The sequence below is a fragment of the Rhyacophila brunnea genome, unplaced genomic scaffold (genome assembly GCF_057557595.1).
Source record: "Rhyacophila brunnea isolate RB1 unplaced genomic scaffold, BYU_Rbru_1.0 scaffold_22, whole genome shotgun sequence".
Taxonomy (NCBI): Eukaryota; Metazoa; Arthropoda; class Insecta; order Trichoptera; family Rhyacophilidae; genus Rhyacophila; species Rhyacophila brunnea.
In genome coordinates, this window is record NW_028232882.1 from 23,587,531 (window position 1) to 23,873,669 (window position 286,139).

Genomic DNA, 286,139 nt, shown 5'->3' on the forward strand with positions numbered 1-286,139 from the left:
GCGGCCTACCGACAGGAAAAGGTTCATCACCCCTGCTCTAGATTCTATAGGTGTCACTGGTTGGCGGAAAATCCTCATACAGAATCGTACATCATATTTTAAAATCCAGGTTGCAATTAGCAATTAATCGTCTCGACTAAGATACGATCCCACATCAAAACCGGAGGCAAAGTTGCAGATCTCTTCCACGCGCACATGCAATACCATGCCGGGACAGTGACCTCACGCACCTAGCCGCTTCTGCACATGCGCCAATGTATTTTGCTATTCTACCTGCGCCCCATGTCGATTGAAATTCTTTAGCCGGCACTCACATCTAAACTGGCCTTTTCTGCCGCACAGCCATACATCAAACCTTCAAGAACGTCAATCCAGTGTTGCATATGAAGACCTCGCAGATTTACCTAGTGACCGTCGCACGTAACCTTCGAAACGTATAGATATTTGGAAGCGGTGATCAGCGAGCCGGTATATGAATGACCAATTCATAAGTGTTTGTATGCATCCTGGCGTCTTCGACTCGCAGCTCTAGAAGCATGCTACTTGTGGATTGCAACATCAGATGTTTTTTTCAAACTAAATAGTCGCATTCAACCAATCTACGGAGCTCCATTTGGCAACGTGTCTTTTGTGAATAACGATGACGTCACATCGATGTATTCGACACGTTGCAGGCGAGACGATTTTGATGTGAGAGCCGGCTAACACGCGACAAGCAGATGTTTTATTTTTGTGCGGCAGTATATTAATTTACATGTGTTTTGTGAATCACAAAAAAAAATCACATCGACGAATTCGACATGTTGCAGTCGAAACGAGTTTTCGTGTGCGACCGCCCTTATTTTACAGCTTTGAACTAATTTGTTTTAAAAACAAGGGAAGGAATACAGTTTTATGGGATGATAAAACTCATAATAAATTCACGTTATCATATCAATAAACGGTTTTTATTTCGTTCGTCTTATAGCATTATTTCACATATTTACATCTCTACTGGTTTCTTACTTAAATACTTAATAATGTTTTTTTTCTTCTATTTACATCTTAAAATAGTTACACTAGCTTTGAGCTAATACTTTTAATAACTAATCGATTGCTCATCTGGCTTTAATAATACTCTGAAGTCCAGTAAAAATGTTGCCATAAACATTGACACTAGGTATTATACATGGCAATACTACTTAAATGTAGTATCATTATAGGCAGGTAGGTATAATATAATTAAATAATGCACAACATAGTAAATACCTCATAACATTTACAAATATTTTAATTGAGTTTGTTTTTATAGGCACATATTTTTAAAGCATTCAATCAACTAGTCGACATTACTACATAAAAGTAAAATCTCTTTTTATTTATTATCAAGTACCTAGGTATAATATTATCACCACAAACATTCTAAAAATATAATATGTTTCTTGAGAGTATTTTCATTAAATTCTATATTTACGTAGAAAGAAATTGGTCCCAATAACACTTAGAATAAATAACTATTGACGGTACAATGAATAATAATAACAGGTATCACAAAATTTACAATCAATAAAAATGTGCTTTGAGCTTTTTAAATCAATGTATAAATTCGATAAAAATTGTTTCTGAACATTGTACATTTTATTAAAATCATGTTCTTATATTCTTATATTGCGTGTATTTATTATAAAATTTATTTGACTACCTCTATGTATAAATAAATTAATATAAAATAATATATATTTCAATGAAATAAATAATTTTAAAAACATGACACTTTAGACAATCATCAGAAGATTGGAAGACAGTTATCTATTATTTAATATTACACTTTTGATCTGTACATATTTCTTAACAATTAATTTTATTTTTCAATAACTTTTAATTTATTGTTAAGTGTTTATACATGGATCGAAAAGTGTAAGTATTATTATAGGATAGCATTCGAAAAATATATTATATAATTTTACCAGTTTAATACATAATAGGAAATGGGGATCTAAGATATTTTAAAACTTACAAAATGTCTGTTGAATAAAATAATATTATAGCAGTCCCACTTCGCAAAATAATGGCAGCATAATAGACATTTCATTCAATTTATCATTCAACAATGATATCACTCTTAAAATATCAATAAAAATGGTGTGACTGGGATAAAATAGTGTCAATCATGATTTTGGTTTAAATTTACTTGAGTACGCCATCTAAAGTCCTGTTCACACTGGGCCAAGCATCGCGAATGTTGACGTCTTTTGATAAGTTTAGAAAAACATTTTCCGGACATGGGTACGCAACGTGTATGTCGCTCTTACACAATGGTGATAGCGTACATTCACCTTTGTTTGGCCCAATGTGAAGGTGAGCATAAGGGGCTGTCCATATATTATTATGACGTCACGGACTTAAGGGGGGAGGAGGTCCTATATAATGTGATGATTTTGACGAAGGAGGGAGGGGGTGTCAAAGAAAATGTGACGTCACAAAGTAAATACAAAATATAAAAATGATCTGAAAACACAGTATTGGGGATCGAGATTCAAGGATAATAAAGAAATTTTTCTTCTTCTGTTTTTAGCATTCAGGGGGCGGGTGTCAAAATGTGACAAAACATAGGTTAAAAGGTTATTTGTGACAAAATGTGACTATGTGGTGGGAGGGGAGGGGGTTAAAATAGCCAAAATCGTGTGACGTCATATTATGTGGACGGCCTAAGACGGCTAAAAAAATTGCTTGCGGCCTGTAAACGTGGTTACTAAAACTCGTTGTAAATTAAACAAATTTTGATTTATTTATAAAGCAATTTGAAATATGATTCTCGAAACTAAGAATATGAGATTTGACACTGTTTTATCCCAGGCCCTTCATTTCAAGATTCTGCATCAATAAAACTCTCAACGTTAAAGCTTATTGTCTAATTAATATGTCTTAGTTTTAAAAAAACTGGATTGTTTTTCTTTCATATCACGAGTAATACTTTTAAACACTTGAGTCAGAATCGTCGCCATCATTGACAACGACGCGCACATAACTCTTGTCCATGTCAACATTTTCGTCGCCATTTTCCCCAGCCAGCGTTTCGTGCGTGCCTTCGAACGCCTCCATGCGTCGCTCGTAAAGTTGCCTGTCTGTCGGCTCAACCAAATCGCGCGCCATAGCAATATTATTTCGGTCGCTTATCGCCGGGGAGCGTGGCGCGTGAAAACCTAACGGAAATATTTCAGATTTTCATTATTTATTTGATTATTTTACTTTTATACTGCATTTTAAATCAAGCAAAAAATCAACACATATTCCATTCAATAAGCGTGTAGGTATTTTTCATTATGACTACCATGAAAATATAACACATTTTAATATACGGAAATGAAGGTAGTATCACGAAACAACACGATTGCAATTGTGGATATTATCTCGAACGAGTACAGTCGACATTGTTTTAATCCAGAATATTTAATAACATTTTGTGTTAGGTAATATTTGTAAGAGAGATAGGTACAAAGAATTATTAATGTATACCTACTGACTAGTAGCATAGTAGCTTAGTCCGGTGCCATATTGTTTTACTTTGAACGCTCTGTGGGTTTAATGTTTAATCTATACACAAGGCACATATAATCATATTTTATGTATTGGGGCGGTTAATTGTTTCAATAAGTTAACCATCTAAACCAGGGGTAGTCAACTGGCCGCTACCTACCACTAGTAGGCGTTTCAGCTTTCATGGTAGGCGGTAAGGGTTTTAAAATCATTGTAAATTTCAGAAAATAATATACTTTTTGTATCGCCCTCCTATAACTTAAGTTCTCGTTAGGTAAGTGAAACTAAATGGAGCTATAGTGCGACCGCAAACAAAAGAGCCTACCAGGCTCATTTGTTTGCGGTCGCACTGTTCAGTACGCAGTTAGATTTAAATAAATTTACTTCCCTACTTTATAAATCACCATTACTGTTGATACCAGATGGAAATCTCCCACAGGAGACTACCTCAAAGGGCGGACCGAACCATCATATTTCCCAAAATACCACAGCCTACGTCCACTCTTCGCGGTGATCGCAACCCTCGGCCGAGCGGAACCCGTCTCCTTGAAATTCAAATTCGTCAAACTCCCGCCAAAACAGACGCGGTCTATCAAAAACGGCCGCTCGCGCCGCCACTAGTCAATCCGTCGGTAAAAGAGAGAGGTTCCCGACCGACGGATGAACATGACGCCGCCTGTCAGTTGAACGCGCGCAAAAAGCTCTCTTACCTCAACCGCCGAACCAACAGCATCGACCGAAAAATCTCTTCTCGCCTTCGCTCGCCTCGGACGCGAAGCCAAGCCAGCATTCCGGACAGCCCGCCAAAAAGACCACATCTGACATCGGCAGATCGCCACGCCGCAAGCACTGACTCGCCTCGGATGCCAAGCAATCAATCAGCAGCCCAGCCGCGACACCACGTTGCAGCCCGCCAATTACCAACCGACCGCCAACGACGACAATAACCTGTATCGTATCTATAACGACTACCCTGCAATACGATGAAATAAACCAGCCTTGACCAAATACCCCGTGCGTTTCTGTCCCCCACCCCCGCTTTGACCTTGACGTTATCACGGCCTGCCATCTCCGCTTCAGAGCGCGCAGAAGGCCGGTGATAAGTTGATCGCCGTCAACGTGGGGCTTGTGGGCAGGATTGTGTCCACCGGAGCCAGCATCGACCCTGAGATACGCCAGCAGAGTGAGTACAACTGTGAACTTCCTCAAGCAGTGACATTTGCGAGTACTCACTCTACCGGGGGAGAAACACACGGCCGGTATTTACAATGTCAAATTGACCTTGTTTCGCGCGTGCAATCGCAACATCGAGACACGCGGCGATACGTTCCTCGCAGCGGAAATGACACACGAGATCGCGCGGAACGTACTCCCGCAAGTTCATTCGATGTGGAAAGCATAGCCAGACACTGCTGGGGGGCCGCGCAAAAAACCGCGTGGTCCCGAAACCTGGACATCAGCACTCCAGTGGCGCCCGACAACAGCATCATGGACATCGGCTCCATCGCAAGACGTGACAGCAGCATCGTTATGTTCCTCCGACCAGCGGTATCATCCGTCGACCCTGGCCCACGGAGGAATACGTAAGATGTCATGGCCAACGGCGTCGCGACGCTACACGGAGATGCCCCGGCTACCGACGCCGACGCTCTTCGTGACCGACGTCACCCAGCACAGCGAGGTGCCAGCCAACGGCGCTCGTACCTCAAAACCCAGGCGAAACATCTGCCACCAGCGCGGATGTCTCGCCTAGCATAACCACTAGCCTTATCAAGCCTAGCGAGTCTTAACGCACTGGAAGACGACACTCCTCGCAAAGACCCAAGGTCAAGCTTCAGTACCAAACCCCATAACCAGCCGCTTACCATTTGGCACCGGCGTTATCACGGAGTGCCCCGGCGCGACGCCCGGCACCTTCATGATATACCTTACGGCAGACCGAGGTTGGTCGCCTGGTCTCTGGTTGCCCAACCGGCGGTGACCAGCAGATACATCAGACACCGCCTCAATCGCCGACGGCCCAAGGCTACATCGGATCTGCAACCTGAGGGACCAAGAAGACTGAAGCGGAAGCCAAGATTCCAGGGACGCAGCAAGACCCCCAGCATTAATCGACCAACAAGACAAACATCCGACGCCAGAGAGGATGTCACGCCCGCCTTAAAACTACGACACCTATGGCCAAACCGCTTCGACGCCTTGGACGTGCGAGAAGACGACGCTCAAGAACTCAAGGTCCCACTTCCAACACCAGACCCCATCACCAGACGTCTATTCTTGGAACCGGCGCTATCACGGAGTGTCCCTGACTGACATGTCTGACACCTCCGCGAAAACCTCACGAGGAAGCTGAGATTGGTGCCCTGGTCTCTAGTCACACAATGGCGGCGACTAGCAGGCGCAACAGGTCCCACCTCACTCTTCGACGGCCCAAGGATGCGATGAGCTGGTCGATTCGAGGGAACCACCATGTGGAAGTGGAAACCTCAGCAGTTTTGACACGAAAGAGCCTCAAGCACGCCAAGACCATCGGACGCGTCAAAGCTGCACAGAGGTGAACCGGCCCTCAAGGACAAGCGACGGTAGGCTGATGGAAAAGACGACGGTTCGGTCGTTTCCCGGAGAGGTCGTTTGATACCAGATGGAAATCTCCCACAGGAGACTACCTCAAAGGGCGGACCGAACCATCATATTTCCCAAAATACCACAGCCTACGTCCACTCTTCGCGGTGATCGCAACCCTCGGCCGAGCGGAACCCGTCTCCTTGAAATTCAAATTCGTCAAACTCCCGCCAAAACAGACGCGGTCTATCAAAAACGGCCGCTCGCGCCGCCACTAGTCAATCCGTCGGTAAAAGAGAGAGGTTCCCGACCGACGGATGAACATGACGCCGCCTGTCAGTTGAACGCGCGCAAAAAGCTCTCTTACCTCAACCGCCGAACCAACAGCATCGACCGAAAAATCTCTTCTCGCCTTCGCTCGCCTCGGACGCGAAGCCAAGCCAGCATTCCGGACAGCCCGCCAAAAAGACCACATCTGACATCGGCAGATCGCCACGCCGCAAGCACTGACTCGCCTCGGATGCCAAGCAATCAATCAGCAGCCCAGCCGCGACACCACGTTGCAGCCCGCCAATTACCAACCGACCGCCAACGACGACAATAACCTGTATCGTATCTATAACGACTACCCTGCAATACGATGAAATAAACCAGCCTTGACCAAATACCCCGTGCGTTTCTGTCCCCCACCCCCGCTTTGACCTTGACGTTATCACGGCCTGCCATCTCCGCTTCAGAGCGCGCAGAAGGCCGGTGATACTGTGGAACCGGTGGGTGGTTTGAAAATTTTACTACTAACTGAGATACAAAAGTGGGCGGTAGGATTAAAAAGGTTGACTAACCCTGACTTCGAAACTGTCAAAAAGTGTCATATTTTAGCAGCGAAATAGACAGTTTTGACAGCTTAGACGGCTAACTTATTGTGGCAATTATATCACCTCAATACATAAATATGATAAACAACCGTCGATAGCCGCCTTGTATATAGATTAAACCCACTGATATAGATTGGCAACTGTACCTAGTGCACCGTAGCAAAGTGTATCTTATATTATGTGATGGAACATTATTGAAGATTCAAAACTATAAGACAGCAAAATTAGGTAAGTGTAAATGACACAACATTTTGTTGTTTTAATTTATCGTAGGTAAGTATATTAAATGATAGCAAGTTATTGAAATTTAAGCACCGACTTTATTTTACGTTGATTGTTGTACACGTAACACTTACAATAAATATAAAAATTTATGTTTTGGTTTGATAGACAACATGTACAAACAGCTTTAACTTATGGCTTTACAACTTTAGGTTGACCTTAGGGAAATTTAAGCAACTTAAAAGTAAACCATTATGTGGATTGATAGTTTAATGTTATATATCCATGGTGAGCAGTGATAACAACTGTAAATACATAGATGGAAAGCGGTGATTGTGGTGAAGCGAAGTCTTTGAAAGTTTTAGCAAGATATTCGAATTTGAAGCAGTCGCTTTCAAGTCAACCTTTTGTGTTTGTTTTCAGTTCTTCGCATTGTACCGAACATGTTCCAGCCGCATCGACAAAGTGCTTCACATGTCGATGGCGGTTTCGAGAGGCGGCGGCGGAGGCATCTCTGCCGCGGGTTCGCGCTTTAGAGACGCCGCGTCTCCGTGATCTATAATATGTACACAATAAACACGAAGACAGACGATTACTAAGCAAAACAATAACGAAAGCATTACCATACACGTATAAGGGACTGTCACACTTGAAGAGTTATGCTATGTTTAGTTTAAAAGTATCTAAATTTATTAAAAACAATATTCATCACACGAAAGACAACCTGGCAAATATAATAGAAGATCTGTATGACATGAACTGACGATCTAAACGAGTGCATTTAAATTCAGGACATCCGTTACTTTCCTATCATAGCATTTTGAAGTTGAACGAATGATTTATAAATAACTCACGTAAAATGAATCCATTAAGATGCATTCACAATATTAGCCAATTCTATACATAAGGCTACTTTCGGTCCGCTACAGCAGCTAAATAGGGTAAAAAAGTATCGAATTATTAACACTTATTGTGACAATTACAATAATTTTGTTATAATTGTTACAATAAATTCTATGTTTAACAGCACCTCTCTTGGCTGTGATAAATTTTAGACCGAGATAGCCAGTTTTGACAGTTTAGCAGGGGTAGTCAACCTGGTCTTTACCGCCCACTAGTGGGCGTTCCAGCTTTCATGGTGGGCGGTAAGGGGTTTAACATTTTCATTATGTTTTCATAAAATTCCTCGAGACAATTTAAATTTCAGAAAATATACTATTTGTATAGCCCTTTAGTTCACGTTATGTAATTAATTAAATGTAATTTCATCAGACTTCATGCTTTTATGTATGCAAAGTATAAATAAAAAGATAGATTTAACTACAGTTAGATGTTTATTCTGCCAAACTTAGCAAAAGTCTGACATAAAGTATTTGGTAAGTAATTATTATTATATTACACCATTACTGTGGAACCAGTGAGCAGTTAGAAAAATTTACTATTAACAGAGATACAAAAGTGGGCGGTAGGTATAAAAAGGTTGACTTCCCCTGGTTTAGACGGTTAACTTATTGTAATTGTTACAATACGTGTTAATTATTCGATACTTTCCTACCCTATTTAGCTGCCGTAACGGACCGAAAGCAGGCTTGTGTATAGAATAGACCCGCAGGTCCTAGCAAGTGCTACGCACATTAAAGCACGTGTGCGAGGCCCCTAAGTATGGACCACAGTTTATATTTTCCACTCCAAAAACAGTTGCCGCCTAAATCATTGAGGTGATATTTTTATTTCCTATTTATCCGCAAATTAGTCATATGTATTCGAAATTAAAATTCCTTTTTCAAATACATATAGAAAATTTTAACATGTACAGCTATTTGGGAACTAAATAGCTATATTACAAAAAATCATATTCCATTATTCCCTAGAAATCAATGATTCTACTGTGGATGGGCCTCGCACTTCTGAAGTTTATTAAAAATAATTGATAGCAATTTAAAACCGACTTTAATGTGTCATTTTTTCCGTTTATTTTGTGGACCAGACCTGCACATTGCGGATACCATAAAATTATCCAGGTATAATGGTGAAAGCATTAGCAAAACTACTAATTGAATAGTAAATGCAGTCGGGACTAAAGAACAAAATAGGTATATTTCTTAAGTCTACCAAATAGGTATTTGCCAGGCCGATTAGAATGATTATGTAGATTTATTTACTCCTAGATTTTTTAATTTTCAAGATACTTGATTAATATGACATTTATGCTTAATGAGAATGGTACACAAACACAGTTTACTGTTCTGTATTTTATATTTAACGAGGCAATGAAAGTAAGCCAATATGTTGAAAACTTCACAATAATTAGTGGCAGCTTTCGATTAGAAACCACTGAAATTGGATGGATGAATTTAAATTAGTAATCTCACTTGTATCTAGTTTTGTGCTGAACATTTTAAAGGAATAGTTCCAGTAATTTGCAGACTTAAATTACTGTTTTTGCACAGTTAAATGTAGATTTTTTTTGCATGTCGGTGGTATAAGTTTCTTCTGCATTCGATGTATTCGAGAAAAGCGTTATCTTCATTAGGTATTTTTGATGCAGCACGTGCAAGTTAAATGAGTCGATGTGATATAAAATTTATTATTAGGATTTTTGTTTGAGGTACTGACCAGTATTTCTGTAGTCTTCCTGGATTTTATAAAACTCTGACAACTCCTTGCCGGAGCAGAGAGGCGTGTCAACTTGTGTCGTTTCGTCGAATTTTGAATAATCCACCTCGTATCCTTGTCGGTCTTTATTGTAGGAGACGAGGGGGTCGAATCGATGCCCCCACAGAATCTCCGAGGCAATGTAGCTGGAGCGCGCCTGCGTCGACTGCCCCGTCGATTCGATGGTTCCTTCGAGGATCACAACAATCTCGAAGCGGTCCTGCAACATGTCGCTGGCCGAGTAATTGAACAGCGGACTGTTGATGTTTATTTTGTGCACAACCGTCAAGGGCCAGATGAAGAATAGATCTGCATCGCATCCATCAGCGTTCACCTCTAATTCCGTCTGGTATTGCGAGAGACTTTCTCCTTCTTTAGTCATTTTTGTCCTGATGAGCTGTGCTCGTATGCTGGCGCCTATAATGTGAGATTTCCTCATATCTCCTACTCTGAACATGAAACATAATTCTCCATCTCTCTGACAGATTACTGCATATTTCGAGAAAAGCAGTGTCTGTGTTCTATGTTTCGGTCGTGTCATTTTGGCAAATACAATTCCTACCATAAAAGCTTGGATTAAAACACCGAAGATGCTCTGAATGCACATCACGAATATGGCTTCCGGGCATTCTTCAGTCGTGAGGCGTGAACCGTAACCTATAGTGTGTTGGGTTTCTATACTAAACAAGAAGCAAGAAGCAAACGCATTGATGTTGGTGATGCATGGTTTCCAGTTGGATTCTTCTTGGTTGGCAGGAAGATGAGCAGGCTCCAGGTCTCCGTGGGTGAATGAGATGAGCCACCAGATGACCGCGAAGGAGAGCCACGATAGGATAAAACTGAGGGTGAATACTATAAGGGTCCATCGCCATTGGGTGTCTACGAAGGTTGTGAAGATGTCTTGCAGGAAGCGGAGGCGTCTTTGGGAGATCTTGGATTGGAGGACGTTGCACTCGCCGTTCTTGAGGACGGCTCGTCGTCGCACTTTGCGCGTGCCTCCATAGCGGTAGGTTCGGCTTCTGAAAATTACAAAAAAAAAAAATTAATTAAAATAAAGAATCTTGCAACAAATGTTTAGTGCCCGCTTAGGGATGAATCCATTGATGAGGTCAAACGATTTTCGTTATTTTTTAACCCCCAACAGCACAACTTAAAATTACGTCACATTTTTAAACTCTTTCTCTCCATTCGTTAAAAAATAAATTCACTGAAAATTATCGATTTCAGCATAATGATCTCATGAATAAAATTCCGTACTTATTATCGGTAAATCCTGAGAGTATTTTTGCTAATTTTGCGATGTCACATATTCTACAACCCCCACCACCATCATCACATTATATTATTATACCTTATGAAAAGATATCGTATATGGACGACCCCTTATACATGCCTCTTGGTATAATATATATACCAACTATTCAATGGAACCAGAGCTTTACTAAAATACAATAAATTCCTGGTCAGTATTATTCATTTGACAGCGAGTCCTTTTTTGTTTTGACCTTAATATGAAATCATAATTACAGTATGGTATTACAGTTGGTCTATTCTATACACAAGGCGGCTATCGACGGTAGATTATCATATTTATGTATTGACGTATTATAATAATTGTTACAATAAGTTAACTGTCAAAATTGTCTATCTCGCTCATAAAGTTAACACAGCCAAGAGAGATGCTGTTAAAACATAGCACTTTTTGACAGTTTAAACGGTTAATTGATTGTAACAATTAACCATCACAATACATAGATATGATAAACTACCGTCGATATCCGCCTTGTGTATAGAATAGACCCACTGATAAGAAATCAAATATAATTTACAGTAAGTAAATTTGAAAAATAATTACAAGATAAAAAGAAATTTTTATATATAACGTTTTTAAATTTTCTGTTGAACCATATAAACTTGACTTGAGTAGCTTAAGCGACCAAAAAAATTTGTACTTGACATGTCATATTGATTTCCATAGTAACGCACGTATATATTAATAATTTAGTTGCTAGGACCCCAGAGCCCTAGCAACCAATAATGGTGTCGAAATAACTTTTCATACAAAACAGAATTAACTGAAAATGAGTTCAATTCTACGTAAAGATGGCTAAAATTATTAAAAAAATGCATTGGCATCGTGTTCTGATATATTCTAAAAGTTTCAAATGTCTAGCTAGTCGGGAAGTTAGTTGAAAATCGATTGCAAGATTTGTACCGGATAAACAACCACCGGACAATTAAGAATACGAGCTAAGAAAAACGTTGTAATAATAATAATAAACAACCTGATCGATATCGTCTGATGAGTGGACGGTAAACCAAACGAAAAATATATATTGATATAAATTTTCTTATATTTCATTTCAAATGAAAACTGAAATCACCGCCAATTCACAGCATACTGAACTTTTGACCTTACAGATGATTGATAAAGATATCGATTGCTTAATTATATTTGTATAAATAATATTTTTATTGTTTATAATAATTAAACTACTCGTACATTAAACATCAAATCAAAACTCAAGTGGCACTTAGAACTCAAAAGGTTAAATTATTTCAAATAAATTTATATTATTTATTATATTTTATGTAGAGTGTTTATTATTTGTATCTCTATAATAGATTATCAAAAGTCAAGTTGGAGTCAAAGCATTATTTTATTCGAAGCATTTTGAGATTTAGTATGAGCTATCGGTCAGTCAAATAGGGTGTTTTAGAAGAATATGACGTGTATTGAAAATGTGTTTGGTAAGATTATTTGTATATGTTTTCATTGTAACTTCGTCACTCATAAATACGAGTCATATGTCAAACTAATGAATTTGAACAAAAAGTCGGCAATCTATATAGTATCATTTCCCAAAGTTTTTTCGTTCATCATCGCACACTGTCTTTAAAAAAATAAGATTCTTCAGCTCCCCCCCTCCCCCGGGAAAATTCTATCTATTCAATGAATAAGAAGTGTATTTTTTACCACGTTTGTCTTAGCTCATATTCTTGTTTGTACGGTGGTTGTTTATCCAGTACAAATCTTGCAATCGATTTTTAACTAACTTCGCGACTAGCTAGACATTTGAAACTTTTAGAATATATCAGAACACGATGTCAATGCATTCTTTTAATACTTTTAGCCATTTTTAAGTAGAGTTGAATTCATTTTCAGTTAATTCTGTTTTATATGAAAAGTTATTTCGGAAGAAATCCGTAATCCAATCCACTATTATTGGTTGCTAAGGAGGTGGTCCTAGCAACTAAATTATTAATATATACGTGCGTTACTATGGAAATCAAAATGACATTTCAGTATTCTATATTTGTTTGTTTGTTGCAAAATAGCAAAAAAATGATTAGTTGACAATTGCCTTATTTGTCCTAAATAATTAATACATAGAATTGTCAAGTTTATATGATTCAACAGAAATTTTGAAAACGTGGTAAGTATATAAAAAATTCTTTTTATCTTGTAATTATTTATAATCCAAAACATTCATGTACCTAACTGTGTGTGTGATTTTTGAATTTTAGAAAAAAACCATCCTAGATCTGAGATTATAAAACCATATTTGACTAAAATTATAAAAACAAATATGATATTGCACATAAATTAAACACGCTAGATTACTAACTATTATTAGTACTTAAGCAAATCAGTAAAATTTAAAATAATAATAAACTAAAAACCAAATTATATACAGTATATGTATAACAATTCATTTACATATATTATTGACCACTTGCCCTGGTGATAACAACATCCGTCCAGAACCCACTTTCAGGCCATAAAATACGAGAAATACAAAGCACGCCGAGAATCCTCAAATATTACCAATATTGAATCCGCGTTTCGTATACTTCGTTTACCACAAATACCGACCTTAAAAATAGCTGCCCTGAGAATTTTATTAATGAGCGCGCCGAGAAGAATGTACATAGGTGGTACTGCCACGTGATATTTTTTATATTAATATTATATTGTTTTTACTTTAAGCAAGTTTTACAGTTTACATCGACATTACGTCTAGTGGTTAGGACCCCACGTTGTGTCAGTTTACATCGATTGCTGAACGATTGGCATGGCGGCTAGTTACGCCACTGCGATATACCTGCTATTAGCTACTATTTCATTCAATTGACGACTATTTTCATCTAGGAGAATGATGCCTGTACATATATATATATATATATGTAACGACTTGTTTATCTATTCATTGATTAATCTACACATCGACTTGTATTGTAACCTAATTAATGATGGTCCCTTTGTACGTTCTCAGCTGTTTGTAAAGATGTCAACTGACCTAAACTTGGTGCCGCATTAGGAACATGGTGTTTTTTGATGTGATTTTTACCAGTGGAAACTCTCCACGACGCAGATGATGAGAATATTCAAAAGGGGGCTTCGAAGAAGTTAAAACACGCCATAATCACGCGTATTTGTCACAAATCGAGTAGGATCACATATTCAGTGATGGGGATCACATCTTCTGTGGGGACAAAGAAATCAAAAATAATGTGACATACACAGAACAGATTAATAAATAAAATTCCGATAGGTTATACAATACACTACATTTTGACGCAGGTTTTTGAATGTATGAATGTCCTACGAAAATGAACCACACATTATAGACGTGCAATAGTGTGTATTTCAACCTAGAAATACACCAATATTGAATGACCGTCAATCCATACAATGAGAGCAGTTGTCAGAACGAAGGACTCGTGTTTATGTTTATCCCATATTCTTCCATACTGGAGTTCGGTTGCCTGTTTCTCCACACCCGATAGGTATTTCAGTTCCCATTAGTTCCCAGGACAACATATTACCTAAATCATACAAAATCCCTGCAACACAACTAAAAGAAACCCATAATAACATAATTACTCAAAAAGATACGTCGATAATAATTGTACACTAAAAATAAACCACTCATTCTATAACTGTTATCTTTACTAATAATATTTTTTAGTTAATAGCTTGTGATTCTATGAATGAAATACATTGATATTCGTACATGCTATATTATTATTTTTTTTTTCTTCATGGGTGGCCTCAAAATCATTCAGGGTATCGGGTCTTGGGTCTAGGGCGATTCGGCGCCGGGACAACTGGGCGCCACGCAATCGAATTAAATTCGAAAATAAATATACGTTCACGAATTATAAAAATATATATTTAATATTTAATATTATTATTTATATTTTAATTTACTTGGTGAGAATTTAAATATGCATACGTAAATAATGATTTAATTGTGCATATGTTTAAGTTTCAACGAGAAAATATTTCTATTTCTTTTATTTTTATATAAAACCGTAGGCATGATAATTCTCAATCCGCAATAAAAAATACTATGTTGAGAGTAAAATGAATCAATACTACTAAGTAGTAGATAAAATGTCTCGTCTATCTTATCTCGTCCAATTGTCCTGGCGCTCAGTAGTCCGATTCCCCGGGTATTCATGTCCTTAAACCCGCCATTGCGACCAAATCGGTTTTTCTGGTTAATATTGGTTTTCATTTTGATTATTGCATAGTCAAAGTTGGAGATGTAACATCGCAGAAAAACATACCTATATATTATTATATTATGTATTGGTATAGTTTTGAGAGGTATCGAAAGAATGTGTTTGCAATAGATAAAATTAGCATGACCTCTTTTCAAACCCTACCGAAACAAAAGATTACTATTTTTTCATATTCCCTGCTACCACATAAAACTTTTGTATTGAAATATAAATACGACTGTGATTCTTCTTTGTGAATGAATAAACCTACTACCTATATGTAACTAGAATCATTTTATGAACTGACAATAAATGTCTTAATATAATACAATATGAAGTCCCGATAATATTTTATCGTATTTGCATGTAGGCAGTCACATCCTGTAAATACATTAGAATAAGGGAGCGGTTGAGGTACAAACAAATTTAAGGGTGGTTACCCTAAGAGTGCGAATATAATGATTTGTAATTAATTTACTCAGTTAGAATAATTAACGATTTTATTCACAAAGCAGGATACATTTAAAAAAAAATCCTCAACGGTATTATAAAGTAATTACTACCCCGTTGGTTATATTCATTTACTTGTATCACCGTTTAGATATATTTATATAAAAATATTTGAAATGACCGTTTTGTTGGATAAATATTATTTTATTGTGCAATTTGAAGCAGTGAAGAGTGCAGTTCAAAAGTAGTACCTATGTGGGATGTGTTTTTTTTTTGTTTGCTTTAGGGTAGAAGTTTGTTAGAGAAGGTCGCTGCATTAGACGTATATTGAATACTACATACATTTTGTAAATATTAGAATATATTATATACTATATTCATAAAAATAAAGACCTACTTAACTTATTATAATGACAGTTTTATGAAAGCACGTCAATACTTCAAATAATCGATACTTAAATAAATAATATGTAATGTATTTTAATTTGTAGATGAGTGTTGATAATAATGATACATATTGGTAAAAGAAAAATACGTTAAAAATTATTTTTTAAATAGATATGTTACCTTTTTGCATTAGGATAATATGTTCCGGGTATTAGTGATCCATTCCCGACAATTTTGGCCGTGTTCCAGCCGGTCGGGATCAACTGCGCCTCGTCCTTAGCCCCGGGCGATTCGGGCGACTCCATATTGTTCGAATTTCAAATGAGGAATACTAATTTAAAAATATGGCAACACCGCGCCCGCGAACTGTCAACAGGATAAACGGTTCAATGGCGGCCGACAGACTGAAAGGTGTCATCGGTTGTGGAAAAGCGGAACCATATGCCGCTTGATCTAAATGTGTACTAAGGCTACCGTCTGAAATATCTCCTTTTATCATATCGCATCTGTGTGAATATGTTACGGCCGCTTTTGGCGAGACAACGTCGGCCGGCGAGTCGTGTTTGCCGATATCGTTAAAGACCAATAATCGAGTTCACAAAAACGTCAAAATCAAATAAACATATTATCATCGACGCTCGGAAAATCGACTCGTAATAATAATTTAATTATGTATTGACACGTTTTATGAATTGAGCCCACAATGAGCAAGTTAAATTATTAATGTCAGGAGTAGGGATTTTTTCAGCCGAGTGATGCAACATTTACCTAATATGACGGGTAGGTATACACAATACCAATATCCCAAATACCTATATTGGATACAAATAAGTGGAAGTAACTACCTATATCCAGAGATGAAACGAAAAAATAATACAAATCTAATATTTGGGAAGAACTTAAAGAAGCTACCTAGAAAAAATGCTCTCAATCTGGTTATTAATAGATACGTACTTATCTAATTGTATTCATAAATTAACAAGGTTAGTTCATAGTTTCAGTATTGATACCGTGATACCGTATCGTTTCAGTTTAGTCGATTTTCTTTATATAACAATTTTATCGATTTTCTTGGACTGGAAATCGACTGGAAAATTGTTTATTACTGTTGTTTTAAACAGATATATTGATTTAGATTCAAAATTAACAGGAGTTTTTGTAATGAAAGTAGGTATATGAACTGATTTTGCATGAGAAATGATTTATATAACTAAATTAAATAAACAATCGATGTGTTGCTTTAGATTTATTGTTGCATTAATATGAGATCGAATCGATTAAAAAAGAAAATATATAGAACAAATGGTTCCAATCAAGTACGGAATAATAACATATTTAGAAACATGCGAGAAAGCTCGCATAGATTTTACATTTAAATTTATTTTTTCTTTGTTAGCTATGACAATACATAATGGCAAATCTAGACAAGACACTACTATATAAATAAGATTTTTTTATTCACTTATTCATCTTACGATAGATTCGGCTCTGTGTATTTATTTTCTACCGTACCATCCGAGGGCAATGATTTATAAATTCTCACTCATTAGAAACCGATCAGATGATTTTTAGAAATCATTTAAAGGTGTGACAATTACGTATGCATTACCTAATTATTTACAACTTTGCTGTTTTGTAGTTGTTGATTTCCGTGAATAATAAAGATTGTAAACAGCATACCTAGGTTAAAATTGTTTGTGTAAATAAATTAGTAAAGGTAGACAAGACACTATTGAAAGATGATTAAATTTACACTTGACAACATTGTTACTAAAATACATCCTCAAATATCTTACAGTTAATTTTGTTTGCTGTAAACATATTGATGCTATAAATTCCCGTAAATGACAAAACATTTATATTTAATTAAGATAAGAAAAGCGACTGCCAATATTAGGTGAGTCCTTACTCAATTCATAGCAAGTAAAAAAAATACAATGCAAATAATAACTTTTGTTATGCTAACCTCATCGCGAAACGGATTGTAGAGCTAATTAAAAATATATATTCGGTAGACATTTCTACAATATGGTCCTAATTGGTCCTTAAAGTTCATATTGTACAAACCGTTGTAAGATATCAAAATCAATTTCTATGTTTAATTATGTACGTAACCAGTTGTATATATTATCTAGTCTAGAGTAATTTGTCAGAGATAAACAATCCACGTTAAAATCAAACCTACAAATCTGTAGTTATGTGCAAAGCTGTAAATTCAATTTTCGAATGGCCTTAACTATTAGGCATACAAAAATTGTGAAAAACAACTTCTCTATGCATTCTTCAATACCAAGGAACAGTGGCGCACCCAGGGGGGGGGGGGGGGGGCAAGGGGCCCTGGCACCCCGCAAACATGAAAATTATCAGAATGATTACATTGAAATTGAAAGCCAATAAACTATACCTTTGGGCTTAGACAAATAAAAACACGGCAAAAAAATGATTTGTTATTCTCCAGCACCCTTTTTAGAAAATTTTCTTAGATTTTAATTTCTAACACAAAAATTTCGAAATACTAATGTCAGGTTTTTTTAGAAACCCAATCCCTAATGGAACTGTCAAAAAATTCTCGGTGTCCACCCGAATTCCGGAGTGGTGTGGGTCATGGCTGGGGAGGGCTGACAGGGCTCTAGCCTGTGGGCCCGGGCTGTGGGGGGCCCGGCGTATCGGGTTGACCAGATAAGTGAGATAAACACACATCATAAATTAGCTTTAATAGTAAAAATAGTCATACTTCTTTCCCATGAACATTTTCAATTACTTATATATTTATGCAATATATTTTTTGGTTATTATGTGTCGATACTCGACAGCTTCATTATTAAAGTAGATGTATTAAAAATCGCCAATAATTCACTGTATAAGTACCCTTAATTTGAACTAAAACACAATTTGAAAAACGTTAATGTAGTGTTTCACACTGCCAATAGTCTAAGCGGTAGGTAGGGGGCCCGCCAAATACCCTAGCCTGAGGGCTCGTTTCAGGATGTGGGGAACATGGTACACCAAGGGCAATAGACAAAAGACCGAAATTTGGCGAATTTTAAACGAAAAATTTGGCTGTGAAGAAGAAAAAGATCCTATGGGACTAAAATTAACATTCTCCTCCTTGCCCCCCCAATCTTAAATCGTGGGTGCGCCACTGCCAAGGAATGATTCATTCTCTATCGAATAGTTACTCTATTGCCATGTTTAATACCTCCACTCGGGCACTTAAGCAATGGACTGAATGATCTTTTTTTGTAATGTACCTGTCAACTTGTTTTTCATAATATGTTATTATTGTTCTGTATGCTTTGTTTTACTGCTATATTTTATATATTTTCTATATGTGCATGCGCCGTTTTAAATACATAAATAAATGTATGTACCTACAAATGCGCAAAAGTCCGTTTATATGAAATATTGTTGAACTTATTTAGACCAGTATTGTGCTACAGTTCTTAGAGGTGGACATCAACTGTCGATGATTCTCAGAAGTTACAGATATTTAAGCGGAGAGTCTTGAGAAAGATCTTCGAGGATAGTATCTGGCAACGTATCTACAATCATGCGCCCTATAAGCTCTTTGACGAGTCCAGTGACGTCTCGCGAGAGTATAAAGATCGTGCATTGGACATGGGCGGCACATAATAAAGGGTGGCAATAGAAGGAACGAATATAAATACTCATTGATATACTACTAGATGAGCAGTTCCCATACAAGTGTCATTTTAAAAATGTACCACAAAAGATATTATGAATATCGTCTTATAATATTTCCTTGTAGGTATAATGCGTTAAGACCGATAACATGGATCATTTTAAGAAGCATATGATTCATCCAGTAGTAATCAATGTAAATACTACAACTTTTGAGAGCAGTGGCTGTTTTCCACGTAAAAGACAACGCGGTTGCTTTATTAGAAAATATCGAATTGTTAGTTTAAAAAACATTGAAGCGTAAAAGAATCCTGAACACATAACTATTGTTGTATTCCTCCGCGTGCCTAAACCATCACTGTTTGAGACTAGGTTTCGTGGAGATGCTATAATTCTAAGTAAGATCTGTGTGAATGCATATCAATCTTCAGAGTATTAATTGCATATGAAAAGACTTGCTGAGTGTAATCAACCGAAGAAAGGGAACGTAAGAAGGGTTGAGCAACGTTGAGGACGCAACCGATTCGTTGGAAAATTTAAAAGGGGGATTCCGAAGAGTTAAAACCAGTCATAAAGTCATTCAATTTTTAAAAAGATGTGCATTTCTCACAAACTGAGTGTAAAATATTACCAAAAATAGAACAAACGTCCTACATTTATTATTTGGAAAATTAAAAATACAATGTCATTTTTTATCGTAAGGGGCTTCTAAATCAGTCAGTGCGTCAGGCGTCTATGTCACTAACTGCGCTACTGTTGAGGAGTCTGCTTGAGTTGACAGTTTCATCACGGAATACAGCGTCAGAAAATAAGCAGTATTTTGTTTTAAACAGATGGTGATTCATTTTTCATATCAGGGGTTTAGGGGTACAAACGTCCATTTTTTATTTATATTTTTGAGCCTTCATTATTCCCAAAACGTTCCCTTTCGCATTTTGAATAATTTAGCCAAGATAAAAATTGTTGTTATAAACAAAATACTACAAGCAGAGTATTGCTATTGTCTTTACCAACTACATAAACAATGCAATAATCCAATCAACAATCATAATAGAATTAAATCGAGATTCAAATATTATTTACCGCCATAATTCAGTGCATTATAAAATCATATAACAGCATAATTAAGTCTTCCTACATAAAATATATAAAATTGCTGCAATAAAGACATATTCTTTAGTTTACGATTTTTATTTGATTTATTGAGAGTATGAGACCATAAAATAATTAATATTTCCCATAACACTATTGTTAACGACTTATTAATTTGCATTTAAACACCGGTAAAACAATCAGCATACATAATGCGCGATAAATCTTGAATTATTCTGCATCGAACATCTGAAGGGGCACTATTAAAGTTACGATTATGTCGACGTGTGCTAAGGATTTTCAATTAATTTATTGTTACTTAACTTCGAATGATTTCAGAATTAATAAACAATTAATGAGTGTTGATTAATGAGTGGCTCAAAAGCAAATGCATTTCTCAGCTTGTCCAGATCAATATACATACATATACTCGTAGACATATTATAAAAGCCACTTTCCAATTAAAATTAAACACATATTTTTTACGCAAAGGAAAACTATGTTATTTTGGAATAAAACACTCATATTGCATCATAAACGTCCTATGTATGTAAATTAGCCATATCGGACGTCACTAAAAAAGCCTCGCGAAGATACAATTTATCTATGTCATAGAAGTAATTAATGGTAGTAAAACTTGAAAGGCAATCATGGTAACATTTGGATATGACTGATACATAACACACCAGAATTGATTCAGATTGTTTTTTTATGAAATAAGTTACATGCCGAGAAATCGTTTTGCAGAACCAAGAATTCATCGGAAATGCTTGCTACATCAAGGGATTTTATACCAGTATCTTCGTCTATTAGCTCAAAGAAGTAACGTTGATGTTCGTTTTCAAGGGATTATAGATGCCCAATAAACTCTTTTTTAAAATTGATATCTATTTCAGATTCATCCATTGTATTATTATTACGTCTATCTATTTAGAATCTAAAGGGACTTTAAAAGATAAAGCGAAATCTGTGTGACTGATTTTCGCTCGCGTGCGCATAGCTTATGACAGCTTATGAGCTAGAGTTATACAAACAATCATACAAAATTTAACTGTATTAATAATATTATGTTGATGAATTAATTAAAATTGTGACTCTGGGTTTATAGGATTCAAATGTATTCGCTTTATATTAAATTATCAATGAAAATGACAGAATGCATAAACACATGAGAGGCGCTCATAAACATATTATTCAGCATGCAATTAATATTCGTGTGAAGTGTCACGTGCATGCGAATATTATAATAATATGCTAAATGATGTTAATCCGCAATCCTTGAAGATCGCTGTGCATAATAAATTTAAAATTGATTTTGAATACGTGTAATCGATCTGAATAATACTATTTTGCATCATATCCGCTCACGAAAATGAAAGGTTCAGACCAGGGCTCGGAATGCACCGGAGTACAGTTCAGGTTCATGAAATATCCAATATTATCGCTGTATAATGGGAAAAATATTTTACCATCTGAGTTAGGTAGATAACAAAAAAAAATTAACACACTTATATTTATAAAATGTACATAAAATTAGATACTTATATATAAGTATGTTTATTATTATTATTATTAATAATAATAATCATGTCCTTGCTTTTTCGTACAAGGTGGTTGTTAGTAATTTTGAGCATACACAAACACCCAAGCTTTGAGAAAACCACATAAATATATTGTGTCCTCCCCGGGAATCGAACCCAGAGTTCCCGGTTGCAAGGCCAGCGCCTTATGCACTGCACCATGAGAAAATAAATAAATATGTTGATATTCTCAGAAAATTATCAAGCGTTACGGTTCGTAAAATTTTCCATTTCGTGCGCTGGTTCAGGCTCCACAATGATTAGGCCAAGATCTTTGTCAAATATCTTTTATGATGTATATTTTATAAAATATGTATTTCATAAAACGAAATAGCACGACATTATATTTTATCAAAGATTAATCTATGATATGGATTATATTGCAGTGTCGCGAGATGACATTTTCAAAATTCAGTAGAGTAACAAAATTTTTAAAAGTAAATCAACGATTTTACTTAAAATTAGTCCTTCTAGAATCTAGACATCTGGCCTAGCTGAGTAAATCGATTTCAAAGTTAAATATACGATTGTAAATTCTACATACCTAACTGTTTTCAACATAATATTGTAAATGAGGTCTTGTTTTTAATTGATCCATTATTAATAAACCAAGATATAATAAAACATATTTTTTTATGTTTATTAAAGTTTTTAGTGTTTGAAGGTGCGTCAAAACATTCAAATTATATAAATTGCTTTTAACATAATACCAAAATTTTATACACCATGTCCGTGGGATATAATATTCCAATGTTACGAATATAATTCAGTCACAATGTTTAAATCTAGTTTCAAGCATGGATACGTAATGTAGTGGATAATTTATTTCTAGTAACAATTTCGTTTACAAAGCGTGGTATTAACATAACCTAAAAAGTGTTTTAATAATCACGTAAATGTGACTTTTAATCCAATATTCTATATCAGTAGATCTAGTAAAATTTTTGTAACCATAGCAACTATTTGACAGCTCGTTTCAAAAATGGAAGACAGCAAGAAATTAACCAATAAAATTATTGATTGTACAATATGATATATTAATAAGTATTGTATTACTCGCCACCCTGATTACAAAAATAATTACAAGTTAAAAATAACTTTTTATATACAACGTTTTTAAATTCTGTTGAACCATATAAACTTGACTGGACTAGCTTAAACGATCAAAAAAAAATTGTACTTGACATGTCATATTGATTTCCATAGTAACGCACGTCTAGCAACCAATAATGGTGACGAAATAACTTTTCATACAAACAGAATTAACTGAAAATTAATTCAATTCTACTTAAAGATGGCTAAAAGCATGCATTATGCATGCATGCAAAAAAATGCATTGGCATCGTGTTCTGATATATTCTAAAAGTGTCAAATGTCTAGCTAGTCGGAAAGTTAGTTAAAGCCGATTGCAAGATTTGTACCGGACAAAGAACCACCGGACAAGAAGGATAAGAATACGAGCTAAGAAAAACGTTGTAAAATATAAATAAAAGACTGACAACATATAAATGTAATCGTGCAAGTTAACATACATTCGTTGTCCATGTTTGAAAATTTACGTTTATAAAATATTTAACACAGTTTAATACGTCTATCGTATTTTACAAATGAATGCTTTTAAAAGAAATACGATAAAAATATTTGATAAAACACCTTCTAAGAGTCTAATATTGGCCTTTTTAAACGCTATTTAAGGTTTAGTGTTACAATACGAATAATAACAATTACAATATTAACTTTAATTGATTGAAATTTATTATTTAGAAAAGTCATTATATCTGTTAAATAATAAAATGCAGGCATTGCATCGTATCTGTGGAAATGACGGATTTAAACCTAAATTAGTTAGATTTAAATTTATTTCACATGCTGTTTTTCTTATATGCAACATCAACGTGATCATGATTCCAGGATTAAACGAGTGTAATTATAACGAATCACCTTAAACCAATATTATGTATAGGTAGGTATGTCCGTTTTGTCCGATCACATGTCCGGAGAGAAAATGATGGGAGTTTTTTCTTATCCGCTGAAAATACATATCAGCAGGTATATCCCACGCGCAACACGACGTCACGTAATCGTAATAATTGTTTACGGTTGGAACTGTCATGTATTAATTGTATATAATGTTGCAGTTTACGTCTATATCAACAATCATACATGATTTATATCTAAAAATGATATGCTACGTATAGTTTACGTTAAAATGAATACAGCTACTCAATTTCTACGATATATTTCATTTGTAATAGTGTTTATTAAGCCTATGTTCCACGAAACAGTTATTAACAGTTATTAACAGTTATTCAATAATTATTAAGAGCATAATATATTGATATAACTACTAGTGGCGTGCGGTGACTCTCGCTTGTAAGGATATGTCGGAAAAATATACATTTATCTACTATTTATTAGTTTCTATTACTTACTATTTGTTAGTTTGTAACCTTATAAATGATTTATGGCAAGCTGCTGATGAAGTAGTCTGGTGCATGGTGATTGCATGGTGATATTCTAAACATATTTAGGTGTTATTCATAATATAGAACGCGAACACTAACAACTAACTAGCAATGAAAGTCTCAAGTAATATATAATATAAAACCATTGGAATATAGTCTGGTCGAATGAACATTAAGATTGACACATAAATATTAATACGAGTATAATTTATTTATTTATTTATTTATAAAAAAGAGTATAGCAATTAAACGACAATTTCTGAAGATGCCCCTCATCTACGGTATCTGTGAAGTGAGAATCGCATGTCACTGATATAAATGTCACTATAATAGTATGTTTAATGTCACAATTCATCGTACCCTCTTGAATATTATAGAAAATAACTGTAATATATAAATATTTCTACAATTTCTTTACCAATTTAGATCTTTCTTTCTATTTCAACGTAGATGCTCTACGGACTACGCAACCCTAACAAACAAGGCTATTACTTTCAAAGTCGAAATATTTTTTCAAAGTCGGAAACCTCTATTTTTCTTAATTATGATTCTGCAAGTACTTTTCCATCATATGTTTATTTATAAAATATCAAATCTGCTCTGTTTATCAGTTAAATATAAATTAACCGGATGTCGATTGCAAAGTCATTTATATTCATCAGCCACCATTTTCTATATTTCACGACAAACTTTAAATATAATTTTTGTTTATTTTTAATGAGTTAGCATCATATTATTTCGCTATTTGCTCATTCTAATTATTTAATAATATGTTCAGGATTGGAGAAATTAAATAATCTATTTGCAGTCTTAAATATGCTTGATGTTTTTTTTTGCGATTATGTCAAAATGGCGGAATATGAAGGTCACCGACTTCAAAACTAACAGCCTAAACTAATTAATTATGTCAACAAGCCAAAATTAGAAATTATTTACAATTAATTATCAATAATCACATCATTAAACGTAATACTGATAATTTGATTTTATTATAATTAATTACTGTCTACAAATCACTTTATTTTTTAATTATATAAAAGATACTGCGATAAAAACATTCGCCATATATAATAATGTCTCATCACGATATGTAGATATAAAATTAATATGTACATAAGTTTTATATATTATTTACTTGAGATCTCTTGGCTTTCATCGATAATGTGTTATATGGTTTTAGTAATTTCAGGTTTGAATATACCTACTCAAAAGGTGAATTGATAATAATATATCTGATAATTTAGGTACACAATTAGCACTAAACAAGCAAATTCGATTTCAGATAGTCACCCTGAGAAGGAATTGCATTCAGCTATTTAATAAAATTTAACGTAGAGGAGCTACGGAATGTATACCATATGGCGTAGATCCTCTACGGTCTACGCCATATTATAATACAGATTTATTTTAGTTGCAGCCTGTTCAAAGTAAGAACTAATAATAGACAGAGGACATTGTTCGGCTATATGCGGCCGATTTTAGTGTCTATTAATACAGTTAAACCATTGCAGAAATGACGCTCAGTAGAACCTCAATTAATTCTCAAGAATAATCGGGATGAAAGGAATAATGATAAATTCAGAAAGTCAAAAATAATAGCTTATAAAGTATTTTTTTGTTTCAACCATTTCCGATCCTAATAGGATCATATGGGCCTCCACAGAGTAAAGGTTTGTATTAACAGATTTTGTTTTTTACGAGAAATGGATATCAGCCACTTGCTCAACCTATTAGGTACATACCCTGACAGACACAGATTGAAAAACAATATGTGTACTTGCCAGACCCAGGATTCGAACCTGGGACCCACGGCGTTATAGTCCAACGCTAAAGCCGCGCGGCCACCGTGGGTGTCGAAACTATGTATAAAGTATATCTTTGAATTTTTTTTTGGATCGGTTGTAAGTGAAACATGCGTGAACACTTTTTGATATCTGATTATTGGAGTTGATTATATTTATAAAGGTTTTAATTTTGAGTAGTAGGTACGTACGTTGCATCGCGGGACAACTTGTGATTGTTGTATTGACAGCTCGGATGTCTGTCACGGACAGGTTGAATCAAAGACGCTACAGGACCCCTCTCGTAGTGAAATGCCATCCTAACATATTTATGACATATTCAACTCAAACTTCAAAATGTCAAATATCAATAAATTGTATGTAATACAGTGTTTTGTATTTTTCCGCTAGATGTCTGTGCTAGGCTAAACAATCTTAATATCTAATTTGCAAACAAGCCAATACTAATTAATAATGTATACCTATTTAACGATACTGCGAATACTCGTAAGTTAATAAAATTTAGGTTTTCAGAGTTTTGAAATTAAGGCTATACCTCAGCGGAGGCATGGTCTAAAAAGATCGTGACTAGGCGATGCGTGGAATGCGGGTCGCGGGTTCAAATTACGCAAACCGAATTGTTTGACATGTTTTCTTTTTCAAGTACATGCGGAATGTTTTTAAGTCATCTTTACACGATTTAAGAATATATTCATCCGACTCCATCACAAAAGAAATTGACGTGCGAACAGGTCGACTATCCCTCTCCGAATGGTAACGCGCCTCAACGCGGCCGAAATTTCGTTCCACATAGCATTGAAAATTATTTTCCGTTTCACTTATGTACGCTCTTAATATTTCTCACAAGACACTGTTCTTAATAATGTGTTGGTGGCAGTCTGTTTTTATTTATTTGACTCTTTGTTAACACAGTTAGTGCTCAAAGTCTTTCACTGCTAAAGATGCGCCAGGCATATGGCCATTAGATACATATACATTGACTGCTGACCAGTTAATTACCACATTTAATTATCATGCCAATTGCTACACGCTAGGCGTGTCTTGAGCACTGACCGAGTTATGGTAATTAACTGGTCAGCAGTGATTGTCTTAAACACCATAACAGTTTGTGAAGCCCAATTACAGTGGGAAAACTCCCAGGCTTGAGGAATTCACATATCAGATTATGTAAATATATTTTGACCTCACCGGGTCGAACCCGGAGCTTCCAGACGGAAGGCCAGCGCTTTACGCACTGCACTACGAGAGCCGCAAACAATAACGAGAACAAAACAAAGGTTTTTTTTTTTTAATAGTTAACGTTGTTGTAGATGAAGTCACCAAAATGTATTGTACTGGCAAGAGAAACAATACTGAAAAAAAATAAAAATCATTTTTATCTGACATAATTTTTTATGTGGAAGTAGATAAATTAATTAACGCTCCTCATATTTTAAATTACAAATATTTGTTGGAAAGACTATTATACCTCTCTACTGACATTAAAAATATTAACCGACTCAGTAATATGAAGATATTATGAGTTGCAAGAAATCTGTCGGTTAGACTTTAATATGTTAACAACACACAATTGAAGATTTCCGCCAAAGAATTTATTAACTCATCTTAGGCCGCCAGTCCAACATTATCATGACACCATGAATAAAAATCAGCCATTGGCCACTGGCCTGGATAAAGCATATCAACAATTTGCAAGCTAAATAACATAATATTGTCTATGATAAACCATTTCTTTTGTTCAACGAATAATTCACAAGATTTTGAGAATGTAACATTCCATATATTGAGCATACATTAATTGCCTAAGGTTCAATTCTTAGCACGGTACCAAAATTCACAATAACATTAAGCAGGTATGTCACTTTATTTGAATTTTACTGACGTTGCACACTTGGATCTATAAATTTCACAGATCTACGTTAAGTTATTTATCCTATTACTCTACCGAACCTCTTAAAAACTGTTGCTGACAACAGCCAATATCCGATTCTAGTGATATTACAACAACAAAAAACATACATTCAATGCTTAAATTTATTTATTGCATTATATATTGTATTGGATCGATAAAATGATAAAGTTCTGCGGAAGTGCGTGGCAACTCAATGCACAGGACCGAGAGAGGTGGAAGCAGCTTAAAGAGGCCTTCATCCAGCAGGAGCATAGATTCAGGCTGATGATAATGATGATATATTGTCTATCTGTCACTCTGTCTGTAACGCATAAGCTATCTCTATCTCTAATGCACGTACATTTGAATGTGAAAGAGTTTTTGCGTCTTTGTTGCGCGATAAAGTTCACTGGATTATTTGACTCGAGAAAAATACATTTTATAGTATATTTTTGCGGCAATTATCACCTTTAACTCCCACTTAAAATTCCTTCCTTAAAATCAATCAGTGACGTACAACTCCGATGCCACTAGTATATAACTGAAATCAGTCCGCTGGGTATTAGGTACATACGCAATACATAATAATATCTACAGCTACAGTCTGATATAGTCCGTGTATGGTAAGCTTGTGAGCCACCAACGACATCAGGTGAGTGCCCAGAGTCTCTTATTCCCGCTATCAGAAACCAAATACCGTCCATTATTTTTTATTATTATTTATTGTTATGGTTTAATAACCAGTTTACCTTTTACTTTATTCGACCAACATAACTAACATAGAATTTATAATATAATTAATATGTTGTGAATGCTATCTTGATATTATTATAGTAATGTTAAATACTTCAAAGTTGATGTAAATCGATATTATTATCATTGCGTAAACATAAATATGGCGTAGATAGTAAACTATTTCAAAACTAAAATTATCACTGTCTTCATCAACGTCGATTACAAAAAATTCGCTATCTTATTGGTGTCATCGATATTTCAGGGAATATAGTTTCTACGCAATATTAAAAACGAACATTGCGAATCATACATACGTAGAATGACATGGCACATACAAAGGGAATATATACTTAGAATAATTAATGCTCATATATTTACTTACGGGGTTGTCGAAAAATTAAAGACCTTTATTATTTTAAAAATCAGGAAAATTTTATTTTTCCAAAAAAAGCAAACGAAATTCTAGGTACATATCCCCACTATTTTCTGACGTAGCCTTCATTACGATCGATGCACTTGGTGAGCCGTGGAACTAGGTTCTCGATTCCCTAGTGGAACTCCGGCCCCGCCGACCTCAAAAACGTTCTCATCTCTTCCTCCACGTCCTCGTCGGTCGTTTTCCGGCCAAATGTTGCTTCGTGTAAATAAAAAGAAGAAAATAACTTGGCGCCAGGTCGGGGTTATGAGCAGGATGACGAAGGACATCCGATTTGAATGAGTCCAAAAGCTTCAAAAAGACATAAGCGCTTTTCACACGATTTTGTTTGTGAGCTTCCGCCAGCATTTTGGGCACCCAACGAACACCCCTTTGCAAACTCCAATTTTTCCCTCAAAATCGTTTGTATGGTAAACTTTCTGGCGTCTGGGATCAAAATTGCGAGTTCACAGACTGTCAGATGGTGATCTTCACGAACTTTATCATTGATTTTCTTCAACAAAACGTCACCAATTGAGAACCTCCTTTCTCTTCCCTCCTCATCATGAATACTCGTTCTACTACTGGAAAACTCAATAAACCACTTCCTGACATTCCGTTGGTTCATCACATTATCATAATTGGATGTGAAACGACGATGGATTTCAACAGGGTGGATCTCCCTCCTGGTTGAGAAACCGAATGATTGAACGCACCTCGCAGGCGGCGGGATTTGACAGCGGAGCGTCCATCTCAAACGAACCCAAAGGTCATACTGAAACAGCTACCGAGCCGGCTTACCACTCGTTATATAGAGTGAAGTCTACGCTACACGCCATTGCTGCCATATTTTGAGAAATAACACCCGCGTCGCCAAAAATGAATAAAGGTCTTTAATTCTTGGACAACCCTCGTACAACAATATATTGACAAAAAGTCTTTTCAAAAAACAAATCGTAAAAGAACCTATATTATATACATTTTAACAACACCAGAATAAATTGTTTTCAGGAGTCGAAATGAACCAGAGCCCACTGGAACGCCGTTCCGGTTCATAAGATTCCCAAAAGTATCACTCCGTTTCGTGGAAACAATAATTTGACCGTCTGCGCTAAATAGGTTATATAGCAAACACACTTACTTTTATAAAACAGACATAAAATTGGATAACTATGTTAATATTTTCGTAAAATTATCGAAGTTTGTGAAATTTCCCATTTATAACGCTGATTATTTTTCTTAAATTAATTATAAATAATCATAAAATCGTTAACATATATCATTATATCGAATGATTAAATAATATTAATTGTATATTAGTTTGTTTCAAAGAGTTTTGACTATGATAAACAAGGTACCTATGATTTATATTGTTTTGTGCAATTTTTGTGACTATTTATCTACATACATTATACATATTAAAAATAATAATGAATAAAATAATTATGCTATAAGTGCAGCCTTGGCAAATCTGTAATACAAATTTAATCGTTTGCTTTATAAAAATACTATATTTGCGAGAAGTTCGATAGTTTTGACAGTAAATAAGTCATAGTCGGTGCCGAGCGAGAGAAAGCGATGCAATAGGCAAATGAAGTATACCTACATTATTTTAATATTATTTACTTACTCCACCATGTTCGATCCTTAGAGGATCATATGAGCCTCCATAGAATGGAGGTTGTATTAACAAATTTAGTTTTTGTGAGAAATGGATGTCAGCCATTTGCTCAACCTATTAGGTCCATACTCTGCCCCATACACAAATTGAAAAACAATATGCGTATTTGCCCGACCCAATATTCAATCCTGGGACCCACAATTAGGCCCGTTTCAGACGGGACACCGGTGTCGCGCTCGATATAATATAGGAGGCCTTTGTATTATGTTTATGAACGTCCCAGAGCTAATGCGTCAACGCATAATTTTGTGTTATAAATTAGAACATAAAACTGCGGTAATAAAAACAAGTGTATCGGCGACTTGAGAATGTAGTGGCCGACAGAAAAGTGTACTGGACACGCGTTGACTCATTAGCTCTGGGGCGTTCATAAACATAATACAAGGGCCTCCTTATTATATACGAGCGCGACACCAGTGTTTCGTCTGAAACGGGCCTTATAAGCCGACACTTTAAGCTTCTCGGTCATCGTGGGCTTATTATAATATACCATAACAATAATCAAATTTCCACTGAGTAAGTTATGAGTACTAGAAGAAATCGTATCTTGGCGTGTTCGAGGTTAAATTGTTCCACCATTGTTAGGTTTTAAAATTATCTTTAAAGACTCCATCTTAATGGTTTCCGTGGTTTATTGTATTACTGTCTAAAGGTTTAACATTGTTTTGCTAGCAAACTAGCTTACCAAAGATGTTTGTAAACCTTCTTATATAAAGATGGAGTCTAATTGTATTAAATTGAAGCAAAAAAAAGAACTTCACACTACTACTATGACATTTACTACACTTTGGCATTATTGTTTAGTTAAAATATCCTATAGAATTTGTGCTAAACCATTATAACTCCACTCGAGTAATAGTATACACAATGAATATAAAAAATGGCCGCCATATTATTTGTAGTGTTACCAATATTACCATGTTTCACGCGTTTATTACGTCACCGTTCAGGCAAAAGTCACCAACCCTGAAAATGGCAGTTTTGAGTTGAGTATGTCACCCGAAGCGTAAAATTATGTTCTTTAAGATGCAAAACTCACCACGGTACACTAGTTAGTAAAATTTTGCTAAAATCCGAATTATTTGTTTTTCACTAAATGACTTTCGAAAAAATCTTAACAAGCAAAAGTCATTATAGGTGAATAGACATTATTGACCCTATAAAAAAAATAAATCCTTCGTTATAAATATACAAGCAAAAGTCACTATACTATGGATGGTGAGTTTTATTGATCCTTCTTTTGGCTAAAATTGTTCAGATTATTAACAAGCAAAAGTCACCAAACCATAATTGAGCTACCTTGCCTCCTTCAAAACCTTCCAGATGTTTTAATTAGCATCAAAAAGTAAAATTACCTTAAAGAAATTATTAAGAAGACATGAGAAAATAATTATAAGGTAGATAAAACCTTAAAAACATTAAAATCTGATTTTTCCTGCATTTTCAAACTTTCAAATTGCGATATCTCAAAACTATGTTTTTAGGGTTGGTGACTTTTGCCTGAACGGTGACGATTAAATAATTTAAAATAACATAACGGAAATAACGTACAACGTTCCTTATATTATGTATGTATAGTCAAAATCTTTTAACTGAAACAGACAATTTTATAAATTATCAATATACAAACCTGCACATGGCAATCATGGCATAATATTATGACGGTACACGGCAATCATAAGATAAACGGAAAACATTAGGTAATGGATGAAACTACGAATTTCGTCTTAATATGGAATTGAATCGTAATTATTCACTTATTAGGCAAGTTCATGAATTATACAAATCATGTGCAGATATTATAAAGATATTTAAATAAACAATTTCAAATATTACGTCAAACCCGTATAGAAAACAAATATTGTGTCTATGTAAACAGCCGCCATTTTTAATTTCCAAAACGAAAACTTACAAAATATTATTTTTTCTCTGGCTACCAAATCAACCATGCTAAAAACGTTCCATAAATACTCGTACTATCGAGTGTTTTTATAATAAAATTGCACAACGCTACCTGGTATTATAGTCAAACTCTTTGGTCTTGTTAGTTATTAGATTAAATGGATTAACAACTATAACAAACCTGAATTTGAGCTTCAGCCAACCCATTGCGCAGCCTACCGCAAAGTTAATTTGGACTTGCGATTTGTGTGTCACAGGTTCGAATCACGTCTGTGTGTGTTGAAATTAAATAAACATTGATTTTTTTTAAACGATACTATATATTTGGGTGTTTTTATCGTTCTTATATAACTCTTCCCACTTTCCTATCACTGAATATGGTTTGAGCGAATAGATAACGACAGGTATTCGTGAAAAATCTGTTCAGAGCGAAAATGGTATTCACCAAATCATCGTCGAGCTGTTAAAACATCGAATGTGACAATTTTGTCAAAACGTTTATTTTATATTTTCTATTTTTCTATCTAACACGTCCACAATGGCTGAGCAGCTAACGCGTTGGTTTATAATGTCGTTGGTCCCGGGTTCGAATCCTGGGTCTGGAAAATACACATATTGTTTTACAATGTGGTTTTGGAATCAGTATGTGGCTAACATCCATTTCTCATAAAAACAGAGATTTGATCATGTGAGCCTCCACTCTATCGAGGCTCCCATGATTTTCTTAGGATCGGACATAGTGAAGTAATATTATTTATCTATATTACGCAGTGACGTCCCTAGATAAAATGCCACCCCTAGGCAACGCCAAAATGTTGCCCCATGTTTTGTACAGTATTTTTATCATCCTTTCATGAGTCCAATATTTAAGAAATGTGTTGTATTGATGCCTACATTACTAACAAACTATCAGGCTGTAATTATTCGTAAATCTCCACGTGTCGTTTCTGGTCACCAATGACGTCAAAGGGTGACGTGACGGAAGTAAGCTAGATATCGCGAACCCGACGACACCTGTAAGCTGATTTTTTTTAATAGAAAGATATTTTTAGTATTACTAAGTTTAGGTAGCTATTTCTATATATCTAAAATGATTCTCCTCGATTTGCCGCCCTTCGAGTAACTGCTGCCCCCAAGCGACGCTCAATCTGCCTACCCCCACGGGACGTCACTGATATTACGCCATATAGTTTATTAAAACTTTCAATGGTGTATATTCACAAAAATATCTGATTTAATGTGTCATTTTAATAAGACAGGAATACTTCCAATTTACCGTTTCCTGAAAGTTGTACGCGTGCAGTTGACCGTATCATAGTTCACCGTGAGATTTTGTATCGGAAATATATAGCAGTATAGTATTGAGAACAAATTCATTTCTAAATAAAACACTTACAAAATACAATACAATAAAACCACCGGAATACAAAGAAAAGATTGAAGAAAATATGTATTTTTTTTTTATTTTGTTAACTATCAATTCATGGTGGAACTGCATTGTATTGTTGTTTTAATTTAATAAAACGCAATTTTTAGTACTACAAAAAAATTGCGTTTTATTAAATTAAAACAACAATAAGAAAATATGTAGGTAAATAATAAGAAATCATATCGTAGAATTTATATAAAATTTTGGTAGGTACTCGTAATCGTAAGTATCTATGAAATATCTGATAATATGACAACGTTATTATAAGATATTTGATACCAATCAATGTCAAATTAATGTTCTTGTTGAATGTAATAAGTTTAGAATATTACTCTCTGCAATGCTTCACAAACAACACGTTATATTTTATATCAATCCTATACAACCATCTATTTTCAGTAAGACAGCTGACGGTGAACTGTACTACGAAATTTAATACGTACAATTTAAAATATATAACCCTAATTTACGTAGTAATCACATTCACCAACAAACATTCGATTGAATGAGCCCTTTACTATTTGTTATTTACATAAATAAGGTCGGAGAAAGTTATAACGGAGGTTTCAACAGTGACGTCCCGTGGGGGTAGGCAGATTGAGCGTCGCTTGGGGGCGGCAGTCACTTGAAGGGCGGCAAATCGAGAAGAATCATTAGGTATATTATATAGAAATAGGTGTCTAAACTTAGTAACTAATAACGAAAATATTCTTCGATTCAAAAAATCAGCTCACTTGTTGGAAATTAAGAATTAACATAAAAGGTTTAACAGGAATGTACTGTTTTTGTCGGTTTCGCGATGTCTAGTTTACTTCTGTTGTCCTTGGACGTCATGTCCTTGATGACCAGCAATGACACGTGCAGATTTGCGAATTATATTTTGAATTATAGGTAGGCACCTACATAGGTATCTACTTACCTAGCTCCCGTGTTTTGAAAGTTGTCAGGTGTATTTTTAAATGTATCTGACACCGTGGACTCGCAATATTGTTTATTGAAGTAGAGGTGGCATTTAAATTGGATTTAGTGGTATATATTTTGTTAGTAATGTATCCGTACAACACATTTCATAAATATTGGGGTAAGGTAAGGTAATATCATGTAAGGATGATAAAAAATACTGTATAAAAATGGGGCGGCATTTTAGCGCTGCATAGGGGCGGCATTTTGTCTAGGGACGTTACTGGGTTTCAACGATTTAATAAAATTAACTTCAGGTTCTTAAAGTTCTCAATCGAATGGGAAAAGACCGAGAAGTTCTGCGTAGTATCAAAACCAGAAAACTACAGTACCTCGGTCACATTATGAGAAGACAAAAGTACAGCATTCCCCAAATTGTTATTCAAGGAAATATCAATGGTTAGCGTAGCAGTAGACGACGCCGCATTTCGTGAATTAAGAACTTCCGTGATCGGTACGAGTGCAGCTACACTGAACTGTTCCGAGTAGCAGATGACAAAGCTAAGATCGCTTTGATGGCGGCCAACTTCCGCGAGGGGATGGCACAATAAGAAGAAACTACATGTATGCAGAACGCTCAAAATAGCCGACTGAATACATTAACCGGGGTAAAATCACGGATCTAGCAAAAAACAATTCACTTGTTTTTATTTTCAATGTGTTTTAGGATCCAGAGTATGGAACTAATAGGTTATGCAAATGGCTGACAACCATTTCTCCTAAAAACAAAAAATTACAAAAAAATGGTTACATCGGGGGTTTTCACAGTTCAACGTCAATGTATTAAATTATACTGGATTAAAGTTTTATACTATTCCATTTGAGTCGTTTTTTGCGACCCGGGTTTCACCTTTTGGCATCTTCGCATCTTGGCATCTTTGCACTCACCAAAAGTAACCTCACTACACACTGACAACGTATACAATTAATTCTTACTTATATAAGAAATTAATACAATAAAGTAGGTAAAAACTTTATCACATACCTATTAAGTCAAGGATCACAATAAAAAATATAACAAACAAATTATGAATAGTTGAAGTGTTTGTGAAAAATTCCTATCACTAATAATACAATCAATAGGAGTATACAATATCGTCAAAATCCTGATAATAGATCATTAGATAATAATCAAATACACTACATTATATTATCACTACATTCAAGAGATGTAAAATCGTCAATACTGGGAAAAGCAATGGCAACATCATGGCCCCCACAAGGGGCGGGCTGACACGGCTCTAGCCTAGGGCCCGGCGTGGCGGGTTAATCAGATATTTAAGATAAACACACATCACAAATTTGCTCTAATAGTAGGTAAAAAAATCAGAGAATTTTACATTTAAAAAATAAGGTCGTAAGATACATTTTGATTGTTTTGTGTTGATACTTGACAACTACATAATTCACGTAGATGTATTAAAACTACAAAAATCCCTAAAAATAAACCGAAGGCCCTTACTTTTACCTCTAACACAATTTTGAAAACGCTTCTGTTGTGCGTCACACATGCCATTAAACTTAGCGATAGGTAGGGGGGGCCGCCAATGATCCTGGTCGGGGGGGCCGTTTTAGGATGTGGGGGCCATGAAAAACGTATTGGGAATTGAATGGAATTAACTAATGAGATATATCAATAATATCAGTATTTCAAAGTTAAAAGTTAAGAAACCCGGGTCGCAAAAAACGACTCAAATGGAATAGTACAAAACTTAAATACATAACAATTCCATCAAGTACTCTCACCCGACAGTATTAATATCATGTTCGATATATTAATTTAGATGTTACTACAGGTAAGAGGTAAATTATTTTTCCTAGCATACCAACAGTATGAAAATAAATTACTTCTGTTGTGAATATTTTTAGATTTCGCTAATTTGTGTGATCAATTAGAGAATGTATTATAATGTGTCACTGGTAATCAATAAACACTTACAACTTGTTTATATGGAAGCAAAGAAAAGCAACGTAGGCGTAAATTTGTAAAGCAAATCATAATTATTATTTATATTGATATTATATTTAGTTGGAGCCATACTTTTCAATGCAGGGGTGGATTTAAAACTGATAATTCTGTGCGCGAAAGGAAAATCTGTAATTTTCGGTAAAGCCAAAAAACTTGCAACTTTGCATGCGAACTTGTATGTTTACGTATGGAAATTGTGGTACAGTAGAAGTGAAACTTGTAAATGAACAAATAGTTTTCTTATTTTTTCTCTATCGGTCTAGAATCTATATTAACGGAAGTGTATATCTGCGTTTAAAATTATTTCCATGACAACTGGAAGCACAAAATAAAACAGGCACGCCTACATCCAACCGTTTTCGATCGTGCGTTCAACTGAGTGTGATACTGACAGACGTGTCTAAAGGCACTTATTAGATTTCCATAGAAATTGAAAGGCTTCATCATTGATTTGAAAAGGTCAAATCGGATCAGTATACTCGTATTTATTTATTCTGTATAGTTTTCTACGTTTTATTTCCATATTTCACGTAGACTAAGTCTCGGATTATCTCGGATATATATATATGTAAATATACACGTATTCATGTGAAACATGGACTCTTAATGTAAGAGAAATCCAAACATTGCAAATAGCGCAACGTGGCATGGAAAAGTGCATGTTGGACATAACGTGTAAAGATCACAAAAAACCAACAGATAATGAAGCAGGCAAGAGTACGCGATGTCATTGAGGTCGCTAAGCAGATTAAATGGGCTGGACATATCGCTCGGTGAGTGGACAACCGCTGGACAAAAATGCCGTCATACAGTGTACCTAAGAGGCACTAAACCTGCTGGATAGAGGATAAAGTTCGGTTGATGTACATGGCAGCGAATAACTAGACCAGTCTTTCTCAAAGTGGGCGATAACGCCCCCTTGTGGATACTGGAGGCTTTCAGGGGGCGTTAAGGAAATCTAGAGGGCGACAGCAGACAAATTCTATCTATAAAAATTCGACGGAATCTAAACACGACACCACTTGAGATGCGATTTACTACTCGAATGCTTGGAGGGACTCCATATAGGGACTCCTATAGACGGTAAACGCATGTAATAATGTGGATGCAGCTTTATTTTTCATGTACGTAGTCCATGATTAAGTTAACTAAATAAAATTGACTGTGATTGTCTGTGTCTTGGAGACTCGTATAGACAAAAAACTAGAGTCGCTTGCGCATGCGCTAGTCTCGTTCCCGCTTTTTATTTCATGAATCTGGCATCTCCGAAAGTTGACCAAAATGGCGTTTTGATCTGTCAAAAGGTCAAAAGGTAAGTTAAAAAATATGGGGAGCACGAGATTTTTTTTTAAATTTCAAAGTGGGCGGTGGTCGAAATAAGTTTGAGAACCTGTGAACTAGATGGAGGGAATATGGCGAAGCCTTCTTAAAGCACTGGGTCGATCCAAGCTGATGATGATGCACGTTTTAAATAGCTTTCTAATCCACCCCAGTACCCAATCCAATAATTAGATGGCGTCAATAACGATGTGTTAATAATATGATAAACACTTTTAAATAATTTATCACGTAAATTTTGGCAACAACTCATAAGCGATAATGCGCTAAAAATATTTGCCTACGCGTCACTGGATATAACCAAAAGTTTAAACATCAACATATATGGCAACACAGGTAAAATACATTCTTATACAGAGATATAAATAAATTAATAATTGTTTGAACAAATAGTTGATAGCTTGACGTTTTACCCACCTACTATTTACTGCAAGAAAATATAATTCATGTTTTCTTTTCATCCTTTCCAGTGGCGAAAGATAATAATTGTCCAACATCCGCAAATTAATGTAGATGTGAGATTTCAGAATATAATTAATTGATAAAAATGATGATGATATAGTGCGAAATCTTTACGGTGTTAGGTGGCGGCTTGGAGAAGGAGCCCTATGCAGAATCCAATATTTCGATCCTAAGGATAAGTTGCCGAAAACCATGACTTAACTATAGACTATACTGAGTATAGAGTTAAGGAATCCTTAACCATAAACTACTTTTGTTATGAACACGCCCCCTTCTGTATTACCATTTACCAATGACAGCTGCTGTCAAAATAAATTCGCATGTCTATAAAACAGTCCATACAATCAAATTAATTTAACAATGTGTCTCAATATGGATATTGATAGTGTTGATTCGTTTGGCATGTACTTGCAGAATATTATTTTACTTTTATACGCCAGCCCGCAGAAATACAAGATGCCAGATGATAGAATGACACTTGACGCTAGTTTTACCATGTTAAAAAAATATCTTGTGGTGCCTGTGGAATCACGTATAATGACTTATAACGGAAACATAAGAGTATTATAATTAAATATTAATATGTATTTATAGTTATTGCATTTATAAAATGCAGTTGTCATATTTTTGTCATCGTTTAACAATTATAAAATAATTTACCTAAACTATAAGAAAGGGAATTTTTAAATATGGTATTATTTTCAATAGAAATGATCTTAACTAAGGACAATGTTTGTGCATAGTGTTTTCTGCTAAGGAAATTTTAGTTATGACAAATGTTTCTGCATTCCGCTCCTATCCCTTCCTCTCGCGTTTCAGCACTTACAATACTTCGAAATCGAAAACCATAGACAAGATACAAGACGAGCGCCGCCGCCAGGTCTCACTTTTAAGATTTCGCAGTCTAGCAATAGTATTCTTGTTAAAACTCATTGACTGCGGACCTTTTAATTAATATTTAATTACCACATTTAAATAACATGTTATATCGAATGGCCTTCTAATGCCGACACGGCAGCCGTGTCGTCAGCACTGTATAAGTTAAAGAACTACTTTATCCAATTCAATCAGATGATCGATTCTTGGGGGCAGCGAAGGATACGATTAATTCTGTGCAATCTCAACAAAATGTCAAGAAAGTATTATAAAAGTACTGGTCTTTCTTTATCGTAGCTCAGTAGCCAGTATGCACGGAGTCAAAATCTGATATGATTACACTTGTGGGTGTGATGGTATTGTGGATGAAGAAGTCGAGATTTGGTGGTTGCTCCGATGGATTGTTGAGCGAGTTTTATTTGCAGCGTAAACAGTAGGTACAAGAGTATGTTACAGTAGTTATGTTACAATACTTATGATACTGTTCCGAGGTCCGAGTCTCGAGAGCAATACAGAGACTGAGATATTAACAGACCGGGAATTTATATTCGAGTGACCTGTCCAATGAACTATGATCCGCTATTTATTGACGTACTCACAATCAAAATAATATCTTGAAAAGAATATTTAGGAAATAATTATTATAATTGAGTCAGCTACTCTATATGGAGTTTACGTCATTTGATATGGCTGACTTTGTGGAAAAACGGATATTGCGGAAATTATAATAATTGCAGTAAGCTATTTACTAAGTTTGCCATAATTGGACATTACGGGAAATGGATATTAAGGAATTTGTAATTGCGGTGAGTTATTTAATATCGCCGATCAATATGCTGACACGTATTGAGTTGTTTATCCTCATACACTACTTTTTGTCTAAAACTAGGTTTTCAATGCTAACTATAATACTCCGATGCTGGAGCGTGACAGAATGTAAAGTGTATGAAAAAAAAATTCGACGCTTCGCGCCTCACGGGGGGGCTCTGCCCCCCTGGCCCCCTCAGATAGTTGTTACATAAACCATAATGGCTAAATTGATTAAACGTGGAACATGCTTTGTCTTCTGATTCTCTGAATGCTGGTTGTCCAAATTCGAACAAAATTTTATTTGTCAAAGTAACCGAATCCAAGAAATTCAAACAGTTTTACTTTTCTGAAAATTATGTAATTACAATAATAAAACTAAAGAAGTAATAATAACAGACGAACATTGAAGTTAAGCGCCCTCCACCGAAACCCTTCCCGCACCACACTTGGTCTTAATCGAGCATATCGCGGGACCATACAATTGGTGATATGAAGCATCTGAAACAATTGGATTGGGAGTGTCCTAGGAGAAGATGCCCAAGACTTAGGTTGCTACGCTCAAAGTGAGCTCTGACTGAGTTTAATGAGTTTATTTTAATCCAAAGTGCTAGAAAGAGAAAAGCACATGGAAATTACGCAAAGAAAATGAAGTTACGTTGTGTATACAGCAAGGAAAACGAAGCTAATCATACGGACAGCAAAAATTATGTGAAGAGATCTTCACGCCCGCAATAAGACGCCGCAAATTTTTTTTAAAGCAAGATAATTGGCCTTAGTAGCAACCAAGTCGGACGGGCCGCTGGGCCTAAATAACAGACGAACAATACGCCGCACAGAATGTAGGCTACTGGACGTAAAATTAAAATAATCGGCGCGCGTAAGTAATTGGGGAGGGGCGCGGGCTGCGCGGGCTGCGCGGGCTGCGCGTCTATAGTTATTCTACGTATATTTTGCGTCGGAGATCATGAGTAAAACATTTTATATATTAATAATAGTATTGTCAATTTCAAAAGTTTGTATTCGACGTTTGTTAATTTATTTATAAATCGAACTACAATTCCGTAGAGGACATGGCTACGGCGTAGCACGTGCAATATCCACAGCATTTACAGTATATTGTATTACAATGTCCGATTGAATCAAATTATTTGCAGTATGGTATTTTACGAACCATACCTACATACTAACTGACTAAACCAGTGTCTGCCAAAATGCGTGTCGCGAAAGAAGCTTGTGAAACTTTCAGTAGTATTCTATTTATTTATGATTGTCATCCTCGCGTATCTGCGTATCATCAAAGCTGGGCAAAATCATAAGTCATCTTCCCGGGTGTAAGCCATTTTTTTAATATTGAGAGAAGTTTGGCACAATTCTTTCTCAAATTCAGTTGCATCCTTTCCACTTATAAAATAATAATAATTATCTATACCGGCTATACATATGTTAATAAAACAATATTATTTTATTGTTATCTATACTAAGATTTTTTTATAAATGTATTCAATTCTTGGTAGATTTTTATTTGATGTGCCACAAATCAAATTCTCTTTCCTCAATCAGCCGCCAGGTAAAAAAGTTTAGCAGAAGCAAACGCAAAAATAATTTTACCTTGTTCCCTTCTATTGCGATATAAAAAAGTTTAGGAGAAGAAAACGCAAAAATAATTTTACCTTATTCCCTTCTATTGTGATATAATATAGGTAGGTACCATTAATCAATCAATAAGATATTAAAAAATGTATGTAATTACCATAAGAGCATATAAACCCCTACGTATTAGAGTTATGTTAACATACTAGTTACAAGAAATGGTAGTTAGCCATTCGTTCAACCTATTTGGTATTGCTTAAGCGTCGGCTTATAATGTTGTGGGTCCCAGGTTCAAATTCTGAGTCTGGTAAATATAAATATTGTTTTTTAATTTGTGTTTAGAGTATGGGTCTAATAGGTTAACCAAGTGGCTAACATCAATTTCTCGAAAAACAAATCTGTGAATACAACCTCCACTCTGTGGAGGCCCATATGATCATTTAAGGATCGAACATGGTAAAGTAGTTTTAAATATATTTTATATAAAAAAAATAGTTTATTTTATAGATAATTTAGTCTATACAGATTGCAAACATTAATGTGAAAAGGTTTGTGAAAAATAATTTAAATGTGTTTTATTTTCAAGTTAAAATTTGAAGCAAGCGAAATAAATTTAATAACATTTTTTTAAGTAGTGTACTCTAAGTACACAATAATTAGGTGAGTTATATTATTAGAAGAGCGTAACCGATATTATTTTATTCCCAATAAACCTCTAATCACTAATTTCATCACACATTTCAGTGTTAATTTTATTAATATTAGTGATATTCATAGACAAAATAATAAAATTACTATATGTTCGATCCTTCTTAATTTAAAACTTTTTTAGTTTTCCTATTTCGCTATATCCAACGATTATATTACCTATTATGGGATAAATATGGTTCATCCGATATCCGAGACTATATTTTTGAAACAGCTAGAATAATATTCACAACTTTATAAACAATTTAGCCTTTGTCAAGGCAATATCATTATTAATTAGTTAACGGAATGATACTTAAATCACTAAAATAGTTCAAGTGAGCCGTTGAATGTCGTGTAAATAAGTTTATTTATTCTTGCAGTTGCTGATAATATCCAAAGGTAGACGTGTAATAATGTATGTATGACTAACAAATTCACATAAGGTTTGTTTATTATTTGTTCGCGATTTGAAAGGGTCAGAGACAATATTATTATAACGAGATATTATTGTCATCTCGCGGAGGAGTAGTAAAAATAATCGCCGATCACGTGACGCGTGGCGCTGTCAACCAGTGCTGCCAACCGTACTATAATTATAGTATTTGTACTATAATTGTCGTCTGCGTACTATGTACGATATAAAACAGGTATAGTACGCCCAAAATACTATAATTTTGAAAAATCGGGACGTTAATTACCTGTCATTTGAATTTTGAAAAAAAACGAGATGAAAAACGGAATTTTTTGATAAAGGAAGATAAGTATTGGTCATTCAACGAGTACTATATTTTTCCCCCGAAATACTATATTTTTGGAGGCTCTGTACTATAATCCCACTTTGAAAATATGGCAACATTGCTGTCAACACGGTCACATTGTGTTCACAAGAAATCAATCGCCAATTAGAATGGACGGCACTAATTCACTGCACAAACAGCGAAATGTTTTTCCCGAAAAACAAAAATGTCACGCGTCGCGAGAACGGCCATGGGGTTGCCATTAAAATAAATTATTATTATTCACCGCGCAGCGCAATCACGACACTGTGTACTTTTCAATTATTTTTGCCATGATATAACCACAGCGGACTGATTTTGAAACGCTCAAATTGATCTAGTTGAGTCGCGTCGAGTGGAGAAAACATCCGACATCCGTGCTGAATGTTTTATACTGACTGAAGATGGAGTGGAAATGTCAGCATTGATAAGAAATTTATTTTGAAACATTTTTTAACTCGCACGTATACCTATAAATAGACACCTATGCATATAAGACGTGATATGATAAGAAATATACCTACATACTGATAAACATTGTATATATGTATCATAAATCAAAACAAATAATTTAGACATAAGTGTGTAAAATGCACTCAATGTTAATTGGAATTTATTTTACTAAACTGTTTCACCCTGAAAATGATGTAATTAGTATCTGAAATAACTCAACGGAAATTGAATATTTCCGGACAATCCATTAAACTGACCATAGCGGAGAAGACTAGCGCGTTGTCATTATGATCGGCAAGTTACGAGATAGAATCTAGTGAGAAATTCATACGGTTTTTAAACAAACGCGTTGTGTAGGCAAACTCCTGAAATGGACAAATATTTAAGGTATCCCCACGTGCCCTGAGACGTAGCCCTACTGGACCAATCAATTACACTACAAACGTAGTAAATCTTGTGCCGCACTTTAGTGCAAAAATGGATTGTAAATACATAATTTGGAAGGAAAAAATCCTTTAAATTACCTCAGCAATATTTTACAACGTTTTTCTTAGCTAATATTCTTATTTGTTCGGTGGTTATTTGTCCGGTACAAATCTTGCAATCGATTTTTAACTAACTTACTGACTAGCTAGACATTTGAAACTTTTAGAATATATCAGAACACGATGCCAATGCAATTTTTTAATACTTTTAGACATATTTAAGTAGAATTAAATTCATTTTCAGTTAATTCTGTTTTGTATGAAAAGTTGTTTCGACACCATTATCGGTTGCTAGGGGCCTGGGGTCGTAGCAACTAAATTATTAATAAAAACGTGCGTTACTATAGAAATCAATAAGACATGAAGTCAAGTTTATATGGTTCAACAGAAAATTTAAAAACGTTGTATATAAAAAGTTCTTTTTATCTTGTAATTATTTATATTAATTATTTAACATTAGGTTATAACTTAGGTTCTTGGCTTTATCAGAGTATTTCATGAAAGTGCTCTCTATTGCAGACCGAGTGGAATGAACTTAAGGTTAGATTAAGAGTCGTTGAAATAAATCTTCTTTTATAGATATGGAGTCTAATTGTATGAAATTTAAGCAAAAAAGAGATCTTTGGTCTATTGATTATGATAGCTATAAATGATTTGGTTAATTTGAAGATGACTTCACATGGCTTATACTATATTTTAGGTACTATAATTTCAGATTCGTCCAATTAATTAATTACATAGGTACATAATTATATGCGCACTGTGCAGATATTTCCAAAAATAAGGTGTAAACAAAAAATTAAAGTAACCTTGAAAAAGTTTTTAAATTCATAGGATTGGATCGTGTATTTAAATTCAACTTTAATTTAACATTTCATGCATATCACATATTGCCGTATCAAAACATACATTTGAATATAAATTTTAGCATCTGCTGATACTTCCTCGACATTTTATGTAGGCATCCTAAAGCAACTATTATTTTTATAATTCACGAAAAACACCGAGAAATTCGTACGAATGTACACATTGGAACAAAATTTCAAGCAGAACATGAGCCACCATTTTGATTTTGGAGCTACCAATAGAAGAATCAAATAATAAAAAAATATCTAATATAATCACACATACAATCGTTTGATTCGAAAATCGAACAATTTCAAAATTCCTAAAACAGAATGCGTGGACTCATTCTATGTAGAATCCGTAATTCTTTGTTAGATTAAGCGTCTATTGTCTATTATATCATTAGAGTTACCAAGAGTCAAAGACAGTGGACCCAAAAAGCAATCGAAATTCTCCCATTCCTTGCATGACGTAGGTTTTTTACAAATCCCTTAAAGCTTATATCGATTAACCTCTAAGCAGCAGGTCTGATCAGGATACAGGGAATGTTTAATCTCTGGATAAAAACTGTCATATTATAGTGGTACCCAAAAGTCACCTGCTGCCGCTGGTTAGAGGAATTGATTAATGATAAGCCTAGAGAGCAAGGAAACAAGATACGCATAAATACAACCAATGTGTCTATTCTATACACAAGGCAGCTATCGATGGCAGTTTATTATATTTATGTATTGAATAATTGTTATAATAAGTTAGCCGTCTTAACTGTCAAAATAGTCTATCTCGCTCTAAAAGTTACCACAGCCAAGAGGGGGGCTGTTAAAACATAGCACTTTTTGACAGTTTAGGCGGTTAACTTATTGCAACAATTAACCCGCTCTTGGTATAGAATAGACCGACAAGAATGGATCAATTCCGGGTGATGATATTTGAAACTATTAGAAGCAACGTTAACAAAGCTCCACTTCATTATTTTTTTCGGGAAACGAGACAAAAACTTTTATCAATAATGTGTTTACTAACTAAGCTTCTTGGATGGAAATATCAAACTTGTTTATTCATTGATTTGACCATTTTTTAAATGACTATTTTAATAGATAGTTCAGATTGCTGGCTTTGCGTTCAACTTATTCACTTTGTAACCAATATTCCAGGAGTCAGTGACATTTGCAACGCAACCTATTTTTAAATTATGTTCCCATATGGTCAAAATTATAGTTTCTTCAAAATTTTAATTTATAGTATAGAACTAATTACTAATTTCGATTGTTTTTAGAATTTTTGTTGGATTTGCTTCTAATAGGTTCGTCATAGTTTTTTTTAAAGTAAAAATGTAAATGTGTGGCCTTACAATACCGCTTATCAGTAAGCATATTTTTACAATATTGATAAGAGAGTTTATAAAGAAATAGTTAAAAAACGAATAATGTGATAACGACGCCTATAAAATAATCAAGTGTTATTTAGTTAGATTAGGTAAGACTTTGCAAAGACTAACTCAAAAATTATTGGGATATTGACAGTGATTTTTTATACACACTATCTTTAAAACACTTTATCTGACACTTAATCTTATTTTTTAAATTCATTTGTTAAAAAAGCATTGTGGTAGGGAGGTATATATATTTTTTTTATTACAATACGTATCACGTTTTCACAATGTGCTATAATATTATGTATTTGAAATGGTGCATACCCAAAACGCAGTAGTATGCTATTAATATTATTAATCGTGTACGCAATTCGTTCACTCGTATAGCGGCAGGGTGTTAATGACAGCATAGAGCTATTCAAACAAACGCACAGTCATGATAATACAAAATAACATAGTCAAGACATTAGCACTATACAGGCACCAGTAAAGCCGCAATCAATGCACAGCGCACTTAGGACACAATGGACAGATAGTTCCCCGTGGCCCCCTCTTGTGGGGGGGTGTCTGATAGGGCTCTAGCCTGGTGGGCCGGGCTCAGAAGGGGCCCGGCGTGGTGGGTCAGCCAGATAAGTTACAGATCACAAAAAATGATCATAATAGTAAAAAAGTCACCTGCGACGCTAATTTGTTTCAAATGTTAATGTTGGTTATGGTTTTAAAACATGTAGTTATGCGATGCAATTTTTGAAGTGTGTCGATACTTGACAATTCAATAATTCAAATGGATGTATTAAAAAATACCAAAAATCACTAAAAAAATTTACTAAATACTCTTAATCGAACACCATTTTGAAATCGTTACTGCAGATCGCCATACTGCCTTTAATCTTAGTGATAAGATCCTGGCCTAGGGGGCCGGCTCAGAGTGTGGGGCCAAAGGTAAGGCACATAGAGCGCAGGTAGCAGTGGTTTGAATTTCTTCGCATTAGCATAAATGAGAAGGATTTAATCTCTACTTATGTATGTTATACGAATATCGGGTAAGTTTGCAGTGTTGGGGGTTTAGGCTTATTATGTATTTTGGGAAAACAAAGCAATCACTGTAGGTATATTACAAAGAATTTGACTGCTTAGGGTGATCTAGGTGCAAAGCATGTCTCTATGCCAATCACTTGTGTATATTCTTCGATGATTTCAATCATCATCTCTATAAGCAGCCGGTGTACTAGGATCCTTGGTCCCACGCGGCCAATTGATAGCGACCATAATACATAATATATTATTATGTTAATGCCTATTACTCTTGTAGTTCATGAATCGTAACACCCTGATAACAGGTATTCGAGTGCGTATATTAAAGTCATATAGGTATATGATTATAATATATACATACATGTTATGTAGAGCTAATCGTTTGAACACGGTGATCAAAATATCGATTTTGAATAATCGAAAAAGACGATTTTAGATGAAAACATATTATATTCAGTTTTAACATAACAGCTTACAATTCAGTGGTTAACTTTCAAAACTGGACATGTCCCATATATGCCGAAAATGAGTTATTATCGGAATATCACTCTATAACCTCATACACACTTTGTTGACTTTCAAAAATAGCCACCAAACACCAATTTCGCATTGAAAAGAGGTTTCAAAAAGTAGGTTGACATTCAAATAGGGACACGTCCAACGTTGTTGACATCCGAAATGAGACAATATGTCACTTTCAGCTAATGGCGAGATTGTATTGAGTTACGTGACCAAGTATGTTGTCATACAATCTGACAGTTTGGTTTTTGCCGCGTGCGTGTTTTCGCTCTGTGTTTTTATTTGAAAAGTTCATTTATCTCTGAGGAGTGAATAGTGGACATATCCAGTTTTGAAAAATAACCACTGAATTATTTGTATTGATAATTAGAATCCGTTGATATTGTCATTGAAATATATAGACATATTTTAGTATAGCTATACGAAACATAATATTATATTTATTTTAGTTTTAATACACACACACACACCTTTAAAAGGTTCAAAAAATCTTAATTCAAATATTAATAATTACAAGATAAAAATAACTTTTTATATACCACGTTTTTAAATTTTCTGTTGAATCATATAAACTTGACAATTCTATGTATTAATAATTTAGGACAAATAAGGCATTTGTCAACAAATCATTTTTTGCTATTTTGCAACAAACAAACAAATTTAGAATTCTGAAATGTCATTTTGATTTCCATAGTAACGCACGTATATATTAATAATTTTGTTGCTAGGACCACTCCTTAGCAACCAATAATAGTGGATTGGATTACGGATTTCTTCCAAAATAACTTTTAAAACAAAACAGAATTAACTGAAAATGAATTCAATTCTACTTAAAGATGGCTAAAAGTTTTAAAAGAATGCATTGGCATCGTGTTCTGATATATGCTAAAAGTTTCAAATGTCTAGCTAGTCGGGAAGTTAGTTAAAAATCGATTGCAAGATTTGTACTGGATAAACAACCACCGGACAAACAAGAATACGAGCTAAGAAAAACGTGGTAAAAATTCACATGTTACTCGTTTACAACTTTCATTTTGTAACAAAGAAATCAGTGAAAGGCTAACCATAGATATTTCAGAAAAATCACCATGTTTCAGATATCCACATGGACGTGTATTAATTTATTTTCAATGCACCGGTGATTTTACACAAACGAGCATAAAATATATTAATCGTTTTTATTTATGAACCATAACGGCCACACAGATTTACATTTGAAACGCGGGTTCAGTTTAACACATGTGTGTTAAATAATAATCATAGTCGGTTCATATTTTACTGTTTATAATCAATTTGAAGATACCCCGCAAAAACTTTATGCAATTTAAATATCGAATCTTATAAGTGATGAACTATATTTTGAAGTGATGCAGTATGTGTGGGGAAAGGAAGAGTGAATTAACATTATATTAATAAACGTTATGTATGGACTCATTGTAATTACAGCAATATATTATATTCATTGGCTCTTGATTGGCTCATTGTATTTGTTTCTTAACTGACTTATTTTGCAAAAAATGGCTTAACTACATATTCAATATAATATTAAGACGTAAGTGACGTGAACCCAAATACACATTCAAAGAAAACATATGAATAATGACAAAAGCATAAATTGGCAACATAGCATTATTGACTATTATGAAAGAATGCCTGTTGACATGTGAAGTTTGTAAATAAAGGGTTTTTATTGCATTTATTTTATTGTATGTGGCTATTTTTTATGAACTACGTAATAAAATATGAGTTTGAAAAAGCATATCACTTATGTAAATATTGTTCGGACGTTAGGTTTGTTGCAAAAATTTATAATTTAAATTGAGTTTCGTGACCAGAAAATGGTTGAGAAGCACTAGCGTAAAACACAATAATCATGTGTACTGAATGCAAATATCATAATACAGTCAAAATAATATTGACATATTCTGATTACAAGCGTTTATTGTTCACGCTTTTGGTTTGGTTATCAAATTTTCAGAGGTTTTACAAAAGGTTTATCACACTACATGTAAAAAATGGGATTCATTTTCGAATAAATGAAAACGATAACTACATATTATTTACATCATAAATGTTCATTATATAATATTGCATAATAATATGTTACTTTAGTGTTACGATGTTTTCTTCTAACATCATATTATAAATAATGCATAAATATTTTGAAGGGCGAATCCCGGGTTGCAAAAAATAATCATCATTTTTTTAACACTCCAACAGGTCATAACGCTTAACAACAATTATTGTTAGGTACTATTATAGTGAAATAGAGTAGTGTAGTTAGTAATAGAAGTGTAACATTCACAAACATCCAAACTTTAGGAAATCATATAAGTATCCTGTGACCTCACCGGGATCGAACCCGGAGTCCCCGGATGAAAGGCCACTGCTTTACGCACTGAACTATGAGGGGGCCCTTATTTATTCATTATGGAAGTGTACACGCTTGAGACAGTCTTGAATACAAAGACGTAGTTAGTAATATAAGTGAAACCAAACACAATATAGACCTTAAGAAATCACATACATATCTTGTGACTTCACTGATAATCAAACTCGGAGCCCCAGATTGTAATGCCATCGCATTAATCACCGGACTACAAGAACCATCTTATTTATTCATTATGGAAGTATACACAGTTCAGAAAATTCAGATTGACTTGAATACAAAGATCTACTGATAAAAATCTGAAGATGCCCATTTCTAAACGGAAATATTAACAATCCACGTGAATAGCATCATCATTCTTATTATCATGTCAACCCTTAACAAAGTTCGGCCTCAATCAGGGCGATCTTTCGCTGTAGCTCTCGTACTCGTACCAATAACGGGGATCCCTAAACCACGAAATACAACATCATTCCGTAAGGTTTTAAGAACTTAAACATATCTTGTTAACTCTGAAATATATAATCTAATGTTTAAATTTAGTTTACTTTTGTTATAATATAATATAATAACATCAACATGTCATACCATAAAGAATTAATAAGAAAAATAATTAAATAATAATAAAACTATTTCATTATAAATATTCAATATCGATAATATATCAATAGTGTACTAATATCGACCAACATTTCGGCGTAGCTTAAAAAGATTCTAGTAAGTATATTATGTTTCTCTGTTAAAATGAACAAAGTATACATAAGTGATACTTATAGCAAAATTCTTACGTGTGAATCCACTCACATATGATTCGTTATGCACGTTTTAATATTATTGTTTCAAGTCAGCTGATGGCATTTGCATTTGTTTTGATAGGTACTGGAAGTATTCTTGAATTACGTACGGCATGTGACTGTTAAAAATATAGACTTTATTGGAAAAGATCATAGTTAATCAAATATCATACATTTTGAAAAATATAAACCAAGTTATATTATAAAACCGATATCTGAACAGTGTTTTCAAAAGTAACCTCATATTGTGTGTGAAACATGATATTATTGTGTTCAACTAGTGTGCACTTGGCGTAGGTAATCGAATATGCATACGCATGATAATAAACATGGATCCTCACAACCGTGTCCGGAAATTTTTACGTGTGCAGTTCGCCGTAAGATGTTGTAACGGTAATTGATGGCCGTATAGCGTTCAGATCATATCTAAATAAAATACTTAAAAATACCTAATCAAAACCACCGGAGTACAAAGGAAAGACAGAATAAAATGGGTAGGTAAGTAAAAAATTATAAATACATTCATATCGTATGTAATATGTATATAAACTTGTGAATGATTTCACAGTAGGTTGGCAAGTAGGTGGTCACTAGTATGAAGTTGTAACTATCAAATAACAGATAATAATGAGAGTGGCATTGTCAAATATTTTATACCAATCAATATCATACATCATTTTTAAAACACTGAGAAAATATATTATAACCAATGTTCATTGAGTATTAAAAACCATTAGTGTAATTATGTATGACCCCTTTAGCATAGTTGTCTATATGCGTAGGCGCGATACCCGATATATGCAGGTTCGATTCCTGCGGGGTCTCTTACTTTATTATTTTCTCAGAAGTGTTTTCAAAATTATGTATGCTCAATAATTAGAATGTTACATTCTTAAATCTTGTGAATTATTCATTGAATAAAAAAATGGTTAATTAAATATTATTTCGATGTTACATTTTATGTAGATAGGTACTTAATAATAAATGCTTGTAATATTTTTGTAAACACGTTTTCTTCCAAATAATAAGCGTTGCGCTTTGGGCCTTATTTATTTATTTAAAATTTTCAATTATTATTGGCGCCTAATAAAAGTGCAAGATTACCATATCAATGACAACCTGTAAAAAACAGTCAAGTAGCGTGATTAGGTATACTCTATCCACCTGTTATAACTATCCTGCCTCGACAGTCCGTGTCCAACTGAACTCCCTGCCGTGGCACTGCGGTGTAAGCTGTGCGCGCTCATCCTCAGCCTGGACTCCCGCAGACCGATGCCCAGCCCCGCTCCGGGCGGAAGGAACGGGGACTCTGGCCTCGCGCTGTCGTGTCCGTCTCCGGCGTTCGCCTCCTCTTCTTCGATTGTCCCGGGCCGGAAGAACAATCGCTGCTGCAGCGGCGAGGACACTTTCACATTTTGCTCGTCGTCGGAAGATGGCGGCGTCTTCGTTTTCGACGACGCCATATCGGGGATACACTATCCGTCGCTGTGTTCACTTTGATTATTTTTTTATGTCACTGATTGATTATTAGTTTTTAAATTTGGAACAGTCATTTCTTTATGGCTGTCATAATGTGTTTTTCGCGAACGTAATTTATTCATCTGTAGAAACTATGTAGGTAGCAACACTGGTATTTTTTATTACCATTTGAGTACACACTTAAAATTATTTAAACATAGAAAATCAATCAAGTAGGTACCTACCTAAAAATAATGAATATAGATAAATTAGTAAGTATAATATATATATATATATATATATATATATATATATATATACATTAATTATACTATTATTTTAATTATTATCTGAATAGTGTTTAGCTCTGATACTATTAAAATTTATATGCACCCAAATCAAAAATTGCAACCGGGAAAATTGTACGCTATATTACATTACACTGATGCATTGTAAACTTTATAGCAGCCGCTTAATCTCTTTGTATATAATCTCTAATTAAATATATAAGGTTATCGAACTATTAACGATGTTAGAGATAAAAACTGGAAACCTTAGAAAAACAGACCTCACGGCTTAGTACAGTGAAGTCCCAACGTTTTTTTGTCTTTGGTAACTTGTGAGACATTTTGTAAAATCTCGGGGAACCCCTATCTGGCTGTCACACAATAAAGTGTAAATGATAAAGTAATCATGTAAAACAGTAGGCAGTATCGTATGAATACGAAATATTCACCATAAACACACTCAAAAATTCCACCCCTTTCTATGTTTTTTTTTAAATTATTAATAACCACGCCCTTGCTTTTTCGTACAAGGTGGTTGGGTGCGTTAGTTGCATTGATGTGACATTAAATCTTTTTAGATAAGCTCGCACCGCTCCGTGGCATGGTAGTATCTGTGTGAGTTCGTGTGATATTTTTATGTTCCTGGCAAGAGTGATGGCAGAGTTTATGTTTGGAATAAATTTCTGCGTTATTGATCCTGTGGCGGATGTTGTGTAACTGTGGTTCCATAGCTCTATTGTGTCTTCGTTTAGTTTTGGTTTTGCGTAACTAAGCGAGGGAAGTGAGTGTAGGTTGATGGTCTTTAATCTGTTGTGGCTTGTTTAGCGTATTTATCAGCTTTCTCGTTTCTGGCTATCCCTGTGTGACTTCTTATCCAGATGAATCTAGGGTTTGTTCCTATCATTCGAAGCTGTGTTGATAGTGTTAAAATCTCCCTTACTAGTGGGTGTGTGGATGATGGGGTTTGGAGAGCTACCACACTGTATTGGCTATCTGAGAATAATATGTTAACATAGTTGTATCTGTGGAACTTTAATCTTTCTATGTTTAGTCTCAAATTGTATGTAAATACATTACTTACTGGGAACTTATATTATATTATTTCCATGTAGCTATTTAATGCAGTAATTCAAAGATAATCTTTTAAATTATGATAATAATAAATCAATATCGTATTAACGATATATTTTCGTGATCACTTTAACGTTAGTTTAATAATTTTATTTTAAGCACATTAACAGAAATAAAATAAACAGTGCGTAGTAGGTGGCGATTTTCTTTATTCAAAATTGAATTCATTCCAAGTTACTACAACAATTCTGACACAAGTATAATTCTTATAACTTCAATAATGTTTATTACACAATATCTAATCATGCTATATTTAAAAAATACTTAACGGTTAAAAATAGGTAAAGTTAAACATTTATAAGGAAGTAGTAAAATCGAGTTAAGTTCTACTTTTATGCAAGCTCTTGCGAATTCTCACAGAACCCTTGTTACACTTTGCGAACTCTGGCTGGAAATCACTAGTCTAATGAGAGTAAAAGAAAAGAAATCTGATTAATATTATATTTATTTTTCGACCATGTCCGATTCTGACAGGATCATATGGTCCTCCACAGAGTGGAGGTTTGTATTGACAGATTTTGTTTTTTTACGAGAAATGGATGTCAGCCACTTGCTCAACCTATTAGGTCCATACCCTGACACACTTAAATTGAAAAACAATATGTGTACTTGCCAGACCCAGGATTCGAACCTGGGACCCACGGCTTTATAGTCCAACGCTTATGCCGCGCGGCCACCGTGGGCGTAATATTATAATACCTATTGTAATGTTGATGCCCACGATGGCCGAGTGGCTTAAGCGTCAGCTTATAATATCCTGGGTCCCAGGTTCTAATCGTGGATCTGGCAAATACACATATTGTTTTTCAAATTGTGTTTGGAGTCCAAGTATGGACCTAATAGGTTGAGCAAGTGGCTGACATCCATTTCTTGTAAAAACAAAAATCTGTTAATACAAACCTCCACTCCGTGGAGGCCCATATATAATCTTATTAGGATATGATAGGTAACAGGATTCATTTGTATATTTATACTACAGTTTAAAATAAATATTGCATAGTTTCAATAATCAACATGGCGACATAATATTTTCAATGCAAGGCCATATATTATAACATACTTAGTTTATTTTAAGTAAATAGTAAAACAAAACGATACCTACTCAAATACACGATTTCCAATAGCAAAATCATAAATCAATATTCTTATCATTGAAGTATAATGGAAATTGTTGTGTAATTTATAATTTTCCGTGATAAAACAGTGTTCGTTTGTTTTGTTAATAAGAAGTAATTGACGTTTTTTTTACAATTTTAAATGAATTCAGATGCACTATTCCAAAATCAAAATCAAAATTTAATAATTGTATTGTTTTTGCATGGCAATAGTTTAAATTTGAAAGATGTATTAAGAACTTCAAGATATTACAGGTCTATGACCCTCGCAGCTCATTAACTGTACAGTAGGTAATATTGTATGAAGGCAGACCACATAATATTTTGGTGTATTGCCATTGTATTGCCGTTCAGGATGGGGGGAGTAAAATAAATAATAAGCACGTCAATTACAGCCTGACAAAAATTGTAGGCCTGGACTTCTAAATATAAAAGTGTGTCGAAAATTACCAGAATAATAAATACTCAAAATAATGTTTTACTGCTAAAAATTACAAATTGATCTTTGATTTGTCCTTTAAGGTTCGCATGTACGAATCCAAAATAGCACACTAACCAAAAAAAATACAACGTATTCTACAGTTTAAAATAATATGTGATATGTATTACGAGTATATAGACATGATCATGTATTATGTATGTTTTATGTATAGTCTTTACTCAAATTATAAGTGAAAATTTGATCATTTCGTGATAGGTAAACAGTTTTATGAAGTCTTTCATTAAGTGGTCAGTCTAAACGGTAACAGAGCAAGTACCCCTCGATAAAAATTCCTAGTTTAAAAAATCTGCCCGGACGCCATCTTCTTACATTTGAATTATCAGTACCTAGATTAAATTAAACATGATTAAATTAAATAAGAAAATATTACTTATTAAATTCTGCTACACGTTTATGTAGCACAGGTAAATTTTTGTGTCTTGATTCATAAATATTTTTTCTAGCTAGGTTTAGTTTGAAGCATTTTCTCATGAAGATTTCGATATCATTTTAGTAAGTCATTATTTTTTCTCCCTTTTTATCTCTACAATACCCATATTAGATGTTTGTATAATTTTAAATTTGTATGTATAGTTTTCTGTGTCAAATAAACTTTTGTATCCATTATTCCAATGATATTTTATTTTAAAAGTTTTTATTCAGGGAGGTCTATTCAAAGGGTTTTTGTCTGAGTGGTAATAATTGGCAAAGAGAAGTTGTTGATATACGTTTCCGAATACAAAGATGTAGTTCAATGTCAAAAATATCTTCAAGAATGAAAGAAAGATAATCAGCAGATATCGTACATAATTAATTAATTAATTGGACTGGTAGTGCTGCATAATTATTGAAAATAGAATCGTCAATAATTAATGAATGTGTCTTAATGTCTTGATTATCTCTAACTACATATATAATGAAATATTTTAGAACGCTTCTGACAGGAATATAATTGTATCTCGACCACTCAATGTGATGTCATAAAAACATCACAATGGCGAATACAGCGCCCCGTTGATAACCACACCAAAAAGGTCATTTTTTCAACAAAAAAAAAATCTAAAAATGATCTCTTGTAATTATTAGTAACAGATACATACTAAAATAAAAATGTTGTATCAAGTTCAAGGTAACTTGATTGAGCGCTGACTAACCAAAACTCAATAGTCGCTCGTTTAACTTTGAGTAGTTATCAAACTCTGTCAGTATATTTTGCTTTATTATAAGTGTACCTACGAATTAATGAGCTTTGAAATACCAGAGTACCGCTAAATAAATAAAATTATCTTTTAGGTAAAAGGTTATGAACAAATAATTGATAAAAAATCTACGATATTCTAAAAAAAGAAACTCGCCTCTCATCTATCTTTGACAGTTCATTATAAGTATAAGTATTGACACCGAGCTTTTTTGAAAATGGAATAAGTTTCGTGATATACTGATAATAATATTATTATGACAGAAGAAAATTGCTCTCATATTCTCGACGGATTAAAAATAATAACATAGTTAAGCGACATTTTAGTGTAAATGTTCGCATGAATTTATTGACGATCCGCCATTCTTAATCGGAATTTAAATGCCACCCTTCCAGATCAATTCATTATCAAATTATTAATTATTTTTGACGAATCATAAATGGTCAAAAGCAATTTGAACTTATCACACCCATGTTGATGACGTTTAGAGTAAGGACATATTGTGAGAATATCTTTTTTTCAGACTCGCAAAAGTTGTATTATTCATTCTTTCCTTTATTTTCCACCGCTTAAAATGAGCCATTTCTAAGCAATACACGACCTGCATACGAATACGTTACGTCATTGCAAGTAAAAAAATCTGCAGCTTGAATCTCAAAAATGTATTAGCCTCTTTTAAAGTAAATCTAATTAATTTAATTCGGTTTTCAAAAATGCAAAATAGTAAGGTATTTATTCCTGAGTTGCTAGAGTGGAAATAGGACAAATCTCGTTTTGTTCTGTGAGTTAAAAACTTACAATCACAGAAAATACGTTATTTTTGTAAACTTGATAATGGCATAACAACCAAAATAGCTATCGACTAATAAACCAACAAATATGATGACATAGCTTAAGAGCGTACATAAGTGAAACGGCAAATAATTTTCAACTGCATGTGGAACGAAATTACGGTCGCGTTGCCATTCGGAGAGCGATAGTCGAGGTGACTGCACGTCGATTCGTTTTGTTATGGTGTCGGATGAAAATATTCTTAAGCATTAGCAGCAAGAGAGGTGCTGTTAAAATATAGCATTCATTGCAACAATTACAAACTTCTTATTGTAATTGTTACATAAGTGCTAATACTTTGATACAAACCTACCCTAACTGTGATAATATTTATCACTTTATCACTTTAGCAGTCGATAAGTATAGAATAGACCCACTAATAGGTACTGTAACGGTAACTGCACACGAACTAATTATTTGGGGTCGATATTAATGCTAATGAGTGCCCGGCTTAATACACTGGACGCTAAAGACGCGCCCAGCCCGAACGATTAAGGTGACCATTCGATATAATTAGCATGTTATTTAAATGTGGTAATTAACGGCATACGTTTGATATATACATATGCACAGATAAATACAAAACATTTTAACATTCCTTATAATATGACTTAATCTGCATTTCTATATTAAATATACGTTTAGTTATCTCGTTAGCTGGATTGAATTAAATTCCTGAAGAACAATGCAAGGAATCCATGTTTACATCTAACTTTGTATATATTAGTTTTTGTTGGGATTGGATGATAGTATAAATTTAATAGTTTTGCCACTGCCAGTGAGTCAAGATGACATAGCACGCATGTACAACACGTCTTGCATCACAGTTGTCATTATTATTGAGGTTAATTGCATTAACTTTTACTCTTCCGTGAAGGGGGATAAATTTTTGATAAGCGGCTCCAGCCACATGTTAATTTTCGGTTATAAAATTAGCTGTCTCATCTACAATCAACAGTACACAGTCGCAGGGTAAGTAATACACGCCCACTACCTGTTACAGGTCAAACTCGTGCCAAACAATACAGAATACGTCTGCTTACATCGTGTCAACTCGATGTAATTAAAAAAAAACATACAAGTATGTTAGACCAGTTTTGAATGCTGGCAACGAAAGTATTTTGTGTGTAGGAGAAAATGGTTCTATCCGACTGGAACACTATTTTATAGAACAGGCATTTCGTCCAATTTCAATTTCAAAGAGGCTATGATCTTCTATTCAGTATCAAATGGCAGTGATCTTTGTTATTATTTACTCTTAAACAAACGTAAGTATTATATTTGAATAAAAACACACCGAAGTGTTATAAATTAAAAAACAACACTAAGTCATATTGAGTAATAACGATTCTGAAGCAGTTATTTTTGTTAATTCTACTTTAATTGACTCATTTACATTGTCAGCTGTTTCGAGCTATACATCCATCTTCAGAACGGTCCATCTATTTTTGTTTCAAAACCATTATAACGGAGTTCCTTCACGCAAACGCCAGTAAAATTATATATATATATATATATATATATATATATATATGCTACACCGAATGTGCGAAATTGACTATTACATGAAATGGGCAAAATTTTGGCTAATTCATGTAATAGTCAAGGCTGCTGCCTTATTCATGAATTAGGTAATTTTTCTGCTGAGTACATGAATTCGCCACGGTATGGAATTCTTGAACTGTCAACATGACAGAAGAAAAAGGAAATTTAATACGGATGGTTTTATTAGTTATAATTGGACATAATATAATATTATTATTATTAGGTTAGGTTAGGTTAGGTTAGGTTTTGTAATTCTGAATTAAATTATTCAACTGAATGTCCATTTTGAGGTTAGCTATCAAGTGTCAACAAACTATCACAAACATTCAATCGACCATTGCACAATTGATACCCAAGCACGAATCAAATCGCGAAAATACTTTTCAATAAAATTCTTCCGTTATCATATTATTTATTGGTATATGTTTTTATTATAATCAATCTCATTTGACACATTTGTTTAGTTGCAAAAAACACCACGGAGCGCGATCATCTATTTTGACCATAGATAATATAAATGTATATTTTGACCAATGCATGAGAATTGATACATTTAGTTTAGTTGCAAAAAATACCACCGTAGCGCTACTATCTAATTTGTCCAAGACATGAAGTAGGCAGAAAAATTACTGCCGATTTCACTCACTCTCCAGATATTTTATCTAATTCATGAATAAGGCAACGGGCTTGCATTTTTCATGGTTTAGGCAAAATTTTGCCCATTTCATGTAATATTCAATTTCGCACATTCGGCGTAACATATACACAAAGAAATACTCTCTTTGTCATCTTTTGGGCACTTATCCGTCAATCTAATCTGCCAGTGTGTCTACTGCGCGACGGTTTACATTTTCTCTTTCTGTCACTCTTGTGGCAGACTGTGAGTGATTCAATGCGGATTAAATGATACAACAAGATTACGCGGGCTTTCTCACGTGTAATTTTGAAAACGACTTGACATAAACTGATTAATGAAATAAAAAAGGAATGGTTAATACTTATTCTTAAGACACAACAAATACATATATACAACTGAATGTAAATGATTCAACCTATTGTGATCGACGCGTTCTACATGCCTGTTAGAGACGAACAAAAACTCAGTTTTTTTTAATCAGTTAGCCAAGAGCAGTAGATATTTTACATTTACATGAAACAGATAAGGTGGTCACTTCGTCAAGAGATGCCAACACTTTAAAAAGACACCCATTTATCACAATCTCAATATAAAAAAAATAATCAAACAATAAAAAATAATAATTATCGATTTCAGTATAATGTTCTCTGCAAAAAAGACTGTATATTATTTTGTTGATTTTTGTAACGTCGCAAATCATCACATTATATTAAAGTCCCTCTTTAACATCCTTAGCCAGGTTGACATAAATGTTACAGCCAGCAGTTCGCTCGGTTACCAGGTCTTCCTATGATTGTTAACTGGTAACAAATCCGGCATCTTGAACGCCGATTATTTTATTACCATATACGTTGCCTAGGAAACAGAACTTGGTACCCGAATGCGGTTAGGTAACAAATATGGGCCCTGTTTTACATTGAAAATAAATATCCATTATCTTTTCAATGGATCTACACGGAATATAAAGAACGTTCGATCCCGCATTATTTGTTATTATTAATAATATGTATCTTTTGGATCCAGGTCATAACTTTAATGAATTAGCAAGTGGTTGTTTAGCCATACAATCTGCTAGGATACTCACATAATGTAAAAAAGACGTGTTTATATTTCAATATGTTAATTTACTTTGATTAAAAGAAACTTTAAATATATTTTTTCTCTCTCGCTATTGTCAGTCTTCGTGGGACATATTATTATACCTACAACAAGCATAATACAAGAGGTCTTATGACTTTTACACTCAATGAATTCATCATAGCCATAAAATCTGGTAGGATTAGTGTAAAAAATATATATTTAAATATTTTAATTTACCTTGATCAAAAGAAACTATATAAAAAATGCATTTTCACGATTTCCAGTCCTCGTGAGACATACTATACCTATACCTCGAATAATACGAGAAGTTTCTTATATACCTACGTTTTTTATGGTTTGCTTGTATGTCATTCACTCACACCTCCAACTACAGAGCTCCTACATTACGAAACCATTACAGAGATAATTCTCAAAGCATTAAACTAAACGGAATACAAATGTAGCATGTAATAATTACAAGATAAAAAGAACTTTTTATATACAACGTTTTTTTAAATTCTGTTGAACCATATAAATTTGACTTTTTGAGAAAAATTTGTACTTGACATGTCATATTGATTTCCATAGTAACGTACGTATATATTAACAATTTAGTTGCTAAGACCCCAGACCCTAGCAACCGATAATGGTGTTGAAATAACTTTTCACACAAAACAGAATTAACTGAGAATGAAATCAATTCTACTTAAAGATAGCTAAAAGTATTAAAAGAATGCATTGGCATCGTGTTCTAATATATTATAAAAGTTTCAAATGTCTAGCTAGTCGGGAAGTTAGTTAAAAATCGATTGCAAGATTTGTACGGGACAAACAACCACCGGATAAATAAAAATACGAGCTAAGAAAAACGTTGTAAAATATGGAAACTTCTGTGATTTCCATATCAAATATCCAGTTTATCAAAATTTATATTTGATAATATGCTACAAAAAATTATGTTTTACACTGGAAGTTTTTTTTATTTTCTTGACTTTCATATAGTTAGACTGCATCTATCCGTATAGAAAAATGTTTTTTCAACATCCTAGGTTGAAAACAATTCATGTACATCGTGTAAATAACCAAAAACGCAATCATTATCCACATTCCGCCAATTATACGCATATTACATATTACAATAATACACAAAAAATAAATCTTCATGCGTATCCCAAAAGAAGTATCCAATGGTACGAACTGTTGACAAATTACGAAGTGTATATTTTGATGAGAATATAATAACCAGTTGTAAAATCAACAAACAGATAATAATATAATAGTTTGTTTTTAATGCTGGGCAAGTATTATTGAAACAGTGTCAAATATAACAAACTAATTATTTGTTTTAAAATACACTTAACACGTATAATTAACACATTTACTTTAAAACAACACGATTAAGATACAACAAAACTCACTTTACATTATAGGAAACAATTAGTATTAGGCACTAAATAGTAAAGCTAACGTTTCCATGCGTCCGTAGGTAAATAACCGGAAAACCGACAGTTTTAACTCCAACTCTTTTCGGGATACTTTAAAAGATAAAACCGGGAATACACTCTGTTCACTTAGAAAAGACATTTTGACCCGCGGTGTGTATTGTTAATGAACGAGAGATCGTGACATTGCTTCTGGTATATCTTGCGCAGTGATACTTAATATGCGGTACGTGTACCCCGCGAAACATTCAGTTGGACATTTAAAAAAAATGTGGCGGAATCTAAACATACGAAAACACGTAAGAAAGATAAAATTCTAAAAGATAAAAATGTACATTTTAAAATCTAAAAGTAAGGGGGAGTTTTTGTATTACCGTAGAAAAATACGACTCTAGATGATCACGTGCATAGAAGGACAGCTGAATTTTCGTAAGGTTCAAATATACTATATGACGATCGGGCACATATATGCTAAGAGCAATTTAGTGTCTATGATCAAATCTATGCCATTCCGACATATTATAAATACATATTGTATGACAGCTATGACATCGTATTTACACTCTGTGACACCCTGTGACACAGGACGCCAACATAAGAAACGGGTTTTTCGACATATATATGACCGATCGTCATAAAGTGTATTTGAAGCATTAGATTACATTATGTATAGACAATAGATGTTTTAATTTAATTCGTTTGCATTGAGTTTTAAAAAATACAATACCTAAATAAGACGGCCGAGATTTCGATAAATAATAAATAAAAAATAAAGATTATTTGTTTTGAAAGACTAATATGCCAAATAAGAGCATATAATATAGGTATATACCACCACCGTGTAGAAGCATCTTAATATTATTTTTAAGAGTATTGTGTCATGGTCATTCACCGAGTTTTTGTGCTATTAAACGGACATTGAACAATTCAGGAAAATATAAGTTTTCATTTTTTGGGTAAATGCTAGTTAAGTTAGGCAGTGACGTCCATTGGGGGTAGGCAAGCCATACATCGCATAGGAGCATGGAGGAATGAATGCAAATATTACAACTTTTGAGAGCAGTGGCGGTTTTCCATAAATTAGATTAGACGATGCGGTATATTCAATAGAAAGTATCGTCAACTTAGTTTAAAAAAATAATCGAAAAATAACAAATCCTGACTACATAACCACTATTATACAATACAATAGATAATATTGTTATGGCGGTCGAGGACACAGGCCAAAATTTTGCAATGCTGCCTCCAAACCTGTCAGTTCCACAAGACTTCCACGTACACAAAAAACTGTCACTATGTCCAAGTCTGCTCAAGGGCGGCACTTTTCCTAAGGACATTACTGAAGTTAGGTAATATATTATATATATATATATATATATATATATATATATATATATACCTAGATATGTTTTAAATTTATTCTGACGTTCTGACGTGTGAGATGATCATTATGGCTGGATGATTATTTATAGTTTTGTCTTATTGTCTATAGTTTTTTTTTATAAATTAGCTATGTCCATATTTAGAACATCTGACAGTCAAGCTGTACCTATTGATATTCTACCCAGGGTACTTATTATATCAATACGTTAACAAAATATATCTAAGCCGTGCACATAAATTTGCAATATGCACCATTACAGTTAAAGTTCATTTCTCAATGAGATTCATAAGTAAACGAAAGAGTGTTATTTTTTTGTGTAAAGCCAAATGTTTATAAGCCGGGTCGGGTCGTTTACGAAAGATTTCAGAAGCTGCTCAATGCCGATTATCTTTAGCCCGTGGCATTGAATTGGGAATAATATTAGTAACCTGTTGATTGAATATTTTGTTCAAATTGTTACTATTTATTTCAATAGGCAACAATCATCATATTCAACAAACAGTTTACCATATTTCATTGCAAGTATGAGTAATAATTAGCACTACCGTCAAACTTTTACAGCTTCGTTCAAAGGCCTGACTATAGTGAGTCTTAGGATTGGCAAGACTGTCATGTGCATCTATTATATACACAAGGCTGCTATCGGCGGCTATCGAGGGTAGTTTATCATATTTATGTATTGAAGTGGTCAATTGAACTGTCAAAAAATGCTATATTTAACAGCACCTCTATTGGCTGTGTTAACTTTTAAAACGAGATATACAGTTTTGACAGTTTAGACGGATAAATTATTGTAACAATAATAATACCTAAACACATAAATAATTTGATAAACTATTCTTGATAGCCGCTGATAGCAGCCTTGTATATAAAAGACGCGATGTAATCTCTTCTAAATCACTACTTTAATTAAAGTAATATCAGAACGAAAATGTTGAGTACCGCTGGTCTAGTATAGCTACCTATTTTACCAGTCAGTCACCCACATTAACTTGGTGTCAGTAAGACATTATTGTTTCTCAGAGCCAATAATCGCCTGAGATGAGCGTCGAAAGTGTAGCTACGGATTAAAATTGCTTACACGTTATCGCGTGAGTTATTTATCGCCCACGGGACACGCGCAATGAAATCTTATACACTATCGCAACTTTCTTCTTGTCTGATGTTCAACATATGCATGGAAAATGCGTTCTTATTTTATTAAAAATCATTTGAAATTCTGCCAAGAAAAATTATTCCTCATTGCACCAAGACTTTTAATAACTATTATTAGTTAAAGCGGTCGAGTAAAGCGGTAAAGTTGTAGCGGTCGGGCACTTCGGACATGGCACCAGGGATGGCCGAGGAGACATGTTAGTGGAGTTTGCGGAAAACCACAATCTCTACATCATGAACTCATTCTTCAAAAAGAAGCCTTCTCGAAAATGGACATGGCGAAGCCCAGCAAAACGAACCAGCGAAATCGACTACATCCTCACCGACAAGAAGGATATTTTTCTAGACTGCACAGTCATTAACAAATTTAATACTGGCAGCGACCACCGAATGGTAAGGTGTAAAGTACGATTTAACATCAAACGTGAGAGATCCAAACTGACGCAGAAGCCCAGAGTCCGCAGAGGCTTGAGAAGCAGAGTCGAATTCCAACAAGAGCTGGAGAACAGGCTAGCGGCTTTCCAAGCTGAAAATGACCCCATCTCCCTACAAAACACCGAGGCAGTAACAAACATCATTATAGAATCTTCGGAAGAGACAGTTGCTGCTGTGGTTGAACGAGTAAGCAAACTTTCAAAGGAAACGTTGGATCTTATGAAGCTGCGTAGGAGTACAAAAAGCGAGCAACAAGTTGCAAATGATCTCGAATACTCCACGCTGTGCAAAACTCTACGTAAAAACATACGAGAAGATCTTCGTAAGTTCAATATGAACCTTGTAGAATCAATTGTTGCATCAGGAAGGAGCTTACATAAGAACAAGCAGCATCTGTCAATAGGGAGACGGCAGATCATGACACTAAAAGCGCAAGATGGAAGTATCGTGCGTAACTGGGATCATCTACTGGACACTGTTGTAGAGTTTTACAGCGCTCTATACAAAGATGACACTGACATCAACTCAGATCTTCCGGTGAACGGAGAATATGGAGATCCTCTTCCCGAGGTTACTACCACAGAGATGGAATATGCTATAATGTGCATGAAGAGTGGGAAAGCCCCGGGAGAAGATGGGCTGACTATCGATGTTCTCAAACGGGCCGGGAGGACGGTGAGCGATGTGCTCGCACGTCTGTTCACGTCTTGTCTGCACGAAGAGAACATCCCAGAGTCATGGAAAAATGCCTCCATTATTATTCTTCATAAGAAAAGAGACACTGAAGATCTGAAAAACTATCGACCAATTGGTCTACTGCCAATTCTGTATAAGGTTTTCACGAAAATACTCTCAAACCGTCTCCAAACAGTTCTAGACGAGAACAACCAAGAGAGCAAGCCGGATTCAGAAGAGGCTACACTACTATGGATCATATACAGGTTGTCAGGGAAATCATAGAGCGCTACCAGGAATACAAACTGCCATTATATCTTGGTTTTATAGACTATGAAAAGGCGTTTGATTCCATCAAAAAAATTTCAATTATAGACGCCCTTAACAACCAAGGAATTTCCAGACGCTATATAAACATATTTAACAGTATATACAGTGATGCCACAGCATGCGTGAAACTCCACAAACGGTCGTGTAAATTCCCCATTAACAAAGGTGTCCGGCAAGGTGATACCATTTCACCTAAACTATTCACCGCTACTCTTGAGGACTTATTTAGGAAACTTGATTGGGAGGAAAAAGGTGTTCCAATTAATGGGGAGCACCTCAGTCACCTGCGCTTTGCAGATGATATTGTTATACTCTCACAAGACCCGAAAGACCTCCAAGGTAGAATGCAAGAACTCGCGGATGTCAGTCAAACGGTCGGTCTAAAGATAAATGTCTCAAAGACAAAAGTGATGAGGAACTGTTTTTCGGACCCTGCGATTATCTGTATTTCTGGCACCCAACTCGAGCAAGTGAGCAGCTACGTATATCTCGGACAGCAGGTGTCCATAGACGGAAGCATGCACGATGAAATTGCTCGAAGAACAAAGCTGGGATGGAGTGCTTTCGGACGTCTGAATATTATCTTCAAGAGTGACCTACCATTATGTCTTAAGCGTAGGGTGTTCAACCAATGTGTGCTACCCGTGCTCATGTATGGCTGCGAGACGTGGACCCTCAACACGAGAGATGTCCAAAGGCTAAGAGTCACACAGCGAGGCATGGATAGGTGCATGTTGGGCATCACGCGAAAGGACCGTAAGAGGAACGAATGGGTTAGGAAGCAGACAAGAGTACGCGATGTAATAGACGTTGCCAAACAGCTGAAATGGAGATGGGCGGGGCACATTGCTCGCCGAAAGGACAGCCGCTGGACAAATGCTGTCATCCAGTGGTACCCAAGGGGTACGAAACGGCCACAGGGTCGCCCTAAAAGCCGCTGGATTGACGAACTGGTAAAGTTCGGCGGAAATACGTGGCAGCGAACGACACAGGACCGAGAGAGTTGGAGAAAGCTTGGGGAGGCCTTCATCCAGCAGTGGATTGACCCCGGCTGATGATGATTAGTTAAAGACAATAAATTGATAAGTTATCAATACGGTGCAGTCGCCATAGATGCTGGGCGATATGCTAGAATAGTTAGAACATTGAATTTTAATTATTATTGTTAACCCATAAAACATTTAATTAAAAAACCGTTGATGCATTATGCTCATTTACAATCGAAAAAGGATTCTGTTGAAAAACTCTAACCCTACATCAAAATAAGGTTCATTATTTCAAATCTGATGGCACGTATTTATTCTGTTAGAAGATTAACACTGCAGCAGTTGTGAGTCTCAATGACAGTTCATAACCATCTATAGACAAGCCTCGGCACTAAATTGCGATTTCAGATGGTAGTGCTAGTTATTAATTAACTTCGAATGCAATACGGTAACATGTTCACAGGAAATGAAAATTTTCATGATGCATATTTCGTTCATATTTTAACTTACTACCAATTTTTCTCAGTATGAAATATACATATTTTTCTGATTTTCTATTTTATCATATTGCATTTTAAGTATAAACAATGACTTGCACTACTATGAAAATTCACAGCTTCGTGCCGCGGCCTAAATATAAAATATTAAAAATAGTCAAAACCATGTGACGTCATATCATAAAAAATTGGTTTGCCCACTCCACATTCAAGCAAAGACACCAATACTACAATCATTTTTTTGAATTATCCATTGAGTACATATTCAGTAGAAATAATGTACCTGTTTAAATATTGGAATATAATATGTATGTGACATAAATATTATATACTATTACATATATCTCAAACAGTACCTATACATGCGTGATTTTATTGTATATAATTGCCAGGATTTTAAAACGATTATCCTGAAATACAAATAGGTAGGTACCTACTAATAGCCATTAGAAAATATTATTCCCCAGAATTCGGCGTTCGCTTATTTTTTATTTCACAAAAAACACACAATGATTAATTGGCACAAATTAGTTATACAATCTCTGACGAACGATTTAAAATCACCGAAACACATTGTTATTATTCAATCATGATTTTTTTTATTATTTAATTTTGTATTTTTTATTGTTAGTTTAAACTTGCTATTAACTCGGCCGAGAATCGACATGCCACTGACATCGTAAAGGCACAAGCAACTGTGCCGAGTTACGAGTTGTAGCCGGCCATCAAGTAAATCATCACACGGCCATGCCCCGGTTGGAGATTGGCTTCAACCGTCGGACGGGACAGGACCTGACTAATCCACGCGAGGTCCCATTCAGAAATTGGATGATTATTTTAGCAGCCGGAGTAATTTCTACCGCTGGGCAGAGGTGGGCAGTGAGTTCATCAAGTGGCGTGCCAGATCATGGAGAGATCGCTGGTTTCAAAAATAATGTGCAAATATAAATACAATCAAATAAATAACCTATTTAATATGAACGTTTTCATGACGGGTGTGGTTGAATTGTTGCATGCATTGAGAGTATTGAAACGGTTACATGTAAATCGTACATAAAACATTTCATCGTAGCACAGTTCGCCGTGAGTTTTCTATCGGAAAGAGATGACCGTATACTATACAGTCTCCAGTTTTATTAGATTCGATATGAACATTAATTCAATTTTCATAGCCGATTTAGGAAAAAATTCATGAATTCAAGAATGAAAACCTAACTTAACCTACCGTAACCTAACAAATAATCCAGTATATCGGCATTTTACAAAATTTGTTTGCCGCTAGCTTCATGTAAACCGATAAGAACCGTATTTCATTTAGACATGAATTTATGTCAGTACTATACTACCCAAAGAGGTTGGACGGTATTTAATATACGACCATATATAATATTTCCGATATAATATTTCACGGTGGAGTGTTATACGGCGAACTGCGTACGTACAAATTTCCGGACAAGATTGAAACAGGCTGGCATTAGTTGGCAAAATATTTTGACGTTTTCTTAAACTGTAGGCAATTAATATTATTATGGCCGGCTATGATTTGCATTTTTTTTTAAATTATTGATCATCTATTAATGTTCTAAATAAAAATGTTTTATAATTATATTAACCACAAGTTGAATGTACTGATGAAACCTATTAAGTTATAGGAAAATTATATAACAAATCCTTTTGAGTATTTTTAAGGCAAGGAAATCATCTTCTTCTAACATCGAAGAAAGATTTACATATGAAATAATATGACAATTCGATTCATTGATTTGACAGTAAAAGATGATTTCACTTGTTTTGAGTGTTCTATATTTAAATTTTTGTGTTTATTTTTTTAGGTTTATTAACTACATATTATTCGAATAATACCTCTTCGCCTGTTATACCGCCTGGATACTTTATAATATTTCGTGACTATTTTTGGTCAGATATTCCATTCCTTCAGGCGATTTTAAGCTATTGCAGCTAAATAAAGTAAGTACAATAATGTCAAAAAATTCTGGGCACTTCACTGCAAACGAAATTATGCAATGACAGGCAGGACTGGGGCAACTGTTCGACGGAAAACAATGCTTAACTATGCTCTCGTTTTGCTCATTACCTGACTAGGGATTCAACTACTCTTATAAATATATATTTTTATATATAGAAAAGTAAAACGTAAAATAAATCTTCGATATACACTCCTTTGCGAGTGGCGGTATGCATAGTGAATAAGCATTATGTATTATATTTGGAATATGAATGCGTCTAAATATCATTCCGTTACATAATAATTCCCATTTTATGTGGGTACATAAATAACGCATAAGCTCACTTATTTTTATATAAGTAATGACTATGCATATGACCCTTAAATACTTACAATAAACAAATTCACAATGTTTATTAAAATTCATAATATTAGCACAGTGGTTTTCAAACAAATTTGTGTTGCCCTTAGATTACAAAGATTCTTTCAGGGCGTCATAAAATATATTTATTCTGAGTTTCCAATTGAAAATGTGCACTTCAGAATATGGATTTGAGACTTTTTTTGAAAGAGAAAAAACAGATAAAGTATCCCTAGCAGAATCAGAATAAAAGGTATGTAGGTATTCCGTTTCAATATACGCCAGTATTTTTTTTTTTACTGGATACCGTTTTTCGGAAAAACGGCAAATATGTGGCTTTTTGAAAGATAAATGAATCTAGACATCTAAAAAAATGTTGGACGAGTGATCACCATAGTGATACGGGATGATAATTGTTATCCAAAGCATAAAGAATGTAACCACAAAACTGAACGAATATAATATACTATAGCGATCATGCACACCAGCACATTGAATTAAGATTATCTGGATGTTTACGAACATCATACGGCGATCCAAGAAATTCCTCGCGGTTCCCCAGGAATGGTACTAGGCCAGGGATTGGCAAACTTTTGGACCAAAAGAGTCAAATATGAGTATCACAACGGTTAAAAAAAATTTCGAGAGCCATGCATATATTTTTATAAATATGATTTATTTCAGTGAATGTTATTGTTTATTTATCAAGTGAAGAAAATTTCGCGAATAAAAAACTAAAGCAAATATAAGTTTTTTTTGTTGACATTATAAATATAATTTTTACAGAAAATGAGATACAATTTTCACGCATTCCTTAAAACTAATGTGAACAATGACCTTCCTTGGATGTCTTTATGTCTGTATGTTTGGTATGTAAGTTGTAGTTTTCAATTTTATGCGTGACTCCAAATTCTCATCGGTTATTTGGCTTCTCTAAATGCTATTTATATTGTTCATCGTAGTATCTACCTTATTATGTAGATCTTTTAGAGCGCTTCGCTGTGTTGTGAAATTAAATTGCATTTTTCTCTCTCAAAATCCTCAATTTAATTTGTCGACATTTGCAATGGGCGGATTTAAAACGTTAACAGTCATACCTTTTTTGTAAAAAATGTGAATTGGGAATTTGGCAAAGAGCCGCATGCCAATACCCAAAGAGCCGCATGTGGCTCGCGAGCCGCGGTTTGCCGACCCCTGTACTAGGCAACTAGCATATTATTATATTGTCACATATAAATAACATTCTTGTTTTCGTCCTAACAGTAGTAGCGATTTGAAATATTTGAATTTCTCACATAACATTGATGATTAAAATTTAATTGACATTTGAAATCTGGTGTTACGCAGAATGCTAAAAATATTTTGGGACATGATGCGAAATGAGAATGCCATCCAAAGTAAAGAAAATAAAAAATATCATACGTATTTCAGACTAAACAAGAAGAAAATTATAGTAGATACTTCATTTATCACTTTATTTATTTAGGCAGTTAATTATTTACAGTAAATTAACCGTCTGAACATTACTCTGCGATCTGAACTTTCAAAAAGTGCCATATTTTAACAGCCCTTCTCTTGGCTATGCAAACTTTTAGAGCGAGATAGAGTACGTGAAGTTTACATATTGAGGATTGAGATGCAAGATACGACTGTTTTAATAAATAATTACGTAATGGCCGCTGCCTTATTTTATTGTTCCTCGCAAGCTGCCAAAACATTGAATGGTTAATAGTAACAGAATATTTATTTTACTACATGCTGCAATATCAATGACATGACTAATAAAATTGTAGGTTATGTTGATATGTTTGACGTTTCAATATAAAATTGTGGAGTTCCGGTTGATATGCCAGCACGAATATACCTGAATTTGACCGACATGTCTATCAACCTAAATTTTTGCTGTATTTACCAATTATTGGAGATATATGTCGATAGCCTTGTCTATGGAATGCCTTCCGTGTTAATTTGGACCAATGAAAACAACGAAAATATGCTGATGCGCTAACTGTTAAGAATAGCGCAGGCACTACAGATTATCAGCAGTATCCTCCAAGAAAAAATATAATGGAAAGCTTAGGAAGACTACGGATTTTCTGGATGAAGAACCTGGGAGGATTTTATACTTTCAATGAAGCAATGAGTTATTGCCCACGGATGCTATCTCCGAAATGATTACCGTGACGTGTATCTGTCTCTCTATTCAGGAGAAGGACCAGTCGCGGTTTCTTTATGAAACAGACGAGCGATTGCTTTGCCATAAAATATGACAACCTTTAAAAAATGCGTATTTTTTACAATCCGAGTGTAGTGAGTGGAAACAATAATACAAATTTGTAAAATATTCAGGCAACATAACAATAATTGCTGTATTTAACATTCAATTGCAGTTGCTTACATTAGCAACATTTTCACGCGGTAGCCTCCAAACCTGTCAGGGCCAAGGTACCTAAAATTACCACTGATAATAACAATGAAGAATAAGTATGAATTAAAGCGTGTAAAAGTAGCTTGTGGCATATTTTTATGACTCATTATATAAGTATCAGGTAGTTGAAAATAATCACGTTACGTCAAAATGCAGTTTTATTTTTTGTTTTTTTTACACAAGAAGTGAGGTTAATGACTTTTTAATGCCCAGATAGTTAGAGGCAAACATTTTAGCAACACAATGTACGGATCTAGAAACATAAACATGATACTACAGGACAGGAGTTTTTTTTAGACTTCTTTCAAGTTATCAATATTATTTTTGTTCTTCAGAAACATCTGTTCCAAGACCAAGTTTCTACGATCATTTGTTTGAAACTAATGCACGTACACAGCGACATCCCTTTCTTTTCTATTGGATCTTCACACCACCTGAATTCCTAACAAAAACTCCAGATAAGTTCTGAATTATTTTTTTTATTCTTTATTATTCAGGGCTAGATACATCTATCCGCAAATAAAATATATTCAATGATATTTTAACTTTTAATGCTACATAACTGTACATGCACAATCATTTATTTGAAATGCAACGCACGGCCATACCTGTAAAAATGAATTATGTAGTTTTGATATTGTAAAAATCTGCTGACATTAGTGAAAACAACATTTCATGAGATAATTTGTCGCTACTTCCGATTAAACTCTAATAATTTACTGAATCAAACATAGCTACATTTGCTTGTTTGTAAGTAATTTGGGCATGCTTTCCATATCCTGGCGAAATACAATAAAAATATAATATGAATAGTTGTAAAATCTTAATTTATTTACGGATAGATGTATTTTGGTCTGGACTAGGCGTAATCCAAAATATATTAAAATGAAAGCGTTGTAAAATAAATCTTGTCCTTTGAAAATAATATCATAATTAGTATGTCCAAAATTAGGACACTATTAATTATTGTCCACAATGTATTCTATGCAGGTATATCAAGATTTAAAAAAAGAATGTTATTCTTTTCATACACGGTACCTAAGCGCGTGTACAGGAAAATTATTATCCATTCGGAAGATCATAGTTTTTTCCACAAACAATGATCGGTGATTCTATGTACATCTATTGCGGACGATTAAAGGGTGATTGAATTCTATACCAGCGGGTCTATTCTATACTTATCGACCGCTAAAGTGATAAAGTGATAAAAATATTATCAAACTTAGGGTAGGTTTGTATCAAAACATTAGCACTTATTGTAACAATTACAACCAACTTAATGTAATTGTTACAATAAGTGGTAATACTTTAATAAAACCTATCCTAAGTTTAATAATATTTATTACTTTAGCGGTCGATAAGTATAGAATAGACCCACAATATACTCAAACCACACCAACCCATAATAATGTCAATATTAAAATAGAGGCTTTTAAAAATCAGTTATAATCATCCTTATGGCAATGTAATATGTACCTTACCTAGCTAATTTTTAACTACATAACATACACGTAAGCAATATATGATAAAAATACTGTAAACACATCAACGCTGATTTTCCCTTTTCAATTCCATTGATCAATCTTCATTTGTTTACGAAAAAAACAATAAATTTGTGTTATTTTCTAGAAGACTCGTATGTCTATCGGAAGGATTCTGGCACGATGGCACGGGGGCAATTTTAATGGTTTATATGCGAAAAAATCATCACGTTCTGGTTGAATATAATGTGTACCTGCATGGCTTTCTTAACCTCTTAATTTTAATGAAATAACTTTTATACTAAATACCTAACGAATGTGTAAATCAATATTTACATTATGTACAATATTGAAAGTATTATGTCAGGTAAACGGTTTATTGAAAAAAAAGCTGTTTTAAATTGTACAATGATTATATTTCATGGAAATTAGACCAAGTAAATAAAATAAAGTATTTTTATGTATTTTATCTGAATATTTATATTTTAGATAAGATTTTAACGAAGCCTTCCTACAGGATCTGTTGTAGTGACAAACTATTCGTAATTCTGCAACGATACTACAAGGGAAATCTAACCGCTGCATGAATACTTTACCACCAAGATAAATAGTGTTGCCTTAGCCTCTTTAGTTTTGAGTGTGATAAGTGAAAATAAGGAAATATGCATTTTAAGGTTATTACAAAAATGATATTCTCTAAGAGCTCACTAATTCAGGGGTACCATATCAGTGGATACCAGAAAACCTGGACTGGAATGAGGCTATAAAGAAAATGGGCCAAAATATGTGGATAGATTTTCACCATAAGGTATCATTAGAAAAGGGGAAATGGAGTAAGTCTATTCTACCATCACCACGAGAGGTGCCCTGGTCTGTAGAGTCTCCTTTGACGAGGAATGAGCTTAAGTTAATACTGAGGCTAAGAACAGGGCATACAATGGGCAAAAGATTTGATGTTCTCATGGGAAGAAGCGAATCGCAACTCTGCGATGAATGTCATGTTTTGGAGGACATTGTACATAGCACTACAATGCCCTAGATATGAATTTCACAGAGTACAGCTGCGAATTGCGGATATCTATGAGAATCTCGACGAATTGAAGGGTGTCCTGGCGGTGGGTAAGACGGAAGAGCTAGGCAAAATTGTTATTTAACAGAATAGGAGTGAGGACCTGATCGGCGGATCCCCTTCTAGAAGAAAAGAGGCGATTTGACAGCGAGTCGCAGTCAAAGCATCGGTAAAATCACAAAAAAGAGCTCACTAAACGTGATTCAGACTGCATCGTCAAAATCACAGGAAGTAGGGTAACCTTCCCGCACAATGGACTAAATGGACATAGCAATGATGATTATGTAAAATGAAAAAATCCTAGTATGATAATCTCGTCACGGGTCGCAACTTCTGCAGTTAGCTTGTATTATAATCCTATCTATTACCTACTTTTAAATGAGTCCTATTTTTACAACATAGGTACACATTGCAAAAAAGAGTCACGTTATGATCCCAATTAAATTCAAAATCAGAATATTTTTTGACAGTTCATAGACTGTAAAATGAAATAAGTTGACGTTCCAAATACAAAAACAATATATTATTTTACAATAATTGACAGGTTCGGATCTTTATGACAAAATATTGATTGTATCGCAAATAATAATAAATTGTTGATCTTTACATGCATATTGCATGATAATTCTAATTATGTAAAACGCTTCGTCACCGAATAAAGATGCGATCAATTAATTCCAACGTTTTTAAATTGAGCAGTTTTCACGGCTTTTCGGCGCGTTTCCGGCAACAGTGGAGGAGTAGACAATATTCCGAGTCCATAGAGAATACTAGGGATTAGTTCATCAACAATAATTACACGGTTAGGTAGGTAGGTAGGTATTTTTATTAAAAAAAATGGAATATTCTTTAATGCAGTGTATTGTAAACCATTCGCAATATTATTTATATTTGAATAAATAAATCATTTTCTATTGTAGTACATCTCTGTGCATAAAAATTTGAAATCGAAATGTCACGTCTCATCATTACATTAATTAACGATTTGTGGCTTGGGTAAATTAGCATGACATAACTTTTCATGAATGAAATTTAATTATTTGTATCAGATTATGTCTCAAACAATTTTAGCGACCTGTCTATTTGAATATGTTTTGCGTTGATTATTCCTAATGATTGTTCTGTATGAACTATCCGTAGACCGGTTATTAGTTATATTGTGATGATTTTAATCACAACCAGCGCTCAAAATGGAAAATTTTACGAACCGGAACGCTAGATAATTTTCTGAAAATATTAACAAATTTATCTTATTTTGTGTATATTTTATGAAAATATATGTTGTATAGCCTATTATACTACTATAACATCTATGAATCGGAACAGCGCTCCGGTGCTCTCCGGTCCATTTCGAGCCCTGATCATGACACAAAACGTTATCATAATCAGGTCGTGTTCAATATATGTATGTTCATATTATAATGAATGAACAAGTAGGTACTCTAAGCAATATGTTGCAATATAGTGAATATAGGAACACGAAGTATTTAAGTGAGCTGGGCATTATGTATAATACAAGAAATCTAGGTACTTACTAATAAATGATTCTGTATCAATGCTACGCTAATATTTTGATTGGTTTAACAGACAACAAATTTACAACATATTATGACAGAATGTGAGTGTCGAGAAGCCGAGGAAGAAACCATAATCGATTTATTTGAGATGTACTATTAAAAACTCATGCTAAAATACGTGTTTAGACAACAAATAGACCATAAGAAACTGAAAGTTGAAGAATTGCTATTCTACACTTTTGTTATTACATGGTTATATTATTATAATATACAGGTAGGACAAATTCTACAATATTGACAGCACGTCATTCTCATTGATGTGTTAAACAAAATGGTATCCGATTATGTAACACACACAAAAGTCACTTGTGATATTGAAGTTAATTGCCCCACTAAGCCACACCACACCCCGCACCACAGTCGGTCTTAATCGAGCATATCACGGGACCCTGCAATTGTTGTGAAGCAGCAGTATTTTTATGCCTGAGAATGTCTTAGGAGCAGTTACCTAAGACTGAAGTCGACATACATTCATGAGTGTTTTAGACAGACAAAGACTGATGCTGTCCAGATATGATAAAGAGAACAGACTAAGACACGGAGCTCTAGCACTAAATTATCAATCGGAACTCTTCGCACAAACCGGCTTAAAGACAGTTTGAAACGTGGCCCTCAGCAATGAGGATATTATTAGAGAACATGATAGTGATAGTGACACAAGGAGGGAGGGGGGCTGACAGGGCTCTAGCCTAGGGGCCCGGGCTCAGGAAAGGCCCGGCGTGACGAGTCGACCGATAAGTGAGATAAACACAGACGACAAATTTGCACGATGCAATTTTTAAATATGTGCCGATACTCGACGACTCCATAATTCAAATAGATGTACATATTAAAAATATAAAAAATCCCTAAAAATACACCTTAATTTTGCCACGTACACAATGGAAAACGCTACTGTAGCGCGTCACACTGCCTTTACCCTTAGCGATAGGTAGGGGGGCCCGCTTCATGATGTGGGAGCCATGGTGGGCACAATAAATATTTACGACACATTACTAACAACACAAGTTTTATTATGTTGTGGTTTTATATAATATATTAATATTTTTAGTACACATTTCATATTTACATCTAACTAGCGTTTGTACCCGGGTTCGCTTGGGGGTTTTCAACTTACCGTAGGCAGATCAATGGGAGTAGGGGGTATGATAATTTCCCGAAACAGAATATCAAAAGTCATGAAATGGTATCACATTTGTACTTTGCTAAAATACCTACAATATGAACTGTGGTTTTACTGATATATATCTATATATTTTACGATATGAAAACTGAATTGTTTTAATATAATAATTGTGGGTTTTTTTTGAAACGTAGAATAGCCATATTTTTCACAATATGACATTTGTATATGTCAAAAAATTTTGTATCTAAATATAACCATGTTATTAACACGTTTTATTGTGTGGATTATCATACGGGCTAAGTATGACAACGCTGCCTCTAAATCTGTCATAAAATATGAACAAATAAAATTTGAAACAGATGTGTATGTCAATCCGTTTACGAAAGGTAACGAAAAGTAATTTAAATCTGAGAATTTTCTAAACATAATCATCATCATAATATTACAGTGGCGAAGGCTCCATACTAAGAGATTATTTAAAGCTTACCTTCTTTTATTTTCAAGTATTTAATTTAAATAAATAAATATCTATATTGTCTAGGCCTAGGTAATAATATATAATATAAATATTGAGTGTCATCTATTGTCAGAATTTAGAAGTAGAGCGTTTAATTTAGTCAAGTTTCGAATCAAAAATAAATGACGGAAGGTCGCAGACGTGATTCCTATTTTTAGAATTATGTCGAACATAATCATCGCCGTTATTTCTACCGCGATTCCGTCGCCAACTTCATATATGTCTGCATATTTGTTCCAGACTTATAAGCGCTACAATACAAGCTTACACTCTATGTTGATTTGTTTATTGTCGATGACTATCTTTTTAAGCAAATAATAAGGTTGATTCAAAAAAAAAACTATTGTGTTCGATCACATATAATTTATAAATTGTTATTAAAAATAAATATTGTATTTCGTGATTATTATTTAGGTTACTTCAGTCATAGACAAACATTTTATTTTACAAAAGTTTTATTTTATACTACAAAATTCAGTGTATTACTGTGTTTTTATCTCATATTGTACCGAAATCATTCGTCAGTGCTTTAAATATATAAGTATTGATTAAATTGTCCAGTGTTCCGATTGAAGTTCAAAATTGTTGTGCGATCATTCCCGAGTTCGACGTTTCTTCAAAAATCAAAAAATATCAAAGCTTCACCTTCCAAGGGTTCATTTAGATTTGAATACAGCAAGAAAACTTACATTAGACATTTTCACAACAATTTATATGATAAATATTCGTTTTTAACTGGCAGTTATACATTAAACAAACTTTTTTGTTTGCCATGTGTATTGTTTTCTAAAGAAAAGTTTGCATGGAATTCTACTGGTATAAGTGATTTAAATAATTTGATAAATTCAGCGGTGAAACATATGACCAGTGGGTCGTTGTCATTAGTGTGCACCTATTCATCAGTAGTAATATCGTAAGTATTATCTTCTTATTTCCCGTAAGTTACATGACAAGTGTGCTCTTTTTCTCTGATCTCCACAGCCTATCTCTTTCCAAAAGTCACCCTTCGCCACTGTAATATTACAATCCTACTAACCTGGACTAGTATCGTCCAGGTTAGGAAATCCAATGCCGAGCCAAAATTCTGATCCCGGGATTTCGGGATTACAATTTGACAATCCCGGGATTGGCATTTTTCCATTGTTAATGTAAAAATTTTATATTTACAAATAAAATTGATAAAATCAGTCAAAAATAAATCTAGTATAATTTATACTATTTAAGACATTTATTGTTAATATTGTATACGTTAAATCTTGGAAATACACAAGTTTAATGGAGTAAATAATATTGTAATATAAATAATAATGTGAATTTAATATGAGATTGCTGTTTCTGATAGTAAAGACTTAATGAATGGGTTAGCGAGATTTAAAATATTAAAGCAAATCATGATGTACTTATGGCCTTTCCGCTTCATAAATCTAATTAGTCAGCCAAATATGAACCTGCCGTAAAACGTATGAGACCACGGTGGAATTACTTGTTAATAGTGCGAAGCATTGTTTTTTTCCAATCTTTCTCATTTGTATTAATTTATGTGAAAAAATAAAATGAATCGGCAACTTACACATGGGTATAAGATAAATCAATCTTCATTCAAACTCAGTTTATTTCTAATGTAGTTATTTGTTATTAAAAGTATCTTTTCTGTTATATCTTCGTTTTTATTTAAATTTCCATAAAAATTGATAACAAAATCAATCCCGAAAGATTCGCGATTATGTTTATCAATCCCGGGATTCATAGGTATCGAAAATAGCTCGGGATCCCTAGTCCAGGTGTCTTCGCTAGCCGCTCTAGAATCTCCGTTGACACCGTCGAATCTTTTGGTATCTAAGTGGAATAGTAATTAACCGAAAAAAGTTAGCGAGAGCTTGAGGAGGCGCAGTGGATTTAAATTGGCTGATGAATTGAAATTAATATAGTTTTACAAATTTAACTTAATTTCAATTCATAGTTTTTTCCGCGTAGGCGTCCGGATCTCAATATTTTTTTAGTTATAACATTTTAATAATTAAATTTTTGGGGGGATATTTATAAAATGGTGTGCCACGAAACCAGTAACGCACCCGGGGGGGGGGGGGGCAAGGGGCCCTGGCACCCCCCAAACATGAAAATTATCAGAAAGCCAATAAACTATACCTTGGGCTTAGACAAATAACACGGCAAAAAAATTATTTGTAATTCTACAGCACCCTTTTTAGAAAAATTTCTTAGATTTTAATTTCAGAAACCCGTTCCCTAATGAACTGTCAAAAAGTTCTCGGTGTCCACCCGAATTCCGGAGTGGTGTTGGTCATGGCTGGGAGGGCTGACAGGGCTCTAGCCTGGGGGCCCGGGCAGTGGGAGGCCAGGCGTGTCGGGTTGACCAGATAAGTGAGATAAACACACATCATAAATTAGCTTTAATAGTAATAAAAGTCGCTATTATACTTCATGACCATGAACATTTTAAATTATATAATTGTGCAATATAGTTTCTGATTATTATGTGTCCATACTCGACAGCTCCATTATTGAAGTAGATGTATTGAAAATCGCCAATAATTCACTGTATAAGTACCCTCAATTTGAACTAATACACAATTTGAAAAAATTTTATGTAGTGTTTCACACTGCCTTTAATCTAAGCGGTATATAAGGTGCCCGCCAAATACCCCAGCCTGAGGGCCCGTTTCAGGATGTGGGGGCTATGGTGTAGGTACACCGAGTGCAATAGACAAAAAGCCGATAAACAAGATATTAGGCTGTGTTGTGTTGAGTAGGTTTGTGTATTAGTCAAATGCAATAATACTTTTTTTGTCCATTTTCAATTAATATTTTGGAACCTCAATATTAAAAAACCAAAAATCTACGATAAACATTCCGCGAAAAGAACGACTATACCCACTACAGTCGGTGGTGGTGTAAATCAAAAGAACATTTTTTTTCGGTGGAATTCGGCATAAATATTGTAGCTCTCTAGACCAGTGGTTTCCAAACTTTCGACATCTGTGTACCCCTTCTATAATTTTCGTAACACTGAGTACCCCACGTCAAAATAAAAGCATATAAGTACTTTAATAATAATCAAAATGTATTTATATTTTCCTTTTGTAGTACATAAACAAAATAATAATAAACGAAAAATAAAATTCATTCATTTAAAAAAAAAAAAGTTATATTATAAGCGAAGGATGAAATTGTTTATGTTGAAACGACAGATCATCGTAATTTGGTTCCCTGGTTATTAATTTAAATCTGAGATGCGGTTCCACACCCAAAAGTCTGTTCCTTTTTTTTGCTTAATGTCTACAAATGCTGAAAAAGCAACTTCACATAGATATGAAGTTGGAAAAGGCAAGATGTATTTCAGGAATTTCTCTGCTAAAACTGGATACACATGTTGCATTTGCAACCTGAATGATGTTAAAGTACACTCCTTGTATTTATTTTGCAAGAATCCGTCTGAAGCTAATTCCAACAATTACTCTTCTTCCGCATGCGATAAACCTTCTAGCATGGATGTTGTATAAACGCTTGTTGCACCAGGAGCAACCATAGCCCGGTGCAGCGCGTACCCTCACCAAACTTCCCGTACCCCAGGGGGTACGCGTACCTCGCTTTGGGAAACTCTGCTCTAGACCAAGCGGGTAGCACAGCCGATATTATTTGAGTAATGTTTTAGCATACTAGGTGCACATGTCCAGCATGGTCGCTGTTAGTCACTTCCAATCCGCCAGTCGCTGATGACACACTCAACGGTTACCGCCATTATGCCTCCAATTTAATAAAAACTAGGAGAAACTGTACAAATATATCGCCGTGTATTGTGAAAATATGTAAAAATAATTATATGAAGAATAAAAAGAGCATATGGGACTAATTTACATTCTCCTCCTTGCCCCCCCCCCCAATATTAATCCTGGGTGCGCCGCTGCACGAAACAAATTCCCTTTCCCCAGCGTACCGCCTACTAAAAAAGTTTGGCAGACGCTGGCCTCAAGACTGCATAACAAGCCTCGAAGATATATAGTTGCAATCCCGATTAAATAGATCCAATAATTATTCGCAACCAACAATATTATGGCCACCATAGCTGTCACTTTGTATCAGTTAGTAAATAATTTTCACACCAACAAAGTGTTGATGGGTCAGGCGTTGTTTCATGCTCCATTATCCATTTGTGCAGCGCGAGAGACGGTGATATGATAATATTGCATTTAGGCATCCTGTTTCCGACTAATATGCAAAATAATTACATCCTTTGTCATACAAATATCGCTTATTTAGGCTAACCCTACTATTTTACCACTAAACATCTCTACGTTCCCTAGAGGTAAACCGTTGTAAGTGCTAAAATTATTTCTAATGGTAATTGCATGAAGGAGCTTCGCTTACAGTGCTGAATGATTGTAGTCAGGATATTAATTATTACATCCTCTATCATATAAATCTCTTGTATTTTAGTCTTACTATAACTGCAACTTGATAAAAAAATGTTAATAGCTTTTTTTATAACTTTACGATGATTTGCTTTTTTAGATTTTAGTGTCCTTGATATGAAAAAGTTAGTTAATTAGATGCCCTAATCGTATCATAGATAAGCCTATAAGAATTGAGCCGAGAAAATATAAAAATCGTGGAAATTCAACTGTAATATTATAATATGATTAAATTGAGATATTGAAGAGGATGGATTGCATGAAAGAATTTCATTTTTTACGGTAATGAATCATCCTAGTTAGCAGAAGCAAAACTAAATATTTTAACGCCCGGAGACAGCAAAAAAATGCGCCCTTTACGTAATATACCCTGTATCTTGATAGCGATTATTTTCATTGAGCATATTATATTGGGGAAGGGCATTCTAATCAGTTACATATATAATTATCAAGATACGATGTAAATTATCTTTATTCTATAATTAGAATATAAATACTATCCGATAATCGCATACGATAATTTACATTTGATTTTAACGATTATTTTATTCTCAATAATACAAATAAAGGCGTAACCCGTGACTTAAAAACCGATTCTTATCAAATGGCACAATACTCTTCATTAGTTAGAGTTATTTAGATACTATATCACTTTAAAAGTTAAAATAAGTTAATATTCAAACGAGGCCTATATTTTAGCTACTAAATGCCGATAAGTCCACAATACATTCTATCATCGTGGTAAACGACGATTTTGTGTGTCAAGCGTAACCGATTGGTTTTAATGTTAGTTTCTCTTTTCATCCCATTGTAGTTTAATATTAAAATAATATGCCTACGTGTATTAGTCGACAACTTTATATAACCAAAATAATATTGGACATTAATTAATAGTATCATTTTGATTAGTCGGTATCAAGGTCTGAACAAAAACGTAATATAAGTGCGAGGTGAGAAAGTATCCAGCACGCTTATAGGTATGTTCGCAATATGCGTTAGAGTGAGATAAAATTTCTATGGATGTATTAAATATTTTTTGTAAACGTCGCCGGTAAATATTGATTTGAATGGCTACATTTATTTAAAAACTGAGACCACATGTTGCTGAAATGTATTGTTTTTTTTTGTTAAATATAAAGTTAGCTAGCTCGTATTATTATTTGTCCGTTGGTTCTTTGTCCGGTACAAATCTTGCAATCGATTTTTAACTAACTTCCAGACTAGCTAGACATTTGAAACTTTTAGAATATGTCAGAACACGATGCCAATGCATTTTTTTAATACTTTTAGCCATCTTCAAGTAGAATTGAATTCATTTTCAGTTAATTCTGTTCTGTATGAAAAGTTATTTCGACACCATTATTGGTTGCTAGACGTGCGTTACTATGGAAATCAATATGAAATGTCAAGTACAAATTTTTTGATCGTTTAAGCGAGTCAAGTGAAGTTTATAATAAATGGTTCAACGGAAAATTTAAAAAACGTTGTATATAAAAAGTTCTTTTTATCTTGTAATTATTAGTTAATTATTTAGTAGACAATTTGGTTAACTATGTTTAATTTGTTAGCCGTACCGTATGGCATAACGTTTCATAGTTAAGTTAATAATAATAAAAATGAGGTTGTACTGTGCGTTATACGCAAGAAACACCGCTTCATTTTGCCGAACAATAGCCACTTTCTTTATATTATTACTCTGAAATCGGTATTGATTCGTGGTCGACTTTTTTAACTATGTTTTTTGTATGCCTATGAAATTTTAATTTTAATTTTTGTTATTCGCACACAGGTAACTGCACCTCTCGCGGCGGCCCTGGCCACGTATATCAGTTACCGGTTCGAATGTTACCTTATTATCTAATAAAGAAGTAACTAACCGTTACAACAAGTAAAGTAAGTGCTTATATACTTAATACAAGCTAATATATTACAATAAACATATTATACATTAAACAATGATAGGCGTCGTCACCTCCCCTTTAATACGTCATATTGGATTGGCGTATTATAGTTAGGGGAAACATGTTTCCCTGGGACTAAAACGGGACATACTATAATTCATGTGACATAGAACTAGGAGCTATTTTCGATACCTATGAATCCCAGGATTGATAAACATAATCCCGAAACCTTCGGGATTGATTTTTTTGTCAATTTTTATGGAAAATAAAATAAAAACGAAGATATAACAGAAAAATTTTAATAACAAATAACTACATTAGAAATAAACTGAGTTTGAATGAAATTTGATTTATACCCATGTGTAAGTTGCCGATTCATTTTATTTTTTCACATAAATTAATAAAAATGAGAAAGATTGGGGAAAAAACAATGCTTAGCATTAAGAAAGTAATTCCACCATGATCTCATACGTTTTACGGCAGTTTCATATTTGGCTGACTAATCAGATTTATGAAACGGAAAGGCCATAAGTACACCATGATTATTTGCTTTACTATTTTAAATCTCGCTTACCCATTCAGCATTTCGCATACCCTTTACTATCAGAAACAGCAATCTTATATTAATTTCACATTATTATTTATATTACAATATTATTTACTCTATTAAACTTGTGTATTTCCAAGATTGAACATCAACAATATTAACAATAAATGTCTTAAATAGTATAAATTATACTAGATTTATTTTTGACCGGTTTTATCAATGTTATTTGTAAATATAAAATTTTTATATTAACAATGGAAAAAAATGCCAATCCCGGGATTGTCAAATTGTAATTCCGAAATCCCGGGATCAGAATTTTGGCTCGGGATTGGATTCCGTACATAGGACATACATAGTATGGCATTTTTATGAACTTCAAAAATGACCGGATTGACCATAGACCATAAAATTAATAAATATGTACTTATCTGAAAACATTAAAAAGATTTTATTTTTATTTTTATCGAGCTTCAATATTGTGACCATACCTAAATAAGATTTGATATAAATAAAAAGAATTTCAAGTTATACATACACATTTATGTTTTTATAAAAATCAATGTTTTTTAAAATTAATATAAAAAAATATTATAACTATGAATTAGTCAAAAATCTTTACGAAGAAAAATTGAAAACTCAATAAACTAAACTTTAATTATAAATATGACCATAAAATATATGTTATTATAAGATGGGGACGTAAACAAAATTCACATTTTATAACATTTTTCTTAAATTGTATGTTTACAATTACGACTTAAAATTAAAAAAATCTTTTTAATATTTTCAGATACATATTTATTAATTAATACAGTTGAAATTGTAAATTATCAAAAAAATGTCTCAAATTGTAAGCTTCGTATTTTTCCGCTAGGTGCCTCTTTAAAAAGGGCTCAGTAAAGGCTTCACATTAAAAATAGCATCGGTTACATGTAAATTATAGCAGTGAGATTAAAAAAATGTATTAGATTTAATAAGAACAATAATTTGATATTGATTGGTATCAAATTTCTGATTTCAATTTATTTATTTTTACATATTGTGGACATTACAAATTATAAGTTTAAGACGTTCACAACATGACATAAAATAGAGATAGATAATATGTTATTAAACAAATATGTACATACAAAAATATTAATTATATAGGTACATGGAAATACACCGGATGAGTTAAGCAGACCCTAGACGCTGTCATTATTATCAGATATTTAAAAGGTAAGTTCAACGTAATACTTACAAGCATCAACTTGCTAACCTGCTTTTGAATCATTCGGAATTTCATATATTATTTACGATATAATTGTATATTAAATTTGCTAACCTATCTATTTTCTTTTGACTTTCCCGTATATTCCTGGGGTTTTTATTATGTATTTAGTAAGTTTTTCATTTCAATGAGACTTTGATCTCAATTATATACGGCTACCAATACAACATCTCACAATGAAATGTGATACGCATATGTACAAAAATGAACACGAGGAGCATACACCATGTTCAGTGTCCAGTATAATTTTTTTCTTGTTTGTCCAAGATTTTTAATTAACTTCCCGACTAGCTAGACATTTGAAATTTAGCTTTTAGAATATATCAGGACCCGACGACAATGCATTCTTTTAATACTCTTAGCCATTTTTAAGCAGAATTGAATTCATTTTCAGTTAATTCTGTTTTATATGGAAAGTTATTATTGTTGGTTGCTAAGGGGGCCCTAGCAACTAAATTATTAATATATACGTGCGTTACTATGGAAATCAATATGAAATGTTAAAATGACATTTCAGTATTCTATATTTATTCAGTATTTCTATCAAGTACAATAGAAAGTTTTTATTAATACATAGAATTGTCAAGTTTATAATATGATACAACATAAAATTTAAAAACGTGGTGTATAAAAAGTTCTTTTTATCTTGTAATTATTTATTTCCTATTACATCCCTATTGAGATGAAAAAGTTATAAGTATTATGTTTGTAGCAATTGTATTGGCCAAGCTTGTCCTCATAAAAAAAACTAAAAACATTAATAAACACAAAGAAAAATGACAATATTTTTTTTATATTAATAATAATGAATTATCTGAAAATAAAACCTTGTTTACTAAATATTGAAAACGGTTATGTAGAATTTACAATCACATATTTAACTTTGAAATCTATTTACTCAGCTTGGTTACTGGTGCATTTGTATTACTTCAACCCTCAGCGCCTAATTATTGTGTTGTTTTACTATGATTATGTAATATAATATATCTGATATTCAATAAAAAATAGTTATTTGTGATATAGGCAAACAGACAATATTGAAAATGATTCTTAAATGAAAAATTTCAAATACCCATCACCTAAAATAAAATTAACGCGTTGTTTTGTTTCTAAATTAAACAATAATTGAATGTTAATCGGAAAATTATAATCCTTTTAAATCTTTCGTACGGTTATTCAAAGAAAACACTGAAATAGTATTAAACTGATTGATGAAAATGCCAACAGATGTCGCTATAAGAGGAAAATTATAATGGAATGTTTGTAATACATTATAAGGTATAATATGTTTGTGAAAATATCAAGAGATGTCGTATGAACAAAAAAATATTACACATTTTTTTGTAATTCTTTGAATATTTGAAAATAACAGCTTGTCTTCCAGGATTTCTCACATTTTTGCTTCTAGTTAAAAGTAAGCGAACTCATTATTCTCATTTATTAAGCAATAAAATTAATCTTTAATAACGTTGTCTGCTTCTTTTCTTGTAGACTTCCGCCAACCCTAACGATGGTCAGAATTAAAAATAAAATAAGGTGGATTGCGAGGATCACAATCTAATATTTTTAGGACTTAGGAATAATTGCCAAGGCCAAGTATCCAGTGGCCAGTAGGCATTTACTTTGCCACCTTATGACAGTGATTCTTGAACTGAATTAGCTATTTACAATATTATAATATGGAAACAAGGGACTCGATAGTCGATATATAAATATAAACAAGCCAGTGTAGTTATAAATATTAGTAGCTAGCTACTGTCTTATATAAAATTATTTTCAGACAATCGTCCCCTACTCTCTGTTATCTATAAGTATTTGTATTGATTCTGTTAATATTATATACCCACTGTTAATGAAAGGGGTGGCAAATACAATAATCAAGAAATTTAGGTTACATATATATTTAAAAATCATCGATGGGTTTCTATTAAACCTGATGCCGTGACTGAGGTTCGTATGACCTTTTTATAATTTTGGTATGCTAACATTCAACTGAGCAGGCATTTATTTGGTTATAATTTACAATGTTTAAGAATATTTAAATTTATACAGAAACATTAAATATAAAATTAAATTAATCTATTAATAAATTGCAGTCAACTTCTACTTATAGACAGCGAAAAACTGGTTTACATCCTATAATGGAAAATAAATATTTTCACTTACGTTCTAGTGTCTAATGGCCATCTCATCAGCTGGTTCTAGACAAGGTCATGTGGGGGGAGGTCTTCAGGCTCTTTTATTATGATTGGGATCTTGAAAGCGTCTGTAGAGAGTGCTGGTAAGGGTCGCTTGTCCAGCAAACCACTCTGGGTCCTAAATATGGAACACAAAAGATATTCTTACATTATATTTATACAAGCAGCTTGACTAGCTGGCCGCCTTGTACATGCAAGACTACGACGAGCACTAATGCAATCATTAAGTTCCAATATCTCGAAAAGCATATCGATGACATCCATGTTTTTGTTTGAGATTTCTGTCTGTACGTGAAGTGGAGAAGAGTTTCATATGGATAGCGTTATTAACAAAATAGTTATATAGTTTTTTAAGAGCATTATGTTTTAAGTACTGGAATTTATAAGAACTTTAAATAATAATAATATTTAGTAAAGAAAAATCCGCAGAATTATGAATATATATGTTAGAGACTTTTTATAATGTAACTAACCTTTTAAACTTCAACGAATTCGTCTGGTACGGTGGTCCGTTTCCATTTCCGTTCGAAATTGGAAAACTTCCGTCGGAAGAATTCAAATTCGAACTAAGAACTTGGTGACTTCCAAAATGGTGTCCAAGATGCCCGCCGCGGTGATGATGCCCGTTATGAAAGCGGCTGTCGCCGTTGATTTGGGTCACCATGACTCCGTTGTGCTCAGGCGGCGGCCTCTCCATGAGCGGATGATGAGCGTGGTGGTTAATCATTCCGTTCTGAATGCGCGCTGGCCTTTCATTGAGAGTCTGTACCATTAGCCTGTTCTCTTGGATTCTTGAGTCTGGTATTTTGATTTCTATGTGGTCGTCTAAAGATACAGAGTCCACGGAGACAGAGTCCAGTGTGTCGTTGGACGGCGATTGTCCGAGACTTATTGGAATGGTTGTACTGATTGCGAGGTGATCTGCAACAAATCAAAGAGTTATTTATTTCTTAATAAATAATCATCATCTTTTTAGAACAATAAAGATTTACGACCGTTCGCAATGATTAGCACATTCTGATACCTCTCAGTCCCGGCACTCCTTAACAGACGGAGCTGATGAGGTTACATGTAAATTGTACGTATTACAGTTCACCGTAGCACAGTTCGCCGTAAGATTTCTTATCGGAAATACAGACCGTATGCTATATATGGTCTCCAACTTTATTAGATTCAATATGAACATTAATTCAATTTTCATAGCCGATGTTCGCAAAATTCATGAATTCAAGAATGAAAACCTAACCTAACTTAACAAATAATCCAGTAGGTATATCGGCTATTTTCAAAATCTGTTTGCTGCTCGCGACCCGAGAACTACATGGTTCTAAGTGAACAAGTGCAGCAAAAAAGTTATGGGCTGTTGAAGTTTTGAACGCTTGTATTTTGTTAATTGTAAATGTTTTCAATTATTTTTTTGATTGAATATATCAATGATGGTACTACTATGTTGTAAGTTGTAACTATCAATAAAACTAAGTTAAAACTAGTTTTTAATGGTTAATTTTATATATCATAAATTCAGTTAGAACTTTGTCCACCTGAAACTCAAACCATTCACCTTTACTACAAGGTTCTAACTGAAATTTGTATGGAAATCCTGGTGATTCAGGACACATAGTTTCACTTTTCATGTTAAAATAAATAAAATTCTTGAAAGTTATTTAATATAATATTTTTTCCGGAGAAAATGTATGGAAATTGTTGGAAAAATGGGAAATTCGGAAAAACTTAAATATTTTTTTCTAATTTTTGTTTAATACCATTTTAAAATGAAAATTATGTTGAAAATATAATTAATAAAAATACAAAACTAATGTTGATGCAACTAGCCCAATGTTTATTGTTCAATTTCAACTGGCTTGTTGTCTTCAACTACATCAGATACATGTGTTGTAATTGTGTATACAAGATTGTTGTTACTAATGGCTGAGGGAATATTGTGTAAAAATTCTTCTATTATATTATTCGCTTCAGTTTTAGAATAAACTTCAAGCCAGCAAGAGACATATCTTTCAGATCCATCGTAACATCATAATTATATTGTATAATTAATATACTAAATCTCTATAGTGTGGGAATTCTCAGGAAGAGGGATTTTAGAATACAACATAACCATTTCTTCACCTCATCTACTGAGATTTGAAACATCTCAAACATTTATATCACTTTCAGGAAACCAAAAGCATTAAATCAATGAATGAAATAGCCTTAAAATACTCTCAATATTTAGACATTATTATTAAAAAAAGGTTAAAGAATAAGTGTACAATGTTCGCTCGACATTCACATTGTTAAAATAATCAATTATGTAGGTATTGAAATTAACGGTTTGTGAATATGTAACTGTAACGTCGTTTGTAACGAAATTTAAAAAAATAACGATAATATAATTAAATCTTACTTACGTTTCATAATATTATTATTCATCTATTAGTGAGTTCACAATTTACTGTTGATATCAAATATCACGAAAATTTTTTTTGAGGTTATGTATCTCGAAGCTATAGTAATTTATGTAAATACTCGTGGTTTATTGATACACGACATGAAGTCTAAATAATAAATTTAAAATACAAAACAACAAGATTTTACTCTTCATATTGCAATTTTAACCATTTTAATAACTTTAAATGTATTCACAACCACGAAATCTCAAAGCACATAGAACTTTGTAGAACGACGGATCTTTTTAGATTATGATAGAACTCTCTAGTACCACAGATATTTTCTAAAGTGCACATAGAACTCGGTAGTATTGGGGTTTAATGAAAAAATATAAGAAATATTGACGTCATATTTATATATTATGTAGATAATGTGACTTGGAAGATTGCCTCATTATTACTTTAGTTTGGCCAAAAAACGACACTTAGAACCTTGTAGTTCTCGGGTCACGTGCTGGCTTCATGTAAAGTGTAAACCAGTGAGAACCCTGTTTTATTTAGACATGAATTTTATGTCAGTACTATATATATATATATACTAAAGAGGTTGGACAGTCTTTAATGTACGATCATAATATATTATCATCCTTAGGAAGACTTTTCGCGCTTTTTGTTTCATTTTTAATCTCAAATTGTATGCAGAATGGTTCGGTTAGGTTAGGTTCATCAACAAAATGACGTACCTACCTACATATCATTTACTGAGGATTGAAGCATTTCTAATAAACCTACTATCAAACAGCGATGGTTGAAGGTGCGTGCAGATCTGAGCCACTGACAAGTTTGGAGGGCGATTTGTGATTTCTTTAAGATGTCAATACTTTCTAACGAAGCGACCGTTAGTTAATAAGTTGTAATGATAGTATTCATTAATTAATTTGCCACCCCTAAGCAACATATGACATGCATTTCCTTCATGGGAAATCACTTTACCTACTGTAGTCTTGGGAAGTTCTGAAACGCTACCTCTACAACTTTTTGTGGTGGAAGATGTAGGGAAAACATGTGATTTTTTTTGTGAGTAAAACAGTGAATAAAAAAGCTCTAAAGATTTGGAACTGGTTTAAGTTCAAACAAAAGCTTGATCAGTTGCCAGAGAAAGCTTGTTAGGTGGTTTTCTTTGTTCTGATAATTACGCACATCAGGCGCCGCACACTAACAGCTGAGAAACACTGATCTACATTATTTCTTGGAAAACATTTTAAAAGCATTATTAACATATTCAGATACAAGCATGGGTAATTTCTAAACAAAAAATTAAGACTAGCATCTGTATTTTTTCATATTAATAGACGTGAAATGTTTTGTCCACTCACCCATACGATTTGGCGCGCTGACCGATGCCCTCAATTCATCGAGTTGTCTCGCGCTGCACAGTGGCGTGTCCACCTCGTACGTCTTGTTGAACAGCGTGTAGTCCACCTGTCAGTCGTCAATGGTTATTACATTTCAATAAACAAGTCAGCATCATTATCCTGTATATAATTTTCGTGAAATCACCATTGCGTTGCGTCCAAACACTTGGCATGACATTCGAGAGAGAGCCGGCGCCTGTAGACGTTTTGAACATCTAACTACTACACTTAGAATATGCGCTCTCAATTGATTGCTTAATCGCAAGATCCCGGAATTGTAAAAAACTCAAAATAATTGTTGACGAAAAACCTTTTTTAACCTTCCCTTTACTATGCTAATAAATTCTATCCATTCCGGTGATGTAACCTTTGGTTACCATAATATGAGATTGACAATATATATATATATGGTAATTTAATTAATATGCCAGCATTATTTGGAGTTCTAATAGGTCACACAATTAAGTTGGATCGAGTCCACAATAGATTTCTTAGATTTCTCTACTTAAGAACATACGGGTTCTCTCCTTATGATAATGATAATAAAATGAATTTCCCGACTCGTTTTCTTCTGAGTATGCTATCCATGCAATCCCTGTCCACCCGAAGAGTGATTGTTCTTTTAAACCATTTCTTTATACTTCTTCGTGGGTTCATTTACAATCCGTATATACTGGCAAATATTAATTTTCATGTTCCCACCAATATCACTCGTAACTCTACGGTCTTCAAGATACCTCGTCGCAGGACAGATGTTATGTTTCATGATGCTGTGTATCGTGCAATTAACTTATTTGATGGCACCATAAAGGTTGATTTATTTTTTATTAACTATATAATGTTTGTGGACGTCTTAAATAGGTTAAATTTATAATTGTATATATTATCATGTTTCTTTAATATTTACATATACACATGCTGTCTTTTCTACTTTCTTGTTATTATTAGTTGTTATTTGTAATTAAGATATTTTTATAATTTTGTATTTATTTTGTATTATGGCGCATTGGCCAATCGCTCTAATGCTATAATACTCTTTTTCTAAATAAATAAAAAAAGTAACATACTAGATAAGTCTAATAATTTTACCATTATTATTTGCTATTTGTGTTACCTATAAAATTATCAAAAAGGAATAACTTGTAAGTATTTACAAGTTATAATACCATCTCGATCTCACCTCTTACTTTTATATCTCTCTCTCTCATAACTAAACATGTCTCCCTTCGTCGCTTATGTATTTTTAGATCTATATCTTTTATTCTTAATAGAATGCGACGTTCTCTTTGCAATGTATATTTATAATTTACGATAGGTAAATGACATCTGACGGATATCTATCGATTGTTTGTATTTACGGGATAATGCTATCGATTCTTTAAATAATAAAATTTTAATTAGATGTAAGTTTTATGATACTAAGAATAGATGAAATATGAAGAGCAGTATAACTGAAATATTTACAACTTACTCGGTTAGGTTAGGTGACATTACAATTACGGGAGTGTTAAGCAGATAAGGCATGCCTACCAGTGGCAAATGGTGGAGGTAGGCTGTTAAAGATTCGACATATTTAGTGCACACTAAATTTTGTCAGTCATACGTATTTGTTTTCATTGAACTAAGTTTACAATTTACATATGGTGCTGGTTAGTTTTTAAAGCTGAATCAAGTCCCGACTAAACCAAACTATAATAGTTTAGGTATCTTATGGGAAATCCGACTAAAAAGGTGCACACTTTTTCAGTCATACCTGTTTTCGTTGAGTTAAGAATGCATAATACAGATGGTTTTTTTAATTCATTAAGCCCATCCTAAACCAAACCATAATCGATAAAAAATATTCTTATATCTATAAAATATCTTAAATTATGTATGGTTTAATGGCATAATTTTATATATTTTATAGATAAACGAATATTTTTTTATTATTATCTACTATGACTTGAATTAGGTAGAGTTTAATTGAATTTTAAAAACTAACAAACACTATCTACACATTATAATCTTAGTTCAATGAAAACAAATGCGTTTAACTGATAAAGTTATTGTGCACTATTTATGTCGGATTTTAACAGCCTACCTCCACCCTTCGCCACTGATGCCTACAAAATGCAATTTCAACGAGATACTACTAGCTTGAAAATGATGTTGATTTTGCTAACTTCTGGAATGAAATCCTGTATATATTATAATAAAATTAAGAAACGACACGACGAAGAAGATGCTAATCAACTCTAATAGTCAACACTCTAACAGTAAGGAACCATTTAATGCAAGTAATAAATTTAAAAGTCACAATTTTGTATTCATATTATAAAAATCTCAAGCTAACTACAAAATAATAACATTTTAATCACCTGTTGAATGTAAATCAGTCTACGTATTATCGTTAATTGTTATTAATTCTCATTGATATACAGAACGAATAAATTTTAGAATGAAAGTGCCAAGAGATGTAGGATATTTTGTGGATGGATAGAATATATAATTTATATACATATATTGTATGCATAGGCAGACACATACTCGTGCCAAGAATTTCTTACAACTCAATATTTAAGCTCGAGTGAATGCAATAATAATACCGATATACACATTGGGCCAAGTGAATAAAAACAAGTGTTTACTTTTACTTGTAATTTTTAAAGTACCTAATTATTTACACTTTCTTTCACAACTTTGTAAATAAATATTTACGAAAGTTATATCAAGAAAAATTGAATAGGTAGATATATTGTGTATATGAGTCGCCGAGAGTCATAACTCACATTTTGCAATTTTGTCATTTTTGAACATTATATAATTTTAGAAAAACACTAACTGAGAGAGTATATCACAACCAATAGAAAAAACTTTTTTGAAAAAAGTAAGCCAACCGGTCGGGAATCGAACCCGGCATCTCCAACGGGTAAACGCCCCAAACTCGTCGCATTCAACCATTATGCTACGGAAGACATACTAATGACGACAATATTTAAGCTATTGGCTATTAAATACCTACCACTCAGCGCTCTTCGAAATCATGTTACTTCGGCAATCGATTTTTGTTTATTAAATCAAAGTAGGTAGCTATTTTACTATTACAAATGATTACTAACCGACGTCTAGGAATTTGTTAAATATACCAAGTGATTCTCTATATAAAGAAAAAAAATGGCGATCAAAAGTCACTTTGAACCATGTAAAAATCGTTGACAAAGTTGACTTTTTTATTTTTATTTATTTATTAAGGAAACGCACAGTTACATTTTGATTACAAAAATATCTTTAAATGATAAAAAAAACTTTTTATATACTCGTACTTACCACGTTTTTAAATTTTATGTTTGTACATATAAACTTGACAATCATATGTATTAATAAATACTTTTTTTTTACTTGATAGAAATACTGAACAAGAATACTGAAATGTCATTTTGACATTGCATATTGATTTCCATAGTAACGCACGTATATATTAATAATTTAGTTGCTAGGACCCCCTTAGCAACCAAACTGTTTACGAATTGTTTCTGAAATAACTTTCCATACAAAAGAGAATTACCTAAAAATGAATTCAATTCTACATAAAGATGGCTAAAAGTTTAAAAATAATACATTGACGTCGTGTTCTGATATATTCTAAAAGTTTCAAATGCCTAGCTAGTCGGGAACTTAGTTAAAAATCTTCAATCGTTCAATACAAATCTTGGACACACAAGAAAAAATTTGTACTGGACAAACAAGAATACGAGCTAATAAAAACGTGGTAAAACAGAATAGTGAAAAATTATTGCAACCAGAAAAGTTTCCATATATTAATTATAATATAGTTAAGCCTAACAAGATGGAAAGTAAATAAGTAAGAGCATAAATATAAAGAAATTACACAAGAAAAATGAGGAAGAATATTGAATAATTATAGTAAAAAAAGTAACATTTTTAACTACATAAGTATATACCTATATATTATATTATAAATGTGTGTTAAGAATTATTGAAATTTATACATACTATGAGTGATCTAAGATAGAATAGAAAAAGAGAATAAATAATAAGAAAGGGAAAAAAACACACATTTAAAATTAGATTAATGTCCATTATACAACATTTTGGAGATAGCGCGTTTAAACGAAACAGGTGAATTATTGAAAAAATCAACGGTGGATAAATACATATTGTAATTCAAATAAGAGCGCCTGAAAGAATATTTTTGATTGCCAGTATGAAAGACATAAAAAACGTCTCACATAATATAACATTGAAATGCAAGTCGGGAGACATTATATAAAACATTTATTTTTTTGTTATACATTAACACCCCGTCATCTTGCATGTGAATGTTGGGCGACTCCGTTAGACAGACCATGTCTCCAAAATACAGCACATAAGAAGAACCCAAGAGGCTCATAATCAATAAACCGGAAGGAAATAAGGTCGGAAAACGTAATCTGCGGTGGCTGGACTGTATAGAAAGAAAAATAACATCTCTGTGGCTAAGTCAGTGTAAGCAAATTGTAGAAGATAGATGAGAGTGGATGTTTACTTTAGGCAAAGCCCCTCATTAGCCTAGAGTACCGGTGATGAACGAATGGATTATCTTACTTCATATTCTCCAGTTTCCTTCTTGAATGTAACAATGGTCTCAAAGCGATGTCCCCAGAATATCTCCGAAGGTAAGTAACTACTCCGGGCTTGGGTTGTCATACCTGTCGACTCAATTACACCCTCTAGAATAAAACATAATACATAATAACACTACTAATAATAGGATTGTATTGAGGGTTGAGAACTACCTAATTATTATTTACCTTCGGATAAAGTTGATATATATATATATATAATCTGATAGCTGGTGTTATTTTTACTAATATAGGTACCTACTATGTATCAAAATATAATTGAAAGTTTGAATGTTTAAACATCCAACAGTTTTAATGTTACAGTTTTAATCGGTTAACCGGTTTAACCGCTAATCGGGAAGTATTTTCCCCGGTTAATTGGATGCCCTATTTATGAGTCTTGCAAGGGAAGAAAAATTAAAAGAAGCAATTAGAATGCCTTACCCAGCATCACGACGATTTCAAATCGTTCTCTCAGCATGTCTGATGCAGATAATCCATATAGTGGAGAATTCTCGTTGATTTTGTGGACTATTGTAGTTGGCCATATAAACATCAGTCTGTCTTCTTCGCCATCGGCGCCTACCTTCAACTCTTCCTGGTAAAATGGCAACAATTCTCCTTCGCGGGTTACCTATAGACACACTAATATTAGAATCAAACAACATAACCCTTCACACTAATGCCTATTCCAAACCAAGATACCTACAAGAATACGTGAAGATTTAAGAATGTTACATTCTTTATATTGAACATACATAATTTTAAAACACCTCAGTTATATACTCATTAGAAAAAATGTTTTTTGAAAAAATACGACAGCCGACGTGACTCTGTGACTACTCACAGGATTCCCGCCAATGTGCTTTACCAATCAAGCGACTGGCATCATGATATTTGTGGCAATTTGATAAGCATGCCATGTAAATTAATTTCGTCGTAGTTAGATAAGACACCCGTAGTTTATTTGGTAAAGCATATTTGCGCGATGTCCCGTTGGGCGTCATATTTTTTCAAACAAGTTTTTTCATAGTAGGTGGTATATCTTATATCTGAGGTGTTTTCAAATTATGTATTTTCAAAATAAACATTATATTCAAACTTTGAACGTATAGTGATTTTTTTTAAATTACGCCAGGGATGAAAAATATTGGACTAGGCGGATAAGTAATCATTAAATTAGATTGTTATCTATATTGTGTTTGTGTTGTTTGTTAAAAATAGAAATATTATTATACATTGAAGCGAAGTTAGACACGAATTTTTAAAGAAAAAACAACGAAAATGATAGACCATAAGAGTAAGTTTTCATATTATTCACATAGCATATTTTCATATATTGTGGGCAATAAAAAAATCGTATTATATTCTAAAGTTTGGCATATTGCTTGTATTACAATATATTATTATACTCGTAAATTTAATGTTGTCTTTTAAAGAAAAATAATAGTGGCATCCGTAAGTATTTAATTTTTAACATCGATGATACAATATTACATTAAAATCAGTCCGTAGAGAATGCTAATATTTTGCATTTTAGTGAAGAAGTATAAACATTGAGAAAATAAGCTGCAATTATTGTAAATATGCACAAAAGAGCCAGTTTATTGCATGACCAAAAAGAATACGTTCGGAAAAATGAAATTAACGATTTTTAAATACTGTTTGATGTCTATGGAATTTTGACTCTTTTGTTTTTTAAATGTCAGATTTCTGCTATGAATACACTCACAAGATTAATTGGTTATATACTGAAAAATCGGACATATGTACAAAAATCTGACAGTGAAATATAGAAATTATTATATATAACCAACAAACCAACTATACATTACTATAATTCAATTTAATAGCTGGATAGAAGTGAAATATATCAGAAAACTATCTCGATATAACCATCTTTGCATTTACATTATCTATCATAATTTTACTAAATACCTACCATAAATATTATTGATATGGTACTCTTAATGTCATAATATAATAATATTTGGGGTTATTTGAACAGTTATCCAATCCCTATTGCGCTATGCCTCGCTTTAACAAAACAATACAAACACATTAATGAAAACATAAAATCAAAACACAAATAGGTACATTTATTTACAATTGCGATTATTTATAAGCATAGTAAATATTTATTAACTCATTAGAATAAATTCATAGAGTATATTGATTGTGTTAAAGTACGTTTATCAATATTTAAACAGTGTGGGTCTAATATTCTACGAAGCAAAAAAAATATCAACCATAAAACGATTTTAAATCACTAAAATCAACGAATACAAATATATTTTTTATCGCAAACAACGTCTTTTGGGTTAATAACTGCATATTTGCTATATTCACAGCCGTAAACAAAGTCTACGCAACAAAACAGTGGCATATTGATTGATTTTAACTGGGACATTTTCTTGGATTTGCTTTCATAAAGGTTCCTAAAGATACACGAGCCGAAATTCGCGAGCTGAGTCAAATTGACTACTAAACTTCCGAGGTACAAACTTAATTAACGAGCGCGATGGATGATTGGCAGAATGTTTACTTCTGAAACCGTGGGTCAGGGATTTGAATACAGTGACTAACAAATTCACATATTGATAGGTAACACCTATATCAGGGCTCGAAATGGACCGGAACGCACCGGAGCGTCGTTCGGGTTCATAAAATTCCCAAAATTATCGCTCCTTCTCGTGAAAATATTAATTTGACCTCCTGAGCTAGATATGTCATATAATAAAAATCTAACACGTATTTTTATAAATAAATTAGATAACAATGTTAATATTTTCGTAAAATTATCGAGCGCTCCGATTCGTAAAATTTTCCATTTCGAGCGCTGACCTATATAATGCAAAATATATTTAGAAGGCGGTCAAGATAGACACCGGATTATAGAGCTCTTTTTAAAGGCCAGACGTTGCCTCTAACGTGAGAAAATACTGAAAAAAATACGATAATAGGATTTGTTTCGGACCATGAAATTCGGCTCGTATATACACATGTACATAATAATATAAAGCATATTATGTGTTTTTTGTTTTCTTTATTAATGTCTGCAGAGATTTAAATATCTTCTGAGAGGGTTAATAAAATAAAAAATGTACATTGTAAACTAAAAAAGCAATCTAATTTTCCGACTTCGTTATTATTTCAATTTAAAACTAAATGCTATGCTATATCTTCAATGATTCTATTATACAAGTTTCTTTCATATTTATATGTTAATCGCGTAGATTTTTATGTAGTTATGTTTCAGCGTAGCATTGTGAAGCCAGTGATAAAATAACGACGGTCTTTTTGTCGTTATTAAAAAGCAAAAAACAATCAACAAACCACACTTGTTATCGTAAAACATTATGCAGTTTCACCGAAAAGACGTCATTGGCGCTAATTGTTGTTACATTTTCCGTGAAAGTCGCCTATGTCAGCTGTCAAATTCAAATTAAGAATGTTTGAAAGTATTGGGTGTATGTACCTTTTTCCGAATGATCTGCGCGCGCACGTGCGCTTCTAGGATATGAGATTTTCGAATGTCGCCAACTCGGAACAAAAGGCAGAACTCCCCGTCTCGCAAACAGACGACGGCCGACCGCGAGAAAAGTAGCGTGGTCGTTCGCTTTTTCGCGCGCGCCAGCTTCGCAAATATTAGACCCACCTATGGACAAAAACAACAAGCTCTCAATCTCCGTGAAGAGTAAATTTTCGGCGGGAACCGGAAGCGGATATATTGGTTTAATTTGGAGTTGCCAGATTGCTTATTATGATTTAAATTTTGACCGTTCACATTTAATCTCATTCAATTTTATTTTCGTGGATTTGACTGGAATGCTACACTTCTACGACCAATAAACAATCAATTAACAGTTTATTATGTCCGTACACGATTGCCACTTGTAAGTCTGAGGCCAGATGTGCATTATACGAAGTGTCTGGACATTAAGAATCAATGCGGGGAAATGTGGGAGTCTCAAACGCGCGTCGTTACTCCGGGAAAAAGAATTATATGGTAAATGTGTGATGACGCAAACCACACACCCCCCATATTGGAGTACCTGCTCCTCAGACATTGAAGTTAAATTCCCTCCACCAAAACCCGCCCCGTACCACCCTCGGTCTTAATCGAGAGTATGTAGGTAGGTAAAATAAGACCATCAAACGTAGGGTCTCGTGATACACCCGATTAATACCGGGTGTGGTGCGGAACACCATTCACGCCGCATACTATTTACTGTCCCTCCGACTAATATTTTACCGCGCCTCGTTGCTTCATTTTCCTGCATTTCTCCGTATTGATTCCTCATCTCTATTCGGTCAGTACATTAAATCTATCGCGCCCACAAGTATATATCATAAGTGAGCGCGTGGTATTATCATTTTAAACCTCTTCAAATAGAAAGGTCAAATTTCCCAAGATGGCGGCGTCCGTTTCCCGCGCGCATCATTCATTCGTCTACCTTTTTCTGTATTAGCTGCGCGCGCACGTGCGCCTCGATAATGTGTGACCTGCGCATGTCGCCAACGCGAAACATCAAAACGAGCTCGCCATCCCTCTGGCAAACGGCCGCTGTCGTGGAAAATAGCAGGGTGCCTGCCCTTTTCTTCGGCCTGGACATTTTGGCGAACACTATGCCCACCTATGTACACAAAGATTCAAAATTCGAACAGAAAATGGCGGATTTCCAATTATGTTTTATTAGCGTGCTACAAGCACATATTCAGGTCTGAATTTATTATATTAAAAGGCATCGGGCTAATATAATATATTGACGTCCCAAAAACATATTGCAATGTTAATTTTAAAAAAATCTTAATTTTTCTAATTCTAGGGATTGTAATATCGGAATTCCAGTATTTTTTTAACGATACCGAAATACCGGCTTTAAATATCCAAAATATCTGTAGGTATTTATTATTGTAAATTATGTATTAATTTTCATGAACCACATTCTTACCATGAACGCCTGTATAAAAACTCCGACAATGCTTTGAAAACACAACACGAAAATAGCCTCAGGGCATTCCTCCGTGGGCATCCTCCCGCCATAGCCAATAGTATGCTGCGTCTCCACGCTGAACAGAAAACTGGAGGTAAAACTATCCACACCGCTGACGCACGAGGTCCAGTCTTCAGGGGCGTCCAAATCGCCGTGGGCGTATGCGATCAGCCACCAGACGAGAGCGAAGCCCATCCAGGAGAGGATGAAGCTCATGGCGAAAACGAGTAGGGTCCATCGCCACTGCGCGTCTACAAGCGTCGTGAAGAGGTCTTGGAGGTAACGCTTCCGACGCTTGGCGACGTTGCCCTGGACGACGTTGCAGTCGCCGTGCTTGAAGACCACGCGTTTGCGGACTCGTCTAGAAGCGTATCGCGCTTGACGATATCTGGAAAAGATAACAATTTCAATACGCATTAATAAAATTAAAGTCCTTATGGGAATCGTTTCTAATCGTTCAGACGAAAATCATGTTTTTTAAAAATATATGAATACCATAGACATGCATTCATAAATGTCACCGCGAAAATAACCTGCCGCCGCTAAAAAGTGGCAGATTTGCAACGCTTGTGGCACATCTTGAAATAGTCAAAATTGACCTATATAGATATTCCTTTTATTGTGTTATCTGTTAATTCATGGTGAAACTGCATTGTATTATTGATTAATTTAATAAAACGCATTCTCTATTACTTATTCCCCTTTGAATAAATAAAACTGGACTGGTTTCATCCGCCTCAGATGGACATTTTCAACTGAACAATATTTATAAAACAGGGATTTACCAAAACAAATTCAAAAGGCGACACAATTAATAATCTACCAATATATTGAATTATCCTTCCAATAATACTTTGTCAATAACAATTAAATTTAAATTAATGAAATTGGATATTAATATTTCATACTACACCATTGACACTAAATAAAATATTCTAGAGTATTAACATAAGTTAATATTAAATTAATCAATAATTAGATATAAATAAAGTACTTATAACAATCATTACGCCTCGGAAATCTGGTACGTGGAACATTCGAGTGGAAGGTTCTACGTGGATTCTTCAATGACAAGATCGGATGGAGACAGAGACACATCATCGAGCTATATGCTTTGTACGAGAGCCTACACATCACAATATTAGAAGCCATCAAATTGAACCACTTTAGATAGCTGAGCCATGTACGTAGAATGAACGAGTCACATATGATAAAAAATTTACATTCTGACACCTGAAGAAAAACGAAGAGGTTGTCGACCTTGTGCAAGACGGAAGGGGTTCCATGAATAAACAGAATGGTGACTTAACAGAACATGTAGAAATAGAACGGTAACAAAACAGAACACCGAAAACAGAGCTATAACGTTTCAGGAAAAATATAACATTTAATATTGAAATTGTCGTATCTCCATATTATGTTCAATAGATTTTTAATAGCACATGTTTTCAATACGCCGTAAAAAATCAAATTATATAATTTCTGCATTCCTAGTCGCTGGAAAGCCTCAATTAAATGGGAGTGAACTTGGTGCTGCCGGCAAGCTATGTAGGTATATCTCGTCTTAATCAATCTAATATTATGTTCAAAATGCTTGGGTGACTATGTACAACGGAACAATGAGTTTAATAATTCTGTGGAGTTGTGCATGATTATCAAAATCAAGCAGATAAATTGAGGTTTTTACGCCGAGTGGCCAACATGCAGTGATTTTATTATTATATTATATTATATTAACTATATTTCTTTTACAAACTTAAGTTTTATAAATATTTAATTAATAAATAGATCCGACAAAAATGAATGTTTTATTTTTCCACTGGCTGTTCTGTTTCTTCATGTTCTGTTATAGTTATAGCATGTTCTGTTTTGTTTTGAAAGGATAGTGTTTATTAATTTGAATACCTTGGGGATTCAAACTGAAGAAAGACCTAGATAAATGCAAATGCCAGATAAGTCAAGAGCCACGTAGGGTTGTAGCGAAGTCTGCTTAGCCTAAACTGTTATCCTAATAATTATGATTTAACGAATTACGTAAGGCTGGTTCAAGTTAAAGTAATAATTGTATTATATTAAGTAATTGAACAAAACTGTATTATTATTACTAAAGATGTTTAATGTTATACTTCTGTCAACAATAAATGCATTTTAGAGAGATGATGAAAACTGAAAACTGACCGGAAATGATTTGACTTTAATAACCGCTGTTATAAAATGAAGTCGAACACGTGGACAACGTAAGAGAAGCAAATTTCTGTGGTCGCCTAAGCTATTTCTGTTTCAACAGTAATGTACTGAGGAAATTTGAAGCACAAGGCGCAACATTATTCTGGAGCACGTAAAACACATTAGCACCTAAGAGGCGAGTGGTGAAGTGGCGAAGGGTGGAGGTAGGCTGTTCGAATCCGACAAAAATAGTGGACACTAAGCTTTGTCAGTCATATTTTTTTTCATTGTATTAACTAAACATACAATTTGCAGATGGTACTGGTTATTTTTTATAATTCAATTAAATCTTACCTAAACCAAACCATAATATATAATTAACTATTTCTTTTATTCAACAAATAATTCACAAGATTTAAGAATATATCATTCTGATTATTGAACATATATTATTTTGAAAAAAACACTTTCTGACAGAGTATATAATAACCAATAGAAAAAAATCTTTTTTTGAAAAAAGTAAGTCACCCCGACGGGGAATCGAACCCTGTATCTCCCGAGTATACGCCTCATCCGTCGCATTACCATTATGCTACGGCGTGACATACTAATAGCGAACAAATTTTAAGTTGAGGCATGGTCTAAACAGATCGTGGCTAGGCGACACGAGGATTGCGGGTCGCGGGTGCGAATGACGCATGCCGACCGAAATATAATTTGTCATATAAATCCAACATGCGTCCATTTAATGTTCTGTTTATTGTTCTATTAGTAATAATAATAATATATTCATTGAAATGTTTTCTTTTTAAAGTAAATGGGTAACGTTTTTAGTCATCTTTACACGATTTAAGAATTAATACCCCCGTCGCCATCACGAAACAAAATGACGTATTATTGACACCTCGACGTTCGCTCTCAGACTGCCAGCGAGTTCAAAATTTCGTCGCACCCATAGTTGAAAATTATTTGCGGTTTCACTGAAGTATCGCCACCACACGAATCATGACCCTCGTGGTCCAATTCGTAAAGTGTGCGCATCTATTCTATACACAAGGCTGCTATCACAGGTAGTTTTGTACCGAAGTATTAGCATTTATTGTAACAATTACAACAAGTTAGTTGTAATTGTTACAATAAGTGCTATGTTTTAACAGCACTTCTCTTGGGTGTGCTAAATTTAAGAGCGAGATAAACAGTTTTGACTGTTTATACGGCTAGCTTATTGTAACAATTATAATACTTCGATACAAACATATGAAAAACAACCCTCGATAGCTGCGGAAAGCAGTCTTGTATATACAATATATGCGCTGATTCGATCCCGGCAAGGTCACAATATATGTAAGTATGTGATTTTCTCAAAGTCTTGGTGTTTGTGATTGTTTCACTTATATTACTAATTATACTACGTTTCACTACATTACTGTCATTAGGCCTTATGGTCTGTTATAGTATTGAAAAGAATATATATAATATGTATGTTTAACCTTAGTGCCTTCTGCAACTATCAAAACGTAGTACGATCCTGACTGGGCAAATTGCGTTTGTTATAAAATACAATATTTTTGGCGGGAAAACCTTCAACAGCTGTTCAGCTGTGGTCAAAGTCAAGACGTCACTTGATTCGAAATTTGAATAAAAAAACTATTCTGATTGTCGGTTGGCATTCTAAGAAACCGAACTGGCACACGTCTAGACGAAAATGCCATCACATGTAAACGAATTGTTTTAGATACCTAATGATATTGTTGACAAGTGGTCTATCGCCTGAGGTGGTCTTCCCTCTCTATTGGCTCACTTCACTAGGTACCTAAATACCAAACGAAAACTTAATATTGAGCGTATCGGGTAAAATTTTACGTATGCGGTATCACTGCTGACTGTGAGCTGTTGTATTGGAAACCGATAACCGTAAATTATTGAGTTTATATTCATGTCATAAAAAATATGTGATTAAAACCACCGGAATGCAAAGAAAAGACAGAAGACAATATTATGTAGCTAAGTAAATTATAAGTATTTACTACGAGTATCATTTCGTATAATATATATATAAAATTCTAAAGGATTCAAAAATAGGTTAGCAAATATCAAAACGCGCTTATCAAAAATATCTGATATTAATGACGTTATTATGAAATATTTATATATTATTCATTTAAGATTTGTACTATTTTTTTCGACCCGGGTTTCGCCTTTCGGCATCTTCGGGCACTATGCGCACTCTCCAATGGAAAATCTACATTGATAACAAATACAGTTAAATAAAATTGTTGTTTATATAGTAGTTTCATGCAATGGAAGAAGGTGAAAACCTTAAGAGCGGACGTGCTCAGCGTGGGTCAAAATGAAGCTTTTATTCTATTTTCAAAGCATGATCCTGGAGATTCCTTAAACGTTGTAGATAATCTATTTATATAATTTTGAAGCCTTATTATCCTTTATATTTATTTTAAACATTTGATGACTGCATAAAGTATTTTTATTACATAAAATAGTATTCTTTTAAACCTCTCGCTCTAATGTTTTAGAATATAGTCATATTTCAGTACATAAATGTGCAGTGGTGTTAAGATTTTTTACATTTATTAATTTTTAAACGCATTTATAAAACCATCTGTATAATTTATGTCGACATTATTATAGTGAAATATTTACGATAAAAAATTATATTGATAATCCCTGTGATCCCAAATTTGACAAGAATTAGGCATTTTATTATTCAAAAAATGGGCAAGATTAACACATTTTAAGATACTTCTAAAGATACTGATTATAAGCTATCTATTTGACTATTCAAATGTGATAAACATCCTACGAATAATGATTGCTTTGTAATAATTATTGACCTAATAATAAGGTAGTGTTTTTTTGAAATACGCCATTTCTTTTGGCATTCCCCAGTGGTTAAGCTACAACATACGGCCGTAGCCATAAATTGACAAACTATAATTGAAGTAGGGAGTAAAATGATGTTAACGCGCGCGTTTGAACATGTACCGTTTAATAAAAAGACTTTTTTTTCAGTTAGGTAAAATCGTAAAAAGAAAATTACCGAATGAGAACAGGACCCACATTCATCGCCTATTGTCCACATCCAAATTTGTCGCAATTAGTAGGTCGCTTTGTAGCATAGAGGATAATGCGCGGGCGGGGCGTAAACCCAAGAGATGCAGGGTCGATTCCAGCCGGGTGGCTTACTTTTTTCAAAAAGATTTTTTCTATTGGTTATAATATATTTTCTCAGAAGTTTTTTTCAAAATAATGTATGTTTATCTCAAAAGGTGAGCTTGTTGAGGTGATCCTATGCATATAAGGTATTTTTATTTAATTCTGTTAATTTGTGCGATCATCTTTTGAAATTCAAGTTCAAAAATGTTGCATACTTGGGCCATATTTGTAGGCAATAACAAGTATGATTTAACATATATAATTTTGAAAAACACTTTCTGAGAGAATATATTATAACCAATAGAAAAAATCTTTTTTGAAAAAAAGTAAGCCAGCCCGACGGGGAATCGAACCCCGTATATCCCAGGTTTACACCCTATCCGTTCATTACTACTATGCTACGAGGTGACATACTAATTGCGACACATTTTAACTATTGGTCAATTTTAATACCTACTCATCAGTGCTCTTCCAAATCAAGCTACTTTGGCAATCGATTTTTGTTTCTTAAATCAAAATAGGTATAAAAGGTAGGAATTAAAGAAATAGTTAATTATAAGTATGATTTACTTGAACTATCAAAATTCAGTGAAATATATAGGGCGCCAGTGTCAGAAAAAGATTTTATTGGCTACGCAACCTCTGTAAAGTGTTCATGACCAGGGTGATGGTGATCTGATGCGACATGTTCAGGATAGGGTGGTGTACGATACCAATACTTTGACATTATCGTAATATTCTTATCCAAATTTTCTGCTCGTATTGAACGTTTACAGATCATAATCGTGCCGACAGGAAATGAGTTCCGTAAAAAAAAAACATCAAACATAACATTGAATCGCTTAGCACTTCTTATTAGGGCTACCGCAGACATGAAAATTAATTCAAATGCATATTATTATAAATTATTTTTTTTGTATTAAATACTGTATATAAACAAGATGGTCTTCAGTTGTCGTGGGTGCAATACGTCTTACGTCTTGGGTGTTGACTCTTGGACTCTTAAACTCTGGAATTACCTACTCACTACTCGGTTTTGAACCGAAAACCGAAAAAATCATTATTTATTTCGGAGCAAAAACCGGAACCGAACCGATATTTTCTTTTACTGGAACCGAAAAGAAAAAAATAAAGGTTCGAAGTCCTGAAAAAAAATGAAAAATGAGAATTTTTCATTGGAGCTAGTAATTTTAATGCAATAATTCGCTTAAATATAATACGGTGCGACAGTACGAATTGATTTATCATTTCAATAATTATTGTTAGTAATAATAATAATTACAAGATAAAAAGAACTTTTTATATACAACGTTTTTAAATTTTCTGTTGAATCATATAAACTTGACTTGACTAGCTTAAACGATCAAAAAAAATGTACTTGATAGAAATAATACTGAAATGACATTGATTTCCATAGTAACGCACGTATATATTAATAATTTATTTGCTAAGACCCCAGACCCCTAGCAACCAATAATGGTGTCGAAATAAATTTTCATACAAAACAGAATTAACTGAAAATGAATTCAATTCTACTTAAAGATGCATCGGCATAATGTTCTGATATATTCTAAAAGTTTCAAATGTCTAGCTAGTCGGGAAGTAAGTTAAAAATCAATTGCAAGATTTGTACCGGACAAAGAACAACCGGAAGAATGCGAGCTAAGAAAAACGTTGTAAAATTAGAAACTGACCAACTAGTGACTTCTATAATTAAAATGAAATTATTTGTCTATATTATCGCGTAAGTATATAAATATATAATATATGAAACATCTAGCATCTCTCTTTGAAGAACTAAGAAAAAAATCAGAGGTGTACAAATACAAAAATAATGTTTATAATAAATTCAACGTATTTAATTAAATTTATACTATTTTTTCCTGATAAACCGAATATACTGTACGTATTTAATGGGCAACACTTACTAGTTGAGTGGTCGTTCTTATGATATTGTCGACTTTCGTGTGTACAGTCTTTAACAACAGATCAATGATCACTGTCTTAGATTGCTCTCACATTATAAATAATTATTATGGGTGCGATACGTCGCAGGCCAGGTGTTGATTGCAGGGAGTGTACAATGTACATTATGAATTAATGTGGGAAAATGCACGCGTTACGTTCACAGAAGCCAGTAAAGTTGCACACACAAATTGTTATCGCATTTAAGTAGTCAAAGTGTATCATGTTATTCATTTCACTGGTTATAATCGTTTAATAGCAAGAATTCTTCACTACTGGGATGTTGTGATTATGAACGCCACAGTGTTTTGTTGTAATTTAACATCACCATTCTATTTTTTGTCGGTCAGCAGATTCAATCTCAAGGATTTGCGAAAGGTCTTCGACACCACGTTGCCTTGGAGAAGGACTGTTTACCCACTGCGCAGTGCCAAGTATTTTCCAATCAAATTAATATTTATTTGAAAATAATGAAAACACACCATTATTGTTTGTCATAGGTATTTAATTTCAATATCTTTCGATTGCCAAGTCGGTTAGTATGTGGTGTGCTATATCAAAGGATTTAATACGCAGTTATTTAGTACCCAATTTTCTTTACAAATTTATATTATTGTGATGTCAGAAACGTGGTCAATTAACCCACTAACATAAGATTAGATTGTCAGATATAAATATCATTAAACTATTAAACTTTCTTTCTGCAAAATTTCTTTGAATTATTTTAGCATCAGAATATTTTATACATTATAGCTCACGCGTAAGCCGAGAGGCCATCGGTCGTCGTAGCTCCCAGTTTCGAGTCCTGGGTCTGTCAAATACACAATACATTGTTTTTCAATTTTCGTTTGGAGTCAGATTTCGACTTAATAGGTTGAGAAAGTGGTTGACATACATTTCTCGTAAAGACAGACCCATATTATGATCTTATTAGGTCGAACGTGGTCATATATATTTTTTTTTGCAGTAGGTGAAGGTGGAGAAGTTGGAGGTCAGAGAAGGTCGTTTTTGCTTGTAGGTTTTGAAGGAAAAGTTTATTTATTGATAAAAGAATACAATGAATACAAATGTAAAGCGTGAGATTATAATCGCAAGTAATGATGTACTGGTGAGATCGATGTGATCAAGAGATTGATTATATTAATGAACTCAGAGACTTGATTCGAGTGAAATAACGTTTGACTATGTCGAGTGAAGGACTCGTGACAATAGTAGTGCGTCATGTAACGGACTCGATGAGTGAATGAGGATTCGTGGATTATTATTCCAATTTATACAAATGCCGTATATATTACAAGAGATATTGTCGCAATTAACAAATCATAACAGACCCTACTGATCTAGTTATGATCCAGGAAATGCTGACGCTTATTATCACTTTATTGTTTTGTTTTGGTAGGTAATTGATAATGGGCACTTAATTTTCAAACAAACTTTTGTATATAAGCATGTTAATATGGTAATGACACATGTTGTGGATTTTGTTGACTTATTGGCCAGATCACAAGTTCTCTCGGCCAAAAAAAAATACAAGCCTCGGGAAGTTACAATTTTTGCTCGGCTATTTGTTAATACAGGCGGATCGTGACTAAACTTTTTTCATCTACTTGTCTAGAATCAAAATGCGTATGTTAGAGCTTTCGTAGGGAGAAAGCGCATCTAGTTAAAAACGCGCTAATTTCAAATAAAATCAAACAGGTTCTGCTTTGGTCAATCGCTTAAAATTACATTAATATATATATTCATTGTTATTATCGATATATTATTACGATGGTCTTTATAATATTAAAACGAATAGATAGTATTATAGACCATTTTGACAACATTCACATCAGAAGTTTTAAGTCAAAAGGGGGGAAACAAGAACCCTTCTAACGTATTTTTAAAAATGTAATCAACATCAGCCATTACAAGCAGTAATTACACGGTAAAAGTCCATGTACTTGCATGCTATTTCAATAAAAAATAATTATATTATACCTTTTCATTACCTAGCATAATTATGTTGATAAACCCATGTAAATCATTTTTCGGTGGATACCAAATATCAATTTAATTTACCGATGACTATCGACTTCATTGTTGTTTTATTGAAATCGGCAATTAAAAACAATTTAACTGTTTTCAATCTGCATTCAGCTGCTAACACTCTGTGGTTCAGTTAATCAATAAAACTCTCTATCTTGGCAAGAGGAAAGTATTTGGATGTATTGTTTGAATATGTAAATATCATGGGTTAATACAGAAAGTTTGTAAGTTAAAATCTGTTATAGAATTAAGGCCATTTTAAAGTTTGACACCTTCTATAAAATCAGTCTTAGCCTAAACCTAATTGAATTTATGTTTTTTAATAGATTGTAGCATATTTTTTTTTAATTTCATAAAAATCGGGAAGGGGCTCCAAACCAGTGGTTTATGCCAACACATTTAAATCGCCACTCCTTCCTAATAATATATTTTTTTAATAACAATGTACTCTCTAGGTTCTACCACTCGTCTCGGTACCTAGTTTTTCACTACCCTCTGTGGCGTTTTACCATGTTCGATCCTAATAAGATCATATGGGCTTCCACAGAGTGGATGTTTGTATTAACAGATTTTTGTTTTCTCGACAAATTCATGTTAGACTAAAGCTCAACCCATTATTTCTATACTCTGGGCCTAAACACACATTTAAAATCAACATGTGAATTTTCCAAACCTCTTTTAGGAATAAGAGACTTTCTTCTTACATTGAAGAAAGATTTACATACGAAATATTATGATAATTTGTGTCGTAACTGAATCATTGATCTGACAGGAAAAATCATTTCATTTGTTTCAAATAATATTATATATTTAAAAATGGTTTTTTATCATGCTGGCCTGATATTTTACAACGTTTTTATTAGGTCGTATTCTTGTTTGTCCGGTGGTTGTTTATCTAGTACAAATCTTTCAATCGATTTTTAATTAACTTCCCGACTAGCTAGACATTTAACAATTTTAGAATATATCAGAACACGGTGCCAATGCTTTTTTTTAATACTTTTAGCAATCTTTAAGTAGAATTGAATTCATTTTCAGTTAATTTTGTTTTGTATGAAAAGTTATTTCGGAAGAAATCCGTAAAAAGTAAAACACTATTATTGGTTCCTAGGGGTCTGGGGTCCTAGCAACTAAATTATTAATACATACGTGCGTTGCTATGGAAATCAATATGAAATGTCAAAATGACATTTCAGTATTCTATATTTATTCAGTATTTCTATCAAGTATTTATACATTTTTTGATCGTTTAAGCTAGTCAAGCCAAGTTTATATTATTCAACAGAAAATTTAAAAACGTTGTATATAAAAAAATATTTTTATCTTGTAATCATTATGATATTTCATGACAAGTTCTGGTCTGAAATATTCTTTTCTATCAGGTGATTTTAAGCTACTGGAGCTAGAGAATTTGTCCTTCGTGAAAATGTCAGCCACCTACGATATATTATAACGTGACACGCAGCGTATAAAAAATGGCAATGAATAAAAATAATTATTTACAAAATAATAAGATTATTCGCATTATTTTGTTTAAATATACAATATTAATTGATGAACACCTCATGTTTCAAAGCTGTGCTGCATTCTTGACAAAAATTTTGCAAAGAAATTTTTGTAGGCGTAATGTTTCGTCTTGTTAAAAACAGTGTCCACTTTATTTACTTTTTAAAATTACTTGTTGCGATAAAATATTTATCTTTCTTTGAAAGAGATCGGAAAACTTTTCCCCACCAATATTGCATTTTCACGTGGCGATTTTTGTCATTCAACAGTGTGTTTAAATGACAATTGGATGCCAATTATTGATAAAGTCACAAGTTAACCAAAATATAAGTTGAATCGAATGACGTTGATATTGTCCTTTCAACTTTAGTCGTTCAACATTCGATTCAACTGTTTGCCCATGCAAGTAACCAAGGCGATAGCGACGTGTTTGCTTAACTTTACCCCATCTTAATAACACAATGCTTACGGGCCCTTTTAATTAATTTTGTAATTAACGTGTTAATTTGCATTTGAAAAGTAATTAGCAAAAACACAATTTTGTGCGGCCCGTAAGCTATGGGTTAAGTACGACATTTGAATATTCTTTTTGCTTTATTGTTCAACATTCGACAGATAGTTGAACGACAAAAATCGCCACATGAGAAAGCGGCATAAGACAAACCTACTATCCGACATTTATATTATGTAAACAATTGACATAATTGTAAAAATACATAACAAAGAACACTCATAAACATGTATTCTTTCATAACAGAGATTCATTATCATTAGAATTAATAGTTTGTATGATTAAATGTTCAATACCTCCGTACAGGCACTCAAGTATTGCAGTAAATGCAACAGTCTTTTGTATATTTTATAATTTTATTTGTTCATTTTTTAACGATAACTAGGGCTTAACGATGAAAGCCTCTCCTAGATCTCTCTCTCTCTCTCTCTCTCTCTCACTCTTCGCAGTCAATAGTTTTTTTGCTGCTACGTACATCCACCGAACTTTATGAGTTCGTCTATACAACAGTTTCAGCGCTTAATGCCTTGGGTACCACTGTATAACGGCATTTATCTAGCACATTGCTAATTCATCCGCTCTATCACATCGCGTACTTCTGATTCTTTATCCATTGGTGATTTTGTGATCTATACGCGTTATGCACAACATGCACGTTTCTGTGCGACGTTACGCTACTCGTAATTATTGGATTTATTTTACATTAAGAGTTCATGTTTTACATGCATACGTAAGCGTTGGTAGCAAATATCTATTGTACGCAGTACACACTTTACGCTTCAGACACAATGGGAGGTCATTTTTAAAGATAGTATTCAGGCACCCAAATGCAATTTTTGCCAGTTTGGTTCTGCACTAGAAACGTTATAAATATGAATGTATCCCAAAGCCTTGTTTGCACAGTGGGAACAGAACACCGTATTATCAGCGTGTCCGGAAACTTGTACGTATGCAGTTCGCCGTATTACATTTAACCGTTAAATATTGTATCGGAAATATATTCTTATATTCTTCTTACTTTCTATCTTGTTAGGCTTAACTATATTATAATTTAATTTAGGAAACTTTGCTGGTTGCGATAACTTTTCATAATCCTGTTTTACAACGTTTTTCTTAGTTCGTATTCTTATTTGTCTGCTGGTTCTTTGTCCGGTACAAATCTTGCAATCGATGTTGAACTAACTTCCCGACTAGCTAGACATTTGAAACTTTTATAATATATCAGAACACGATGCCAATGCATTTTTTAATACTTTTAGCCATCTCCATTCATTTTCAGTTAATTCTGTTTTGTATGAAAAGTTATTTCAACGCCATTATCGGTTGCTAGGGTCTGGGGTCCTAGCAACTAAATTGTTAATATATACGTACAATGAAAATCAATATGACATATCAAGTACAAATTTTTTTGATCGTTTAAGCTAGTCAAGTCAAGTTTATATGGTTCAACAGAATTTAAAAAACGTTGTAAGTATATAAAAAGTTCTTTTTATCTTGTAATTATTTAAACATATTTTTGTAATCAAAATGTAACTGTTTGTTTCCTTAATAAATAAAATAAATTTAAAATAAAATCTCTTTCCGATAAGAAAGCTCACAGTGAACTGTGCCACGGTGAAACGTTTTACGTACAATTTACATGTAACCGATTATAAGATATGATAATAATTGGTTTTCGATCGCTACGTCTAGGAAGACAAGTACGACAATCCGACATTGTTTTAGATTTAAGTATGTACACTTTTCTGAGAATCGCACTTGGAAAATTGCCTAGACTTGTTCGGAATGACTTCAAAACTAACAGCTGTCTGCGGATAACATTATCTGCATGACAGCTCGAAGTTTTCACAAAGACCTGCGAGCAATTAATTATTTGGCCGAAGAGAAGTAATTTGTGCTAATTTTATTCGCTTCGGTTATTGCAAATGTCAAAGATAACTCGACTTAGAGTCTCGAAAGTGGTAAGCTGTTAGTAGAACGAGGAAACCATTAAAGTATTATATCCGTCTACTTAATATTTTCATAACAAAACCTTATTACTCTGCAATGCTAATAACTGAATTATACGAGCATATTACAGTCTAGGACAGGGTTGGCGAACCTTTTTACGTGCGCCTGCCAAAATTTCGCAAATATTATTTTTCGACTATCTGACGTGCCGAGCAGTCTTGCATGGAGAAAAAAATGTTTTTTAAGAAGTCCATTAAAAATGATGATGTTCTTAATATCACTTACAGAACACAGCATACATATAGCTTTATTACTTTTTTTAAATTACGCCATACATTTCGGTCCACCAATTTTGAAACTGATTTCCAGAATTACTACTACAAGCTCCACCTAGTTTTTGTTCCTTATTTGGTACAGCGATTTTTGTGGATATAAATGAAATTATTTTGTAACAGTGTTACTTTACGCACAAATTGACAGAATTGATCCAGATCATCATCAGGTGAGGCATTCTCTTGCTGTAGTCTCAGTGGTCTCTAGCATTGTAAATCGATCAAAATCAGAGGTTCGAAGAGCGGCTTCTCCCGCCGCCTGATGAAGTTACTGCGATAATATTATGTGTAACGCATAAAGCATAAGGACACATACAATTATATTATATTTACATTAAACGTAATGTTTATTCTTGAAGACTATTTACCTGCTATTTTTTATACAATGGGATCTGTATCTTTGTTATTATTTTAGGTATATTTTTTATATTCAAAATAAAACATTCGCGTGCCATAGGTTCGCCTCCACTGGTCTAGGATGAAAGACTGCTTCAAACTAGTAGAGTGGTTTCATACAGAAGATTAACGTATCCTAAATAAAGATATCGTTACATGAAAGCAACAATGCGATAAGTCAAAAATACTAGTTTCATTAGTCTTTAATGTTTGTGTCATATAAATAAAATAATTAAACATGTGCTTATTTTGTTTTTCTGCGGTTTATAACAGATAATAGTGGTAAGATTGTTTTTTATAACATTATTAACAGTGAGATATTTCAGTTATCCTACTGTTGTTTTCAAGTCACAGAACAATTTAAAAAAAATACAACAGTGGCATTAATTACATTCACTCATACACTATGTAGATATGGCTTTCAGTAATCTATTGGCATATTTATCCCAAAATTGACATGTTCACTTTATCTCACTGTTGAATTCAGGTAGCGATATTTTGATTTATTTACAATAATTGTTAGCACTAACAACAACATATGTTATCCAGTAATCAAAACACGCGTCGAGATGATCGAATTGGTAACCGAATTATTGCGTTTCAAGATTGCTAACGACGCTTGTTATGAGTAATTTTCTTTGCAAAAGTCGTCGTGTGTGCAAAGCGACGCCCTTAAGCTGAGTTAAAATACCGACCTTTTTTATTTTTAGTTTAAAATTGTCAGGTACCAACTTACCAATTTTATTAAGTATTTATTTCGGCTATCTTAAACAGATAAATACACCGAAATTTTTAAATTGACATATACAGAGAACTAGAACATTTCGACGAAACCTACTAGTACTCTCAAATGATGGCAGTTTTAGGTATCTGTAACTATATATTATATTACAATTGGTATTGTAAGGATTTTTTATGCTTATAGTGCCAGTACACGTGCATGGATTTACGTGCACTAATAACTATCGTGATAATAACTGTTTACACGTAAAAGTGCTTACTGTCTCGCCGATCTCATTCTTCAAATGCGATGTTGTCATCGTATTGGTACTATTTGACAGATTCAGACGGGTTCGGAAAGGTTCGGACAAGTTCTTAGATAATCGGTAGACGTCATAATAGTCTGTGTGGTGTAGTTCGTATTTCTTCCGGCAGGTTTGCCACTATCGTTCTACTGCGCATCCGCACCGCCATGCAAGTACCAATTATTATTGCGTGAAAATTCAGAAGCTTCTAAACTTTTTTGATACATGGTAAGATATTAATCTATGTATTCAATCTATGCATGCAATCTTGCAAATTGCACGATAAAACGTATTTACAAGCAGTGACATCCCGTGGTGGTTGGCAAATTGAGCGTCGCTTGGGGGCGGCAGTTACTCGAAGGGCGGTAAATCAAGAATCATCATTAGGTATATATAGAAATAACTTCGTAATAATGCAAATATCTTCCCGATAAATAATCCAGCCCACTGGTTGGAAACAAAATGTATTAATTAGGTAACATAAACGGCTTAACAGGACTGTATTTTTTGTCAGGCTTGCGATGTCTAGTTTACTTTCGTTGGCCTTGGACGTCACGTCCTTGGTGTCCAACAATGACACGTGCAGATTTGGGAATTATATTTTAATTATAGGTAGGTACATACCTAATTAATTTATCCAAATATTTTTGCCAGTCACTCGCGAGTTTTGAAAGTTGTCAGGTGTATTTTTCAATGTATCTAAAATCGTGGGCTCACAATATTGTCTATTGAAGTAGAGATGGCATTTAAAATGGATTTAGTGGTATATATTTTGTTAGTAATGTATCCATACAACACATTTCTTAGATATTGGAGTCATGAAAGGATGATAAAAAATACTGAATAAAAAATGGGGCAGCATTTTGTCTAGGGACGCCACTGTTTACAAGTGTATTTTCTTGTTATGACCCCGATAATACGTATTGTCAGCAATAAATCCATGCACGTGTAAACGAGGTATTAGATTAATTTTAAACTAAGGTGTCGATAAATGAAACGACTGCATCGTCTTCTTCGTGGAAAACTGCGACTACTCTCAAAGTTGTAATATTCTTTATTCGTTCCTTCATTCGCCGCCCTTATTATGTGCCGCCCTGATGCAACGCATGCCTTTCCTACTCCCATAGGACGTAACTGTCAAGTAATATTTACATTTATGGGAAAAAATAGTATTATTTGCTACGTGATAGTTGATGGTTGAGTGATTATTGACGTGTTAAGATAATACACATATTTACTTAGCAAACTCTTCTCTCCACGCGGCTTCTCCTGATGAAGTAGCTTTGGCTATCATCAGAGAAACTTGACTGATGCATCTTTTGAAGCCGCTCATTCTTTCCATCTTCTTATTGTGATTATAAAACACTTTAAATAATATCTTTTCCAAACACTCTCACATTTTCGTCACGATTTTATTCAGTATATATTTCACATTTTACTTTTAGTAATTATATTCAAAGTTTTTTCCTGTGTTTTATAACTTTTTACATACTAGGTATATGCATTAAGTATACATTTTATATTTAATTCCTGTCAACTTCATAGATAATGTAGACTCTTTGAGGCATGAAATGCGTATGCATCAGAAAAGTAACAATCATAGACTATAGATACATGTAACAATGTATATTTTTTTTCTAGATTGATGGGGAGATAATAAGTAATATATGACCCTAATAAAAGGTGTCTTGGTGGTATCGGGCTGGAGATGGCGACCAGTGATAATACCTAATAATTACAAATGAGTTGGAGGAATATTTATAGAGCGATCCGTTTTGACTACATAATTATTCAGTTCTTAAGTGATATAATATACGTAATTGGGACCAAACATGGAACGTAAATATTCGATTGTAAATTATTATTCTACACAACTGTTTTAAAAATTCTATAAAATGAGGTCTTGTTATTATTATTATTGATATATGAAAAAAAAATGATATTTCTCTGTGTTTATTAATGTTTTGTTTACATTTAAAGTAGGACAGATCAAGTCTCAAATTTCAAATTGATAATATTCAGTTGCTATGAAAATAATAATGACATTTTATACACAGTGTCCTTGGGGGTGATATGGGAATAAAGGGCTTCTAATAATATGAGGCGTCTAATAACTAAAACCAATAAGTCATAATGTGGTCAAAACCTAACAAAGAAAATGAACATATTATTTTATATTTAATTTCATACAATATGTAATTGTCTATAACTTTTAAAATATACGAAAAACGAATTACTGAAACGTATAATTTTAAGTGATATAAACAAATGCCCAAATTTATTGTTAAAAGACATTCTAATAGAGATTCGAAACATTATTGTGTTTGAACATATATAATTTAACATGAACATGAACATATATAATTTTTAGAGAGCATATTATAACAAATAGAAAAAATCTTTTCTATTGGTTATAATATACTCTCTCAGAGAGTGTTTTTTCTAAATTATATATGTTCAATAATCAGAATGATATATTCTTAAATCTTGTGAATTATTCGTTTGAATAAAAGAAATAGTTAATTATAAATTATTGGGTTTGTTTGATTTCCTTTTCCTGATATCTACATGTTATAAACATACAATTAATTCACCTTTCCCGTCAAAACCAATTTTGAATTTTCATACATTGAATTAACAGATCAAGATAATGTTTGGATTCGATTCTAATTTGATGTTCTTTTGTTTGACTTAGCTTTCAGAATTATTTTCATTTTGTCATGTTGTATGCCTAGATACAGATATTTTAATATTAAAGAACGTAATTATGATAAAGCGACCTCCTGCAAAACCGGGTACCTATTTCAGCTAGTTTGAAAATAAAAATAAACCATTTATGTTTGACACACGAAAACGTCAGTAATTTACCACTGATATTGAATTTCGCATTTGTTTTTGTAATAAAATGCGTTTTATATTATCATGTATGTTTGAACCATGTTTCATACATACAACTGTTCCTGATTCACTTATTTTTTAATTATTTGTCACTCGTTTAATACCCAACACCGTGTTTAAACAATTATTTACAGAACTTTTCCTGCTTCATTAGTAATTTCTGCGTTGAATTTTTAGCCATTATTAATACATCAAACAACGAAACAGATTTTAAAACACAACACATTAAGATTTACTACAATTAAAGACAAATAAAATTGAGTGTTTGTTAAACTCTTAATAATTTTAATGTTTAATAATTGGGCATAGTGATAAACCATACAACTGATACAAATTTAATAAATTCACAAATACATCACTTCCTAAAAACCGGGCTTACACCGGGTTTAAAAATATACACTGCATATCTATACGATGGTTGTAATTATAATAAATTAAGATCACGTCTTTAATAGCTGTTTGGGTAAATATAATCTTTCACTGTAAGTTAAGATTCGATTATATCCGTATCAAAGTCACAATACGAATAGTCAAAATCGAGGAAGATAATTGTCAAATTTCAATGGCATTAAATTTGGCGCGTCTTCGAAACAGTCGATTATAATCTCGAATTGCATTGACTTGCAAACTGAAACATCCGCAAAATAAAATGAAATGATGCCAGGATTTGGTGCGTCTCGTTGACTAATATCGTAAGTCACATTTCGACCGGTAACCGGACCAAACAGAACATGACAAAACAGAACAGCCAGGGGAAAAATGAAACATAATTTTTTGCGGAATCTATTTGGTTAGGTTAGGTTAGGTCATTATTTCGTTGTACCTAGTCACCCAATCATTTTGAACATATTATATTGATTAAGATGAGATGAAAGTCCCATTTATTTCAGGCTTTCTAGCGATTAGGAATGCAGAAATTAGGTGTATAATTTGATTTATTATAGCGTATTGAAAATCTGTGATATTAAAAATCTATCAACATAATAGAGATAGGACGATTTCAATGTTAAATTTATATTTTTCCAGAAAGGTCATAGTTATATTTATCGTTTCCTGTTTTGTCACTGTTTTGTTTTGTCATGGAACCCACTTCGACCAATTACAGTTATGGCTACAGAAAGGTCCTTACAATACAGTGCTTTTATTATTTTGCTTTAGCTTGAAATTTGAGACATAGCTTTGTTAATTTACAATTTCAACTGTATTAATTAATAAATATGCATTTGAAAACATTAAAAAGAAAAATATGTTTTATTTTAGTCAAAGATAAACTTATAATTGTAAAAAAAATGTAATAAAATGTGAATTTTTCAAAGGACCCTGTCGTATTATTACATATATTTTATGGTCATATTTATTATTAAAATTCATTTTATTAAGTTTTCTATAGTGTACCTATAAGATTTTTGACTAATTCATAGTTTTAATATGTTTCATAGTTATTTTAAAAAACATCGATTTTTATAAAAATATAAATGTGTATAACTTGAAATCCTTTTAATTTATATGAAATCTTATTTAGGTTTGGTCCCAATATTGAAGCTTGAATAAATACAAAAAATACGAGTAGCGCAACATGGCATAGAAACGTGCATGTTGGGCATAACACGAAAAGATTACAAAAGAAAGCAATGAATAAAGAAGCAGACAAGAGTACGCGACATATAGAGGTTGCCAAGCAGATGAAATGGAAATGGGACGCAAGTGTCACTCGGTGAGTGAAAACCCGTTAAACAAATGCCGCCATACAGTCGTTGCAAGTGACGCTAAACGACCACAGGGATGATCTAAACCCCACCTGGTGCGAGAAGAGCCGATAGAGTTAGGTTAGTTTCATCGTAGCCTTCATCCAGCAATGAATTGACCCCGTCTGATGATGGTGACGAAATGATTTCTTATAGCACATTTCAATTTACAGTAACGCATCTCGGTCATAAATTGAAGTATTAGTGTATTCTAATCAAGGAGTCCAAAAATTAAGTACGACATCATTAATATTAAAGATATGGCACGTGGACTTTTGATATACCTAGACTAATAGTAATTCTGTATTATTTAATCTCTTAGACTAGTAATAGAAAGACAATACCTAGTGTTTGAGTTGAAGCATGATTTAGTCAACACACAGTCTATTGTCGCGAGCTTTTATCGGGAGCTTTTTATTAGATAGCGTCGAGCTTTATTTCAGGCGACGTCAGGGATAGAATGACTATTTCCGTCGCGACGTCTGGTTATAACATGGCTTTGGCTCCATTGACGACACTCAACTTCTGTTAAATTATGCTATCGCTGGCTAAATCATTGATTGATAGTGTTGTCATAAGAACTGCACTCTTGCATCTTGCATCTTGACACTAAATTATTAAAGTATGGCGGTTGCATTAGGTAAGTTCATAATTATTATTTAATGTAAGTTTATATTAATTATTACTACATTGTTGCCAATACAAAATTATTGGTATGAATGCTAAAGAATTAATTACCACAATAACTGTTCCTACCGAGATGGGGTTGCATGGACGCATCCATAAATCACCACCAACGGATCGTGACTACATGACGCGAAGATTGTGCAAACGAAGCCTGCAGAACAAAACATAATTTGTCATAAAAATTCAACGTGCGTCCATTTAATGTTCTGTTTATTGTTCTATTAGTAATAACAATAATATATTCATTGACAAGTTTTCTTTTTCAAGTAAATGGGTAACGTTTTTTAGTCATCTTTACACGATTTAAGAATTAATACCCCCATAGCCATCACGAAACAAATTGACGTGTTCACAGTTCGACTTTCGCTCTCCGTTTGCCAGCGAGTCCAAAATTTTGTCGCACCTATAGTTGAAAATGATTTTCCGTTTCACTGAAGTATGCTCTTAATCAGGCGTATCTCAGTGTATTTAATAAATGTTGATGTGCTCAAAAGAATGGGAAAAAAAGAGAAATACACGGGCCAAATCATATTAGGGTGCAGCATTTCCCAGTTCATTATCCATAAAGATACAGGCGAAGATCATCCTTGTGCGTATCTGACCTTCGATAGGGAATATCAGAAGAAGAAGATTTAACTGTTATAGTTACGGCCCTTTCTATTTTACTTCGAGCATTGCTTTCGTAATGTAATAGGTACATCATACTGTTATGTAGGCATAGTGCCCAATCTAAACATATAATTTGGCGGAGTTGTGCAAGACGGTACAATCCCTCAATATGATGAGAAACAAAATAGCATAATAGGGTTACAATCTTTACAACCATTATTAGTTATTACGTAGTGAAGGTTCAATAATATTATTGTCGGACAGTGGTGAGGGTGACTTTTGGAAAGAGGTAGGCTGTGGAGTAACCACGCTTGTCAGACATATTTACGGGAAATAAGAAGATAACCCTATATTACTACTGATGAATAGGTACACTAAATTGATGAAATTTCAAAAGCTCAATTAGTTTCATATAATTAGTTTATAAATAAGCAATTAGATTGAATTATGTATTTTCCTTTATTATTTTATAATATATTATCTATCATCTTTGAAAATATCCGTTGTTGTGTATAATATGTTCCATAACAATTTATAATTTAACACGTAAAATTAGACATTTTAAAATACTTTTTTATTTAAAACACAGACTTAGGTATAAATAACTGATAAATAAAAATCGCGAGATAAATTATTTTATATTTTTAACAACAATCAATATTTATATGTGATTGAATCCCATAGAAATTAGTTTTTAAATTATCTTCTTAGTTATTTTGAATAAGTGTGCAGATGTAAGCGCTAACTAAACAACAAACAACATATGATTTCGGAATAAAAAGCCAGACAGCGACTGGCGTCAGTGGCGTCACGTGACTAAAAACGCATACAAACCACATCTTAAATTCCCATCGAATATTTCATAATATAGTTGAATCCAGACGGCGCTAGTTATGGTTATAAACCTTACTAAATTATAAAATAAAACCGTGTACTTCTAATTCTGACGATAGATGACTATCAATTATCTTGGATTTTACAGCGTATTTTTTTAAATTTAAATTCTTGAAGATCTATTTTTCTTAGTAGGTAAGCTTAAAATAATCGCCTACTATGGAGCCTTCGCCACTGTTGTCGGATCAAAAATGTCTTGTCCACTTTTGAATTCTTGGTGCGACTGCGTGAATTTACAATACAAATAACCGTCCATTTGTTGATCAAATTATCATTCCAATAATTATAATACATCGATATACTAGTCTAAAAGCATTATCATGATAGTGACAGTAATTCGCACATTAAAAAAAATGGTGCGTGTACTTATGTACGCGTGTTAGAAGTTTTACTTCTTTGGCGTAAGAAAACAAAAACAAAACTTGTGATAACCTAGATTCTTCGACTAGCTCTTAATTATCTTGTTAAATTGCACACTCAAGAAAAGGGGCCGCTTATTGGAGCGCCGTTGGTATATTTCTATACACTTTAACTTATATCACTAAATTATATAGGTAATTATTTTTCGTTGTTTTTATTTTTAAAGTAACAACTGTCACTCTGACGTATAATCGTTCGTTTACGTAAGGAATTGCAAATCTCCGAAAATAATAAATTCGTTGGAACTTATAAACTTACGTTTGTTTACAGCTGACTGATTCGCAGCTAACTTCATACTGTCGATTACTTTCGTAACGGTGTGCGCGCGCAGCTCTCAATTTCACTCTCTATCAAACGCCCCAAAAGATGTATAACTTAAAAAAGATTATGGCAGGTGTCGTCGGCGTATGTCAACTGATAAAACCAGTTCTGCTATTTATTACTTGATGTGGATTGCGTAATACGAGGGTAGTCCCAGAAGTAGCCGACCTAACAAAGAAAACACAAAAAATTTGGGAAAAAATATTTTTTTTCTCTACGTAGTTTCCTTTTAGGTCGATACACTTTTCTCAGCGATGTTCAATAGCTTCGATACCCTGTTTATAGTGAGAATCGTTGAGCTCCTCAAAATAGACATCAACCGCAGACTCCACCTCTTCATTGTTGGCAAATCTTTTACCACCAAGCCATTTTTTCAAGTTCGGAAATAGAAAATAATCAGAGGGGGCTAAATCTGGTGAATAAGGTGCGTGAGGAAGCAATTCGAACTTTAATTCATTGATTTTGGCCATCGCGATAACGGATGTGTGAACTGATGAATTGTCCTGATGAAACGAAACTTTCTTTTTCGCCAAATGCGGTTGCTTTTTCTTGATTTCATCACTCAAACGCTGCAATAAGTTTGCATAATACACGCCGTTGATTGATTTCCCTTTCTGAAGATAATCAATGAAAATTACCAGACGCACATCCTAAAAAACTGACGCCATGACCTTGCCTGCAGATGTAACTGTCTTCGCCTTCTTTGGAGCCGATTCTCCCCTTTCAGTCAATTTTTTTGACTGTTCTTTCGTCTCAGTTGTGAAGTGATGGACCCATGTTTCATCCATGGTTATGAATAGACGTAAAAACTCTGCTTTATTGCTGTGAAACTTCGCCAAACACTCGATTGAAACATCCTCACGATGCTTTTTGTTCCATTGTGAGTAATCGCGGCACCCACCGTGCGCACAGCTTTCTCATGTCCAAATTTTCAGTCAATGTGTGATGTACAGCACTTTTTGAAATGCATACCATGTCTGCTAGCTCGCGCAATTTCAGTCAACGTTCATCCAATACCATTTTGTGGATTTTCGTCACCATTTCTGGCGTAGTCACCTCATTTGGCCGACCACTGCGATGTTCATCTTGGCAGCTCGTCCGAGCTCGTTTAAACTCAGCCACCTAATATGTTACTATTGTAAACAAAGGAGCAGACACCCCCAGAGTAGAATCTAGCGCCGCTTTGATATTGGTTGGACTGAAGCCTTTCAAATGAAAGTATTGTATCACATAACTATAACCAATTTTTTCCATGTTTACAAATTCACTGAGAGCGTTCACTGTTGATGGCTGACAAATAATTACTAAACAATATAGCATCGCACTTAGGCTTTATAAGCTTGGTACTTTCTATCATGGTCATTATTTCCAAACAACAACTGCTATCTATACGTCAGTTCGGGTACTTCTGGGACTACCGGTACATAGTTTTCCCACCAAGAATTTACAGTTAATAACATTATATTGATGGATGAAACGTAAAGCATTCAGATTTTCCAGAATATCGCATAGTGAGTTTACCTTTGAAACAGTGAATATATTTTTAAAAGAAACGAACTGTACATAGGTTTAACCGGTTGATGTATGCAACAGCTTGCATAAATAAAAATCTCATTTACTTTTGTGGTTTGGTCTTTTCTGCATAACTTCGTCCAAGTTTCTCTCTGATGTTGTCGATACGAACATAAGAGTAGTCATACTCTATAGTTAGTTATAAATAATGTGCGTTGTCCTCTATTTTAAAGACACACTGCACTCTCTTTGTGATCGGGGCGCGGGAAAGATTTAAATTTGGAACGATCTTGGCAAGCGACGCAACATTTTCCCGCGTAGGGTCTTGAACTAACTTATCAACATAATGTTATTTTGTCCTAATTCAGTTTTGATAGTGGCGAATATTACCATACTCACTCGGTTGCATATATATGGCCTCAAATACATTACGCTTATTCAACTATGCCCCGTGGCGGTGGGCAGATCATGCGTTGCATATAGACGGCATTATTATAAAGGGCGGCGAATGAAGGAACGAATACATATAATTGAGAGCAGTGGCGATTTTTCATGAAGCAATCGATGCTGTCACATCATTATAATTAATAATCGACATCTTAGTAAAATGAATCGAAGCATAAAAAATTTTGGCACCACCCCCATTATTGTATCTTATTTAATACTCATTGTAATACATATAATGGCGCGCCACAGACATTCACGTAGGTACCTAAAACCATCACTGTTTGAGAGTACGTTTCGAGGAAATTCTCTAATTCTCGGTAGATGGTGTGTACTTATGACAATTTAAAAAAAATGTGTATGTTTAAGATAGTCGAACATAAATAATAATAATTACAATATAAAAAGAACTTTTTATATACAATGTTTTCAAATTTTCTGTTGAATCATAAAAACTTGACTTGACTAACTTAAACGATCAAAAAAATTTGTACTTGATAGAAATAATACTAAAATATCATTTTGACATTCATATTGATTTCCATAGTAACGCACGTATATATTAATAATTTAGTTGCTAGGACCACCCCCTTAGCAACCAATAATAGTGGATTGGATTACGGATTTCTTCCAAAAGAACTTTTCATAAAAAACAGAATTAACTGAAAATGAATTCAATTATATTAAAGATGGCTAAAAGTATTAAGAGAAAACATTGGCATCGTGTTCTAATATATTCTAAAAGTTTCAAATGTCTAGCTAGTCAGGAAGTTAGTTAAAATCGATTGCAAGATTTGTACTGGATAAACAACCACCGGACAAACAAGAAATCGAGCTAAGAAAAACGTGGTAAAAATGTATGCCAGTTGAATCAATTCAAAAAAAGTTTTCATAATTTAAACGAAAATGCAATTTCTGTAAATTGTGTTATTTTACATGTGTGTGAAGGCGATTTTTGCATTTTAAATTATACAAAAATATCATATAAAAAAACGCATATTTTGCAGATATACAATTTTGCAATTTAATCGACGTTATATATATATATAAATTGAATGTGTATATTATGTAAAGTAATTATTTCCACAATTAATAATATAATTAAGTCATCTAAATGTCTTTTAAAACTTTCTAATAAATCTGATTCATGCTTTTCTTTTTAAGGAACCATTACTCTAAGTTATATGCACGTATAATTTAATTAATAACTATTTTTTCATTGCGTCATACGAATGGCAGTAAAATTACGCTATTTTCATTTGTATTGTTCATCCGCTTTAGACTTCGTAGAAGACCCGTGCGCATTTTAGGCTTAGAATAATTACAAGATAAAAGGAACTTTTTATATACAACATTTTTAAATTTTCTGTTGAATCATATAAACTTGACTTGACTAGCTTAAACGATCAAAAAAAATTGTACTAGATAGAAATAATAGTGAAATGTCATATTGATTTCCATAGTAACGCACGTATATATTAATAATTTTGTTGCTAGGACCCCAGACCCCTAGCAACCAATTCTTTCTTTTTCTTTCGACCAAGTCCGATCCTAATAGAATCATATGGGCCTCTAAAATGTGGAGCTTTGTATTAACAGATTTTTGTTTTTACGAGAAATGGATGTCAGCCACTTGCTCAACCTACTAGGTCCATACTCTGACTCATAAACAAATTGAAAAACAATATGTGTACTTGCCAGACCCAGGATTCGAACCTGGGACCCACGATGCTATTATAGGCTGACGCTTAATCCGCGCGGCCATCGTGAGAGTCAACCAGGCAACCAATAATGGTGTCGAAATAACTTTTCATACATAACAGAATTAACTGAAAATGAATTCAATTCTACTTAAAGATGACTAAAAGTATTTAAAAAAAATGCATTGGCATCGTGTTCTGATATATTCTAAAAGTTTCAAATGTTTAGCTAGTCGGGATGTTAGTTAAAAATCGATTGCAAGATTTGTACCGGACAAAGAACCACCGGAAAAATAAGAATAGGTACAAGCTAAGAAAAACGTTGTAAAATTATAACATGTAAAATTACTTATATATAAGAAAGACATTCAATTAATAATGTCACATCGCGTACTTATTATCGTCTTGAATAATTTATAATTTCATTAAAAATGTAATTACTGTTAAAAACGGGATACTGAATTGGAATGTGGAGTTTTGGAATTACTAAATTATGGCTTTTGGTTACCAAAGAGTGAATTTAATATTTTTATCGCTAATACGTGAGTTTATTTTGTACGTAGGTGATTTACTTTATAAATAAGTAGCCGTATATTAATTTTATTACACAATAAAGCGGATAATACTTATCTTATACTAAAGTGTAATGCTATATTATGATAATGAGTGTGGAGCAACTTAGTCAATTACCAATTTAACACATTGCATACCTACCTACATAATGTGTGCAATTTAAAAATTCCACAGTTTCTCCAACACCAATACCAATGATAATAATAGATATATTATAAACAATATAAACATTTAAATACATAATATAATAAAGACTGGGCCAAGTGTCAAGTTAAAATTTTGATTGCTAATAACTGTGTATAAAAGTAATATATATATATATTTTTTTTAATTTTGTATCGGCTAAATATGCGCACCTATAGCCTATGTAACTTTCTGCTCCTTTCAACGCATTTCTGTCGCGATTTCTTCAAGAATGCTGAATGGTTCTGGATCTTAGCATATATTTACCATATAAAAAATAATCGAGATCCGCCAATTCCGGGAATTTTGCAAGCCAAAGTAGAGTTCTCGAAAATTCTGGAGAAATACGTTTGCCGAAATTTCGAAAATTTTTCATTTCTCGAGAATTTTTCATAAAAACATTAAAAGCAAAAAAAACTCCACTCATATTTCGAAGAGGATTTTTAAATTTTTGAATCAATGGAATTTCTGAAAAAAATGCTTAGCAAGAGGTATTTTAATAATACTTAATGCAGATTTCTCAAGAATCTCGAGAAATTTTGAGAAATCAAAAAACCAATCTTGAATTCTCGAGAAAAACATTATTCTTGATCTCGAGAAATGAAAAAGTCACGAAATCACAAACTCTAACCAGGTCCTTATCTCCTTCATCTCTGAAGCAGTAATAAAAGTTGTTGAAATTTAAAATTAGTGTGTTTTTAATATATTGTAATATAATTATTTACCCACTGATGATTATGTCTGGATTTTGGCAATATATTTTTTATACCGTGGGGTGAATAAGTAAATCTTTCTCGCATTTACATCGAACAGGAGACTGGCTGCCATCTTTTATTATTTATTTTATGTTCGAGGGTAGGTCGGACTCTTGATGATTGAATTCAGGTGCCGTAAAATAACAAAAAAACAAATCAGTTGCTATGGAGATCAATACAGAAAAAAAAAATTTAGAATCTGTCAAAATCGTGCGGTGAAAATGTGCGGTGCTTAGATTTCAAAAACTTCGCTATTTTATGAATTGCCACAAATCACCTCATAATCTAAAAGACCTTGGAAGCAAAGAATGCCTTGCTCTTTTGCTGGAATACAAATTACTGCTTATATCAGAAGCAATCATAGCTCGAAAATGCAACTATAAAACATCCTACCATGTCACAACCACGCGTTGAAATAAATAATAAAACATCAAGAATACCTATCTATACAATATTATTTTTGCATATTTTTAGTTACAGAATAACTAGCTTGGTATCTTGTAATAAATTGTGATGGTATCACTTGGGACAAAGGCAATGAGATAATGATCCAATCATGCAGCCTCTCGTCACATCTATGCACATCGTGCACTACTTACCAGCATTCGATTACATCTAAATTGTACGTATTACATTTCACCATATCACACTTCACCGTGAGCTATCGAACTGAAAAGAGACGACTGTATAGAATTAAGATAAAAAATGGCACGTTGTTCGTAGAGTATTGTATGTTCCAATTTTATTAGATTCATTAAGAACGTTAAATTGATAGGCACAATTTGATAGTTATAAGCACCTACTTTTAAATCATTCATAATTTTAATATACAGTGTTTATTTAGGACACGAATTTGATCTCAATGCTATACTACAATCGGTTCCCGGTACAATGTCTCATGGACACGTCAGCATTATACGTATTTTATATTCAATATATTATGGTGGCACCAAAAGAAGAAACACACACTGCTCAGATGCGTTGATGATCTGCACACACAATAGAAAAATTAGAGGGAACGTTGCAGTGCTGACATATCGTATTTTGTCGCTTTACGGTATATCATGGTAAACAAATGATGTTGTATTTAATTTTAAATCATGATAACTCAAGATATAACAATTGGTGCCTTATTTCTTCTAGTTAGCGCAGCTATCGTTAAGAAAAATTATTTTTAACACATCGAGATATTTAACTCTTGGAATTCATCATAACATTTTTATCGATACTTTGGAGTTAACTGTCATGTTGAAATAAAGATCCAATTTACTGAGCATGTGCATTTAATCGAGTCGAATGTTTAGTATAGATTTTCAAAGCGATTTTAACATTATTTTTCCTTAACCCGATTTCATCACTAAGTTTCTAATGTTATGCAAACAGACACTTCCTAACATGCAATATCAAGTCTTAAAAAGTATTTTTTCCGATGTTGTTTTAACGCAATTTAATATTAGCGGATGTCCTGAGTGCATCGCAAAATATAATCTCTTTAGTTACGCGCTCACACTGCGATTTCCATAAGTAATTGCGTATCAATGTAACAGCACCAGCCAAGTATACACGAGAAAATGGATTGTATGCCACAGTGGCGAAGACTTCATACTAGTCCACTAGCTATGAAAAGCCCACATTGAGAAAAATAATCTAAATACATTTTAATGGTAAAAAAAAGTACCAACAGGGCCATCTGTTTCTAAGTATTGAATTTAGTATTCACATACACATACTGTATCGAATCTTCTACTGACACAATCTTCAAATAAACGAGATAATCAAAAGGTTTTTTTTTTAAATATAGTTTGATACTATTTGTCCTTGAAATCTCAGCACTGTCTGCTTAATTATGTGAAACGACTCATGTTTTTAAAGACATTGAAGTTATAAGCCCTCCACCAAACCCGCCCCGTACCACCCTCGGTCTTAATCGAGAGTATCACGGGACCCTTCAATTGGTGATGTGAAGCATCTAAAAATTGGCCTGGGAGTGTCCTGGGAGAAAATACCCAAGACTTAGGTTGCTACGCTCAGAGTGAGCTCTGACTGAGTTTACTCTAATGAAAAGTGCCGAGGAGAGAAAAAACACATGGAAATTACTAAAAAGAAAATGAAGTTACTTGTTTATTAAATCAAAAGAACGAAGCTAATCATACGGACAGCAAAATTTATGTGAAGAGATCTTCACGCCCGCAGTAAGACGCCGCAAATTTTTTGAAAGTAAGATAATTGGCCTTAGTAGCAACCAGGTCGGACGGGCCGATGGGTCCAACAGCTGGTTGGACCGATCTGAGCAATTCCTCCCGTTCGGAGCACATACTCAAACACTCCCATATGATGTGGTTGGCATCCTGTATTTCCCCTCCGCATGGACATGTAAAGACAATTCTTATCAACGTTTGCGCATATTGTATAATGATTGTGTTGTTTTACACACAGTAGCCTACTGGACTAAGGGGTCAACTAATAAAGCAGTGGATATTTTTAGCACAAAACATTATGTAAATATCTATTATTTAGTGCATGTATTTTTTAGTAAAATATCTATTATATGTTATGTTCTGTTTAGTGTTCACACGTTTATTTTATTCCTTCGGCAAGGTAGGTCGCCAACTGCTCTGTAATGATGTCCAAAAAAACATTAGAAGTTCTTATAACTTTTGAAGAAATAAACAAAGCGAAACAAAAATTATTCCACTGTGTAGAATAGAAGTTAAATCGGATAGATCAACAGAGAAGACATAGTAATCAATAACTGTAACCCGACAGCCATTGTATACAAATAACTCCGTGACATCTCAACCGATTTGTATCCAGATATTGACCCTTTACTTTGTTAACCATTCAATAATTTTAAAAAGGTTATATTTGGTAATTGAGACCAGAACCACCTTCACTGAAAACGTAGCCTTATGTCTATAAACTCTTCAGTTTACTTTGCTGGTGAATCATATTTTAAAAAATCTGTTCATTTTAGATTGGTGTGAATTAACATTTTACGTTTTTATTAGCTCGTATTCTTATTTGTCCGGTGGTGGTTTATCCAGTACAAATCTTGCAATCGATTTTTAACTAACTTTCCGACTAGCTAGACATTTGAAACTTTTAGAATATATCAGAACACGATGCCAATGCATTCTTTTAATACTTTTAGCCATCTTTAAGTAGAATTGAATTCATTTTCAGTTAATTATGTTTTGTATGAAAAGTTATTTCGGAAGAAATCCGCAATCCAATCCACTATTATTGGTTGCTAAGTGGGTGGTCCTAGCAACTAAATTATTAATATATACGTGTGTTAGTATGGAAATCAAAATGACATTTCAGTATTCTATATTTGTTTGTTTGTTTGTTTTTTATTTACTTCATATCAAGTACAAGTTTGAGCATATTGAGCATAATAAATTCAACAGAAAATTTAAAAACGTTGTATATAAAAAGTTCTTTGTATCTTGTAATTATTTATTTAAACATATTTTTCAATAAATCGTATTTAATTGTATGTCTTATAATAATTCCATGGCGAAATGTCTGTAATACGTAATATTACACTCTCCCTCGAGTGAATGAAAGTTAAAATTTCCGGCAATATTTCGTCACAGCGCACGGTTCACAGTGGCAATAGTAGGTGCCTATAATAATAATTCAGTTGCAGTAATGTTGCAGGAGGAAAATGATGTCAGCGGATGCTGCAATCGTTGACCCTAGCAGATGGACGTCGTGATTTTACACTTCCACCAATTCAACAACACTGAAGATTTTAATATTTCCAATAGTGCGGACGCGTCTTATTCCTTTTGCTGTGACTTGGGTAAAAATATGTTAGGATAGAGGTAATTTCGGTTATCTCTGACACACCACAAGTATATTTATTATCCAGGCATATTTTGTTTGCTTTAAAAAAAACAAAACCTTCATGAAACCCATCCGACCAATTCTTTCAAATAGTGAAAATGAGCTAGTCGTTTTCTAAAGAAATGTCATTCAAAAACATATTATAATAATATGGTGAATAAACTTTTTTATTGTTTTTGTTAATACGTAAAATACATAAAACGTAATTATAAAAAACGTCAATTTTTATTCTAAAATTTCCATTAATTTGTTAATTTTTATATTCTGTAAGAGTTGCAATGTATCCGCCGCACAGAGATATCAAAGTGGATAATTGCGCGTCCGGAAACTTGTACGTATGCAGTTCGCCGTATCACACTTCACTGTGAAATGTTGTATCGAAAATATATGGCCGTATATTAAAGACCGTCCAACCTCTTTGGGTCGTGTACTGACATAAAATTCATGTCTAAATAAAACACGGTTCTTGTCGGTTTATACTTTACAGAAGCCAGCAGCAAAAAATTTTGAAAATAGCCGATATCCTGGATTATTTGTTAGGTTAGGTTAGGTTTTCATACTTGAATTAATGAATTTTGCCAAAATCAGCTATGAGAATTGAATTAATGTTCATATTGAATCTAATAAAATTGGAGACCGTATTTTTCCGATAGAAAGCTCACGGTGAACTGTGCCACGGTGAAATATTTTACGTAGAATTTAAATGTAACCGGATAATTAAACTTGAAAAAAATAAAAACATATTTTAACCTTATAATGTATATCATTCGAAACAAACTGCATTTTACATTAGCGCCACCAGACTCATTGCATTCGAATCGAATCGAAAACCCTTTCACAATGCATAGTGCCCTGATACTTTTTTCATTTTTTAAATAAAAGTGTACCTTCACAGTTTTAACTGAAAATATACAATATTAACCATGTTCAATCCGAAAAGATCATAAATATGGGTCTCCGCAGAGTGGATGTTGAATAATTGACAAATATTTTCTTACCAGAAATGAATATTAACCACTGTAAATTTGTCATACCCGTGAAGCGAACCCGGGACCCACCTACTAACTACCTAATGTAATCAGATTTTGTATGTTAATATTAAATCACGTAGTATTTAGCAAAAATTGAGACTATAATAAATAAACACTTTACAGGAATGGTTGCTCAAAATGGAAATAACGTAAATAATGTATCATCTTACATTTCATCCAGGTTATATACAATTATATCAAATATTTCAAAAGCCACAGACGCTCTAATCCATGCTCAAAGACTTAAATGGAAATGGGCGGGTCATGTAGCGCGACTACAAGATGAGAGATGGACAAAAATAATTACTTCATGGAATGGCCCAAAAGGAAAATGCTATAGAAGAAGACCCCATGTGAGATGGCAAGACGATATCATAAAGACAGCGGGCCCAAATTGGCTACAAATAGCCGAAAACAGTGTCCAGTGGGACTCTTTGGAGGAGGCCTTCACCCGAAGAGGGGTTCTTACAAACCAAACAAACTAATTACATATCATTGTTTACTTTATAAACATTATCTAATAGTACTACTACTACTAAGTGTGTTTTTTTTAGAGATATAGAACTTTAAGCTGGCAGCACTTTTTTAATTGGCGGCCATTTTGTCAGCTGTTAAGTGATTTATGTTTAGTTTGGTTTGGCATTTCTACATGAATAGACTGACGCCTGAACAACGCTTCCAAATTGTGAAAATTTATTCTAAAACAACATTGCCGTTGATCCCGATTTTCATAAGCGAATTTTGTTTAGCGATGAAGCTCACTTTTGGTTGAATGGATACGCCAATAAACAAAACTGCCGTATTTGGAGTGATGATAATCCTCAAGTGTATGTTGAGACACCGTTACATCCAGAAAAATTGACTGTTTGGTGTGCTTTATGCGCTGGTGCAATAATTGGTCCGTACTTCTTTAAAAACGATGCTGGCCAGAACGTTACAGTCAATGGTGACCGCTATAGAGCCATGATTACTGACTTTTTCGTTCATCAATTGAACAACCATAATATGCAGGAGCTGTGGTTTTAACAAGAAGGCGCAACATGTCACACAGCTCGTGCCACAATTGATTTATTGAAGGAAACGTTTGGTAACCGCATAGTTTCACGTTTCGGACCCGTGAATTGGCCTCCAAGATCGTGCGATTTAACGCCGCTTGACTATTTTCTGTGGGGATATGTGAAGTCGCTAGTCTACGCCGATAAGCCCGAAACGATTGACCACTTGGAGGACAACATTCGCCGCGTTATTGCCGATATACGGCCACAAATGTTGGAAAAAGTCATCGAAAATTGGACCTCCAGATTAGACCACGTCCGAGCCAGCCGTGGCGGTCATATGCCAGAAATCATATTTAAATTATAATGCCAGAAGAGCATCTTTCGAATAAAGTAAATTTCATGTCAATATAAAAAGTCATCTTTGTTTTATTCCATTTCAAAGTTTTATACCTCTAGAGAAAACACCCTATATATACAAAATAAAAAATCTTAATATATATATTATATATTATACAAAAATATTAAAAATAATAATATTTAATATTATATAAACTAGAAAATAAGTAGATAGGATATATATATACATAATATATATATTCATTAGATATAGTCAATTAACCGTCATTTACTTTTGATTGTAAGAATTAAAAAGGCTTTTTCATTTTATTATTTACAATTATTATATTATAAGTATAAAACGAAACATGAGTATTTTTGTAAAAACTTTTCAAATACTATAATTTTGACAGCTACGGTATAGGATTATAGAGTTTTGGCGCAAAACTTTGCACCTGTACGTATTATCGTGAATCGTGATTATGATCCTTTGGAAGATAAAAATAATATACATACATTATTATCAGAGATCATCGTAAAGATCAAAAAATAGTATTTACAGCGGAATTAATAGTCCGAAAACCAATTAAATTATAATAATCGTACACTATCAATTAAAATTTTCCATAAAATGATACTTAGAACTCAAATAATCAATTATTTTCACATATAATAATATGCTAATATCATCAACTGTTGTAATCATATGTTATTATGTATTTATTTATTTTTACAGTGTCGATTTATTCATATAATGCAGTGCTTCTCGACCAGGGTTTCGTGAGAATTCTCGAAAGATTGCTAAAATAACTACTTGAAACCTTTTATTAATTGAGGGAACAAAATTTTATGACATCATCAAAACATGTACCCAAAGTGAATACTTCATTTTATAAATGTATATAATTTACTAAATGTCATGTTGTGAACGTCCTGAATTAATAATTTGTTATGTACTCAACGTGTCTTTTTCAAATAAATAAATAAATTAAAGCTCCCGTTACTATAATGTCACTTTAGGTTCTTCTTCTTATTGTGCCATCCCCTAGCGGAGGTCGGCCACCATCAAGGCGATCTTATCTTTGTCGTCTGCTACCGGAACAGTTCAGTGGAGCTGCACTCGTACCAATCACAGAGGTTCTTAAGCCACGAAATGCGGCGCCGTCCTCTCTACGCTTACCGTTGATCTTTCCTTGAATGACAAGTTGGGGAATGCTGTACTTTTGTCCTCTCATAATGTGGCCGAGGTACTGTAGTTTCCTAGTTTTGATACTACGTAGAACTTATCGGTCCTTCCCCATTCGATTGAAAACTTCAACATTTGTCACCCGGTCAGTCCAAGGAATTTTGAAGATGCGTCTATACAGCCACATCTCGAAAGCTTCAAGTCTCCGTGACATCTCTTGGTTTAACGTCCATACATCCATACCATAGAAAAGAATTGAGATAACTCATAACAACGTACCATACGCATACCATAACCTAGGTTAAGGTCTCGATTGCTAAGGATTGCTTTATTAATTGAGGGAAAAAAATTATAAGACATCATCAAAACATGTACCCGAAGTGAATACTTAATTTTATTAACACTTCTGTTACTATAATGTCATTTTAGGTTACCCAGCTCATTAAACTACAAATATTTCAGTTAATATACACTTCGTCAACTTGGTATTTCGGCTATTCCTAGAATCGTCAATATTTCATATAATTAAAATGTTATTATTATCAAAATCGACAGCATTATCCAGTAAACATAATAATTGATAGATAGATTTCCGGCAGATTTAATTTACCCATCATAAATTATAAATGTACATTGCAAACAGAGCCTCGCCTTCCACAACGAACAAAAGAGATAGATATAAAAGTATATGAGGCGTCTAATTACAAAAAGCGACAAGTCCACAATTCAATATTTTCGGAAAACAACGTTTTTATGTTTCAAGCTTCAATTATTTGTTTTACGTGATATTATTTTTTCCGTTGTATTCTATGTCGAAATTAGAACATAATAGCAATTTATTTCAGCCGATAAACTCTTAAATGTAATAAATAAAGGCAAAATAAAATTTGACGTAGCGCTACTTGTACCTCACTTTTTAATTTATTCCACATAAGGCACATATTTCTGTGGCACTGTCATGAGTTTACCAGATGCTACATCATGGGAGACGCGCTTTTCAATATTGAACGTTCCCTTATTGGTTGACTTAAACACGTGCGAAATCAACCAAGCTTTAAATAATATGAAACGTTTTTCGTAGGGTTATGTCGCGTTTTGGAATTTATAGATCAATACATATTGTGTAAAATTATACAAAGAATACGTGCATATTTTTTTCTCGATTTTTACCAAATGTGGACTTATCGCTTTTTGAATTAGATGCCTCATATGCGACAAGTGAGACGTACTCAATTCTGAGAAAGAGATTTAACAGTAAGAGGTGAGATCAAGATATTATTATGACTTATAGGCTATAAGTTCTGATTCCTTTTTGATCGTTTTATAGATAAAATAAATAACAAATAATAATAATAATAATGAAACCGTATCAGACTTAGGTGCTTATGCTGTTATAAAATATGTATTTCCCTTTTACTTGCTATAATATTGTTAATCTCGTACGGTAACCCAAGGTGATACCACCGGAACGGATGGAATTTATTAGAATCGTAAAGAAAAGGTTAACCACCATTTGTAGCCTGGTGGTGGCACATTCTAATGGGGCAGTAAATTAAGGAAAGTATGTGAATAATACAGTAGATTTCGTGGAGATATATAATTTTCACGTTGTAACGCAAAGGGATAGACAGTCTTTGTGTGATGCAGTAATTTATATGATAGCATTTAGTGGGACTAAAAATAGTATATTGTGGCATTTTGGGATGGTAAGTTGCCAGTGTGTGTGTATCACTGTATATTGTGGTGCATGCTTATTTTTAGTATACCAGCATCTACCTTAATATCGAAGGTATACAGACAGAAAGCATTAACTCATTAAAACAAGTTCTGAGATAATCGCAAAAAGGACTTTAAATTTTTTTCAAAGCATTCTCCCACGTAGATTTTTTTATGATTTAAAAACATTTTTTCTACATTATAAAGACTAACCTTTATGGAAAACACAATATACGACATGTTACAAGTCCTGTATTTTGTATACGCAGAACGCATTAGGTCATTATCATGCTTTCTATCATAATAAAAATATAACAATATGATTTAATAATGTTTATATTTTCTCACCATTATATCCTATGCCTTTATGCGTTTTACCAGGACGTAGAACGTAAAATTGTATACATTTTGGCATTTAAAACAGAAAAACAGCAAAAACTGAAATAATGCGTTCTGTCAGTATACCCTCGATATGCACCAGTTAGGTTTCCCATAGACTTTACAAAATCCTTCAAGTGTTACGTCAAACAGAAAAAGGTTTGGAAACACTGACATAATGATATGTAGATTTAATAGTTCCTTCTGACCCGTGCTAACTATTTATTTATTTATTGATTAAGAAAAACAGAAAAAATAGAATCAAAAAAAAAAATTATAACTGCCGACCGACTATGATAATTAATATATCCAGAAGTTTGTACCTATAACATCACTAACACAGATCGAGAGTCTAGAGCAGTGTCTGCCAAACTTTTTTACATCACGGGACACTGGTGAATGGGATTTGTTTCGCTGCACACCAAATCAAAATGTTTTAAAAAAGTAACCTTATTAATATGAATAAAGGAAATCATAGGGAAGGTAATTATTTTTTTTTTTATATTTTAATATCTTGATGATATACATAATTGACCTGTTTATATTTACGTTTATGTGTTAACACCGCTAATTAAATCAAAACCAATAAAACCAGTTGCCCACCACGTATATTTTAAAAGTTTTTATATTAATTTAAATAAAACTCAGTCTTGACAATGATGTTATAACCGAAATAGCTATCGACTAGTTGACAATGTCCCTATGAGACTGACAAAACCGGTCCAGTTTAATATTTAATAAAAATTCACAAGATTTGAGAATATAACATTCTGTATATTAAACATACATGATTTGAAAACACCTCAGATATGTACCTACTATAAAAAATCTTTGAAAAAAATATGACGCCTTCGTTGAATAAAATAAATAGCTTATTAAATTATTAGCAAGTGCAAGTACGTAATAACTAAAATTTGTTGTGATCTGGGCGCCTGTTAGTAATTAAGACAATTAATGATACATTTATTTAAAAAACGAAAACCGATAGACAAAATTAATGCAAGTTGATAAGCACTTCATATAAAAAAAACTGCTAGTCAATTTCGCTGTAGTTAGATGGGATGCACTTTAGATTGGTAAATTGGTCGGTGCGAATCCATCTAAGACCTAGGTTCAAGACCCTTCGGGCATCGTATTTTTTTCAAAAAAGATTTTTTCAAGTAAGTATCTGAGGTGTTTTGAAATTACGCATTAGTTGATTATTGTATATAAATAATGTAAAAGCATTCTCAGATTTCAGAATTTGTATGAAAATAAAACGTTCTAGAGGATCTCTTTTGTCTCATTTTCATAATTATAGCTAGAGAATAAAAGAAGTTCTTGAATAAATTTAATGGTTGGTAACCCTAGCAATACAGCTACTTAGCCAATATAACGTTTTAACATGTAATTTTATTTTGAGAAGCAAATAAAATAAATATTTTTTTGTTGCAGTTGACATCAAAATTGTTAAAAAAATATTCAGTGCCAGTTCGCAAAAATAACAGACCGCAAATAAATAAGAAATCTGATACCTGCATGATAACATATTTTTATCAAATCGACACTTAAATCACTTCAAAATATTCAAATTTATCACTGAAACGATGGTGTGATGTGGTCATCAGTGTTTCTTAAAATGAATATTATTTTTTTTAAACAATTCGGCTAATAAATATAAATTTAATGACATTGCAATATATGAATTTATGCCGAATTTTTGAAAAATAAAATGCCTAATTCTTGTCAAATTTGGGATCACAGAGATTATCAATATAATTTTTTATCGTAAATATTTTATTAAAATTATCTTGTCATAAATTATACTAATGGTTTTTACACTGCACATTCATGTACCGAAATATGACTATATTCTAAAACATTAGAGCGAGAGGTTTAAAAGAATACTATTTTATGTAACCAAAATACTTTATGCAGTCATCAAATGTTTAAAATAAATATAAAGGATAATAAGGCTTCAAAATTATATAAATAGATTATCTACAACGTTTAAGGAGTGTCCAGGATCATGGTTTGAAAATAAAATAAAAACTCAATTTTGACCTACGCCGAACATGTCCCCCCTTAATTTAAACACACAAAACCGACAGTCAACATTAACGCAATTTGTTAAGCATTTCATGACTGTAAGAACTATTAGTTAAATTCGTCATAATTATGTAGGATGCTCGTAGCGTAATTGTAGTTTTATAGGTTCAACTCCCGTCGGGGATCGTATTTATTTCCAAAAATAGTTTTTCTAGTAGGTATATATGGCAGATTCGTCACGCTCCTGTCCTCAAAACTGTCCTGGCAACCAAACCTGGCAACAAAACAAAAAGTCCTGACACCCCCGTGTGAGGGCCATGGCCGAGAGATAAGAATAGTTAATCTAACAACGCAAAAATTTTCCAGTTGAGTCATAAATAAAATTTCTGCCATTAGTGGGTACCTGCATCATTCATGACAGCGTAGTACGATAACCATTTCAATTAAAATCACATGCATTTTAAACAAGTCTCGGCATTGGTTAAAAAAATCCATTATTCGATTAATACACCTTACTTTTTACACTCAGACATGTAATACAAATCGTGAATTTAATACAAGTAATTAGCAATTTTAATTGACTAATTAAAAAACAAACGTAAACGTGATTTGAAAACTCATAATACATTGGTTTGTGTTATTATTGAACTTAGGCCCGTTTCAGACGGGACACCGGTGTCGCGCTCGATATAATATAAGGACGACTTTGTATTCGAATGAAGGGGCCTTTGTATTATGTTTATGAACGTCCCTGAGCTAACGAGTCAAAGCGTGCCCGGTACACTTTTCCGTCGGCCGCTACATTCTCAAGCCGCCGATACACTTGTTTTTATTACCGCAGCCGGTTTTATGTTCTAATTTATAAAGCGAAATTATGCGTTGACTCATTAGCTCTGAGCGTTCATAAACATAACACAAAGGCCCCTTTACTCGAATACAAAGGTCTCCTATATTATATCGATCGCGATACCGGTGTCCTGTCTGAAACGGGCCTTAGAGTAACTATTAAAAATGCTAGTGCAATAAAAAATCATTATGCACATAAAATTAAACTCATAACACTTATGCTTTACCAGGAATCATAAAAAAATGTTACACAAACAATATTATTTCCGTTATCAATAAACTTGCACACATATTGTTGATAGTCTCTTTATAAAGAGTACTATAATTTGATATCGTTGCGAAAAATGACTGTGCCCTGTTTATTTTAACTTATTTATAAAAACCAAGGCATGAACAAAAACGAACCATAAGTGCGAGTGAGTAAGCATTTGGCACACTTATATCCTATCCTCACTATGCGTTAGAGTAAGATAGAATTTCTACGGCTGAATTAAATATTTTTTGGAAACGTCGCCGGTAAATATGGATTTGACTGATTACATTCATTTAAAAACTGCGAGCACGTGTTGCTGAAATTTATTGTTTTTGTGTTAAATATAAAGTTAGTGAAGTTGTTATTTTATTAGAACTAGTTAACTATGTTGTGTTTCAATTTGGTAGCCGTATTAAGAAGCAACATGATGGTATAACGTTTCATAGTTAAGTTGATAATAATAAAATTGAGGTTCTACCGTACGTTACACGCAAGAAACACGGCTTCATTTTGCCGAACGATAGGCGCTCTCTATACATCATTACTCTGAGATAAAAACACAGTTTTCACGTTATGTTGATTCGACTACTTAGGTGTCAGAGCTCATTTAAACGTTCGAATCTTATGACAATAACGAAAAATATAGTTATCTATTCTCTTTGAATATATCTAAATTCACAACATAAATACACAAGTAAAACACAAATGAAAAGAAAAAAGAGGCGCCAAAACTTCGTGGTCCTATTTCACAGGGTTACATGTAAGTTGTACGTATGCAGTTCATAGTGGGACACTTATTCGTGCGCCGCAGTACGTGAAACATGAGTTCGTATAACATTTTATCAAATGACGAGTTCTTCGTTGAAGATTTCACCATGGAATACATTTGTACGTATCTTACAAAATGCGGTGATAGTTTGCAAATAGTGCTGTTCCAATTAAATTAACTCTAACCTAGTAAAGACATCTCATAAAATTCGCCACATGTTGTAGCTTACGTACAAATATACTCCACGGTGAAATATTCAACGAAGAACTTGTCATTTGATAAAATGTTATACGTACTGCGGCGCACGATAAAAGTATCCTGCGGTGAACTGTTTACGTACAATTTTCCGGATACGATTTCACAGCTGTCAAAAACAAAATGTACCTTATTTTGATAGAACATAAACACTTAAATCAGATTATTTCGTATTAAGTATTATTATTAAACAATATGACATGGAGCCTATATGATTGCGACTATTGTAGACTATTATTATTTGATGATAATAGGTGCTTAAAGAGTGGTGGATGGTCAGGATAGTTGCGTACAGTGGCCATGGCCCCCACAAGGGGGGGGGCTGACAGGGCTTTAGCCTGAGGGCCCGGGTTCAGGAGGGGCCCGGCGAGGCGAGACGACCAGATAAGTGAGATAAACACACATAAAAAAAATTTGCTTGAATAGTAAAAATATTCGGTAATATTATTATTTAAAGTTATGTGGTTGTACGATACAATTTTTAATTGTGTATCAATACTCGACATCTCCATAATTCAAATGGATGTATTAAAATATACGATAAAATCACTAAGTATACACATAAATTTTACCGCGTACACCGTTTGGAAAACACTATTGTAGAGCTTCACACTGTCTTTGTCCTTAGCGATAGGTAGGGGGGCCCGCCAAAGATCCTAGTCTGGGGGCCCGCTTCGGGTTGTACAGACGGAGAACCATCTTTTGATGAAAGATGAAAGATGGGGTATATTGTTTTTACTGACCGGCTGACAAGTCTTATCAGTTTAACGACAGTTGCCAAAATTGGCAGACCGGTTAGCTGCGCAAATAAATAACCTACAAAATAAACTAAGTGTTCCGTTAAAATTGCCGGGTTTGCGAAGTGTTCCATTGCAGAAATAGTTTGGGAAACCCTGGACTAAACAATCGCTAAGGTTAAAGGCAATGTGACGATCTAAAGTTGCATATTCCAAATGGTGTTCGCGGTAAAATTAAAGGTATTTTAAGCGATTTTTTGTATTTTTAATACACCCACTTTTATGTTGACATGCACAATTATGGACATGTCAAATATCGACAATAATCAAAAATTGTAAGTATGGCAAAACCACATATTATTAAATGTTAGTATGTTTGAAGTGAAACAGCGCCGGCGACATTTTTTTACTATTAGTGCATGTTTGTGATGTGTGTTTATCTCACTTGGCTGATCGATCTCTCACGCAGGGCCCAAGCCCAGGCCCCTATGCTAAAGGTCTGTCAGCCCCCCCCCCCTTGTGGGAAGCATGACCTATCTAGATACTTGACGTCATAAACATTAGTGGAGATTGATCATCACTCGCTTTTCAATATGAAGTAGATTCTTTAATTATTTTAGTTTTACTTATTTTACTTCTACCTAGTAGAAGATCTTGGAATGTGTTGCAGTGTATAAAACCTTTCCAAATGGTCGCGGAACACCTATTCAGGTTCGGCGGAACATAGTTTGGGAAACCATGTTTAGTCTATCGTCAGGATAATTATTATATAATTAATGTTGAAAATTAGCTATCTTTCCTTCATTAAGTAAATGAAGAGTTCTATGATGTTTATAAACAAAAAATTCGAGGTGGCCAATGGCGCGTTTAGTGACGTAGAGATCCGATGCACAAACTGATTTTGAGGCACACTACAATAAAACAATTTATTTTCACTGTGTAGGTAAGTATAAAATATTCATATTTTCTGTCTTAATTTGCCGTATTTTAGCACACGTCATGATCTGCCTAGGTATTCTCACGGGTCGTCGTTGATTTTAACATTCTTATGTGTTTATTCCGTGTAATCTGAATCGATTTTATTAAAAAAAGAAACATTATTTTTTAGGTAGTAAACGCATTTTTGTATAGGTTTGAACTATTTGGAGGCCCACATTTAAATTTTATGAAGAGTCGGTTGCGTTATTTGCGTTAAAGAAAACTCCCGCTGGATGTGGCCAAGGTGTGAGTTGAATAAATGAAGACACATCAAAATTATAATTCACCATATAAAATATCTACCTATTTCTGTAAATACTTCGTATTATTTTTAGCTGGGTAGTTAAAAAACTCGCATCAAAGCATGTTAAATATAATATACCTACATGAAAAGATTTCCGGTTTTGAGAGAAGAGGGAACATTAAATTTATTTTCTTTGAAAGGACAAACGTGTTTTCATTGGGAACATCATAACGTTTTAAAATGTGTACTACATTGGGACATATTATACATTTTTAACCAGTTACGCGCGTTAAGGGCCCATGTACTGTATTGCGGTCGAAAATTTAGAATTTGGGGCATCTTTCGGAGTCTGAACAATAGACTCTGTAGGAAAGCTATATACTATGCTATTATAAAGTCATGTTTCTTCTCATTCTAGAAATTAACATGCCATCAACATATTACATAATATAATATTAATATCATACAAGCTTATTAGTATAATCGTCGTCATCTGAAATACAATTGAGATACATATAAGTATGTGACTTTTTTTTCTTTTCTCAAAAGCTCAAGATATTACTATAATATTATATTAATATACTGATATAGTCCAATGCATTCGGTATAATTTATATTGGAGTCTGCTATTTACACGTAATTTTGAAGGAATTGCATTATTTTGGGATCTGTATATGGCATGGTGTATATTTTTGTCATGAGAGTTCAATGTGTTATTATCTTTAGTAATGTCCACAACAAGAAGACAAAAAAAGAATTTGAAAAAGTGACTAGGTATATCCACGAATATCATAGGTATATATATTCTCAATTGAATAACGATGACGCTTAAAATAATACTTTTTTTTTATTATATTGATATAATGTTACATATTTGATTATGAAATATCGATTCTCGCGATAAGAAAATAGAGCATCATAACGATATACATTTATTCAAGTATAAAAAATCTACGGATTTCTATGGCGTATTTCCCAAACACTCTCAAACACGCGCGTTACCATGATCTTACTCCCTACTTCATTTATCGTTTGTCAATTTATGGCTACGGCCGTATGATGTAGCTTAACGACTGGGAAATGCCAATAAAAATGGCGTATTTCAAAAAAAATACTACCTTATTCTTAGGTAAATAATTATAATAAAACAATCATTATTCGTAGGATGTTTATCACATTTGAATGGTCAAAGGCATAGCTTATAATCAGTATCTTTACAATTATCTTCAAATGTTTTAATCGTGCCCATTTTTAGAATAATAAAATGCCTTTGGGAGCACAATGATTATAACAGTCATTCGCAGACTGGCACTCACCGCGATCGCACACCTCAAGCTCCGATACGAGTAATAATATCGATACAGATTCGATTTTATTAACGCTTTCAAGACATATCGATTACAAATAATTCCGATCCGAATTTCGACACAAAGAAAATTCGATACGAATTCCGCCACCTTTCTCGATTAGAATAACTCCGCCATCTTGCTCCGCCACCTTCGCCGATTGATTTCAATACGAAGCTGCTACCTTCGTTGAAATAATCCCGCCACTATCGCCGATCCAGTCCGCCACCTTTGGATGCTGCAGCGCCGTTATCATCGCCCATCTGGAGGGCATCCAATGAATTTCTGCCGCCTCTGATTGTCTTTCTTGAGATAATTATCGACGGCCGAGTGAATTGGAACTTCTCTGAAGCCTTCATAGCGGCGAGCAGAGCAACACATACAGATATTGTTACCGATACTTGCGCCGAAGTTGGACAAAGCAAACCAAGATGAGCAAGATACCATCGCTCGACGGTTTGCTGAATCCGGACTCACATGCACAGATCGATGACAACTTCAAAACCGATCTGACGCAGATCCATGCGCTGAAGAGGAAGCTGAGAGCGGCAGATTTTGCCTATATCTACGGCTTTCTCACCATCGCTTATGGGATTCCGCCACACGAGTCACTGCCAGATCTCCAAAAGCAGAAAGATAAGCCGGAGAGAACAAAGAAGAAAAAATCCAACATGCAGAGAGTCTTGGAGGAAATCGAAGCCATCAAGCTGGTGGCCTCTGATCACGCCGACACGGAGGACGACGCTGATTACGAAGACCTGGACATCGATGACTCCGACTACTTTAATGACGAATCCCAGACTACGGAAGCTGATATATCCGCCCAGGCCCCCGCTGAGGCTACCGCCAAAGCCCCGGCCCCAGCCGTACCTTCAACATCCACCGCCATAACTACGACCAGCACCGCCAAAACCACGACCAGCTCCGAAAAGATGGACACCACTCCAGTGGGGCCATCAACTCCCAGCCTCAGAAAAGATACACCAAAAACATACGCAGCTGCAGCCAAAACAGACGCAGCTGCAGCCAAGACCAAGATGAGCGAGGACGAATACTACTATCAAAAACTCAAAGCCGTCAACGATCGCTTCGAACGAGAAGAAGACGAAGAAAAAGAAAGATCAGAAGAGCTAGCAAACGCCTAGCTACTGAAAGCCCCGACCTCAAAATTGCAAAAAGACCAGCTAAACTGACACCGAAAAAGCCAGACATGCCAATCCTCAAAACGGCAGAACCAACAAATAACAAAAAAACAGACAGACAGCCAAATGCGCCAACTGTGGTGGCCCACACCCGGCCAACTACAGAGGTTGCCCAAGGCACCCCAAACACGCCAGATATGCGTTTACAAACGCCGACAAGCAATTCCAACAACAGCCCAGACAACGCGAAGAACCGCAAAACACATTCAGACCAGCTTGGATGAATACCACCACCAGAACCTCGGAGCCAGACCAAATCAATGAAGCGCTGATGGCGCTCAAGAACACCATCGATATCGCCAACGAACTCATGAAAAGATTAACCAGCAAAAGGATCTAGATCCACACCAAAGTATAGATAGGAACGAACGAGCGCCGACAAGAGTGAAGAAAGAAGAAAGAAGAAAGAAGAAAACGAAACATAATTCAATTCTAACCAACAAGCCAAGATGCAGACAACACAGAAAAACCCGCAAGGGAGGAGACTTCCATCACACGCCATCATACAGACGAAAGGGATATGGGGCTTGCCCCGGTGCCCTACATGCCAAACATACCACAACAACACAACAATGATTATAAAATATTTTTTTTTATCGTAAATATGTCACTATATAATGTTAACATTAATTTTACTGATGGTTTTGTAAATGCGTTTAAAAATTAATAAACCTAAAAAAAATTAACACTACTGCATATGGAAGTACTGAAATATTACTATATTCTAAAACATTAGATCGAGAGGTTTAAAAGAATACTATTTTATGTAATAAAAATACTTTATGCAGTCATCAAATGTTAAAAATAAATATAAAGAACAATAAGGCTTCAAAATTATATAAATAGATTATCTACAACGTTTAAGGAATGTCCAGGGTTATGCTCGGAAAATACTATAAAAGCTCCATTTTGACCTACGCTGAGCATGTGGGCCGTTAAGTATAAGATAAACTGTAAGGCCTGCTCCATGCAAACTGCATTCTACGGTTACGTTGACCACAAAATGCAGTCGTAGCTGTCGCTCAGGGATAATATAATAAATTGTACGGCAATAATTGGTTTAAAAAGCTTCACATTTTGTAAATATTTAGAAGATTGAGTCTGCAATCTGTATAAAATGAAATTACAAACAAACAAGCTTAATTTAAAAAAATGTTTATACAAAGTTATGAACGTTTTGAAGAATAAATAATAAACAGAAATTTCTAAATACAGAAAGTTCAAACACACTACGTACGTCAAATCAATGTTTGAAGTAACCGTTACCAATAATCAAGCATCGACAAATCAAAATGCTCACCTAACTCAGTAGTTAATTCAATGATTAGTGCAGTGTTTCCCAACATGTTTGATTTCACGGCACACTTTTTAAATTTTAAAATTTTCGCGGTACCCTTTTCTGATTCTAAATAATTATCATATATTTTGCGAATTCAACTTGACAAATTGACCATATCAAAAAGTGATTAAAACTAGAGGGGATTTATAATGTGGGTGAATTGGTAGACATCGAAAAATTAATGATTTTTCTGTATGTTGGCACATACAAAGATGGTAACAAGAAACTGTTTATATAGTCGTCATCTGGCTTATTTTACTTAGTTTAACGTTATGTTATTATCTGTGAATTAAATACTGTTTATTACATTTTTTTATATTGTCCAATCAACATAATAAACACTTAACAGTGACGGGATAGCCGGTGTTGACAAATACGTTTATAGAATAAATTGAAAAAAATACCAAATGACAGTGTCATCTGTCAACATTTTTAACTATGAGTTCAACGTGTTCAATGCGTCAGACAAAGAGGGATTGTGTGTGTGTGTGTGTGTCGTGTGTTGCATTACGCTGCGTTACAGACACATAAATCAAGACAAATACATTATGTAATATTCCACATCATATTTATTTTAAATTATAATATAAATATATAATATAGTACTTTATTATATTCTTTTTTTACACTACAAATGAACAATGACAGTACCGTAGTTCAACAGAAGTGCAGTAGTAGAAGTGAAACGATCACATAACACCCAGGTTTTGAGAATACCATATAAATATTATATTGTGACCTCACCGGGAATTATTTATCCCGGAGTGCGCAGATGAGTGCCCAGTTCAATGTCTTACGCATTGGACGATAACACATTAATTTTTGACATAAAATATACCAAACAAAAACTACTAAGCTACCGGTTAACAATATTACACTGTATAGCATAAAATACAAACATATTACTTTTTGTCGGAATTCACATGAGTTATGTAGGAAATGGAATTAAATTTTTCGAACCACTTCCCCCATTCGCTCACGGCACACTAGTGTATAATGAAAAATCGGTTGGAAATCACTGGGTATGAGGGTTATTTTTTTTTTTTAATTTAATGGTTATACGATGTTCCAATTAATTTTGAAAATAGACTATATTTTATTTTATGTTTTAAAAGCATGTATGTAATTAATTGATTATAGTATGAATAAATAATTGTTAGCTATAGGTAATTTTAATTAGAGTAGGTACTATTAAAACATTGTCAGTGGGTAGATAATGAATGCAAATATACACATGCTAATTTTGATATAGGCAATTCGGTCATGTCTAGTGTAACAGCAAGAGCAATTTAAAAAATTTGCATATATTTAAATATTATAATTACACCCTGGATAATCAACGGAAAAAAACGGTATATATATAAATAGTAGACAAGAATATATTTTTTATAATTTTTTGAGGCTTTGTTTGCAGAGCGAGGATCCGTTGTCCAAGTTCTCTAATTATATTTATATATATAAAAAACGGGTCTAGGATAATTCAGCGCCGGGACAAATGGGCGCTAAGCAATCGAATGAAATTCAAAAATAAATAAACGCGCATGAATTATAGTAACTTTAAAATATATATTTAACACTTGGTGAGTATTTAAATATGCACACGTAAATAATGATTTAATTGTGCATATTATATTTAAGTTCCAACGAGAAGAGAGTTATATTATTTTTATATGAAGTGTCATAATAATTCTCAATCCGCAATAGAAAACATTTTGTTAAGAGCAAAATGAATTAAAACTACTAAGTAGTAGATATAAACTTATTAAACTTCCTCATCTACTTTATGTATCAAATCGTAACGAACGTCTATTTATTTCATGAATGAACGTTATATCGTTCGGCAGTGTAAGACCCACTTGTCCTGGCGTCCAGTTGTCCCAGTGTCAATATTAAATTACAATTTTACCGAGCTCCTTTGTCCTCTCCAATGCCAAGGCGCATTTGAGCTCCTCGACGTTTTTAGGAGCATCTGCTAAGCGCAACTCTAATGTGTTAAGGCATTGTACTTTATGACGTCCCATGGGGTAGGCAGGTTATGAGTTGCTTAGGAGCAGCACATTATAAAGGGTGGTAAATGAAGAAACATCAATGAATATTACAACCTTTTAGAGCAATATTGATTGGTTTTCCGAGAAGCAGATGATGCGGTCGCTTCGTTAGGAAGCGCTGACATCTGAAATTTACATTATACCAATTTTATGTTTCATTATCAAATAACGAATCTCATACTACACCCCTCTACCTAAAAGCTATGTGGTAAGTACCTATATGGCATTCATTGAGCGGCAATTCATTGAAGAAAATTTTCGGGATACATAAACAGCGCGAGTATATCATTACTAAAATGGAGACTGATTGATTAAAACAAAAATACTATGACGCCGCAGGAAATAAATTTCTACGAAAGGGGATCCGATTCTATGTAATATTATATTGTATCAAAGTATTAGTAAATGTCTCGTGATTGCCGCCTACAAAGAATAATAATTATGTCGCCTTTATGCATCGCATTAGAGTCAGATGCAGAGATATCTCCATTAAATTAACATAACCAAGGTCCAAATGCTTATTGTAGATAAGTGACGCCACCACTAGATAGTGTCAGAATTACTGAGTAATAATGACAATCGTAAATTTTGGTAAGGTGAGGTTGGGACATCGGCTTTTCTTTTTTTTTAACAATTGTACAAAAAGACAAACCGAAAACTCCATTATTTTTATTATCTACTCTTTATTAATTTTAAGATACAAGCTACAACAAAAAGCTCAAAGCCAAAATTTAATGGATAATAAAATAGTAATTCATTATTGTTTGTAGAAATAGAATTTTACGACATATCATAAATATACTGTTTTTACTATGTGTCCGAAGTTTTGTATTAAACCTTAAAAAAATACACGTAAATTAAATTAATTTACAATCACTGCTAACCTTTTAATTATCACATTTAAATAACACGTTAATTATACATAATAGCCAACGACACCAAACGCGCCAGTCGCGGTGTTAGCACTAAATTAGTTAACAATAATAAACGGAGCGTTAGTCTCGAATGTTTGACAAACCGGAGCTGCACCTGCGCTCCAGTCTGCTCGGGTCCATTTCGATCCCTGGACGTGTACAATTTAAAAGGATACTTCATATCAAACCAAACATGCAATTGAGCAAAAAGCGGTGAACAGTTAACAAAATATCTGCAGGTGTACTTAGCGTGGGTAAACCTGTGTACCTACTTGATAAATGTATGTAAATATTTGCTATTTTTTGCTTGTTAAATTAAAATTAACATCTCCAATATCGCATATAATCATCAACATGTGATTACTTTAAATCAAATCAAGTACTTAACTGAAACTGGTTTTGACTGTGAGAATTCCAAAAAATATTACCCACACGTACCAAACCGGACCAGACTAGACTAAGGGGAGCCATATGAACAATTAATTTTACACCACGATGTATGGTGACTGATATTTATGATTGATTATTTAAATATTATAGTCATAATGATGGCTCAGTGTATTTCGCTGCAAAATATTTTTCTTTCACATAAGTCGCCGAAAAGCATGACTTAACTATAGACAATCCTGAGTATAGAGTTAAGGAATCCTTAACCATAGACTACTTTTGTTATGAACACGCCCCCTTCTGTACTACCATTTACTACTGACAGCTGCTGTCAAAATAAATTCGCATGTCTATAAAACAGTCCACACACTAAAATTCATTTAACAATGTATCTCAATATTGAGAGTGTTAATTCGTTTGGCATGTACTTGCAGAATATTATTTTACTTTTATATGCCAGCCCGCAGAAATATAAGATGCCGGGTGATAGAATGACAATTGACGCTAGTGTTACCATGTTAAACCTGTATAATGACTTATAACGGAAACATAAGAGTATTATAATTAAATATTAATATGTATTTATAGTTATTGCATTTATAAAATGCAGTTGTCATATTTTTGTCATCGTTTAACAATTATAAAATAATTTACCTAAACTATAGGAAAGAGAATTTTTAAATATGGTATTATTTTGTTTTAATTTGCATTTGAAAAGTAATTAGCAAAAACACAATTTTGTGCGGCCCGTAAGCTATGGGTTAACTAAAGACAATGTTTCTGCATAGTCAGTGACGTCCCTAGATAAATGCCGCCCCTGGGCACCGCCAAAATGTCGCCCCATTTTTTATACAGAATTTTGTATCATCAGTGCACGTATTGTTTCTCGTCAGCATGGACGTCGAAGCGCAACGGAAGTAAACTAGACATCGCGAATATGACAAAAAATTACATTCCTGTTAAACCTTTTATGTTAATTAATAAGTTGGTTGGAAACAACTCCAACCAGTAAGCTGATTTTTTTAATGGAAAGATATTTTCGTTATTACTAAGTTTACGTAGCTTTTTCTATACTAAATGATTCTCCTCGATTTGCCGCCTTCGAGTAACTGCCGCCCCCAAGCGACGCTCAATCTGCCTACCCCCACGGGACGTCACTTTGCATAGTGTTTTCTGCTAAGGAAATTTTAGTTATGACAAATGTTTCTGCATTCCGCTCTTAACCCAAATCGACGCATTTTTGGCTTGAAATACCTGTATAAACTAAAATTTTAGAATGATCTTGTCGCAAAGTAATACTTGTCATTTTTTAAATATTCTTGGAGCAAATTAAGTGTGAAGACACGCAATTATTCACTTCCCTCCATGTTTGTTTTTATTCTGCGCAGTATTCAAAAGACCAGCTGTATTTTTCTTCAAAGAAAACTCGTTTTTTTATGTTGTATAATTTACTATTCAGTATGTGATGTTACGAGTATTATGATGAAACCTTGGAATCCCTTTGTCGATTTTTACACGTGTCTCAAGATAATATTTCGCCAAACATTTTAAAGGGTTTAGTCAATGCGCGTGAGATTTATCTACAATTTATTCCATTGACGAATGGTGGTTTAATAATATTTTTTTATTCTATTTACAATTAATAATTCTATTTTCAAATACCATCAAGTTGATAAATAAAATATATGTGGTAAACAACGTTCTTGTCTTTTAGGCGTCAATGGTTGATTTTAACGTTAGCTTATATTATATTTTTGATTAGAACTCTATGACAATTTTATTGATCAATAAACCATTATTTATTATAAGTACTCGTATTTTATTTAAATATTTTTCTCTCGCAATGCTGGCGCGTTTAGAGAAGATTACAGTCATATTAAGATGTACTTACGTATTTTTTATTAGATTTTGACAATATGTAAATTTAAAGTAAAATTAAAAAAAAACGGTTTTTGAAAATTGATATGTACCTTGCGCGAGGTAATCTTCAACATTTTCAACTGCAAAATCACGGAAATTTCGAAATACTATTAATTTATCTAATCTGTTGAAAAATAGATAGTAAATTTCTGTAATTATTATAATATTGTAATGTGTAATCGGCAATTATTAACTATTTTTTTATTCAACTAATAATTCACAAGATTTAAGAATGTTACATTCTAATTATTGAACAGACATAATTTTGAAAAGACTTCTGAGAAAATATATTATAACCAATAGATTTTTTTTGGAAAAAGTAAGACATCTGGCAGATATCGAACCTGCATCTCTCGGGTTTCGCACCCATGCACGTAAACCACTATGCTATAAGCGGCATACTTAAAAATAGCTAATTAAAAATTATTAGCAAGTTCATTAAGTTACAACAAAAAGTCTTTGAGTGATTCGTGGCGTCGGTTAGTAATTAAAGTCAGAGAGTATTAAGAGCCATTATTTAAAATTTGTCGCAATTAAGTATAACGCTTATAGCTCTATGTGCATGTGCGCGAAACCCGAGAAACGCAGGTTCGATCCTTGTTGGTGTCTTACTTTTTTCAAAAAAGATTTTTTTCTATTGGTTATAATATATTTTATCAGATGTTTTCAAAATTATGTATGTTCTATAATCGGTATGTTCAGCTTTACCATTGGTGTCCAGCGTCCATTTTTTTGCATGACGATGCAGGTTAAAAAGACATTTTAGTATCAATATTTAATTTTAAATGACTGAGGCAGAGAAGTGTACGGGTTGTAACAAAGGTCGCTAAGCTGACACTAAAACCACCGAAATTTCGCCACCGTTGTTTCGATGAACTTGTAAAATTTCGACGGATATCCGTGGTAGCGAGGAACTAGGAGCCGAAGGGTCATTAGAGCTAAGGTAGGCTTTCATTTAGCAGTAGATTGACTCCAGCTGACGACGATTGGTGGTTGATCGTGGGGAATTTCTATTTTTGTTTGATTTTTAGGATCAAACCTAATCAAAAGTTATATGATAAAATCTCTTGAAGTCTCCACTCAAAAATTGAATTTTTAAATCTAACAAACACTATCTACACGTTGTAGTATTAGTTCAATGAAAACAAAGACGTTTGACTGCAATGACATTAATAATTAATAATATGTCATTGTTTGACTGACAATGTTTTATGTCGAATCTTAACAGTCTACCTCCATCCTTCGCCACGGGTACTATGCATGAGAATGACGTTTAAGAACATAATTTGAAGTATTTATGTTATTTTAGTGTAGTGTGACTGTTTTCTACAAATTGAAATATTTAAGAGCCTGTGTGCTTTACGCATAACGTTGAAAAGACACGTTATATCATCTTAAACACGATAACTGATTTTGCATTGACTATCTGCATAACTATACTAAATTTCGATCACACAAAATTATGGACTGTGACTTCCATCTTGGTCATAATTATTAATTAATGTATTCGTTGACAAACAAAAAACAATTGAAAACCTCTGTCTATGACGATCATTGTTATAATGTGTATGTTTTTCCATGGTGTTATTATCACTATGAAGAAAATTGGATGCTTCTACCATTAAAATACAACAATTCATTCAAACAATTTCATCTGTCATTTGGGTCGGTATGTAAAAACGAGTAGTGTTTGCTAATAATGTAAATTTATACGACATTTTGTAGAAATCAGATCTGAAATCACTGTATTTTATTTTGCTGCTTTTTGTCAACAACGCATCGTTTACATCTGCCCACGCCTTAGATTAATGAGCTCGCAGCTTGCAGCAAGGACGCTGTGCCAATTTCGGACAGTCAATATTTATTAAAACGAAGGATATTATCATTAGGTAGAAGCAAGCTTGTTGGTGTGTCGATAGAACACCATATCAGTTAAATCACGGCAGTCGCGCATACAGAAAAATGACATGGAGCCTCCTCGCGATCTCGCAAGATGGCCATTTGAAATTTAAAGATTAAAACATTAATGAGATACAACTTTTGAAAATAACATTGATTAATTGATAAAAACAGGTTTAGAATCACTGGTATAGAAGAATCAGTATCTCTTTTGAACTCCGTATTTCTAAGATATTTTTGAGTCTCGTTACTTGAGATTTTTAACCAGCTTACTTACTCCAGAGTCCAGAGTGTATGTATATTGTAATATAAATCCATAGTTTATTTTATGCCAAGATTTGCTGGGTTTAAGCAAAAAAAATATATTACGATGGACCGATCAAAATGCCAATAGTGAAAATTCCATTTGGAAAATGCACTTAAAATTTGCATTTTATTAAATAAAATTAATAATGAATTTAGGTATTTCTATACGTCCATAAGTGGGTTTTCCACCTTGTATGCCAAGGTTTGCCAAACAATTTACCCATATAATATTAAACAATATTTATTGACGGACTAAAAGATAAAATGATTTTTGGTTCTTACCTGAAGAATGGTCCTCCAGTACTCTCCTTTCCACTGCCTCTCTCATTTCTGAGAGAGAATCTCAACTGCCTGTGAAAGTTTCCCAGAAATCCATTTCCAGTCTTCCTCACACCCAAGCTCTGAGTCCTAGTAAGCCTGCCCATTCCTGGCGGCGGAGGCCTGTTAGTACTCAAACTATTGGGATCTGGATTCAAAGCGATCGTGTTGTCGTTTGGAGGAAGGTCGCAGAACGATGGACGCGTCCTCATTATCCTGGGGATGCTTCTCTCTGGCGGAGTGTCTCCCAGGAGTTTATCCCACGGCTGGGACATGCAATCGTCGCCGGGGGAATCTTTGATGGAGTCGAGAGTCAGTTCTTCTGGCTCCGACATTGTTAATTTATTTATTATTATGGTGAACATTCAGCTATTTTTATTCAACTTTTAACCGATACGTAAAACGCTTTATAATTTTAATGTTTTTATCGTGTGTATTAAATATCAATAAACATTGTTATAAAGTTTCATTCTTTTATCTCTAATATTTTATGCAAGATTATTGATAACACTTTTTATTTTAAGAAGTTTTTTCTCGATATATATTTAAAGTCTTTTACTTCTCTTGAAGGATCACAGAATGTGTAATTCATATAATAATTCATCTTTTCAGTTTATATTAAGAAATTTAAAATGTCACCGTCTCTTTTTAAATTTTTTCACCACTATAAAAAATATAAGTACACGAATGTAATTAAAGTATCACTCAAAATACATACAAACCACATTATATAATAATTACAAATACATGTTTTAGTTTACTTCGCGGTGGTCCATTTCAGTGACGTCCCTAGACAAAATGCCGCCCCTAGGCAGTGCCAAAATGCCGCCCATAGGCAGTGCCAAAATTCCGGAACATTTTTTATACAGTATCTACTTTTTATCATAATTTCATGTCTCCAATATCTAAGAAATCTGTTTTATGGATACATTACTAACAAGATATAGGTGTACAACTAAATCAAATTTAAATACCGTCTCTGCTTCAATAGACAATATTGCGAGTCTACGGTTTCTGAAAGGTACATTTAAAAATGCACCTGACAACTTTATATAAATTTTAAATTAGGTATGCACGTGTCACTGCTGTTCACCAAAAACGTGACGTCTAAGGACAACGGAAGTAAACTAGACATCGCGAATACGGCAAAAAAATAAAGTCCTGTTAAAACTTTTATAGTACCTAATTAATATATTTTGTTTCCAACCAGTGAGCTGAATTTTTGGTACTGTTCGGTTAAAGCGGATACAGCGGAAAACGCATTTTGAAAATAGCCGATAAACTGGATTATTTGTTAGGTTAACCTAACCAAACCTAACCTAACCTAACCTAACTTAACCTAACCCAACCTAACCTAACCTAAACTAACCCAAACTAACAAATAATCCAGTTTATCGGCTATTTTTAAAATGCGTTTTCCGCTGTATCCGCTTTAACCGAACAGTACCGAATTTTTTAATGAAAAGATATTGCCGTCATTACTAAGTTTAGGTAGCTTTCTATGTATACCTAATGATTCTCCTCGATTTGCCGCCCTTTGGGTAACTGCCTCCCCCAAGCGACGCTCAATCTGCCTACCCCAACGGGACGTCACTGGTCCATTTAAAACAAAAAATTAAATATTTAATTCTGTCGTTCTAATCGTATTTAATTTTAAGTATAGAAATAATTACGAATTACTTGGTTAAATGTAAAGAATTTAATCTATAAATAGAAAGAGCCGTATACGTTATTTCTGTTATGACATTTGAAATATTATTTAGTAAAAGCATGAAGCATGATTATGTTGGTAAACTCCACAAATATAAATATCGCTAAGTTTCAATTCCGATTTTCAATCCACGCAATATGGCGGTAATTTTTTATATTCATTGTGATTAGTTATGAACGGTTTTACACAAATTTTATATGATTTTTCAACTAAATAACAATGCCGTAAGTGTATTAATTGTTAGTAGCTGCTTATCAATTAGCAAATTGAAAAATAAATATCATAGCAATAGTGTGAAGTTCTTTGCAAATTAACCTGCAATGCAAAGTCACCTATAGCTAATTTAATCAGTGGATCTTTTTATTGTTTCAATTGTATACATGGCAGAATTCAGGGGACGATAAAACTAATAAATAAATATTATTTGAGGATTTTATTGAAAAATATAAAATTTTACTGAAATATATAAACTGAATTTTATGACTAAATATATGAAGTACCTAGGTATGTTACTTACTGTCTAATAGTTTACTTACTACTAATAGGGCGGCAAATCTAAGATTCTGGGCGAATTATAATTAAGAAAATGAGTATCATAAAGGTGTAACATATCAAGAAAAAAATTGTTTTATGTGCACTATAAAAGTCGCCTGCGACACAATTGTCTTATATCTCATTAAATATATATATTTTTTTATAAATTGTGCCCATATGACGTTTCAAAAATCGTTTCATATTATTATACGGAGTGTTATCCCTATAATATTTAATAAGTCATCATTTTTGTTATTTGTTTTTTTCCGACCATGTCCGATCCTGATAGGATCATATGGACCTCCACAAGGTAGAGGTTTGTATTAACAGATTTTGTTTTTTACGAGAAATGGATGTCAGCCACTTGCCCAACCTAATAGGTACATACCCTGACTCCACGCAAATAGAAAAACAATATGTGTACTTGCCAGACCCAGGATTCGAACCTGAGACCCACGGCGTGATAGTCCAACGCTTAAGCCGCGCGGCCACCGTGGGTGTCAAATGTGTCAAAACGTGGGTGTGTGGGGGTTTTGTTATAATAGGTATAATTACTTACCTATTTTGATGAGAATAAAATAATTATTTCTACTTTTTGATTGATTACTTTTTTTATTCAACGAATAATTCACAACATTTAAGAATGCAACATTCTAATTATTGAACATACATCATTTTTGAAAACACTTCTGAGAAATATATTAAAACCAATAGAAAAAATCTTTTTGAAAAAAGTAAGACGAATCGAACCTGCATCTCTCGGGTTTCGCGTCCACGCACATAGACCACTATGCTAAAGGTACCATACTTAATTAAGACAAATTTTGGCTAACGAGTCTTATAATAGATACTCTCTGGGGGTAGGTCGGCAATTTTGAGCATGCACCCGGGCGGCAACCACCCTTAACGCGGCCCTGACTCCAAACCATATTAACTCATTCTTTGTAGTGAAACAAAGTGTAAACAAAATTATGATTTTTCATGCAATATTGCTAATATTGCTATAAGTATGTACCCACTTAATAGTTTTCTTGACAATCTTGTGATTCTGTCCACGCGTGTCCGAGAAGGTACGAAAAATATACCGCTATGTCCACTTAACAGATTAACGACTTGTGTGGAGCCTATTACTTATATATGTACATGCATATTATATTATATGTATACACATTCATAATCTCTAATCTATGCTTAATATTATGCTAAAGCGTATAACAGGTATGGCGAACCTTTTTACGTACGCGTGCCAAAATTTCCCAAATAATATTTTTCGACTGTCTGAAGTGCCAAGCACTTACTTTTTCATAGCGAAAAAAAAGTTTTTTAAGAATTCCAAAAGTTTAAAAATTACAATTGAGGTCTTGATATTCTATCTTTCACCGTAATTCTACCCAAAGGCATGCATCTTTTATTTTTTGAATATTTATTTCCTTGTTTTCAAAAGTCTCAAAGAGATCGTGGAAGCATTTAAACAGCTCTTCTTTCATATTATATTCTCCATCACTGAACGGTTTTCCATGTTTAGAGACTTTGTTTGAGGCAAAATAACAAGCAGTTATTTTATTTGAATGACTGCCGATAAATAATTCCATAAAGTTCGTTGATTGAATATTTTTATTTTTAATTGCCCGATCCTAAGGACCGACTTATAAGGGGGGACATGCTCGTCGAAGGTCAAAATTGTTAAAAATGTTCAAACACGCGCGTCAATATCATTTTACTCTCTACTTCAATTATAATTTGTCAATTTATGGCTACGGCCGTATGTTGTAGCTTAACCACTGGGGAATGCCAAAAGAAATTGCGTATTTCAAAAAAACACTACCTTATTCTTAGGTCAATAATTATTATAAGGCAATCATTATTCATAAGATCTTTATCACACTTGAATGGTCTAAAACATGGCTTATAATAAGTATCTTTAGAATCATCTTCAAATGTGTTAATCTTGCCGATTTTTTGAATAATAAAATGCCTAATTCTTGTCAAATTTGGGATCACAGAGATTATCAATATAATTTTTTATCGTGAATATTTTACAAAAATTATCTCGTAATAAATTATACTAATGGTTTTATAAATGCGTTTAAAAATTAATAAATGTAAAAAATCTTAACACCACTGCACAGTTATGTACCGAAATATGACTATATTCTAAAACATTAGAGCGAGAGGTTTAAAAGAATACTATTTTATGTAACAAAAATACTTTATGCAGTCATCAAATGTTTAAAATAACTATAAAGGATAATAAGGCTTCAAAATTATATAAATAGATTATCTAAAACGTTTAAGGAGTGTCCAGGATCATGGTTTGAAAATACAATAAAAACTCAATTTTGACCTACGACGAGCACGTGGGCCGTTAAACGAAATGATTATTCTTGAAAAGGATTTGCTATTTTTTTAACAATACGATTTGTCATTTATGCATGAATTTCGTCGTACACATAATAATATGAAAAAACCGAAGAAAATACCCAATGGCTATGGCTATGGCTATGGCTATGGCTATGGCTATGGCTATGTCGTCTTTATTTTGTAATATTATAAATAAGTAATTAAGAACATTCTTATATATTTGTAAAACTTTTTTATAAAAAAAAATATTTTGTAAATAGGAATAAATGAAATAGTAATTTCTTTTCTCTTCATTCGCGTGCTATGAAAAATCATCTCGCGTGCCATAGGTTCGCCATCCCTGGCGTATAACATTAAGTCTTGTATGAATAATTTTAATAATTAGAAGCAACCGTGAATTATCAATTCTTCACAGAGCGAATCCAATTCATATTTCTAAGTGTATATTTGTTTAAACGATAAAAAAAAATCAGAAAGAACTCGGTAGATTAAATAATTTAAAAGTAAAATACTTAATTGGTTTTTTAATGTATGAATTCTACCTGTAGGAAAAGTAAGATAGTGGAAAGTTTTAAAGTTATATGATAATGTATTTGTCAGTTAGTGAAGACAGCACGTTTGAGGGAGATAAACAATTCGTAGCCTTAAGATATTGTTGAACAATAACTTCTTGTCCACGTGTTAAAACTAACTAACTAACAACCCCTCCAGTACAGCTAATCGCAATTCCGTTTCCAAATGAGGAACGCCCCGAAATTTATCATTTAATTTATGCTCCCGTGTTGTACGGATCTATCAATTTACGTAATTTGAAGCTTTTTATAATAAAAATATGTCTAAAACGATCATGAGTGATGTTAGAATTATTATTAGTAAATGTTTGGTTTATTGCGAAGAAGAAAAAGACTCGCAATCTAAAAGGAAAGCCTATACATTATTTAAAGACGCGTCTAGGCAGGTACGTCACTGAGAAGTCTTCTATATGCGACTACAGCGACTTCTTGTTATCGCCGATTTCTTGTTGTTGGATAGTAACAGTACACATTACGGCGGTAAAGCAAAGTGAGTATATATTGGAAACAATATTATGACATACAATATATGGAATAAGTAATGGTATGCGATGTCTTTTGAGATTTGTCTTGTCTTGAAAGCATATTCTTATAAAATCGTATTTTATGATTCTTTTGAGATACATTATTTTTACCATTGATATACTACTAGATGAGGAGTTCCCATACAAGTGTCATTCTAAAAATGTACCACAAAAGATATTACGAATATCGTCTTATAATGTTTCCTTGTAGGTATAATGCGTTAAGACCGTTGACATGGATTCCCGAATTTCACCCGTATTGCCCTGGCTGTAAAACTAAATTTGCGTTCTTGGAATAGTGAACCTAAGGGTGGCTGCAACGCAAAGCAGACAGAGCAAGTCGTCATGCGCTGACTATTAGTTAGAGTAAGATGCAAGCTAGATCGGGCTTACCCATAATAAACAGTAAGTTTTAACATTGGCCGAGTCGCTGAAAAACGGGCGTCATTTTAAGAAGCATATGATTCATCCAGTAGTATATCAATGATTTTTACTGAATACTCCATACCAGAATGTCAAAACAAATAAATAATGCCATTGACGATGCTGTCTTTAAATAATGTGGAACAATAGAAAATATACTAGCTACACCACATTTGCTGGAGTACGGAGCAGTACCGCCAACTACGATGTCATTAAATGGATTTACTGATCATGTGGATACTTATACTATATATCGGAATAATTAAGGCATGCGATGCATCCACAGCATCTACGCACCGCACGCCACTGGTAAGCGAATATGTTTATGTTGGGTAAACCATCTCTGATGAAGTCAATGACATTAATATGGACGAATCATCTGGGAATAAAAATGACACTCACTTTTTTGTCGGGTCTGCCGAATGGCATAATCTGTTCTAACGCCATTACAATAAAGGTGATATTGCTATAAATTTCCGACGCTTTTTGTCAGGTCTGCCGAACGGTTCGGTTCAAACGGGTTCGCTCAAATGAACATTGACACTAGAAACACTATTCTAACGCCATTACAATAAAGGTGATATTGCTATAAATTCCCGATGCGTGATATCGCATAATGGAAATTGCGTGACTTCTACCTATACATGTGCGAATGTCGCTGTGCGTGAATTTAATTGCTAGCTACTGTATTGAGTGCGTTGTCCATTAATAATGTCATTGGATGAAGTCATGTAAAGCTGATATCGAAAGGAGAATAGCATTTGCAAAAAATCCAAACTGGAATCAATTTGGAAGACCAAAATAAGTCTAGACTTGCCAGTATGACAACGGCTAGACGTACTTATTTGAAATGTCGTTATGTAGGCGAACTCCATATTCGAGACTTGTGGTCTCCTCGGCAGCGCTCGAAATAGAAAATTATACGAACCGGAGAGCTCGATAATTTTCCGAAAATATTAACATAGTTATCTAATTTTATGGATCTTTTATAAAAGAAATATAAGACATAAGTGTGTTTTTATATGGCTTATCTACCCCAGACGGTCAAATTAATTTGCCATGGACGGAGAGATAATTTTACCGATTTGCCTGCGTCGAACTCTCCATTATTACAACGTTTTTCTTAGCTCGTATTCTTATTTTTCCGGTGGTTCTTTGTCCGGTACAAATCTTGCAATCGATCTTTAACTAACTTCCCGACTAGCTAGACATCTGAAACTTTTAGAATATATCAGAACACGATGACAATGCATTTTTAATATTTTTAGTCATATTTAAGAAGAATTGAATTCATTTTAAATTAATTCTGTTTTGTATGAAAAGTTATTTCGACACCATTATTGGTTGCTAGGGATCTGGAGTCCTAGCAACTAAATTATTAATATATTATATGTGCGATGCTATGGAAATCAATATGACATGTCAAAACGACATTTCAGTATTATTTCTATCAAGTACAAATTTTTTTGTTCGTTTAAGCTAGTCAAGTCAAGTTTATATGATTCAACAGAAAATTTAAAAACGTTGTACATAAAAAGTTCTTTTTATCTTGTAATTATTTTTGTTAATATAGCCCACGGATAAGACAACAACCTCTCGTGGTATTTGATCAGGTGGAAGGTTGGACAGGACGAGAAAGAGCACAAACTAAATTATCGGATTAAATAAAAAGTACAAGCGGTTCATATTCACACTCTACGTTCTGCTGGAAGCCGAGAAGGGTTAACCCAAGCCCTGAAGAAGCATGTAATACAGTTAAAGTATTTGCGTCATTCATGAAGAATACTCTGACATACGGAATAGATGCTACTTTAAAATCTCACAGATAATATTACAATTTTTTGTATATATCTTCTATAAACAATTAATATATACACGTACAATTAGTATATAAGCAAATACAATCATAACACTGTGTAGATTGATATATGATCACAGTGTATAATTAATTGCACGTGCGGAAAGATTACAAGTTTATTCAAAAAATATATTACATACTATTGAAGAAAATTAATAATTACATTACAAAAAAATATTTATGTTTGTATAACACCATGACCCCCACATCCTAAAACGGGCCTCCAGGACAGGATCTTTGGCAGGGTCCCCTACCTATCACTAGGGTTAAAAGCAGTGTGACGCTCTACAGAAGCGTTTCCCAAATGGTGCTCCAGGTAAAATTAAGGATATTCAGTGTATTTTTTTAGCGTTTTTTTTTTAAATTTATAACGTTTTTATTAGCTCGTATTCTTGTTTGTCCGGTGGTTGTTTGTCCTGTACAAATCTTGCAATCGATTTTTAACTAACTTTCCGACTAGCTAGACATTTGAAACTTTTAGAATACATCGGAACACGATGCCAATGCATTCTTTTAATAGCAGAATTGAATTCATTTTCAGTTAATTCTGTTTTGTATCGAAAGTTATTTCAGAAAAATCCGTAAAAAGTATAAGACTATTATTGGTTGCTAAGGGGGTGGTCCTAGCAACTAAATTATTAATATATACGTGCGTTACTATGGAAATCAAAATGAAATGTGAAAATGACATTTCAGTATTCTATATTTGTTTGTTTTTTATTTACTTCATATCATGTACAAGTTTGAGCATATTGAACATATTCAACATAAAATTTAAAAACGTTGTATATAAAAAGTTCTTTTTATCTTGTAATTATTTGAATAAATCCACTTCATAATCATGGAGTTTCGACATACAATAATATCGACATACAATAATGAAATTTTTCTTCACATAACCACATATTTTTTAATGTTAACATTTTTAAAGTAAAATAGCGCCGCTGGCGTCTTTCCTACCATTTGAGAAAAATTGTGGTATGTGTTTATCTCACTTGCTAGGTCGACCCGCTACGACGCCCCCTCCCCACCCAGACCCCGGGCCAGAAGCCTAGAGCTCTGTCAGACCCCCTTTTGGGGGGCATGTAAAACACGGATTGGAATGTTACCTTTAAAATTTTAAATTACTCGAGTTTACAGTAAACTAAATGAGTTATTAAGGGGGGACATGCTCAGCGTAGGTCAAAATGGAGCTTTTGTTCTATTTCCAAAGCATGATCCTGGATCCTTGAACATGTACCGTTAAAAAAATACGGTTAGGTACATGTTAGGTACGCGTTAACATCATTTTACTCCCTACTTCAATTATAGTTTGTCAATTTATGGTTACGGCTGTATGTTGTAGCTTAACCACTGGGGAATGCCAAAAGAAATGGCGTATTTCAAAAAAACACTACCTTATTCTTAGGTCAATAATTTATATAAAGTAATCATTATTCGTAGGATGTTTATCACACTTGAATCGTCAAAGACATAGCTTATAATTAGTATCTTTAGAATTATCTTCAAATGTGTTAATCTTGCCCATTTTTTGAATAATAAAATGCCTAATTCTTGTCAAATTTGGGATCACAGAGATTATCAATATCATTTTTTATCGTAAATATTTCACTATAATAATGTCGACATAATTTATACTGATAGTTTTATAAATGCGTTTAAAAATTAATAAATGTAAAAATATTAACACCACTGCACATTTATGTACTGAAATATGACTATATTCTAAAACATTAGAGCGAGAGGTTTAAAAGAATACTATTTTATGTAATAAAAATACTTTATGCAGTCATCAAATGTTTAAAATAAATATAAAAGATAATAAGGCTTCAAAATTATATAAATAGATTATCTACAACGTTTAAGGTATGTCCAGGATCATGCTTTTAAAATAGAAAAAAAGCTCCATTTTGACCCACGCTGAGTACGTCCGCCCTTAAATAGATCACTCGAAAATCAAATCATCACTGGACAAATCTTATCATCTAGCCGTTACCCAAGATAATTATATTAAAATATCTAAAGGTGACCAAAAACTCGCTGGATAAATAAGAAAATCGACTTTAGCGGAAGTACGTAACAGATAAGAGCGGAGACAGCAAAGAGAGACCTTCACCCAGCAGTGGATCTATAATGACTAAGATAATGATGATTTCATGAGTAATAGTAGATAATTATAGTCCCCACAGCATATATTGTCACTTCGCGAACACGAATATCATTGTCACTTTCCCTCCACCGATTGTTTGACTTAACATTATTGATGGACTTAAAAATGTAGGATACTATGTTTGAAAGCACCTATAGTTCCCAACCTTTTTGTACCTTAGAGCACATTTTAAAATATTGGTAGGGCGGCGAGCACCACCTATGTTTTCAAAGCAAATTTATATTTTGATACAGGTAATAAATATTAAATAATACAAAAATAATAATTTCGTAAATAATTCGTCAAAATAAAATTGAACTCATAAAAATTCTGTAGCGTCGAATAGTGGCAGGTGCACACACATCGGTCGGCGGGGGCCATGGCGCTGGGGCTTAGGAATCCCTCTATAATATTGTGTTATTTGAGGCTGTTAATTTAAGTGAATGAGAGATACCTAGGTAATTTAACATTCATTTTGACAAGTGACACGCTATAAAAATACTAATGTAGATTTATATTTTTATACATTCCTGAATAATGAGGTAAACGAAGACATGATCAAAAAATCCTGAAATTAAAATATTATAACATTATTTTTCATGTGATGTAGATTTTCTGTAAACCTTTATTAAAAAAAGTCATGATCCCAGCGAGTCAGAATGATTTGTTTGTAAGATAAATAATATTAATAGGTCTTTTTTTAATTATAACAATATTAGCGATGTTATTTTAACAAATAATTTAACGTAAGCATTTTATTCGTAATTACTGTAAATCAGCTGAATAAACAAATTTTGCGGTTCGACCAACTTAGGTACTCTAAAAAATTCCTATACGCATCAAACGTGCAATATAGCTATAAATAAAAAAAAACTATTCTTAAAATTTTAAATTCAAATCTTGTTTATAATACCATGGTCATCATTAATGATATATAAACAAGTAATATATTATTATTGTTGAGTCTGCATAATCGTAAAATGATAATAATCAACTATTTCTATAATCAAAACCAACAACAATAAAATATTATATTAATACAAAAAATGCTTTTAACTGTTCTTAAGAATTTTCCTTATGGATTCAATTAATATGTTATGGCATTTTTTATTACTTAACCAGTGTCGCAGCCTCCGTTTTTAATCGCCTTTTATAAGCCAGTGTGGATCTTAGCCACATGTATTGAGAGATTCTTTATTACCTACTGTTCTGAATTACCAACAAAACACATAGGTACTGAAAAAAAACATGTGAATTTAAATCAGTAGAACCAGGGCTTCGAAAAGTTATTTTTTTTCGTTTCAGTTTTCGTTGCAATTCAAATAAAAATAATTACAAGATAAAAAGAACTTTTTATATACAACGTTTTTAAATTTTCTGTTGAATCATATACACTTGACTTAACTAGCTTAAACGATCAAAAAAATTGTATTTGATAGAAATAATACTGAAATGTCATTTTGACACTCATATTGATTTCCATTGTAACGCACGTATATATTAATAATTTAGTTGTTAGGAACCTAGCAACCAATAATAGTGGATTGGATTACGGATTTCTTCCGAAATAACTTTTCATACAAAACAGAATTAACTGAAAATGAATTTAATTCTACTTAAAAATGGCTAAAATATTAAAAAATGCATTGGCATCGTGTTCTGATATATTCAAAAAGTTTCAAATGTCTAGCTAGTCGGGAAGTTAGTTAAAATCGATTGCAATATTTGTACCGGACAAATAAGAATACGACATAATAATAAATAAAACGTTGTAATATATATGGGTTGTTCATAACAATTATGGATCAAGTCCAATTTACAAAAAATTGGCTAGATAAAAGAAATTTCTATATTGTGTGTTAATATCACAATCGTAGCTTAGCTCTATTTTCAACATAAATGGCAAAACTGGTATCGATAAGACATCAAATTGAATGTGAACATTGTCCATTTTGACCAAGTTTCTTCATTAGTATAAAGAGGTATTTGCTAACATTATTTTTTTTAATATTAATAAAGCCTGAATATACTCTATGTTTCGACTATTTAGTTAAATTGATCCATGTAGGTACAATCAAAATATGGTAAGTATATACAGTGAAAACATTCCTGAATTAAACAATAGAAGTTTTAACTTTAGCTCCAAATATAACAGGATCCATTTTGATAGACTTGATCCATAATTATTGTGAACCACCCATATTATATCGGTTCAGTTCCGATTTTCGGTTTTCAGTTCAGCTCCGAATGATTAATTTTTAAATGTTTTTATTTGTAAGTATTAACAATTTATTTTCTACCATAATTTATAAAATTGTATGTCACGCTCCTAAACCAATAGTTATACTGCACCACACGATCTTACACATAAATGTTTAACATAATATAGTATTATAAATTACAAGAATTATGTCGAGATGATTTATTTGCACCTTGAATTTGACACACACATTTCAAATAAAAAACAACAGCATTTATTTATATATGTGTCATATAATATATAATTATTATGCTCATCGAATTGGTGATTGAAAACTGAACGACAACTACTGAAGGAGTAAGTTGTGTTAACGTGCGCGTTTGAACATGTATCGAACCGAAAAAAGCGATATTTTTTTAATAACTTAAAATTAATATTTCAAAATATCGCTTTTTTCGGTTCGGTTCCGGTTTTCGTTCCGACAAAAATAACGGTTTTTCGGGTTTTCAGTTCAGTTCCGATTCGAACCCCTGACTAGAACACACAAACCTACGCAATTAGGGGTGGTTATTTTGTCAATCAATCTACTGTGCGGTAACTATTATAATATAATTGTACATTGAATGTACACGTATGTAATTACCAAATATATCAGTTTCAATAACAGTTTAAGGGCCCAGATGCCGTGTGATGGTCGAAAATTTGTATTTTTCTAGACTTTGCAGAAAAGATGTGTCATTGAAAATTTTCAAATAAATTTCAAACCCCAATTAAAAGTTTACTGAATATATTTTTCCATTTGTATAATGTTATATACATTTGATATATTATATTTTAATCTATAACCACAGATATATGGCTTTATTCTCAATTTTAACATGGCTCTTCTATAGCGATAATTTATTTAACATACTTAAAAAAATGTACAACCACGAGAAAAGATGTTTTAGAAACAAATACGACACCCAGCGGGACTCGAATTTGCTAACTAAACCATGTACGTCCTATCTAATAACCCCACAGAGTAGAGGTTTGTATCAACAGGTTTTTCGTTTTTTTTTACGAGAAATGGATGTCAGCCACTTGCTCAACCAATTAGGTCCATACCTTGACCATGGCCAGGAGGGGCCCAGCGAGGCGAGTCGACCAGATAAGTGAGATAAACACACATCACAAATTTGTTCTAATAGTTAAAAAAGTCACCTGCGGCGCTATTTTTTTTTCAAAAATGTTATCATTTAAAATTATGTGGTTATACGATACAATTTTTAATTCAAATGGGCGCACGTAATGAGTTAAAATATAAAAAAAAAACACTAAATATAGGCAAGTACCTACACATTAATTTTACCGCGTACACCACTTGGAAAACGCTACTGTAGAGCATCACATTGCCTTTATCCTTAGCGATAGGTAGGGGGGCCCGCTAAAGATCCTAGCCTGGGGGGCCGAGTCAGGTTGTGGGGGCCATGACCCTGACAGACACAAATTGAAAAACAATTTGTGTACTTGCCAGACCCAGGATTCGAACCTGGGACCCACGGCGTTATATTCCAACGCTTAAGCCGCGCGGCCACCGTGGGTGTTGTCCCTATATCATCATCATAATGTATTCCATCAATCGTATAACACGACAGTTTCGAATGATTGTAAAAAACATAGTTTTCTTGAAATTATCAAATATCCCTAGAATAATATTATATTATAATATACAATTTACATTCATAATATTATCTATAATTGAGGACATTTTGCTCAGTGACGTACAACTTGTTTGAGTGGTATTTTATAGTTATGCCCATGGTCGCATATTAGGTAAAACACTTGCATCTAAAACCATGAGTTTTATGTGGTTATTTCAATGGGTATTTATGACATGGTGTAAATCCATTTGGCGAACGTATCGCCCGTTAATAAATAGTATTCAAATCAAATAAACTCCGCTCTTTGGAAGCTTACATATTATCATTTATTATCCTCGACTTATGTGTGAGAATTACATTGTAATGTACCTATTGTTTACTTACAAGTCGTGGCGATTTTAATTTTTTGACTATTAATAAATCGATTGTGTATTTTCAATTACATAGATTCTCTTTGTGCGGACCGGTGCACAGTATCAGGATCTAGGGACAGCAACTTATATGAAAGTATGGTGAGGCAGGCTGGTAATCAAGTTATGGTAGCACTTCAACGTGCGTCACATTGACGTTCAGTTTGCATTGGTAAATCAACGTGGAAGGTTCACCTGAGCTAGGTAATATTCAGTACAAATGGTTGTGTGTAGTGTGTTAAATTGTAAAAACGACAGTAATGAAAAGAATAAACGCTTAGGAGCCGTGACGTATCACAAATGAATATATTTAATTAATTGTATACATGTTAAAATAATAATCTAAAATAATCTCGGCTGCATAACGCGTGCTTAAATTCGTTCCGAATTACTCTTTTTACATACCATTACACAGCAGTCGTGTTTGTATTGCTCAGGACCGCATTTAAGTGAACGCATTGATTATTAATATTATAATTGAATATAAGTAACACATTTTGATTGTATCGTATATTTGAGCATTGTTATATCATTGTATGCGTTGATACTTTGATATTATTCACTGTTAATTCTTCGTGGAATACCAGTACACAAGATTTTTAAAAATTGTGAATAACGTGATATATATTTATTTATTTATTTTGTTTACAATATTAATTGATTATGAGACGTGTTTGTGTTCAGATATTTATAATCCATATACCTACCTATAGATATGTACGTACTATATATTATATAGGTTAGGAAAGGAAAGTTGTTTATATATTATATATATTGTAGGTATATATATTATATTGTAGTATAACTTAATTAAACCCGAACTAATTACAAATTTGTAAGTTAAACTTAATTAAGGCTGAATTAATTACAGTGATGGGATATTTGCAAGAATTTAATAATGTGTTTTCTATATCTTTATGTAAACTTTATTTTTGATTAATATAATATGACATAATATATATTATAACCTTTTATAATTTTATTTACTTTAATTACTTTATTGCTATTATTATGATTACTTTATTACTTGTATTACTTTTGAAAGACATATAGAGTAAGTACCTAAATAACCTACCTATAGAGTAAGTACCTAAATAACCTACCTATAGAGTAAGTACCTAAATAACCTACCTATCTTTTCATAAATTCCCAACATTCAAATATAATTATACTAAAATCCTAACAGTGTTGTTATTTTAAACCTTCCTTCGCTGAACATTATTATATTAAATGAGTACGTAGTAACTACGTAAGGTACTACGGTCTAAGGGCCAACGTAAATCCTCAGTGATGCCCTGCATTTTTTTATCGCGTCGCTTTTTCTCGTAAGTTGTCGGCTGTCGTCGACATGCTTCATTCGGTTGCATGAGTAACCCGCTTCGTTGCCTATCTCTATATTTAGAACATCTATGATCAGGATCATAGCGATACAAAATTAAGCATCCAAACTCAATATTATCCAGTATTTATGTACTTATACCCCGTTTACACGTGCATGGTTGTACTGTGCACAGTAAAAAAATGTATGGGGAAACATATATTATCCTGCAGTTGGCAAGATTGCGTGCATAAATCAAACAAGATTGGAAGATTCCGAATTTCCAATGCGACAGTAACATTATTTTCGATCTGCGCAGTAGAGCGATCGTAGCGAACCCGTCGACAAAAAAACGAACTACGACCTACTCATTTTGAGCTACGATTTTCAATACGACCTGTCAGATAGTAGTATATGTAAAAAAGTATATGTAAAATGACAACATTGCGCCTCGCTTACTCTTGAATAATAAAATTGGATAGACATTCGGCACTTTTACGTGTAAAGAGTTATTGTCATGACAGTTAAAAATAATCACAATTTCCGACAGTAATTCCATTCACGTATACAGGCATCATTTTTTTAAAGATCATTTCAAAATAAGAACGTTGGTACACGAAACAGCAATGACAAATAAAATTTCATGTAAAACAAATGCTAGGTACTATAATGAAAATAGTCACCATATAGTCACTCTTTAAAAATATATATATCCAGAATGTTTTCAAATAATATTATTCTTGTGCAATTCAGAAGGATGATATTTTCCCACATATCCTGCCCTTCATAATAAACGGTGAAGGTTACGGACATTATTTGAAAACGGGGTATGTAAATTTAATGTACATTTTTTGCTTATGTCGTTAGAAAATATTGTTAATAATGGCCGTAAAACTAGAGCTGCAAGAATGCTATTGAATGAAAAATAATATGTCACATGTGTTGTTATCGGTAATTTACATATTATTCACCGCATTTGACCTTTTTGATAAACAATTCCAGGAGCGGATTCACAACTCACTACTTTAAATATTGTCTAATTGTAAGTAAATAAATTAATAATATTTTGATTTTGCGCTGCCATAGTAGTATGTTTCTTTCTTCCTAGACGTTATGGGCGCCATGGTTACAGGGCAAACATTTGACTTCAACACTAAGATCCTGGACCAGAACAAAGAGTAAATTTCACACGCGGCATACTACTGTACGACAACATTATTTAGGCAACAACAGGAAGTCGCTCTTATCGCGTATAGAATATTTCACAGTGTTGTCATTTTTTGAGAAAACATATCCCGCGAAATTAGGTTTTTAGTTTATATCAATTCTATTCTCAGTAAGTTTATAAGTACATTAATTTATAAGTCTAATTATTGTTCAATAAATATCAATAGAATTTTTTTTTCAAATAATTTCACCTCTTAATTATTACTATTATATTAGGTTAATTAATACAGCGTAATTATTGAATTTGGAAGGAAATGTATCATTGAACCCACATTAACTGATAATATTGCTGCAGGTATTTATTAATTAAATAACTAGAACACAAATTATGACTAAAAACAAGAAGTAAAAAGATATAACATATTCAATATTATATTGATGACCCAATCACATGTTTTATAATTTACAAATGATGTCTTTATATCGTATTTTTAGTAAAATTGTTGTAGAAACACATACTGTGAAAATAATTTTCTATAAATTAAATTATATCCACCTTACATAAATTTTAAAACAATATGTACCTACTTATCGGTTTAAAAATTAGGAAAATAATTAGGAAAAAATAGGACAATTCATTATCTAACTAATGATCATTTATACTTAATTATTATACGTCTAAAAATATTAATAAAATAGATTACGATACACATAACTTTATAATATAAAAACATAATTTCCAGTATTTGGGGAAATATTTCTAGTATTACAACACTGAATTTTGACATACCTGACATGACAGGAACCCGTCAAATGGGCTTGTTGAAAGTATTGTATGCCTGTTGCCTTTTAAATACGACTCTGTTTCTTCTTCGCAATAAATCAAAAGTTTACTGATAATAATTCGAACATCATTTCGTATTGTTTTAGACATCTTTTGAATATAAAAAGCTTCAAATTACGTAAATTGATAGATGCGTCCAATACGAAGTGTCAAAAATGTCATGAAAAATTTGGGGGCGTTCCTAATTTGAAACCGGAAGTTCGATTAGCTGTACGTAGTTCACAGATTTGCCACGTAGCCAAGATGAAGTTGCCGGACAATATCTCTGACCAGTGATGTCCCGCGGGGGTAGGCAGATTGAGCATCGCTTGGGGGTGGCAGTTACCCAAAGGACGGCAAATCGAGGAGAATCACTAGATATATATTAAATAGAAAAATTCATTAAAAAATGCATCTCACTGATTGGAAACAAAATGTACTAATTAGGTACTATAAAAGTCTTAACAGGATTTTTTGTCGGGTTTGCGATGTCTAGTTTACTTCCGTTGTCCTTGAACATCACGTTCTTGGTGAAAAGCAATGACAAGTGCATACCTAATTTAAAATGTATCCAAATATGTTTGCAAGTCACTCGGGAGTTTTGGAAGTTGTCAAGTGTATTTTTAAATGTATCTGAAACCGTAGACACGCGATATTGTCTATTGAAGCAGATATGGCGTTTAAATTAGATTTAGTGCAAGATATATTGTTAGTAATGTATCCATACAATAAATTTCTTAGATATTGGAGTCATGAATGGATGATAAAGTACCTACTGTATAATAATAATAAAAATTGCGGCATTTTGGCACTGCCTACGGGCGGCATTTTGACTAGGGACGACAGTATTTAAATAGGGACGTCATGGCTACCGGTTATTCTAGCAAAATCCAACGTCTGATCTTACATCTTTTGTCTCAAGTGATCGTGAAGATGTTTACTCCGAGTGACGTTCTCCATCAAACCTAACCTAACATTTTTCAACACATATAGAGCAACGCTCGCTCATCATAATTCATAATACCACGTTATCTTTTGAGAGTCTAGACTAAAAACAAAATACCATACCAATTTTCAATCAATATAATAATTTAAATGAGTGAATATGTCACCAAATGGATGGAATTATAATATTATTATAATTCGCTGCTTTATTATGCCAGAACAAATTGCTTGTACATTATGTAGGCATACTATTAACAAATTGATCAGTGTCTAAATATGTATTATAATTCTTTTGGTCTGCTTTAATTGTTTATTTAGAGGCAGTCTTAGGCATAAAGCCCATTGACGCAGCGAGTGCGGCGCTCGCGCAAAATTTCTACAAGTGGCGCGTAAATCATCGAAAATACAACGTAATCAAATACGCCAGCGCACACTGGACTTAACGATTCCTTGTGCCCCGCCTGCCGCATGAGTCACCGTTTTTCGCTTCTCGGCGATACGATTTAATGAAAATACAAAGAATTCCATTCATTGAACACGGCTACCAAAATCACGCTGCTCGAAGCGTCGTCGTTCGACGGGCGAGAAGTCATTATTTAATAACAAATAAGTCATTGTTTAATTTTATTCCGTGTCCTATATTTCGCTGGTTGAATAATATCGTCGTAAATATTAATTACAAGCCCCGAAATAATATAATATTTTTATTGCTTTCTTATGAGAGACGCTGTAATAATAATTATTTTGTGCTGCTTGGGCCGCTTATAACATAGGTGAAGGGTAATGCGCGGCAAGAGACGTGTGATTATGGTTATGAATAAACGCTTCATACGCCGATTTCGCCCGCTCGACGCGTTCTATGGGCACTATCGCTTAGTCATAGATTTATATTCGATCCACGAGGCTCGTGTGTTATCTTTGTAGGTACGTATTCTATGACTGGCTTCACATGGGTCCATATTATTCGGTTGATTGGGCTGGGCAATGTATTGGCAATCTATGAAAGCATACATTATTATAATCTATCATGTGTTTACTGTTAAGGCTATACCTCAGCTGAGGCATGGTCTAAAAGATCGTGACTAGGCGATGCGCGGATTGTGCAAATGACGCGAGCCGAACGAAATATAATTTGTCATAAAAATTCAACATGCGTCCTTTTTACGTTATGTTTATTATTATATTCGTAATAATAATAGTATATTCATTGAAAGTTTTCTTTTTTAAGTAGGTACATACGTAAAGTTTTTTAGTCATCTTTACACGATTTAAGAATATTTTCAACCGACGCCATAACAAAACAAATCGACGTGCGGACACCTCGACTATCCCTCTCCGAATGGCAACGCGGCCGACATTTCGTTCCACATACAGTTGAATATTATTTGCCGTTTCACTTATGTACGCTCTTAATAGCACGTGTACAATATATTCTGATTCATTTTTACATTGGTAAAAATTCTCGCACACACGTGGTAGTTTTCGTGATTTTACCAGTAAACATAACTGATTCATTTTTACCTATATCCTACAAAAATATATTATACCCTGCCCTCGAAATGGACCGGAACGTAACGGAGCCCATCTTCGGTTCGTGAAATTCTCGAGACTGCCATTCCGTTTCGCGGTAAAAATAGAAATGAAATGGCCATCCGGTTCAGAAATTAGTATGATAGTCGTTACGTCATTATTATCATTTTTTTTAAATAAATTTTAATAAGAATCATGACATGTCGTACACGACAATTTCAACAAACAATATTTCAATTTTGTGTTGTTTTAATACAATGTTTTTATGAGATCTGAATATGACGTAAATTCTTATTAATGAGTGTTCATTATAATATAGGATTTGGGTTTAGTATTCCAGGATTCACCTTCCATATCTTCAATGTATGTAGATATTGTATGATATTACTAATTTAACATATTAAACGATCGTAACTAATACATTATTTATAAGTAAAAAGCAATGACGTCACGCGAAGTAGAAAAATCATGTACTACTGCTTATATTCGGCTTATAAAGTAAGGAAAAATAATTACAAGATAAAAAGAATTTTTTATAGGTATACAACGTTTTTAAATTTTCTGTTGAATTATATAAACTTGACTTGACTAGCTTAAACGATAAAAAAAATGTAAGTACTTGATAGAAATAATACTGAAATGTCATTTTGACATGTCATATTGATTTCCATAGTAACGCACGTATATATTAATAATTTAGTTTCTAGGACCCCAAACCCGTAACAATCAATAATAGTGAATTGGATTACGGATTTCTTCCGAAATAATTTTTCATACAAAACAGCATTGACTAAAAATGAATTCAATTCTACTTCAAGATGGCTAAAAGTATTTTAAAAAATGCATTGGCATCGTGTTCTGATATATTCTAAAAGTTTCAAATGTCTAGCTAGTCGGGAAGTTAGTTAAAAATCGATTGCAAGATTTTTACCGGATAAACAACCACCGGACAAATAAGAATACGACCTATTAAAAACGTTGTAATATAAAACCATATTTGACAGCATATTTCGTAAAAAAAAAAATGTCGCCTGCGGCGCTATAAAACCTTTCATACCCAAATATAGTAGTGCGTATCAGATATTTACAGACTCGTTGCATTTGTCGGTTTGAGGTAGTTAGGTAGGTATATAAGGTATATAACATGAAAACAACATTTTAATCTTTCCGGAATATTATCGAGCCGGTTCATAAACTTTTCTATTTCAAGCGCTGATTATACCATCTATGTATGTCGATTTTTAAATACATAATTTGTTTTAATTTAAACAATACTGTTCCTGCTAATACATCCCTGTGCAAAAAAAAATAGATTTGACACAACAGTGTGAATTATTTTGCATAGAGCTAAAATAATCAACACTAAACATGTTGAATGTCTGTTTGCTAGTAAAAAGTTTATTCTATTTTCAATTGAATATTATCGCAAGATAATATTCAGTTGAACCATGTTAGGTAGAAATAGATACATTATAATATTGTAAGTAATGTATCATTTTTTTCTCCAAACAGAGCATATTTATGCATAGAAGGTTGTAATAATGTCCTAATTTCTCAATACATGGACCTCCGCGAGTTGTGCCAGGGGTTCCGCGTGAATTTACATAAAGTGTTTGGTAATAGAGTAAAGAAAGGATTAACATCGCTTATTCATGGGCAACATGATACGAGGAGGCGGCAAATTAAGGGAGAAACGCGATTAATACGCCTTTTGAGAGTGGAGATGATCATTCTATGTCTTTAGACATTTGTGGATGTGTTTTAATCAATGACATTAATATGGACGAAGCATCTGGAAAAAAATGACACTCACTTTTTTGTCGGGTCTGCCGAATGGCATACTCTGTTCTAACGCCATTACAATAAAGGTGATATTGCTATACATTCCCGATGCTTTTTGTCGGGTCTGCCGAATGGTTCGGTTCGAACGGGTTCGCTCAAATGACCATTGACTCTAGAAACACTGTTCTAACGCCATTACAATAAAGGTGATATTGCTATAAATTCCCGACGGGGGGATATCGCATAATGGAAATTGCGTGTGCATGTGCGAATGTCGCTATGCGCGAATTTACTTGCAAGCTACTGTACTGACTGCGTTGTCCATTAATAATATCATTGGTTTTAATGCATTTGAACACACATAATTTAAAAAAATCTCATACAATACTCCCACTAGAAAAACACCCGACGGGGCTTGAACCTGTAACCGCTGGATTCACGCTAGTGTGCATTTCCAATTAAGCTACGGGCATCCTACTTTATTTCGACGATTTTAGTTCAACATTTAAAATTTAACATTATCAAATCTTGTGAATTATTCGTTAAATAAAAGAAATACTTACCTAGTTTATTTAATGTATTTTTGTATGTATCTATCCATTTAAGATAGACAGCTATAAATAATTCAGTGTATCGACGTAGATGTTGAACGTCATGCCCCTTGATATGTTTCTCCATTTGTTTCCTAGTGTATACATGGCTTTATCGCGGAAAGTATTCGTTGATAATGTTTATAATTTAATCAAAATAATAACTGCATAAAAATAACTAATGCCAGGTGCTGATAATAAAGTATTGCATTCGACTGGATATAATAATTAATACTGTTATCAATTCTGTTCAAATGTTATCAGTTGCAGGAACAAATCATAGAAAAGTAATTAAATTAATGAAAATTTTTCCATAAAAGCATAATATTAAAGTTTTTTGGTTCGACCGACCTCGAAACATCGTAATGCGTATCACGTTTTTTTTACAAGTCTATTTTAAAAAAGATATTTTATGTAGAACTGTAGTCATAATGATTACCAGTTGCGTATACTGCCGATACGCTACGTTATAGAGGATTGCCCGCTTATGAATTCTTAGCGAGGGTCCGTCCACACACGACCGAGGCCCACTTTAAAGGCATTTGGGAAATTTGCAGCGTCGTATGGAAAGCATATGATCCCGTTTCCTCGAATTCAAATCTTGATATTCAGTAAGTGGATATAGAAGACCCTTAATATCACCGAGATTAGCTGAGCCAGTCCAACCCTTTTCTTTTCTCTCTAAATTATTTATTTACGCATCACGGTGCATGTACTGTGCGGCTCCGTATCGGGATAGAAGAGTGAGCATGTATAATATTTTCTTTCAGACACGTTTTAAGCGTTATGGAAGGCGGCCTTGCATATCCACGACTACATACATTACGGGTGGAGATGGGGAACCTAAAATACCGATACGCCAGTTCGGATATGACGATAAATGTTAATTGTATATAAAGATATTATAATAATAGTAGTTACAGGTGGAATAAAATACTAAAATATATTTCCCTAAAATAATAATTAGAATTGAGTACTGAAAGTACCTCAGGTTAAACGTAGAAACGTAAGTGTAAGAAATAATTCTCATAAATCATAGACGGATCGATAGCTTAGACGCGAAATCTCTCACCTGGAAAGTAAAAGACGTGAGTTGGAGTCCCACTCGGTTCATTTTTTTTCTTTATGTATGTATACTTATAAGATTTTTCAAAATTGTGTTTTTTCTATAATAAATAATCCAATATTCTTAAACCTCTATAATATATTCAGTATTGCAGTGCGCACACACAGGAGGATAGCCCCACGCTGATAACCCCTCCCTAATTCAAATAATGTGCGACAGGAATTCTTGGACGCTGCGCGTGGTGTCCATAGACTTCAATTGAGGAGCGGACATAGACTAGGAAGAAGATGATAATGAAAAAAACTTGCGACGATATTTCATGAGTGGACCACATAGTTAATGCATCGACTCTGCAGGAAAACTCTGTCTGCACAAGGAAAAATTGTATTTTATCTGAATTTGTAAAGTATTTATTATACACTACGTGGAGTTTAACCAAAAGTTGGCTGGTAAGTCTCTAAATCATGTTATGGAATAATTGAAAGTCTGTCATGCCCTCCAAAATCAGGCATAATGTTAATTTGCTTGTGCTTTACATGCATGTTCCATATAATATCGGATGACCATGATTTTTTCTAGAACACATATGTATATTTATATACACGTAATCCGTTGTTAACTCTATATACCTAAATTATCGACTTACAAACTTTTGACAGCAACGCCACGACTGGTCTTTGGAAAGACTTTTAAATGAGAACCAATAAATCTTTAAATACGCTAAATGATGCAGGACGAGCGGTTGAAAGGAGGTATCCGAAAACCGCTGGTAACCGCCTCAAGTTTGGCAGACGACAGTGAAGTGAAGAAAAATCTCCAGAATTCTGTAGTGACTTATAGTCGAGGCCCACATGTAGTGGTTACGATTCCTTACAAAAAGACACCGTCGTCTCGGGTGCATGTTACATTATAATATTATGATATTGTATTCTTCACTTTTTGGAAAAATTAATTAACCCACGCGCGTATGGAACACCGATTTTGGGTGAATTTATTATCATCTTTCACACATATAAACTTTCCAAAGTAGGTAGGTATGGCATTTTTATAAATCGCATATGAACATGTATACACCGAGAGGCACCTACGTCTGATTTTGAAACCGATGATTGCATTAAGATCAAATCATGTCTAAATAAAATACGTAATAAAAACTACCGGAATACAAGGGAAAGACAGAAGAAAATACGTATCTAGGTAAATAAATTAGAAATACAATCAGATCATATTTATATACAATTCAAAAAGATTCAAAAGTAGATATTTGATACAAATCAATATCAAATTAATTTTCCTATTAAATCTGCTTAAATTGAAACATTACTGTCTACAATGCTCCAGGAACAACGTGTCTATATTGATCTCGATGCTATACGGCCTCTCTTTCCGGTACGAAAATTTACGGTGAACTGTGATAACGTGAAATTTAGTATGTAATAATAATTACAAGATAAAAAGAACTTTTCATATACAACGTTTTTAAATTTTCTGTTGAATCATACAAACTGGACTTGACTAGCTTAAACGATCAAAAAAATTTACTTCAGAGAAATACTGAATAATGAAATGTCATTCCATATTGATTTTCATAGTAACGCACGTATATATTATTAATAATTTAGTTGCTAGGACCCCTAGCAAACAATAATGGTATCGAAATAACTTTTCATACAAAACAGAATTAACTAAAAATGAATCCAATTCTACTTAAAGATGGCTAAAACTATTTAAAAAATCTATTGGCATCGTGTTCTGATATATTCTAAAAGTTTCAAATGTCTAGCTAGTAGGAAAGTTAGTTGAAAATCGATTGCAAGATTTGTACCGGACAAACAACCACTGGACAAACAACCACCGGACAAACAACCACCGGGCAAATAAGAATACGACCTAAGAAAAACGTTGTAAAAATTACAATATGTAACCGGAATTTGGTTGGTAGCGATGTGTGTGGTCTATACACTAAAATACTATAAAAACCACCAAATAAACACAATATGATGTAGGTAGATCGGGTGTTTTAGATAGATAACGAAACAATTAATAGAGGATATTCATAAATCGTCAATATAATCCCCTGCAAGTGGCTAAATGCCAGTGGCGAATACTGCCTGTTCGGCAGAGGTAAACGATTAATAAACCAACAGAATAACAGTATCATACACTTTGACAATGATCACTGTTTTATAATAATTTACAATAAAGTACACAAGACGTAATACGCGGCATGTTTGATCCCGTTCGTTTTAAACTAAAAATTTCAGAAAAGACAAAATATTTTCAATACTTTTAAAAAACTATATTTTGTAAAGAAACTTTAGAATATTTCTTATTTGACCACAGTGTGGCGATAATTGTTTTCATAAACTAAAATTTAAATAAATGTTAACTTGATATTTATGTCAATTACGTTATACTATGTTTAACAGAAGCCCTCATGCATAAGGCGTTGACCTGTCATCCAAGGGCTCCGGCTTCACAATATATATTATTATATGTGATTTTCTCTCAAAGCCTGAGTTTTTGTGACTGTTTCAGAAAAAGCTTTATGGCGACAACTATACCTCTGACCGTCCCACCCGAAGAAGATAGACTATCCGCATGGGAGGCGAACCTTGCCTCCGAGGGTCTCGAAGATTGGGTAAAACCAGCACAGCATCTCCCACCCGGAGCCAGTCTTGGATACCGTACATGTAAAGCCCTAAACAGACTGAGAACCATGCTAGGGTAGACAACATGGTGAAGTGGGGGGGTTCTGTGATGACCAAACCTGCGAGTGCGGTGTAATGCAAAGCACGGAGCACCTATTTGCATGCAGGGCTTGCCCAGTAAGCTGCAACTTCGACGAGATCCTACAAGCCGAGGAAAATGGTGTTGCCTTCGCTAACTTCTGGGGCGACACATTATAGCTATTGATGACCCGACACGACGAAGAAGACTACTCTACCGTTTCACTGCACGAGTGTCATTGGGCCTCATCACCTGTTGTAGTGGTAGTGCTAAAAAGAATATGGTAATTTTATAGTACCTACTTCATAATTCGTCATTTTGGTTAAGGTGTTCTAAGACCAAAAACCGAAACAAAACCTAACACAACCTACTTATTGTTGGGTTCCAGTAGGTTGTTACGTTTTGGTTTGGTTTTTTGTCTCAAAATACCTCGATAACAATAACGACATGGAGTACCATAAAATTTCTTTTATTTTGTTAACTGTCAATTCATGGTGGAACTGCATTGTATTGTTGTTTTAATTTAATAAAACGCATTTTTTGTTTTTGTTTTGTAGTACTTATTCCACTTTTAAACAATAGATTAGGACCGGTTTCGTCCGCCTCAGAGGGACATTTTCAACTAGGACGAAACCGGTCCCAATCTATTGATTAAAAGTGGAATAAGTACTCCAAAATAATTGCGTTTTAATAAATTAAAACAACAATGCTATATCAAGAATATGTATATATATATATATATATATATATACGAGTAGGTATATGAGAATATCAGTGGCGCACCCAGGATTTAATATGGGGGGGGGCAAGGAGGAAAATGTAAATTAGTCCTATAGGCTCTTTTTCTTCTTCACAGCCTAATTTCTCGTTTATCGGTATGTTGTCTATTGCACTCGGTGTAACTACACCATGGTCCCCACATCCTGAAACGGGCCCTCAGTCTAGGATATTTGGCGGTCCCCCTACCTACCGCCAAGATTAAAGGCAGTGTGAAACACTACATTAACGTTTTTCAAATTGTGTTTTAGTTTAAATTAAGTGTACTTATACAGTGAATTATTGGCGATTTTTAATACATCCACTTTAATAATGGAGCTGTCGAGTATCGACACATAATAATCAAAAAATATATTGTATAATTATATTATAACTAATTGAAAATGTTCATGGCCATGAAGTATTAGGCGACTTTTTTTACTATTAAAGCTAATTTATGATGTGTGCTTATCTCACTTATCTGGTCAACCCGACACGCCGGGCCCTCCACAGCCTGGGCCCCCAAGCTAGAGCCCTGTCAGCCCTCCCCAGCCATGACCTACACCACTCCGGAATTCGGGTGGACACCGAGAATTTTTTGACAGTTCCATTAGGGATTGGGTTTCTAAAAAAACCTGACATTAGTGTTTCGAAATTTTTGTATTAAAAATTAAAATCTAAGAAATTTTTCTAAAAAGGGTGCTGGAGAATTATTACAAATCATTTTTTGGCGTGTTTTTATTATATTTATATAAGCCCAAAGGTATAGTTTATTGGCTTTCAATTTCAATGTTTAAGACATTCTGATAATTTTCATTTTTGGGGGGTGCCAGGGCCCCTTGCCCCCCCCCCCCCCCCTGGGTGCGCCACTGGAGAATATTAATCAGTTCTCGTATTTAAAATACCTATAAGTACAACAATAGTTTAATATCGAATATTTGCTACTAATTAACAAACACAAACACGAAGTTACCTACGCAAATATATTTATAATAAAAAGACATTATTATCTTATGACTAAGTATATAAAACATAATTTGATAATAACTAATTGACCACACTCCTATCAAACTGATGGATTTGCTTTATTTTTATTTTACTATCAGAGAAAACATGTATCACTTTCCGAATGATACATTTTAATTATACACTATGTCTAGTTGTATCGAATATTTTTTACACAATATTGACATCCGCTCCTGATAAGTCATGTTTTAATTAAATTTAACAAATTAATTTTACACAATAATTTATAACTGAAAACCGTTGAATATCACACAACTTTTTTAATACCACAATAATGCTGAATAGATTTAAAACACACACAAAGAACCCTCAAATAAAAATTCTAAAATCGAATATTAAAATAAGTATTTAAAACGAACAGTATTTACTTATTTATCAGTGTTGCTGTATTATAAATTTTATTAAATTCATTAGGGATACACGATAAGAAAATTAATGTCTTATTTATTATTTACGATGTTTTCATTATTATTTTTTTAGAGAGCACAAGCGTCATTCCGCACTATACAGAGATCGCGCGTATACTAAAACTAAAATACTTTGACTTTTCTGCCGGCCGACGACGCTACGGGGAGTTTTGTTTTATTTTAATAGCCAACGGGTGAAGTGAGAGGATAATATGGTTTTTCTTTTTTGTCGTAGACGTATTTATTGTAAAAAAACGCATCGACGTTATATTATTACGCCATTCTTGAAAATTAGTGTGCGTAGATGACACGATTCAAAACATTTTTAGTTTGATACACATATACACTATATTAAGATAGTGGTATGAAACTGTGAATTTAGATAATAAATTGTTTGTAGATAATGATGATATTTTCATATTGAAACAAAATAATATGCAATTGTAAAACTTCATTTATTTATATATTTAGAAAAAATAGTATTATGGCATTACAGAGATTGGCCAATGCGCCATAATATGCGCAATAAATAAAGCCACAAGCGCCAACTTCATTTTCTCTGGGAAAACGTGTTTAAAAAAATACACATATTTCCAATGCAGTAACATACTTAATAAGTATATATTTTTTTATTAATTTCAGCTTTAAAAAAATACCATATAAGTACCCAAGTTAACTAAAGAGCACTATATACTACCATAAAATAATATTAAACTTAATATGTTGAGAAGAAACGGCCTAAGTGTCAGTGAAGTAAAGTTGATTTAGTTTTTGACTATTATTGACATCATTATATTAAAAAGGGCCTAACAAAGAATTATGTACTTAATTATTGAACTCGTAATATCACTAGGGCTGGGAAAAATAATTCTACAATTAAGTTTATAATATTATAATAAAGAAATACTTACAATAGGTACTTAATATTAATTCCTGACTGTTCTTAAATTACCTCCAAGTTCATTAAAATTAATTTATCTTTTTACATATTATAAATACAAAATTGATTTAATTACAAACAACATAACAATAAAGTAGAAGAGAAAGTAGGATTATTTTGTAAATATTCAAGTAAAATGATAAAAACAAATACAAATTTAACCTATTTAATACATTAACGAATATTATGTACCTAGTGTAAAAAAAAACCTTTAAGGTGCTACCGAACAGGTTAACCGCACGATACACAGCATCATGAAACATCACATCCGTCCTGCGTCGGGGTAGCATGTTCATGAAGACCGCACAAGTGATAATGGTGGGAACATGAAAATTAATATTTGCCAGTAGGTACAGATGGATTGTAAATGAACCCACGACGAAGTAAAAATAAAATGCTTTAAAAGAACAATCATTCTTCGGCTGGACATGGATTGCATTGATCCATTGATTGGCCAGATGAAAACGAGTCGGAAAATTCTTTTTATTACATATAATAAGAAAGGAATCCATATACCCTTAAGTAGAGACATCTAAGAAATGTATTGTGGACTCGATCCAACTTCGTTGTGTGGACTCCAAATAATTATTGACTGCGATCAGGTTACCACATTGCTTTCGAAGTTACGCAATAACCAGCACTACCATTGGAATTTGCCATGTAGTGCCTGGGACGAAATGGTATCATACGATGACCTAGATAACGGATTGTCCATAAATGAAATTACATGATTTTCGTCTTTTGAAACTCCGTCACCCATTGTCACAAAATCTTTTACCCTCCTGTTTAAATTAGGTACTTACGTCACACGTCATTGAAAATTTTCAATATCAATAGGGACAATGCTCTCACGAAATATTCTATTCTTGGAAAAAAAATCATTTATCTTTTGTTGGATATACGACGTCATATTTTCCAAAACCCCCCAAACGAGGGGGTCACAATAAATCTGACCGCTTCTCCTCCTAACTTAAGTCTTATATTAACGGTCCCTAATTGCATCCGCGCCACGGCACTCTATTAAAATTTTTTTTTTTCACGGCACATCGATTAATATTCATATACTAAGTATATTTTTTAAATAACATATTTTGCGTTCTGAACATATCAAATACAATAAATACAAAGTTGAATGTGGCTCATAAATCTGAAAGGCTTACTGAACCCTGCTCGACATGACGACATGGAAAATTCATTATATCCGAGTACAATTTCGACAATTCCAAAACTTTTTTTTTGACCAGGCAATCATAATAATTAATAAATAATCTTCAATAATGAAATTGTGTCGTCTACTTTTTATCAAAATTCACAATAATTGCGGCACACCGGTTAGGAATCTCTGGCATAGACAACACATCTCCCCCAAATATGTAAACATTGTAAACACTATAACTTTTTACAAAATTACGTGTAAGTATTGCATTTTTTTTTATAAGACGTAGGTACCTATATTATATTCCTGCACATACAATTTCAATTGGAATATCAACCAGTATGTTCATTCAGTTTTTAGTATGGGGCGAAACACTGTTGAGACGTGTATTTTCAAAGCGAACTTATTCCACTTCAACAAATTTTTGACAAAAGCCATAAGTTACTTTTGTAACTAACACCGATTTTGAAGTTGATCTTTCTACCGTATTAATTGCTATTAGGTTCTTCTATACAAAAAATACTTGCTCAAAATTGTACCCATCCTTTTAATTCTGGCATTCATATCTCATTTTCGTCAAGTAGTGGAATAAGTTCACTTTAAAAATACACCCCTCGTATGTAATGGAATTTTATTGATTTAATAATAATTCGAATTAATGTTACGAGTATCTCATAAAATAGCATGTACCTATGCATTTCTATGATATCACTTTTCGCTTATTTTGCAATGTGCAAAGTTGTGGTGATTGACAATTGCAGATAATAAATACATTGCAAATGTTAAATACAAGTATAACATGTCGAATTATCATATATCATTAAAAATACATACTATATATACCAGTAAGCGTGAATATTAAATTAAAACACTCTTCAACAGCCATCATTTTATAAAAATAGACGGAGACATTTTTTAATGATTGCATCACAGTGATAAATAATCTACCAATAAACTCAGCCGCAAAATGTCTATAGTATCGAAGAGATATTAAAGTATAAAATTCTTTAGGCATATTTAAATAAATAAAAATAGCTTTATTTATTCCAATGCAGTGCTTTGCAACCTTTTACGCATCACGGGATACTATCAAAATTCTAAAGTGTTCACGCACGCTTTTGAAATCCGTTACCCATCCTCATATTACTAAATTCGATGTAGATACCTATGTCAGTACACCCCTTTTATGACAGTTAACAATCTGGACGTCTCAAGCTACCTTCGCATTTGCTAATAAAGCCGATTCGCGACAGATTTGAACTTCACCCCCCCCCCCCCCCCTCCCACATTTAAACAGTGTTTTTGAGAATATTACCGACTCTGAAACTATTTCAATGCACACGCTTTGTGTAAAGAACGTATTATTATATATGTATGTACTTTTAATTTCCACTGTGCGTAAATAAATCAGTTTCCATAAACATTGTTCTACTTTGGCCATGTCCACCCTTTAGCTGGGGCATAAGGACACCACACGGCGCATCCAATAATTCTTGTTGCTTGCCAGTCTTCTTGCATCATTCCAGAACACTCATACGATATATAGATAGTATTTAGCAATCTTCCAGGACGCCGGAATCCGGTTGGGTTAAAGAACAGGAAAGCCAGGTTGAAATTATCTTCTGGCATCCGCAGCACGTCGCCGAGCCGGATCCAACGTTGCCTCTTCACCTGAGAGGCGGCTTGGCTCGTTCTTTTATCTCCGCATCCAGGGCTCGAAATGGACCGGAACGCACCGGAGCGCTGTTCCGTTTCGTGAAATCGGTAAAATTATGGCTCTGTCTCGTGGAAAAAATATGTTGATCGTCTGAACTAGATATGCTTTTTAACACACTTATTTTTATAAAATACACATACATTTAGATAACTCTCTAAATATCTTCAGAAAATTGTCGAAGCGCTCCGGTTCGTAAACTTTTCCATTTCGAGCGCTGTCCGCATCACTCATAAAGTCATACGAACACTCAGTATCCGTCGCAAATATCTGTTCTCGCTCAGTATACGGTTGCTCTGAGCCTTCGTAAGGTGCTATGAAGCGTTACCGTAAAGCAGCACTGTCAGAATACAAGCATCTAATAGGTGGCATTTCGTTTTAACCGAGTATAGTCGTGAGTACCAGATACTCCGCATCGATTTTTATATTATTTTTCAAAACATGTTAAATGTCGTCCTATCAAATTTATCGGTCCATTTCCTGTCCCCATTGCTGTACAGTCTAACGTATTGATATTATGTTTGACTTGTGACTTATGTGTTCCTGATAACTATCTTAGAAATCGGGAGCATCAGTTGTTTGTTCTCCCGAGGAGCAGAACTAACCTGTCGTTGGTGATGCCAAGGGGCATAGGGGCAAGGGGCATATAGAAGGAATATCAAAACTCCTAATTCGTGTTTCGTCAGACGAAGATGTCTCCTAGCTAACTGTCGCGACCCGAACGGGGCAGCAATCGCAATCACAATGACAACAACGTGGTTCCAGGCGGGGAATGCTATTTGCACATCACTCCTTGTACACGCCAAAAACCCGAACTAAACCAATGATTGCCGAAGCAATCGGGACGGTACGAGCACGTGACTACTGTCACGTACTTCGGGTTTTCTGCGTGTGTCAGGCTAGCGGGAAAATTCTGTCTCTGTCGAATAGTGGCGGGCACATACGAATCGTTCCGCGGGCGCCATGGTGCCCGCGGGCACGGGGTTGGGAACCCCTGCTGTACACAATTATGGCTTTCCAGAAACATTTTACGACTAGCATGCTATAACTGGAAAATTCTATTGAGAAAATATAAAACAATGGAAAACAAAATTATGAGAAGAATGCTTGGACCGTCAAAAGAAAACCAGGGGTGGCGTATCTGTATGAATGCTGAGCTCCGCAAACAATTTAAGTCCTATAATAGTCAATATCTTGAGGGCGTGAAGACTCAGATGAGCCCGGTCACGTTGTTAGATGCGATAGATCTAAAACTCTCCATACAGCTTATGAATGAACTCCGTGAGGTCCGAAGGACATGGGCGCATAACGTCAAAAGGGACGCAGAGAGGCTGTATCTGACCGAAAGGAAAAAGAGCCTGGGATATAGATTCATGTGGGACAGTAAGTTGTGCAGTCGTCCATGAACCTGAATGGTCACTAACGCTAGGTTAAGTAAGTAAGTAAGGAGATTTTTTATTCGGTGTGCCATGAAACAAATTCCCTTCTCTCAGTATGCTGTCAAGTAAAAAAAAATGGCAGAAACTATCTAATGTAAACTATATTGGTTTAAGTGTGATATTTTACTTTACATTACTACGTTTTCATGGTCGTGTTTGTCCGGTGGTTGTTAATCTAGTACAAATCTTGCAATGGATTTTTAACTAACTTCCCGACTAGATAGACATTTGAAACTTTTAGAATATACCAGAACACGGTACCAATGCATTCTTTTAATACTTTTAGCCATGTTTAAGTAGAATTGAATTCATTTTCAGTTAATTCTGTTTTGTATGAAAAGTTATTTCGGAAGAAATCCGTAAAAAGTAAAACACTATTATTGGTTGCTAGGTGTCTGGGATCCTAGCAATTAAATTATTAATATATACGTGCGTTACTATGGAAATCAATATGAAATGTCAAAATTACATTTCAGTATTCTATATTTATTCTGTATTTCTATCAAGTACATTTTTTTTTCGATCGTTTAAGCTAGTCAAGTCAAGTTTATATGATTCGACAGAAAATTTAAAAACGTTGTAAGTATATAAAAAGTTCTTTTTATCTTGTAATTATTTTGTATTCGATAGAGCATTTTCCCCAGACCTAATATATATTTACAATACTAAACTTAGTTAATTTAAAGAATCAATCTAGAATATTCTCCAGATTCAAGTCTTCGGATAAAATGGACTTCTCGAGTTTCAATCATCGCAAAAACTCGACGAATCACAACCTCTATATGCAGCTAATCAAGGCTGTAAATATGCATGCACAGTGAGTGAGATATCAATTACTTTGTGGTCTTCAAACAATACATTGTATAAAAAATGTCGTGACACGTATCACAGTGGAAATGGCAAACCACCTGTCGGTCAGGTTTGATATTATTTACACGAAGCTGAAACACATGGATGGAATCCTGCAGCAGGGATATCATTATGAGATTTGCCAAACCATTACAAAAATAAATTATTTTTGCTGGATATTATAGATTTTCAAAAAAATAGTATTTTATTCTAAGGGTTGAAATAGACTATATGAGTCGTATAGTATCAAAAGTAGAACTATCGCAAATATATCGAAATTTAACTAAGTACTTATGCAAAATTATTCTTCTGACCATAATGTACGACTAGCAATATAATATTCGAATCAAAATTATATCTGTGTGGTATAAAATTGTGATGGAAAATAGGGCTTGGTATCAGAACTAGAACTGTTCAATACTTTGGAAACAAAAGTAGAACTGTTGAATTTGAATTGAATTTCTAATTTCTAAGTTTAGAAACATATTGCATGCTATTATAACACTAAAAAACCCAACAAAACGTTTTTCGTCATTTTCTCGAAATGATGAATAACGCACAGATCTACTTTTGATACTATACGACTCATATGACGATCGGGCACATATATGCTAAGAGCGTTTTAGTGTATATTATGATCATATATATGCCATTCCGACATATTATACATACATATTGTACGATAGCTATGACATCGTATTTACACTCTGTGACACCCTGTGACACAGGACGCCAACATAAGAAACGGGTTTTTCGGCATTTATAATATGACCGATCGTCATAGAGTCTATTTGAGCCATAATACCCATTGTAATACACATTAAAACACTGGTGACAGCATATGGACACCATACGACGCCTCTAGGAATCCCTGTTGCTCGCCAGTTTTCTTGCATCCTCCCAGGGCCTTACGTACATATTATATTAGGTGGAAATAGTAAAAAAAATGCTGATCAAAAGGCAGGTAAGTATTTCAAAATGACACAATGTCACACAAATTTGTGTTTTCAATTTTCATCAAATTTAACAGATAACATTGTCAAAACATATTCGGTAAATTATTCAATCGAGCTTATAATTGACTCGTAATTTTAGAGAAATTGCAACATTTTGCCTTCTAAAACAATCTTGGTATTAATATATTTTATGTGTCCATTAAAAGTTAATTTCTAAGATGAGAATAGACTAGAATAGAATAATATCATACTGTTATAATTATATATACATTGTTCCAACAAAGACTACAGATCATCTAGGGCCTAGGCTAAGCTCTGAAAGAACTTGTGGCTGTCATCGGATTCCTGTAACCCAGATCTCAATTTTAATATTATTTATTAAATAATTATTTTTCACGTACAATCAGTCAGTACCTATATATAATATGATTTCGTAATGTTATATCTACAATTTCATAATAATATTACGAATTAATATTATTTCATAATATTTTCAACATATTATTTCATAGTTGCCGGTCAATAAATAGCGGTTCAGAATCGTTTGGATATCTCACTCGATTATAAGTTTCCGTTAAAGACACATCGCACCGAATTACCGCTATTTTACATTTATTATATTGCCTTATAGTAATTTGAAACAGTAAATAATTTCTCGCCTCCTCCATCACCACGAACAGCTACTACATCTGCAATACCTATCCTCCGCCGAACCAGAGTACTACAAACTCTTCATTTTCTACCTTCACACAACACTCCGGCCCTCAATAATTAATACAGATTGCCATTTTTCATGATGGCAATAAACATACATACCTACCCCTATACCAGAAGTAACAATATTGTGGTGAACGGTTCATCTGTCAAGTCATGTTCTGTGAATTGTGACACTGATATTATGCAGGTAGTCGTTGAAATCAATAGGTTTTCATTTATTAAATCACGTTTATCGACCAAACACGTCTTGAAGGTTAGCGTAAGATAATCTAGCACACGGGTTCCCAACCTATGGGTCGCGACCCCGAAGGGGGTCGCCAACTTATACAGTCAACTAAAAAAAATATTCACTATAATGCAATTTTTATTTTTAATGGTGTCTTGAAGTTTGAATTATTTCATTTATATATTTTTTAATTAAAATAAGTGTAATGTACACTATTCTGTCACAGTTGGTTGAAACATGTGTTGAGAGTTTGGGAGTAATGGTGAAATGCCTCTATTGTTCACCGGTATGCCCTTGCCAGTAAGACTCTTCCAATTCCTCTGCAAGAGGTACTTGATTCGCTCAAATTCGATTCAAAATTAACAAACATCTGTTTAAAGAACTGTGCAAAGATATGGGTTCTGATCATGAGGTTCTTCTCTTCTACACTGCAGTACGCTGGTTGTCGAAAGGAAATGCTGTGTATCGTCTCTTTGAATAATTGAAAGATGAAATCAAATTGTTCCTGGAAATGTAAGGAAAACATGACCTTTTGGTATACTTTAACGGCAAAGCTTGGTTGAAAAAAGTAGCATATCCAGCAGATATATTAGAACAGCAAAATAGGCTTAAGGGCGGCCTAACCTAACCTAACCGATTTTTTTAACGGTACATGTTCAAACACGCGTGTTAACATCATTCTACTCCCTACTTCAAATATAGTTTGTCAATTTATGGCTACGGCCGTATGTCATAGCTTAACCACTGGGGAATGCCAAAAGAAATGGCGTATTTCAAAAAAACACTACCTTATTCTTAGGTCAATAATTATTATAAAGCAATCATTATTGGTAGGATGTTTATCACACTTGAATGGTCAAAGACATAGCTTATAATCAGTATCTTTATAATTATCTTCAAATGTGTTAATCTTGCCCATTTTTTGAATAATAAAATGCCTAATTCTTGTCAAATTTGGGATCGCAGTGATTATCAATATAATTTTTATCGTAAATATTTCACTATAATAATGTCGACATAAATTATACTGATGGTTATATAAATACGTTTAAAAATTAATAGATGTAAAAAATCTTAACACCACTGCACATTTATGTACTGAAATATGACTATATTCTAAAACATTAGAGCGAGAGGTTTAAAAGAATACTATTTTATGTAATAAAAATACTTTATATATAAAGGATAATAAGGCTTAAAAATTATATAACTAGATTATCTATAACATTTAAGGAATGTCCAGGATCATGCTTTGAAAATAGAATAAAAGCTCCATTTTGATGTACGCTGGCATGTCCCCCCTTAAACTGAAACTTTTTCCCTGACGATAATCTCGGGGCATTTTTATACAAGCTGCAAAACTGGTGAAGAAAAATAAATCTTGGAAACATTGCCATGTTTGATAAACTCTGCAGTGTGGTAGATGAATCTGAAGGTGAAATAAATGAAAATTTGAAGGAGAAGATTACTGGGCATCTCGAATCCATTGAAAACGAGCTTCAGCGTTATTTCCCTGACCTGAAAGAAGAAGAAACTACATTGACACGAAATCCATTCTCTGCTTCCCTTGATGTAGCCAGCATTCCCGATGAATTACGAGATGAATTCTTGGATTTGCTGAATGATTCCTCGGCACGTAACTCTTGTTTAAAAATTGCTCACACAATGCACACAATTGCCATACAGCGGTTATAATAGATTCAGAAGTGCCCATGATGAATTAATAAAAAAACAAATTTTAATATATTTTTTGAATTATTTACCAACTCAACATTCACAAAATTTATTTATTTATTGATATATAATTTTACTCTTAAATAATACTTACATAAATATAGCCTCAAATCTTAATACACAATCTTTACAATGAAAAATAAATATACACTCCAATATACATAAAGTTTTATGAATATAAATTATCAGTGTAGAATTTTAGTCTCCAGAAATTTGTTCATAAATATATATATTTATTATGACACAATATTGCTTAGGTTTTCACCACATGCTCTTTACTTCGATGTATTGAACGACTAACTAAATGACACTAAGCGCATGCGCATGTACCCTTGAGACAGAGATGAATATAATCATAATAATAAATTATGTGTTACATCGGCGCGTGCAACTTCGTCACACGCCAAAAATACACTCTGATCTGTTTTCCCAAACGCGCCAATACGATTATAACTTCAAAAATAATTGTATCTCGTGATTCTTATTTATCAGTTAGTTCACTTGCGTAATTTATTCAGTCAGTTATGTCAGTTGATGATATTCATGAACGTTATTTTGATTTTTGGTCTAAATTCAGCGTATTATTGTGTTTTCTGAATGTGGATAAATTATCTGATATTGTACCTACCGAAGTCATTTCGTCAGTGTTTCACTAAATTTTAGTAATAAATACAATCATAAAAATAATGAAATAATAACGTAACATATGTACCAAATATGTGACAAATTCACATTTTTTTTACAATATTGTTTATCTTTGACTTAAAAAATTAAATTATCAAAAAAAAATGTCAAATTGCAAGCTTCGTATTTTTCCGCTAGGTTTTCTGTTGGCATATATCAGGGATGTCCAGTGCGTCGATCGCGGACATAATTATATATTGTACTATTTCTTGTTCAAAAGAATCAAAACTACTCGACGTCCCAGCTCTTAAAATCCGCTAATTCTTATCTCTTCTCTTACATATCATTATCAAGAAGTACAGTCATGCGAAGAACACAAGTGATGAGCTTAAACTTGGAAAACTACAGGAAAAGATTAATAAAATAAAAAATGTAAATCCCTATCCTTGCAATTTGACGAGTCGGTAGATTACACGGATATTGCACTACTATGCGTTTTTATTCGATTTATTTTTAAAGACATGTCTGCTTCAGAAGAATTATCAACAGTTTTACCACTGAAGGAACGATCCAGAAGAGAAGATATTATATTTAATGCATTTAAGTCGTATATTAATCGTACTCGATTTACTATTCATAAACTAGTGTCGGTAACGACTGATGGAACTCATGCTATGGTTGGGAATCATGCTGGATTTATTACTTTATGTAAAAATGAGGAAGCAATACCCACTTTTATCAGTTATCATTGCATTGTACACCAGCATTCATAGCTCCCACAAGGGAGGTCTGACAGGGCTCTAGCCTGGGGGCCCGGCGTGGTGGGTCGAGCAGTTAAGTGAGAAAAACACAAACCACAATTTTGCTCGAATAGTATAAAAAGTTGCCTGCTGCGCTATTTTCCTCGAGGAATATTTACATTTTAAAATACATGGCTGTGCGATGCAATTTGATGTGATATGATTATTGATGTAATTAAACGATAATTCATGTACAGAATTTATTTTAAGTATGTTTCCTGGCGAAGGCTTGCATGTTACTTGGCTACTACAAAATTTCTAATATTCGATATACAGGTATATTGTGTAACTATGTCGAAATTACAGTTAATGTGTACCTACTTAAATTTTTTAGAAGTGAAAGATATAATAATATTATATTATTATTGTCGCTGATTCGATTTTTTCGTACCGTTATTTTTTATATGTATAAAATATATAAATACATACCTATTTGAATTATAAAAAATGGGTTTTTATTGTTCTCGCATGATATAATAACAAGTGATATCAGTCGATCGCCGTAAATAATTTTATGAAGTAGTTGATCCTAAAAAAAAGTATGGCAACCCCTGGCATATAGGATCCCCCTTCATACAACCATATCGCATCTGTTTTGCGTATTCACACCACAAAATTTGAGCCTAGATTGCAGGATTTAGTTTCAACAAACTATTACAATTGCATAAATCACATGGTGAAGAAATAATGGTACTGTTCGGTTATCAGGAATACAGCGGAAAACACATTATTATTTTATTAATGTCATTGTTTTAGTAAGTATATTAATAAGAGTACCTAATAACAGAATTTCGACCATGTCCGATACTAATAGGATCATATGGGCCTCCACAGAGTTGAGGTTTGCATTAACAGATTTTGTTTTTTACGAGAAATGGATGTCAGCCACTTGCTCAACCTATTAGGTCCATACCCTGACTCACACACAAATTGAAAAACAATATGTATACTTTGCCAGACCCAGGATTCGAACCTGAGACCCACGGCGTGATAGTCCAACGCTTAAGCCGCGCGGCCACCGTGGGTGTGAAACTTGTGTAAAGTTAGATGACATCACATAATTCCGACCATGTCCGATCCTGATAACAATGAATATAAATAAGTACCTAGTTAAAAATATAAGCACAACGAAATAAATTTCTTATATTTTTGCCTTATGTTTTTTAAAAACAGAAAATATTTAGAAAATGGCGGCCCGCCAATTATTTTTGATTTCAAAATTGTCCCTTTGACGTCTTTGCCCCCTTTTGCCCCTTCCTTTGCCCTATATGGATGCACCCATTATTCAAGAGTGCATACGTATTTATTTATGTTCATAAGGTATGTGTACCTACTTATCTACATAAAGTACCTACCTAACTAGGTATATACTACTTTAAAAAAAATGTAATACACATAAAAGTTAGTTACTACCCGCCAAATACATAGCTGTAACAATAAATAATAAAAAATCTGAATGATACATAGCTTTTCCTTACAGACTTTTCCGGATAATTTTTAAAATAGTGACATCTGTTTCACTGTTTTTAAATTATTTTTAAATATTGCACAGCAGAGACATCTATGATAAATATATTAAATTATGTTAACGATTTTTTTTAATAAACTGTTTAACTTTTCTAAACATTGCATAGATGACTAGGTGATAGTTTTGCGCACTAAATACAAAAAAAATTTGATGGTAATTTCTTTTATTGTTTTCATCTCATCAATTTGACAATCTTATTCGCAAATTTTAGTTAGATTTTAAATATTTACATACATTAAATATTTATGTATTCAAACGTACTAACCAGAACTACACTGATCGTCTACAAATTATTATCCAACCTAACATTGTTGAATGAATGATCGAAAAACGAATGGCCAAGGTTACGAAAATCGACAATTTTTTTGTCGTGTATTCCATACGTCTGTATTGTTCTATAAATAACACTGCATTTTTATATAACATACGTCATGCGCCATGGGTCAGAGACCTTTTCACATTTATTTTTAAAATAATTGTGAAAAAATCTTATTTTTTAATATAACGCACTAGGTATTTTGTATGAAAATGAAACCGTTATTGAGTAAATAGGAAAAAACAGTCAAGAGGAGAATGTACCTGTTCATTCTAAAACTCTTACCAGTAAATGCTTGTTCACATATTATTTAAGTATGCATAATATTATGCTTCCAGCATCTACAGCAAACTGATTAGATACCCAATCCTCATTTTTTTTAAACTGAACTGGTTGGACATTTTCCATCGAAAATGAATTCTTCAGTTATGTTGTAATTTCAAAGTGGTCGTTGGATTGGAACGAATAGCCGCGTACTGGCTGAGCGACAGTTTTGCCATATTTTGAAAGTGGAATTATAGTACAGTGCCTTCAAAATTATAGTATTCGGCAAAAAATATGGTACGCGTTGAGTGACCAATAATTTTTTGCATTTTCAAAAAAATAAACGTAAGGATAATTAACGTCTTGTTTTTTTAGACAAAATTCAAATGTTAAGTCAGTTGTTTCCAAACTTTATGTTACTACGCCTCCCTTTAAAAAATCTAATCTAGGTGCCACCCCCCTTATTTAATTAAATAACACGGACACCTTTTTTAAATAGTCAACAATGTACCTACTTGCGAATACAAAAATGAAAAAAAAATAAACAAGGTTTTACTACTTATATTACATTAATTTTTGACGAATGTGCTTGTTTACTAGCACAATCAATTTCAATAGTAGTCAATCCAAATTCATCTTCGTTCATTGACAAATGGATTCTATCATGGACCCCACATCCGGGTCAGGATTTTTCATCCACATGTTTAAAATATTTAATAGTTCCGAAACAACCCAGCTTTTTGCTATTAATAAAATAATGTGAGAAGTGTATTAGCAAGCAAACTAACCAAGAACTCAGTAAATAGATTTTTGTTTGCTTCAATATATCTGGCGTAGAAATCATTTAAAAGTGGAGACATGGCGAATTTTTTTTTTGTCGTTTTGATTTCCTAAGCTCCAATTTTATATGAATGCATTCACTTTGTCGTTTTGAATCAGTGAATGCATTAGTGGTCCTTAGATTGATTTATTCACTCATTTTTTTTTTTAATTTCAACCAAATAGACAAGTTTAACAGAAAAATTAACGTTCCTAAACTAATTTGCCTCAAATTTCAACATTATGATTAATTTGACCCTTTTATTTCATTTATAGCCATTGCCCTTCACAATAGTATAGAAGTGAGGGATTATAAAATTAGTCTCCATATTTGCAGAACTGTTTGCAAGCATTCTTTTATAGGACTGTTTTTTTGTGTAGTTTATAATTAGGGGCCGTTTTATAAACTATGTAACTACGCAAACAGTTGCAAACTGTAAACCTGTGGCTACATTAATTGTGTTAAACTTTTCGCGCCTCCCTTTGCAACACTCCGCGCCTCCCAGTTTGGAAATCGCTGTGTTAAGTAATTAACGTCACCTTTTTTTAGACATGGGGATTTTTTTTTTGCTTCTCACGGATTATTTTGGCGTTGTTTTTCTTCTATTGGCAACTCAAGCAATATATAATAAAGAACCTAGCACCTACGTACAATTAAGTTAGTACTGTTTACACAATGATTTATATGGAATGTAGGTAGGTATATGGTAGGATACTCAGAGATAATTTTTTGACATTTACTGCGCACTTACGTCACTTGGAACCCCAATTCTAGCTAGTGCACGGGAATTCGTTTGTGAAAATAATTGTGTCGTATAGGTATATCACATTGGTCTGAATGTTATTATTATGTAACAGAAAATCGATTGTTTTAAAGATGCGTTATTGTAATATGTCCACACTTTTTTCATGAATACGTTCATATATTATATTAGGTATATTGGGTTACGGTTACATGTTGTAAATTGTACGTAAAACATTTCACCGTGGCACAGTTCGCCGTGAGCTTTCTTATCGGAAAGAGATGACCGTAAGTATACTGTACGGTCTCCAATTGTATTAGATTCAATATGAACATTAATTAAATTTTCATACTTAGCTGATTTCAGCATAATTAATGAATTCAAGAATGAAAATCTAACCTAACCTAACAAATAATCCAGTATCATATCGGCTATTTTCAAATTTTAGCTGCAGGCTTCCTGTAAAGTGTAAAGTAAATCAACAAGAACCGTGTTTTATTTAGGCATGAATTTTATGTCAGTAGGGCTATATTATTACCTAAAGAAGTTGGATGGTCTTTATATACGGCCATATATTTCCGATGCAACATTTCACGGTGACGTGTGATACGGCGAAATGCATATTATTATGTACAAGTTTCAGGACACAATACTCAATGATCTCACCATTTGTCTGCATCTTCCGTTCCTCAGTGTTATCTGCCTCTATTTTAGCACCATAAATAATGCTTTCGTTTTTTCCTTATGTGTCTGGAATCGTAATGAGTCATAAAACTTATTTACTATGGCCATTTGTAATGCGAACAAAAGAGAAAAAATACCGCAGACTATGGATCACGTCGTTCTAAATTCTTTGTTAAATTGTGATCTTTACGTCCCTACTAGGCATTCCAATTCCGGGATCCCGAACTATTTTCGATACCTATGATCCCGGGATTGGTAAACATAATCCCGAAACTTTCGGGATTGATTTTTTTTATCAATTTTTATGGAAAAAAAAATAAAAACAAAAATATAACTGACAAAATACTTTTAATAACATTAGAAATAAACTGAGTTTGAATGAAGTTTTATTGACACCCATGTGTTGCCAATTCATTTTATTTTTTCACATAAATTAATAAAATGAGAAAGATTGAAAAAAACAATCCTTCGCACTTTTAACAGAGTGACTAATTAGATTTATGAAGCGGAAAGCATAAAACATGATTTATTTTACTATTTTTAATCTTCATTCAATCAATAATCAATAATTCATTAAGTCTTTACTATCAGAATCAGCAATCTCATATAATAGATGTAAACACTAAACACAATATTGATTCTACGAAATTTTATAAATGAAAATCGTTTAGATTTGTAAATAGTTAAACATAAATTAAAAATTTCACATAACGACATGTACGATTCTGGTAAAATCCGTTATATGAATTTGAGAAATAGAATAAATAAATCAAGAAACATTTAGTTAGACGTTTCTACCAGAAAATGCTATTCTGGAGACCCACTAGTCACAGGGGGAATCACCGGATAGTAAATAACCATTTTTGCTGCCTTATTTATATTACATTATTATTTACTCCATTAAACCTATGTATTTATAAGATTGAACGTCCAAAATATTAACAATAGATGTCTTAAATGGTATAAATTTAATTATACTAGATTTATTTTTGACCGAGTTTATCAATGTTTTATGTAAGTATATATAAAAATTTTATATCAACTATCGAAAAATCCCGATTTGGCTTGGGATTGGATTCCCTAGTCCCTACTTAAGGGGGAGAGGCATACCAGCAGAGAACCTAGCGGAAAAATACGAAGCTTGCAATTTGAGATTTTTTTTTGATAATTTACAATTTCAACTGTATTAATTAATAAATATGTATCTGAAAACATTAAAAAGATTTTTTGTTTTTTTTTAAATTTAAAGATAAACTTACAATTGTAAAAAATGTAATAACATGTGAATTCGTTGAAGGGTCACATCTTATTATTACATTATATTTTTTGGTCATATTTATTATTAAAATTTAGTTTATTAAGTTTTAGATTTTTTGTCGTTAAGATTTTTGACTAATTCGTCGTTTTAATAGTTTTTATATCTATTTTAAAAAACATCGATTTTTATAAAAAAAATATAAATGTGTATAACTTGAAATCCTTTTTATTTATATGAACTTCGAAGAATTTTCTTGAACTCTTTCATGAACTCTGACTTCATGACAGTCATAGGCATGCACCTCACATCTTGAAGCGGCCCCCCTGGCCAGGATCTTTGGCTCAGGATCTGTGAAAAAAACTCGTATATCCAAAATATCGTATTTTTAATAATTATTATAATGAAACCTACATAGATTGAATTCTTGACAAGTACCTACCTATTTACCAAATATATTTTTTAATTTATAAATTTCATTGAAATCGAAAATTTGACATTCTTATTGTTTGCTGAACAAAAACGTGTTTTGGATTTACGAGGTTTTACAACATAGAACGACGATAAATTTAATACAATTTGGGAGTATATTATATTATTGTGATCTTACCAGACGTACTTATGAGTTGATTTAGCATAGATCCATTTGGTAATGTCTTTGCTCTTTCAAATTGTCCAAATTGGTCGCAGATTCGACATGGCATTTTTTGCAAACTTAAAGCCTTTATAAAAACTTGTTAACAACAAGTTTGCAAATAAACAATTAATATTCTAACAACTGGTGCGAATCGGATGATTGCCATTACAGTTGGACATCACTCTTGTCTTCTTCACCATATTCTATAGTTCTATACAATCACGCAAGGCTAAACACGTGGCGAAAACCGGTTCCAACTGGTTTGCGAATCTGTGTTTGAAGTCACAGAATACTAACTCTACAGGAAAAAAACAATTTGATATACCGGCTCTACATTATAATATTATTATTGTGCAGTTTATTTGTTTTGATTATGTTACCGTCAAGACTAAATAATAATATCTAAGAAAACCTTATTTTATAAAGCCCGTCGGGGTAGACATGCCATGCGTTGCATAGGAGCGACACATTATAAAGGGTGCTATAATTAGTTCAAAATAAGTTTTTAACGACTTTATCTTATTAAAATACTTTATTTGATTCATTTATTTGACAATGTATAAACAGGTATTTAATATATTACGTAAGTTATCAGTATGAGATCTGTACCAAAAGTCCGTCCTATTGGCTCGGCGCACCATATTATATAGTAAGTTTCACAATAGACATATTTTATTGTGTACCTGCGATATACCTATTCACACGGTCTGCTTCAATGGGTTTCCTTATCAATAGTTTTACACAATGCATCATAAATATCGACTCCATGATATACATCACAATGTATTATTACTTACTTCTTACAACAAAACTATTGGGAATATATATATAAATATATAAATTAAATTAAAAAAACTAACATCGGTAAGTACTTATTCTAAAAGGTACCCCTTATTTATTGATTGAAGAACATTCCTTGTGATATTGACAATATAACATTACTGTGGGGATCTGGTCAGTTATTGACTTACATTGTATCATATTAAATAATTTTATTATATTAGTTCACAACTTATACCTAATAATATTTATAATTAATAATAATATTTTACCATTCAAATGTGATAAACATCATTCGTCAACTTATGGTTATGGCCGTATGTTGTAGCTTAACCACTGGGAAATGCCAATAGAAATGGCGTATTTCAAAAAAATACTACCTTATTCTTAGGACAATAATTGTTATAAAACAATCATTATTCGTAGAATTCTTATCACATTTGAATGGTCAAAGACATAGCTTATAATCAATATCTTTAGAATTATCTTCAAATGTGTGAATTGTGCCCATTTTTTTGAATAATAGAATGCCTAATTCTTGTCAAATTGGGGATCACAGAGATTATAATAATATATAATTTTTATCGTAAATATTTCACTATAATATAATGTTAACATTAATTTTACTAATGGTTTTATAAATGCGTTTAAAAATTAATAAATCTAAAAAATCCTAACACCACTGCACATGGATGTACTGAAATATGACTATATTCTAAAACATTAGATCGAGAGGTTTAAAAGAGTACTATTTTATGTAATAAAAATACTTTATGCAGTCATAAATGGTTTAAAATAAATATAAAGGATAATAAGGCTTCAAAATTGGTTTATGGAGGAAACCAGGATTGTGCTCTGAAAATACCTACCATAAAATCTCCATTTTGACCTTGACGTGGGCCGTTAAGGCATACGCAAAACTCCGCACTTTTAAACCCATAATTAAAAAGATGAAATGAAGTGAAAGATGAAGAGATCAAAATAATCTAATGTAGATAGGTGTAGTGTATAATAATTATTATGTTACTGTATCATAATCATAATAGTATAGTCTATAATCAATTTATAATAATATTATATTGGATCGTATAGAAGAGAAAAATCATAAATACGAAATATCAGATTCTTGTTACTTCATTAATATAAGTATGTACCTACATATTAATTATATTTGTATAGAAAAACATAAGTACCTATATTATCTTTCAATGGCACGGAACCGGATTTAGTTAAAACGTTGTTTATCTGAATCGCAGTAGACATTACTGAGAAAATTACTTTAACGAAAACAACACAATGTAAGTGACCTAATCATGGTAAATGTTGACCAAAAGACACTGCTCAAAATTGATTATGTAAAGCAGTGGTTTTCAAACTTGTCTCCTTTTCTTAGCTCCACTGAACTGTTCCGGGTAGTAGATGATAAGCCCTAAGATTGCTCTGGTGGTTGTTATAGCACGGTTTGACCAGGCTGCTATAATAATTAGTCCCAAATTAGTAATTAACGTTTTGATCTTATTAAAATACTTTACATATTGAATTCATTTATTAGACAATGATTGTATAAACAGGTATTTAACATACATAACTTAACAGTATGAGATCTGAAACAAGAGTCTCGTTATATTGGCTAGATCAGGGGTGGTGAACCTATGGCACGCGAGATGATTTTGCATGGCACGCCAATGTTTTATTTTGAAGAGAAAAAAATTACATAAGTATTAAAAAATATACGAGTTTAAAGTTTAAGTTGATATAAGAGTTTTACAAATAAATTTAAAAATAATGAAGACATGCCTATTTTATTCGGTTTTTTTTATATTTTTTTTACAAATAATATATTTTACCTATCGATGCCAAACGGAAACAACGAAATGAGTAAATGACAGATCGCATTGTATAAAAAATAGCATGCAAATAGGTACAACAAATTTCAATTCTTACGCTTTATGTGTCACACATAATATTATCCCACTGACCTCATCAGGCGGCGGGAGAAGCCGTCTCGTGAACCTCTGACTTTGATCGATTTACAATGCTTGACACCAATCAGGCAATTAAAAATGAAAGTATTCAATCAACAAACCTGATGAAATTTATCGACATTCGTTCAAATACAAACAGCTGATTTTTTATTTTGCCTCAAACATTATCGCTAAAAGTGGAAGAATATATGAAGGAAACGCGGTTAAAATGCTTCCGCGATCTCTTTGAACATGGAAAAAATTATTCAAAGAATAAAATATATAAAAAGGCTAGAAACACGTCGTAAGATAGAATCTCAAGAACCAATTTCATGTTTTCCCTATGAAAAACTGCTCGGCGCGTCAGACAGTCGAATAATAATATTTGGGAAATTTTGGCACGCGTACGTAAAAAGGTTCGCCATCCCTGGCCTAGATGCTCAATATACCTATATGTTGGATACTAAATAGAAATTTGTTGTACTTGCAATATATTCACACGTACAAGGATTAGGGGAGAGTCCCCCTAATCCATCGTTTCTCAACCGGTGGTCCGCGAAGATTTTTGGGGTAGGCCGCAAAAATTTTCTGCAGTTCAAAAGTGACTTAGAAACCCAAAATTTGAAGAGGGGTTGTATTATATTTCGACAATTGTTTCAAAAAATAGTTTAAATATAAATATTTATTATTTTATTCCAATGTTGATGGTCCACAAAACATTTTTTGATTTTTTGTGGTCCGGGGATGTAAAAAGGTTAAGAAACATTGCGCCTAATCGACAGATGTTGCACAAAAGCATCATAACTATTGACCCCATGATGCTTAACATTACAATTTATATTATTACTTCCTACAACATTGTGGAACATAGGCCCGTTTCAGATGGAACACCGATGTCGCGCTCGATATAATATAGGGGTCAACGCGTGTCCGGTACACTATTCCGTCGGCCGCTACATTCTCAAGCCGCCGACACACTTGTTTTTATTACCGTAGCCAGTTTTATCTTCTAATTTAAAACGCGAAATTATACGTTGACTCATTATCTCTGGGGCGTTCATAAACATAATACATATGCCCTTTTATTCGAATACAAAGGTCTCCAATATTATATCGAGCGCGACACCGGTGTCCCGTCTGAAATGGGCCATAGCTACTCTTTAAAAATACACAATAAATCTAATTTATAATCGTCATTTCGGGAATTTGGTCAGTTATTAACTTACATTCAATCAATTATTAAGTAAGTAAGTATATATTTATATTGATTCACATCGTATATTTTATAATACTCACTTGGTAATTAGGTTTCAGATTGCACGCTTATGCAGAACTACTATTGGTTTATAGTCACATTTAAAGTTTACTTACCGAAACCCGGAATGTCATCATATTCAACAGCAAACTGTACCAGAATAGACTCTTCTGTGCGAAGAACACTGCATTTCCATTCTTCAGTTTGCTGACAGGTTCAATGTTCGTCAACTTCTTTTTGGAGATGTTGGTTCCCAAGTTGTACTTGAAACAGAGACCAAATGCATAAACCAATAACATGGGTCAATTATTCAAAATACAATCAAAAAAATATAATTGGTAAGCTTCACATCGTAGACCAGTGGTTTCCAAACTTTATGTTACTATGCCTCCCTTTAAAAAAACTAATCTCGGCACCTCCCCCTCCCCCCTTTCAGCACAATCATTTTCAATAGTAGTCAATCCAAATTCATCATCGTTCATTGACAAATGGATTCTATCATGGGCCCCACATCCTGAAGCGGGCCCCCAGGCCAGGATCATTGGTGGACCCACCTACCTATCACTGAGGTTAAGGGCAATGTGGTGCACTAATGTAGTGTTTCCTAAATTATACACGCCAAATTACAACGCACAACCATATATTTAAAATATTTAATAGCTCTGAAACAAACCAGCGCCGCACGCGACTTTTTTTACTACTAATAATACGAGGGTGGGTCAATAAGTCCTTAGAAAAGCCGACAGGTGGCGCGACTAGTACTGTAAGCGGTTTGTTTTCATGCAGCGGCACTACCGATTCAGTATGCTGCGAAGTTTCAATCAGATTGGTCGGGTTGTTGTGTGTTTCTCGTACATTTAAAAAAAAAATTGCTTGTTTACAAAAATGGAGAAAATTGAGTTTAGAGCTGTTATTAAACATTTTAATATAAAAGGGTTAACAGCAAAGGAAATAAAAAATGAGTTGGATTTAGTTCACGGCATATCTGCTCCTTCACTTGCAACTATTTATAACTGGTTAAATGAATTTAAACGTGGTCGTACATCAACAAAGGATGAACCACGCTCAGGACGTCCTGTAGAGGTGACTACACCAGAAATGATCAATAAAATCCACGATATGGTGTTAAGTGACCGAAGATTAAAGTTGAGTGAGATAATTGAGGTTACAGGGATCTCAAAAGGTAGCGTCATTTCTATTTTACATGACAAATTGGGCATGAAAAAAATTTCTGCAAGATGGGTGCCGCGTTTGCTCACAGTCGACAATAAACGCAATAGGGTGGTGGCCTCTAAAGCCCTGTTGTCGCTCATGCAACGCAATCCGGATGAATTTTTTCGTCGCTTTGTGACTGTAGATGAAACATGGATACACCACTATACTCCCGAGACGAAAGAACAGTCAAAGCAGTGGATTGCGAAAGGCGAACCATGTCCAAAGAAGGCGAAAACCGTAAAACCAGCTGGTAAGGTTATGGCTACTGTATTTTGGGATGCACGTGGAATTATTTTCGTTGACTATTTGGAAAAAGGAAAAACAATAACAGGGGATTATTATGCATCTTTATTGGACCAGCTAAAAAACAAAATTGAAGAAAAACGGCCTCATTTAAACAGGAAAAAAATCCTCTTTCATCAGGACAATGCCCGTGTTCACACATGTTTACGATCAATGGCTAAAATTGAAGAATTGAAGTTCGAATTGGTCGACCACCCACCGTATTCGCCAGATTTAGCCCCCAGTGACTTTTTCCTTTTCCCAAACTTAAAAAAATGGCTAAGTGGACAACGTTTTTTTTCAAATGAAGAAGTCATCGATCGGACAAATGCTTATTTTGAGGACCTTCCGAAAACTTATTTTTCTGACGGTTTAAAAAAAATTGAGAAACGTCTAACCAAGTGTATTGAGCTCCAAGGAGATTATGTTGAGAAATAAAAAAAAAAAAAAAAAAAAAAACTGTTTTAATGCTTTTTTCTAAGGAATTATTGACCCACCCTCGTATAATGTGAATAGTGCATTAGCAAACTAACCAAGAACTCAGTAAATAGATTTTTGTTTGCTTCAATATATATGGCGCAGAAATCATTTAAAAGTGGAAACATGGCTTATTTTTTTGTAATTTTGATTTCTAAAGCTCCAATTTTTTGTGAATGCATTCACTTTGTCTTTTTAAAATTAGTGAATGCATTAGTGGTGAATGCATTGATTTATTCACTCATTTTTTTCTAAATTTTAACCAAATAGACAAGTTTAATAACAAAATTATCGTTCCTTAACAAAATTTGCCTCAAATTTCAACATTATGATTTTTTCACGAGATAGCCAGCGCGCTTCATAGTAGTATTGAAGTGAGGTATTATAAAATTAGTCTCCATATTTTCAGAACGTTTTGAAAACAATCTTTTATAGGACTGTTTTTTATGTAGTTTATAACTAGCGGCCGTTTTATAAACTATGCATTTGCAAACTGCGAACCAGTGGCTACATTAATTGTGTTAAACTTTTCGCGCATCCCTTTGCAACACTCCGCGCCTCCCAGTTTGGAAATCGCTGTCGTAAACGATTATTCGAACATATTAACAATGACTTTTACTTTGACTTTCTTATCGTTTGATGCCTGAAAAATATTTTTTGAAACAAAAATAAACACTGTAAGTATTAGACTGTCTTTTCAAATTCAAAAAATATCTCACGTTAACGTCATATTATGAGCGGCACTTAAACACGAATAGCTATGTAATAATAGTATGTATGTTGTATGTAGGCATTTAAAATAAATGACAACTGAAAATAGAAAAAAAAATCACACCGTGCCAACAACCGACAACCAATTGGTCGCACTATATTTAAATTAAATTATATTTTTCAGCAATGTTAGCGTCAATGTCAAACTATACGTTAACAATTACATGGCTAATAACCTGAGATTCGATATGTTTGTATTGATATTTTAAATTATAAATAACAAATTAAATAAATGTCAATATATCTACCACTTTAAGACCAAACCATTTTGAACAAAGGTATTTACCAATATCAAAAATTTGTCAAAACAAAAACAAATGTTTAAAAAAAGCCCAACGTAGGTCAAAATGGAAATTGTATGGTATATTCAGAGCATAAGCCTGGACATTCCTCAAACGTTGTAGATAATCTATTTATATAATTTTAAGCCTTATTATCCTTTATATTTATTCTAAACATTTGATGACTGCATAAAGTATTTTTATTACATAAAATAGTATTCTTTTAAACCTCTCGATCTAATGTTTTAGAATATAGTCATATTTCAGTACATCCATGTGCAGTGGTGTTAGGATTTTTTAGATTTATTAATTTTTGAACGCATTTATAAAACCATTAGTAAAATTTATGTTGACATTATTATAGTAAAATATTTACGATAAAAATTATATTGATAATCTCTGTGATCCCAAATTTGACAAGAATTAGGCATTTTATTATTCAAAAAATTGGCACGATTAACACATTTGAAGATAATTCTAAAGATACTGATTATATAGCTATGTCTTTGGCCATTCAAATGTTATAACAAATTCTACGAATAATGATTGTTTTATAATAATTATTGACCTAAGATAAGGTAGTATTTTTTTGAAATACGCCATTTCTATTGGCATTTCCCAGTGGCTAAGCTACAACATACGGCCGTAGCCATAAATTGACAAACGATAATGATCCTTTGAACAAGCCTTGGACGAACTGGATGACGACGAATGGCTGTTTGGTTGTTGTGGACAGATAGGTACCAATATTTTCGATTTTCTTGATTTAATTATTCTTCCCTGGATTGAACGTTGGCACATGGTTTCGCAGGAAAACACCACGAATTTTACGAATTCCTGATGTTTTCACCATTTTTAAAACATTTTTTTATAATTTCTAAGCGTTCTGCAATCGTGAACCGCTGAATAATTAATTTATAGGTTATGGAGATGAAGATGAAGATGATGCATATCGATTACAAATATTATACGTTTGACATGTGAAAAATGGCGGTAAATTTAAAATTGCAGTTCTTTTTGCGCCACCAGTAGGTACCTACCATATTTCTCCACACTCAAGATTTTATACTTATTTTTAGCCTCATCCAGAAGACAATCCACTATTTGTGTTCCCTGTTTTTAACAGACATTTGAGAGGATTTGCCGCTAGTCGATCACATCATTCGGTCATACCCTGGTTCAATTGTTTGCAACCAGAGGGTTCCAATAATTCCAGTGCTCCAGGTAAAACCCCATTGCTCCACTGCTCCGTGCTCCTGCTCCGAAATCCAGTCCAATGCTCTGTTTGCAACAGTGATAACAGTGATAAGTGATAAGATAACATACAGTACAGGATAATTTATTATGTATTATGTCCCTTCATACAAAGTATCAATAACAGTAACAAATTGAAGCTTGATAAAAGGTAATTATCGAAACCGTTAAGAGCATAATATGTACGTTTTTTATCTGGATTGTCCCCTGATAACAATACAGAATGCGTATTGTGCAATATTTTATGAGATATTGTACCTAACTACTATTATTTATTTGGTATTGGTCATTCACTATCACTACTGCTTACTCGTGACTTGGTCTTGATCGATGGTAGGGATAAACTAATAAATTTGTGCAATTTTACCTTGCCTGTAGATGAATGTACCTAATAAATAATACATAACACCTGTACTAGTGACAACTGGTTTTTCATCAACGGAAAATTACCAATAACATGTCTATTAATAGCAAATCTTCTATAATGCAGAAATCTACGACCGGTGTAATAATACAAATATTTCCCCGCAGGTTGCTGGTAAATGTCAAATGGCGGCTAACAATAGCAGGCTTTAATTATGAATATTTCCCAAATACACCAGTAGATAGTAATGGGAACTATTAATAATCAATCATTATTATAATGCCAAAAGTTTATCTTGATGTGTGACAGTTTGGTGTACTTAAATCCCTCTCTCACTTCCCTTCACCTTGACAGCATTAACGTTTCTTATTATTTGTGTTGTTGTAATAAAGCATGGTCCCCACAGGGGGGCTGTCAGGGCTCTAGCCTAGGAGCCCGGGGTCAAGGCGGGTCGACCAGATAAATGAGATAAACACACGTCTTAAATTCGCTCTAACAGTAAAAAAAGTCTTAAAATATATAGTTTTTCAATGCAATTTTTAATTGTGTATACTCGACAACTCCATATTTCGATGTGTTAAAAAAATGCTAAAATTACACTGAATGCTATTTGACCTCGAACACTATTTGAAAAAGGCCACTGTACAGCAACAGACTGCTATGCGTAGGGGCCCGTAGGGGAGGGGGGCGCTTGAACACTATTTGAAAAACGCCATCGTATAGCGACATACTGCTATTTACGTTAACGATTGGTAGGGAGTCTGCCAAAGGTCCTGGCCTGGGGGCTCGTTTCAAGATGTGGGGACCATGAATATAAGTCATTTAGCTGTGTTAATAATGGAAAAGAAATGGTGGGAAGATTATTAGTCGTACTGCAGAGAAGAAAAACATCATTCCTCCCATAAATAGTTATGTATTTCTGTTTTTATCAAGTAGAGAATAATATCTTCCAATCCTGGCAATACTATTACAATACTTCGATGGCAATACGAGAGCCACCACCAAGATTTACTATACACCAGTTACAGTATAAATACCTATTCAGTTTTTTGTATTTTTTATACAATACAAAATAATCAAAAATTGCATCGCATACATAACTATATAATATAATATAAGGTATTTTAAATGTTAACATCCTTGAAGTAAAATGGCGCTGCAGGCAATTTTTTTTTACGATTAGAGCACATTATTTGTGATATGTGTTTATCTCATTCATCTGGCTGGTAGACCTGCCATGCCGGGCCCCCAGGCTAGAATCCTGACAGCCCCCCTTCCGTTGTGGGGGGCATGGGGAAACCATTAAAGGCATCCTCTCTGTCTATATGCAACATCTTTGATTAATAGTGTTTAATGTGCGAATGGATTGACACGCAACTGATATATGCTTTGGCGCAGTCTTTATTAATACAATATACCTATCAATATAATATTTTGTATAATCACTGCAATTATATCGTCATACATTGTACATTAATCAAAGATTATGCATTCAATATTCATCATTGCAGCTTGGCATAGTATGATTGTATAAGATAACGTCTAGAGAAGGTGTATTATTATGATACTCTAAACGAGTGTTTTAAAACATTATTTGTGCCATGCCCCACTTCTGCGCTTCAAAAATCTCCATACTCCCCCGATCAAAATTTCATTGTTACCTAACAAGAGAATAATGAATGTATTGTTGATCTTTTTTTCAAATTTCTTCTTCATATTCCTGCCATTTTTCAGTAAAAATAATAAAGAAAAAAATAATAAAAAAGGGTTGCGATAAGTATCAAAAAAATTATTTCGAAAATGCGTTTTTCAATAATAAAAAAATGTAACAAATATTAACGATTTACACATTGCCCCCAAAACACTGAAACACTGCTCTAAACCAAGGGTTCACAAACTTTTTCGTCAAAGGGATAATTTTGAAATCAAATATATTTGGCGGGCCGACCTTTCTTTTGTAAATATTGTCTATTTCTTTAAGAAACATAAGGCAAACAAATAAAAAAAATATTTCATTATTTTCACTAACTACACATTTTTATTACTCTTATTAATAAGTAATTACTAATTATTTACTAAAAAATAATATTTAAATTTTTTCACCGCGTGATTTATGCAATGTTTGTTTACGTAAGTGCGCCTGCACCGAACCCCCTCACTTCGCACATCCGCATACAAAAATATCAAAGTGTCTGACCATTCATTCTTGCCAAAGGATATTTAATTTTAAATGTTACTTTTAATATTCGATATGAAGAATAAAACATAATACAGATTTAACATAAATCTCAAAGGACACATCAAAAATGCACGCGGGACACACTTTGTGAACCTCTGCTCTAAACATTACAGAATTAATATTATTGCAAACAGAAAATACGCAGAAAATTATGAATAATTCGTAATAAATGAAGAAGGTAGCTAACCTGTTTAAACAATAATTAACATAATAATATCATATTACATTAATAAATATATTGTCTTCGTTGAATGCAGGCGTCCGTGGCCATTTCTGTCACGTGAGGTAAAAATTAAAATCTTCAGGGTGACATAATAATTAATTATCAATAAAATATAAATTCACATAATTATTCAAATACTGTCAGTTGGGTTGTGAATATATTCAACAGTGAAATTACTGATTTGCAGAGGCACTTCTTGATCTTTGCTTGCTTAAAGCTTTCACGGTCTAAAGGGCGCATTGAATTCCAGAACAAAGAGGAACTGACATTTTTGATGTCAATAACTGAAAACGCTTTTTGAAATAGGCAACAAAATATCTTTGCGAAGAAACATTTTCCACTCTCATGAACTTAGCAATTAAGTATCTACCTACAGAAATCAGTTGAACACCGAAAACAGTAGCTATTCGAATTTCTCTGTCGTCAAAGAGCCTTAATTTGAATGGCATTCAAAAAATGAAAAAACAACATCATCATCATCTAGGGATGGCAATACCGGTATTCCAGTATTTTTCGATACCGAAACACCGGTTTTAAAAATCAGACAATACCGATATATTCGGTATTGAAAATCGAGAGATTTCAATATGCAATAATAATTATACACTATAATATAATGGACTCAAGTAAGTATCTAATTTTTTGATGTTTTCTACTGAAGAAGTAGCTTATACAATAATGGAGAAATATATATTTTTTGAACAAAGCAATGGGCAATATTGTGTTTGGTTGTTTACTTCTTACTTCTTACGGGATAAAAGAAAAGAAATTATTAAGTGTAAAAAGTGCAATAAATGAATAAAACGTTACGTGGGATTACCAGTGGGGCACATAATATACATCTAAGAACACTTCATAATATAAATTTATTGAAAGGTCATTCGAAGAAGAAAGTGCCAATAGTTCAACTACTAGATATTTGTAAACATCAGCATCTCTTCACCTAATTTTAAAGGTTTACATAATATTATGTAAGTACATATTTAAGCCGGCGCTCCATTGGCACGCAAGTCAGACGATTTACAATCTTCGGACTTTTTTTTCGCGTAGAGCACCCCAGGTCTGCGGACTTTTTAATCCGCAGACCAGGCTCGTTGAATTTCAAACATGTTTGATATTTTACTCTCCGAGTTGCCAGACTTCGTCCGTCGATCACTATGCAAATTCATAATACCCGACATTAATACGCGATCATTCGGACCGAAAAAAATCTGTAATTGTTTTAAACATTTTCATTGATTAATTTGTTAATTTACACATTAGAAAATGAGAGATTTATCAATTTTTTAAATTTGAATTTACGGAATTCATAAAATAAAACGTAAAACTTGTGTTGTTTTCACTGCTATATTATTTTATACAAGTCTACATATAAATAACACAAAATTATAGGATTATAGGAAGACTTACGATAATCGCAACTTTTGACTTTTGACAGCTCGACTTTTTTATTCGTTCGTTGATCAGTAGCAGAGCATAGACAAATCGGACGATTCATTGTCCTCGGACTTTTGGCTTGCCAATGGAGCGCTGAGATTTGATTGGTAGATATTTTTTAACATATATTTCACGAATACCGGTATTATTTTTTTCGTATTCAATAGGAAATACCGAAGTATTTTCATTTGGTAGTTATCGCAATTCCTAATCATATATTCAAAACTTGAAATTCAAATGTTTTTTTATTAAATTCTATAGTTCCATAATGTGATTTTAATTAATTTTGTTTGCTGTAATTTATTTTACAACGTTTTTATTAGCTCGTATTCTTGTTCGTCCGGTGGTTGTTTGTCCAGTACAAATCTTGCAATCGATTTTTAACTAACTTCCCGACTAGCTAGACATTTGAAACTTTTAGAGTATTATCAGAACACGATGCCAATTCATTATTTTAATACTTTTAGGCATCTTTAAGCAGAATTGAATTCATGTTCAGTTAATTCTGTTTTGTATGGAAAGTTATTTCAGAAAAATCCGTAAAAAGTAAAAGGCTGCTAAGGGGGTGGTCCTAGCAACTAAATTATTAATATATACGTGCGTTACTATGGAAATCAAAATGAAATGTCAAAATAACATTTCAGTATTCTATATTTGTTTGTTTGTTTTTTATTTACTTCATATCAAGTACAAGTTTGAGCATATTGAGCATAATAATGCAATAGAAAATTAAAAACGTTGTACCTATATAAAAACTTCTTTTTATCTTGTAATTATTTAATTGTATTATTATGTTTGTGTATTATTGCTCCATACAAATTGAATATTTAGTAATATCCGATTTTTGTACAATTTACTCATCTTTGACCTCCTCAAATTGTTGTTCCTTATCCGATTTATTTGTCCTCCACATTTCACATACAATCTGAAATTTCAATCGCTCGCGTATCCTGTGCCCCGACATCCATCCACCCCATTTTGAGTCTCACAACACTACATCCAGACGACAAGCCCAGGATTTGAACCTGGGATTCACAATCATAGCCCCCACATCCTGAAGCGGCCCCCCAGGCTAGGATCTTTGGCGCCCCCTCCCTACCTATCGCTAAGGATAAAGGAACTGTGATGCTCTACAGTAGGATTTTTCAAATGGTGTACGCGGTAAAATTAATGTGTAAATTTAGTGTTTTTTGTATATTTTAATACATCCATTTGAATTGTGGAGTTGTTGAGTTTCGATTCACAATTAAATATATAATTTTAAATAATAACATTATTGAAGAAAATAGCCTTTTTTATTTTACTTTTAGAGCAAATTTGTGATGTGTGTTTATCTCTCTTATGTGGTCGACTCCACGCCGAGCCCCCAGGCTAGAGCCCTGTCAGCCCCCCCCTGCCTCTTGTGGGGACTATGCACACGACATTATAAACCGACGCGTAAGCCGCTCTGCCATTGTGGACGTCTTCGGACATGATAAAAAAAAACTTAAGCCGTGCAGCCATGACTTTGAAAGTGAAGAAGCGACGATGGAGAGGTCAGGACACAAACACCTCCGCTTTATGTGCGCGCCTACTCCAACTAAGGAGCAGACATTAATTAATGAATTACATAGGTACCTAATAGTGGCGGGTTTTATTTAACGCAAATGACGCAATTAATTCATCATATGTTTTAAAAGGGGGCCTCTAACACAGAATAAATTATGAATGTATACCAAAATTTTGAATGTGTTTACCTTATATAGTTAAATAAAAATATATTATCAACTATATAGGTAGTAGATTTTGTGTAACAATTATTATACATTGAAATATAAATAGCTATGGGGCGGCAGGTTATATGAAAGTATGGTGAAAAAGTATGGCGAGGCCGGCTGGCAATCAATTTGCGGCAAAATTTCCACGTTAACATTATATTATATGGGTACTTTATAATGACCAAAGTAAATCCGTGATGAGCTGCATTTTTTTTTATCGCGTCGCTATTTCTCGTAAGTTGTGGTCTATTGTTGGCCTGCTTCATTCAGTTATAAGAGAAAGCCAATTTCTTGCCCCTCTGTTTATTTAATACCTCTATGATAAATTTTTCTTTCGACCATGTCCGATCCTAATAGGATCATATGGGCCTCCACATAATGGAGGTTTGAATTAACAGATTTTATTTTTACGAGAAATGGATGTCAGCCACTTTCTCAACCTATAACCCCCGTTTCAGACGGGACACCGGTGTCGCGCTCGTATATAATAAGGAGTCCTTTGTATTCGAATAAAGGAGCCATTGTATTATGTTTATGAACGCCCAGAGCTAATGTGTCAACGCATAATTTCGCGATATAAATTAGAACATAAAACTGGCTGAGGTCATAAAAACATGTGTATCGGCGGCTTGAGAATGTAGCGGCCGACGGAAAAGTGTACCATACACGTTTTGACTCATTAGCTCGGGGCGTTCATAAACATAATACAAATACCCTTTTATTCGAATACAAAGGCCTCCTTATTATATACGTGGGCGACACCGGTGTCCCGTCTGAAACCGGCCTTAGGTCCATACCCGGACTCATACACAAATTGAAAAACAATATGTGTACTTGCCAGACCCAGGATTCGAACCTGGGACCCTCGACACTATAGACCGGCGCTTAAGCCACGCGGCCATCGTGGGTGGATGATAAATAGTGAAGAGTTATTTATTTATTCTACACATACAAATGTGAATGAATGAAGAAAATATTTTTTATAAAAAGATTAGATACCTATGTAGTTTGGCAATTTAATGTAACATAATTTGTAAATAATTACAAGATAAAAAGGACTTTTTATATACTTACAACGTTTTTAAATTTTCTGTTGAATCATATTTTTTTTTCCGACCATGTCCGATCCTAATAGGATCATATGGGCCTCCACAGAGTAGAGGTTTGTATTAACAGATTTTGTTTTTTACGAGAAATGGATGTCAGCCACTTGCTCAACCTATTAGGTCCATACCCTAACTCACACACAAATTGAAAAACAATATGTGTACTTGCCATACCCAGGATTCGAACCTGGGACCCACAGCTTGATAGCCCAACGTTTAAGCCGCGCGGCCACACTTGACTTAAATCCGAAAATTATTCATACAGTTGAAAATTATTTGCCGTTTCTCTTATGCACGCTCTTAAATAATCGCCTAGTATGGAGTCTTCGCCACTGTTCTAATCTCATTATAGTCATTATCAATTAGCATAAAGACAAGTGCGTTGTTTTTGCAGAGCGAGCAGTTTGCCAAACGAATTTCATTGATTTCCATCAAAATCCGAATTCAGGGCCGTTGCTCATTGTCATATCGAATCAATACTGGCACCACCCACGTATTCGATATTATTTTGTTTGACAGCACTCTTATCTTGTGTAGTAGATGGTAAATGTTATTGTAATATGTTTTCATATTACGTATCTATCAAGTTTTGGACATCTTAAAATAGGTAATAATTCTCAATGTTTGCTCGTGCTAAAAATAATTAATGTCCTATTATTCTTAAGGTGACGCATCAGTGAAACGGCAAATAATTTTCAACTGTAGGCGCGACGAAATTGTGGAATCGCTCGCATTCAGTGAGAGAACGTCGAGCTAGAAACACGTCACTTTGCTTCGTGATGGCGAGGGGCCAATGAATTCTTAAATCGTGTAAAGATGACTAAAAACGTTACCCATTTACTTTAAAAAGAAAACATGTCAATGAATATATTATTATTGTTACTAATAGAACAATAAACAGAACATAAAATGGACGTATGTTGGATTTATTATGACAAATAATATTTTGTTTGACAGGCGTCATTTGCACCCGCGACCCGCAATCCGCGCATCGCCTAGCAACGATCTTTTTAGACCGTGCCTCAACTGATGTACGGCCTTAATAATTGTTTCGAAAAAGTATATATATGTACCTAGCATTAATTACTACAGTACAGTGGCGCATTTTTGGTATTGGAGGCCTGACAATCTGACTGATTTTGAGGCACCCACGATAAAAATTAAAATAACAACCATAAATTCCAATTATTTTTTATTTTACATTTACATTGATTTCTCGTAAATAGGCTACTTTTTACAACGTTTTTCTTAGCTCGTATTCTTGTTTGTCCGGTGGTTGTTTATCCAGTACAAATCTTACAATCGATTTTTAACCAACTTTCCGACTAGCTAGACATTTTAAACTTTTAGAATATATCAGAACACGATGCCAATGCATTCTTTAAATACTTTTAGCCATCTTTAAGTAGAATTGATTTCATTTTCAGTTAATTCTATTTTGTATGAAAAGTTATTTCGGAAGAAATCCGTAAAAAGTAAAACACTATTATTGGTTGCTTAGGGGGTGGTCCTAGCAACTAAATTATTAATATATACGTGCGTTACTATGGAAATCAAAATGACATTTCAGTATTCTATATTTGTTTGTTTGTTGCAAAATAGCAAAAAAATGATTTGTTGACAATTGCCTTATTACATAGAATAGAAATACAAAGAATTGTCAAGTTTATATGATTCAACAGAAAATTTAAAAACGTGGTAAGTATATAAAAAGTTATTTTTATCTTGTAATTATTTTCTATATTCTTTTATGGTAGGTATTAAATGTTATGTGTTCATTAAATTTTAATTTCCAAGATGACAAAAGACAATTTATCATAATGACAGATACGTTTTTCCTACAAAGTCTACAGATTATCTAATAAAGCTCGTAAAGATATCCCAAATTCTTAATTTTCAACCTTCACACAGCACTTCGGTCCTTAAACTGTTTTACCAGTGTAGTCATGATTCGTGTCACAACTTCAAAAGATGTTATTTATTAATGAAATACTCAGGGTGTGTACTTATATACCTATTGACAGTGACACAGTTAGTAAATATATTATGTTGCGAAAAAAATCTATACAAACGGCGCCCTGAAGGCTAGACACGGCGAGAGAAAATCTTTATTTCAATCCCCTTTCGTGGAAATATACCCGCTATTACAAAGAATAGGTATTTCCGTAATGTAACATATTATATTATTATTTTTTTTTATTTCTTAAGGAAAAAACAGTTACATTTTTATTACAAAAATATGTTTAAATAATTACAAGATAAAAATAACTTTTTATATCAACGTTTTTAAATTTTCTGTTGAATCATATAAACTTGACTTGACTAGCATAAACGATCAAAAAAATTTGTACTTGATAGAAATACAGAATAAATATAGAATACTGAAATGTCATTTTGACATATCATATTGATTTCCATAGTAACGCACGTATATATTAATAAGCAACTAATAATGGTGTCGAAATAGCTTTTCATACAAAACAGAATTAACTGAAAATGAATTCAATTTTACTTAAAGATGGCTAAGAGTATTAAAAAAAGTTATTGCAACCAGCAAAATTTCCATAAGTATATAAATTATAATATAGTTAAGCCTAACAAGAAAGAAAGTAAGAAAGCAAGAAGAACATAAGTATAAAGAAATTACATACGAAAAATGAGGAAGAATATTGAATAACTATAGACAAAAAAGTAACTTTTTTTTTTTAAATATATGTATATGAATATATTATAATATGTGTGTTAAGAATTATTGAAATTTATACATAATATGAGTGATCTAAGATAGAACAGAAAAAGAGATTTAATATGAAAGGAAAAAAAATACATTTAAAATTCGATTAATGTCCATTATACAAAACTTTTCAACGAAACAGGTGAATTATTGAAAGGATCAACGGTGGAGAAATGCATATTGTAATTTAATTTATGTACCTAGTATGCATTTTTTTTAATAACCATGCCCTTGCTTTTTCGTACAAGGTAGTTGAGAGAGTTAATTACATAGATTACAGTTTTTAAGTGAAGTGTGCAGTTAATTATATTCTTCCATTAAATTTATGTCTCTAATTTTCATTATGGCCTGAATTAATTAATATTGTGTGTAGTGCTCTTGCGTTGTTTTGTTGTTTAGTATTTCGTGGGGTGTCCGGAGGTTAATTTCGTGATTATGTTGTCTACACAGAGTTCCGAGAGGTAAATCACTTCTTTTCTAGCATTGAGCAGTCGTTGATGACATGCCGCACAGTTTGAGATGTGTAGCCGTCCATTAGACAGCAGTCATCGTCCCTGAATTTAAATATTTTTAGATAGGCTCTCAGCGCTCCGTGGTCTGTTAGTATCTCTGTGAGTTCATGTGATGTTTTTATGTTCCTGAGAAGAGTGATGGTAGGGATTATGTTTTGAATAAATTTCCGTATTATTGATCCTGTGGCGGATGTCGTGTAGCTGTTGTTCCATATGTCTATTGTGTCTTCGTTTAGTTTTTTTTTTTGCTTAACTTAGGGGGAAGTGTGTGTAAGTTGCAGGTCTTTTATCTGTTGTGGATTGTTTTGCGTATTTAACAGCTTCCTCGTTTCCGGCTATATCTATATGATTTCTTATCTAGAGTTTGTTGTTATCACTCGAAGCTGTAATATGTTTCTTACTAGTGAACTGACTTGGAGAGCTACCAGACTGGTGGATTGGATCTGAAAATATGTGAACAATTATTATATGTTAATGCCACTATTATTGTGGAGAGCTCTGAGTAAATTGGGTAATGTGCTTGCATCAGGCGCGCGCACAGAAAACTAGTAATATGAATAATATTTTTTAATGATTTTTAATGGAGCATAATGACAATTTTGTGTGCAAACATGATCAACTACAGCATTTTGACAGTTCGTAGTGCAACAATTAAATTTACTCTGCTATGTCATTTAGTACACCTTTCCCATAGGTATAGGTAAATCGTTTTACAGTGGCACCATGGGTACGGCAAATGCGTCTTGCAGTTGTAGTAGTATTGTTTGCTAGCATTGAAACAGGCATTGTCGCAAGCAATTCAATACACGCGCGAATCGCCTATGGTGCCACTGTAGAATGATTTACCTATACGTCATATTCCTTAATGTGCTAGCAATAATATTATGTGTAATGTTTGTCTTGTCTGCCAACATTGAAAGAGTCAATAGGAAATTCTTCTTATATGAAAAACAAATAACATATATAACACTTATCTTACAAACGCTATGTGGATATTTCTCTGCTCTTTGCACGTCATGAATTTACTACAGTGAAGGTAAACGTTTTATTTTTGAAGAATAGATACGTCTCATTTCCTCGAATGGTAAATTTTATCTCATATAGGTATATGACGATATCACTTATCCTAGATTAAACTTTTGATTTTAATCGTTTTCTAATGTCCTTGGTTTCATGTGTGGAGATCCGTAAAACCGTCCGGTTAATTATGAATAAAAATAACAAACGATTAATTAAGATGACCGGCTGGATAGTACTCGTATCAGTTTCGAAACACCGTGAACCTGGATTCCCATTCTTTCAAGATCGTTTTATTGGCCCTAATTATGATATTAGTCTAGTCGAGGTTAGATTGACTGTTTTCTGTGGTTCCAGAATGTTGTAATTTGGCAGGAATTCCTTGGTAAAAATTAGTGTCCACTGAAGCGCCTGTACACGTGCATGAAGTTACTGTCGGCAATCGTGCTTATTTTAAACTGTCATGACAATAACTGTTTACACGTAAAAGTGCTGACTGTCTCTCCAAACTCATTCTTCAAGAGTAAGCGAGGCGCGATATTGTCATTATTACTATCTGACAGGTCGTATTGAAAATCGGTTAAGTTCAAAATGAGTAGTTCGTTTTTTTACCGGTATGTTCGCCACTATCGTTCTACTGCGCAGACGCAGATCAAAATTAATCTTACTTGCGCGTTGAAATTCGGAACCTTTCAAAATTGTTTGATTCATGCACGCAATCTTGCCAACTGCAGGATAATACATGTTTCCCCATACATTTTCTTACTGTGCACAGTAAATCTATGTACGTGTAAACGGGGTATAACTATAAAATCCATTTCAAGGTAGGTCTGTTCTAAATTTTGATGTTTTCAAAGCTGGTTTACTATTAATCGACTAAGCTATTGACAGTAAAGTTATCATTAACTAGAAAATATTACTAGGTGACAGAACGATTTGTCAAATTCTCTCACTATCATACGTTTAGTTAAACAGAACATGAAAAAACAGAGCAGTGACAAAACAGAACAGAACAGAGGAGAAAATAAAACATTCATTCTTGCATTATCTAAATATTTCATAATTAAATACTTATAAAACTTAAGTATAAATATTTAATATGTATGTGAATAATTATGTATACGTCTTTTCTCTGCCTCGCTCTCTCTTACACATTTTTATTATTACAACGTTTTTATTAGCTCGTATTCTTGTTTGTCCGGTGGTTATTTGTCCAGTACAAATCTTGCAATCGATTTTTAACTAACTTCCCGACTAGCTAGATATTTGAAACTTTTAGAATATATCAGAACACGATGCCCATGCATTCTTTTAATACTTTTAGCCATCTTTATGCAGAATTTAATTCATTTTCAGTTAAATCTGTTTTGTATGGAAAGTTATTTCAGAAAAATCCATAAAAAGTAAAAGACTGTTGCTAAGGGGGTGGTCCTAGCAACTAAATTATTAATATATACGTGCGTTACTATGGAAATCAAAATGAAATGTCAAAATGACATTTCAGTATTCTATATTTTTGTTTGTTTTTTATTTACTTCATATCAAGTACAAGTTTGAGCATATTGAGCATAATAATTCAACAGAAAATTTAATAACGTTGTACCTATATAAAAATTTCTTTTTATCTTGTAATTATTATATGGTTTCTTCATAGTAATAATTTATTTAAAAGTAAAATTTCTTTAGACGCGGTAGTGTAAAATCCCCTGACGGAAAGGAATGTGGGACCAAAATTGATCACGAAATACCATTTAAGTATCAGGGCAACATGATTGTTTGAAAGAAAATTTACCTGAAAAAAAGAGACAATTTTTAAAATATAGAACATTGCATTTAAAACAAATGAAATGAAATTTCCTGTCAGAAAAAATATTTTATTATAACACAATTTATTAATGTCACTGATTAAAAACTGTCGTCGGTATGGGAATACACAAAGTATTTTTTCTATTTTTTTTAATCAATATACTTTATTGGTACTATTAACTGGTAATTGTCTTAGTATTCTGACATGTTTCAAATGATTAATTTGCACATTAATAGTCTATATTTCTCTTGATTACCAATTACAAAAACACGATCCATTTGCTCAACAAATATGACATCATCTACCTACAGTCACACTAGTATGTTATTGTTTGAAATTTTATTGATAATATACGTACTCGTTTCCGTATTTCCCACCGTTGGGATTGTGACGCAAGCTGAATGTATTGAGAGTAAGGATTGCAATACCGGTTTTTTAAATCCAAAATACCGGAATTTTCGGTATTAAGAAAGCACACTCGTTTACGTTTTTGAAAATGAATTATAAGTTATGTGCTGCTAAAATGCAAATATATTAAGTGAATCCAACAGAGGTGAAAAAATAATAAAACAAATTTCATTAAATATATTTACTTATGTAAATGATTGTCGCGATAAGTTATCATAATATTATTTCGAAATAGAAAACATCCCTCAAAAAAATGTTTAATTATTCTATAATTATTGATGACCGTACAAGCGTTGAATTTAAGAACGGCCGGACTTATTTGCATTTGATGAACTTTTGAGGGCTTTAGTTTAAATTATCAATATATTCAAATTTTTTGTAAAAAATCGCTAGTTCTACAATTATGATCAATACATATTTTTAAATGTCAACATAATAAATGTGGGCATGTAGGTTTTTCCTATTAAATAATATTTTAAAAGATTTTAATAGCTACATTGTTGATAAGCACCTACTTCTGTTTTTTAATGTTTAAGAAATACCGGTATTAATACCGGTATTCATTAAGAAATACTGAAAAACCGGTATTGAAATTTTCATTCGGTATTGCAATCCATAATTGAGAGGCCTGCAATGTCATCCACTTGATAGGACCATCGAATAAAATGACCTACGTTTTCCGCTTCAACCCTCAGCAGAGACACTTCCTACAATCTTAATCTTTTATTTCTTCCAGTATGAAGACATTTCGTGATAAATATACATAGCTAACGCTGGTTTACCGTCACTATGTTATTTGTCGGTGCGAGAATGAAAGTATGATGTAGATTCATGGATATATGAATACGAAAGTATCTGCCCATGAAAGTTGACTTACTTTGATAAGCGTGAGCTACTTTTATACACTTTTTTGTTTTTAATCTACACAGATAACTCAGATGAACGATTCATTATTACAAGAACTAGGTGAAGACAGTTAAAATGTATCATACGTACACATATGTATTGTAATTGTTTCATCACCATCATCCAGGGTAGATTCACTGCTCGATGAAGGCCTACCCTAGCTCTCTCCATTCTTCTCGGTCACTAATTCATTGCTGCCACATACATCCACCGAAACTTATGAGCTCGTCTATCTAGCAGGCTTTCTTTAGGCGTTTATAATGATTTATTTATAATTAAATAATAACACCATTGTCTAACCCTAACAGCAAAGAACAGACTAATAAGATAGAAATGTAAAGTCAGTTGCCTTGGATCTTGGTTTTGATACCGGGCTATTTTTAATATTTTAAGGGACTCAAAGCGCACCGACTGTCCTTAAATATTGAATGCGCGTTCGGTTTACGTGCCAAACTTCAATGCATATTATGGTACGGACGTAACAATTAAAAATAACATATTCTTTAACACGTTTGTTTAATTTTATTCCATATTTCTCCACGCTTAAGATCCGAAGCATGCTATGCCACACCCGGTAAGGTAAGCCAGTTCACATTTTAATTTGTGTTCTCTGGGTAAAAGGAACCCCGAATGGGGGAAAACATGCAAATGTTAGGATTAATAAGGCTGTACAAATATATAAATCGTAGTGTCTATAGGTACTATTATTAATAATACAAAATTCACTATGATGACACTTTCTATGCATTCAGTGAATAAAACAACGTAAATATTATGTTTTATTAAAAACCATTCAAATTGGTTTGTTGCATTTCTTTGGATTGTTTATATAAAAAAGATTCCATACCTAATAAGCTATAAATTGATTTGAAGGTTTGATTTTTTTTACTTTATTTGAACGCATTCTGATTTTATTATATCAATAATGTTTTTTTTATGTTAATAAATAAATGTACACGTACTAAAATATAACGGGACTGCAAAAACTACACGTAAATGGCGGGAAAACGTGAATTTCGGGAACGTAAAATGGAGGCTCACCGTATTATGGCAACATCATTCCAACACACATTGAACTTCAGAACAAAGCAGATCTACCATCTTTTTGAATATCCAATACTTACAAGATAAAAAGAACTTTTTATATACCACGTTTTTAAATTTTCTGTTGAATCATATAAACTTGACTTGACTAGCTTAAACGATCAAAAAAAAATGTACCTACTTGATAGAAATACTGAATAAATATAGAATACTGAAACGTCATTTTGACATGTCATATTGATTTCCACGTATATATTAATAATTTAGTTGCTAGGACCCCAGACCCCCTAGCAACTAATAATGGTGTCGAAATAACTTTTCATACAAAACAGAATTAACTGAAAATGAATTCAATTCTACTTAAAGATGGCTAAAAGTATTAAAAGAATGCATTGGCATCGTGTTCTGATATATTCTAAAAGTTTCAAATGTTTAGCTAGTCGGGAAGTTAGTTAAAAATCGATTGCAAGATTTTTACTGGATATTGAAGTTAAAGTCCCTCCACCAAACCCGCCCCGTACCACCCTCGGTCTTAATCGAGAATATCACGGGACCCATCAATTGGTGATGTGAAGCATCTAAGAATTGGCCTGGGAGTGTCCTGGGAGAAGATGCCCAAGACTTAGATTGCTACGCTCAAAGTGAGCTCTGACTGAGTTTACTGAGTTTACTCTAATGCAAAGTGCCAGGGAGAGAAAAAGCACATGGAAATTACTAAAAAGAAAAAGAAGCTACTTGTTTATTAAATTAAAGAACGAAGCTAATCATACAGGCAGCAAAATTTATGTGAAGAGATCTTCACGCCCGTAGTAAGACGCCGCAAATTTTTTGAAAGCAAGATAGTTGGCCTTAGTAGCAACCAGGTCGGACGGGCCGATGGGTCCAACAGCTGGTTGGACCGACCTGAGCATTTCCTCCCGTTCGGAGCACATACTCAGACACTCCCATAGGATGTGGTTGGCATCCTGTATTTCCCCTCCGCATGGACATGTCGGACGGTTTGCAAGTCCAAGCTCGAAGAGCTTGCCAGCGAATCCACCATGACCAGTCACAAATTGACTGGTGTAATGGTCTGGAGTCAGGTATTTGGTTATCTCCATTCGCCACTGTATATCTGGAAAAAACGTATATGTGTGCCGGCCCTTGGTCGATTCGTTCCACTTTCGCTGCCAGGTCTTAAAGGCCGCATCGAGCGACATGAGTCTAATTCTGCGCCTCAACTGGATAAACAACCACCGGACAAACAAGAATACGACCTAATAAAAACGTTGTAAAAATAACCTACGTTTGAAATTAAATAACAAATCTCTACGCCTATGAACTTGAAAACTGATAACAGAAATCAATCAAAAAGCCCCGATATTCATGTGTGGTATTCATAAAAAATTAAATAGGTCACACTAGTATTTTCCCTAATGTGAAGATAATTTAAATTAAATGATCACTTCTTCAATCCGTATTATGTGATGTTTAGAATGATTTATTTTATTTTTATTATTTTTATTATTTATCGGGAAGTCAAGGAATAATAATTATCGTTTACCACAAATAGATTTTCGGTAGGTAACACCCAAAAACGTCACCGACACTAATTTCATGTAATTTAACAAAAAAATATGACAGTAAGCGCGTCATATCCCGTTTGTCATTTATATTGTTCGTATAATTTGCTAAAAAAAGGTGATGCCATTAAAATTCAATATTCGGCAGCAACCTCGTGACCTGCAATCAAAATACAACACACCAGAACAAATACTTTTACAGTTAGGCCAAATGCTGCAATTACCCACGCATGATAGTTATCAGTGGCGTGCCCAGGGGGGGGGGGCAAGGGGCCTTGCCCCCCCCCAAAAACATTGAAATTGAAAGCCAATAAATTAGACAAATAAAAACACGGCAAAAAAATGATTTCAAATTCTCCAGCACCCTCTAGAAAAATTTCTTAGATTTTAATTTCTAACACAAAAATTTCGAAACACTAATGTCAGGTTTTTTTAGAAACCCAATCCCTAATGGAACTGTCAAAAAATTCTCGGTGTCCACCCGAATTCCGGAGTGGTGTAGGTCATGGCTGGGGAGGGCTGACAGGGCTCTAGCCTGGGGGCCCGGGCTGTGGGGGGCCCGGTGTGTCGGGTTGACCAAATAAGTGAGATAAACACACATCATAAATTAGCTTTAATAGTAAAAAAAGTCGCCTGCGGCGCTAGAAGTAAAATCGCCAATAATTCACAGTATAAGTACCCTTAATTTGAACTAAAACACAATTTGAAAAACGTTAATGTAGTATTTCACACTGCCTTTAATCTTAGCGGTAGGTAGGGGTCCCGCCAAATATCCTAGCCTGAGGGCCCGTTTCAGGATGTGGGGACCATGGTGTAGGTACACCGAGTGCCATAGACAAAAGGGCGATAAACGAGAAATTAGGCTGTGAAGAAGAAAAAGAGCCTATGGGACTAATTTTCATTCTCCTCCTTGCCCCCCCCCCAATATTAAAACCTGGGTGCGCCACTGATAGTTATATTGTAAAGATAATCGGAGAATCCCATAATATTTTGGTCGGCGTAACCATTCAACAGTTTGGAAAGTCTCAGAAAACCCCTACTTGCCTGACCAATATTAAACTCAGAGGGCTAAATCAAAAATATTGAAGTATATTTATTATAAAGTATAACGCACTGGGTAGAGACATACCAAGGTAAAGTGTATTCATAAATTATTTAAACAATTTTCCATCATTATCAATTCTGATTTATCCCACTTTCACAACCGGAAGGTAACGAATAGGGAGAGAATTTGTCACCTTGTAGAAGACCTTTTATTATAATTATTAGAAGACTGTTTGCGGTGATATTATTAACAAGTACAAACAGCATTATATTTACTTCTAAGCGAAGCATATGGACATCCGCTGATTGCGGTTATATTATATTATTATTTACGCACCCTCAGACCTACACTGACGTAAGTCAAATTAGCCATTTTCCAGAAGAGCCGAAACAAACTTTTTGATCCATGTTTATGGTACTTGATTTGATGTCTAATGACTCTAATGGCTTTACAATGTCCATTTTTTCTTGTAGAATTGGAAAACATATATCTTTCTAGTGGCATTCATTTGAGAGTATCAGAGTTCTCGATATTTGACTCAATTTATTTAAAATAACAGTACAGTTAGGGGTATATCTCGTTAAATATTTTTTAGTTCTCCTTAGCTAGAGAAAAATAAATGTACGTAATTGAACTGCATTCATAACTCAAAACAGCAAATTTCAGACTTACGTCAGTGTAGGTCTGGAGGTGTGATTATTAACATTTTTTTTAAAAAGAATCGTTGTCATTCACTCAACTCAGCGGGTCTTCGGATTGGATCAAACACACGTAAAAAAAACCCACATGCCCCTAAGTAGGTATATACAATTTGCACCCTAAGTAGGTATATACAATTTGTATTCATACGCCGTGTCCACATTGGCAACAAATAAGTATGATTGACAAAGTGTAGTGTGCTCTATTTATATATTATAGAATCTACAAAGCCTACCTCCACCCTTCGCCACTACTAAAAACCTATGTGAGTCTTGCCCTCCTTCAGCTTCTGAAGCCTAAGGTCTTTGCATCCAACTCAACACTATTCCACTATCTTGTATGAAGTCGACAGAGTTGTGTTCCTTCCGTCTTCCCGAATGTCAGTTTCTTCCTCATACATCCATCCTATATACATGACCCAGCTATCTAAGGCATGCGGTACCCAACCGGTGGTCTGTGAGAGAATTTTGGTGGTCCGCAGAGTAATTTGCAATTTTAGTATTTATTAAAAAGTCATTGGAACCAAGAATCCAACAGCTTGTTTCAAACAAGCAGCAACAAAGGTCACACTTGTTATCTTTCGGTTACCTGTAATTATTCTTTTATGCACCTCTATGTCGACGTAGAATTCATATTAATTTAAAAATTGTATTGATTCTTTTTTTAATAAAATGAAATTTAAAATGTTTTTTTTTTTGCATTTTTCGAAATGAATAAAGTTTATTTATTATAATTATTTTATTTATCATTATATTGCTACATAGAATTAATAAGTTAATTTATATAATTCCTTTGTTTTCTTTTTTTATTGACATTGAATTTTTAACAAGTGTGGGAAAAATTCGTGATATTATAGTGGTCCGCGGGATTCAAGATTTTGTTGAGAAAAGAAAGAAAGTTGGGAATCGCTGATCTAAATTAGTCCAAATTTATGGATTCTGATCGTTGCTATGGACGATTGCAATAGCTATGAGACTATGTAACCATAATGGATACCTTTTTATGATACATCTTATTACAATTTGTGGTAATATTTCCCTATACTGACATAATAATTTTTATTCGTCATGAATCATGATTCATGATTCTTCTCTGTAGGAAGTCATTTAGCTCGAAAAAAATTAAAATACCGGTCGTCAATGTGTCAGTATGTCAGTATTTATTTTCTTGACTGTGTTCGGTTCTCAATGTCAAACTTACTATTCAAAGCGTAGATATTACTATCATTTTATTCAAAGTCAGTTTCCCGATCGGAACCTTTCTTGTGTTTATCTATTAAAAAAAACGAAGGCTATGTTCTGCTTTGTATTCTAGCCAGTTATAGCCTAAAGGTAATATCTCTATTTAATAATTAATGCCATGTACCGAATTTATATGATTTACTGTTATTCACAGAACAGATGATAAATAGAATTCCGATAGGCTATAGGTACACCAGTACAGTAAATTTTGACGCAGGATTTTGAATGTGTGAGTGTCCTACGAAAATGAACCACATATTATAGACGTGCAATACTGTGTGTAATACACCAATATTAAATTAGCGTCAATGCATAAACCGCGAGCAGTTGTCTGTATTCGACGTATGACGTATTCTTGACACGTGTTTAAATTTATCCCGTATTTTTCCTTACTCGAAATCGGTTGCCTGCTTCTCCTTATCCGTTAGGTATTTCAGTTCCCATTATTTCTGAGTTCCCTGCTGTTATCGTTTTTCGATTCAAAAAATTGTATGTACTGCCGTACTAAGCACAGAGGCCGTATCTGCATTTTAGGCAAGTGGGAGATCTGAGCTTTCATATTATTTTACTTTTCCTGCTAATACTGGGGAACTTTTTATTTATTTTATTTGCCTATATTAGTTAATTTTGGTTTAAGATTTGTTTACATACCTTGAAAATTTGATTGATTTTATTATTATCATTATTATATGTCAGATACGGCTAATATGCCTTAGTAAATGATAGTTACAACCAAATCGCTTAGTATTTATCGAGTTTATTTCTCAAACTCCGTAGATACGGCTATTAAAACCCTTGATTTCTCCGTAACTATAGCAGTTACGGCTTGGATTTATTCACCGATCTTATACAAAAACTCTGCAGAATCCAAATATCTAAAAACATGAAAATACCTAAATACGTCAGTTACGGCCTCTGTGCTTAGTACGGCAGTGTAGGTATATACAAAAAATGAAATTAACTAATCAGATACGATTTATTAGGAATGGTTGTTATCAATTTGCCCTACCCACTAGTTACTTGCTCTGGGTGAAAAAAACAACACGTATTTTTTGCCAGACATAGGATTCGATTCTACACTTCAGAGACTAGTCGCTGTGGGGATTTACTTGATTCTAACGTCATCCTATCACGATCAAGCTTTGGAGAGCAAACACAACTTGACGTTTACAATGTTTATTTCCCTACGAGTAGGTATATTCTTTCTCCGTAAATTATCTGACAAGGCAAACTGTATTCAAAAAGTGTCTAGATGCGGTCGTCGCGTGACGCGCGCGTTGATTGCCAGTGATTTGGGAGTCCCCACATATGATCAGCTATTCTTCCCTAAGGCCCGTTTCAGACGGTACACCGGTGTCGCGCTTGATATAATATAGGAGGCCTTTGTATTCGAATAAATGGGCCTTTGTATTATGTTTATGAACGCCCCAGAGGTAATGAGTCAACGCATAATTTTGCGTTATAAATAAGAACATAAAACTGGCTGCGGTAATAAAAAAATGTGTATCGGCGGCTTGAGAATGTAGCGGCCGACGGAAAAGTGTACCGGACACGCGTTGACTCATTAGCTCTGGGGCGTTCGGAAACATAATACAAAGGCCCCTTTATTCTAATACAAAGGCCTCTTTATTATATATGAGCGCGACACCGGTCTCCCGTCTGAAACGGGCCTAACTTGCCACATTATTATTATTTAACATATGAAAGAGATCGCTAATTACCGAACTGTGGACGTCAGCAACCGCCAACTATAACTTGATGTACGGCCGTTTGGAAAACTGATATTTCGCAATACATCGGCAAAACTGATCCTCGCGATACTAGTGTCATAGTCGTCGCGCCTCAAGTTACAGTATCTAGTTATGCGGCACTAGATAAGCATGGGAATTCAGCCGCTGTCTTGGAGAGATATGCCATGTCGCATTTTAAATCTTTATGAATAGATACTATATTCAGCAGGGAACTCAAGAATTAATGGGAACTGAAATACCTAACGGGTATGGAGAAGCAGGCAACCGATCTCGAGTGTGGAATAATACGGGATAAATTTAAACACGTGTCAAGAATACGTCATACGTCGAATACTGACAACTGCTCTCAGTTTATGCAATGACGCTCATTAAAGATTGATGTATACTGTATTTAAAGGTTGCAACCATGCCCCACCAAGGGGGGCTGACAGGGCTGTAGCCTGGGGCCCCGGTGTCAGGAGGGGCGAGTCGACCTGATACGTGAGATTAACATATATCACAAATTTGCTTTAATTGGCGCTAATGTCCTTCAATAATGTTATTATTTTAAATTATATGGTTGTACGATACACTTTTTAATTGTGTATCGATTCTCAACAACTCCATAATTCATTTGGATAGGTAGGTATATTATGTATCCAAATAAGTATACAAAAAATACATTAAATATACACATTAATTTTACCGCGTACATCGGCCATCATCATGTTGGCTGTACTATGGACTTTTGTCGTTTACCAGAGCCTCAAAAGTGTTGTTTTTCCAATACTCGATGCATGGCAGAGTTCTGTCACGAATATCATCTGTAAGGGATCTTGGCATTACGTTTGAGTAAACTGACATTTATTAGCCATATAGTTACCATTTGTAACAAGGCGCTTAAAATGTTGGGCTTCGTCATGCGTACTTCCCGGGTCTTTTCGGATGTTACGGTATTAAAACTTTTATTTAATTCTTTAGTTCGAAGCAGACTTGAGAGTGGGTCTATCGTTTGGGCACCGCATCAGTTGAAGTATGGCCTTATGGTGGAGAGGGTTCAGAAGAAATTCTTGAGACTCCTTTATTTGAGGTTGTACGGATACTATCCGTGGCTTTATCCAACTGACTTTCTCTTAGGCATGCTTACATACTGCAGTTTGCAATTTAGAAGAAATCTTTATTTAGCTATGTATTTTTTTCGACTTATACGAGGTATAAATGAGAACTCTGCCATTCTGGGCAGTGTTGACCTGTGTGTCCCTGATAACTATCTTAGAAATAGAGAACATCAGTTGTTTATTCTCCCAAGGTGCAGAACCAACCTGCCACTGGTAATGCCAATTGGGAGGGCGATAACTATGTTCAACGAAATTGCTTCGGGTGTTGATATATTCCACCTACGTGAGGATGAGTATAGGTGGACGTTATTTCATAATTTTTTAAAATAGGGTCTGCTTAACTCATCCGGTGTATTTCCATGTACCTATATAATTAATATTTTTGTATGTACATATTTGTTTAATAACATATTATCTATCTCTTTTTTATGTCATGTTGTGAACGTCTTAAACTTATAATTTGTAATGTCCACAATATGTAAAAATAAATAAATTGAAAATTGAAATTGAAATTGAAAATTGACTGTAGAGCGTTGCTGCCTTTATCCTTAGCGATAGATAGGGGGGGGGGCGCCCTAACATCCTAGCCTGGGGGCCGGCTTCAAGATGGTTGCAACACACACTACTGCACGTCCATAATGCGTGGTTCATTTTTGTAGGACTGACATGACCCGGCTCACGGCTAGCTCAATAATGCTACCGGGCCGTCACTGAGGAGACTAGTGATGAACTAGGAGAGGTGGATCCCCTTTGTAGTATCACAACTTTTGAATTCCCAAATAAAACTCTCAGCTGGTGTGGTGCCGAATTTATCCAGGTACCAGAGTTCACGGTCACACAATAAGGTTAACTGTCATTGTTCCCGTAATTAAATCTCATTAAAGTATCAGTAAACTATTTATTTGTTCACTATAGGATCTCTGTGAAATCTTTCACAAATTCCCAAAAAGTCACACCTAATTCAGAGAATGTATACGCAGATATTCTTTGGATATTTTTAATTCATGAAATATTTTCCCATAAGAAAGAAAATATAATTTATTCTTTGGTCACACAGTATTAGGTTTATAAAAAGAATAGAATTTATTTTATTGTTGTTTATAAAGTTTATTTATGTTCACAGCATGTTTACAAATATTTATTTGTGTTTACAAACTTGTTTACAAAAGGTTTGCTTAATGTTTACAAATTTATTTACTAAAATTTGTTTTTATGTTTACAAATTTATTTACCAAAACTTGTTTTATAATTATGTTTACTTAATAAAGTTTCAAAAATTTATTTTATAATCCCGAAAAGATTTGTAAAATTTATTATTACAGACTGAGTTTATTAATTTGTTTTTATAAAACAAATCCGATCGCGTAATTTATCCCGATTACGTCACCTCGTATGATGAGTAATGAAAAATAAAATTACTCCGCGAGCGCGTCACTATCGACAGATACGTGGTATTCGTGCTACGTTTTAGCGGCCGACGTCACTACCGACAGATACGAGATATTCGCGCTACGTTTTGCCCGCCGAAGGGGACTTACTGGTACGTATGAATCGCGAATGTACTGAGAACCATGTCTCACAACTTTGCAGTGAGGACTGCTGCTTGCTGAAGATCGCTGGTGAAGAGTGTAGAAACTAATGATTTTACGGGAAAAGTGGTCGCCTTTTATACCCTTCGGATAGAGGTTTAACAGGAAACAGTCCGTAAGGGATAGCAGATGTATATCTTTCTCTCACGGGATAAATTTACGTATATCTCCCGTTCCTGGCAACTTTCTAATAGAGATATCTTCTAATTTAGTCGGGTTAAATTTACTCTACTTTATTTTCGCAAAATTAAGACTTAATAGGGGTGTTTCAAGCACCCTCTAGAACATGTCCCTTAAATGCGCAGTTAGGATGACGTAAGCAAAATAGTTGATTTTATATGATTTTTCGTGTTCAAACGAAGGGGAAAATTTCTAGCTTTCCAACGAGGTATCGGAATAGGTATTCGGGTACTAAATAAGGGAATGGCAGTCTTTAAATTTAAAATGTCAAAATGAAAGGTTGACACCCACGTACTAGTCCTTTCCACCACTCTTGGCCTTTTTAGGCCAATAGAATTTTACTAAGTTTTAATAAAACTGTTTGGAGCCGCAGAAACTTTCTCATTCGATATTTACTTTTCGGACAAATATTATTACGAGAAAATACTATAATATTATACTTAACATTTCAACTTAAATATATAAATGCTTAATCCTAACAAGATGTTATACACGAGCAGTTACTAACTTATTTAATCTTGCATAGTGACTTTTATGTAGTAATATGGATGTAACCTTGAATCTATTTTTACCTCGCGAGCCAGCACAGCTGGGCCGTAAATTCTAGTCGGACAGAATTCAGTTAAAGTTCAAGGTCACACGTCAATTTGTATTTTTAGTTGCAGTATTTAATTCTTTTATTTACCCAAGATGCGATTAAGATTTATTATTATTTATGGGTAGAAACCCATCTATGCCAGAATCTTAAGTTTTTCCAATTGTTACTTTTACAATATTCGTTATAGTCAGTAAGTTATAGCATTAACAAAATCTATAATTATAATTACGCGTCTATAAATATAGGTACGCGTTTACAGTATTTTTATAACAGTAGTTAGCTTCTATCTTGTATTGATAAAATTAGTATTAAAATTCTTTATTCATAATTATACCGTATATAAATTTATAAATATTCAATTTTCTTTTTCAATTTTCATACATTTCCATTATTGCTATAAAAGTTATTGAAGCATGTACTTGCTAAATTTTACGTAAACAATCTCTTCCATAACTTATTTTCTAAGTTTAATGGAGATTTCCCGGAAATTTATATTAAAAAATACATCGCGCTGATATTTCACGACGTGACATTTCGAGGTCTGTGGTCACAGTGTTCCAATTACACTGGAGCACTCTTGATTTTCGGAGGCGAAAATTTTTTACGTAAAATTTTATTACATTTACAAAGAAAAGGTTAACAACATACATTTTACTTCCTATTACTAAACGATTACGTTACTGGTTACCTGTTCAAGGTCTCTTTCGACCATTTCTTCTCTGCTTCTTCCATAATTTAGAACCATGGGACTTATATATCCTGTCTGAACCGTGTCGTGAGGTTGTCGCAAGGCTATTGAGAAGTAGAATTGACTACAAGGTTAGATTTGTATAGTTATGTCGTTAAACCATACTCTGCCACAAACACTAACTGAAGGTCGGCGTTTCTGCTCGTGTCAAATGCCCACCCTTAATAAAGACATAACTGTATATGTCTAGTCTCAATTCACCATTGCAACACCTCAGGACACCGTAAAAATGCAAAGCGATAAAGCAACAGTAAAGCATATTCAAAATAAAATACACAAAATCTGCGCATGCACACAAAGTTTTTCTTTTACTTTTTGTAATTAATATTCGCCCAGATTCAGGTCTTAAAATTCTAATTAATAAAAGAAAATTATACATTGTAATAATTCTGAAGTTAAAAATTTTATTTTGAGGACGGTGAGTGCTGTATGGGACGGCTACTGCTTTTCCTGCTGAGGGACAACCGCAAGGAAGAGGGCTCACGGAGACGCTCCCTTTACGACCCATGGACAGAAGTAGAGTTCGACTTCCCGTCGCGAATCACGTTCCCGCTTACTAGAAAATACGGCATAGTACCATGATATGCCAGGGAGACTCCCCTGACAATACCTTTAATATTAAATTACATAGGGTCATTTAAACCTATTTAATCTAACGCCCAATACTCCTAGCTATATATTACATTCTACAGAATTTGAAATCAATCCCAATCAAGAGACTTATTTTTCGCAGCTCCGAATACCAATAAGGACTTAGCGTGAAAGTTACGAACTTCCCCACGCCTAGATTAGCAACACTTTCTTCGTTTCGCAGCTCCGAATACTAATAAGGACTTAGCGTGAAAGTCACAGACTTCCCCACGCCTTAATTAGCAACACGTCTTCATTTCGCAGCTCCGAATACTATTAGGGGCTTAGCGTGGAAGTCAAGGACTTCCCCATGCCCTAATTAGCAACACTTTCTTCGTTTCGCTCTCCCCGAAGACTTATTTCTTTCTCGCTTCGAGAAAAGACTTGTTTGCTTCGATAATAGACTTATTTCTTTATCGCTCCTCTCGAAGACTTGTTGTTTGCTCCGATAATAGACTTATTTCTTTATCGCTCCTCTCGAAGACTTGTTGTTTGCTTCGATAATAGACTTATTTCTTTATCGCTCCTCTCGAAGACTTGTTGTTTGCTTCGATAATAGACTTATTTCTTTATCGCTCCTCTCGAAGACTTGTTGTTTGCTTCGATAATAGACTTATTTCTTTATCGCTCCTCTCGAAGACTTGTTGTTTGCTTCGATAATAGACTTATTTCTTTATCGCTCCTCTCGAAGACTTATCGCTTGCTTCGATAATAGACTTATTTCTGTATCGCTCCTCTCGAAGACTTATAGCTCGCTTTAGTCAGAGACTTATTGGTCGCTCTAACTAGAGACTTGGCTTACAGGCGATGGCGGTAGCGATCGCTTTGAGCGACGCTTACCTGATCGGCCTATACGCTGATACTGACGTTTGGGGGGCGCATTCCGGATGGGGGCGTCTCGTAAGACTGCGTCCAACGCATCCCGCCACTCGCCAAAGGTAGTACCTTGATCTTTGCTCCCGGGCGTCGGGAAGTCGGTCCTCGCAGGGCGCCGCCCTCCCGATCGTCCCATCCTCCTAAATTCTCTCTTGGGGGGCGCTATCTTGATGGGGGCGTCCCGTAGGACTGCGTCCAACGCATCCGGCCTCTCGCCAAGGATCCTCTCTTCATTAGATATTGTCGAGTCAACAATTCTTCCCACTTCAGCTTCTCCATCGCTAAGTTCGGAATCTGTTCCTGAACTCGCCAGTAGTTCTTCCCGCGCACATTCCTGCGCATCCATACAACGTTCTGACAGGGCGTGCACTCCCTCGTCTCTGTCGTTGGTAGCTTCGGAAAGCGGCGCAGGTGATACCACCGGGTCGTCCGCGCTTTCACTAGTTACATTCCCTTCAGCCGGGGCTGACGGAATGTAAGGTCTAATCTGATCGACGTGGAATTTATAAGGTCTTCCGCGACGATTAACAAAATATTGGGTCTTTCCCACTTTCATGATTATGGTATGAGGCCCTGACCACCGGGCGTCGAGGCCGGCGCAGGCTCCGGGCCTCTTCTTCGGGTGTTCTTTAGTGTAAACTTTACACCCTACTTCATAAGCCAGCGGCTCAGCGCCAGAGTTGGTACCCATTTTTCGGAAATACTCTTTCTGATGGGCCGAGACCGCTATATTCATTTCGTCGCGATCAAGCCTAACTCGATCGTCGCTCTCTGGCCGTAGGGGATTATTAAAATGCCCCGGTCGGCAAATAGGATATCCCCACAATACTTCCGCAGGAGAGAAGCCAGACGCGGCGTTCTTCCTGCAACGTAGGTCGTACATAATGTCGTTCAAGTGTATGTCCCATTCGTCGTGAGAATCGCTCTCCAGACGAACACGGAGTCCTTTCTTGATCTCCTGATTCCGGCGTTCGGTAGGATTTGCCCGAGGGTGATAAATACCCGTCGTCCAGTGTTTAATCCCCCACGACTCCATCGCTGCTAGCCATTTCGGATGATCGAATTGCGTACCGTTATCCGTAAGGATCGCTCGAGGGTAACCGTACCTTTTGAGGATCTGTTCTTCCACAAGCGGTAAAATCGCGGTAACCATTGCAGAACGCATGGCAAATGCTTCCACCCATCGCGAGAACATATCGGACATGACAAGTACGTATTTGTTACGCTTCTTCGTAACGGGATACGGACCCATTAGATCTAGCGTGAGTATCTCCCAAGGTCTCACAGCCTCGATATGCGAGGTCTGCGGGGCAGGAGGCTGCAACGCTCCTCGCTTGCGTGTCGCGCAGATCTTACAGGCACGCACATATTTCTGGACATCGCATCGTCGCTTATTCCAAAAATACCATTCTCTTATCGATCGGTCAGTTTCAGTGGCACCCGGATGTCCACACTGATCGTGATATATTTCTATTACTGTTCTTCTTAAATTTTCCGGTACTACTAATCGAGGGTTTAATTCGCTGTCAACGTGTACTAAAATCCCGTCGCGTACAGTCAGTCCGGTAGGCCTTCTCCTCACATGAGCGGGAGAATCGAGAGACGCCCTCAGTTCAATAAACTGTGGATCCGTCCTTTGCTTCGTAATTATTTCTTCCCGAATGTTTACTGCCTCTAGTAACAGTACTGCTACTTCCGGTCGTCTCGTCGGAGCTGCCATACGAGCACACTCTACTTCTGGGCTTAAAGTTGCACCCGCAGGGTTCTGGGGGAATCTTGACAGATGATCAGCGAGGTGATTCTCCTTTCCCGGGCAATGTTCTGTCTCGAAATCGAACTCCGATAACAGCATTGCCCATCTGGCCAACTTCCCCTTCTGATTCTTCGCAGTATTTAACCACGTTAAGGCTTGGTTGTCAGTTATTAATTTAAACTTTCTGTCCTCCAGGTAATCACGGTACTTAGTGATTCCCCAGACGGCAGCCATCGTTTCTAATTCATTAATATGATAACGAGCTTCCACCTCATTAACGCGCTTGCTTGCAAAGGAAACGACATCACGACCACCGTCTTCCTTTGGCTGGAATAAAACGGCCGCAATGCCATGTCCGCTAGCATCCGTTTGAAGGCAAAAGGATCTAGTAAAGTCGGGTCGGGCTAATCTCAAAGGCTGTGATAGGGCACGCTTTATTTTACGAAAGGCGTCCTCAGCTTCATCGTTCCACTGAAATCGTACAGTGGTTCGGAGTAATCTCGTCAATGGCGCCGCCATCTCAGCGAAACGAGTTACATACTCCCTCAGCCAATTGCAAAGGCCGAGGAAGGCACGCACCTCCCTTCGAGTCTTTGGCACCGCCGCAGCTTCTACTTCTGCTAGATTATGAGTCTGCGGTTCATTTCCCGTGGCCGTAATATGATGTCCCAGATAGTCTACTTCTTGTCTCCCTATCTGGCATTTTTTTGGCGCGACGCGAAGTTCATGATACTGCAGCCTCTCAAACACGATTCGCAAGTGCTGCGCGTGTTCTTCCCATGTATCGCTATAAATGATAATATCATCGAGGTAGACGAGGCAAATCTTGTTGACGAGTCCAATGAGAACCTCTTGAGACATGAGTCTTTGAAACGACCCCACCGCGCCCTTCAAACCGAACACGCGAAACTGGTAACAACCACCATCAGCAGTCGTAAACGCAGTTAAGGGTTTAGTGCTAGGGTGTAATTTCACCTGCCAGTATCCATTTTTAAGGTCCAATGAACTAAAGATTTTTGCCGTTCCCAGATCTTTCAATGTTTCCAAGATCAGAGGTAAGGTAGTTGCTTCATCTACTGTCAAAGTATTAAGCTTTCGATAATCGACGCAGAACCTCGAGGTCCCATCTTTCTTCGGCACCAAAACGATGGGTGAGGAGTAGGGACTCGAACTCGGCTCGATTATTCCATCGACCATCATTTGTTCGACATCTTCCTGAATCTGTCTTCGTTTCTGTTCCGACTGGCGATAAGGGCCCAGACGGAATGGAGTCTCCTTATTCAAGAAGATGCGAAACTCAGTTGTGCGGCACGGAGGTCCAGTTTCAGCAAAACGGTCGCTAAAGTCTTCCATGACTTCAGTCAACGCGATCCGTGCCGATTCTGGAATTCCGGGCGCAAGCTCTGCTAATTTTACAGGACCACATGGCAGTGGTTCCCGCGTTGTTTTACAGTACAATGTCTGCCTTATGCCGTCGCCGTAATGTAAACAGCGACGCTTCATATCGACGACTGCTTCTTGCTTTTCTAGCCAATCCAGACCTATTAACAGGTCTATATGAAGGTCTTTCGAAACATAAGCCGGTATTTCTATCGGTGTGTCTCGAAGAAAACCTTTCACATTGACGACTCCTTCAGTGCACAGTGATCCACCCCCGGCCGTGGTCAAAGTCAGAAGCCTCCCGCACGGCTCAATTGGAGGGCGAAGTAGGTCACTACGCACCAAGGAGTGCGTCGCACCTGTATCGATGACAGCCTCATAGTCTGTTTCTATTCCGAAGATACGGAAGGGCAGTGTGAGGAGGTGACCTCCGATCAATTTCGGTGCGCCCCTACCCCATGCACTGTATACTCCCGCAGAGGGCATACCATTCAACACGGCGGCGTTCGACCCACTATTAATTTCAAATATATTACACTTATCACTATTAAATATTTCAAACTTATCACTAGCATTTAAAGCGCTCTTATCATTAACATTTTTATCAAGTTTAATATTTAAATCTTTATGAGGTAAACTATTTTTATTACGTGCAATTGCAGTAGTTGGCAATTTCTCTTCACCCGGCGCATCCAACGTACTACCTACAATTGTCCACGTACTTCTGACTACACTATTTGGACGGTCTGCAGTCGTTACAGATGGTAGTGTCTTTTGACACGCCGCAAAATTCTGTCCCCGACTACACCTGTCCCTAGGATCTAAAATATTTACAGAACCGAGAAAATCCGTAGAAATTTTGCTTTGTTGGTTATGGGCAGCCGTAGCTGAGTCCCATAACTCTTGTTCTCCGTTATTGAGTATATCACCGCCCTTGAGACGATGATCATACACAACAACTCTTTCGTCACTATATCTAGCTTTATCTATATACATTAAGTTCATATTTCTTAATTCAAACTTAACACTATCAAAATTAATCTTATTAAGCTTACATAACTTATTTTTAACATTCTTAATACTAAAGGACTTACATTTACTTGATTTTTGTTTAAGATAACGATTATAGTCATCTAATGCTATGAGCTCTTCTTCATTAAGTTTATTTCGCCTTAATTTACCGAAGGTATTAATGTTTTGTAGTCGACGATTAGTTCGACTTTTCCTAATAATATTCTTAACGTCAGCCTCGCGGGGTCTGTTCGCTAATTTAAAAGGTAAGTCCCTTCCTAAAGCTTCGTTGCTCGATTGCAACGACGTTCGACTATCTAAACTACATACATCGCTATTAATATCAAGTAAACTGCCAGCTTCGGCTTTAGTATAATTAGTACTATTAATATTTTTACACAAATGGTTAGCGGAAGCACAATAATTCGTTAAATTATTTGTTACAAGAGATCTGTCGTCAGTATCGACGAAGCTACAGTTACTTACGTTTGCCGATGTTCTCAGCACACCAAGAGCGCCACTGCTTACACCTTCGCCGCATCCACTGCTAGCTGTCTTTAACTGCTTATCTTGATAACCTTCTTCCTTGCCGCCAACATTTATTTCATAACTTCCTAATTCTAATTTATCTAAAAACTTTTTATATTCTATTTCGCCGCCGGTAAAAGGATTAAAATTTTCTACTATTTTACTAGCAGAATTCTTAATATCGTGTTTGCGATATTTCTCCGGTCTTACGCTATTATCCTTTACAAGAGGACCTGTACAAAGATTAACTTGGTTACTGGGGCCAGCTTCGACCTCACAGTGAACCTTAGGGTTAAATGATTTCACCGGAAGGGTGTCCTTCAGTTCACTTTCACAGTTAACCCTATTCGCCAGAAGAGCGTCTATGTCACTAGCTAGAACTCGGCTGAACGGCGTTCGAGGAACGTTCGTGTCACCTTCTTGAGTCTTCTCTTCGGCGGTCCGCCAGTGTCCGTCGTCTTGGAGCCATCGACGATCAACCCGGTCCGCGAGCCGTCTTCATGGCTCCTTTCTGGTCTGCTGAGCTGCTTGCCTGTCTGGGCAATCCTTGTTTTCATGGAAGCCAGGACAATGTTGACAGCGCCTTTGTCTGGCACCGCCTCGCTCTTCAATGCGAGGACGTGGGCGGTACGCAGGTCTTTCTGAATCGTTTTGCCGGTCTGATTGCCGTGGAGGCCTTTTATCAACAGCCTCCGTGGTCTTATCAGATTTCGCGTTAGTCTCTTGTACCGAACGCGGCTTCTCGCGCCAAGTATTTTGTGGTACGGGTCTCCTTTCATTGTTCGCCTTGGTGGCATTTGTTGTAGGTGGCACGGATGCCAGCGCTGACTTTAATGGACGAAGTGTATGAGCTACTTCAAGCAGCTCGTCCATCGTCTTCCATTTCTCTTGATTAACCCTTATCTGATCGCTCACGGTGAGTAGGTCATAAAAGGTTGAAGCCAGGGTTTCCGACTTCATCTCCGGAAGGAGTACCTCGGCTAATTCCATCTTCTTCAGGAGGAAACCATAAGCTCCCTCTTGAGGTCCTTGCTCTTTATGTTCGAGCTCCGTTCGTTGAGCACGACGTCTTGAAGGCGATTCGAAGTGCTCTTTCAGGTCGTTACTAAACGACCGCCAACTGTCCGATGTGTCAATATTTTTGGCCCAAGCCTTGGCCTCTCCTCTGAGCTGACGTATAGCCAACTCTGTCCAATTCTCAGCTGGGTACTTCACAGCTTCGCAATATTCTTTGCAGCGTCGGAGAAAAAGCTCAACGCTCTGCTTTGGGCTACCCTCATAGGTGGAATGGAGTTCCGGCTTAACATGGCACGGGGTACATACGGCTGGTTCTGGTGGTGCCATTTTTTGTTTGGGAGCCGACGAGCTTACTTGCAAAAATGAATCCTCTTCGGGGAATACTTGCGCGTTTTGCAAGTCTTCTTCCAATATAAAGTCTTCTTCTACACTCGGACCCGGAACAGGGTTCGGCATAATTTCTTCGAATTCCTCCGTCCCCTGGAGTTGGAAGAAGCGGACCTTCGACCGTAAATTCATATAAAAATTCAGCTATCGATTGCGCCAATTTTCAGCTTCCTACGACCACCCGTCCGTCCGCAATCGACGTTTAAAGTTTTTAGAGGGCATGCGCTGCTTGTCGCTGATAACCCTGAAGGCTTGCAACTCCTGTTACAAGCGTCCAATCTTCTCCGTTTAAAATCTTATATTGTAATAGGTACAGGCCTTCATGTACCTATACCCATGACGTCACGGTAATTATGATAATTATCGAGATTTTAATGTACAAAGTAGTATAAATTTATTTTTTTCAAATTTTTTTTTCTTTGTCTGGGTTCTTGTACCTATACTTGTATGGTATTCAACTTTAATTTAGAAAAAAGCTTAAAAATTCACACGAAATTTTTATTGTGCATTTTATTCTTAATTCTATTGTTTCTGTTACGGTGAGTAACACAATTTATTTTTATACTTTCTTTATGGTTTAAAAGGGTCAGAGAGATCCTTTGGATAGTCTCATCGACATACTTTTGCTTAATGTCGGTATCTGACTCTAATAAATTACCAAAAGTATTTATTTTATTTATTCTTTCCTTTTCCAAGTATATCAAGAAAAGTATTCTATATATAGTTGCCTTTACGTATATATTCTTCTCCAAATTATATTTTTCAAAAGTATTCATCACTGGTTCCTCGTTAATGCGAGTTACACTTTATTTCATCGTACTCACATTTATAAAGTTGAGGTAGATCGCTCTTGTAGCTCCGGTATAAGGTTCTTAAAACCTCTCAGGTAACCACAATTGATTGATACACTTCACAATATATTGTTTTTAAAATCTTTTAGTAGATCTTAGTTGTAGGATCGTTCAGGTTTTCGCAACCTGAAGATGCCGCACGCATTTGGGCGCCATAATGACATGACACGGCTCACGGCTAGCTCAATAATGCTACCGGGCCGTCACTGAGGAGACTAGTGATGAACTAGGAGAGGTGGATCCCCTTTGTAGTATCACAACTTTTGAATTCCCAAATAAAACTCTCAGCTGGTGTGGTGCCGAATTTATCCAGGTACCAGAGTTCACGGTCACACAATAAGGTTAACTGTCATTGTTCCCGTAATTAAATCTCATTAAAGTATCAGTAAACTATTTATTTGTTCACTATAGGATCTCTGTGAAATCTTTCACAAATTCCCAAAAAGTCACACCTAATTCAGAGAATGTATACGCAGATATTCTTTGGATATTTTTAATTCATGAAATATTTTCCCATAAGAAAGAAAATATAATTTATTCTTTGGTCACACAGTATTAGGTTTATAAAAAGAATAGAATTTATTTTATTGTTGTTTATAAAGTTTATTTATGTTCACAGCATGTTTACAAATATTTATTTGTGTTTACAAACTTGTTTACAAAAGGTTTGCTTAATGTTTACAAATTTATTTACTAAAATTTGTTTTTATGTTTACAAATTTATTTACCAAAACTTGTTTTATAATTATGTTTACTTAATAAAGTTTCAAAAATTTATTTTATAATCCCGAAAAGATTTGTAAAATTTATTATTACAGACTGAGTTTATTAATTTGTTTTTATAAAACAAATCCGATCGCGTAATTTATCCCGATTACGTCACCTCGTATGATGAGTAATGAAAAATAAAATTACTCCGCGAGCGCGTCACTATCGACAGATACGTGGTATTCGTGCTACGTTTTAGCGGCCGACGTCACTACCGACAGATACGAGATATTCGCGCTACGTTTTGCCCGCCGAAGGGGACTTACTGGTACGTATGAATCGCGAATGTACTGAGAACCATGTCTCACAACTTTGCAGTGAGGACTGCTGCTTGCTGAAGATCGCTGGTGAAGAGTGTAGAAACTAATGATTTTACGGGAAAAGTGGTCGCCTTTTATACCCTTCGGATAGAGGTTTAACAGGAAACAGTCCGTAAGGGATAGCAGATGTATATCTTTCTCTCACGGGATAAATTTACGTATATCTCCCGTTCCTGGCAACTTTCTAATAGAGATATCTTCTAATTTAGTCGGGTTAAATTTACTCTACTTTATTTTCGCAAAATTAAGACTTAATAGGGGTGTTTCAAGCACCCTCTAGAACATGTCCCTTAAATGCGCAGTTAGGATGACGTAAGCAAAATAGTTGATTTTATATGATTTTTCGTGTTCAAACGAAGGGGAAAATTTCTAGCTTTCCAACGAGGTATCGGAATAGGTATTCGGGTACTAAATAAGGGAATGGCAGTCTTTAAATTTAAAATGTCAAAATGAAAGGTTGACACCCACGTACTAGTCCTTTCCACCACTCTTGGCCTTTTTAGGCCAATAGAATTTTACTAAGTTTTAATAAAACTGTTTGGAGCCGCAGAAACTTTCTCATTCGATATTTACTTTTCGGACAAATATTATTACGAGAAAATACTATAATATTATACTTAACATTTCAACTTAAATATATAAATGCTTAATCCTAACAAGATGTTATACACGAGCAGTTACTAACTTATTTAATCTTGCATAGTGACTTTTATGTAGTAATATGGATGTAACCTTGAATCTATTTTTACCTCGCGAGCCAGCACAGCTGGGCCGTAAATTCTAGTCGGACAGAATTCAGTTAAAGTTCAAGGTCACACGTCAATTTGTATTTTTAGTTGCAGTATTTAATTCTTTTATTTACCCAAGATGCGATTAAGATTTATTATTATTTATGGGTAGAAACCCATCTATGCCAGAATCTTAAGTTTTTCCAATTGTTACTTTTACAATATTCGTTATAGTCAGTAAGTTATAGCATTAACAAAATCTATAATTATAATTACGCGTCTATAAATATAGGTACGCGTTTACAGTATTTTTATAACAGTAGTTAGCTTCTATCTTGTATTGATAAAATTAGTATTAAAATTCTTTATTCATAATTATACCGTATATAAATTTATAAATATTCAATTTTCTTTTTCAATTTTCATACATTTCCATTATTGCTATAAAAGTTATTGAAGCATGTACTTGCTAAATTTTACGTAAACAATCTCTTCCATAACTTATTTTCTAAGTTTAATGGAGATTTCCCGGAAATTTATATTAAAAAATACATCGCGCTGATATTTCACGACGTGACATTTCGAGGTCTGTGGTCACAGTGTTCCAATTACACTGGAGCACTCTTGATTTTCGGAGGCGAAAATTTTTTACGTAAAATTTTATTACATTTACAAAGAAAAGGTTAACAACATACATTTTACTTCCTATTACTAAACGATTACGTTACTGGTTACCTGTTCAAGGTCTCTTTCGACCATTTCTTCTCTGCTTCTTCCATAATTTAGAACCATTGGACTTATATATCCTGTCTGAACCGTGTCGTGAGGTTGTCGCAAGGCTATTGAGAAGTAGAATTGACTACAAGGCTAGATTTGTATAGTTATGTCGTTAAACCATACTCTGCCACAAACACTAACTGAAGGTCGGCGTTTCTGCTCGTGTCAGGACACCATTCGTCAAAATGTAGCTTATTGGTATATAGCTATTCATATAGAAATTCTATTTATTAATCTGTTGATCTATGATCGTAGACGACCGTCAAAAGCAGAAGTGCATTATTAAAATGGAAGTAAAACCATGTGATAAGAATATTGTCATTACTCGTACACCGAGAACCGACAGTTCACGGCATTAATTTGTATTCATTGGTTCAAGGTGTTCAATTTGAAGGTGAGCAAAAGATTTGTAAATAATACGATAGGTAGGTGCTCGTAAGTTCGACGACTTTTTGATACCTGCTCATGGTGTAGTGGGTTACCAAATATTTTGAAGGAATCCTTCTTCTTCTTCTTCTTCTCGTGCCATCCCCCAGCAGAGGTCGGCCACCATATTAGAAAATATTATTATGTAGGTATAAGATGTGAATCAATATAATAATATGACTCAATGTATTGATGTAATAACAATAATCAAAATAATAAATGGTGACATATAATGATGATTCATGCCAGGGAACAGGTTATTCATAATATAGAACGCGAACACGAACAACCATCTGTGAAAGTCTCGAGCAATAAAACCATTTTTTCCTTTCCTTGTCCTTTTAAACGTCAGTTCAGTGTAGGTTTCCGTTTTCATCAGTTCAGTTTTAAAACGGCGGTGTATTTAGTTTAGACCAGGGGTTCTTAACCTTTTTTCGGTAGCGGGCGCATTTGAGATTTGGGATAATGGTGGCGGGCGCACATTGGATTTATAGAAAATAAGATTTAAGTATTATGGCGTGTTACATTTATTAAGTCAAGTATTAAGTATTTATTTTAATTATTGCTGATACCTTTTATTTGTAGAGGCATATTAATTCGCGTAATATCGCGTAATTTTTAAAGAATGATATTAAAAATTGTTGTTTCTCTTGTTCGCTCTCGCATTGGTAGTAACAGGGAACTCAGTCTGTTCTGTGATTCGTGCTTTTCAGATTCAGGGATTGCAGTCATATAAGATAGGATAAGTATATGCTCAGAATATCAGTCCTATGCGACATTTCTTTTACCACGGTCGGGAAAAACTCGGCTATAAATCGAAGTTCTCTGTTCACAATGAATACGACAACATATTCATCAGAATCACCACCGCCTTGCATTACAAAGAATTGTCCAGGGTTTTTGCAAGGCGGTTTCATAGGCCCTGGCCGAATTCAAATAAGCAATACCCGATGCGGGTAGACGAATGGTTTTCAATAAGGCATATTTCTCAGCCAGTACAATTTTCATTTGACTATCATCGAGTAGAGTAGTTTGCATGCCAAAGTCCTTAAAGAAACCTCGATAGTAAATGCGAGGTATCCATATAGGCATCTAGGAAGAAAGTGAATAACTGACCGAATTCTATCAATAAATAACGGATACGTTTTAGATTAAGTACCGATTATTGATTTTTTTTTAATATTATTTAGCAAATTTCAATTAAGTCGTTTACACGTTTAACTGACAACTCTAAAAACTGATACGATAACTCATGGCTCTCCGTTTCAGTTTCAGTCGGCCAGCTCAACTGACAGCTCGACGGAAACTGATACTGAACGGACAACCAAATTTATCGTTTAAAATGACCTCAACATAAAAAGGTGGCCCTGCAGCCAGTGACGTCTCTAGAAAAAATAACGCCCCATTTTTTATACAGTATTTTTATCACCCGTGCACGTGTCATTTCTGGTCACCATGGACGTCGAAGGGCAACGGAAGTACACTAGACATCGCGAACCCGACAAAAAAATACAGCCCAGTTAAATCTTTTATGTCAATTAATACATTTTGTTTCCAAGCAGTGAGCTGATTTTTTTATGGAAAGATATTTTCGTTATGGTAGCTATTTCTATATATACCAAATGATTCTCCTCGATTTGCCGCCCCCAAGCGTCGCTCAATCTGTCTACCCCTACGAGACGTCACTGCCTACAGCCGTGCGCAAAAAGGATCACTTCATTATAGTACCCGATTGATATTTTAAGACATTATCGAGTTGTTTTGAGTATGTTTGTTTTGTATTCAAGAGGCTGTAGGTAGATTGTAGAAGTGTTGTAGATGCCGCGAGGCCAGTTTAATTCAAGGGTATTATAAAGTCGAGGCCTGCATTACATAGTCGGTCAAAAACAGTGCGGATATTATTAATTGACTCTTGTCCATTAGTCAAGGCGCAACATTGTACTCGAGAGTGTGTTTTGAATTAAAAAGATATCCAATTTGGCTTCGTGTAATAAATAATTACTCACACTGTACTATACATACGTCTTTAGCAATGATAATGAATTCACGGTTATGTGCATGGATGGCAACATTGCCTCTATGAGCTGGAGGTAGATATTGACTTTTGGAAGAACCATTATGTACATAGCAAATATAATACCTACTCAATATAAAATAATAATATAATCAATACTGTATCACTCAATATTCAAATAAGTACTTACCTAGTGTTAAAGTAAACTATTCTTATATTGAACATACATAATTTTGAAAACACTTATGAGAAAATATATTATAACCAGTAGAAAAAATCTTTTTGAAAAAAGTAGGACCCAGGATCGAACCTGCATCTCTCGGGTATCGCGCCAATGCACAGAGACCACTATGCAGTGACGTCCCGTGGGGGTAGGCAGATTGAGCGTCGCTTGGGGCGTCAGTTACTCAAAGGGTGGCAAATCGAAGAGAATCATTAGGTGTATATATAGCATTAGCTACCTAAACGTAGTAATAACGGAAATATCTTTCCATTAAAAAATCAGCTCCCTAGTTGGAAACAAAGTGTATTAATTAACTAACATACAAGGTTTAATAGAACTATATTTTTTGTAGGGTTCGTGATGTCTAGTTTACTTCCGTTTTTCTTGGAGGTCACGTCCTTGATGACCAGCAATGGCACGTACAGATTTTTGAATTATATGTAGGTACATACTTGCCTAATTTAAAATTTATCCAAATATTTTTGCCAGTCGCTCGCGAGTTTAGGAAGTTGCCAGGTGTATTTTTAAATGTATCTGAAACCGTGGAAATATTTATATTGACGCAGAGATAGCATTTAAATTTGAATTAGTAAATTTTGTCGGTAATGTAGCTATACCACACATTTCTTAGATATTCTTGTTAGAAGGATAATGAAAAATATTGTATTGAAAAAATGGGGCGGCATTTTGGCGCTGCTTAGGGGCGGCATTTTGTCTAGGGACGTCACTGCCACTATGCTAAAGGCGTCATACTTAATTGTGACAAATTTTAACTAATAACTGGCTTTTAACACTCACTGAAGCGCTTTCCAAACTGAGCTACTATTGGCGATCGGCTTTTGTTTTTTAAATAAAATTTGGAATTACTTTAATTGCTGACCGACGTCACGGATCACTCGAAGATTTTTTGTTGTAACCTACTTGAACTTGTTATTAATTCTTATATTCAATGAATAATAAACACGACTTAAGAATGTAGCATTTGTTATACTATCGTTACAAACATTATTAAATTATATTTATTCGAATAAGTAGATATGTAGGTACATAGTTGTAAACCGCCATCTAGGTCCAGACGAGTGTGGTGGGGAATCGTGAGAGTGAAATGTTTTTGGTGAAACGGGGCATTATGTGAGAATGAACACTGCTTTTGAAAAACTGGTTTATTGCGACGAACAGTATAAAATCTTTTACACAACGCGTATAATATGGGAAAAGAGTTTCGGAATATGTATTTACAACGCGTCTAACTAGTCTTATCAGTTAGGTTAACTACGTCACGGATTTGAGGAGTGAGATCTATTCCAATTAGTTAGCACGATGACACCTTTCCATCATGTTTATTGTTCCGAAATAATAAGAATATTTTTCGGATGAATTCTGTATGTATACAATGCGGTAATCTAAATTGAAAGTTAACACTTAACATGTCCTGTGGGTCTATTCTATACTTATCGACCGCTAACGTGATAAAGTGATAGATATTATCAAACTTAGGGTAGGTTTGTATTAAAGTATTAGCACTTATTGTAACAATAACAATAAGTTGGTTGTAATACTTGTAAGTGTTGCAATAACTGCTATATTTTAACAGCAGCAATAAAGGTGCTGTTAAAATGTAGCGCTTATTGCAACAATTACAACCAACGTATTGTAATTGTTGCAATAAGTGCTAATACCTACTTTGATACAAACCTACCCTAGGTTTGATAATATATTAATATCTATCACTTTATCAGTTTAGCGGTCGATAAGTACAGAATAGACCCACTGCTGTGCATGTATATTGCCGCTGACTTTTTTTTATTACTTATTGTTATTATTAACGTTTAGTTTGCCTAAAAAAGAACTAGAATCATGCATGAGCTGTATCTCGGTAAATATTCATTGTTCTATTATAATATATCGCGTTTATAATATATATTATATTTTATATTATTGTATATTACTCTACGTTGCTTTTGAAATTTGTTGAAAATATTTCTCGTAATCAATGACATTTGACCGCTTCCGGGCGTGCGATACGATAGATATAAAATTGTTCTCCTCTATCTTGCTCTATCCAATTAGTGCGACAGTTGGGGCCGGTGTTAAAAACGTTGCGCCTGACAGTTCATACCTCGAGATAATTAGCTCTTGAAATGCGACATAGCATATTTATCACCTTTTTAAATTAATTTTGGAGTTATGTTATATTGGAATAGCCATTGCTGGTGCATACTATCGTCCCAGCTCATCTATTCTACACACAAGGCGGCTATAAGCGGCTATGGTAGTTCATCATATCGATGTATTGAGATATAATAATTGTTACAATAAATTAGCCGTCTAAACTGTAAAAACTGTCTATCTCGCTCTAAAAATTAAGGCTATACCTCAGTTGAGGCATGGTCTAAAAAGATCGTGGCTAGGCGATGCGCGGATTACGGGTTGCGGGTGCAAATGACGCATGCCGAACGAAATATAATTTGTCATATAAATCCAACATGCGTCCATGTAATGTTCTATTGGTAACAATAATAATATATTCATTGACATGTTTTCTTTTTCAAGTAAATGGGTAATGTTTTTAGTCATCTTTATACGATTTAATAATTAATACCCCCGTCGCCATCACGAAACAAATTGACGTGTTACCAGCTCGACGTTCTCTCTTCGAATGCCAGCGACGCGACAGTGTTGCCAACAAAAATTTTCAAAATTCAGTAGATTTTTTGATTTTTTCTTCAAAATATCAGTAGATTGACAAAAATGTATGAAATTCAATGATTGTGTTTGGTGAAAGCGTGCATATTGACATAATCTCACAAATATCTTTTAAAAAATCATGTAAAAAGTGACTTTTATTCATCACAAATATCATAATCTCATCTTTTCCTGACCAAAATTTCATTAGATCTACTGAAATTTCAGTAGACATGGGAACACTGGCCAGCGAGTCCAAAATTTCGTAGCGCCTATAGTTGATAATTATTTGCCGTTTCACTGATGTATCGTCTTAACACAGCCGAAAGAGTAGCTGTTAAAACACTTTTTGACAGTTCACACGGTTAACTTATTGTAACAATAAGCGGCCTCAATAAATACATATGATAAACTACTCTCGATAGCCGCCTATAGCTGACTTGTGTATTTATAATAGATGCGCTGGTAGACAAATCACAAAAGAAATGCATTCCTCATATTATTAATGCTAAACTCCACTCAGCACATGTATAATGAAATAAATCTCAGACCCTGGTTGCATTTTAAGCGGGAACCTCGTCGTACAGAACAGTAGATTTATGTAAATTGTGTGTAATTTTATTGTAACTCAGGCTATCTTCGCTATGACGTCAGACGATATATTATGACTCAGCCCGACTTGGTCGAATAGCGAGACTACAGTGTTGCGAAATCGACTTCTGTATCATACAAGGAAAAGGATGCTGCTAAATAAATTGTATGACGTTGATAAGTCGCTCGTAGTTCGCCGAATTGTTTACGTTTATACTGTATTACAGGTTTCACCTTTGTTATCTTCGGTGCTATTTGCGACGGGTTTTTAAAAGCATCAAGTATATCAAAGTGAATATTATAATACGACATGTTTTAACATTGGGAGGAAAAGGCTGTTGCGGAGTCTAAGGCGTAAAACCCACTTAACGCAGCAAGTGGGGCTCTCGCGCAAAATTTCACAAGTGGCGCGTAAATCATCGAAAATACAACGTAATCAAATACGCCAGCGCACACTGGATTTGACGACGCATTATGAGCGCCCGCCCCATGAGTCATCGTTTTTTGGCTTCTCGGCGATACGAATAAACGAAAATACAATGCAGTCCATTCATTGAACGCGGCGAGCAAAATCACGCTCTGGAAGCGTCGTCGATCGACGGGCAAGAAGCCATTATTTAATAACAGAGAACTCATTGTTTAATTTTATTGCGTGTCCGATATTTCGCTGGTAGAATAATGTCATCGTGAATATTAATTACAAGTCCCGAAATAATATAATATGTTTATTGCTTTGTTATGAGAGACGCTGATAATAATAATTATTTTGTGCTTCTTGGGCCCCTTATTACATAGGTGAAGGGTAATGCGCGGGTGGGAGGGGGCCTACTCAGTAGTGAGCGCGTCGAGCGCTTTTTTGGTGGGCTTTATGCCTAAGGCCCGTTTCAGACGGGACACCGGTGTCGCGCTCGTATATAATAAGGAGGCCTTTGCATTAGAATAAAGGGGCCTTTGTATTATGTTTATGAACGCCCTAGAGATAATAAGTCAACGCGTGTCCGGTACACTTTTCCGTCTGCCGCTACATTCTCAGGCCGCCGATACACTTTTTTTTATTATCGTAGCCAGTTTTATGTTCTTTTTATAACGCGAAATTATGCGTTGACTCATTAGCTCTGGGGCGTTCATAAACATAATACAAAGGCCCCTTTATTCGAATACAAAGGCCTACTATATTATATACGAGCGTGACACAGACATAAATATTAATTGCATTTTTCATTAATCTCAGTTAGATACATGCATGAGGTCTGACCAGGGGGGGACTGACAGGGCTCTAGAATATGGTCCGGGTTCAGGGGGGCCCGGCGTGGCGGGTCGACCAAAATAATTGAGATAAACACACGTCTTAAATAATATGCTCTAATAGTAAAAAAGTTCGGGGTTGTTACCGTTTTAAAATATATGGTTGTGCGATGCAACTTTTGGTTATTGTGTGTTGATACTCGACTACTCCATAATAAGATGTGTTAAAAATTGCTAAAAATACACTGAATTTTTATTGACCTCAAACACAATTAACGTAACGTTAACCCCATATTACGATATCTAAGTGATTATTTTTATTAGTGGCGAGACAAATTATTGTATTCTCCCTCATGAAAATAATATTTATAATTATAACACATTGTTTCGTGTTTTGTACTGCATTTCTAATCTAGCATTTTTCTCTGCCAACTGCCGTATTTTCTTACCCTATCTATGGATAGGCTTACCATACGTCCCGGTTTGACAGGGATTGTCCCGGTTTCACACATTGGTCCCGGTGTCCCGTCAGGCTTAGCATTCTGATTGTCAATAATAAATTTCCATGATTGACCGTAGTAGCGTATATGTGATGCGAAGGCGGGGAAGGGTGCGAAAAATTCATTCCAGCGAGAAGTACGACTAGTACAATAAATAAATAAAATAATTTAAATTTCTTCTGCAGCAGACCTTCTGCATTCTTCTTTTGTAAAATATACTAATAATATTGGTGGTTAAGTTTATTTAAATTCTAATGGGTTCAACCTCTGGGGCCTTATGTTGTAACTTGCGAGTTGAAGTCGCCCGGTCAACATGACGTCATATGACATCATTGTGACGTACTACCGGAGTGATAATAGCATTCGAGAAATTAACGCTACTCAAATACTGGCGTTATTTATTGTCCCCATGCACAAATAGGTGTTTCAGCATAATAATATCTATGGTGAGCCGTGTGCTTGGGCGGCTCGCCTCGATGCGTGTATTGAGGTTACGTTACAATTACATTATGTCGTCGGGTGACTTCATGTCACAAGTTATAACATAAGGCCCCTGTGTACTATTCCATTTAAGTCGTTTATTGCGACCTTCGGTTTCGCCTTTAGGCATCTTCAGGCGCCGTGTACACTTGCCAAAGGTAAACACACACTGACAACGAACACTCTTAACTCTAGCTTATACAATAAATCAATACAATAAAGTAGGTAAAAACTCCATTACCTACCTATCAAGTCAAAGTTCACAAAACTACAATAAACAAATTATGAATAGTTGAAGTGTCAGTAAAAAACCTAATTAGTAAAAACCCTATCTTATTGTTATTAATAACAATATACTCGATAGCATATTATAATAAATCGTCAAAACCTAATAATAGATCATTATTCTTTATAAACAATAAAAATACTACACTCAAGAGGTGGAAATAATTAGAAAAGAAAAGTACTTACAAAGAAAAATAATTAATGAGATATTAGTCTGTAATAATAATAATACTCTTAAATGGTACCTACTTTTTTATAACATTATTTAAAAAAAAACTATACTATAGACTCGCCTAATATAATATGTATTATGTATATACACACCTATGCATACCTAAATCCTCATCGATACATTCTCATACATACATATATAAATTTTGTGTCAATAACATTGACCATAATAATATAGTCTCATATGTAAAACATCATATAGGAAAAACCCAGTGACGTCCCGTGGGGTAGGCAGACTGAGCGTCGCTTGGGGGCGGCAGTTACTCGAAGGGCGGCAAATCGAGGAGAATCATTAAATTTATTTAGGAATAGATACCTAAACTTAGTAATAACGGAAATATTTTTCCATTAAAAAATTCAGCTCACTGGTTGGAAACAAAGTGTATTAATTAGTGTAAAAGGTTTAAGAAGACTGTATTTTTTCGTCGGGTTCGCGATGTCTAGTTTACTTCCGTTGTCTTTGGACATCACTCCTTGATGACAATGACACGTGCAGATTTGCGAATTATATTTGAATTATGGGTAGGTACATACTTAGGTACCTAATTAATTTATCTAAATATTTTTGCCAGTCATTCGCGAGTTTTGAAAGTTGTCTGGTGTATTTTTAAATATATCTGAAACCGTGGACTCGCAATATTGTCTATTGAAGTAGAGATGACATTTAAATTAAATTTTGTGGTATATATTTTGATAATAATGTATTTCTTAGATAATATTGAAGTCATGAAGGATAATAAAAAATACTGTATAATGGGGTGGCATTTTGACGCTGCCTAGGGGCGGCATTTTATCTAGGGACGTAACTGGAAAAACCACAGAGCTTGAATCCATTAGAATTTTAATTCAAATTCCATCAAGTACCATCAGTCGGTAGTATTAATATTAAATTTATTTGTTTCTTTGCCATATATCCCGTTCCTGTCCCGGTTTAGAGTTTCATAATTATGGTAAGCCTCCCTAAGTATAGACATTGTCTGGCATATTTTTCTCAATGACAGTTGGCAAGACTGGTACCCTGTGTCAATATTAGTCTAGTTTTAAGGCGTTGCGTACAAACATGCGTCACTAGATGGTGGAAATAATTAATGGGGAATTAATACGCCCGCCACGGACACGACATAGGAGTCATTAAAAGCCTGGGCGAAAATAGATTTGGTTAATCTATATGTATATTTATTTACTATTTCTCCCTCTGTCGTTACGATGAAATAGGTCAGCCCGGCCCTTAGAATGTTCCAGATATAAACAAAATAATTGAAAAACCGATTTATACCACGTTCAATTTATTTATATGTATGTTGAATGATGGGGATGCAGGGCTCGAAATGGACCGGAGCGCCGTTCCGGCTAGTGAAATCGGTATAATTATTGCTCTTTCTCATAGAAAAAATAATTTAGCCGTCTGAGCTAGATAGGCCATAAAACAAAAAAAAATCTAACTCACTTATTTTTTATAAAATACACATAAAATTTGATAACTATGTTCCATTTTCAGAATATTTCGAGCGCTCCGGTTCATAAACTTTTCCATTTCGAGCGCTGTGGGGATGTCTTGGGAACATTGTCTGATCCTCAAATTGGGACCATCCCCTGGGAATGTGCGAGGATGTGTTCCGAAAGGTAAGAGGTGCTCAAGTCGGTCCAACCTGCTGGTCGCCCACAAAAACCAATTTTGTAGCGTTTAAAAAAATCCGGTGTCTTATTGCGAACGTGAAGATATGGTTTTATAGTATTATTAGCTTTGTTTTTTATACTATTTATATTTATTAATTCGAATCATTTATTGTCATATTATATTATTAAAAAGTCTCTGTAAACTAAGTCAAAGCATACTTGTGTGCGTGGCAACCCCAGTCTTGGGTGTCTGCTCCCGAGACATTCCCAGGCGTGAAAAAACTACTGATGTTTCACAACAAACGTAGGGACTCTTGATATGCTCGATTATTAAGACTGAGTGTGGTGCGGGGCGGTTGATTTGGAGGGGTATAATAAGTTTGTGTTGTTGAATGTTGAACAAGAAATTAAAACGAATGTTTCCACGTATTGATTTAACTTGAAACGAATGCCGTAATCAAGATGGCATCAAGTGAAACAAATAAGTTTGCCGTGCTGATGCAAGTTGTTATAAGTTATCACTTTGAGTTTTAAATTTACTAATCAGTATCTACCACTTTGGTTACTATAGCTACAGTGTTTCCCAAAGTGTGGTACGCGTACCCCCTGGGGTACGGGAAGAGTTTGGTGGGGGTACGCGCTGCACCGGGCTTTGGCTGCACCTGGCGCAACAAGGATTAATACGACATCATTACAACATCCATTGCTAGAAGGTTTGAAGGAAGAGCAATTGTTGGAATTAGCTTCAGACGGATTCTTGAAAAATACATATAAGGAGCTGGTTGCAAATGCAACATGTGTATCCAGTTTTAACAGGGAAAGTCCTGAAATATATCTTGCCTTTTCCAACTTCGTATCTATATGAAGTAGCTTTTTCGGCAGTTGTAGACATTAAGGGGGGACATGCTCGTCGAAGGTCAAAATTGAGTTTTTATTGTATATTCAAACCATGATCCTGGACACTCCTTAAACGTTGTAGATAATCTATTTATATAATTTTGAAGCCTTATTATCCTTTATAGTTATTTTAAACATTTGATGACTGCATGAAGTATTTTTGTTACATAAAATAGTATTCTTTTAAACCTCTCGCTCTAATGTTTTAGAATATAGTCATATTTCGGTACATAACTGTGCAGTGGTGTTAAGATTTTTTACATTTATTAATTTTTAAACGCATTTATAAAACTATTAGCATAATTTATTACGAGATATTTTTTGTAAAATATTCACGATAAAAAATTATATTGATAATCTCTGTGATCCCAAATTTGACAAGAATTAGGCATTTTATTATTCAAAAAATCGGCAAGATTAACACATTTCAAGATGATTCTAAAGATAATTATTATAAACTATGTCTTTGACCATTCAAGTGTGATAAACATCTTATGAATAATGATTGCTTTATAATAATTATTGACCTAAGAATAAGGTAGTATTTTTTTGAAATACGCCATTTCTTTTGTCATTCCCTAGTAGTTAAGCTACAACATACGGCCGTAGCCATAAATTGACAAACTATAATTGAAGTAGGGAGAAAAATGATATTGACGCGCGTGTTTGAACATGTACCGTTTAAAAAAAAATAAAAAAAAATTCGGTTAGGTACATGTTCAAACACGCGCGTTAACATAATTTTATTCCCTACTTTAATTATAGTTTGTCATTTTATGGCTACGGCCGTATGTTGTAGCTTAACCACTAGGGAATGACAAAAGAAATGGCGTATTTCAAAAAAACACTACCTTATTCTTAGGTCAATAATTCTTATAAAGCAATCATTATTCATATAATTTTTATCACACTTGAATGCTCAAAGACATAGCTTATAATAAATATCTTTAGAATCATCTTCAAATGTGTTAATCTTGCCGATTTTTTGAATAATAAAATGCCTAATTCTTGTCAAATTTGGGATCACAGAGATTATCAAAATAATTTTTTATCGTGAATATTTTACAAAAATTATCTCGTAATAAATTATACTTATGGTTTTATAAATGCGTTTAAAAATTAATAAATGTAAAGAATTTTAACACCACTGCACAGTTCTGTACCGAAATATGACTATATTCTAAAACATTAGAGCGAGAGGTTTAAAAGAATACTATTTTATGTAACAAAAATACTTCATGCAGTCATCAAATGTTTAAAATAACTATAAAGGATAATAAGGCTTCAAAATTATATAAATAGATTATCTACAACGTTTAAGGAGTGTCCAGGATCATGGTTTGAAAATACAATAAAAACTCAATTTTGACCTTCGACGAGCATGTCCCCCCTTAAGTAGAAAAAACAGGTTTTTAGATGTGGAGCCGCATCTCAGATTAAAATGAACAACCAGGGAAACAAATTATGATGATCTGTCTCAAGATAAACAATTTCATCCTTCTCATTGATTTTAATGAATGTTATTTATAATAAGTACAACTTTTATTTATTTTATTTGTATTTTATTATGAATGATTTTTTTTTCGTTTATTATTATTTTGTTTACGTAGGTACTAAAAAAGGAATAATTACAAGATAAAAAGAACTTTTTATATACAACGTTTTTAAATTCTGTTGAACCATATAAACTTAACTTGACCAGCTTAAACGATCAAAAAAAATTGTACTTGACATGTCATATTGATTTCCATAGTAACTCACGTATATATTAATAATTTAGTTGCTAGGACCTTAGACCCCTAGCAACCAATAATGGTGTCGAAATAACTTTTCATACAAAACAGAATTAACTGAAAATGAATTCCATTCTACTTAAAGATGACTAAAAGTATTTAAAAAAATGCATTGGCATTGTGTTCTGATATATTCCAAAAGTTTCAAATGTCTAGCTAGTCGGGAAGTTAGTTAAAAATCTATTGCAAGATTTATACCGGACAAAGAACCTCCGGACAAATAAGAATACGAGCTAAGAAAAACATTGTAAAAAATAAATATATTTTGATTGTTATTAAAGTATACGCATTTTTTTTTGACGAGGGGTACTCAGTGTTACGGAAATTATTGAAAGGGTACACATATGTCGAAAGTTTGGGAAACACTGCTCTAGCAACGTGCTACGCAACCCGTTGACTCGAATGATGATTCATTGTTAAACGACTAGAAAAGTAGAACATAGGTACTTTAACTTTATTCAATAATATAGCTCCCGCTTATCAATTGACTGCTGTTCGACATACAGTTGAACGACACAAATCTACATTAATTTGAACATATTACATTGTAGAAAGGTATTAAAAGAAGGAATGAATTTTTGTAACACAAAACATCCACTCTGTGGAGGCCCATAATATATCTTATTGGGATAGGACATGGTCAAAAAAAAAAAATATTATATTATCTTTGTATCCCTCCAACAGGCGCTCTTGCTAGCTGACGCTCACTAATACCCACTACATATCTTATCTAACTATGTATTCAGTTAATATGTAACTATAATAAAGCTATCAGAGTTTTACTATCTATTTACGAAGTTTGGTGTCTAAGTAAGATAATATACCTACTAGTTACAGTGACGTCCCGTGAAAGTACACAGGTCGTGCGTTGCTTAGGGGCGGTAAATAAATGAACGAATACGAATACTACAACATTGAGCAGCGGTGGGTTTACACGAAGCATACGATGTCATCGCTTCGATGAAAAGTCCCGATATCTTAGTTTAAAAATAACGGAAGCATAAATATAATCTTCGCGAGCTATGCTATCTTTGTTGTTTGTTGTGTAACAGGCAATAGCGGTTTATTGTACAGGCAACATTTTTACAAGGAGACCTTCACATCTGTCAGTTCATCAAACAAGGTCAAGCGCAGGTTTAGTCGAATGCTCTAGCAGGTCTAGCTAGAATCTAGATGAAGTGTGTTTCACTTTTTTTTTTACAGATTTTTGTTGCTAATTGTCTGCTTCAGATAGTCGAAATTAAATACGTAACAGATTTACATACAATTTGAGACAAAAACTGAAAGGCTATGGCATTAAATCTATGGCTATGGCATTCTAAGTTTGCCCCAAAGTTACCAACCATTATATACCATACTATAATTAATTATAGTACCTATTTGTAGGTACTTGATCCGCGTACTGTGTATGATATGAAAAAGGTATAGTATGCCCAAAATACAGTATATAATATATTTCAAAATAAGTACTATAATCCGCCAAAAGTACTATAATTTCGATATTTCCATAAATAATTATGTACTATAAATTGGTGCAAAGTACTTGTTTAGCAAGCGAGCCGAGAAAAAAAGTTGCTCGAAAGAGGTACAAAAGCCTTTGACTTCAATTGAATTCAATTTTTTTTACATACCTAATGTGGACATTAGAAATTATAAGTTTAAGACGTTCACAACATGACATAAAACATTATAAAGAAGAAAGAAAAACAAAAGTAATAAAAGGGATACAAATGAAAATATAAAAAGAGATCATAATATTATAAACATAGAAAAGCAGTGAAAATACAATTATACATAACATTATAAGTTCAAAGAAGTACACCGAGTTTGCTAAGGAGACCCTATTTTAAGAATTTATAAAATAGCGTCTACCTAAACTTATCCTCACGCAAGTGGAATATATCAACACCCGAAGCAATTTGGTTAAACATAGTTATCGCCCTCCCAACTGGCATTACCAATGGCAGGTTGGTTCTGCAACTTGGGAGAATGAACAACTGATACTCTCTATTTCTAAGATAGTTATCAGGGGGATACAGGTCAATACTGCCCAGAATAGCAGAGTTCTGATGTATACCTACCTATACCTATAAGTCGAAAAAAATACGTAAATAAATAAAGATCTTATCTAAATTGTAGACTGCAGTATGTAAGCATACCTAAGAGAAAGTCAGTTGGATAAAGCCACGGATAGTATCTATACAACCTCAAGTAAAGGAGATGGTAATCATTTTTGGTCGGATGAGGTATTTACATAAATTTTTCAAATTCTCCATTATTTTTTGTGAGATACTACTATAATGTCTTGGACCGCGTACTATAATTCGGAGACCAAAAGATGCCAACACTGCGTCGCTGTAGGATTGATTTCCCGAATAGACCAAATGTTCAGGAGACGAAAAACAAATTTCATAATCCTATATTTAAATACATGGAGATATTTAAATTGTTATTTTTACAGCGTATGAATGATGTATTCATTACCATTAAAAAATAATTTAAAGAAAGGGATGGTTCTAGTCCAATTAGATACAAAAAAACATTCTGCATTAAAGGTCGATTTCGACAAAAACGGATATTCGGGAAACCAATCCTATAGCAACGACTGGTCTGCCTGCGGGTAGCACTTTGCCCAGGGACGTCACTGTCTAGGTAGGTACGTATGTTAGTATAGAAAAATGAACATAAAAACGATGTGTAGGTACACATCACGTGAAAATTATTTCCAAGTGTTAAAAAATACAACATTTCGTAAATGAATCTACATTGCTTCTGAATCAAGTGATAACTGCTTGAATCGAGCTAATAAAATTGTTTTGCAAGGCCACTTCGGTGCTTCGTTTTAAAGTGTTTTTTTTTTAATTGAAATTCGTTAGTTGTCTTATTTCAGACCTCGCTTTAGTGAATCAATAAATTTCAGTAGGTAAAAACACCATGCAACTAAATCTAAACATGATGGTAGAAGTAGGTATACGTTCAATAACTTTTTTGCAGTTTTTACTAAACTGATACGTCTGTTTCCCTGATTACCTCACATAAAATTAGGTCAAATGATAATCACTATTAAATATATATATTATGTAGTTATAAATAAACAAATTGATAATATATTTATAACAAATATTTTTAGAATATAATATTAAATATCATTTTATTCCTAGAGCCGTAGTGCGAAGTTATGAAGAATCAAAACTACTATAATTATAGGCGGATTTAACAGCTTGAATCGTGAGACCTTGGACCAATTTTATCAGATACGCGCGGTATTTTTCAGATCGCGGAAAATTTTGGGAAAAAATCCTGAGAAATTCTAAAAGTACCTAATATTATGTAGAAAAGATGAAATTTCATTCTATTTTCTCACGAAAACCGTGAACAAATAAGTATAACTGACAAAGTTTAGATTGAACTATTTATATCGGATCTCGACAGCCTACCTCCACCCCTCTCCACTGGTGTTCGTGTCTATCATAATTCATAACCATAGATAAGTGTAACTGAGGGTTTATTTGAATATATCTATACTATAGGTACTGTCACCTACACACCCTGCTGCCCATGGCCCCCACATCCTGAAGCGGGCCCTGAGGCCAGGATATATGGCGGGACCCCCTACCCATCACTAAAGTTAAGGGCAGTGTGATTTTCTACATTAGTATTCCCCAATTGGTTTCCACGGAACCCCAGGGTTAAGGGTATTCCGTGTATTTTAAAGATTTATTAAATAAATCCAGTTGATTTATTGAGTTGTCGGCACTCAGCATATTATGAAGCACTGATCGCGACTTCCTTTTATGGTACCCGAGTAACGTGCAACCCTTCGCCATATTGGAAAAAAGCCATTTTGTAAGTCGGACAAACACTTAAAATAATTATAAGTAAAATAAAATTTTACGCGTAAATTAGCATTTAATTAAGTACATAAATCATTATACCACACCGCACAGTCATATATTTTGAAATGTTAATAATCATTTAAGAAAATAGCGACGCAGGCGACTTTTTTACTATTAGAGCAAATTTGTGGTGTGTGTTTTTTTCACTTAACTGGTCGACATGCCACGCCGGACCCCTTCTAAGCCCAGGCCCCCAGGCTAGAGCCCTGTCAGCCCCCCCCCTTTGTGGGGACCATGCTGCTGCCATACGAGTGAATCAATGGATTAACTTTTTTCAGCTTCATTTTCATATAAGAAGGTATAGGTACAGTTTTTCTACAACAACTTTATGAATGACAATTATTGTTAGTCATGGGTTTTTATAAATAATTAAAATTCGTTGAACATACGAATACATAAGTATTTATACCATGTTAATTGATTGTGCAATCTCACTTATTATTAGTTATTACTAATTTATTACAATAATAAATTAATAATAATAATAATAAGTAATGATTAATGACTTAATGTGTTAATGACTATTGCTAGTAAAATGGTCAACATTTTTACAAATTGCTAATGTTAGGTAAGTACTGATTTTCCTTATCGCTTAAATAAAAACGATAACCTCTCTTATATTATTTTATGTCTGCTTTTAATATTACATTCCGGTTTCTCAAAGATAAAACATGTGTTTTTAAATTATATTATGTATTTGTGTTTTTTTAGCAATGCTTGAGAAACAACCGTGAGTATGACGTCCCTAGACAAAGTGTCGTCCATATGTGAACTTGAATATCGTCCCATTTTATTGTTTAATTTTAAATTTTCTGTAAATCCGTTACAGTTCTACAAACTTATCTAAAGAACGGTCAAGAAATGGAACTACGAACTATCATTATGGACGCCATTTAGAAAACGTCATTCGAATGTCAGATTCTGTCCTGTTGACCGGAGTCTTGATTGGGTAGTTTTCGACAATGGCTCCTCCATCCATTTTTTAGATAAGTTTGTAGGTCTGTAGTCGACTACTTACCTAATATATAATTTAATTTCTGCTATTTTAAACAGACAAATACACAACAAATATTATTATTATATAAATAATAAGAATTAATCTAGTACCTACCTAATTATTCTTACTAAAAGAATTGGCATGTTATTTGCGATACTTTTTCGATCGTTGTGCGTCTGATGTCGCCATCAGTCAGTGAAACTGAATATTTAACTTTTACTAAGTAGGTATATAACGTTGAAAAACCTTTATACCGATCACAGTGTTAAAATTTGCAGATGTACTTCATGAAACAAAAAAAAATAGTACATACCTGCAAGAGCAGTGGTGTAGAACACATGACACGTCGGCAACGCTCCTGCTCCGGGTAAAATCCCATTGCTCCAGTGCTCCGTGCTTCTGCTCCAAGCTCCGCTCCAACGCTCTGAAAAAAAGGAATTTCGAAGAGTGCTAAGGTTACAAGGCTAGCGTTGTCAACCGTCCTAATTTGGCGGGTATCGTCCTGGAAAAGAAGGCTACGGCGGAATTGTCCGAGAATTTTAATGAAACGTAGGACCTGGCAAAATGTGAAAAGTAAGACAATTAATCTGTACGTGAAAAAAAAACCAACATGACGTCATGTCAGTAGCGAAGGGTGAAGGTATATTGTTCAGATCCGCCATAAAAAGTGCACACTAAACTTTGTTAGTCAAACGTATTTGTTTTTATTGAACGAAGACTACAATTTACAGATGGTATTGGTTAGTTTTCAAAAATCAATTAAACCCTGCCCAACCAAACCAAAGTCCTTTTGGAATATTTTGGGCGATAAAACATAATTGTGCACACTTTGTTCATACTTATTTGTTTTCGTTAGATTAAGAATACATATTACACATATATAATAGATAAAACATATTATTCTATCTATAAAATATTCAAAGTTATGTATGATTTAATTGCATAGTTTTTTTTATAGATATAGAGTATTTTTTGACTATTATGTCTTGGTTTTCGCAGGGTTTAATTAAATTTTAAAAACTAACAAACAACATCTATAAATTGTAGTCTTATTTCAATAAAAACAAAGGCGTGCATTTTTGAAGCAAGTATTAATAGACAATTTTGAAAAGTTTTTAAATAACAACTGTCAGAATTTTAAATGAATGGTAAGTATTTATTTCAAAGTATCGGTATAAGCCCGCCAGTTTTAATGTTGAATGTAAAATATTGGTACAACAAGAAATAATATTCAAAAATCAGTAGTAAAAATAAATAATCATTATTTAAATGACATGGGCCAGTAGATAAAATCAATATCCATTATTATTTTGATAGTATGAAAAGTAAAAAACATTCAATGGGGCGCACGGCATTTTAGGGTTACCATTATCGCATATAAAGTATATTAGTCTATGCATTCATGAATATCGGTAAGAACAAACTATTTATGATTATATTATTATTAAAAGAAGATCAAATAAGAAGTCGCAGAGGTGCAGAAAAAAGAGCTAGATGGACATTTCACAAAATAAATCCGAATAACCTCAAAGATTAAATTAATAATTGATCAAAAATATAGGTTCTCTAGGTAGGTACTACAAATATTACAGAAATCATTTTTTTAAACTAAGTACATTTTTATTACCTATTATTGTCTAATTTTATAAAAAAAATGAATCTCAGTATGGGTACAACAATAATTAATAGTATGATATTAAATTTATCTCAATTAAAATTGTATGCTAAATTAATTAGTTAGGGTTCGTGGATTTTTTATATTTTACATGTTTTTTACTCATCACTACAAAAAAGGTTTTTTTCAACGTCTTTTAAAATTACTAATTTAAGTAAGTATCTTAATTATTTATATAATATGTATATTATTATTTTTACTATTAGTGTAAATGCCGAATCAGATAATAATTTAATATTGTTAATTTATTACAGTATGTAATGTAAACAAGACCGTGGAACGTATTGCCATTGGCGAGCCAAAAGTCCGAGGACAATTAATAAGCCGTCCGATTTGTCTATGCTCTGATACTGATCAACGAACGAATAAAAAAATCGAGCTGTCAAAAGTTGCGATTATCGGAATGTTTTCCGATATCCTAAAATGTTGTGTTATTTATATGTAGACTTGCATAAAATAATATAACAGTAAAAACAACACAAATTTTATGTTTTCTTTTATGAATTTCATGAACGTTTTTAGTAATAGGTTGTACGTAATTGAAGGAAAAGATTTTTATGTTATCGTTTGACTGGGTGTGTATTCTAGATTATCATTTTCAATCATTCACATTGATCGACATCGGTCGTCTTTAGTAATAGGTTGTATGTAATTGATATATCATTGAAGGAAACGTCTTATTCTGTCATATGTTTGTTACCATTGATTATTATTGTGAATTTTTGAACACAAGAAATACATTTATTGTAAACAACTGAAGTCTGTCTTATTATTTAATTCTGATACTGAAAATAATATGTAATAAGCACTATACAAGTCTGAAGTATGTCTTGTTAATATTGCAAAGTTGAAAATGTATATAATAGACACTATAATTTATTTAACTCCGCGATGAAGTAGAGATTAAGGGTTCGAATCTCATAAGGTAAGGTTACATATTATATCTTTGAAGTGCGCTTAGATCAAGAGTTTATGCCTAACAGCTACCTACAACTGATGGTTCGGAAGGTGCAGTTAAGTTAAGTTACAGCTGATAGTTAAAATGAAATAGTATCTTAAAGGCACTAGAATCTTGCTCAGGAGACTCGCATTACATCATTGAGCCATTTTATAGATACACAAATGCTGCTACACTAAATAGGCGTGAGGGATGAAATAATAGAGAAATACCATTCTAATAGTACAATCTGTTCTGGAGAGCCAGATAGAAAGAACAATACTGTCCTACTAAATTTAACATAATAAGGAAGCTACTAAATAAGTTATTTCTGTAAAAGAAAAAATCTGTCCAAAATAGATTTTATACTGACAAATTGATATTTATACTTACCATTTATTATTTAAATAATTCCCGGAAATTATTTAAATAATTCTTTATCATAATTTAAATACTTCCATTGTTATATTATAATACTTACCAATAATCATTTTTTACTTGCTGTTCATATTAAATAGTTCCCACCTTTTTAATAAAATACTTGCTCGATTTTTTATTAAAATACTTGCTGTTAATGCATATATAGATATACTTACCCAATAATTTGAAGCCAAAAACAAATACATATTTGCCTGGTAAAAATTAGTATGCACTATTTATTACGGACGGTACACAAGTTGTACATAATTAATTGGCCATTCGATATAATTAGCATTTAAATGCGGTAATTAAATAATAATTAAATGCTCCGCGTCCAACAAATTAACAGCCTACCTCCACCCTTCGCCAATGCTCATGTCATTATGTTAGGTTATGGTACTGGGGAATTCAATCAGAAGCTGGATTGTGAGTTGAATATTCTTCCTGGGTGGAAAAGGTCACAGCTATTGGCACTATAGGCAAAAAAAACCGCAGCTACGATCATGTTTAGTACCTACTTAAAACAAAACCGATGCATACTCCATGGTTTTTTAGTGTTTTCCAGAGTTTTTCAAGGTGGTTTCATAGACCCTGGGTGAATCGAAATCAGCAATACCCGATGCGGATATACGAGTTATTTTCTATTAGGCATTTCCATCAGCCTGCACAATTTTTATTTGAATTAGCATCAAGTAGAGTAGTTTGCGTGCCAAAGTCCTTAAAAACATACATAAGTGAAACGACAAATAATTTTCAAAGAAATTTCGTATTCGTCAGCAATCGCCGAGCGGCATTCGACGTGAGAGCACGTCGATTTTTTTGTGATGGCGTCGTCAGAATATATTCTTATATCGTGGAAAGATGACTAAAAAACGTTATGTTATGACTGTACTCGAAAAAGAAAACATGTCAATGAATATATTATTATTACTAATATAACAATAAACATAACGCTAAATGGACGCATGTTGAATTTTTATCACAAATTAAGTTCCGTTCGGCACACGTCATTAGCACAATCTGCGTGTCGCTTAGTCACGATCTTTTAAGACCATGCCTCAGCTGCCTCAGCCTTAAGGCTATACCTCAGTTGATGCATGGTCTAAAAAGATCGTGGCTAGGCGATGCGCGGATTGCGGGTGCAAATGACGCATGCCGACCGAAATATAATTTGTCATATAAATCCAACATGTGTCCATTTAATGTTCTGTTTATTGTTATATTAGTAACAATGATAATATATTCATTGACATGTTTTCTTTTTAAAGTAAATGGGTAACATTTTTAGTCATCTTTACACGATTTAAGAATTAATACCCCCGTGGCCATCACGAAACAAAATGACGCAGTGACACCTTGACGTTCGCTCTCAGACAGCCAGCGAGTCCAAAATTTCGTCGCGCCTATAGTTGAAAATTATTTGCCGTTTCACTGAAGTATCGCCTTAAAGGAACCTTGATAGTAAATTAGGGGTATTGATTAATGCATATAGAATAAAAAAACAAAAACATATTGATCGATTTAGAGGAGTGAAGCATGAAATGACTTTATTGGAAGTGTGGATTTATTACGAGAAAATAATACATCCATTAATCCACACCTCAATTTCCACAGGAAACGTCTTTCCGACATCTTTATTATTAATAGAAACGCCAAATCACCACACTGTTTTCCAATAAACGTTGAAACCTAACGCCACGAATTCTCAACTGTGGTGTCGCGACACACTGGGTGTATCAATCAAAGTTGCAAGGTGTTTCCTAATGCGTCAGTTACATTGAGCTACTTTACGAGCTATTTGTTGGCGAATTTAAAAGCGGGCGATTCAGCTACTGCGATTATGATGATGACACACAAAACTTTCCATTCGCTGAGAAGCCAACAAGCTAGCGACTATTTTGACAGAACGTAGTTCGTTTTTTACCGGGAGGTCGCTACTCTACTCTATACTGCGCAGAAGCAGTAGGCAAACACGCACACGTAGCGTGTAAAGTTGACCGGCTTTCAACTTTTTTCGGTAGATTATTTACAATCTGCTTGTTATAGATCTACCATCGTAAATTGGCAGCCGGTCGAATTTGAAACTAAAATTGTCTATCGAGGATAAATTTGTTACAAACGCCATTTAATTTTACAATATGTTTCTCGAATTATGGATTGCGCTTGCGTTTATTTAGCTCTCATGGCGTCAAAATATCAAAATCATATTATATTTAGTGTTGACAAATAAAATATACCTACCTATTAAAAAAAGAGATCAACAAGTGAAAAAAGATGTTTCCTTTTAAATAAGGAATGTACCTAATACATCATTTTATATTTGATATATTATTTTATAATCGAATGAGTGTTTGTTGCTAATTTAGGTAGGTACGCTGTTTTGATAAGAATTAAGATTTTTATTGTTTGTACATTTGAAAACATAAAGAGCATTTTTATTGTTATATTGAAGGTTTTGTTGTTTAATGCAGTGTTTTTACTATGGATTGCAATGCCGAATGAAAATATCAATACCGGTTTTTCGGTACCTATTTCTTATTTAATAGCGATTTTATACCGGTATTCGTTAAAACATAAGTACTTATCGGTACATATAGCTATTACGATCTCTTTAAAACATCATTTTATAGAAAAAACCTGCCTACCTACATTTATTATTGTGGCATTTAAAAATATGTATTAATCACAATATTGAAGAATTATTGGCGATTTTAACAAATAATTTTAATATATTGACAATTTCAACTAAAGCCCTCAAAAAGGCGAGTTCATTAAGTGTAAATAAGCACGACTGCAGGAAAAGCTTTTTGAATTGAACACTTGTACAATCATCAATAATGTTATTATAGAATAATTGAACATTTGTCACGGATGTTTTTTATTTCGAGATAATACCAGTATGTTAATTTATCGAGACAATTTTGTAAATGGGTAGGTACATTATTTAGGTACAAAAGACAATTATTTATTGTCATTGGGGAGATATCATAGAGAGGGGAGTTACGGATACATAACATATGCAACGACTGTAAAAGGAGTTATGATTGATTTTTCATAACAATGCCTGGACCGGCCGCCATTTTGGATTCAAGACGTCATAGCCATCTGTCACGGTTTCAGGCAAAACACCTGATAAAAGCCATGATTATAGAGATAATGGATGTAAGTATTTAAGTGCCCATTCAATGTTTTCATTCAAAATCCCATGGACTATATTATCAAATTTATAGCGGCATGACTTCGAAAAGAGACCGATAGATGGCGCGGTCCATTGACTGGACGCCGCAAGCGCTATGTGGACGGATTAGGATTTAACTCTATGTTGACATCTCTCACAGATTTCTCACAGTCTTACAGCCAGTCAGCTTAGTCTGATCAGCTCTGACCCTTTTGATCATACAGGTCCTATATTTTGAGACTAACCACCTTACACTATCAAGTTTGTCACGTTTATCAAGTTTATCACGTTTCCAGTGATAATGTTATACCTACCAGAACTGAACTAATTCTTTGGCAAGTTCATCTGGTTATTTGGTTAAGCTAGTCATCTTATCTTATTAATTTGTTTCCGTGTACCGTTTGAAGGATTCTCTGTTATTGTTGATTAACTTCTGTGAACTCTGAATAAATACTAAAACAGGAAGTGTTTCTATTTTATAACTAAAAACTGGCGACGAACCTGGGCCCAAAGTGTTTCTATGTAATAAATAAATAAAAAACATATTATAAAGTACAATAATAATTATGTTCCAGAACTATGTGCCACTGGAGAAAGTTTGAGAAACCTCGACGTAACCTATAATAAATTGATCTTACGCTATATAACAAACCAGTCAATAATGTGTGACCTTCCTCGTATAGCAGGGGTAGCGAACCTATGGCACGCGAGATGATTTTGCATGGCAAGCGAATGTTTCATTTTGAACAGGAAAGAAATTACTTACTAGTTTATATAAATATTTAAAAAGTTTCGTCAATTGCAAAGGTCGGTCCTCAGGATAGGGATCCAAACAAAAATATTCAATCAACAAACCTTATGAAATTATTTATCGGCAGTCATTCAAATAATAACTGCTTGTTATTTTGCCCCAAACATAATCTTTAAAAGTGGAAAACAGCTCAGTGATGGAGAATATAATATGAAAAAAGAGTGGTTTAAATGCTTCCACGATCTCTGAGAATTTTGAAAACAAGGAATATTCAAAGAATAAAAGATATTCCTTCGGCTAGAAAGACGATGAAAGATATAATATCGAGAATTCAATTGTAATTTTTTAACTTTTTTAATAGAGTTCTTAAAAAATATTTTTTTAGAAAACTTTTTTTTTTGTCATGAAAAACTGCTTGGCACGTCGAGTTCTGGCATGCGAACGTATAAAGGTTCACCAACCCTGTCGTATAGCGTTATTGCATGGCCCCAAAAATAAGCCAAGGTGTTGCTCGAGCAACAGCTGGCTTGTAGGTAGGTCAGTTGACGCACCTTGTAAGAGCGCGATATATCTCACCTTAATATATAGAACCTATTTCCTAGGGTGCCGGACAATGGGTATTTTTTTTGTCGGGAATTCCTATCATATCGTCTCTTGTATGAACGATGAATTGGAAAAAAAAGTCGAGGAATTTATTCATATATCTGGAATCACGCATGCCTTCTCGAAATGATATTAGCGAAGAGCAAGAAGAAGAATTTATTTTATCTTAAAGTGGTATTATTCGTAGTTATTCCTTAATCTGCCGCTTTCTTATAATGTCTTGCCCAAGCAATGCACAACCTGCCTACCGGCACGATGTGTCACTGCCAGTATGGTTAGTAAACAATAATTAGTACGTACCTACCTAAGTGTTAAAAATATAGGTATATTATTGCGAGTAAAAATCGCTCTAGTTGGAAATTAACTATGAAGCGATATTTTTGAACCTAAACAAGTATTCGACTTTCCACTTCATTGGTTAAATACAAGTATTATTACTCTACCAAAATGGAATACAGGTACTTACCTTTTAGGCGAATCCCTGATAGCATGGCCGCAGGCCAGTGTCTTTGGGGGGGCCCCTACCTATCTCTAAGATTAAAGGCAGTCTGTCCAGCGCTCGAAATGAAAAAGTTTACGAACCGGAGCGCTCGACAATTTTCTGAAGATATAACATAGTTATCAAATCGTCACTGTTCTGGCAGAAGACACTAATTCGAAAAAATGACATACTGAGTTAGTACCAAAATGTTCCTTATTTCAAACTTTACCGTGTGGAAACCTTCTTAATAAAATAAACAGTCTTTATTTTAAAATCATCCTTTTTACGATTACTTAAATAAACTCACATGATAGACCATTATTTCAAACTTTTTAACAACTTCAAAGTCAAATTACTCAAAACTAGTATTCTCCAGTTAATGTGTTCTGCCAGAACAGAGACGAAATTATCTTTGTATTTTATAAAAATAAGTGCGCTAGATTTTTTGTTATATGGCATATTTAGCTTAGACGGTCAAATTATTTTTTCCACGAGATGGAGCGATAACTTTACCGATTTCACCAACCGGAACGGCGCTCCGGTGCGCTCCGGTCCATTTCGAGCCCTGAGTCTGTCGCTCTACGGTGGCATTTTTCAAATGGTGTTCTAGGTCAAATATAATTCAGTGTATTTGTAGCGATATTTTGTAGAACATCGAATAGTTATGGAGTTGTCGAGTATCAATAAAAAACAACCAAATTGCATCGCACAACCATATATTTTAAAATGATAATAACCTCAAAGGAAAATAGCGCCGCAGGCGACATTTTTAATATTGAAGCAAATTTAAGAAGTGTGTTTATCTCATTTATCTGGTCGACCCGCGACGCCAGGCCCCCTGGGCTAAAGCCCTGTCAGCCCCCCCCTTGTGGGGACCATGCCTGATAGATATCACAGAACCTAATTTTTTGAATCACTGCCCTACGCAATAGCCTTTAAATTCAGTCTAATATTTTGTATTTATTTTAATGAATGAATTTCATATTATGTACATTGAAAAGTATAGTGCACAATAGGTGAATGCGCCCCTTACGTTATACAAAGCTTATAGGTTCATGCACACTTACTACCAACCTATAAAATTTAATAATACTAAGGTCGATTAAACCTGAGTAAATCAAAATTTCTTTTAGTATAAAAATGATTGAATTCTTTATAATATATTTAATTATGATGGAAAACAGTGAATTTCTAACATTACATCCAGACGAAAGACCAAACAATCGATTACGTAATTTTTCGTATTACTTACATAATAATATACAACATTTTTTTGACGAATTTTTTACTATGAACTATTTTTTTTAATCAACGAATAAGACAAGATTTGAGTATGTAACATTCTAAATTATGTTTTGAACATACATAATTTAAAAAGATCTCATGCATCCGCTGAAAAAAATCCATCTAAGAAAAAACCTACCTATCTTAATTTAATACATACCTATACGTCTATACGAAAACCATTAGTCAACATTGTAACGCAATTTGATAAGCATTTCATGTAAGAACTACTCTAGTTAAAATGTCGTAATTAAGTAGGATATACGTAGTTTAATCGAAAAAGCACACTGGCGCGAATCCAGAGGTTACAGATTCAAGTCCCGCCGGGTGTCATATTTTTTCTATAATGCATGAAATGTTTTTAAATTAAGTACGTATGTATGTTCGATAATATTAAGTACCTACTTTTTATCATAAAGTTCGTCTCAAACACTTTCGGCTCACCAGGGAATGCCGAAGATTGTCGAATGCCCGATAATCACCAATGTCCTAACACTATTCATTCGACCTCTAGTAAAATGGCATGATCTTGGTTACCACTTCAACTTAAACTCATCGCTATAGATCCACCAGTATAAGTTGTCCGCTGAGTGAGGGCGTCACATGCTATTTGCATACATACATTTGACGTAGCATTCAATACTTTTTTTATACTGTAATGAAATTAGTTCTAAATTCGAACACCGGATGGTTTATGATGATATATCTATCCATAATAAATTATTAATAATTATCAACTGAAAAAGAAAATACACCAAAACAACTTTGACCCTTATTTACTGAAAACTTTGATTTTGTTACATAACTCCTTCATCAACTTGTGTTTTCAATACCTATTATAACCAGTGTTGCCATCTTTTCTATGTTGATTATAGTACAAAAGGGTAAAAATTATAGTACAGGAACATTTTTCGTGGCGAATCCTTCAAAATTATAGTATTTTTGGCATATTTGCGTAAATTGTAGTATTTTACATTTTTGGCGGATTCAAAATAATAGTATTGTACTATAATTATAGTACGGTTGGCAACACTGTTAATAACCGTAAAGTGAGCATTCTTTCCCCATTTTTGATATAAGTACAGTCAAAACAAAAAAATAATGCGGTTCGTCGATTGTATATCGCACCCCCAGTAAAATACTGTCGTAAGTCTGAAATGGGCGTTTTCGAGTTATGGATGTGGTTGGATTCGTATTTTTTTTTGCTATTTTAATAAAATACTATCGTATCTCAAACTCAAATAGTGTCGGAGAGAAAGCACTTAATACAGTACATTACTTTCCGAAAACTGTTGAATAGATAATAAAATAGTGTTGTAACTAAGTTACGACAGTATTTTACAAGAAGCTTTCTAAAAAACTAAAACAATACTTTTCAAAAAAATACTGTTGTAACTCTGTTACTACAGGAAACTCTTGAGATACAGTGTAATTTTCTCACTAATTGCATGGATATTATTGTTCCAAAGTATTCAAACAAAAAAAAACTGGAAGCAGCAGAGGCAACAATTTTTGTTATCAACAATTAAATGGAAGTAAAATACAAGAAGTATGCAAAAAATACTTTATCAACACATTTGGGGTGAGTGAAAGGTACTGCTCCACTGCATGGAAAACAAGAGATCTTCTTTCCGGAACGCCAATTCCAGAACAAAGAGATCACAAAAATCACAAAAAAATAGTGATGTTTAAAAAAATTATATAAGAGCTCACATTAAGTCTTTCCCAGTGATCGAGTAACATTATTTGCGTGCACAGACGTCCAAATTGTATTTAGATGGTAAATTAACAATTGCTGAAATGTATCGGTTATACAAAAAACAACAAACTGACAGCAATATGCCATTTGGAAAAGAACACTATTATACGCATCTATATTTAATGATGAATTTAATATTGGCTTCTTTAAGCCTAAAAAAAGATTTGTGCGTTGAATGCGACCTATACAATAATTCTTCACCACCAGATGAAAAAAAACAACTTCAAGAAAAATATGAGACACATCAACCTGGAAAAAAGAGGCAAGGGATGAAAAGATCAAAGACGTAGCAGAGTTCCGAACTAATGGCCAAAATAGCGTCATTAATGTAGCTGTATATGATTTGCAGGCTGTTTTACCGCTTCCTTGCGGAAATGTGTCAACTTTCTATTATAAACGAAAGTTTGGCAATGTACAATCGTACAGTCTATAATATCACTGAAAATATTGCAAACTGATACATGTGGGACGAGAGTCAAGCTGCATGAGGATCCAATAAAATTGGTAGCTGTGTACTCGATTACAATGCATGTAAAAAATATCACCACAATGAGCATTTTATTTTTTACAGTGACAATTGTGCCGGGCAGAATAAAAATAAATACATTGCTGCAATGTATTTATATGCCACCGGGAATTCACAAAAAAATACAACGATCTCTCATAAGTTTTTGGTCACCGGGCATAAACAAAATGAAGGCGATATCGTCCATTCTACAATTGAGCAGCAGAAGACCAGGGCTCTAAAAAGTGGACCAATATTTGTGCCCAGCCAAATGATTACCATTGTACAAACAAGTAAGAAAACAGGACAACCATACATAGTTAAACCCATGACGACAAATAATTTTCTCAACATGAAAAAACTAGCAGATGAAATCGGTAAAAATTACAACACGGATGAAAATGGAGAAAAAGTTTTGTGGCAGAAGATTAAAGTTATAAAAGTAGACAGAGACCATCCATACATTATTTTTTTTAAAACCAGTTATCATGAAGAATGTAGGAAATTGAATGTTCGACAACAGCAAATAGGCAAACCGTTACCAATGGATGGTCTCAATATATCCAAAGCATATCAAGAGTGGCCAAAAATAACGACAATTAAAAAGAAGGATTTGCTTTCCTCTGCACCGCTAAACATCGTGAATTTTATTATGATTTTTTGCTTCTCTTCCAAGTGATGTTTAAAAATTAAAAATCGTATGTAAAAAATTTATTTTCCCATTAAATTAAATAATTAAGTATTTTTTTGTTGTTTTGAACTAATAATTATATTTTTCTTTTTTTTTCAATAAATCTTTAAAGATTGTACCATAACTTAATATTTTGAAAACCTTCCTTTACAGTGCCCAACAAATTAGTTGAAATTATTAGAGTGATGGTAGGGAAATTTACATAGAAAGTATTGAGTTGATTCAAATTTTACCATGAAATTGTCAAATATCCTAATAAAATACAGTCGTAACTCAGAAATACTCAAATATCTCCGTTTGTATATGTTTTAGAGAAAAATGATGAATACAGTTGAAAATAGATCATGTTTTTCCATAAAAATGAGTAATAATTTTTACATTCAGACTTTTCCTGTATTTACAAAGAATATTTGAAACTTCAAATGGCTGTCCTGCAAAATGCCAATTTTTGACTTACTACAGTATTTTACTGGGGGTGCGATATGTACGTATACGCACGAATACGTGGTCATCGGCTGCCAGGCATTTATCACGGCTCCCATACGTACGCACACTATCGACCGACCGCATTATTGTTTCGTTTTTACTGTACATAGTTTTATTGGATAAGAAATTGAAATATTATGCAGCAATAAATTAACAATATTTAAAAATTTGTTTTCAATATTATTGCAAACTAAATATCACAATATGTAGCAGTAACGAAGGGTGGAGGTAGGCTGTTAAGATCTGCCATAAATAGTGCACATAAAACTTTATTAGTCCAACGTATTTGTTTTTATTGCACGAAGACTGCAATTTACAGGTGATGTTGGTTAGTCTTTAAAAATCAATAAAACCCTGCTTAAACCTAACCATAATAGTTTTGGTATACTTTGGGCGATACGACAAGATTGTGCACACTTTTTCATTCATACTTACCTATTTGTTTTCGTTGTATTAAGAATACATATTAGACATTTTGTTGGTTCACTTTTTTTTTAATTCATTAAGCCCTGCCTAAACCAAACTATAATAGATAAAAAATATTATTCTATCTACAAAGTCTCAAAACTATTAGATATTTTATATATAGATGAGTATTTTTTCACTGTTATCTATGATGGCTTGGTTTTCGCAGGGCTTAGTTAAATTTTAAAAACTAACCAACACCATCTGCAATTGTAGTCTTATTCAAATGAAAACAAATACCTACGTATCGTATGACTGACAAAGTTTATTTTGCACTATTTATGGTGGACCTTAACAGCCTACCTCCACCCTTCTCCACTGATATATAGGTACCGTCATGGCCCCCACAAAGGGGGGGCTGGCAGGGCTCTAGCCTGTGGGCCCGGGCTCAGAAAGGGCACGGCGTGGCGAGTCGACCAGATAATTGATATAAACACACATCACAAATTCTCTCTAATATTAAAAAAGTCGCCTGCGGCGCTATTGATAGTGTGGTAACTCCAAAATTCAAATGGACATATTAAAATATATAGAAAAACACTAAATATACACATTAATTTTATCGCGTACACCTACTGTAGAGTATCACACTGCATTGATCTTTAGCGATAGGTATGGAGACCCACCAAAGATCCTAGCCTGGGGCCCGCTTCAGGATGTGGGGGCCATGGTGCTGATACTCAACAACTCCATAATTGAAATGGATGTAGGTAGGTACATATTAAAAATACAAAAAATCGATAAAAATACACCTAATTTTACCGCGTACACTATTTGGAAAACGCTAATGCAGTGCGTCACACTGCCTTTACCCTTAGCGATAGGTAGGGGTCCGGATGTGGGGGCCATGGGTATCGTACCCAATTAAAGTAAAGTTAATGAAGGTTTTTGAAATGATTGTTGTGTTGACAGAAGAAGTACGTCAGTATGTCTACATTATTGCTCATAGAGCAAGGGTTGAAACCGATTACTGACGTCAAGGAAAACTTATTATACGTGAATCTAAATTGGCTTTGTTTGACGTCATTCTGTTACGAGCTAAAATATGTTGTTACTATTGAGTTTCGGTTGACTAATAACAATTTGTTTCGTCCGAAAACGTATCGTTTTAAATTAGCGTCAAAACGTTTGTGAAATTTTAATAATTAGTGTCACTTAACATAAAACTAGAAACATTCCAGTGCCGTAGAATTGTTATTAACATATTGTAATTTTCACGGTTTAAAAAAAAATCCCATGTTCACACCAATTTTTAATGTACAAATTGTTAGTTATTGACCCAACCCATTCCGGTCCTTTCACTGGATCAAATACATGTTGAAATAACAACACCCATTTTTTACTAGCAGTGGGTTCAAACCATAGAGGTATTAAATAAAAAGAGGGGCAAAGAATCGGCTTTCTCGTACAACTGAATGAAGCCGGCCAACAATAGCCGACAACTTACGAAACATAGCTACGCGATAAAAAAAATGCAGGGCATCACGGAGGATTTACTTTGGTCATTATAACGTACCCATATAATATAATGTTAACGTGGAAATATTGCCGCAAATTGATTACCAGCCTGCCTCACCATACTTTTCCCCCATACTTGCCTGCTTCACCATACGTTCATATAACCTGCCGCCCCTAGGTTCAAACCCATAACCCACACCCAACACAGACCCAAGCCTTTCATTCACTATAAAACTGCGAAATCGGTGAATATAAGTTTGTACTGCGCATCTATTCCATACACAAGACTACCATCGGCCGTTATTGGCAGCTATAGAAAGTAGTTTCGTATCGAAGTATTCGCACTTATTGTAACAATTACAATAAGTTAGTTGTAATGACACTCGCTCTACCTGCACTCTGCAGCCTACCATCCTGGGTGCCAAATGCGTTTATGCGTGGTTTTTCGAAAAGTCATCCATACGAGTATTGATCTGTGTGTTCCTGCAGTGACGTCTTGTGGGCGTAGGAACGTCATGCGTTGCGTAGAGGTGGTCAATTATAAATGGTGGGAAATGAAGGAACGAATACAAATATTACAACTTTTGACAGCAGCAGTGACGATTTTCTGTGAAGCAAACAATACAGTGACTTTATTATAAATCATCGATATTCTACTATTTTTGAAAATCCAAGGATAAAATATCCTGAAAACATGTGTAACTATTATTGTATTGTAAAATTCATTGTAGTACTTAATATTGTAATGGTGGTTTATCGCACGTATAAAATGTTCACAAGGGTGCCTCCAAATCTTCCAGCATCACAGACATCCACGTACTTAAACCAGACATAAACGTACATGCCTGCGCATTGCCTACCTCAAACCGGTTCAAAATGGCCGTTTTTGGTGACGAAAGTGTTTGCGCATGTAACTCCATCACCGATGGACATATTTTCAACATCACGCCACTGTTGCCAACCAAATAAATGATTCCGTGAAAATATAATATTGTAATGGTATATTCATGGCCCCCATACCCTGAAGCGTCCCCCAGGCCAGGATCTTTGGTAAGCCTATGCCCTACAGTAACGTTTCCAAATGGTGTTCGAGGTAAAATTAAGAGTATTTAGTATCTATATTTTTAGCGATTTTTAGTATCTTTTAATACATCCACTCGAATTATTGAATTGTCGAGTATCGACACACATCAAAAATTGCATCGCAAAACTACAATTATTTTAAAAGCATAATCAACATTAACATTCGAAGTGAATTAGCACCTCATGTGACATTTGTACTATTAGGGTTAATTTGTGATGTATGTTTATCTCACTTATCTGGTTGACCCATCACGTTCGGTTCCTCCTGAGCCAGTGCCCCCAGGCTAAAGCCCTGTTACCCCCCCCCCCCTTGTGGGGGCTATGGGTGTATTACAATATAATTTTACGCCAATTAATCCAAAAACACCACAAGTTTGAAGGATTCAAATGAGAAATGTTATAGGTACGTTTGTAGATACTATAGTTTTTTTCAAAATAATATAATATAAGCGTAGACAGTTAGTTGACACGGTGCGAAACACGCTTTCCACATAAGCATGCACAAAACTAGGTATTCGGTGTAAAACCAGAATTAAAAAATTGAAGTGAAGACGAAGTGAAGTCGAAGTGACTAAATTAATGTACATGTTACGCCGAATGTGCGAAATTGACTATTACATGAAATGTGCAAAGTTTTGCCTAATTCATGTGATAGTCAAGCCCGTTGCTTTATTCATGAATTAGGTAAATTATCTGCTGAGTGCGTGAATTCGCCAGGGTATTGAATTCTTAAACTGTAAACATGACAGTAGAAAAAGTAAATTTAATACGGATGGTTTTATTAGTTATAATTGGACGTAATATAATATTATTATTATTATTATTATTAGGTTAGGTTATGTTTTGTAATTCTGAATTCAACTGAATGTACATTTTGATGTTAGCTAACAATTTTCAACAAACTATCAAATCATACTAGGTATCACAAACAAACAATCGACCATTACACGATTGATACCCAAGCATGAATCAAATCGCGAAAATACCTTTTAATAAAATTCTTCCGTTATCATATTATAGTTTTAAATTTTGTTGGGCATAGTAAATGGATATGAACGTCATTGTAGTTATTGATTGGTATATTTTTATATAATCAATGACATTTGACACATTTGGTTAGTTTGATTAGTTGCAAAAAACACCACCGGAGCCCGACCATCTATTTTGACCAATGCATGAGCATTTGACACATTTGGTAAAGTTGCAAAAAACACCACCGTAAAGCTACTATCTAATTTGCCCCACTGGGTAAATGAACTAGGCAGAAAAATTACTACCAAATTCACTCACTTGGCAGATATTTTGCCTAATTCATGAATAAGGCAACGGGCTTGCATTTTTCATGAATTAGGCAAAATTTTGCCCATTTCATGAAATAGTCAATTTCGCACATTCGGCAAACATACATACTTAATAATTATTTACGAGTTGAACGTGTTCAGGGCCGTCAAAAAACTACCGATATTTTCTTTCGATGGCAATACCGGTTTTGCAATGTTTTTAAAGAAATACCTCGCGGTCAAACAGCATTATTAATAGGTACCGTACTGGCGAGTATCAATAGATTTTGACCGATACCTACTCGAAACTTTTTCTCTCGATATGACGGCCATAATACACGACTCAGTGGACGGCAGCCTTTTGAGAGACTGGGTAAAAAAATTCAATTTTGAAAAATTTATTTGGTGAAGTAGTGGTAAAAGTTCGAACCAAATTTTTAATATTAAAAAAAAAACAATTTTATTTTTTATTTTATTTTTATAAAAAAAATATACATCTATATAATATATAGGTAAGTATATAAAATATAATAAGTACGTATATTTGCATAATATGTATGTGTAAATACAAATTTATTGTATAAAAACATAGATATACCTATAATATAATTATTTTAATAGTGGCTTCCCAGGTTTTGATTTTTTTTGCAAGTTTTTCAACATTAATTTTGGCAAATACGTAGTTGTCTTAAGTCGAACACAGGAATTAAGATTCTCTGGTGTTAATCGACTTCGCAGAGTATTCTGAACACATTTCATCTGAGAAAATGTTTGCTCACAAGAAAATGTTGAACAAATTATTATTATTTTTAAGCATAAAAAAAATTGTGGCAATGACTCCCGGCATGATGGTATTGCATTCATGTGATCATGTTCTGTGTTTTTAAGATGCTGGCGAAGATCTTTAAATTTATCTGTCCATATAATGTAACATTTGAATTCAATGTATATTTCTAGATTATTTATCCAATGTATTCAAAATAATTAAACTCAGGTTCGTTTAAATCACTATCTCATCCGGTTTCATAATAAAGTCATTGTACCATACGTCTTTAAATCTCGCGTACAGCGCTGATTTTCACAATTATATTCATATCTACACATTCAATGCCTTCGTGTGTGTTTTATTGATGGAAAATATTTAAACACCTAGATATATTTAACTTTTGATAACATTTTCAAATACAGATAATTTCAAACAAAAACCTTTCCAACATAAGTAATATATTATCATATCGCTGGTTTGGAGGTAAAACTCATTATGTGCACTTTTGGCCAAAATGAGTTTTTTCATTATATCCACTAATTTTTACGATATCTATTGCTGGAAAAGGTCACTGTGACGATAGCTATCTTATTAACGGAAAAAAACTGGAGAAGAAATCATTATCAGTACCTATTTCAGATTTATGTTCAGGAAAAAGTCATTCCCGCACATAATGATTTTTTCCTGAACTGTAAACATGTATATAAGTAAGTTAGTGAGTGTATTATCTGTGGTTTGCATTGTTTATAACTATCATATTGTGCCAACTGTATATTACTGGATGATTTTTTGTATAAGATGAGAATAAATGATACTTATACTAAATAATCAGAATGATGGTGTTAATAAGTTTAATGTAAAATACTGCCTGAACGTTAAAAATGTGATGCATTTCAAATGGACCAATTAATACAGCTTTAGCTGGATTAAGCCAAAACTGGATCATT

General features: G+C 34.0%; 2 protein-coding genes across 14 annotated transcripts; both read right to left on the reverse strand.

Annotated features, from left to right (window-relative positions):
• Positions 1 to 949: 949 nt before the first annotated feature.
• On the reverse strand, positions 950 to 89,821 carry LOC147070245 (ATP-sensitive inward rectifier potassium channel 12-like). 10 transcript variants are annotated; one of them, XM_085949743.1, is made up of 4 exons: positions 44,531 to 44,683; positions 16,359 to 16,544; positions 9,792 to 10,849; positions 950 to 3,182 (listed from the first exon to the last, which is right to left on the reverse strand). In XM_085949743.1, exons 2-4 carry the CDS (start codon positions 16,481 to 16,483, stop codon positions 2,956 to 2,958), a joined length of 1,410 nt encoding a protein of 469 aa, XP_085805869.1. In that variant the 5' UTR covers positions 16,484 to 16,544; positions 44,531 to 44,683; the 3' UTR covers positions 950 to 2,955. The 10 variants fall into 10 exon arrangements, with proteins under 10 accessions (XP_085805869.1, XP_085805876.1, XP_085805872.1 ...); XM_085949750.1 differs by lacking the exon at positions 16,359 to 16,544 and adding an exon at positions 33,565 to 33,754; XM_085949746.1 differs by lacking the exon at positions 16,359 to 16,544 and adding an exon at positions 33,565 to 33,843.
• LOC147070246 (G protein-activated inward rectifier potassium channel 3-like) lies at positions 89,700 to 186,839 on the reverse strand. Of its 4 annotated transcripts, none has more exons than XM_085949735.1 (9): positions 186,682 to 186,839; positions 158,160 to 158,859; positions 103,074 to 103,503; positions 101,597 to 101,776; positions 98,563 to 98,752; positions 98,102 to 98,226; positions 93,476 to 93,581; positions 90,186 to 90,633; positions 89,700 to 89,830 (listed from the first exon to the last, which is right to left on the reverse strand). In XM_085949735.1, the coding sequence occupies exons 2-9, from the start codon at positions 158,558 to 158,560 to the stop codon at positions 89,716 to 89,718; spliced, it is 1,995 nt and encodes a 664-aa protein (XP_085805861.1). In that variant the 5' UTR covers positions 158,561 to 158,859; positions 186,682 to 186,839; the 3' UTR covers positions 89,700 to 89,715. The 4 variants fall into 4 exon arrangements, with proteins under 4 accessions (XP_085805861.1, XP_085805862.1, XP_085805859.1 ...); XM_085949736.1 differs by having other exon boundaries at positions 186,468 to 186,839; XM_085949733.1 differs by lacking the exon at positions 101,597 to 101,776 and adding an exon at positions 102,576 to 102,755 and having other exon boundaries at positions 186,682 to 186,836.
• Positions 186,840 to 286,139: the final 99,300 nt, after the last annotated feature.

Excerpts from the sequence above, each read along its gene's own strand:
- LOC147070245 (XM_085949741.1), bottom strand. The coding sequence starts at position 53,639 with ATGGCGTCGTCGAAAACGAAGACGCCGCCATCTTCCGACGACGAGCAA. Across the intron at positions 10,850-53,340 it reads AGGCAGGATAGTTATAACAG|AAGCCGAACCTACCGCTATG; the intron begins GTGGATAGAGTA and ends TGTAATTTTCAG. Across the intron at positions 3,183-9,791 it reads GGAAGACTACAGAAATACTG|GTTTTCACGCGCCACGCTCC; the intron begins GTCAGTACCTCA and ends TATTTCCGTTAG.
- LOC147070246 (XM_085949735.1), bottom strand. The coding sequence starts at position 158,560 with ATGTTCACCATAATAATAAATAAATTAACAATGTCGGAGCCAGAAGAA. Across the intron at positions 98,227-98,562 it reads TGAAATCGTCGTGATGCTGG|AGGGTGTAATTGAGTCGACA; the intron begins GTAAGGCATTCT and ends GTTTTATTCTAG. Across the intron at positions 93,582-98,101 it reads AGGAAACTGGAGAATATGAA|GTGGACTACACGCTGTTCAA; the intron begins GTAAGATAATCC and ends GACGACTGACAG.